General features: G+C 36.5%; 2 protein-coding genes and 1 long non-coding RNA gene across 4 annotated transcripts; 2 read left to right on the top strand and 1 right to left on the bottom strand.

Moving 5' to 3' along the window:
* Window positions 1-28390: 28390 nt before the first annotated feature.
* LOC145685830 (uncharacterized) lies at window positions 28391-113647 on the bottom strand. Its single transcript, XM_081758420.1, has 6 exons — window positions 113511-113647; window positions 82736-82860; window positions 80277-80410; window positions 69490-69629; window positions 57333-57441; window positions 28391-28791 (listed from the first exon to the last, which is right to left on the bottom strand). Exons 1-6 carry the CDS (start codon window positions 113566-113568, stop codon window positions 28578-28580), a joined length of 780 nt encoding a protein of 259 aa, XP_081614546.1. The 5' UTR covers window positions 113569-113647; the 3' UTR covers window positions 28391-28577.
* LOC145685832 (uncharacterized) lies at window positions 113520-154846 on the top strand. Its single transcript, XR_014131491.1, has 5 exons — window positions 113520-113657; window positions 116303-116437; window positions 140231-141361; window positions 145084-145178; window positions 154160-154846. It is a non-coding gene; the product is annotated as an uncharacterized LOC145685832 (long non-coding RNA).
* A 20433-nt stretch (window positions 154847-175279) lies between these two features.
* PGRP-LB (Peptidoglycan recognition protein LB) lies at window positions 175280-237953 on the top strand. Of its 2 annotated transcripts, none has more exons than XM_081758422.1 (4): window positions 175280-175399; window positions 218604-218811; window positions 221459-221577; window positions 237695-237953. In XM_081758422.1, the coding sequence occupies exons 1-4, from the start codon at window positions 175393-175395 to the stop codon at window positions 237877-237879; spliced, it is 519 nt and encodes a 172-aa protein (XP_081614548.1). In that variant the 5' UTR covers window positions 175280-175392; the 3' UTR covers window positions 237880-237953. The 2 variants fall into 2 exon arrangements, with proteins under 2 accessions (XP_081614548.1, XP_081614547.1); XM_081758421.1 differs by lacking the exon at window positions 175280-175399 and adding an exon at window positions 212485-212693.
* The last annotated feature ends 26423 nt before the right edge of the window (window positions 237954-264376 follow it).

Here is a 264376-nt window from a genome sequence, read left to right as displayed (position 1 = left end):
CATTTGCAATTAGTAAAGAATAAAAATCGAACGTTTCGACGTAGCTGCAAAAAGTAAAAAGAAAAACATGCAAGTGGAGGAATTCGAATCCATACTCTTGGTTATTAAAATACAATTTCTACATGTCTTACACTTCTCGACCCCGTTTCTACGTTAGCAAGTAAGAGGCTTGTGTTTAGGTTAGGCTCGTCAATACATTTTGCAAAGAGGCCCGGCTTAGTTCTCACGCAGCACAGGTGCGAGAAGGGAGAAGGAAGCAAAACATTTTTTCTCTCTCCCTCTGTGTGTCTATTTATCTATCTATCTGTATATATACTTGTGAATGCCATAACCACCCTAATTTTCAGCGGATTGAAACGAAACTTGGCACAAACATTAATTGTTGAAATATCTTGATGAGTTCGTTAAACAGAATAATCAGATGAAAATGTTCAAAATGGCGGCTCTTTAAACTCTTAAAAAGTTCCAAGGGAACCAAATTTCGCCCATAAATAGGTGTTCAGAAAGTTTGAGTAACTTTTCCTCTTTGACTGAAATATTTGTATGCAGGGACTTATCCTCTCTTATTGAAATATTAAACCCGATTAATCGCCTAAAGAAGGTTCACGCCCTTCCCCTACGGTCAGTTTTTTTTTTTTTTTTTTTTTTTTGCAGGAGGAGGGTTATTTTCGTATCGGAACAAGGTGATTGTTAGTGATCATATGAAATTACACATTGGAACTCGCATGGACGGCGCGAAAAGCCAGTCACCATAGGATACCATACACCATAGGCTCATGTGCTAGCCACTAGACCAGCGAGGAGGACACCGCTCACCCCCTGTGTTGTTAGGGATTACCACAACTGTATTGCCAGCTATCACTTCTGTGGGTTGTATACTATGATCACATGTTCCTTCTTTGCTGGAAGAGTTAAACCTACATTCTATGTAGTACATGAGGTATTTAAGACCTACATGCTCTTCATATAATGTAATAAAAGGGCCATGCTGGGAATAAGAATAAGAACATTCCTTGGACAAAACGGAAACTATTGGCATCAGAAATATTTATCTACGAGGCATGCGCAGTAGTATATTTCAGAATATTTACTGTTTAGTTCAGTAAACGAAGAAATGGGTATAAAAAAGCAAATATGTTGTGTCAACAAGATCGACCAGAATTGACAGAGGCGGAATCAGATGTGTAGTAAAGTAATACAACAACTTGGTTAAATTGATAATTGGTTCTGTATCCTGTAGAATATCGTATCACAACTTTACGGGAGAGCAGAGAAAGATTTACTAACGCTATCATTTAGTAAGCTTTAGTAACACGATCATATAGACACAAATGGATGTAACTGTGAGTACTACAACTTGGATTTAACGAAAGCCGTTTAGATATTCAGTGGTTTGCAGGGTCGTATAAGACACAAACAGATAAGACACAATATAATTCTACATACCTTAGCTTCCAGTAGCTAGATACATGCAATTTCTGGTTAGATACTGAAACTCCTGTCGGATTTTAATACATGACGTATTGCAGGATACAAAATGCTTTGCATTACTTGTTTCTTTGTAGACAGCTACTAGCTTAGTTCTGAAAGGTTGTGTATAAGCTAGGGATAGCCAATTCCGGAATTATTACTTTCCGTACTCCCGAAAGTAAAACCAGACAAATTCCGGAATTCTGAAAATTCCAATTTTGGAATAATTCCGGAATTCGGAATTAGAAATTTCTGATTTCGTTAACATTCCGGAATTTGGAGAAAAATCGACACCGGTAGAGAAATCCAGAAACAGCAGGTAAAGGGAGAAAAAAGAGTAGAAATTTGTAAGTGGAAACATAAAATTCAAATACGAATTCGACACGACTCGAGTTCAATTCGAGTCGAGTTAGAGGTAATTTTCTTGAGTTGAGTTCCGAGCCAAGTCGCTGTTTTCGAGGTCGAGTTTCGAGTTGAGTCTTGTTTGATAATGGCTCGCTCACTCGTTCAGCTCGTTTTAACTCGTTTTGAAATAATGGCCTGATTAGACTGGAATGTAAAAGCCATGAGAAATGTAACCAGTAACGTGGAATACTTTTAGTGTTGCGCATGACAGGGGTGAATCTCGTCTCGTAATTTTAGTGCATCTCGTGAAGCAATTTTAGTGTATCTCGTCTTGTCTAGATAACGAGAAGGCAAGAGGTTTTATTTTATTATTATTACGAGACAGCCTCAAATTTCGTAATCACCAATATAAGTATATATTGTAGTTCTTACAATCAAGGCTGAGACCTGCACGGTCTTATTCTTGAGCCCGAGCAGAAGACTAACCCGGGTAGCGATATCAACCAGCTTGAGCCGATGACCTGAGCCGGCCCAGTTGGAACGAGCCATCGGCTCAGCTTAACTGAGTCGACGGCTAGAGCTTTCTCGGTTGGGATTGGTCACCTACTCGGCTCATGTGAACCGGTTCGAGCCAGCTAAGTTGAAACTAGTCCATTGGCATGGTTCGACTCAGCTCAACTAAGCCGATGGCTCAAATTGGCTCGGTTGGGTGAGCTGTTGGGTCGGCTCACTTTTCGGTTCGCTTCGATAGTGAATGAGCTGTAAGCCGAGCCGTTGAGGAGCCTGAACCCGATCCCAGCTGTTTTGAACATGTTTGGCTGAAGCCTATAACTTTGAACAATTTTTGGCTCGAGCCCGAATACTTGCTCTTTCGGAACTCAAACCCAGAACGTGGCCGATGTTCTTGCCTCCTGAAGACTTCTCGACGACCGAGATCGACAGTCAATTACCTTTTAGAATTTAGATACAAACCGCATATCTTTTAAAGATTATATACAGTGTTGGTATAATAATAATAATAATAATAATAATAATAATAATAATAATAATAATAATAATAATTATTATTATTATTATTATTATTATTATTATAATGGCGTTAAAAGTTTTATACTTGCTCTAAAATTTGGCAAAACTTACTTAAAACTAGAGATTTCGGGGAAAGGGTTCCGTACCTTCAAGACACACCTATGCAATTACCCGAATTTTAAACTCGAGCTTTCCATTGAAGTTTCATGTAGACAGTATTCTACTGTATGTTTTAAGGAAAATAACTGTAATAAATATAACTGAATATCACGCAACAGTAAGGCATATAATAAACTAATTTTTAGGATATGCAGAGGTAAATATAAAAGCTTTGCTACAAAAATACCTACACAGACCATAATTCAATGAGCTCTGAAATACAATGTAACGAAATAGCCTATGAGATTCAGTCTACAGAGCAATTGTTACTTAAAGAATGGACATACACTATTTCGAGAATCGAGACAAAACGGGAAATGTTTACGATACTTTTCGTCTCGTCTCGATTCTCATCTCCTAAGCGAGACGAAAATTTTGAGTTAGCCTCGTCCCGTCTCGAATGTAAAATGTTAATTCTCATGTTATTTTGTTTGTTTTAGAAACAAGATTAGAAATTCCTCTTCTCGTGAACAACACTAAACCAAACCGAAATATTCTTTCCAAATGTCACGTTTCTGCTTGTAATGGTATGACCTGAGCGATAATTGGCTCCTAGCTTTTAATCTTCTAAGATATTTTTAGAGATAATAATAATTATTATTAGTTTATTATTATTACTATTATTATTCCTGAAGATTTGATAGTTCAAGTATTGAAACATCCGAGTATTCAAATATCTGAATATAATAAAACGTATGTCGTCGCCGATCAATCCCCATCAAAAATCCTAAATAAAAAAAATTGCGACGTGCATTCGCACAAGCACCTTGACAACTAAACCGCGATCGCTACGCGGCAAACGATTCGTCTTTAGTCTGGTTACGTTAGGTTTTTTTGTCTCCGCTTGCAAACTTGTATGTTATATTTCTTCGATTCAAAATGTCTTTCGTATTTCTTTTTATGATGTCGGCAAAGTTCTTAAACCGTTGTTGTTCTTAAACCGTAGGTTCACAAGTTTGATTTTTCTCCACACGAAACTACAAATATGACAGATTGAATTCTCATACTCTCCATTTCTTTCAAAGCAGTCGCCATTACCTGGTCAAAAACTTATTTCCGCCACGAAATTAAGTTAAACTCCGGAATTCAGAAGAATTTCGGAAGACGGAAACAATCCGGAATGTAGAAAATACCGGAATTGAGAAAAACTATGGATTTCGAAAAATCCAAATTTTTCCGAATTTCGGAATTATTCCAAAATCGGAATTTTCAGAATTGCGAAATTTGTCCGGTTTTACTTTCGGGAGTACGGAAAATAAAAATTCCGGGATTGGCTATCCCTAGTTTATACACAACCTTTCAAAACACTAAGGTAGTAGCTGTCTACAAAGAAACAGGTAATGCAAAGCATTTTGTACCCTGCAATACGTCATGTATTAAAATCCGACAGGCGTTTCAGTATCTAACCAGAAACTGCATATATCTAGCTACTGGAAGCTAAGGTATAAAGAATTATATTGTGTCTTATCTGTTTGTGTCTTATACAACCCTGCAAAACCACTGAATATCTAAACGGCTTTCGTTAAATCCAAGTTGTAGTACTCACAGTTACATCCATTTGTGTCTATATGATCGTGTTACTAAAGCTTACTAAATGATAGCGTTAGTAAATCTTTCTCTGCTCTCCCGTAAAGTTGTGATACGATCTTCTACAGGATACAGAACCAATTATCAATTTAACCAAGTTGTTGTATTACTACACATCTGATTCCGCCTCTGTCAATTCTGGTTGATCTCGTTGACACAACATATTTGCTTTTTTATACCCATTTCTTCGTTTACTGAACTAAACAGTAAATATTCTGAAATATACTACTGCGCATGCCTCGTAGATAAATATTTCTGATGCCAATAGTTTCCGTTTTGTCCAAGGAATGTTCTTTTTCTTATTCCCAGCATGGCCCTTTTATTACATTATATGAAGAGCATGTAGGTCTTAAATACCTCATGTACTACATAGAATGTAGGTTTAACTCTTCCAGCAAAGAAGGAACATGTGATCATAGTATACAACCCACAGAAGTGATAGCTGGCAATACAGTTGTGGTAATCCCTAACAACACAGGGGATGAGCGGTGTCCTCCCCGCTGGTCTAGTGGCTAGCACGTGAGCCTATGGTGTATGGTATCCCGGGTTCCATTCCCAGCGGGAGAGTATTTATTATTTTAACTGTCCTTGATGTTTCTGTGTTTGTGTTCCTGTCGTTATAAGTTATTAGAAAAAGCAAGTTAAACGGTGAAGCAAGTAAAATTAGCAAAAAGTAAGTTACTGAAACACGTTCAGTGAGTCAGTTAAAAAAAAAGTGGACCAAGCTCTGGCATTTCGCGCCGTGCATGCGAGTTCGAATCTATCTCGGCTTGATTTTTTTATCCATTTTTGAGAAAGTATTGTTTCTTTTTGCTACAGGTATTCACTGTTTTCGTATTTTTTGCCGCCCTTCACAGTTAAAGTAGATCCAGGACCAACGTCTGGGGAGGGGGGCGGTGGGTTGTCATACTGCTACTTTTAAGGGCTCCAAACTTTTGGATGGGTTTTGTTTGTATATATAAAAAAGAAAGGTTTCTCTTTGGGGGGCGATCGCCACGATCGTCCCCCTTGTATACGCTCCTGCGTAATGAAAAGACGCTGTTGATAATAATAATAATAATAATAATAATAATAATAATAATAATAATAATAATAATAATAATAATAATAATAATATGAAATATTACTAGCTAACTCGTGTCTGTATTTCGACAATATAATTTTATATTATTATGTAAAAATAAGTAGGGCTGGCTGCCCCCCCCCTAATTTTTCGATGCGCCTTATGGGTCCACGGTGTCCAACGTTGGTTTCATCCCATTACCACCTCCTGTTCTCTCGATATAAGTTATCGACCTTTTGCCTAAAGAAAGCTCTGACGTGGCCCCATGACTCCCCATGACAATGACTCTTCGTTCATTTTGTATTGAAATCGCTTATTTTTGTGAGTACTATGAGTGCATATTGTCCAACGTTACTCCCATCACTCTATAATTTCCCGTTCTCTCGATATAAATTGCTAATATTTTGTTTGTAAGGGAGATATGGCGTTACAATCATTACGTTTGAAGAAGAATTGAGTAAAATATTGCCTTGCCACAAACAACACCTATTATTATTATTATTATTATTATTATTATTATTATTATTATTATTAACAATAATAATAATAATAATAATATTAATTTTATTATTATTGTTTTACTTACCACTAATGTTGCCTACCTTTATTTGCAATGCAATGTGTTACTAAAAACCAAATCAAATAATACTCCTCGCCATTCACGCTCCCGAACTCCAAATACATGATTTACAGATCTCTGTGTTAGGGGAAAGCACATTTATTATATTATTCTTTCAAATAACACGTTTCACTAGTTACTTCACTTTCAATATGTAATTTTATATCATCACTAACAATCATCTTGTTCCGATACGAAAATAACCCTCCTCCTGCAAAAAAATTTTTAGTTAGACCGTAGTTGAAGAGCGTGAACCTTCTTTAGGCGATTAATCGGGTCCAATATTTCAATAAAAGAGAATAAGTCATGCATACAAATATTTCAGTCAAAGAGGAAAAGTTACTCAAACTTTCTGAATACCTATTTATGGGCGAAATTTGGTTCCTTTGGAACTTTTTAAGAGTTTGAAGGGCCGCCATTTTGAACATTTTCATCTGATTATTCTGGTTAACGAACTCATCAAGATATTTCAACAATTAATGTTTGTGCCAAGTTTCGTCTCAATCCGCTGAAAATTAGGGTGGTTATGGCATTCACAAGTATATATACAGATAGATAGATAAATGCACACATAGAGGGAGAGAGAAAAAATGTTTTTGCTCCCTTCTCCCTTCTCGCACCTCTGCTGCGTGAGAACTAAACCGGGCCTCTTTGCAAAATGTATTGACCAGCCTAACCTAAACACAAGCCTCTTACTTGCTAACGTAGAAACGGGGTCGAGAAGTGTAAGACATGTAGAAATTATATTTTAATAACCAAGAGTATGGATTCGAATCCTCCATTTGTATGTTTTTCTTTTTACTTTTTGCAGCTACGTCGAAACGTTCGATTTTTATTCTTTACTAATTGCAAATGGCGTTTACATTCAAAATAAGAGGAATTTTGGTGGCATTTGTTGGAATATTCTTTTCTTTCGAAATGAAGAAAAGAATAAAAGCAATACGCAAAGACAAGAAGTATTATCAGTACTAAACATTACCAATAATAATTGCTACGAATTGCTCTTTTACCATCTCTCATGAGCTGTGTGTATTATTAACAAAAATTTTTAAAAACGTCCTTGACGGCGACTCGAACTAGCATCCTTTGCATTTGTAAGCCAGCATCTTAACCACTACACCAAGATCAGTGCGTGTTGAATGTTTTGTTGTCGGCGTATTTGTTGTATTTGTGTTTTATGTTCCCACTTCGATAATTCTTTCTCTTTTTTTTCCGTTTAACAGCTGTTTCTGATTTTCTCTTTCTGTGTCGTACTTTATTTACGTTATGCACTATTTGTATTTTCAGGTTGTGTCCCTCTGCAATGCCTTATTCAGATTAAACTTTTCTTTTTGCCCCTCAGTAAACATTTGATTGATTTAATTCTCATACTCTCCATGGATGGAGCGCAGGAATGCCAGACTCGAAAAATAGGTGTACATTTACTTTTCTCACAGATAATACATAATACGTGTGCAAAATTCCAATCTTGTATCTTAAAAACAAAGGGCAGAAAAATGTTGAATTTAGGATCTCTCTTTATACACATACATACGTATATACTTATTATAAAAATTTACTGCGTCATTACTATTTAGGCTAGAGTCATTGCTTAGACGTTATTTTCTTTAGTATAACAAGCCCTTTCCAACGGCGCCACACACATGTACGTATCGTATTCCTGAACAGAAAAATCGGGAAAACTATTTTTTTTTCTAAGAAATCAGCCCCTCGGAACATTTGCGGCCCTCGTGCCCGGACTCGGCTTCTCGTAGTAAAGTTCCACTTGTAAACATAAAATACAGTTTGTGCACACTGTGGAGAAATACATTGCCAGATTGGCTACCTAGCAGTTTAGGTTGGCTAGGTTTCACGCTCGTTAATATTTAATAATTCTATAAATCTCAAAAAGATGTGTCATAACCTTGATAAATACGCGTCATTTCCACACTACCCCTACCACTACTAAATCATAACAAGTGTACTCTCCACCAAATAGTACCTTCCGCCGATACATCCAGTGCCGTTTACATCAGAAACATCCTACAAACAACAACCCCCTTCTTAACTTCAACTATTCCCATTCACAAATTAAACTAAACTCTCCAATTCACCCGGTAAATTTCCTAAATTGCACTCACTAATGCAACCTATCTTTAGTTAAATATACTAAGGAAAGATTTAATGAAAAAGTCAGTAAAAATGCAATGAATTTAGAATGAAACCTATTGTAAATCTCTGTTATTATTTTTAAGAATTACAGTTAGGAATGCGCACGAGTCGAGACACGCTTTGTAAAATTCAAGACGAGTCGAGACAAACGTATTACTCGACTCGAATTTTCGAGTGAAGACACGAGTCGAGTTGAGACAGCTCGTAAAATTCTCAACTCGACTCGAATGTCTCGAAAATCTTTCGATAATTTTTACTATTATTTTGAAGAAAGTACTCGCTCAGAAACACTCGGCACAAGAATTTCGGAAACTGCAGCACTTGTCAAGTGTTCGAGGAGTGCTGTGGTGAGTGACTTCAACAAGTGGCGAAACCAAGGGGAAACGACGTCCAAAGGTTAAGGGGTTGGACGCCCCCCGCATCATTACATATGTCGGACGCGTCGTGGGTTGGGCAAACTGGTAAAACATGACAGGCAGCGAACTGCGTCGAAACTAACATCGGAGTTTAATGCTGGGCAAAATACAAGTGTGTCTGAACTAGCGTTGTAAAATTTCCGGAAATTTCGAAACTGTTGGTAAAAGAACAGTTTTTTCGATTTCTTTCCGGAAAAATCGGAAACATAGGAAAAAAATTTAAAATGTTTAGGTTAATTGTGCTAGTAATGTTATCCTTTTTTTAAACACGTGAAAAATGTAAGTTCAAAAATTTCAATATTGTGAATATTAAAAAATAGCACTATAAAATAAAACTATTCCAATTATTATGTGTATTAAAATACTAGATTTACTGATATATATATATCAGGTGTTTGTTTCATGGCCAAATGATAAGAAAACGAAGGATAATTATTTCTCCAGTCTAAGATGGATCTTCATTGTTTGAGAGTTTTTTTCCCAATGAACTCCGTATATCACTGACATAATTAATTGCGTTTTTGTAATTTAATTACTTATTACATAATGCATGCAAAAAGAAAGAAAACACTGGTCAAATATGATTTAGAAATTCCAACCACAAGTGGGCTCAAATCTTGCAAATTGTGCGAGATATTGAAAAAAAATAATCCAAAACATTTTCCCTTTTTGATACCCCTTGCCGATTTTTATGAAGGCGTCCTTCACTTCTATCTGTAAAAGAACATGTATAGATATGAGGAATGACAAGGAGATTCATGCTCATATGTGAATGATGCGCTGTGTAGAGACCACAGTTTCAGCTTGTTGAAAATTAATAGTCTACACTTATATCTGTTATGTCGTTTATTCGTGGATGAGCATTAATTACAGAACTTACAGTTACATACATTAATTACAGTTACATATAAGCCTACCAACATAAAGTGTTCTTTTGCAAGAAATAGGTCTCTTGAATGAAACTGAGTTCTCAATATCCTCTTTGGTCTGGTGAAGTTTTGTTAATTTTAACTAAATTACTTCTTAAGAGAAAGAGCAGTAGGCAAATTTCACTAATACTCATGCAATAAAACATATAAATACTAATATTTAATATTTTAATATAGAAACTTATATAAACTTTATGTACAAAATCCAGTTTGTAAACAAATACATGTTTTCTAGTGCGACAGATTATCTATTACAATTAAAATGATATTGACTATGTTTCAAACTTAATAACTCTTGAATCATCAGACCGACCTCGATAAAATTTTCAACATAGATGAGGTTCGAGATGGTTTTTATCGTTTCACTTTGAATGTGGAACTTGAGGGAAGGGGAGAGGGGAAAATGGCAGATATTAGTGTCGAATCGATAGTTTTCGGGGTCGCTGAGATGAACAGTGACACTTCCGGCCGTTAAAATCAAAATTCAGTCCCATTAATACTCTAAGGGGGGATGTTGACATGTAAAGTTAATTGAAATTTACCGATATTGATGTCGAATTCATAGTTTTGGTGCTCCTAAAGTTCATTGGTGACACTTTTGGTGTCCTTTGTGTCCAAAATGAAACGTATTCTCCCCATGCGAAGAACAGGTATTCTGCTAGTCTGTAATAATAACGAATGAAGCTTCACATACTCAACCCTTTAATATATTTCTCGCTGCTCAAATTTACTCACTTGTGCAATATATGTGTATATGTAAATAAGATCATCTCTCTTTTTGTTATTCGAAAAATATACAAAGAATAAAGAGTGATTTTACCAGAAATTAGAAAAAAAGTATAATTAAAACCTGTTGCTTTAAGTATTTTTCCGTCAGCGAAATACATTGTTTACACAGTAGGACGTCGATAATCCGAACGTCAAAAATCCGAACACGGTCCCTAGAAGCCTTTTATATTTTGTCTTAATAGAACGCTAACGATAAACAAAGAAACAGTATATATATTGTTTTCTCTTAGGTCTATGTTTTAAGTGTGACTTAAAAGAACAGTGTAATTTAGTGTACCAGCAGGTTCCTCAGAAACATTAAATGTATGTAGCCTTACCTACGGTATTGTAATTACTGTATGTACTGAATAACCACTGTGTCGATAGAAGAACATACCGTACAGTATATGTAAGCCTGTAAGCCTAAATGGCATTTTCTTGGTCATTTTCGAAAATCCGAATAATTTGATAATCCGAACTACCTGTGGTCCCAATTAGTTCGGATTTTCTACTTTCTACTGTATATGCTGGACATGTTAAAGCAAGTAAAATGACTAGCATCAGGCCAAGAAATAGTTTTTAAACTATATTTTCTTGTTTTTGCCAATATTTACGAACAAATGATTTTTTTTCTAATGGATTCAAAATTTCCCAAAATTTTACATAGAACAAGGAATAGATCTCTATAAAATATATGTTTGATTTAACATATTATCTAAAATGATTCTGTCCCCGTTATTTTAACACTTCCCTGCCATCAAGGAGGAACTTCATAAGATTCCTCAAGGTATTTTTAATGCGTCTATACTAATTAAGCTAACTAGGATTATATTTTAGTTTCTTTTGTAGCTATAACTCCATTCTATCACGGTGCTAACTTTGAAGCGTTTGGATGAGTTGTGCACAAAATTTCCCTATTCTATAATACAAAAACATAAGTGCTCAATTATCTTAACTCCAAATAGCAAATATAAAATAATTTTAATTTTGAGAGCATAATATAGCCTAATAAAGTATCCGAAAATTTCAATTCTACCCAAATTTTCCGTATTTTTCCAAGTTCGGTGAAACCGTAAAAAACTGTTTTTTTTAAACCCAAAATTTCTGTTTTTTTCATAGACCTTTATAACACTAGTCTGAACACACTGTGCACCGAACACTCCTAACAATAGGCCTCCGTAGCCGACGACCCATTCATGTGCGAATCTTAACACCACGATATCGGCAACTACGACTGAAATGAGCACGTGACCATGGTCACTGGACCTTGGCATAGTGACAGAGCATTACATTGTCTGACGAATTCCGATAGCTTCTTCATCACGACGGTGGCAGGGTGCTAATCCGTCGTATTCCAAGGGAACAGCTGCTTGACACCTGTACTGCGGGACGGAGACAAGCTGGCTGCGGCTTAATTATTATCTAGGGAACATTCACGTGAGCGCCTATGTGTCTAGTGGAGCTCGAGCAAGGCACCATGACAGCCGAGGCTTATCGCACACTTCTTGCAGACTACGCACACCCCTTCATGACGACCATGTTTCCCAATGATTGTGGCATTTTTCGACAAGATAATGCACTATATCAGAAAATAAGAAGTGTGATGGAGTGCTTCGAGAAACGCAGGAGCGAGTTCCAAGTGATGTGTTGGCCCCCAACTCGCCGGATCTGAACCCAATCAAATATATCTGGGATGAGATTGAACATGACGTCAGGGCGCATTGCCCCCCTCCCCGGAATTTATGGGAATTAGATGACCTGTGTGTGCATATGTGGTGTCAACTCTCTCCAGTGACCTACAAAGGATCATTGCATGCATGCCAAGACGTGTCGCCGTAGTTGTCCGTGCCAAAGTTCGACATACGGACAATTAGGTGGGTAGTCATAAGGTCTGGCTAATATGTGCGTATATTTTAACTCGTATATTTTGTCTCGATTCGAATTCGAGTCGAGACTGAGACTGTCGGGTGAAGACAGAAAAATATTTTCGAGTCGAGACAACATTTTCTCGAAACTAGTCGAGACAGGCTTAAATCTCGACTCTACTTGACTCGTGCGCCTCCCTAAATACAGTTTGTTAATTTAATGTATGAAATAGTATTACAGAACACTGAACGGATCTGAACCTCATTTTGAACATCTGACAAGTTTGCATAACATATGCAAAATTTTAAACAGGGGACAAACTAACATTTTTTCATTCAAAAGTATCCTATATTTGAAGGACTACAAACTTTATTTTACAGAAATATGAACATGTCAACTATCTTGATTAAAATCAATAGTTTTCAAGTTCATCTCTTGCTGTAGATGGATTCATGTCATGAGATTTGAAAATACATACAAACTTTTCTGTGTGTAAATGTACTGATGCAACAGAGGAATGGTAAACATTTCTTTTATATTTTTTACTAGCAGCGTTCACCCCGCTTCGCTGCGGTCACCCCGGAACGCAATAAACTTTGTTACTTAGATAATTTTTACTTTTTCGCTTTCAAGTGATATGATAAAAACCATAGAAGATTGCAGTAAATCTTAACATTATATCGCCTGTCATTTATGTTAACCCGCCCCGCTTCGCTGCGGTCATCCCGGTGCTGGCATATTGTAAAAGTGTCTGTAAAAATAAGCAAATCAATTAAAAAATTTTAAACAGAAGATTCAAGCTATTTTCCGCTGTATATCGCCTGTCATTTATGTTAACCCGCCGAGTGACACGGTCATGCGGGTTGCATATAAATACGTTTATTTTTACCTATGATGAACTAATAACAAAGGATTTGTACGTTATGGACACTTGAATGGTCAATTATCTCAAGACACTGGTAATTAAAAATTAAAGTGTTATGATAAAAACCATCTAGGGTCCAAATCCTAATAACCCCCCAAAAATGAAAGAAATTGGTTCAGCCGTATTAGCGTGATGAGCGGACAAAGGATTTTGTACGTTCTCTTTTATATATATAGATTTCATTGTAAATGAAAGTTCATAAAACCATTTTTACATATTGTAATCGCTGATAGCTTGTACGTCGACATATTCAATACTTCGTATCATTGTGTATGTGTACAAAGTAATTTCGAAGAAGGCCCGTAGTCAACCAAAAAATGTAGGGGGGGAGATCCAAGCATATGATAGTTCATCATCATATTATAGTTCATTTGCAAGCCCACCGTGAAAATTTTAGGGGGGCAGCAAAAATTTCAAGGGGCCGGCTCCCCCTAGACACTCCTGGATAGGGGCCTGTTTCGAAGGAAAACAATGGATTGTGTTTCTCCATCTTCTCCGATTTGTTAGGTATTTTGTTTACATATTTTAGAATTTACTACAGTGGGAATATGTTTCAGATGCACTGATTGGTAGAAAGGTTGTTTCAGGCTTTTTTATTTTTTAATTTTATTTTCCGTAAGAAAGAGTGAAGTGACATTACTCATGTATCATGTCTATGTACTCTGAAACTGTGGAGACTGTGACGACGACGCTCAAGGAAGTTGGGCACAATGAACCATAGAGTAAAATTGTATAGGAGGTTTAAGCTCCTCTTATCGCTGAAACTGAATGACGTAATAGGAGACGTGGCACCGCCACCCAATTCAGTTAGGAAGCACAAACTACTAAAAACAAGAGAACCGAATCAGCGTTGCCAATGTGTGTGTAGTTACACAAAATATGTGCATTTTTTTCATGTGTGTACATTTTATGTATAATGCCAATCTGTATGCATTTTGTCTGTAGTTTGGCACAATTCAAAATTTTGATCACTAATGATTTTTGTAAAGTTCCTCTCATTCGAATATTCATCATTTCCATTTTTTTCTGAAAATTTCCTTCTAAAATCTACGAGTGTCAACGCCTGACTCAGTGCGGCGCAATAAAATGTGTTACGATTGTGGATGGTGTTCGCGAATTTTGCAGAAGTTTCTGAATCTGTATGCAACAATTAATGCAGTGAACGCTCGAGGACTCCAACGGATGAGGAAACAGCAATGGCAATTACTGTAGCATCCTTGGGGGAAAGCCGAAATGCAGTACCAGTTATTTAGCTGCAGTTTCAGGTGTAAGTCAAAGATCGATACTCAGTGTGTTGCAAACAAACAAGTGGCATCCATACAACTCCAACTGCAGTAATACCTAATGGAAGATAACCTAAATAGAATGCAATTTGCAGAATGGAATGTAACGAAATATAACGAGGATTTCACGTTTGAGGTTCTGTTCTATGTGAATGGTGTGGTTAATAAACAGTCTATAATAAATCCAGTATAGACTGATGCCTCAAGGGTAATAGGTGCGGAAAGGGTGTTCGTATGATGAAGGATATATACCACTCGTATTATCGGGCTGTTCTTCATCCATGAGAACCTCAATGTGAACAGATATGTTGACATGCTGCAGAAACATGTTCCTATCACTGCTGAACACAGGAGGTGACTTCCCCACGTGTTTTAAACAAAATGATGTGTCTCCTTACTATGCATTAAGTGTCAGGGAGTGGTTAAATGCACAGTTCACGGACCACTGGATTGGTCGTCGAGTGACAATTGAGTGCCTACCCTGTTCGCCTGACCTTAGCCTTAACTTTATCTGTGGGCACATCTCAAAGTATTTGTTTATCAAGAAAAAATCACAGATCCCCGACACCTCGAATAAGAAATGAAGCACGCTTGTTACTCTGTGACGCAGGAAATGTTATTACGTGTACATCAGAGATAGAAAAAATATTTCATTATGTGTAGCAGAAAACGGGGAACACATAGAGGATATCTCGGAGGATCGCACATGCAATTTTTTTTTTCAAAATTTTGATACTGATTTGAAGTTAGGTGGAAAACAACTTCAGATTTGTATTTCTAGTAAAATTATATACTAAAATAATTTGTCGCATGTTCTATTTCCCATTTGGAATATTGGACCTAAATCCAAAGTGGCGGATCTCAAGATAGCCGGCATGATGTCAATGACACCATTTAATGTACTTTATCTTAATTATTAACATCCAAAGTTTCGTCCTCTTTTCTCAAGAAATTTGAAAAATCAAAGCTTCTTGCTGGGCTTTGGCTTACCCTATATTTCAAAGAAGAATTTTTCTGTTCTTTAACTTTACCTGCCACAAATACGATATCGCCACCCGCTGTAGAACACACCAAAAGAAGAGTGTACAATACATAATAATACTGCCTCTACGAACAAATGAGAGTTCACTATTTTCTGTATTCTTAATCCGTACATACGAACAGTGGTGGATTCTTTTAAAGTTTAGCGTCCCGAGCAAACGTGACGTAGACCGAAATATTCCCTTTCGAGATTCTTGGATATTGGCTGCATAAATGTTGCATATACAATGTTGATATTTGGTTTGATAGTTGTTGAAATTTTAGCAATCTTAAATAACTGGTGGGCCAACGTTCGAAAATCATTGGGCGACAAACCGCACATCATCAACATTGATTTAATAGTTCTAAAATCGTCGTCGAGAAATGAACATCTGGAGATAACTTCTGTGCTACTTCGGATGTGTCCATAAAAATTATAGGTCGTACTAGATTACAGGACCACAAAAATGACCATGTTCGATAACTTTACTGGATTCATTCCATGTTCCCATCTCTCACCAATTAAATTTCACCCCATGCACAGGGAGAAATTTCAGCAATCTAGGTGGAAAAATCAAAATATCTATTTAACGAAAATTTTGTTGAGCGCTACATTTTGTTTTTAGGAAGTCTAGTGTTCAAGAAAACGATGTTAGTTCTGCTAATCCCCACTAGACGGCAGTGGCGGCTAATGTTAATGTTGCACAGTTGCGCAACGACCAAAATATTTCAAGAAAAAAATATTATAGTAGTAAAGAACAGAAAAAAATATTTTCTAATACTCCCATATATACTTTAAATAACATATTTCTTTTACTTCCGTAACTGTCCGTTTCGTTAATCCGTTTTAAAAAGCGAAAAATAATCCATCACAGAATCTCTACTTTATATTGTGTTACAGCGAGCATACAACGACCAGATTCCTTCAGCACGGGAATTGGAGCAAATGTTAAGTCTCCTTTCCCCTATCTCAGAAGTTAAAGGGTCTGGCCGTTTCCAGTGAATGAGAAGGATTTTCGCGCTAAATAACCTTTCTGAATTTTATTTCACTAGCAATTAACAAATGGAATTTGTTTTTATGCATTCATATTTTGAAATTACGGTACTTATACTGAAGCAAATCAATATAATGACAATTAAAAAAGGTGATAGCAGAATTACAAAATAAGAAAGAAAATATGTGGTAGAGCAGAAATCAAATGAAAGTGGATCCGCATTTACAAGTTAATTCTTAGCTTATATTGATAATGAAGGCTTCTTCTACAGTAATTTGTGAACCAAATATTAATAAGTCAATATGCAGAATCACCCCTCTCTGTGGATAGTATTTTAGTGTATACATATTTCTTTTATAAAATAAGTATATTTTATACTCTTGATAAAACTGTATGGTGGGGAACGCCACATTGAATTTGGGACTAGTTATCAATGCTCAGAAACGTAGTAACGAGGGGGATCCACCGGGCCTGAACTCCCCAAAATTTCGAAACTCAACTAGCATTTGTAGCCTTTCTTAACGAACTATATTTGTTTAACAGAGAAATGATTGATGTAAGCTAAATATTTTATTTTACGCCTCATCATGTACTCTTTCCTTTCTTATAGAATATCGTTTTTTCTAAAAAAAAATATAGGTGACAGTAATTAAGAATTATTTATCTTTTCGGGTACAGTATAAGACAGGTTCGTTATTACGTAGACGTATTGGACCTTCCTCAAATACTTTGGACGCCTCCAAGCTAACATGTTGTTCCTATATCTGGCGGGCTTCAAGGTTGCTTTCCAGAACGTATGACATTGATAAACATTGTTTCCCCTCATGTGGAAATATATTATGTTCATCGTGCATTGCGTAACAACCAAGACGGATGATTTGGAATGTAGTTTTTTTTCTTTTACGCACATGTGTGTGTGTGTGTGTGTGTGTGTGTGTGTGTGTCTGTGTTGATGTATGAATAAGGTTGCAGACTCTGTAAAATAAAAAAAACGGCACTTCCTCAAAATTCTCTATGATATAGGTCTCAGCGTAAAGTACATCTGTTCGGAGCTATCCATGGAAAGGAAATGTACTATCGTGAACAAAATTGCATTAACACATATATTCTGTATGTCCTTAGAACATTCACTAATAAACTTAATAGATACATTGTGCAATAAATGAGAAACTGAAATTGATCAATCGGCATTGATCAATTTATTGTATTTACCAGTAACTACCATTTATTTAAAATTATCGAAACAGATGAACAAAAGTATACTAATCTTTACGTGACAATTTTGGATTTGGAAAATGAAATTCACTCTTTAAACATATAGGCCCTTATGCAGAGTCGTTCTGACGCGTGATTAGTACAATACTAAAGAGATCTACTAACGTTTGTTTCCTGCAGTAGTCAGGTTTGTAGTATGACGCTAATCATACGTCAAAACGACTCTGCATAGGGCGGATAGTCTCTACTTCAACTATAGGAAATTGCTTTAAGAAGTCCTTTTCCACTCTTAATAAATGTATAAAATTCCTTGAAAGTAAATTTCAAATTTTTCCTTCGAACTAGAAACAAATTTGAAAAAAAATGGTTATAAAGTGGCTGGTGAGAAGTTTGTACCCGCCACCGGCTTTAATCAAAATAATAGCAATTTTTCCGGCCAGGCCAATGAAAAGCCGGCCAGTTGACAGCCCTATGTATGAATATGTAACATTCGCAATTCATGTAATAGTGTTTGTTTTGTATCAGCTGTTTGGTTGTTAGTTATTAGATTTAATTTTATTGTGTACACTTCAATTCTGTACATAATAAGGGCGCCCATCAATGGGGCACGGTGGGGCTCTTGCCCAGTCTTGGGAAGTAACGTAACGCAAGTAACGCGTTACTTTTTAAGTAACGTTTTCTAGTAACGCGTTACATTTTTTCAAAAGTAACTGTAACGGTAACGCGTTACAAATTTTTAAGTAACGTACCTAGTATGCGTTACTTTTTTCGCGTTACATTTCGGATGAGTAACTACAATATATGTATATTTTTTCGGAAACAAAATGTTTCTTTCCTGTAAGTGAATTTCTCAGAATGAAACAATCGAGCATGAACTACGTATGTCAGTGACCAACAATCACAGACACACAGAGAAACAGGTAAGTTTGTACTGTCATTTGCTGTTCAAGATGAGGACAGCCTTAGGGAAATCACTTGTACTGATTGCAAGCACCTGGATAATTTTGTCGTAGATTTTGACAGCTGCAAATCAATACATTCAGTGAGTGAACTAGGAGTGCAATGATACCAGTAGTCTATCATTACTTTGATTGGTGTTTTTTTATAAAGATGGAGAACGAAAATATTTTACCGTTCGAACATTTAAAAAAAATACTTTTTTCTTAAGAGCTGAGGATGATGGTGGACAGAATTTAAAAGTAAAGTGTCTGAAGCGCCCCGGCGGAAAATATTTATCAACAACTAGGGTGCCATAATTAACGATTTACAGTAAGGGGTTAATATGAATAAACTGTGTTCTGATGAGCAGGCCTATTTTATTACTAGAAAATAGTTTGCCGATAGTATCTAATATTGGAGTTCCTTCAGATCAGTTTGCTTATCCTAGAGTCCCTTTGATTATAGAGTTTGAAACCAGCTTTAAAAAGCATGTATCGATTTTAGAGTTACTGGCAAGTTTTGATTCACTCCCAGTTCATGTGTTCTCATTTTATTAGTTGTAGTGTAATGTTTCTCTATATTCTGTATTTTTAATTTTACATAACAACTTTATTATTATATAATTAGTTTAGCAGAATAATAATAAGCAACCATTTTTTCTAACGCATAGGGATGAGCACGAGTCAAGCTAAAACTCGACTCGACTCGAATTCAAGTCGAGTTTCGAGTCAAGTCAAAGGTAATATCCTCGAGTCAAGTTCCGAGTCGATTCAGATTTTCGTGTCGAGTTTCGAGTCCAGTCGAGTTTGATAAATGGCTCGTTCGTTTTAAGTCGTCTTAAAATCATGGCCTGATTACACTGGGAAACGAAAGCCATGAGAAATGTAACCTAAACAGTAATATGGAATAATTTTAGTGTTGCTCACGAGAGGGGACACTGCTCGCATCTCGTCTCGTCTTGATAGCGAGACCACAAGAGAAGATGGCTCGAGCCGGCTCACTTGGGGTGAACCATCGGCTCGAACTGGCTTAGTAGGGATGATCCATCTGCTCGGTTCGGCTCAACTGAGCCGAGGGCTCTAGCCGAGTCAGTTGGGTAAGCTCTTGGCTCGGCTCACTTCTCGGTTCGGGTCGATAGTAAATGAGCTGTGAGCGGAGCTGCTCGAGTCGTTAACAATTCTAAACCCGGGCCGAGCAGTTTTGAAGATATTTGGCCAGTGCCCTATAACTTTTAACAGTGTTTGGCTCGAGCCCGAATACTCAACCTAGACTCTCAACCCTCATTCAAAAGCTTGTGAACAATGTCCTTGACTCCTAAACTACACGACTACCGAGATTGGCAATCAACTAGTTTTTTAGTATTCAAATACAAACCGCCTATCTTTCATTTTTATATACAGTATTGTTATAATAAATAAAAATAATAATAATAATAAAAGTTGTAGTAGTGTCATTGATAATAATTATACTGTCTATGTAATATACTTGAAGAATGTACTCGAAACTACACACCGGATTTGGCTCGACTCGACTCGAAACTCGACCCCAATTCGAGTCGAGTTGGAGGAAATTTTTCCAGTCGAGTTCTCGGGTCCAGCTCAAAGATGTCTGTTTCTAGTCGAATCGAGTTTCTAAGAGAACTCGCTCGAACTCGCTCGTCTCCATCTCTACGAGTAACGCAGTCTGGCATTTTATCAATGTTACATTATAAGAAAATGTTCATGTATCAAGTAAAAATTTTTCCTTGTATTTGCATAAAGCGATTCAGAACGTGCAATAATAATAATAATAATAATAATAATAATAATAATAATAATAATAATAATAATAATAATAATAGCGGTAGTAATAGTAGTACGAAAAATTGAAGTCATAATTTTTTCACATTTTTAAAGTTTCGGACCTAAAAGTAACGCGTTAGTAACGCGTTACTTTCGAAGTAAAGTAACAGTTACTTTTTTGGGGTAAGTAACGCGTTACTAACGCGTTACATTTTAAGAGAAAGTAAAGTAACTTGTAACGCGTTACATTTTTACAAGTAACTTACCCAACACTGCTCTTGCCCCCCTAGAGGAAATTGTGCTTCGGAAAATCGAAAACCCAATAGATAATTTAGAATAGTTACCGCAAAATTTGAGACTACATTTGAAATGTTTCCTATACTTGCCCCACTTGGGAACCACAACATGTACGCCCTTGGTACATAACCTACAAATTCTGAATGAATTGCATACCATGACTTCTGTAAATAACTTACAAAAAATGCCCAGCTTTCAACTGAGAAAAAACTTACAATTAAGGCTTAAACAAAACAAGTAAAGTGCAATTCAGGAGAGTGTTCGAAAAAAAACAGTTTAAATTTACAGGACATCTTATGGCAGTAATGTTGTATGCACTAGATACATTTCCACAATTTATTTTCAATTTTCCTAGATAAATTGTGTAAAAAGCGTGTTCAATGTACATTTTTTATAAGATTAATCTCTGCTACGAACTCTCTTCAGTCTACACTGTCAGGGACTGAGTTTGCTAGAATGAATTGTTCACAATAATCTAGAAAAAATATTTAGTGAATCTACAAAACTTCTGAAATTAATAGTAACTGTACCTATGGCGTCAGTAAAAGAAGAAAAGTTTTTTTCACATCAAAAAGAATTGACACTTTTAAGAAATTGAATATCTCAAGAAAGGTTATCACCATTGGTTATGCTTTCCATCGAAAAAGACCTGACAATAAGAATACTAGAGTTCAACCAGCATGTATTAGGCAAATTTGTTCCAATCAAAGAGAGAAGAATGAACTTACTAATTAAATAAGGTAATTAATCGGAAAATTAAAAAATGAGAATTTTTTATTTTCTTAAAAACATAATTTTATTCAATTTAACATGTCACATAGCATTTGCATCTAAAGTTAAGCTGATTAGTCAATGAGTCCACTTTATATCTTCTGTCTCTGATCGTTCGTACTGCAACACCCGAAACCAGAATCCACCGCCGACACTGCTAGACGGAGTACTAGGAGCAAACCAATCACACAGTAATATGTTCGCACTTCAGGCAGTTGCAACCGCGTCTAATTAAAACAACGAGTTTGCTTCACCTGTGCCCTACCTGAGATACTGAAACATCTGAACCTGTTCACTGTTCAGGAGATGTTACTTTTCAGCGTTTCGAATAACTCAATGTACCAGTGGCGTATTTAGTATTTTGTTTCGGGGAGGGCTATGCACAATACGGGGAAGAAGGGGCAATTACCCACCTGAGTTTGAGAATTAATATTTTAATCAATTGCCTACTAATTCTGTACTAGGAAGAACTGTGAAACTCGTATGTCGGTGGAGGATCTTACCCCCTGCAAATCCGAAATGACGCTTCTACAAATACACGCTGAGTATTTGTAATCTCATTTCAACTTAACTGATTTCAATTTAGGAAAAAATGGAAATATTCAGTTTTATGTGTAAGATTTTACCTGAAAGAAAATGTTGAGACAAGTTGAAGCTGAAATATACTGATTGCAGTTTTACTCAGAAGAATTGTAGACTGGTGAATCTTATGTGATATAATACATACAAAAGTTTAACAGTGAATCTAACCTTTTATTCTATTCATCGAAGAAAAAGGAAGCATCTTCTAGACGTATCTAATTTCCCGGGCTTCTTATTTCCACTCTCGATTTTCTTTAATTCAAACATTTACCTTTCTTTATAACTAAACGATGTAAATATTCCTTTGCTATAATAACTGAAGTCCCGTTATGTTGATATCCGTGGAAGTTGGTGTGTAACATTAGTTTCGCTTATCAGCTTCTCTTAGTTTTGGTGTTACTGACGACGGCCGACTCAAATCACAACTACAACGGTCGAAACTATGATAGGAGAAACGAAAGAAACAATCAAGAAAAAGAAAAGTAGAGTGGACGGAAGATAGAAAAAAGAACATGGTTCTTACATGGAATGAAATTTGACAAATACAGTATCATTTGTGGACATAGAGCATAAGAAAATGGAAAGTCAATGAAATTCCTAGAAATTATGAGAAAGATTATTGTTGTAGCTCTACGTGGAATACGAAAAACCATCAAATTTATTTCGGGAGAACCTTCAGCCCGATAGCCCTCACCCTAAATACGCCACTGCACTGTACTAAAACTTCTCGGAGTAGATTCTACAGTATTTCGACACACATTCCTTATTAGTAAGTTGAAAAACTTACGATTTGTATTTGTATATACATTTACTTTTTGTAATTACACATGAACGTTAGGGTTATTACCAAGTTCCCCCCCTAGAAAGCACAAAGGGAACCAGGTTCTGGGGAAGTGTTCAGAGGTGCCTGGGAATTTCCCCCCTTCAATTACCACACTGAACCTTAGTCTGTTGAGTATTAAAGCCTGAAGCAGTTGTGTGAATTTGTAACTCTTACCTAGCTGGTGGTGTGTTTCGATGAACAGAAGTTGAAGTTGTCGTCCCGTTAAAGTCCGTCGAAAAGGTGCATTTTGTATGCAACGTAATAAGTCATAAGAGATATTTTGCGAAGATATTAGTTTTTAATTTTTCCGAATTCAGCGGTATTTTTGTGGTAATATTATGACTAGGACATTTGTGATTCTATATATCGAAAGAGATCTTGCGAATATTTGCGAACGTTTTTGTTTTCGTTTATTTCTTCCTTAATGACACTTCAGATTTCCCGAGGGAAACTTTGAAATATACACTGTGAGAAAAATTGTAGGTGGCTTACTTAAAAAGGTAGGTTACATGCGTAATTCCTGTAGTTTTTAGACAACGTACAGCAGACGTATAACTGAAAAAGCATGTTTTATAATACTTTCTGTATAAGTGTTCGATCTATACGTACTTGTCGTATGAAACAATGAAGGCGGTCAGGATCTCACATACAAATGGACGTATATAACATATAGCTGACGAAGGTAACATAAGTATATGCATGTGATATACGGAAAACTGTTAGATGTCAGACATCCTGCAACGGCATGATGTAACATCTAAGGGCAATGCCTATGTAGCATACGGATAACGTATGCTCCGTACTGATTTCTATATTAAGCAAGAGGATGCCATATATTTGTACAATATACTGCTGTCTGGAGAACGGATTTTTCTCTGTATGGGTTCAAAGTCCAAAGAAGGCAAAGTTTGACAATTTGATTGCTCATGTCTTGGAAGAAATATATAATAGAGTGGATATTGAACGTAATAATATTTTTTCTTATCACTACAATAAGAAATTTTTGTCAGCAAATTAAAAGCGAATGGGAGAAAGTCGGAAGACATAGACAATGTTTTTTTTTCATTGTCATTCCCAGTGCCTTGATGGGTACGCCACTATTCCCAATTCGTCAATGATGTTCCTAGCACATCACGAACGTCCACGGTAGGACCTGGTCGGGCAAGGAAATCTTTTCCTGTATGTCGTTCTAAGGCTAAAACCATGAAAGTAAAACATCTTCTACAGTCATACACTGAAGAACTTAGTACCACTATTACAGTACAATTAAGAAAAGAAGGCAAGCGGGATTCTGCGGCTGTTGTCAGAGAACTCTCCACTGAATCTCCGAATAGAGGAACGACAATTAAGAAAGCTCGAATATCCTTGCTTCAAATGCCAGCGTCATTAACACCAGAACAAGCACTTGCCTTAGTGATAGACACTAATTTATCTACTCGTCAATATCGATGAATTCGCGAGCAAGCCGAAAAGAAGGGTTCCAAATGATATACTCCCTATCATAAAGTTAAGGAGTCGAACCAGTTGTTCTATCCAGAAGGCAGTATTACTACGGAAAGTTCTTTACTGGTGGAAGTATCTCTGCAGTCGCTCATCGATCGCATAGTTTCTCGCTTGTGTAGAACTGAAGAGGTGAGAAATTACATCTATCTTCAATTGCTGCTTTTCACATGATCATCAAGTGATGATGTGACGGATCGGGCCAGAGTCGGTACAAACAGAAGTTCTCTAAATAACATTTCAGTGATGCAAACCTTTTTAGCATTTCTATGGTTCCCTTGCACATTTGTGGTGCAAACGACTCTGACACGATCATCTGGCAAAATCTTGCCGCGTCTTCTACTAAGTACTGCCGCCCTATTGAATTTATTCTTGCACACGAATCGGCTAACTTAGTTATCACAGAAGATGATAAGATCTAACAGCAAACAGATACACTGATCGACACTAAAATCACTCTTAATTGTTCGGAAGTGACCGTAACCCCCCCCCCTTTTTTTGCATGTGCATCGAAAAGTGTGTAATGCTATGCTCGCATGCTCTTCTACTCAAACGTGTTACCTATGCGGGGCAAAACCCAGTGAATGAATGAGTTAGATGTGACAACAAGAAGATAAGTATGAACCGAATTCCTTTCGTTCAGTATATCGCCTCTTCATGCTTAGATTAGTTTTCGAATGCATTTTCCATATATATATATATATATATATATATATATATATATATATATATATATATATATATATTACCGGCCAGACATTAAAACGTGGCAAGCAAGGGGTTCTGAAAATAAGAATAAAATTGCCATGAAGAAGAAAAAAGTTCAGGAAAAGCTAAGAAAGGAACTAGGCATTTTAGATGATATGCCTAACCATCAAAGTGACAACACAAACGATAGCAACACTGCTAAAGCATTTTTCAGTAATCCCCAACAGGCTGGAAAAATCACTGGAGTGAATCTTGAGTTAATTACGCGTGTAGGCGCTATCCTGGAGTGCATAAATTGTAATAATAGGAAAATTAATTTAGACAAATTTCAATGATTCACTAAAGACACCAAGGACCTATACCTCCAAAACTACAGCTGGTATCCAATCCCTGTGAGCCTGCGTAAAATTTTATTACACGGAAGAGAAATACTTCCGACATGTATATTGCCGAAAGAGCAATTTTCAGATGATGCTCAACTAGCAAGAAATAAAGATAGTAGACGGTTTCGAGAAAGGTTTACACGAAAAACTTCCATAGTGGACACAAATACAGACTCAATCAATCGACTCCTTATCACCTCAGATCCATATATAGCAAGTCTACGAAGTTCTCCACATGCAAATCACAGAAAGATGAATCAAGATATACAAGAGTTGTTAGAAATATATGATACACTTTAGAAGAAGACAATTCCGTCAACTAGAATTCCGGAGACAAATCAGATGACTTCAGTGATTCTGAATAATGTAAGTATCTGCTTTTGTCAGTTAGGCATTTTTTGTTGCTTTTTAATGTTTTACTTGTTTTTGTTTTCAATAGTCTTTTATAATCGAGTTACTTTAGGGTCTCACAAATGTGTAATTCATCACCATTTTCAATATACATATGTAATTAGCATATTACATTCTTCATTTTGTATTAACTTAAAATCTATTATCAATGCTTATTTTAGTGTCACAACTACCATATTTAACCTTGGAAAGTCGAACAGGCTGTTCTTTACTAAAATTGAATTTTTTCCACCTAAATTTCTGAAATTTAACACTGTGCCACGTCCGGAATCACTACTCAAGATAAATCTGCTATCTATATGAGAAGACAACGAAGCTGTACTTTCATTCAGTTATGCCCTGATGATATTGGTACTAGATCTAACGGTGCCACTTGTGTCCAGGAGTCAATGGAGCACAACATAATGGCCGTCGGGCAAAGACACCACTCATATTGGTCGACGTGCGCTGTGGATCGTGAGAATGGAAGACTTGAAAAACCTCTTAGAGGTGTTTCTACTGCACCTGCTGTTTGATGCCGATTCTTTCATACCTGTATCACAATATAGGCTTAATCTTCTGCTGTAGTTGACCGTGTTCGACTAATATTTCTCCCTCTCAGAACATTACTTGTCTTCCAGAATGCTCCTAATACACATAGACCTATACAGTATGCAATACCAAACTCCTAGGCCACAATCGTCACACTTCATCGTTCTTTCAGTTTCCTGGCGACTCTTCCCCGCATGGAGTCACCTTAATACCAGGTGTGATCAAAAAGAAACAGTACTTTTGAAATAGCACGCCAACCGGCAGTGGGAAAGCGCTACGCCTACTGAGCGCACCTAGTGGCGAGTTTAGATAAAACAACTTCCATTTGCCTTCTTTCGCAGTGACTGTTAGTCGCCGCACTACATCCGCTGAAGCGAGCACGTGCACAAGCTGTTCGTTACATTAATGATACAGTGACAGTGAAAGAGCTTGAGGAACAACATGTGTGTGCGGAACTTTGTTACAAACCTGGCAAAACATTTATAGAAAGATTTCAGTTGCTTTTCAATTCATTCGGCCCTCCTGCTCCAAGAAAGCACGCATGAATATGGAAAACATCAAGGTGATGTTGGTTGTGTTTTTTGATTGAAAAAGCATTATCCATTATGAATTTGTATCAGGAGGTCAGATGGTAAACAAATAGTTGTACCAGAATATTTTTGCGCGTTTGAGGGATGTTGTGCGCAGGGGTAAGGTTGAGTTATGGGAAAACCGGACTTGGATGGTGCACCGTGCCAATGCGCCTACTTAAACTTGGTTCCTCATTCGCAGTTATCTGGCAAAATATCAAACTTTTCTGTGCTCATCAATCCTGTTCTCTGGACCTAGTACCAGCGGACTTTACCAGTTTTCAAACCTAAAATCACTTTGAAAGGACGTCGTTTCCAGACCGTACAGGATTTCCATGGTCCACAGTATAACAAGAGATTTGTGCAACATTCGAGAAAATACGTTCCTGGAGACTCTCCAAAATGGAAGAAACTTTTGGAACGGCGTGTTGCTCTCTTGACGGTCTTGAGAAAGACAGTGCTTAAAATGTGAACTCAGCAACACATATTTTATAGCTAAAGTTCGATCTTTTTCTGAACATTTCTCGTATTCTCTCAGGCGAAGTCGTAGTGACTAACATCTTAACAACTCTTTCAGAGACATCGTATGTCTCGTCTCTCCCTTTCAATTGCTTTGTGTTTAGGAAGCATATTCATTCGGCACTACAGTCACACTCATATCACGCTATGCAATATCTTGCTTCATGTATACATGTGTTAGACCTCTGAGAACAGGAGTCTAGATTTTAGTTCATTTCCATCGACAACACAGTATCTTATGTTATTTTATCTATTTTATCCTTAAGTTTTCAAATCAGTGTATATTGAAAGAACTCCATGGTACTGTTTCTATTTCATTCAATGCCATCATTTAATCAGCTAGTTCTTTAACATGACCACAGTCAAGCCGATAACACCAGATCCTTGATGTTGAAGTAACACACTAGAGTAGTAATCATATTGGAACCATTGGCAAGTGTAAAAATCGAGTTCTATCAAGACCAAGGGCGCCGACTTCTCTGTAATTTTTTTTTGGGGGGGGGGGGACATTCAGATGCAGAAGGCATATATGAAGATTTTAAGACAAATTGTTTTCAAATTATGCCAAATATTGTATATTCTTAAATACAATAAGGGGGCCCCCTCAGCTCTCCAGGATCGGCGTCCTTGATCAAGACCATTGCTTTCGTTGTTATGGTTTCCTTATCTATCAGCCATGCTTTGTGGAGCTTCCTAACGTTTGCACTCTCTTTCTCAATGCAAATAAATAAGTTAGTCGACTCATCAACTACTTCCGTATATTCCCAGAAATAACGTTAGTGTGAGAACTAAAATTACAAGCTGTTCCCACTGTCGTTATTAAACTCTATTTACATTTCACAATGTTGGAATAACTTTATTTACACTCTTTTCTTCTTGTGGATACGAAGACATAATTTTACCAAAGAAGATACCATACAATATTAAAACGAACATAGTATCACATAAAATGCATGAAATATCGTAAGAAATAGGACTGACAATGCTAATTTGACACCACTTTGAGAACCCTTTTCCTCCTCCTGACACTGAAGGCTATCGAACATGTGTTTGGAATAGTTGTCGAAAAAGCTCTTATGTTCGGTGCAAGCGGCTTTCATAGAGTCTGCAGCGCAGTTACCATTTCTTTGTAAGAATCTGAAAATAGAACAAGTAGAATATATTAATCATGGAACGCAATTACGCAAATGGTTGGTTCATAGGGAGGAACTGTGCATTTTCTTTATTAGTAAAGAAATACGATTCTTGTACGGTAAATTTGAAGTTTTTGCTTTTCAGTTTTAGACCTACAAATTAGACTACTGTCTTTCTCTCTTGGCAGTTATCAAAAGAGAAACAATCAAGAATAGCGAATAGTTGTTAGATAGATAGATAGATAGATAGATAGATAGATAGATAGATAGATAGATAGATAGATAGATAGATAGATAGATAGATAGATAGATAGATAGATAGATAGATAGATAGATAGATATGGATAGATTTCGTATATAGATATTGATTCAGCATACGAAGAATATATTCCATCTTATCTCTACTAAAACCGAAAACGGTAAAAATCTACGAACTCCAGTTTCAATATTAATTTGCACTTCACAAAAACAGGAAATAATTTTCTGGAATTTAAGCGCTCCATATATCTATTACTGTAATTAACAGAATCTAATACGTAAATGTAAACTTGTTTCAGACTTGTAAACGGTGCTTTTTTTCAGAGTCGGAGAACTTTAAACTGCAACATTGTTTCTTGTAACAACTGATGTTACAGTTCTCCGTTGTTTTGAGGTTAGTTTGGTATGGCAATTCATCATGAATAGATTCACGCCGGAGTAGTGTTGTAAGATTTCCGGATTTTTTGAACCTGCTGGTAAACAACCGTTTTTTTTCTTTCTTTCCGGAAAAATTGGGAAAATAACAAAAATCTTTGTATTAGGTTAGTTTTACACGATCCGCTCGGGAGAGTAATGCTCCCGGAAGTACGTTTTTTTCAAGCGCTACTCTAGCCAGCTGTTTTACGCCCTATCCTAGCCAGTTGTTTTAAGTTGGTCACAAAATTTATATCATGGAGTACAATGGGAACAAAACGAGCTCTGCGGGGCTTCTAACCCGTTCCTACTACTATTACTACTTATCCGCATGAAAGTAAGTAAATCACTTTTTGAGTATTATTTTTATATTATTTTAATTTAAAAAGTGTTATAAAAATGTAAAAAAACTTCCCTCGGGCCGGGTTTGAACTCACGCCAAAAGAGAATGTCGTTTATGGCATACTGCGCTAGGCCACTCGGCCACGAAGACCTACAACAATATGTGTTTGATTTCCGCTATTTGAATGCAACGTGACAAGAAATGGATAACGCCAACCAATCAGAACTGTTTCTCGTTCCTACTTCCGGGAGCATTACTCTCCTGAGCTACTCCTAGTTTTACTAGTATGAAACTTTTTTTTTCGAACGTGTGAAATTTCAATATTGTGTTTATTTTTTAAAAAAAAAAAGAAGCATTCGAAAATAAAACTATTGTATTTATTCATGAAAATTAATAGTCTGCACTCATTTCCTTTATGTGCGTTTTAGTCGTTTACTCCTGGTTGTGCATTAATTACCAAACTTTTACAATTGCATACACATATACCATCATGAAGCATTTCTGTTTCAATAAAGAGGGCTCATGAATGAAACTGAGTTCTTAATATGCTCTTTGATCTGGTGAAATTTGGTTAATTTTAACCAAATTACTTCTTAAAAGAAAGAGCAGTAGGCAAATTTCACTATGCAGTAAGACATATAATTACTATTATTAAATATTCAAATACAGCTATTAACATAAACTTTATTTACAAAATTTGATATGTAAACAAATACCTATTTTCTAGTTCGACATATATATATATATATATATATATATATATATATATATATATATATATATATATATATATATATATATATACATATATATATATAAAAGGAAAGAGACTATCTTTGTAACTTAACAACTCTTCAACTACCAGACTGATCTCGATAAAAAATTTTCAACATAGAGAGGTTCGGACCTGGGATGGATTTTGTCATTTCACTTTTAAGTTGTAATTTGGAGGAAGGAAATACGGATATATATTGAAAATTACCCATCTTAGTTTCGAACCCACAGTTTCTGGTGTTGCTGAGATGAACAGTGACATTTTCAATGAAGCTTAAATTCAAATTCAGCACTGCAACTTAGAGGAAGAGGAGGTGAGATATATAAAATGATGGAAAATGACCGATATTAGTGTCAAATCGATATGTTTTCGGCGTTGCTCAGGTGAGATGAACAGTGACATTTTCGATGCAGTATAAATCCAAATTCAACGACGACTTTATGGAGGGGGAAGGGGATATATATATATATATATATATATATATATATATATATATATATATATATATATATATATATATATATATATATATAAATGATCGAAAAGAATGTTATTGTCGAATCCATACTTTTCGGGTCACTGAAATGAGCAGTGGCACTTCTAATGCCGTTTAAATTCAAATTCAGGGCCGTGACCTGGGGTGGGGAGAGGATATACAGGGTGTTTCAAAAAGACACGGCAAAAATTCAGGGGCAGATTCCTGATGGGTAGACAAGTAAAAAAGTTCGTATGAACATATGTCCGGAAATGCATCGTTACAGAGCTATAGCCACTGACACCACCCGACGGTGTGAAATAGTCACCTTCTGTCCAGAACTGTTTCCCGACGTATTACCAGAGTGTCGTGTGTGAAAGAATATGGAACACAGGTTCGAACGAAATTAATTATGCCGATTGCGCGTTGAATGGTACAAGAATCAGAAAAAAAGCACTCGCAAATAATGCATAATAATTGGTATTTTTAATGTCCGTATTGGAAAGTGCAACACTAATACAAATGGCAGTGAGAAAAGCAAAACGACACAGGGATAATCATAAAGTCCAAAGAACCAGCATCAAACAAGAGTTACAACCACAAACAGTAAATTGTGTGCATCACCAGCGCTACAAAATCGATACTGTAGTACCTTACAGTAAGTGCTGAAAATGTCTTTCTTCTGCCCGAATGCAAGCTGCAGCCCGTCGCCGCATGAATGAACGAACGCGTGCCCAAGTACAAGGGGTGTTCCGTAGTCGCTGGCAAGCTGCTTCGATACGAATACGAAGCGTCTCCTCAGTATCCACAGCAGATGCGTAGACCAACGGCTTTAAATGTCTCCACAGATCCCCTTTTTCCTGATTCTTGCACCATTCAACGCGCAATCGGCATAATTATTTTCGTTCGAACCTGTGTTGCATATTCTTTCACACACGACACTCTGGTAATACGTCGGGAAACAGTTCCGGACAGAAGGTGACTATTTCACACCGTCAGGTGGTGTCAGTGGCCATAGCTCTGTAACGATGCATTTCCGGACATATGTTCATATGAACTTTTTTACTTGTCTACCCATCAGGAATCTGCCCCTGAATTTTTGCCGTGTCTTTTTGAAACACCCTGTATATATATATATATATATATATATATATATATATATATATATATATATATATATATATATATATATATATATATATATATATATATATATATATATATACCAATAATCGACAATTACCCATATTAGTGTCGAATCCATAGTTTTTGGAGTTACTGTGATGAACGGTAACACTTTCGATTTCGTTTAAGTCAAACTTCAGGCCCGCGACATGGGTAGGAAGAGATATACTAAAATTCCTGAAAATGGCCGATATTAGTATCAAATCCATAGTTTTCGGGATCGCTGAGATGAGCAGTGACATTTCCGATGGCATTTAAATCCAAATACATTCCTACAGCTTGGGGGTGGGGGATATATATATATGTATATATATAATGATCGAAAATGACCGATATTCGCATTGAATCCATGGTTTTGGGGTCCTGAGATGAACATTAACATTTCCGTTGCTGTTTAAATCCAAATTCCGTGCCACAACTTGGGAGAGGGAGAAAGGCAGAGTATATAAAAAAATGATCAAAAATGACTGATATTAGTGTCGAATTCATAGTTTTTGGAATCCCTAAGTTCACCGGTGGTTTTGGTGCCCTTTATACCCAAAATGAAACGTATTCTCCTCATGCTAAATTTTAATATATTTGTCGCTGCTCAAATTTACGCACTTGTACGGTGTATGTGTGTATATGTAAGTAAGATCGTCTCTCTTTTTAAGTTGTTCGAAAAATATACAAATAATAAACAGAGATTTTTATCAGATATCAGAAAACTAAAAAGTAAAATTAAAAACTGTTGCTTTAAGTATTTTTTCTGTTAGCGAAATACGTTGTATCTGCAGACACGTTACAGAAAATAAGGTTAGCATCAGGCGAGGAAATAATTTTTAAATTGTATGTAAGTATTTTCCGGGTTTTGCCAATATTTCCGAACAAAAGATGTTTTTAATGTGTTCAACATTTCCGGAAATTTTACACAGCTCAAGGTATATACGTATCTCCATAAAATATGTATTTGATTTTAACATACTGGTATTAACTAAAATTATTCTGGCCTTGTTTTTTTAACACTTCCCTGCCATAAAACGGTAAATTTGTAAGATTACTTAAGACAATTTAAATGCGTCTATGTTAATTAATCTAACTAGTATTATATTTTAGTATCTTTTCTAGCCGTAAATCCATTCTATCACGGTGCTAACTTTAAAGGAGTGGTGCAAATATATTTGTTGCCACAAAATTTCACTAGTCTGGTACAAGAAACGTAACTACTCAATGATCTTAACTATAAACTATTAACTATAAAAAAGTTTTCATTTTAAAAGCATAATGTAGTAAACTATTCGAAAATTTCAATTTTTCCCAATTTTTTCGTTTTTTCCAAGCTCGGGAAAAAACTGTTTTTTTTTTTTTTCAAAATTTCAGTTTTTTTCCGTATTTTACAACACTACACCGGAGCAACGTTTACAAATTGTGGAAATTTATTTTAAAAACCATGGTTCAATTCGACAAACTCATCGTGCATTACGTGCATTTTACGATTCTTATAATCGTCCATCAGAGCGATTAATTCGAGAAACTATGGATCGTTTACGCAATACGTTTACTCTAAACGATCATACTCATCCCATAAGAGGTCGTACAGTACCGACATAGGCTACAATAGCGTACGCAGGAATTTGCTTGTGGAGAGGTCCAAACTCAATTTGAGGGTATTTTACTTTGAAATTCCTAAAATTGTCCCTAAAATTAGACTACATTTACACAAAAGTCGAAATTTCGGAGGGGCTGAACCCCCAGGACCCCCTGCGTACGTTCCTGCCGACATAACAAGCGATTGAGGGTGTTATCATTGGTCCATATGTCTTCAAAAATGATGCTGGTCAGATCATTACAGTCAATGGTGAGCGGTACAGAGACATGATTACCACCCGTCGCACGAGAACGTGAGTTCGTTTTCTAAAGATATGCCACATTGACTTGATCCCTAGTCTCCCGTTGCAAGCGCTGCTATCGGCTGAAGGAATTCCACTCGCTTTCTCTCGCTAGCAACAGCTGAACCCTTATTGGCTCAACGCGTGGGTGTGTGAGGGTGTGAGCTTTAGTTCGCATTTTTGCCACGGCTCAAGTCATTTTGGCAGCACAATAGTGGCGCTGCTGTTGTGTTTATGTTTTGACAATTGGTGAAGGGGGTGCTGGGAGGGAAGGCAAGAATGGTTTTCTGTATTCCTTTACAGGGTTGCCAGGACGTCTTCAGGTCAGGCAGCCATCTAGATATTTTAATGTTTGATTTCATATCAAATAGTTTTACATATTTCTCGCAAAACGACTTAAAATATGTACACACTACTCTCACGCAAATTTGGTTCTGTTCACATCTTTTGATTTGCTCCAAAAGCCTGAACAAAAAAAATCTCAAAAAACTATTACCTCTGTCGACCCTGCCATGTTGCTCCTACCAATTGTAAACAAGGAAGTTAGTTCCCAACTTTGCCGCATGCAGAGAAAAATCAGACGAGTAATACTAACGTTTTCGTGCCTCAATTGAAAGACATTAATATTGCAAACATGTGCTTTCAGCAGTACGGCGCCACATGCGTCACAGCGCGCCCCACAATTAATTTACTGAAAGAAACATTTGTCCAACGATTAATTTCACGAATTGGGCTTGGTAACTGGCCATCTTGTTCGTGCGATTCGACGCGATTACATTATTTTCCCTGGTGATATGTAAAGTCGCATATTATCGTCAAAAAACCAGAACCACTTGGAAGCCTACATTCGACACACTATTGCCAAGATACAGCCTGATTTACTGTTATGAGTGTGTGAACATTGGACCTTGCCATGTAGTGTTTCTTTCAGACGCGTTTTTTGGGGGGACTGCCCCCCCGGAGCTCTGAGTTTCTCCCCGGAGGAGATCGAAATAATATGTTTATAATATAATAAAAATAGAATAGTGCCAGCAGTGCTTCCCCCGGATCATTGTTTCTGAAAGAAACACTGACGTCATGTACGCGCCAGCCGCGGTCGCCACATCCCCGAAATCATATTCAAACATTAATGACATAATAATGATTGTCAAATAAAGCCAATTTCATGGATTTTAAAAACATTTCTCTGTGTTTTATTTGAACATAAAGTTCTCCGCCTGTAAAAATAACATCCATTACAAACATTGAATATTTGTGTTCGTATGAAGAGCTCGTAACCTTCGTCTTAACCTTGTTCTTTGTTCATATTTTATCTTACTTTGCAAACCCGTTAAAGTTCAATTATTTAATTATAACAAAACCTTTACACATCAATACTATGACTCTCCACCTTTTCTTTCAAGTTATATTATACGATTATTAATATTGTGAAAATCTTGACTTAGCGTAAAATTTTGTACTACAGAGTTTTCAATTTTTGAAAACAGACATCTATAATCCGGTCTTGAATATTATTGAGGGTTTTACTATTGGTAGAGATAACCTTCAAAGACTAGATAATAGCCTGTCTATTGGCCCGGTATCAATAGAGTCGCCATCCCCCTAGTAGTGAGGGATCATCACATTACCAAATTAACGTTTTATATTTAAAAAGAAAGACCTATAAGGAAGCTGTACTTCATGACATAAGATGATGCATATATACAGAGAATGATCTTATATTTTAGTACAAGATTTATAGCCTATAGTATTTTAATTCCAAGAAAAAAGTAATAAAATAAATAAAACAGGAAATTTGGGTGAAACTTTTATCATCAATTGTAGAAACATATCCTAGATGAAAACGACCCGCTCGGGAGAGTAATACTCCCGAAAGTACGTTTTTCCGCGCGCTACTCTAGCCAGCTGTTTTACACCCTATCCTAGCCAGTTGTTTTAAGTTGGTCACAAAATTTATATCATGGAGTACAAAGGGAACAAAACGAGCCCTATATCATGAAGTACAAGGGGCTTGAGGGGTTTCTAACCCGTCCCTACTACTATTACTACTTATCTGCACAAAAGTAAATAAATCACTTTTTTCAGTATTATTTTATTTTAATAAGTGTTATAAAAATGTAAAAACAGTAAAAAAAAAACTTTCCTCGGGCCGGGTTTGAACTCACGCCAAAAGAGACTTTTGTTACTAGCCACGAAGACCGACAGCAGTAAGCGTTTGATTTCTGCTATTTTAAGGCAACGTGGCAAGAAGTGGATAACGCCAACCAATCAGAACTGTGTTTCTCGTTTCTACTTCCGGAAGCATTACTCTCCTCAGATAGTCCTAGATGAAAACAGTTATGATACAATATCAGCTAGAACATTTCATAAGTTAGGTTGTATTTTCCGTGGATTTTTCGAATCAGCGTTTTGGATGATTAACGTAACTGAATACTTCATACCTTGGTTTACCCAAATCATTACACTTTTATCTTACTGAGAATAGCCATATAATAGGTGCTGGTTTACTTTTGGCGAACTACATTTTGAAGATTTACAGATTAAATTCAATATTTTACATGAAAACAGATATTTATAAAGAACAAGTTTCTGCAAGCACTAGAATAAAATGCAAGGTAATAATCCTGTATTTTATGTTTACAAGTGTAGGGTTACTAGTGTAAAATCCTTACAAGTAATTTACTACGGGTAAAATAAGTGAGTGCATATGAAAGATGACTGTATTAGAGACTATTCTCTACTGGTGGTGTATTTTTGCACAGTGTACAGAAGTTGTATTTTATATTTACAAGTGGAACGTTACTAGAATGAAACCATTACTAGTGCTATTGAAATTCGTATCATTGCCAAAACCCACTCGTTTCGACTATCCACGCTTATGCGTATACCCACCTTCGCTGACGTGTCTGCTCCATTCGGACGTAACCCCTTGCTAACGTTCAGGCCTCCACCTTTGCCCTGCTTCATTTGGTTAGATAGCATTCGTGCTTTTTACTAGCCACCTAGCACAGCTTGTTTTATGTTTTTTGCACTACACTTTTTATGCATACATCCGTACTTATACGTAAATCGTAAAAGAATTGTATTTTTCAACAATTGCTTATGATGGGCCCCTTGAATTTTAACTATGCCATGTGAGATATTTTCATGTTGTCCAGTGCAAAGGAAACAATAAGAAGGAAATTAGGGAAAAATTCTAATTTTTAAACAATTACTTCGAATGGTGCGCCCGAATTAAACGTGCACGATATAATCTAATGTTTCCTAAACGCCCTTCAATTTTATTACTAATACACACGTATTCCATATTTCGGTAATATTATCTATCTCTGTCTGCACAATAAATAATACTTTATTCCTTTTCCTTGTAAATACCCGTCGTATTATTTATACTTCTACCACGTGCTGTTTGCTGGGGATTTTATCATTACGCCTGATATCATATTTATCTATTTATTTATTAATTAATTAATTTATTGAACAAATTCTCAGATACAGCATAACCTTGCCATTTGAGACAGGGAAATGTTAACAAACAGGAAAAACATCAACAACCACAACAAAAACAGTGTCAACAAATAGTGCAAAAGTAATGTTATTTCGCCAAAACTCGTTTAATTGCTCTTTCAAACACCGGGTAGTTCGAAAAAATGTCCACGTCAGTTGTTAAAAGATTATAACAGTTCGGTATTCTGTAAAAAAAAAAAAAAAAAAGAGAGAGAGAGAGAGAGAGAGAGATACCTCTGTATAATAGCCAAACTAGGGCGTCAAGATGGATTAGGTGGGTGTTCCGGGTTATGCGGGGAGAGACACGTAAGGAAAATTCCTGGAGTAATGGAGTAATGTTTCTGATCTTAAGATTCCATTATCTATTACATGAAGAAGTTTCAGGTCAGAGTTATTTCTGCGTACTCCCGGAGTCTGGATATTAAGATATCGCAAGAGTTCCTCCTTAGGTAGTATCCGAAATGAGAAAATACGAAAGCATACTATTGCAATAAAGAAATTAAGAACAGAATCAATTCTAGAGAGATGTGTAATTGCGGCCATGGCCCATATCGGAGAGCAGTATTCGATCTTGGGCGCTATTAGAGTTTTATAAAAAGTTGCTAAAGATGAAACAGTGCGTAGCTCAGTAAATCGATAAAGAAGCCCCAAAATACGCATACAATTCTTAAGTACTGAGGAGATGTGGTCAGAGAATGTGAGTTTCGAATCAAAGATGACACCAAGATCATTATGACTAGCAGAATGTGTAATGCGGAAATCCTTGATGTGGTATGTCGAGGTAGCATTAGACTTTTTCAGTATAGTGGTAATACTGTCACATTTCTTGCTGTTAAGTTTCAAGTGCCATATTTTACACCAGCCTATAAGATAATTTATGTCTTCCTATAGGGCAATCGTGTCTTGGAGGCACGCTATTTCTCTGTATAACTTACAGTCGTCTGCAAATAGTAGAAGGCTACTAGGATGAGCTGATGGTATCTATAGGACGATGATGAGTTAAGTAACTCAATGTTAGTTTTAACAAAAAGCATCATGCGAAATATGTATAGTGAGGTTAAAGGCAAGATGTTGAGTTCCTTAAATATTGGCCTACACGTTCATTTTGGCCCCTCATATAGTTCTTATAACCTTTTTTGAATCATTAACAATATATTACCTTTTTGGGAACTTCTCCAGATAATTATGCCATATGTAAAGACTGAAAGAGTCCAAAATATAAGTTACGAAGCGTGTCTAGATTGGAAACATGTTTGATAGATTTTATAGCATAGAGCATTTTATTCATCTTTTGGATCAATGAAAATATAGGTGTTGCCCAAGAAAGATTGTGATTTAGCCAAAGTCCCAGAAATTTAGTTGAGTTTGAATACATTATTATTTATTAACATTATATCAATATCTACGCAATGCTTATTATGAATGTGATGGAAATTTAGAGCTGTAGATTTGTCTGTGTTTAATTTTAGCTTGTTTTGGGCAAACCCGTTTTCCAAACTGCTGATTGTCTCAATTTTATCGCGGATAAAATTATAACTTGTGTATGTTAGACTTGTATCATCAGGATACATAATTGTGTTTGCTAATGTTACGTCATTTGACAAATCATTTACATATATAACGCAAATGATATGGGTCCTAATATTTATCCTTGAGGAACACCAGTAGAAAGACTTTTAAATTTTGATTTAAGAGATGCATCAGCTGAGTCTAACACAAATGATATTTTAACAGCATGGGCGAGATTTAAATACGGATTTAATCCATGAGTTGACAACTTCTATAAAACCGTAACCGTTAAGTTTATGGATAAGAATGTTATGAGGGACACCGTTGGAAGCTTTGGATAAATCCAAAAACATTCCCACGCATTTTTCGCCTTTGTCCAGGGCCTTCCTTGACATCATTGACATATTTATAGTTAGCAATTTCAGTTCCTTTGTATTTTGAAAACCAACCTCTGTGAGTGAAATTACATTATGTTTGCATAAAAATGGTATCATTTGGTTGAGAATAGGTTTATCAATGATTTTTGAAAAAGAAGACAACAAGGAAATTGGTCTGTAATCTTCTATAATTGTTTTCGCTCGCTTCTCGAATAATGCTTTCACCTTGGCGTATTTTAACTTCTCTGGAAATATACCTGTCTGAAAGGACATATTAATGAAGTAGGACAACAGTTCCGAGATGTGAAAATGTATTTTTTTGATAATAGCTATTGGTATTTCATCCAGACCAGAAGACCATTTTGATTTTAATGCCATTATTATATTATATACTTTTCTTGCTGAGGTGGGGCGTAAAAACATGATACTGATACTTGTATTTATCTTGCAAATGTTTGGGAGCGGTTTATCATTAGGAATGTGCTTGTTATGAATACCTGTGTAATAATCATTGAAGGTGTTTACAATATGGGCTGGATTTGTAACTTTGTTCCCATTAACCTCTAATTTAGTCGAGAAGATAGTAATGGTAAAATTCGCTATACCGTACCACATGATATAAAGTTTTTTCTTTGCTTTTTATTATAAATTGGAATGTTCTCTTTCAAACTCCGACCCGATTGATGCCACCTTGGCATCCTCGGGCAATTTTCAATAGTACGTCATAAATGACGTCACTATTTCACGCCTTTAATTTACGTAGTAAACGCTAATGGATGAGTTAAAATCTCAGTAACACAGCAAGCGTACACATTAAAATACAATTTTTGGAAGGATACATGTAGTCAAAACTTTCTACAATTTGGAACATTTTGGTGACCATTCCTGGCATGGGAACAATATACTGATGTCACAATTTTGGTAAAATATTCATTCACTTTGATAATTTGCTATGAACAAGGTATTTAAACAAATTGGACCAAACTAAAGGAAATGGCAAAGACAAATATAAAATAAATATTTCTTATACATGAAAGCACTTAAGTAAAACTTGTAAAAAGATAAAAAGTGAGATAAGGGTGTTTATGCTACGCTAATATGTACAATGTACAGGAATCATATAAACCTCATGACACGAGACGATGATATGGATTAACAATAACACTTCTCAAAGGTTCATCTTTGCATAATCTCTTACTCAGTGACACGCTACAGTAACGCCTATGTATTACCGCGTTCCAAAGGAACCGTGCGCACCCTTTGTGGCTATCACGGAAGGTCATACTCTCAATAATATAATCAAAATTTCAGAGAATATTTCTCAAGCTTTAGAAATGGACATGCAGTGGTTGCAAAATATTAAGACTGGTGACGATATACAATGGTCGGGGTACATGAACAAAATTGCCAGACAGACAAACTATACTTCAACTCCAGCACGCTATATGTTTGGATCACTTATTGATTCTCCACTTTCCTATCCAGATACTGTTCTTAAAACGTGTTATGTGGAAGAAGTTGTCAGAGAAAAATATATCCATATACATATCACAGTAGACAATACACAGTAGACATACATGCAAATACACGAAGTTATAACGAAAATCAAGTGCTCTGATATTGAGCGCTGGCATCACTTTGTTGCTAGAACAGGTATGATGCACATACTAATGTCATTCATTGGATCCATTGAATATCTTATGAGAGTCAGCAGTTTAGAGGAATTGCTACAATCAGCATTTAGAGGTGTGAACAACATGTTTTCCGTAAACGTATGGGTGAGAGCAGCGCGAGGATTGTGTATGGTGGCATGAGTTCTTTTTGAGAACTTTATTCACAATGGCACTTACACAGAAGAAGAGTTACAGTGTAGACTTGACAAAGCAAGGCAAAACGCAACTAGTCGTTTGTGGTATAACATGTTAATCATCCCTTTTGTCATTATTCAGTTGCTTATTAGATCACAAAGAGAAGGTGACTGGTTAATTGAGCTGTACTGTCTAAAGCGTAGGGTTCCATATTTTTTTACAGCTGCACATTTCAACTATGCTAGATACATAACATGGCATATTATTGAGATGGAAAATGCTCTCCCTTCCGAGATTAAAGGCACTCTCTTAAAAGGAAAAGAGAGTTTGCCACCATAGAGCTGGATTTGTTTAATGGTGTTCAGTATGATTAGTTTGGAGAACAAACTTATATTAGAAACGTTAAGGCAAAAGGAGGTCTTATTTGGATGACTATTTCTTCAGATCAAGTGTTCAGATGGATTCTTTCTTATCATATCTGCAATACTGTATCCATATCAATGGACCGGAAGGAAGAGGATTCGAAAGAGAATACTCATAAATTGGAGGGAACCAGCCTTATAGTTCTTGATCAAAATGACCGAGAGAAGATAAGAAAAGCTTTCTAACCAAGCATTCATCCAGTAAAGATTGAAATTAATGATATTGTTAACCTCAGTACTGGACAGACAGGCGACGTTAATGTAAATGTACAAGATGTTCTGGAGATTGGTGATAAAATTATTTCAGATTTCGAAAATAATTTGCCGCATGGATTCCACCACAGCCTAAGAAAAAAGTTTACTACCATTTCGTCACTGGAAAAGAAAGTCAAACTTGAAAAGAAGGAATGTTATGATGTTGAAAAAGTATACAGCTGCTTATAAGTTATATCGCAGAAGAGTCAAATGGATCTCTCATATACTATTCTTAATTTTGAAACATCTCCTTTACCATTTAGTATTTTTGATGAGCATGGGAACATGAGGAAAGCCGATAAAAGTAATAATGTTATACCGTCGTGATGTCATTGTTGTGTTTGATAAATACATTGATCAGCTAAAACATTATGACCACTTACGTCATAGTCGGCATGTCCACTTTTGGCAAGGATAACAGCGGCGACACGTCTTGGCATGGAAGCAATGAGTTCTTGGTAGGTCGCTGAAGCGAGTTGGTACTACATCTGCACAAACAGATCACCTAATTTCCGTACATTCCGAGGAGGGGGACGATGTGCTCTGACGGCACGTTCAATAACATCCCAGAGGTGTTCGATTGGGTTCAGATCCGGAGAGTTGGGGGCAGCACATCAATTTGAACTCGTCACTGTGTTTCTCTAACCACTTCATCATACTCCTGACTTTGTGGCATGGCGCATTATCTTGAAATATGCCACTATTGTTGGGAAACATGGCCATCATGAAGAGATGTACGTGGTATACGCCTCGGCCGTCATGGTACTGTGCACAAGCTCCACTGGACCCATGTATGCCCATGTGAATGTTCTCCAGAGCATAATTGAGCCGCCACAGTCTTGTCTCCGTCAATTAGCTGTTCCTCTGAAAGGCGACGAATTTGCACTCTCCCATCGACATGAGGAAGAAAGTATCACAATTAATCAGACCATGCAATCCTTGCCATTGCGCCAAGGCTCAGTGCCGATTGTCACGTGCCCATTTCAGTCGTAGTTGCCGATGTCGTCGTGTTAACTTTCACATGGATGGGTCGTCGGGTGCGGAGGTCCATCATTAGGAGTGTTCGGTGTACTGTGTGTTCAGATACACTTGTACTCTGCCCAGCGTTAAATGTGATAATAGTTTCGCCACAGTTCGCCGCCTGTCCTGTTTTACCAGTCTGCCAGCCTACGACGTCCGACATCTGTAATGAGGGGACCGCCAAGCCCCTCGATGTTTGGACGTCATTTCACCTTGCTTTCGCCACTTCTTGAAGACACTCACCACAGCACTCCTCGAACACAGGATAAGTCGTGCAGTTTCCGAAATGCTCGTGCCGAGCCTCCGGATCATTACAATCTGCCCTCGGTCAATCTCAGATGGATCGCGCGCCTTGCTCATTCTACACACGGCCAGCACGTTCACTGGTACTACATGCGCCGTACTGTGTCTGACTAGCAGGCATTCCTCGTTAGGTGACGCTGCTTCGCCTGGACGGGTTTATGTCGATAGTAAGCAGATGGTCATAATGTTCTGGCTGATCAGTGTATATGTCACAGTCTATTAAGATTCATGAATGCAAAGGACATATACATTTCTCCTTGCTATCTCCTTTAGTTTGGTTCAATTTATTTAAATGTTTTGTTCATAGCGAATTATTAAAGTGCATTTTCAAATGAATACTTTTCCAAAATTGTGGCGTTACTATATTGTTACCATAGCAGGAGTAGCCACCAAAATGTTCCAAATTGTGGAAAGGTCTGACTACATGTACCCTGCCAAAAACTGTGTGGTTGCTGTAGTACAGAGATTTTTAACTCATCCATTAGTTTTTACTATGTAAATTAGAGGTGTGAAACAGTGACGTCATATCTTAAATAATATTGAAAATTGCCCAAGGAAGCCAAGGTGGCATCAATCGGAATCTAAAAAAGAACATTCTATTTTATAATAAAAAGCAAACAAGAAAACTTTATACAGTATGGTACGGTTCCCCCACAAATCTGCCCGACTAATTCAGTAATTTCATTTTTCGTCTTGGTGCTATGTTTTAACTCTGTGTTTACTACCTTTCACATAGCTGCGGGTTTGTTTTCACTATTGTCTACATAATTCGAGTAATGGGATTTCCTCCTGGCAAATTTAAGTAGCTTGCTATAAATGCTTTTGTAGCATTGATAATATCCTTGCATTTCTCGAGATAGAATCCCTTTAGAGACCTTAGTGCCTTATTTGATGTTTTAATCCTTTAACTGCCACAATGTATTAGCAGAAACTATATCCCTGGGCCCAAAACGTAATTTTGATTTTCTCGCTTTATTTGTTCCGATTCTGCGTACTGCATGTATACAATCTTCGAAAACCAGAAAAAGGTGTGAGGCATAACGTTGATGGATCATCTCGGTTAAAGGGTTAATACCGGTTGTTGCCATGTATTTTTTTATTATATGTAGAAGTAGAAAGGGTATGCTTTTTTTTAAACACTTCATTGAAATAAGTTACGAAGATATTGTGAAAGCCATCAAATGCATTATTCATGTTAATAGAAGTGTATACAAGTTCCCAAGTTTCGTTACGTAAACGAGAAATATTATCTACATTTTCTTCTATTCCCTTGCACTTTTCATTATATCATTTCAAACAGTATTCTTAACTCGCGGCAGATTGATTAGTTGCATCAAAGTCAATAATAATGGGTCTAGGAAAATTCGGTGCACAGAAAACTCGGTGTGGGGAAAGTTAGGTGTAGGGTGGATTCGGTGTAATACGTATTGATAATATTATCTCTTACGATAATTTATAAAACTTCATATTGTGGAAACGAAAACACCATAAAATTCACCGAATGAAATGTTATTACGTATTACAATCAATCTGACACGTTTTGTCAGAAATAAAGCAGTCAGAACTAGAAGTTGAGAGAATAAGAAAATAAGAATAAGAAAAAGAATTCAGAGAATAAGATGAATAAAGAGTAAAAATAACAACTTCTGTAAAGTCCTGAAAATACCTTCCATATAGTACACCATAGAACATGTGTACATATGTAAGATGTACAAATATATTAATCAAAAAGTCTTAGTGGGATGGTCAACATAAAGTTGGATGGTTTTTATCAGATAATAGTTGTAGAAAAGTATTGAGGTTGGGAACAAAGACTAAACTAATAAATAAAAGTAACAAGTTCAGTAGAATATTTACTACATCCTGAAAACACCTACACTATACGTTATGCATAATATATACATAATAAAAGTGAAGTTGAGAACTATTTCTCAAAATGGCAAATTATAGGCCACTCCTCTCAAATATTGAACAATGTTATATTCAAAAGTGGTTGCAAGCGATTCCGATCTGGAAGTGGTACATTTGTATTTCTTATTATTATTAAGGGAGTGACCTGCACGTAACCATTCACTTTGAAATGTCACTATCGCCTACGAACTTTGCACGACATCCAGCAATTTCCGTATTGATGGATGGCTGCTACCAATTTGTGTCGAAACCCCGATGCCAAGATTCAACAGCATTGTTTCTTTTTGGAAGACCTCTGGTAGCAGAAGAAAGTATGAACTTAAAACTAATACCTCCTTTATCCTGAAATTTAAGTTTGTAGAAGATGCTACGGTCTACTACAACAAATCTTTCTTTACACTTACCATTCCCGACAATGAGTTTTCTGTACACCAAATTTTCAATGCACCGAATTTTCTTACACGAAGTTTTCCTACACCAAATTTTCCTGCTCCCAATAATAATAACTTATGATTAAACAACGTATACTACCAAAATATTATCTTCAGTTCTAAAATCATGCTTTCATATATCTAAAATATCAACATCGTTAACTCAATATCGATATTTGGTCTAAAATTGGAGTTAATAGCAAGTTAATTCTAATTGACTTGGCAATACAAACCATGAAGGTAAATACATGTCCACAATCGAGTACCTCGTTTTTGTCTAAATTGTGATAAAAGTATAAAAAGAAGCCCTGTAGGTCTTCTAACCTCCTTCGCTCGCTGCCGGTCACTCAGCTATATTTTATGAAGTAATTCTGCCCTTCCGCGCCCTCGTAATTAGAATTTATTCTTAAAAAATCTTGCGAAGAGCATGAATATTAATCAACCTTGAAAATCAAAATTTTCGTAATATGTATATGTGGGCCTAATATGATTCCAACGAGGTTCTATCTAAACATAGGATTTTAAGAAGCATTCAACTTTAAATTTTATGTTTTAAATAAAATCATTTTATATCAGTGGCAGGACATTATAGGGGGAGAGAGAAATAAAAGTCTCTCCCAACCAAAACTAGAAATCAGTGTTGTCCTTCTTCACAAATAAGCTTTTCCTATCTCTATTGTACCTGGTAAATAAATTTTCTTTTAAAGTGCTTCTCCAATAAATTATTCGATTAATGTACTTCTAACAACTTTTCAAATCTATTATTCTTGGATCAGTTAAACGTTTATATTAATATATCTTGCTTTTTGTATTTCGATTCGAAAACATTTTGCACTTTGTCTGAAAATTATATCTTTCGATACAGACTAATGTCCACATCGCCATTTACTAAAATTTGTATATTGTAATGCGGTGCTGCTGCACAATAGCGGGCAATTACATAATGGTAATAGCATTATTCGAATTCAATTATCAAGTGTCTAAAAGTGTAAGGGACTTTGATGCCTCCGGCAAGAGCGCTGATTCTGGGGCCTGCGACCTCCAATGCACATGTGGGGCACCGCATTGTAATTACGAATATACAATATTTGGCATAATTTATTTTAATTGTCTTAAAATCCTCGTATATGCATTCTGCAACCAAACACACATCTGAATTGGTCCCCCAAAGCTACAGAGAAATCGACGCCCTTGGCCTCCGGGTCCATAGCATTCCATGAGACTATAAATCAAATTTATGTAGTGGAAGATTACAAGTTGTATGAATTTAACATTCAGATTCGGTTTCGTTTCATATTTCGTTGCTATGTAGTGTCAAAATTAAGATGGCGCTTACTAGAGCTGAGAAGTTTTTGTGTGCTATAATTTGACAACACGCGGAAAGCAACAGATGTCAAACGAAAATTTAGAATGAAGTATAGGAAAACAGTGTCATCCTGCAATTTACAATAATGTAAAATTTATTGCAACTGGATGTTTGTTTGTGGAGAGCCAAGCGTGTGTGCAAGGAACATTTGACGAATGAGAGAAATATTGTCAAGGAATCGGAACAAATCTGTACGCACAGCTGCACGTGAGCTGCAAATGACATCACTAACTGTGTGGTGTTCTCCGTAAAACATTAAAACATCAGATCCCGTACAAACTGTAGTTAGTTCAAAAGCTATACCTTCAAGACAAAGAAAATAGATTCCACTTTTTCTGTGCATTGCAGCTGAAAGAAGATAATTTTAAGAATTCGATATTCTTTCTGATGAAAATAAATCATATATATGGAACTTACAGAACTATAAATGCATCATACCAAATCTGAAATATTTACTTGATTCAAATGGCGCGTTAATATGTATAAATTTCCTTTTGTCACTGATGCGCAGCATTTGCAACTCGAGAAAACGAACGAAAACAAAAACGAGTCAATTGAGACATATAAGTACATTGTGGTTTAAGATTACTCGATTGATGCAGATTCCTGCATCTTTCTTCTTATGCATTTCTTCTTGATGAGGGCGTCACCTATGGTGTTTTATTTGAAGCTAGTCTCCAGAAGTCTGTTACCACGGCATGGCGCGTCCTCAGGTTGCGGATCGAGGAGAAGGCCTCTATATAGAGAGATTAGCTGCGAATATACTGAAAAACCAGTCGCGGACAGCCGGCAAGGAATGATCCTAAAGCTTGGGGGTTTGGGTAAAGCTAACAACCTCATCCTGTAAAAAAAGGTACTTGTTCAGAATCATTCACAAAAGCCTCGGACAACGACTGATAACTTGGCACGACCTCAGTAAAAGAAACTGGATATGAGATTTGGAACATGGAATATTAGAAGTCTTTATAGGACAAGCGCGTTAAAATCCGTAACGAGTGACTTAGAGAAATACAGGATGAACCTAGTAGGAGTTCAGGAAGTTAGGCGGGAAGGAAATGGAATTGTGAATTCCGGAAATTTTACGTTCTTTTACGGGGAAGGAAAAATCACCAATTAGGACCAGGGAATCACAAACCAATATTACCAGCAATTAAGCGGATTGAATTTGTTGCTGACAGATTTTCTTTCATTGCTCTTAAGGGTCGGTCGTGTGATATTATTGTTTTAAATGAACCAACAGAAGATAAGGATGGTGATATAAAAGACAGTTTTTACGAAGAATTGGAACATATTTGAACAACTCCCGCGATACCATATGAAAATTTTGTTATGGCATTTGAATGCAACCGTAGGACAAGATGATATTTTCAAGTCGATTAAATTGAACGAAAGTCTGCATAAGGAAAGTAATGACAATGGTGTTAGACTCGTAAACTTTGGAATAAACACGTAAACCTAATCGTGAAGAGAACAAAATTCCCACATTACGACGTTCAAAAATACACTTGGACCTCACAAGACGGAAAAACACAAACTGATCATGTTTTAGTATATAGAAGAAGGCAATCTAGCATAATTGATGTCCGTTCGTTTAGAGGGGCTGATTGTGACCTTGATCACTCCTGGTAGCAGCATCAACTATTTATTGATTTTAGAAAGGTCTATGACTCGGTTAGGAGACAAACATTATACAACGTTCTTACAGAACTTGGAATACCGAGAAAGCTAATTAGATTAATTAAGGTATGTTTAAATGAATCCCAAAGTAAAGTATGGATAGGAAAATTTTGGGCCACGAGTTTTCACGTGGAAAATGGCCTGAAACAAGGAGATTATTATTTAACTTTGTTCTGGAATACGCTATAAGGAAAATCAAAGATAGCAACCAGGGCCTAGAGTCGAACGATGTTCACCAGGTTATGGCATATGCTGATGATGTAAATTTAATAGGGGATGATAGGGAAACAATTGAAATAAATGCAGAGATATTATTAAACGCTTGCTGGGACATGGGTTTAGAAGTAAATGCAGAGGAAACTAAATACATGGAAGTGCGTCGGGACCGTATTACAGCAAATTATGGATGCGTTAAAATATTAAATAATGCTTTTGATAAAGTGGGTACTTTCACATATCTAAAATCAATATTAACAGACGAAAACAACAATGATGAAGAAATTAAATGTCGACTAAAAGCAGGAAATTCGTGTTATTATTCAGTCAAAATCTCTTGTCGTGGCGAATTCTGTCGAAGAATTTGAAGCTTAAAATATATAAAACGATAATCATGCCTGTTGTTCTGAATGGTTGCAAAACATTTTCGCTTACTCTGAGGGAACAACATAGACTGAAAGTATTTGAGAACAAGATTCTGAGAAGAATATTCGGACCCAAGAGAAACGGGAGTGGGGAATGGCAGAAATTCATACCGAGGAATTACACAAATTATACGGTTTACCAAACATTGTTAGGGTCATCAAGTCCAGGAAGCTTACTAGGCAGGTCATGTACTTAGGATGGAAGAAAAAAACGCTTTGAAAGTCTTGACTGGAAGACCAATCGGAAAACGACCATTAGGAAGACCAGGGCGCAGATGGGAGGACAATATTAAGATGGATCTCGGAGAGATAATACAAAGTAAAAACTGGATCCAGTTAGCTAAGGATGGAGAGCTTTTGTGAATGTGGCATTGAACCTCCAGGTTCCATAGGACATAGAGTTAGTCTCCAGCAATTTCTGCGCATGTTCAACTGGTTTTCGTGTTGTTATGAAGTGAACCATAATTCTAAGGGTGGGGCGTTTTGCACTTTTGTTGGAAATTCGATTACGGTTAGTGCGGAAAAGTGTCATTAGTGGCTCCGACCTTAGTGATTTTTTAAATTTTTTTTGGACAACCCTTTACCTTGCCACAACGGTCTTGAAGTTTTTAAGTCTGTAGTTAGGCAACACGCACAACACCAATGACAGAAAACTACTTGTAGTAGTTTTTAGAATCACCTGATGGCTCTAATACAATTATTTCATTAAAAGAAACTTGTATCAATGCCAGTAAATACTTTTAAAATGTTTATGGGTCAAAGTACAGTCATATTAGCTCAGTTGTTGGAATTAATGTAATGGAATTAGTGCACTTGATATAACACGATTTATTTTTGACAACTTTTCGCTTGTTAGGTATACCGACAGCAAATGCCATCTAATGGCAGGCTACACAACTTCGTGGTTGCTTACTTTGGCCACGCTGTTCGAGCGTCATCGCAGCATCCGGCTCCGTCCAGAAGATTCACGCACCTCCCGCTCGCCTCATTGGCTCCAGAACCCACACCGACGTTTCTAGAATATTCTCGCTCGAAGTTCGGCGGTGGTATAAATATTGCGTACTTCGGCCAACCAATCCAACAGGCCAGTTTATTGCAGCTTAAGCTTTAACGGTTTTAGTTCGCTACTGTTTCTGTTAAGACAGAGACTTTGTAAAGTTACATTCTTACCAACGCGGGAAGTGTGAAACGAGGTTTATTTGGCACTCCAAGTGAAATGAGTGAAGTGCAGTTACCCACGTACGCTGACGTTATTTTCAAGAATTTTTCAGATCTCTTGTTAACACAGGAGGAGGGGGTCCAGAGGGTAATATGTAAAAAAAAAAAAAAAAGGATATTTATAACAAATCCCTTTTTCACGATTTTCAGGTCTCAGATACACGATGGAGACATGAAAATGGTACCGATTGAAGGGCTGTTCTAATCTAAAGAGAATAAGGTACAAACCATTACCCTAGGATATATAGGGATGTATCAGGAAATTTTTCCCTGAGATCCAGTTTTACACAGAAATTTATGGTATTGTGGGCATATTATTTTTTGATGCGTTTGGTTTTGCAGCTAGAAGACTGAAATTTTACACATACATTTCGTGCACGCCTTAGTATTTTTCGGATTTGTTTCAAAATTCTGGGTTAACACAGGGGGTCAAGAGGGGCAAAAAAGTAAATATTAAGGATATTTTTAACAATACTTTTTTCGCTATTTTCCTGCCTCAGATACTCGTACACGATGTAGGCATGCAAATGACGCCGTTTGAAAGGCTATTCTATTCTGAAGAGAATGAGGTACGAACCATTACTCTAGGATAAATAGGGGTGTCTCAGGAAATGTTTACCTGAGATACTGTTTTATAAAACCAGGGTCGTCATTTGGGAGGGAAGGGGCAAAGGCCCCCCAAGAGTTTGAGAAAGGCATGTACTTTAATCAATTGAGTACTTATATACTAATACAAAACGTGGAAGTCTTATATCGTGGTGCTCTTGCCCCCCTCAAGCGAAGTCTCAAATGACGCCCCTGTTTTCTACGGGAATTTATGGTATTGTGGGCATATTATTTTTTGGCGGGCTTACTGTTGCACCTAGAAAACTGAAATTTTGCACACATTCACTGCAAGCGTTAATATTTTTCAGATTTGTTTCAGATCTCCAAGTTAATACTATGGTGGGCACAAAAACCAGTTTTTTGGTTTTCTCCAAAACCGGTTCGGTTTTTCACTGGATCCGGTTTCGGTTTTATTCAAAACCGGTTCCGGTTTTTTTTTCAAATTTCTTCTATTTCTGACAAGAATAGTGTTTCGTTGTTGTCCGGAATCCGAATCCGTTTCCACAGAAATAGTTTTATGTTTTCCAAAACTTTTCACCAAAACCAGTTTTGGTGAGAACCAAACCGGTTTCGAAAAAAACGAACCGATTTTGGAGGAAACCGAAATGTCGGTTTTCTGGTTTCGGTTTTTCTAGAAACCGGTTTTCGGTTTTATAAAAGCCAGTTTCGCCCATCCCTAGTTAATACAAGGAGTCCAGAAGAGCAAAAGGTTTTTTAAAAAAAGGTATTTGTAACACATCCCTTTTTCGCGATTTTCCCGCCTGAGATACATAATGGAGACATGTGAATGGTGCCGTTTAAAAGGCTGTTCTATTCTCAAGAGAATGAAGTACGAACCATGATCCTAGGGTGAATAGGGATGTCCCAGAAAATTTTCCGTTTTATACGGGAATCTGGGGTATTGTGGGAATATTCTTAGCATATTGGTTAATATTTTCTACCTTAGTTTTCTGGATAAAAGCCTAACATTTTGGAGACATATTCAGTATACTATTAGTACTTTTCAGATGGTTTTAAAATCTGTGCGTTAACACAGGAGGTCCAGATGGGCCAAAACATAGAAAAAAGGAATATTTTTTTAACAAAAACTTCCTTTTTTGCGATTTTTCCCTCCCCAGATTCATGATAGAGACATGTAAATTAAACCGTTTGAAAGACTGTTTTATTCTGATAAAAGTGAGGTACGAACCATGATATTAGGATAAACAGGGATGATGCTGTAGCTGCCTGACTTAAAGTCTATAATATTATTATTATTATATATTGAGAATTAAAATATCTACAAAGTGTACATATAATAAAATACAGAATTGTGTTATTTTTTTGCAAGAAGTCACGAAAATATAAAAGCACCTAGAACAGTCTGATTTTGAAAATATGTATTTTAGGACATGAAATGCACCTCGAACTTTTAGTAACCCTTGGGAATTACCATTTCGAAAGGAGAATCTTCGTCTTTCCCGTAAAAAAATATATTTAATTTTTTCGAATCCAAAATGTAGAAAACTGTTATTTTCTTTCTTTCTTTCTTTCTTTTTTTTAAGTCATTACTTTAAAAATTAATATAGCTCTCTCATACTCTGGTGTTTTTTGCGCTTCTTTTGTGAGAAAGCAAATATAGTATATTTATATGAAAATATATTTATATGGAAATTAACTACGAAAGGTCCAAATAACAAGGCTTAAAGGGTGCTGAAGGCAAAGGTGCCCACTTTGGACCAACCTCACTCAAACTCACGGCCACGACATCAATCCGACATCACACTCACTAGACCTCACGTTCGCATTACCAATCTGACCTCACGCTCACTCCATCACTCAATCTGAGCTGTATCTGTTGATTGTTAAATAAATAAATAATAAATAAATAAATCTAAACTCACAGCATTACCTCGACTTAACGCTCAATTCGTGAGGTTGAGGTGGAGTGAGCGTGAAGTTTGAACTCATGAGCGCCGACCCCATGAGTTCGGGCATCTATGGTTGGAGAAGGCTATTTTTAGTCTTGTTCAGTTTAGTAAAGGGAGTTGAGATGTGTAATTTTCTTTAGATTATCGCTTTGTTTTTCTCTTTTCAAATGATTGTACAGGGTTCGGCAGCGTTCATAGTAGGATATTAAAAAATCCTACCATCAGGAAGTACCATTACACCATCCTACCATTACACCATCAGGAAGTAATTTATTTCTTACCTCTTATCTCAATTAATAGCTAAAAATATGCCATTTACTAATGTCTAAGTCATTGTCTATTCCGTGGATTACTTTTTGAATATGACTCCTGTCAAATCATGTCACCTCTGCACAACACATTCATCTAGGCGGCATTCGAAGCTTTCCATAATTTGGCGTAACGTATTCCCTGGATCATTGCCGACGGCAGTTCTGACCCGATCATTTAACTCAGGAATGGTGGCACAACGTGTTCGGAACACTTCTTGCTTCAGGTAGACCCAAAGGAAAAAGTCTACACATGAAAGATCAGGTGATCAAGGCGGCCAGGAAATGTCACCAAAACGGGAAATTACTCTACCTGGAAATGTCTGTCGCAAGAAATCCATGCAAGCTCTGGCTGTATGCGAGGTCGCTCCGTCTTGTTGAAACCATAATTGTTCCACATCCACATCGACCATACCTAATTGGGGAAGAACGAAGTCTTGCAGCAGTCTTTCATGCAGTACGGCATTGTACTACGCAAGTCAAATTACGCTATGAACGCTATCGCACCCTGTATAACCTTTTTTTTCTTGCGCAAGGGAGCATCAAATCTTCCTCACCAGCCCGGCGTGTCAAAATATATATTGCCACCACTGGTCGACACAAGCACTGACACACCCTTTGTATCAACTTCAAAATTCCCAACAAGATTGTAAATATCCTTACAATTACCGTTCTATTGCCTTCTAAACATTCGAATTTGCAATTCAGTCTGTAATTGAAATTGCATAATTTCTTTTAGTTATTTTGAGATATTAGCTACGAAATCTCTTTCGATATCTGTTATAAATAGAAATAAATAACAAAGCATCAAATGATATATAACTATATTTTGTAAGCTAATAAAGTAGAGATTGGATTTTTGGTGGACAAAGTACTGTCATTGGTGGGTGGAAAGGTGAGAAAAGGATCGTTTTGGGTAGAAATTTGATGGACTGAAAACTATCTTAAATAATAACATTGTTTCACAAGGACCATATTTCTAAGATGACAATCTGTAATTCTGTAATAATTTAACACGCTGAATTCAATTCTGAAATTAGAATTTCGTTATCGGGTATAGTTTTTCAATAGTACAGGGTGTCCCATAAGTACATGCCACATGTCAAATATTAGAAGTATGGACGGCATGTACGATATGTACACATATATGCAGAACACGGCGTATAGTGAGAAAAGGAAATTTCAAATTTTATTTCTGGCAACACTATCAGGTTAACTTTTCAAAAGTTAACAAGATTTTCCACTAGTGTTTTGCTCTTCCAATGAGTTCAATTTGATATTGGCTTTGATTCTTGTGAGATTTAAGTTGATTTTTACTTCTATTTAATTAAAATTCCGAGCTTCCTGAAAGAGTAATCAAAGAAACATGACCCAGCATGTCGGAAGACTACTGCTGATGTATCAGTAGAGACAAGAGAAACACCCACTACAAAACAATATAAACCAGTAACGTTTTAGTTACTGTTTCATTTTCAGAGAACTATTTTCTCTGATTTCAGATTTGAATTTAACATGGTGAATAACTATTGAACTACAGACTTTTATCCCGGAAATATAACTTGGTATGTGTTTTTTTCTCGCTTTCTCAGAACATTGTAATTATACCACATCACAAAAGCATAATTTTCATATTTTTGTACATAATTCTAAACGTTCACATTTTTGCCCGTTTGCAAAATACGTCTTTAGTAATTAAACACCGAAAAATGTAAGTGATGAATTCTTTTAGATGATTTTAAAATGAAACTTTTACAAAGCGTGTTTTTAAGTAAGGTCCGTTTGAACATAAGTACTCAACGAAAGGTTATTTCAAAAAAGTAAATGTTATTTCAGAAAGTACATACTTTACTCTATTTTTCGACATAGTTGCCAAGTTTATTCAAACACTTATCACACCTCTCAACCAATTTCAAAATATCCTCTTCATAAAAACTTGCAGCCTGCTCCGATAACCAAGAGTTCACTGCCGTTTTCACATCGTTTCGGGACTTAACGGGAAAGGTCAGGAAATTTGTTTGAGAGACCTGTTATTGTGAAGCGCCTGTTCTCAGAAACCCTCGCTTCAACTGAAGCCACCAAATCGTCTGTAATCGAAGAAGGGTGACCGGAGCGGTCCTCATCATGGACGTTGTCACGGCCATTTTTGAATTCTCGTACCCACTTACACACTTTGCTTGCACTCATAACAGTATCATCGTACACTTCGCAAATCTGTCGATGAATTTTTGCAGCAGACAGGTTTCTTGCTGACAAAAACCGTATCACTGAGCGAACCTCACACGCGGCGTGCGACTTGATTGTCTTAAACATTGTGAAACCACAGAACACAACCGTACAGGTCAGCTACAGAGCTCAAACTGAGCACAGTTGTTTCCGAGGCATCCGCTACACGTCGCACACGCTCGTTGCGGTATGCGCGCGAACTACTAGTGTCTACAACAAAACGAACCTTACTTAAAAACACGCCTCGTATATGTTCTCTGAATCTTTCGTATCGCTTTCTATATGAATGTATTTTAGTATACTAGATCTAGAATTGGAAATGAAAAATAAATTAAACTGTATATGAGTTGATAACTAACAGATGTTTAAAAATGAGTTGGTAGCTTCCACTATTTTGTCTTAACACTATATAGTTTTCTGTTTCTCATCGCTACATTTGCTATCGGTAAGGTTTTTCGAACATTGACCCAAGCTCTTTTATTTTACCAAAGGTAATTTAGGGTTTTAAGTTTTAGTGAAAATACCAAAACTGCTCTTGTAGAGCAATCTGTAAAACAAAAAGTTATGATTAATAAATTGACTTCCTTTCCTTTTTTGACTTGTAAGATATATTACTTGAAAGCCTTATGTTTGTAACTATTTTCTCATAATTGTTGGGACGTAGTTAAGATGGGTCTCACAAATTGAGTGGCCTAAATTGTGTATTGCACATCTGACATTCAGGGTTGTCAAGGGTGTGAAAACGATGGAATAAATTTAGAACACTATTAAAACTATGAAATCGAGGTTTGTTGGTGTGATGCATGATAGAATGAAAGTATTTTACATTACATGATAGCTTCCGGTCATTTTGGAAGGTGTCATACTAGATTTGAATTAATTCAGTGAAATGGAAATTTTACGATGCGATATATTTTTGAAATACGGTGTGATTTCATAATGTCTATGTTATGGTAGTTTTCTTCCTGCTTGTTTGCATCCTGAACGAAATTATGATCATAAATTTACTTACAATGATAAATTTTTGTATATGTTCTAGATCTACGTGATCAAAATTTCTTTAACAAAGAATATAGAAAACAATCATATTGACTTCTTTAGGAAATCACACTTTATTTTGAAAATAGTAGCATACCGTAAAGTTCATATTTCACTGAATTAATTCAAGTCCAGTATGGCACCTTCCAAAATGACCGCAGAGGCTCTCAAATAATACAGAATATTTTCACTGTGTCCTGCATCACACTGAAAAGCTTCGATCACATATTTTTAGTAGTGTTCAAAATTTATTTCATACTTTCCACACCTTTGGAAATCCTGTATGTCTTAACGGATACGCAACCAGCGATACAAACCATTGTTTAAATTAATGCATCCATATGCTTCAGTAGGAGACAAAAAATGCATAACATCTTATGATTTCAGCAAAATGTTTACGTGCATAGTGATTTTTATGCACACAAGTGCATTAAGGAATACAGTTTTTTATTATGCATTTAGCTACGTCCTTAAAAATTATGAATCTAAACGTTTTGCTGCAATCATAGAAATTATGCATTTTTTGTATCAACTAACGCATCTATTATTCTCTGTGAAGAGTGAACAGGCATTGGCGTCAAGTAGATGGGCTGCACGAACGGTTTTGAACAATTATTAGCCTGAATGTCAAAAATTAGGAATTACTATACCGCATTGACTTGTTCGTGTTTAATAATAATAATAATAATCAACACACCTGCATAAAGCGTCTTCAGAATCTTTCTTCTCTTTTTTCACTTTGGCATAACAAGAAGTAGCAGCTGACGTCCAGTGCTCTTTCATACAGGGGAAAGCTTTTGCAGCCGCTGAAATGTATATTAAAAGAATTATATTATATCAGTATATACAAAGAAGGACAAAACAGAATATCAACACCAAACATACAAAAGCATATAAATTATCCGCAAATAGTGCAAAATTTAGAACGGAATCTTGAATTGTTTTTTATAAAAAGTACCAGGATTTGTTATGGACCGTTGTTACATTTTTATTTATTACGCGAGAAGGAAATAATATTAAAGAAAACTCTCGTTTCCAAGCCATAGATACCAGCACACAAAATCACCATCATAATATCTAAACAGAACTGCAGGATTGGCATCTACCTTTTACCAGTCTTAAACTAGATAAACAAACGAAAGCGCACTGGATAAAGATAATATATTTTTAAAAAATAATCATACTTTCTACGACGGTACTTTTTCCTTCCTCTCTTAAGTCTCCAAGGGAAAACTCCATGGGATGGCGAAACGCTGATAAGCCAAATCTGTTATGACAGGTCTGAAATTCCCCCCATACCAAAAGACAAAATCTGGTGTTCAATTATTGTCAAATAACGAGTGTGAAAATACAGAGTGTCCACATGAAACCTCCCTGATTGCAAATATTAACTGCATGAAAACTATTAGCGCAGAAGAATAACGATTTGCCTCATCTTGAAGAGCAACTCAAACATTTTTTGTTGTTGATTGTTAATTGTTGTTATTTGTTGCAGGTGTTCAATAAGAAAATTTATGTGAGTGTTTTTAGGAAAGTCCAAGGTTGTCAGTCAGAAAATAAGGATTAGTGGTTCTTTCACCTTCTACTCCACAAAGATGACCAAACTAGGGTCACGTTTGCGTGAAATACCTTTCCTTTTGTCCCGCTATTGTGATGGCAACATTGGTGATGTTGGTTTCTTACTTTTTTGTATGTTCCCCAATATTATTATGTGTACTGTGACAGTTTCATGTTTCTCACATTCACCAAACTGTAACTACAAATATTTTAATACATGCATGTTTGAAGCATTTTTTACGTGTTCACTGCCCTCTATCATGGAAACAGTGAACCTTCATCACCTGCCACTTTGCATTTCAACATTTGTCTTGGTACCCCATAACATACCAAAACACGACCAAAATCGTAGACGGTGAAACTACATTTTTCAAAATTGACTGATTTCGCTTGGAATACATCCTAAATATAAACGTGGATCATACGGTGAATATTGGTTGCAAAATTATCAACCATAAATTATAGTTAAAAGTGAAAATTCGTTGTTTAATATCAACAATTTTAACTATCTGGAAATGCTTGTGTCTCATGTGATCCTATATGCAGGATTATAATTTCAAATCTAGATTGGTATGTTTTACATTTGAGAAAATATAGTTATAGTTTCTTGCTTTCGCTTCGGGGGAAGGGGTCACGTTGGGGCAGTTTGGGATCTAATCCCCAATTGAGCAAGATATTATGGAAAAATAAGCATTCACTATATTAAGATGCATATATCAAAATCACTTTTGTTCTGAAAGAATATGACAGGGTGTCTATCGGTCACGAATGTCACGAAAAAGTCACGAAATCTTAAAACGGTCATGAAAGTCACGAAAAAGTCACGAAATGTAGCTTTTGGGTCACGATTTTTTTTAACTCTGCAAATGTAAGTACAGATTGGAAAATTTTGTTCTGTAAAACGCCAAAATTCACCACCAAAATCTTTATGGTCGGCTTTACACGCTACCAAATGGCAAACAAAGTACGTTTCTATCGCATGGATGAAAATTCGGCGTAATTCGCACCCAAATTTGCTCTTGAAAATGTTAGGAAATTTTATGATTGCGCAAAGCAAAGGTCACGAAAAAGTCACGAAATTTCATTTTGGAATCTTTGTAGACACCCTGTATGAGATTGAGTCCTGGAACCTCATTCTCTTGATCCATTTCTGCGTACACCCCTAGTTACAGTTAATACGGAATAAAACAGGGGAAAACTTACTAGCTTTAAATAACGTGTCAGATACTCGTCCAGTCATGCCCCAAACATGTAGTCTGTAAGAATGTAATTTATACAGAAATTTTCTTTGATTCTTCTACTTGTCGCTGGGGACAGTACGCAGTTGGTCTATAGGTTTCTTACTCTGCCACATCGACTCATGTACGTAGCAGTTGTAATTTGTCTGTTCCATGAGGACGAGTGTTTACTTTATCTAACCGAATTTAATATTAAATATCTTTTATTAAACTACTTCTAAGTTTATTATTACTATCTGGCCTAGTTGTTTATTGGTTAGCTGTATTAAACATTATGATGCGTTCAGCAGAAGACAAAGTGGAATAGTTTCTCTCTATGGGGAATGCGAGCGCAACTTCATTGCAATAGTTAGAAGTTTGAGTGAGTCATTCCGTGATCGACCGATCCATCACAAGTGCATGTCTGATTTGGCAAAAAGAAACATTTCGAGATACGTAAAGTGTAGAAGATGGCCGATGTAAGGTGCATGAGGACACAGAAGTGGAAGTTATCATGAATACTAGTAGCCCCTATAACACCGCACAATTCCCAATGTCAACATTCTGAAATCTACAATCGGTGACGTTTTTTTAAATACAATCATGATTTCTGTATAAGCTCTACATTATACAACAGGTTTGAGCTGGTAGCTGTGCTTGTCACCTTCAGATTTGTGAAGTAGTGACCACACAAATCGCTAAAAACTATCGGTTTGTACACAACAACTGTTTCAGCGTTGGTAGCGATAATAATAAGTACAGAATATAAACTTGGGCATTAATACAAAATATAAAAATTGATAGTACTCATATTGTAAGTTACTTCATCATATATATTCATACTCATTTAATTATACATTTCCATAAGCATTTCTGCAGACTCTCTAACGTAGCACAATTCATTACTTCTAATTAATTGAGTAAATATACTTTTTTCAGTACTATATTCAACTAATATCTTTCTTGTAGACAATACCTATCCATACTTTCAGCAGGCATCACAAAATTTACCAAAAGCATTGTATGTAACATTAGGTGTAATGATGATCGTGAAATAGACGCATGCTTTGTACTTTGAAATGAGGATTTACTAAAAGAATCTATTAAAGCTCTGGAATATATTATTAAATAACCTCAAATTTCCAAACAAAACGTTATACGGAAAGGCAGGAAGGTCCATTGGGACGCTCGTTTAAAAATATATTTTGTTCCCTTTATATACGGTATCATTCCGTGATGGTAGGGAGCCATCAACCCAATTGAAATTGTTGGATTGACCCCTGCACTCTAGACAACGAGGATCACACACTTATGTATGACTAATATTTCAAACAGTAGACTCTCGCAATACATGTTCTACATGTTAGTAGTAATGTTCAGCTCTAAACCGCTTCTGAGAGATAGGCCCGGGATCAGACTTTACATCGACGCAACGACACAGATTAAATTTATAGTTTGACCTGTCACCATTCGTGACTTCTTTGGTGTATCGATATGAGATTCTTGTTAATAACGTTCTAATTGCATTCAGTTTAAGGTATCTTTCAATTTGAAATTTGTTCCAGGTGCTCCAGGTGTTCCAGGCTTGCATATCACGACCATTTCCAATAGTGACCTTCTACAGCAAATACACTAACGAGGAAACTTTTTCTGGTGTCACACGAAATGTGGAACGAGACTATGGTCAATCGTTTTGTGTTAGTGAACACGAAAATCCATAGGCTGGAAAAACCCTCGATCGCAACCGTTCCGTACTTTTGGGGGGAAGAGTAGGGATGCAGAAAACACAACACGTTGTGGATAGTGAGACTAAATATGGCGCGAGTTCGATGAAAATATGCATAGTTAAATATATACTACAATGTGACATTACATTCGACAATACTCTAACAAGTGACGGCAGAGGCGTAGCACATAACGATAGAAGAGGGGGCGGATAAGTACAAGTAAAAATGATCATTTAATTGAGGAAAACGAAAAAGCAAGACGTCAGGGGAATGGCACAGCAACAATACGTAGTCAAGTAATCAATCACAAACTATAGACAGCCTGTAGGCGTCAACATAAAGCAGAAACGGAAGAAAGAGAGCTATGAAGGGGATTGACTGTAGAGTCCGGACTCCCTCTCCTCGTAACGTCCGATGTGTATACTGTTGTGTATATATATAGGCATTCATTTTCATACGATGACGATGATGACATAAAAGTAAGGCAACAATATATGCCCCTGTGCATACACCGCAAAGTTCAATATACAGTTTACCAACATATACACCACTATACATTGAAAGATCAGTTCAGGAAGGTGAGGGCTGTTGCCCCCTTGCCTTTCTACTCTCCAGCCATGTACTTGACCATGTCCATGATATTACTATGCTATTCCCCTAAGACCGGCTCGTATGTGTTCATACCTTCTATGGAACTTTTCTCCTAAGCTATACTCCACGCTACCCGTCCTCTTCCTCTGTCGTTACGTGTTACGTCTCTGCCCCCAGTTGTCAAAGTATTGTCGAAGGTAATGTCACATTGTAGTATATGTTTAACTGCGTTTCTATGCATATTTTCATCGAACTCACGCCATATTTCGTCTCATTATCCACAACGTGTTGTGTTGGCAGTGACCCTAGTCTTCCCCCCAATGAATACGGAACGGTTGCGATCGAGGGTTTTTCCCGCCTATGGATTTTCTGTTCACTAACACAAATCGATTGACCATAGTTTAGTTCCACATTTCGTGTGACACCAGAAAAAGCTTCCTCGTAAGTATCAGCAGAAATCTCCAACTTCGAACCATTTTTAAAAAAGTGGTCTCGGAATGAAACTTTATTAACACAGACTCTCACTCTTATCTATCTATCTATCTATCTATCTATCTATCTATATATCTATCTATCTATCTATATATATATATATATATATATATATATATATATATATATATATATATATATATATATATATATATCATGTCCCAAGAGTCCGTTAACACTTTTCTTAACTTATTACACAAAACTGCAAGTGATATTGTGACCCTAAGTTGTGTACTCTTTACCTTGTTTTACTCTTTAACTTATTTTTCCACTTGTTTTCAATGAGGATTCATTTTCAAATGAGATTTTTGGCTGAAGTGTGGCATAATAGCTCTGGATTGCAGAGTTGCCCTGATATATCCATCTCTTGACTGAGCACCACATACTTTGCCAGCTGCTTCTGTTACCAGTTTTACATGTCTCTCGACAGTTTGTGTGTGGCAAAGGAATCCTCTTACAACTTCCCAATCGGGTACCATGCCACTCTGTATAAGGAGTCTGATTTCATCATCATTCATTCGACGCAACGATGGAGGAGAAGATACTTTGCAGGTCGACTAGTCAATTATTTCAGTATAATCTTTAGCACCAAAATTGAGTTTGGGTGGTATGAAGTTCCTGATTGCCTTTCCTTTAGTTTTTCCATGTCTTGCCTTTATTATTCGTCAAAGAACAAGTTCTCTAATATATTTCCTTTCGTCCGTTATCATAGCCAAGAGCAAGTTTTCTGTATGGGCAAAAAATGCGTTTCTCTCAATTACAGGCTCTACCACTTGCTGAAGAGTTTCGGGGAGCTATATTCTTGTAGCAATTGCTTCAAAAAGATGTTTCGAGCCATCTGAAAAAGAATGGCTTGTTTTGATTTTAAACCACAAAGGCACGTACGAACGCAATACAAAAAGTAAAAATTCTTTGAGACCTTCTTCTGAGGGATTTTCAGTACTGATGTACAACCTAAGAATTCTGTTTGCGGTTGTCAGCCATCTTGAGTGCGACATAGGGCCAGGGTCTCGATAGGACAAATCTTTTGGACATTCCCCTGCATTTACTGATCTTGAAATATCCAAAAGTACTGCTGGTCTTTGCTGAGAATTTGACGGTCTACTTCAGGGATTATGCAGTCAACTCTTTCAAATTCAACTGCAGGTAATATTTCTCAGCCATTAAGCAGTTGACCGATCGGCCCACTAAAGGTTTTAGGACCCGTTGTTTCCCCATCAACGTGTTGAAATAAGTGGCGGAGAGGCAACTCATTAAAATGGAGAAGACATACAGCCCACTGCAAATGTCTACCTATATGAAGTTCAATTTGCCAAATTACACCATTCCTTCATCCTGTATTGGTAATAGTACCATCACAGCCAACAACATCTAATTCGTCCAAAGAAATGTCAACTTCCGTCAAGTAGGAAATTATGCTGAAAGCGATATCAGTAGAATATCCCGATAATGGAGAAACGTGGCCAATATATGTCAACCCAGGTTCTTGAATAATAGAGTAGTGCTCCTCTTTTTGAAGTCTACGAAATAACTTAGAATCACGTTCTTCAACTACCAAGGTATCATCTTTGTGCGCATCAAAGTATAGACCACGAAACAAAGTATCAGATTTACACTGCAAAGATCTCCTAATATGACGTTTCTCTCTCCGTATTTTATTTTTATTGACCACGTGAGAATAACCATTTCTCCAGGCTAAGATAAATCTTTATTGTTTGGAGTGTTTTGCCCAGTGAACACTATATATCACTGACATTATAATTAATTGTGTATGTAATGTATTTACTTATTACATACTGCATGCAAGAAGAACGAAAACACTGATCATACATTAATTAGAAACTCCAATCGGAAGTAGGCTGAATGTTGAAAAATGGTGCGAGATGTTGAAAAAACAATCGAAAAAATATCTCCTTCACCGTACCCCTTGCCGATTTATATCAAGGCGCTTTCCCTTGTGTCTGTAAAGGGATATCATGTACAGATGTTGTGAGGAATCACAAGGAGATTCATGTTCATATGTAAATGATGATGATGTAGAGAGCCCAGGTTCAGCTAGTATATATTAAAATGAAAGTGACTAGGTTCGTGGCTTAATAACCCTTTAACCACCCGACCAATCTCGATCAAGTTCGGGCTTTTGCTGGTTTTCGTCATTTCAGTTTGAGGGGATAGGAGGCGGGATATATATATATATATATATATATATATATATATATATATATATATATATATATATATATATATATATATACAATGGTGGATCCAGGATTTCATCGAGGGAGGGGTTAGACCATAGTTTGCAGCTTTATCCAGTGTAAAACATAATTGAAGCCCATTTTATCCAGTGTATACCTCAGCGTTAAGAGAGGGCTATAGCCCCTATAACCCCCTTGGATCCACGCCTGTACATATATACATATATAGGGTAAGTGTGGGTCAATCCAGAGAGCTCTGATGTTTCTTTCTTTTACTACTTCCCGAGTGCAAGGGATTCCCCAAAGGGTGCGAAGCGTGCCGCGGACGTTATGAGGACAACGTGAGGTGAGAGGATGTATGTCCCTTGCGCTCGCCTTGGACACATCTAATCTTAGTATCTTTGGATAGTTCATGTTGAGAGTCTGTGTGGGCCGCCTAACACCACCCTTCTATCTCTTATCGTTTTGCCAGAATTAGCCTTCAAAGTTCATTTTCCCACCCTTTTGGACGTCCGTAACTCGGTTAGGAGGCCGAGATGGACATTGTGTTACATAGACATTTTTACTTGTTTTAATCTGAAGAATCACCTCCCAAGCGTTGTAAAGTACCATTCTTTACACCCTGTATGAATGATAGGTGTATTTTAGCTTACTATCTTGTTACACTAACATTCTAACATAAGGACAGAATATAAATACAAATACACGATAAATACATACAAATTACTAACATGACAATTTCTATACTAATTACTGTAAAACTGTAAGCTAAGTGCACAGTAGTGTAACTATCACTATAGTGTTTAATCATTAAACATAGCAATCACATTTGTTTCCATTAGAACTATATTATACTACTATTCTTTGCTAGTAAAAACTAGATTATTAGTAAAATGTATAATATGTATGCACTGATACTAGCATTTATTTATTTATTTTTGCGTTAATGACGTCTGTCAGTTTCGTGAAGCACTAGTCATAATTCAGACAATAGTCCGCAGATAAAATACAGTTTCTTATCACTCCCCTCGCATCTTTCATGAAACCATGTCTTACACACAGCACAGGACACCCAGGAACTGTATTTGCTTGATGATGGTGCATAATAATTCTTCCCACAAAATCCACAGTTGTTTTCATTAATACCTTCGATTGTATTTGAGGAGACAGTATGAAACGAACTGCAATTGGTGACATTTAATCTCTTAGCAACACCTGACTTTTGGGATGCTGGTTTGGAAGAAGAAACAGTAAGAAAAGATATGAACTGTTTAACTGAGGACTCTGAAGGCGATTGAGACGTGTTTGAGAATGAGTCTGATAACAGAGAAGATGAATTGTTACCAGCTACTGGCGGATCATGTTCATTCGACAAAAGAAATTCATGTTCCCGAACATGTTGCGGATGAAATGTTAATATACCAGATGATGTAGCCATTCAGCAGTGTAGAAATTTTTAGCACCTTATGATTAGCATTTTGTAATTTAGTTGTGTTTGTAGATCTTAAGATAATTTTATAGCTTTTCTGGTGATTCCTTGGAGTACATGTATGGCAAAAATGAATAGACGCTAGATATAAGCAATAGACCTCACGTAGTATTTCACACTCATAAACCTGAAAAGCGAGAAAGGTGAGGGTGTTCTCAATCCTCTTAGTTCATTAACCACATTTTCCGGATTAAGCTTAACGTAATAAACGTGTAGGAAGGAAGGAATTCACCCTTCCGTAAACGTCCGGATTCGCCCGTCTTGAGCACTGTAAACTTGTGCACGCCCGTCTTGAGAAACCACTCGCAAAGTAATAGAATTCTTCAAATATGGAACGAGTAAAGTAGAGTCTTCGCTTTGGTATATGTCTTACTTAACCATTTACTGATAACCACTTCTGTGTTAAACCGTAACATATTCCACAAAAAGTTACATCAGATCCAAAAACGTGCATTCACTTTCCTGACTCTTCTTCTTTCCCCCCATCGTCCAAACTACGTATAACACTCTTTGCACTTAACACTCTGCACTGAACTGTAGGAAGGTATGGTGCTTGAAATAGGCATCACAACAAGTCTCCACATTACACATGCGAAGAACAGTATTATCGTAAGCTTAGGAAGTCCGGATTCAGCGACTTTCCGGAATCACCCAAACTTACTATATATATATATATATATATATATATATATATATATATATATATATATAGAGAGAGAGAGAGAGAGAGAGAGAGAGAGAGAGAAGAGAGAGAGAGAGAGAGAGAGAGAGAGAAAGAAAGTTCCGGTCTGAAGTGGTTTCCCATATTAGTGCCGAATCCATTGTTTTCGGAGTCGCTGAGATGAACAGTAACAATTATTATGTTAGTTAAATTGAAATTCAACCCCGCAACTTAGCGAAGGAGAAGACAAAGGTATAGAAATGATCGATATTAGTGTAGAATTCATAGTTTTCGGGGTAGATGAGACAAACAGTGACTCTTCCGAACCAGTTTAAATCCAAATTCAGCCATTTATGTTCCAAGATGAAACGTATTTTTCCCGCGAGAAGAACGAGTATTCTGCTTGCAATAGAATAAAGTACGAGGGCAAATCAAAAATTATCTACAATTTTCATTCTACAGTTTATTTACATGAAGCTAGGGTTATATTATGCACATAATTTTTCTACGTAATCTCTCTCCTTATTAATGCACTTGGCCCAACGGTCAACGAGCTTACGTATTCCTTCCAAATAAAAGGTTCTCTGTTAGTCGTGAAGCCATTTTTGCACCGTACACAGACTTTATGAAAACCGAGCTCGTCGTGGATGACTTGATGGGCAGAGCCATGACTGATGTTCAAAGCAGCTGCTACCTCATCGATAGTATTTCGCCTATTCGCCAGAACCATCTCTCGACCTTGCTGATTGTTGTCATGTGTAGTGGAGGTTGATGGCCGTCCTGCTCCCTCTTAATGCGTTACACTTGGTCGACCACTTTTAAACTTCTCGAGCCACAAAAACACAGTTTTACGTGATAGTGCGCTTCTCTCATATTACGATGATAGTCTGCGATGAATGTCTGACCCTTTGACACCCTCCGACCAGAGGAATCGGATCACTGCTCGTTGTTCCTCTTTGGTGCAAACTTCTAATGGAGCAGTCATGATATATCACCAACAAAAGGCAGACTTTCAAAGCATTACCACAAAAGTATAACAATAGAATATGCGAGGACAGAAGACAATGTAAGTAAAGTTGTGACAAAAGTGTAGATAATTTTTGACTCGCCCTCGTAGAAGATGGAACCCATTCTTATGGTACAAATTCCATACCAGAGAACTTGCATTGTTGTGTTCTGCATTAAACCTGGAATTCGTAGATATCCACTGCTTTTGCTTGACATACAGGGATAAAGGTACAATGTAAGTATTTCTTGGGACGCTAAATTAATTCCGAAAGAACCCTTCTCCATAGATGTTACCGTTTTCGCTCTATGGAAATCAAAAAGTAAACTGGAAATAGTAGTAAATTTCTATGACTTCCAGTCATAATAGAGAAAAACAGAAGAAGATGGATTATGTTCTTAAGACACTGAATCAACTGGAAAAAAATTTCTTTCGCTTTATTTTGCCCTTTTCGTTCTATTGCGATAAATGTTGAAGTCGGAAATGGATTATATTTTTCACTAACAATTTAAATAGATAGTTAACAGTGAAAATAGAATCTATCCATTGGACTCTTCATCTACCGTTTTTTCTTTATGCAGATGAGTATTGAAACTGAAGGTACAGTATTAGTATCATAATTTTTTTATCATTTTTGTTTATTGCAGACTAATACTGGAGAGAATTGTAGGTTTTCAAGAGACGCAGAATCGATTACAGAAAACCGCTTTTGTTCTATTGGCAATCGACATGAGCGCCCGAAGAAAAATTTCTAGGTGGGGGGCTCAAATCCCTGGTTGCTATATTATGTTTGGTATTTTTTATTTGCATTAAGAAAATCTTAAGAAATTTACTACATTTTCACGAGCCCTCCCCTTCAGGCTCCCATGGCGGTCGACGTTGAAACCGTAAATACCACTAAACCTTACCACTTCTGATTTTAGCACAGTAACACGGGCTAAGATGGTATCTTTTCTTGGGACACTGAATCGATATCAATGAAAACTTTTTAATCGCTATGTTTTGTCGTTTTTCTTCCTTGGCATTTATGGTGTAAAACAAGTAACGGTTGATTTCTATCCCTGCCGTTTCGACTTGAGGGTTAACGGAGGAGAAGGGACACACTGTTTGGACTCTGAAGCGATTGCACAAGAATCGACTGCTCCTCGATATATCTCTTATCGTTTTTGCTCAGATATCTCAACTGACGGACGGCCATAACCTTTCTATACAATGTTTTCATAAAGTCTGGACGGATTTAATTAGCTTATAATTTACATAAAAATGCTCATATTGAAATCAAATAAAGTGCAAACGGTAGCGGAAGGATTAAATTTTTACCTGTAATCTGCACCAGCTCAATTCATTCACCGCCACACCTCCAACTGGGCCCCATTTACGTCCACGCATTCGCGTAGGCGGCGCTGGAATCCACTCACAGCGTTCCGCCGTGTTTAATCCGAAATGCCAGCCACAGACGCCCTGATTTTGTCCATTAAGTTCTCCAAACCACTTGGCTTCTTTGCATAAACTTCCGTTTTCACATGACCCCAAAGCCAGAAGTCGCAGGGGGTAAGGTAGGGTGATCTTGGCGGAATGGATGGAATTTGGCAAGAAACTGACCCTTGCCCTCCCTCTCCCTCTTTCAACGTGTTCAGAGTTGCCGCTTATCTAACAGTGTTGCCAAGTAAAAATTTAATCCTTCCGCTACCGTTTGCACTTTATTTGATTTCATTATGAGCATTTTTTATGAAAATTATAAGCAAATTAAATCCGTCCATACTTTATGAAAACCCTGTATATAAGAATTATGACGCTTACACAAAGCATACTTTGGATGTCTAATAATAATAATAAGAAACTAAGATGAAGCTTCAGCTCCTAGCCTTTTCCTAAATGAGCTGCCTACATACACTCTAACTTATTAATCAACTAACCGTCTTGATTGGAGCAAATGAAATCCACAGTCGCCGATGAAGAAGTGTCGAGTATTCCTGAATCTTCGCGACCAGGGTAGGTGCACATGACTATTGCTTGGCTTGGTATCTTCAAACACTTTGCAACTGTAGCTTTACTCCTGGAATACGTAAATCAGAAATATAATTACATTTTGATAACAACTGTAATGTAATTTTCAAAAACACATCAATGTATATTAAAAACGTTTTTGTAATTAAAAATAAAAGAAAGACGCTGAGTTCCATAAATAAGTAAGTTTATTTTCAAGGAAGTTAAATCAGAAAGATGAAAGTGACAATGTCAAAAAATATAAACATAAACAAGTAACTCATACAAGTGAAAAGCCAAGACAAAAGGTTATAAACCAGTGGCGGTTTCTCTTAATGTTTACATGTTTATACAAACTTCCTTCCAATACTTTTAATTTTCATTTGTCCTAAATCACTTTACGTTTTATTATCAACATTATCTTTTCTTAAACAATTTCGTTTGAAACGGGGCTGGCTAATTGCTTTTTGTTTGGGAGTTTGATAAACTCCCCAGCTGAGCCACTGCTGGGATTGCGAGGTGCGGCGATGCGAGGATCTTTATAGTGCCTCACAAGGATTTATATGTTTGCAGATGTTTTGCAAGCAAGTCTACTAACGTAAACAACTTTTCCAAAACAAAATGCTTTGAAACTGGAAATTCTCCATCATCTTTCACCCTGCAATATTGGTTGACCCGGTTCTTGCCTAAAGGGGAATGGTACACTCCTCCAAGTTGTACACAGAGTGGAAAAACAAACCTTGCACCTTGCCTAAATGCGAGATTGCCAAGTGGTCATAACTATTGGTTCTGTCAACCAAGTAGGGTCAAGGCAACTATGGAGACAGTAAAGGCGAACCAGAGAAGAGTGAAGACAAATTGAGGGTGTCAATATTTAATACACTCGTGTTTGAATGAGTAGAAATTTGGCAAGATAGAGAGAATGTTTCCCTTTTCATATGTGTAAGGGTGAATGAGAGACTTGAAGAGTAGCTTTTAGAAAAAAAGCATTAATGGGGAAAGGGTGAGATTTTGAGGAGACTACAAGCCCTGTCCTCAACTCGACTGACCAATATCTTCGCAAAGGGAATATAGGAGAACATACAGGACGAAATCCTTGTCTTTCTTCACTTTCCTCTTCCGCCTACTATCACCCACGCCTTTGGCTGCTTAAATAAGAGCTAGCATCCCTCTTACTAAAAGGTATTTCAGTTAGACTATTTCGATTTTTTTTTTTAATTTTTTTTTAGCATTAGAGTCTAACGGGAGTATGTTCACGATCAAATTGTCGAATCTGTTCGTACTTTGTAGTGTTGTGTGCTGGTGTGCGTATTGATGGGCAGTGGGAATATTCCCGGTGAGAAGGGAAAAAATGTTAATATTCCCGGTTTTCTCCCCTGTCATATTAATTCCCGGGAAGGAATTTATTTCCATTACTTTATCTTTCAAATTATAAGAATCATATGACTAATTACTTTATTTTCATTTATTATGATTTACTTCCAGGTTTTAAATAATTTTTAAGGTTAAAAAATAATAATTCGTTGACTGTACTTTATATAACTAATAACATGATTTTTTAAGTTCCATTTGCATTAAAAAGTAGCAAGTTACCAATTTACAAATGATGATAAGGAACCAGTTTCTAAAGTACAGTAGAGCGTCGATTATCCGAAGTAATTGGGGGACATGGGTGTTCGGAAAACTGGTTTGTTCGGATAATCGAACTGTACATGTTTATTTGCCATGCGCGGAGCGGCACGCCTCAACTCTAAGCTGGCGCAGCTGTTGCTGTGAACAGTTTTGATACTGCCGCTACTTCTACAGCCAGTGCCAAACCGACAGAAGTGTGCTGTTTGTGGAAACACAGCGACTGGCGGCTTGGCCGGTCAGTAGCGCCTTATGAAGGCCCCATTAGAAGCAATGTTCCGCCAGCGGTGGCTCAGTGCGGCGACTACTGTGGGAAAATTGGTTTGGGAGCGAGGGGGATGATGGACGGTAGGGTGGGAGAGTAACAGGTGCGAACGAGTACACAGTTCGGTTAAGCGGTCGTTCGGTTGACCGACGTTCGGATAATCGACGCTCTACTGTAATGTAAAAATTATATAGAAATAGAGGCGAAGTATCATTAACACGTTCATTGCGTTACTCGTTCAATGCGAGTGGCTCGTGCGATATTTTATTTCTTTGCCATGCCATTCTATGCATTGCATTACCTCTGTGCGTTTGTGGTATGTTCGTTTGTACAGATTTTTAACATTACTAGCATCTACGCGCTAACCTTTAACGAGACACACGGTGACTCGTATAGCACTGAGATCCAAACTCAGTTTTACACTGCCGCAGCGAACGTGTTAATACACCCCGAACCACCGTTAGTAAGAGATGTCGGTCTATCTGCTGCCTCTGACTCAAATTTCTGAAGAGGTACTCAGACTTCTCTTACATGTGAATTAATGCATAAAATTTCGAGAAATAGGTAGAAAGAAAGGTCGGCTGGCGATGTTACGTGCAAAATTATAAATATAAGTCAGTATCTTGCACATATTGTGAACATAAATATGTACGCAGAAGTGTTGATAAAATGGTGAGACATGTGTCTTCTCGCAGTTACCCAATCTAATTTGCTTATAACATTTAAAAATTTATTATGTTTATAATATCAGTAGTGGAGTCAAAGTTTTTAGAAACTCCATTTACCTATAAATTTACACTGTTTAGCGGTGTAAAAGTATGTGGGCTTATTATACCACCTTTTCCACATATTTACTTGCATAGAACATATTGTAAGAAAATGCGTGATTCAAAATGATGGGAACGATTACATCTCCTTATAACTTTTCTATTAATCATCCAAATAGCTTCAAATCTTACAGTTAAATGCAAAATCTCTTCAAGTTTTTGTGATAAAAAAATGAAGATAGTACATCACAAATGTTCTATGTGGGCCCCCTTTGTTACCCTGCATACATCTATTCGCTATTCCAATTCCACTCAGACCCGTTTCAACATGTTCGCATCAAGAGTTTACACTGCAGTAGTGATGCGCTATTTCAGTTCATTCACATCTTGGGGTAGAGAGAGTATGTAGACAATGTCTTTTAGATGTCCCCACAGAAAAAATCGCAGGGGGTTAAGTCCGGTGATCTTGGTGGCCAACGTAGAAGCTGATGATCATTTTTACTTGACCGCCCAATCCAGCGGTGTGGCAGTCAGTTGAAGAGGAAATTTTTGACATTGTGATGAAAGTGACATGGAGCACCATCCAATTGATAGATAAAGTTTGCACTGTTATGTTGAATAAGCCACTTAGTAAGCATTTGTAGAAATGTTTGTCCAGTCACAGTTCCTTCGTCAAAGAACTACGGACCATAAACTTTTGAAGATGAAATTGCTCTAAACACATTCGTCTTCGGTGAATCACGCACAATTTCACAGATTTGATGAGGCTTCTCAGTTCAGAAAACGCAAACATTTTGTTTATTCACTCCTCCTGCCACATGGAACGTAGCCTCATCACTGAAACTAAGTTTGCCCAAAAAATCATCAACACGGCACAACTCTTAAAATCACTCACGAAAAGTCTTGCTACACGTGTGATCATTAGATGTTAAGTGTTGTAACAACTGCACTCGATACGGATACATCTTTAAATGTATATGCACTACACGCCAAACAGTTGTTTGAGGCATTTGAAGCTCTTTGCTAACTCTCCTTGTTGATTTTTGTGGGCTGCGTTGAAAACTGGTTCGAACCCTTTCGACATCTGCCTCAGAAGTTGACGGCCTACCGGGCGATTTTTCTTTACAAATGCATCCCGTTCTGTTGAATTTGTCATACCACTTACGTATGGAGTTCTTTGATGGTGGATCTTTAAGAAATTTTGTGCGGAACTCGCGTTAAACACTAACAACAGACCGACAAATGTGAAACTGTAAAACAAAAAAATGCTCTCTCTGCACAACAGGCAGCCATCTTGGAACTAATCACTCTGCCACCTAGCGGATAAATTTTAAACTACTACGCTCATTCCAAAGAGAACTTGAGGATAATATTGAAAGTATTTCCTTAGAGATGTCATTGTTGATAGAGTATTATCACTTATAGAACGTTTCCATATCGTTCATATCACTTTGAATCACGCTGTATACATTTATGCGTACTCTCTAATAAAATATTAATAAAATAGCATAATACCCTTGAGAATATACATTTTAAAGAATCTTTTGGAGACAACAGTAATAATATACTGTGATAAAAAAAAAATTAACTTTGAAACCATAATATAGTAATAGAATGCAATTTTCTTTGTGACCATTTGGGAATTTCCCGGGAATATTCCCGAAAAATATCTTCCCGGGAATTTGCCCATCACTAGGTGTGCGTGCGTTTCGTCTTTGTTGTGCATTGGAATATGGTTGCTGTAACTGCAAAATTACGTTTGTATCCTTGATATACGTGAAGTGACAATGAATTCTGTAAGTTCTCTGTTGAAAGAACCGTTTTCAAAATGAACTTTAGAAGCAAAGCTACTTGTGGAAAACATCGGAGGGCCGATTCCGACTCTCAATATAACGCAAGTAATTAGAAGTTAGAAACAAATATTTACAAGGAAGCTTAATCTCAACTTGTACGAACAGCATAAGTGGTTATGTGAATGTGAAATTAAAAGTGCTTTGTTTTGTTTTCAGTGTTTGTTGTTTGGGGCAGGGGAAGATACATGGAGTAAAAAATGGAGTTGTGGATATTCAGCATCTGCACGACCAAATCAAAAAACATGAAAATTTGTCAGCTCATATAAAATATGTTATTAATCTCACTGTGTTGGGAAATGTGAATATTACTGCTCAACTAGATGTTGGTTATAGGAGATCCATTGAGAATAACAATCAAAATGTGACGCAAAATAGGTACGTGCTCAATATAATCATCAATTGCATTCGGTTTTGAAGCGCCTTCGAACTGGTTTCAAGAGGACATGATCAAAATAGACTCTTCTTCAAATCTAGGCGTATTATGTGGGTTAATTAATTTCACTGCTGAACTTGACAGTGCTCTCAAGAGTCGTTTAGAAAGCACAACAATTTTTAACGGTACGTCAAAAATCATACAAAATGAGTTTCTCCATTGCATGATAGAAGTATGTCATGAAGAAATAGATATTATTGTTTATACTATTATTATTATTTATATTATTAATAGTGTTTAGTATTATTTATAATAATATTAATAATAATGAAAAACGAGCTCATATATTGTGCACCACCTGAAATTCAAAGCACAAGCCACCAGTGATATTAACTAAACAATAAATAAGCAAATGGTCAGAACGGGCAAAATTGTCAATAGCGTCGTTAAAGTCAATTCTCTCTGCATTGTAAAGTTAGTCGACCATGAGATTGTAATCTTGTTAGAATGGGCTTCAGCTAGTTTAAACCATCTATCCTGTAAGTAACCTTTGAATTAATTATGCTAAGAGGCAACATACAAGAAGTTCAGTGCATGGAGATCTTCCTCCCATACAGGCTTGAATTTGTTTAAATTCATAATTACTGTACTTTACTAAATTTATAACTTCCTTTTCAATTCAAAGTAACCTGTATTAATAATAATTAAGATGCATTTAAATTAGTTTCTTTCTACCGAGGATACTTAACCCATTTCAATTGCTCAGTTATTCTGATGAACTACGCATATTATTGAGAATTGTCTCACTCAAGAATAACGATATTCACATCTGAATATAAACAATATCCTTCATTCATTTATTCATATTAGTAAATAAAGCTCTTTATTTAAAGTTACGAAACATGGTTCCTTAATATTAGGCAAATTGCACAAAAAAATGAACTTGAGTTTTGTTCTCTTTGCGTAACTTATAGCTACATTTGGTTAATAATATTAGCACTCTGTAGATATTTAGTTATTTATTTCCTATCATAACAGAGTGTATAGTGTTCTCTCAAGTATTTGTCTTGTTTGTATAATCCCACGGACTAGAAACACCGCAATGGCCAATCAACCTATAACTGTTTCTCCTGGCATTAGAAATTTTCTCAGGCCTTCCAGGAGAATCTGCTGAAAAAATCTTACAGTCATCTGAATGTTTGGGTGACTTGTCCAATTGGTCAGATCAAAAGAAGGTGCAGATTTTCCCCTTTGTTTGTCAAACGCGGCGCTATACTGGTTTAATTTTAAAGATTCTCATTACACCTTAAATTGGATAGCTCTCAAGAGAGCCTTTTTAGAGCAGTTTTCGAGTACAGATCCTCAGCTCACAGTGACAGATAAATATAGGTCAAGGGTTCAATTACCGGACGCGTCTCTCTTGTCCTACATATATGCAAAGCAATATTTATTGCAACTTTAACTGAAAATTTCATCTTGATTCATTGAGTATCTGTAGAGAAAAATGTATTTTAAAATTTTCATAATCATCAATTTTCATGGAAGTACAAGTATGGCTTTGTATCAATGCTCCGTTTTATTTTTCTACTGAAAAGAAGTTATATAAATTATTCTAGTTGCTTTTCTCATTCGTTATATTATGACAAATTCCCAGTACCGAGAAATCCTTCAGGAAGGTTTTATGGTTCGTTGGTCCATAGTATAATAGAAAATATTTCAAAGCAATAATTTTACTGTTGTGCGGTTACATTATGTTCCTTTGAAAATACTTGATGTTCTGGTATTTTACACTGAATACATCTTCCAAACATGTCTCTGTATTTTGAAGTTATCAAAACTCTCGAAGTTATGCATAGTAAACATATTCTTATTGGATATCCACACAGATAATCGTAATACTAAACAATCTGTCATATTCTTTGTGTTCTTGTCTGTAAGTTCATATTAGTAGCACGTTCCCCTTGAAATCCAAGACATCTCAATTATTCTGAAGAAGAATGCCAAACAAAAAGAAGTCAGTCAGAGAGACGATAGTTGCAACAAAAAGATTTCTTACGAATCTCATTATCAGGAAGTTCTTGACTATACATTACCTTACTTTGAAACATTAATCATGCAAATACATCTATGTTTAAAAAATGTCTTAATTTCTATATAAGGAAAACTTTCGTACAGGTTCAGATATGTGAAATACATTATAAACTTCTTTTCATATGACATTTCTAGCTTTAAAATATCTATACCGTAATGTATTTTGGAATGGAATTTCCTTGTCTTATGTGAAATAATTGTATACAGATTGATTATATGCTTGCAAATTGATTTGCATTAACTGAATTGTTCATCTGAAAAGCATGCATAAACCCGTGCTAGGTGACCACTACAAGCATGAGTTGTATTTATTCCCTTTTTGGTCAGGCTAACTGTGGTGATTTCGCGCAATATTGCGTATGCATCCATAGGAAGAAGTGCGTTAGCGATGGTATCTTCGTAAACTAAAATTTTCTAACAAATTACAGGCATTTCTGTTATTTGAACGTAAAGCATGTGTTTCCTTGGGGGATAACGTGTTGCTGATGTTGGTTGAAATAACACTTGGGAGACAGTAAGGTAACGTAAGTATTAAACAAAAGAGGATAATAGCCCGCCCATTATCCAAGCAGAGCAGGCAGAGGTAGCGACAAATGATGTAGCTGAAAGTAGACTGCGCAAGACATAATATCTGGGCAATGTCACGTCTGGGTGGGTTCTCCTGGTCTAAAAATGAACGAAGTCCACGGAAAAGATAATATCTCCCCTGATAATCTCGACTGGAACACTCTTGTTGTCCAGTTTTAGTTTATAGTATCCATTTTATATTTCTTGTCCATGTATCTTGCTCCATCAGCTATAGCCACCTGATAATGAACTATTTTCCTGACACTGTTTGAGCATTCAGTTGAAGGGAAATTGTGCACGGAAAAGACCCATTATGTAGCGGTTCACTACGACGGCATTTCACTAGCACCGACTTGACACTCCTATACTTTCAAGCTTAGACACCATAATGATAACGACGCCAGTTTGTGTTTTTAGTACTACCACACAAGAGGTAATAGTACCGTCAAGTCTCTCGGATATAAACTTATCAACCTTCTTTATTTCAAAATATGGCTATCCAGAATCCATACAGAAGCCATATAAGATATAAAATAGCTAGTATTATAATTGTTATATATTACTAATGATATCATTTAGTAACTACTTATTTTTTCCATAACGATCCTCCTTCTAGGGATGCACATGAGGCGACTCGAGTCGAGATTTAAGATTGTCTTAATTAGTCTCGAGAAAATGATGTCTGGACTCGTGTCTCGACTCTAAAATATATTCCTGCCTCGAATTTCGAGACGAGACAAAATGTACGAGGTAAAATATGTATAATAAAAAATAAAGTGTAAGAAATTTGCAACATACTGATTAACTTGGAATAAATCTTACAAATTATAACAAGAAGCTAGTGATATTTAGACAACAGACAATTGATTAGGAAATATTTTTGTGGCTTTAGAGTTGTCTGACTTTGAGGTCAACAAATATTTTATGTTTTGTGAAATTATCATCACTTACCTCAATATCGAAACACATTTTACCGGATACGAATGAGACTGTTGCAATACAGAAAGTGAAGACTTCAAAAGCAACTTCAATGGACTTTTGTGGATTTGGGCTAATTAAAAGAGCTTTAGACAAGAGAATTGTGACAACTGTGAGTGAATTCTGGAAAGTTGTGAGAAAGCAAGGGGACGAGATATTTCTTGTATTTCTCCGACACAGTTTTCTTCGATGATAACTATGCGTCGAGGCTATCGTTCGAAACTTGGAGAGACACATCGAGTACTGCCGGACCATGGATTTTCGTAATTATTGGGTAAGTACAATTTAGGCACATATACACGGAATTGGCTATGTAAATTAAGAAATACTCTGGTCTGAAACAAGCACATCTTTCGCTAAAACCGCTTGACATCAGTATAACTTTCAATAGAATAAGAGCTGTAGCGAGGAGTGTGGTCATCCCGGGCGCTGATAGCAAGGGGACGCCGAATGAACGAAGAGAAAGAAAAGTGTTGGAAATGAGTAAACTAGGCCTCGCCCCTAAAAGATATTGGCATCCTGTTACATCAACATTTTTGTCAGTTTGTAAAGAAATAGATTTATTAAAAAATTTCTTGAACGCTCCGCTCGCAATCTAAACGTTTCAATAAGTCACAGCAAGGTTTTACTTATTACTTAAAGAATACTATATGATTTATTAATGACAAAGTGCCGAGCGATGACTTATAGTGTATGCATGAGCGTTTTTTAAATCAGAAACAGTCGAAGTCTGAAATAAATGTTCGGCTTTTGGTGGTGTTGAGTTTGCATAATCACGCTTTTCTACCTCTTCGGATTAACGCGACGCGACGGTGAGAATGAAGGTATGAAAATGATAGGAGTGTAGAGACATGCAAGCACACGCAAGCTGCTGTTTGCGCGGGAATATTGAAAATGATTGTAAGAAAAGGGGCATAACATCATTTTCGAACTTGAAGCAGTTGCAGGATAGGGGCTTAAAAGGTAAGAAATTAACCCAATAAATTTCGTTTTCTCAAAGACTGATCACTACTAGTGATTTTTTTTTATTCCATTGACATATGAAATACTTCCAAATTGAAGGAATTTATTGGGATGATTTCTGCATCAACTACTTTTACTGCCAGGATATTTTTTATACATACGTGTCTAGTTTTATGATGTACATTATATATACAGTATATGTGTGTTATGAATTTTAATATGTTAATTAATAATAAGTAACCTTAAATTCCGAACTTTCATTCATTAAGAAATTAAGTAATTACTGTAATTTCAATCATATCATATGTTGTAGAAAAAACATATCTTGTATTTTAAATACAAACATTAAATATGTTCTTCATCTCCATCGCTGAATATTGAGAAATTCCCAAAAAAGAAGGCTCCTTCCTGAATTTGCGTTATATTTCACAAAATATTTTTCCCGTGAAAAAATTGAAATTAAAATGTTATTTATATGGTTACATATAGAATAAAATTACAAAAGTTTACAATTATTGTGTTATTGGAAACATTTTAAAAGCGCATACCTTCTAATGTATTGGAATTACATTTCTTATTAATAGTACAAATAGCTGTAAATTTCCATAACTCTTCTCCAAGTTTATTTGTATACAACCAAAGATACTTTAGTTAAATTTAACAAAAAAGTCCAAATTAAGCCTCTTGAAAGCAGCTCTTATTTGTAGAAGAATACATAATGATGGCTTTTGACTGTTGAAATGGTCTGTCCAAACAGCTTGATAAAAATTCACCTTCGCATAACAACAAAAGCTGCTTGTCTTATATGTTTAAAAAAAAAAAGGGAAACGCTTGGTAAGGTGAGTGTAGGGGGCGCTGAATTCTACTTCGGCCAAGGCGCCGAAATCACTAGCTACGGCTCTGAATAGAATTAACCGGGCCAATCGCACTTTTACCCAGCTATTAACTTAAGTAAAAGTCAAATAACAGTTCAATATTTAAATGTTATTTCAGAAATGTGTATATCACGTTCTTCAATTTGTGAAATTCAAAGACTGAATTGTCTTATCTACATAGTATTTCTATTTGAGTTACTGTCAACTTATGATAAAAGGAAAAGACGTGAAAAGTTTTCTTTCTTAAAATACAATATATCGATGAAAAAGTATTGGATCACAGGTGAGTACCAAATAAATGTTATAAATAATGATCTTGTTGTACCCAATAGGATGTTCTACATAAAGTAACTTACATGCACATAACCGGTAATAGAAAATCCATATTTTTATATGCAGGTGTAATACTTGAATTGTTACTTTTCACATTGCCCTTCCTGTTTGCACGCGTAAAAGACATTCCACACTTCTGAACCTCATAGAACTTCTTCTGTAAGTGAAAATAAAAACAGATTATTTATAATCATCCCTATTGTCACTTTTTTAAAATCCTTTCTAAACTAAGGCGTGCTTTTTTTTTAAGTAAATGCCGTTTTAAAATCCGGCCGCTGCATTACTGTGGTCAGCATCCACGCAGGTGCCCTCTGTATCTACATGTGTTGGCAAGCCACAGACCAGTATTGCCAACAAGTTGATACAAAAAGTCGCCAAATAGAAGATGAAATGACTCCAATTTTGGGTGAAAAGTCGCTAAAATTTTCGTGAAGTTTTGCCTCTTTTATATGTAACTTTATGATCAATTTTGCTTCAACGAAATCGAAAATAAGTTTAGAAAAAAAAACAAAATTCAAGGTCTAGGAAAAATCTTACTTCACTTCTACTCATGCTTCTACAGATAATCTGTTTGCTATCGTTAATGAAATATTTGTGCTTCTAAACGGAAGCTTTGTAAACTAAAGGACATTGAAAGCTGGAGTTGGTCCCCGTTAGAAGGTAAGAGATAACAGCAATCAAAGACGGAATATAGAGATAAATGTTATGTACTTTCCCAGCTCGTCAACATCTGCACTGATTCAAATAAGCAAAAGGAAATAAACATATATCTGAACTGATTCGAGCTAATAGTACTTATTTTATGATGAGTTATCCGCAGTACAAAAGTCACTAGATTTGTAAATAAGTCGCCAAATCGTCATTCCAAAATCACCAAAAAAAGTCGCTAATCGGAAAAATTATTTTTTGTCGCTATCCTGGAATGCGAATTCCCTAGATTTAGCGACTTTTCTCCCAAATTGGCAACACTGCCACAGACGCCATTACAGAAATATTCTACCCAGTGTGGCCATATCTAGCACGTTTAATAATGTTTTAGTGCTCTAGTTCGGTCAGCAACAATTCTAGCACTTTCCTCCTCCTCTTCTTTCCTCATAAATATATTTGGGAGAGAAAAAGCACTCTCATGAAAATTTGACAATGTACGAAAAATTCACTGTTAAGGGTGTCGGGAGGAAACAGACCCACTTCTATCGATTTTGTGCTGTAACTTATGGTTCATTCTATCGGGAAAAATAGGGAGTACCAAAGTATCGAAGAATGAAGTGTTAAAAGTAATAAATGACCACAGTAAACAATATTACATATTTGGCGGTCCTTTATGCTGTTAAGGAATTAAAACTCAATTTTCTTAATAAGTTAATTTTATGATTTTTTTTTTTTTTTGTTTGTTTTCTCCCGATATCCTCTATATTTGTCATACTTGTGTTTCTCTAGTGTTTTTTACAGTGAGAAGAAAAGTCTGTTTTGTGGCACCTTGAGTAGAAAGTTGAGAAAAAGGGCTCATAAAATTCTTTGTGTGGAGTGTTGTATTGTATGGAGCAGAAACGTGGACCAGGGGCGTCATTTAGGGGGGCAGGAGGGGGCAATTGCCCCCCCCCCCAAGAGTTTGAGGAACACATATACTTTAATCAATTGTATACTAATATACTAGTACAAAACATGAAAGTCTTATGTCGGTGGTGCTCTTGCCCCCCCCCCCCTCAGGCAAAGTCTGAAATGACGCCACTGACGAGGACATTACGTAAAAGTGATGAAAAACGACTGCTAACCTTAGAAATGTGAATGTGAAGAAGAATGGAAAGAGTTAGTTGGGTCGAACAGAAAACGAATGAGTGGGTGTTAGAAATGGTGGGGGGAGAAAAGAACACTTTTAGATATTATTAGGAAGAGGAAGAGAAACTGGTTGGGGCATTACCTAAGAAGAGATTGTATCATGAGGGACGTCCTAGAGAGTATATTGGCGGGAAAGAGAGGAAGGAGGCGAAGGAGACAATTAATGGATGATATAAAAACAAAGATCATACGTGAAGACAAAGAGGTTAGCGGAGAACCGTGGAGCATGGAAGCTTCTCAGCTGCTGCAAATGACCTGTCAGTAAGGGCAGAATACCTATGATGATGAATACAAGGAACATAAGTATTTAATTATCTAAACTCTAAACTAGTAAATATAAAATAGTTTTCATTTTAAAAGCATAATGTAGTAAAATACTCGAAAATTTCAATTTTTCCAAGTTTTCCGTCATCTTCCAAGCTCGGGAGAAAACGGTAAAAAAAAATGTTTTTTACCCAAAATTCCCGGCTTTTTTTCAGCCCTTCACAACATTAGACAAACCTCATATTGTAAATTCTGGTATTTTGACACAAAAATCTTCCATGTTTCTTGACTAGGCATATCAGTAAAATATGAACATGGTGAAATCCAACTTCCGAACATTAAGTTTAGATATGTCAAATTTAGATAGATGGGTTTCACTTACCCTTGCCTTGTTCGCTTGTTCTTCGCCATGGTCTTTTTTACACTTATCAATTAACTTGTTTATGTCCTCAGTCTTAATGTTAAATATATCAAAAGGTATAGATCGTCTTCTACTTTCGCACTTTCCTGCAAAGTAAGCAGCAAAATGAAATTAAGATATACTCCATAATAACTTAAAAACTAAAAAAATTTAATGCAAAGGAAGAGGTCGGCTATATACGTCTGTCAGGGGAAATAAATAAAATTTCAATTTCAATTTAGACAAGGAAGAAGTTATGGTTGTCCCCATCATTGTTAAACACCTAAAGCTTTCTGTAAACAAAAAGCTACTCGCCATAAATGCTAAATGTTAATCCGTAAGATTTTAATGAATGGTGTAGCAAGTCTGACTCTGAAAGGATCAATTCCGGTATGTACACATTTGCGCCAGAACAAGTAAAAATTCAGTCATACTAGTATTCGGTCATATTCGGTATATATATGGGGTTGTTTGTACTGGCGCAAATCCTGGGGGGATGAGGGGGACATGTATCCTCCAATCTTGAAACTGGGGGGACTGTTCCCACAATAATATGATTTGAAATGTGTTTCTTTGGAGGAAGAGAAATGTGATGATTTGTGTCCGATTATCACAAAGGAAATGAGATGAAATTTTTGTCCCGCCAGAATCTGCCCACCTTCAAACGCTGAAGATAACTCTGCTCTCCTGATCCTCCACAGCATTGTTTTTCAACTTCATAAATATTTTGAACATCGCTAGAAAAAAAAAATGAGAACGATCTTATCCGTCTCTCCGAATGATGAAGACAGATTTGCGCCGCTGGGTGTTTGTGTGGGAGTGTAAGCAAAGAACCAAAATGAAGATCGATTGAAAACATCCTAGTAATCAATCTTTGAAGGGATTTTTCTGGTAGCAGAAAACTTTAGAAACGAAACTGAAAATTTCCAGGAAAGAAGCTAATGTTATTATATTTTTATAAGTATAGTTGTATATATCTACATATTTAAGATAGTCTAATAGTCGTGTCGAAATTACGGGTTAATTCTAATTGCGGAGACCAAAAGTACGTAAAAAAAAAAGAGTTCGCAGGGCTCTTGGTACTCAAGTGTAGTTAATGTGTTAGTAGTATGTGAAGTAAATGGAACGGAAATATAGTGTGTGTAATGGAGAAAAACAGTGAAACAAAAAAAAAGATAGTGCACGCCTATCTGAATGCCAATACCGATCTATACAAACCATGAAGGTAAATAGAACGTAATATAACCTACCTAATAAAATTAGGCTATAGTTGCAAAAAGATGTGAATTTCAGGGAAAAAATCTGCCCCCTTCCCTGCAGGCACGTAGCCAAGGGGGGTTCCGAACCCCGTTCGAAATGAGAAATGAAAACATTAAGGAAGAATGAAACAAAAAGAAACGAGAAAAAGAAGAATCAGCGTTAAAAATTAAAAAGCTACAGCAATAACTTGGTTACTGTTTGCTATGAGGAGCTATGTGTGGAGGAAACTACCCCTGACTTTCACACCTCACAAGGTTAAATGGCTGGTTCCAGTGAATAACCGGCCAAGTCGGGAAAAGTAAATTATTACAGGCAAATTTTACAGCAGTTACCTGGCTAATTTTGACTAGAGATGGCCAGAACCGGTTCCTGGTGGAACCGGTTTTCGGGTCTGAATGGATCCGGTTCTTGAAGATCCGGTTCCGGAACCGGTTTTTCGGATCCAGGTCTGGAACCGGTTTTTCGGATCCAGGTCTAGAACCGGTTCTTCGGATCCAGGTCTAGAACCGGTTCTTCGGATCCAGGTCTGGAACCGGTTCTTCGGATCCAGGTCTGGAACCGGTTCTTCGGATCCAGGTCTGGAACCGGTTCTGAAAACAGAACCGGTTCCTCGCGGAACCGGTTTCGCTGGAACCGAAACTTTGTTACCATCCCTACGCTAAACGCGCGCTGCTGGCAAGCTGTGAACAGTGTGCTAGATGAAATGGTGGAAGCGACAGGCAAACTCATTGGCTAAACAGGCAAACTGGCCAACTCATTTGGCTAAACACCCACTGGTGGACCAAAATTTTTTTGGGGGGCACAAGCGGGTCTGGGCGGGGAAGGCACAAGTGCATGGTCCTCTTTGCATTATTTTTGAAGGTGAACTTTGTGCTTCCTTTACGGGTGTTTGGGGGCTTTCAGATCAAGGTCTGGAACCGGTTCCTAAGATCCGGTTCTGGAACCGGGTTTTCAGATCCAGATCTGGAACCGGTTCCTAAGATCCGGTTCTGGAACCGGGTTTTCAGATCCAGATCTGGAACCGGTTCTTAAGATCCGGTTCTGGAACCGGGTTTTCGGATCCAGGTCTGGAACCGGTTCCTAAGATCCGGTTCTGGAACCGGGTTTTCGGATCCAGGTCCGGAACCGGTTCTAGAACCGGTTCTGAAAACCGGATCTCCGAGAACCGGTTCCTCGCGGAAGCGGTTCCGCCGGAACCGGAACTTCGTGGCCATCCCTAATTTTGACATAACAAAATGCTCTAACTTCCTCAATTTTATGAATTCGACTTAGCCGCTTCTACACAATGTAGAACTCACCAAAAGAAGTTTATACCTGTAAAATCTCCATTTTGAAAAAAAAAGTCGACTTAGCCGAACCAGCCAAATGTAATGGCACGAAGAGAGAAAAGAAGATTGCTTTTGTAAATATTTGTTAGACAAAATGAGAAAGTTATTGACGTGCATTTTACTGTTTGCTCCAAATGACAAATTAAATAAGCAGTAGCCAATGATACTAAACTTGAGCACAGCGTTGTCGGCATCTGTTTTCCTCATTCTTTCCTCTGAACTCCCCCTTAAGAGGAACGCATTAGTCGAATTACTTGCAATACATTGTGGCAAATGAGCGGGATTTCCTGGAAAAGTCAGGGAATTTGAAATTACTGAAGTTACGGAATTCTCAGAATTTTTGCTACTAGGCAGGAAAATTTCAAGCTTTCGAAAACATAATGTCGTACTGTAATAGTGAAAACATTTTTTTATCATATATTTTTTTCGTCGTCGCTTTTCTGCAATATCAAACATGTTATTTCAGAAAGTTTTCTACTGCTCCTTTAACTTGTTATCTGGGACAGACAGCAATTGACGGAATAATAAAAAGATATGTGGAAAGAAAGTTACGTTAACATTTGATTCAACAGAAAAAGGAACGCAGATATTGTAAAATATTTTGCAAGACATTATTGGATATGTACTTTTTATAATAGTGGATATACTTTATATAATAGTTGAGGTCATAATTAAAGGTTAACTGTTATATTTGAATGAACAGAGGAAAGAATATGGATATTGTAAAAATAATTTTCAATACTTTTTTTACTCCAGATTTCTTCATAGTTTCTTATTACAATTCTTACTAATATATCCTCATTTTATTGTCCTAACAAACCAATATAGGTTGACAACAAAATAATTTAGAATTTACAATGTGATAACACAGTATGTCATGTCACAGACCCCCCTCCCCCATTACGAAATCCTGGCTACGTGTCTGCCTCCGTAACTAGAACTTATCCGAGAGTACCAACACATTAACTGCTATGATGTCTTTATTATTCATCTTCCTTGCGAAGATACACTTCTTAAATATAATATCCACAACTATTTTATAGCGAACTATTTCATCAATGGTTTACCTTATTCTGTTAATCTTATTGCGTAGACTCTATCATGTAATATTTCTTCTAACTTGGTATCGTATTTCTCAAACCTAGTGAAATCTTCTTGTATTATTTACACAAGTTATTTTTCTGTTTCTGTTTCCTCCCTTACAGGGGATTTATAAAGGAAGTCCTGGCCTTTCTGTGTATATGCACTTCTAAGGCACACACAAGCGATAAAAAAAACTGACTCGAGTAAAGCATATCTCCTTATAGTGCATTAAGTAGAAAGTTCATTAAATATGAAAGAAACTGGTTGCATAAAATATTAATAAATAGATCAAGACATTTAGAATATTTCATATATAGTAAATATTATACATTATACACGATTAATGTAAAACAATGATTGAAGTTAACAATAAAGCATAATAAAGCATAATTTGGAAAAAATAACGCATAATTAAACAAAAAATAAAGCATAATGTGCGTTGCTCTAGCTTTCTATTCTCTTCATATCATACTCTATCAGATTTATATCAACAGCATACGCCACATCCTGGTGAATATCATTCAGCTCTAGGACCTAGTTACTGTCTTTGATTTTCCTTACAGCGTACTCCAGAACAAAGTTGATTAATAGTGTTGACAACGCATCTCCCTTTTTCAGGTCATTCTCCACGTTAAAGCTCATGAACGAGAATTCCTACTCGGACTTTACTTTCGAATTCATATAAACATATCTTAATTAATCTAACTAACTTTTCCGATATTCCAAATTCTGTAAGAATGTTGTAAAATATTTCCCTCTTAATCAAGTCGTAGACCTTTCTAGAAATCAATAAATAATTGAAGTACGAGGGTATTGAATTCCCATTTCTTTTCTAGTACTTGTAAAATGGTAAATATCTTGTCGATAGTTGTTCGATTTCGTCTAAATCCGATCTGATAATCTCTAGTAATTTCATCTGCGTATGAGGTCAATCTTGCTAATAGAATATTTGAAAAGATTTTATAGGATATTGACAGAAGAAAAATGCCTCGATAGGTATTAGAATAACTTTTATCGCATTTCTTGAGAAATGGAACAATGATTGATTCTTTCCACTCTTCTGGCAATTCCTTCTTGTAGCAGGTGAAGAGAATAAGTTTGCATATCTTGTTCCACAATTTCTCCCCATTAGCTAAAATTAAGTCAGCCGGAATTTCGTCTACACCTGGAGATTTGTATTTCTTTAGTTTCTTTGTAGCGGTTTCTTCTTGTGTTCAGTTAGGCTCTGGAATATATGGTTGTGCTTTGTGTATTTGCCGTTCTCCAGTAGCATTTAGTTCTTGGCTGCGTGTTAAGCAAATCCCAATGCTATCTATAACTGTGACAATTGTTTCGTCGGCTTTCTTGAATATATAAGCGCAAGGTTGATAGCCTTTCTTACATTCGTTGATGTCCTTATACATGTCCAAATGCTTTTAGTTTCACTATTCTCTTCAAGTTCATTAATTTTAGCTTTCGAAAAATCGCGTTTCTTTGTTCTAAAATCTATGAAAGTTTCGCCCCTGATCTCAACGAAATTTTATGCAGTTATTTGATTCGGATTTTGTATCAAAGCAGTTTCGCCTGTTTTTTCTTCTCTGCTAGTTTAGTGGATTATTGGTCAAACGATGGTTTGTTGCTATGTATTTCCGCGTGCCCCAATTTTTGTGTTGCTGCAATTTTAATGTTATCGCTAATTTCAGCCTAAATATCTTCAACACTAGTGAACTCTGAATGTTCTAAAACCGAGAATCTATTCGACATTTCAATATGGTATTTCCCTTTCGCTTGGTTCTCTAATTCCTTTAAATTAAATTTCTCCGTTTTCAGATGTTGGATATTTCCTTCATTTAACGATAATCTCTCTTATTATCGCTGCTACCAGATAGTGATCAGCGTCACACTCTAGTCCTCTGAACGACTAAAGATCATATGCTCGACTGCCTTCTTCTGTTTACTAAAACGTGATCAATTTGATTATGTGTTTTTGCATCTAGAAGGACAAAGTATATTTATGAACGTCGCGATGTGAGAATTTTGTACTCCTTACGGTTAGGTTTTTGGATGTTACAAAGTTCACGAGTCTAACACCGTTGTCATTACTTTCCTTATGCAGACTTTTCTTCTCTATAATAGGTTTGAAAATATCCTCTCGTCCTATCTTCGCATTGACATCTCCTAATAGAACTTCCATATGGTATCTTGGAGTTGGTCAAATACCCGTTCTACTTCTTCATAACAACTGTCTTTTTTATCTCGTCACCTTTGTCTTCTGCTGGGGCATGTGCATTTAAAACAATAATATCACACTATCGGCCCTTAAGAGTAATAACAGACAGTCTACCATTAACAAATTCAATCCATTTAATTTATGATAATATTGATAATTTCTGAACGAAAAACCCTGTTCCTAGTTATTGATTTTTATTTCCTTCCCCATAAAAGAACGTAAAATTTCCAGAATTCGCAGTTCCATATCCTTCCCATCTAACTTCCTGAACTCCTACTAGGTCCATCCTGCATTTTTCTAACTCACTCGTTACGGATTTTAGTGTGCCTGCCCTATATTCTTATATTCCATGTTCCAAATCTCATGTCCATTTTGATTTGCTGAGGTCATGCCAAGTTATCAGTCCTGGTCCGAGCCTTCTGTGAATGTTTCTGAACAAGTTTTTGTTTGTTTGTTTGTTTTTGTTTTTTACAGGATGAAATTGTTAGCCTCACGCCGAACCCCCAAGCAAGAGGAGCACTCCCTGTCGTCTATCCATATTCTCCTCGATCCGCAACCTGAGGACGCGCCCTGACGTGGTGACAGGTACCCTCACTACACGGATGATTGCATAATAAATAGCTCCAGGATGATTGTATAATAAATCAATGTAACGAAAATTTATTTCTGCTAGGTGGAATGAACATTTCCATTCATTTACCTGTTGATCACCACTTAATGAAAGAATGTGAACGCATTGGAAAATTAAAATTGGGCTTGTGTATTATTACGTAAGGATTAAATCTTCTATCTAAACATGTTATTTATACCTTTGGCCCAAGGGAAGAAATTAGCAAAGCATTACAGACTTATTATGAAACAAATATTGTTGAGCGCTCTAAATAACTATTTTCGTACAACTGCTTTTCTCACATTTTTTTTTTAAATCCCAAGGAATCAGAATATATTGTCCTAAGAAGTATAAGAAATTTCTTAGAAGAGAATCTCGACACCATAGACAAATTGACTTTTGTGTATATGATGTGGGAAATACACGAATTTATGAGTAACTGATGGATGAATATTTTCCTGTTGAGTAAAAAAGAGTGAGCAAAGAGGGTATGTTGCAGAAGGATACTTTTATTGAATGATATCTGTTCTCTTGAGTATTTTGTCTACTGTTAAAGTTATGCTAATAATGACTAAGAAGAAGCGTAAATAAAAGGTAAGGGCCACCGCACTAAACTTTCTCGCTATAAGTTCTTAAACTAAATCACGTTACGCTGCACTTATAACATTTATTTAGCAAAGTACGAACAAAATTATAAGGCGTTTTCGAAGGAAACTTCGATCAAAGAAAACGTATCTCAAAAAGCAAACTAACCGTTGTGAATACTTTCATAAAAAATAATTTACACAACATAGTGGATTAATAATGAAATATTTATTCATGTAATATAAACAAAATTGCATGGGTCGTTTTGGAGAAAATCGTAAAAAAAAAAAAAACTCTCAATTGTAAATTTCCTCTTATGTAGTTTTCCAGGACAAATTAAGTTATACCACGTTATGAAGTTATTAATGATATAGTTATTTACAAAATATGATCAAAATCGTCTAAGTTAACCCTTTAATTCGCAAGCATTGATAGCATTAACATTAAAATATCTAGTTTCATTTTATGGTTGAACCATGTCTTCCTGATCATAATTTCGTAATTTTTAAAGTATTTTTGTACTTTGGTTATAAAATACAGGGTGTTTATTTTAAAGCAACATTGCCATAAAATACGTCTTATGTGTAGCTATTGTCCGTTCACTCTAGGATGGAAAATTGTTTACAAACAACGATTGTAGTGTGAGCGTCACAACCTTGCTTCTCACCCCTAAATGGTTAATTCATGATTGCCAGGCACATGAATCGCCAAACCGAATGTACCTACTTCTGCACAGTCATGGCCCAATTACTATTACTACATAAATTGCTGCTATTGAGATGACTGAGATATTAACGTTATGACAAATCGAGTTAGTTATTATGTAATACAATCTTACATATAATGCACACTCAATTTTGTACAAATGTTCTTGTTCGAAAGTGTGCGAAAACCTTGTACACCTAGCAATATTGGGAAGTTGCAGTTTGTGTTGTAAACAATAAACAGAGAGAGCGAAGACCGTTAGGTTCGCTGGACAGTGTTGTTTTCATGATAAGGCGACAAAAACATATTGTACTGATTGTAAACAGGCTGGGAATTTCGATGCGAGAATAGGTGGAAATATTCTCGCCACATATTGCCTATTGGTGAAGGTTTGCAATGTTGCAAACTGCCAAGTCTAGAATTTCATACTAATTGAACGAGCTTTAAAGGATTAGTGTGATGCAATAATTATAAATACTAACAACCATAGACTTAATGTATTAGGACATAAAGCATGCTGCTGTAAGAAGAATATAATACACATTGAATTACGTGTTCAAAGTACAGTATAAATTGAATTTCACACGTAAACTTTTAAAGCTGTACACATTTGCCCTGTTTGGGTGCTCTTACCAGACTCTGTCCAACACACACAAAAAAAGGCATTAAAATAGGTAGATCGAGCGTGGGCATGAATCCGGCTTTGGCCGGTATTCCTTATTAAGGTTTTCTTCAGTCCCACGAGATGAATGCCTAGATGGTAGTTTCTGTAAGGCAGGGGCGGATCCAGGACGGACTTCTGGGGTGCGGTGGGTTTTAATACTGCTACTTAGAGTTACTTTTAAGAGTTCCAAAGTCTGGGATGGGTTTTATTTAAATATGTAAAATGAGAAAGTTTCCTTTCCCGGAGGGAGCAATCGCCCCGATCGCCCCCCTGGATCCGTCACTGCTGTAAGGCCAGAATTGGGCCAAACACTGAGGCCCCAGAATTGGCGGGAAATATATTATTTCATAATATTATTGTGTACCACAATGTAAAAAAACATAATATTTAATTAAATTTTAAAATTTGTATAAAACAGGCAATGTATGAAATAAAGGCAGTTTAAATATTCTTTAAAATTCATAATCCAATAAAAAATTTAAAGTGCCTTAACTTCTACAATGCAAATGACCGGCGATAACTTCTAAAACTAAAAAAACTCAAAAAGAATGTGCAAAAATGTTAACATAACAAAAAAATCATATAAATACTACCAAATTCTCTTCCGGGTAGGAAAAATTCTATTTTAACATCAAAACTCTGCAAGTCAAATTATTCATAATTAATTTCTATCACTCCATCATTTTATCCATCAAAAATTCTGCTCGTCATCATTATCAAAAATAAATAATTATGCATTATCTTCTCTAATCTTTAAATCATACCAATCCACATCATACTCTGTAATTTTTCAATCATTCAAAATCAATTCATTAAATTCTTATTCTAAATTATTTCTATATTATCAAATTTTATCTTTAAAATTCTACTCCCATATTTCTAATTCTAAGCTACGCTATCTACACCCCCAAAACTTACATTAATTTAAATTACTTCTTAAAAAAACTAAATAAATGTTAAAACCATTCAATAATTTTCATATATAAAAATTGTTTGGGGTTTGCGGCCCAAACAAAAAATCTCCATTCAACATGCCTCCAAAAATTTCTAACTACCTTTTACATCACAAAACCGGTCACATTTAAAATAAATTGCAAACCTATTTTTTAAAGTTTTAGCATGGTGGAGTGCGCGGTCTTTTGGATAGTGTTACAAACTATTTTGTATGTTAAAATTCACTGTTCAAATTAACTTCAGTATCATAATGTTTCACCAAAAACGGAAGTGTGCAATCATATTTCAAAATGTATTTAAACATTTTAAAATTTAAGTACTAAGGTTGTATTTAAAGTGGTTTAAAAATTTAAAGTTATATTACATAAAGTACAATATTATATTAATTATTTAAGTTAAAAAAATTATTTTTCTTGCTTTATTTTGCTCATACCCATTGATGAATTAACAAAATTGTTAAATAACATACATTTACATGTAGTAAAATTTAAAAAAAAGTCAGCGCAAACGCAAACAAAATTTCCACATAAATATAATACTAAACTAAACAGCAAAATAAATCAAAAAACAAATACAAAAACTCCAACAAACAATTCGGTTAAGGTTAAAATTGCTCAAAATTTGTTACCTATTCCAAGGTTCAATATCAAAAGTGGTAATAATATACGTTTATTTATAAAAAAAATATAATAACATATATAAAATCAATGGTTGGGACGAAACTAAAAAAAATGTTACCATTAGCATTTACAGGGCAATTTAAAAAAAGGTTACGGGTATTTTTACAGAGACAAAGTGAAAAGCCACAATCTTATAACAATTTAAAAACACTTATTTTTAAAAAATTTAGTAAATCTACACTGTTTAAACATAAAAAATCAATTGCAAAAAAAATACAAAAACCTAATAAACCAATTACAAACTTTATATATAACATGCTTTTGCTAATTCAAAAATTTAATAACAAGTTGTCAAAAAAAAGGGTGATTGCTCTTATAGCCTCTGCATTACAACCTTATTATTTAAAACACATTAAAATATATAAATTTACAACTATAAAAAAAATATTAGGTGTTTTAGTTAAGCTTAAAAAAAATAAAGCTCGTATACAAAAAAAAACGCAAACGTAATACTTCCGTTACAAAACAATCTTAAAAGTCCATACTTCCAAAGTTAAAAACTTCATTAACAGCAAATTCTTCCAAGGTCAAGTCAAATAGTAAAATAAAAGTAAAACCGCTAAACAATCAAAAAAAAAGTTAGTTAAGCAGGAGGCTAATAATCCAAAAGTGCAAAGTCAATCAAGTAATCAGGCACAAAGTCCAATTAGCTCCAATCAATTGCAGTCGTTAAAAAAAAAGTTAAAAAAATTAACTTTACAAATTAATCAGCAACAATCTAATCAAAATAACAGTAATAGTAATAATAAAAACAATGGTAATAAAAACAAACAAAATTTTCAAAAAAAAATAACTTTTTCAAACAAAATAAAAAAAATCAAAATCATAACTCTAATCAAAAAAAAAATTTTAAAGGTCAATTCCGTGGTAACTATAAAAATTTTAAAGGCCAATCAAAAAATCAATTTTATCCTAAAGGTAATTTTCATAATTACCAGTTCCAAACACCTATGTATGGTAGTAATTATTAACATTATCCAACTCAAACACAAACACATCCCATTTATTCTGTTTGTGATCATGGTTTTCACACAAAAAATACATTTTTATTACAAAAGCAGTCTTTAAACGCATAATGTCTGTAAATGTGGGAGGTACATTTACAAATAACGCAATATTCAAAAAAAATCATGTTATAAAAGCCTCCATTACCACTCAAAACAATATAATTTTAATGCCAATACTAATAAAAAATAAAAATGCTCATACTGTGTTAAATTCTACTTCACAAATATCAATAATTAAAAAAAAATTAGTTTCACCAAAAGCTAAAATTTTAAATATTAATACACGCATAAAAAAATTACTCAAAATTCTCTTTTAATAAATAAAATAGCAATTGTTAAAATTTAATTAAATATTATGTTTTTCTACATTGTGGTACACAATAATATTTTCCATATTACGAAGGTAAAACACTGTATCTGTGCAATTCAAGGTACAAACTGGATTTCTTACATTGCTTAACCTTTTAATTACGGAGCCTTTTTAAAAAATAAAGCCTGGGATACGGCGCCAATTTCTGCAGTTGCCTAGTATGTCTCCAGAATAAAACACATGCAAGTGCATATATGTGATACCCAGAAAGTTAAAAAACAATTAGGTTTAGTGGGCAAACTGCAAGGTATTTATAAATAGTTACTTCGTATCCCAAGCCTTATTTTTAGGTAACTTAATATAGTTACTTCGTGTCCTAAAGGTTAAAAGACTTATGAAAAAAAGAGAATAATTAATTACAGACAATATTTATTTAAAATAAACTGTCCTTTTACACCGTATGTACGAATTCTTCAATAAATCACACTAATTTCGTAGGTTATGTCAGTACAATTAAAATTAGCTGTATTGAAGGAAATTATATTAAATTTTCCATTGTTTGAAACAAAATGTTTTATGCGTAGAGTATAACAAAGATTAAGAATAGTGTTAGACAAGAGACGAGATTTAAGACTGTTTCATCTTTAAAAGGATGCGTGAAAGTGTTGTCTTTAAAAACGTTTTTATTGGAAGAGTTTGGTGTCATCTTGAAAATTCTCCGTCGACATTATGTTGGGTAACACTAATACCATATCTATATAAATGAGTGGAAGTGATTTGCTCATCATCGCCTAGATCAGCGTTTCCCAACCTTTTTCAACTTGCGGCACACTATAGGTGTAACTTGAATTCTCGCGGCACACCCATTTTATATATATACCGTGGTATTTTTATGTGACTACTGATCTCCTTACATTGAAGAAAGCCGGATCACTGATTTTTCCCCGTCGTAAATTATTATGCTTATTTTTCATTCTAATTTTAAAATGGAAAACAATTACAATAAAATATAGGACTCCGGTTTTTAAAAATCCACTTTCTCTTTCGAAAACTGTACCTAACTTTTAACTAAAAGGGAAGATCACTAAATAACGAATAAATAAACAAATCTCCTATACTTTTAAAACACAAATGTATGCATATTTGCTTTGTTGAATTTATTGAATGATATGTTAAAATTTCAAGTTACGAAATAGTCTGCAGCAATAAAGAAGTAATAATGGTCATGACAATGATAAATACGTTTTCCATCATTAAAAATGTACAGAAAAGTAACACAGTATGAAACTTAAAATTGTAGATTTATAGTAGAGGTTCATAGTAATGTGAAATACAAATGTACATTTTCCCCTATGTCTTGCAATTTGATTCCTATAGAATTTATAATTAGTTTCGATTTCCTCGCGGCACACCAGCGGCCCATTCGCGGCACACCAGTGTGCCGCGGCACACCGGTTGGGAAACGCTGGCTTAGATCATACTTCTTTAGCTAAAAACAAACGTGAAATTTGGACAGAATATTCCTGGGTGTACTCCACTAGCTTACAAAGAAACGAAAGAAAGTGCTTATGGTATCCGGAGCACATAATATTTGATGTTGCGTTGTCATGTTTGGATTTGTTTTACAAATTATATAAGAGATTGTTTCTGTTACATAAAGAGACAAATGTCAAGAAATATAATAGACGTGTATTATAACATGATTAATTTCCACATTTTGATTTTTGAAAAATACGGGAAGATGTTTTTGTATGAAAGGGTAAATAGCAAGAAGTATAACATATGCGTACGTGATATTATTATATAGTAAATTCTATATCCATGATATGCCTTTAATTGACATTTACCAATTTTTAGTTCGCACCTATAAAAAAGAAAAAACAGTAAGCACCACGGGCTACCACCACAGTATAAGTGTCGCTAAATGTGTAACTTTCATCAAGGGGAAGATTTAACCCTTTCCCCTCGAATGCTGCGAGAGCCCCGACATTTGAAATTTTCCTTTCCGCTCGTGTGTCGGGGCTACCCCGCACTAATTTTTGACGCTTTAATTACTCGCATGTCGACAGAGCCCCGCTTGTATGATTTAGTCGACAACTTCTGCCATCTTTTGGCCGTCTATTCAACTCCTTACTCGGCCGTTCCTTAGTCGACAACTGCTGCCAGTTTTATGCGTAAATCGGTGAAATGGTGGAGAAAGTTATTTTTCTGGCTATTAGAGGTAGCAATTGTGAATAGTTTCTTATTATTCAACACTCAGAGAAAAATGAATCAAAATCCAAGAGTTGCCCATATTGACTACAGAAAATAAGTTGATCACTCAGCTGATAGGCAATGTCCGAAATACACAACGCAAGAGAGGGAGGCCGTCGTCTACAGATACGGAAGAAAGACTGAATGATGCACCACATTTTATATATTCCAATCCAAAGAGCAATTCCAAAGGCTGTGCAGTGTGCAGTGATAGAAAAGTAAAAGGTGGGAGGAGAGAGACTGTGTATCTTTGTAATACGTGCTCCAGAAAACCTGGATTGCATCCAGGTGAATGTTTCGAAAAATATCACACACAGCGCAAATATAGGTAACAGATATGTAAAAGGGCAGTTTATAATTAATTTCTTATGTATTTTTAAATAAAACAAAGGTATTGTCTGTAATGTGTTTGTTTATTTGTATTGAAATGGTAGTAAGCAGAAATCACTGAAATTATCTCAAAATAAATCCGAGCAGTACTGCTTGCTGTGTCAAAACAAATTCGAGGGGAAAGGGTTAAGTTTGTTTGTGTACCAGTTTTAGAAAATTTAAAATAGGATTCTTGAATTTCATTTATGTACAATTATCCTTGCTGTTTACTTTGAAACCGATTACCTTATGTTAATAGAGAATAGCATTTTACTCTTTTTAAGTATATGCTGACAATATGAAAGTATAAAGTTATGACACGCAATATGTTGACCTAATTATCTCCAAATTCTGTTTTCTTCTCCAGCACTAAATAAATTAACTAATCATGTGCCTAGTTATAATGCAATGTTTGATTCGAGAGTAGAGGATGGTGATTTTGAAAAAAAAATCACTATTGCCAAAAACTGTTTGACACAATGGAGTATCATCGCATCATATTTTGTGCACACGAGGTTTGTTATTTATGTCATGATCGCACATAGGCTCTTGTTTGTGCGCTCCCGGCGTAGGCCTATTCCTTTTATCACGAAGGCAAGAAATAAGAAAGGATTTTTGGAGAGTGTATTCCAATATTCCAAGGGAAATAGAGAGATTTTTAAGTGTTTTTTTTCTTTTTTTTACGAATTTAATATCTCACACATTCATGAAATTAGAGAGATGAAACTCAGCATATAAACTCTTCTTTAAAATAAGGGAATACGTATTTCAGCGCTTTCTAACGGAGACATGTCTATAATATTCAAACTTCTCTTCCTTTCTTCAGAGACAGTTAAGATTCGCTTAAGTTGGAGGTGTGGAATTCGGTACACACATTCTTAATTAGAATAAGATGGAACACGCGTTTCAAGAGCAGATAGAAGGATCTTGCATCGTTTGGCCTAATCCTAGTTTCGCCTAACCAATTATCCAACAATTTTATGACAGATAAAGGATAAGTTAAGAATACTCGTTTGGCCTAATCCTCGTTTTGCCTAAAATGGCGGATTATAACAAAAATCGTGGAAATAAAACTGCAGGGAAATTTTTCGGAAAAATATATTCACTACTATGTGAAGAACTGAGAAACACTAATTAGTTTTCCCATAACTAATTTGTAATACGAGTATTTGGTTTCGGAAAAATGTTTCGACAAATGTGTTACGGTTATCTATTTTGAGAATATTAATTCCCTCACAGTGTGTACAGTGGTTATAGTATTTGAGATGAGAGAAAAAGAACAAGTTACACCCTGTTATTAATTTAAAGATGAGTGCTGTTCACGAGTAACTTTTAGTTTGCAGTTTGTTTCCAAATATTTTATAGTGTCAAATGATTCTGCTAATCGATATGTTAAAGGGAATATAGTTTGTGTCAGTATAAAAGGAAACAACACTTGGATTTTATATTTCTGTTTGTTTCGTTCTTATGTAAACGCAAATATTATTTTATTGTAGGTTTTGCTCATCTTGCAGAGGATTTCGTTCAGTTTTAATGCTTTTTTGAAACTGTTAATGAATTATAAGGGATCCTATTGTGATTCTATTGTAATTTTAATTCATATGAAATTTGTAAATATTTCGAGCTATTTCTGACAAAAGAATTTTGCTCATAACTTAACAATGGACAACTGTGATCGAAATGAGTGATTTGTGACAAATCACTCCGCTGGCAAATTGCTCTTTGGATTATTCCACAATCCAAACATCTCAATGTGTTACTAACAAAGAAGGAAGAAATATATATTTCAATTCTTATTATTACTTTTTAAATTACAACTTTTGAGTTGAATTTTAACTCGTTTCACATACTACCGGGAACGTCCATGGCATAGGTCTCTGATCAAATCATCCCATTGAGAATTGAGATGATTGAAATTCGGGATTCTGGGTGGTTATTTCAACAGGAAGAAGTGGAATGCTCCTAGCTAAGTGGGATCTGTTACGAGTGTGGTTGCCCTGCTGGTACACTCCATTTTTACTCGTATGATAAATAAATAAAGATATAATTGACTCTGGAGATCTTCATACTTCGATACAATAGGGGTGCATAGTACATGTCCCAAATATCCAAAACATTGCTTACAGAAAAGCACTCCAAATCAACATGGAGTCGCCATTATCTTGTACAGTTCTAACCTGACATGCTGGATCCATAATTTCGTGGGACTGGAGCCAAACTGTAGATCGCTATCACTGTGACCAGGTTGAAATCGAAGGTGCATTTCGCTGGCCCCCCCACCTTGGAGTTTCGAAACAAAACCTATGCCAATCGTTTGTGCTACGTTTGTGCCGGAATGTACCGCAAAAATTTTCCTTTGCACCATTTCCGGTACGAAGTTATAATAGTTTTAAAGTGGGGGGCTGGGGAAACGGCAGCCCCCCCACCTTGGAATTTCGAAACGAAACCTATGGCAATCGTTTGTGCTACGTTTGTGCCGGAATGTACCACAAAAATTTTCGTTTGTACCACTTCCGGTACGAAGTTATAAGGGTTTTAAAGTGGGGGGGCTGGGGAAACGGCAGCCCCCCCCACCTAGGAATTTCAAAACAAAACCTATGCCAATCGTTTGTGCTACGTTTGTGCCGGAATGTACCGCAAAAATTTTCGTTTGTACCACTTCCGGTACGAAGTTATAAGGGTTTTAAAGTCGGGGTGCTGGAGAAACGGCAGCCTCCAAACTTGGAATTTCGAAACAAAAACTAGGGCAATCGTTTGTGCTACGTTTGTGCCGGAATGTACCGTAAATATTTTCGTTTGTACCACTTCCGGTACGAAGTTATAAGGGTACGGCGGCCTCAAAACTTGGAATTTCGAAACAAAAACTATGGCATTCGTTTGTGCTACGTTTGTGCCGGAACGTACCGCAAAAATTTTCGTTTTTACCACTTCCGGTACGAAGTTATAAGGGTTTTAAAGTGGGGGGGGGCTGGAGAAACGGCAGCCTCCAAACTTGGAATTTCGAAACAAAACCTATGGCAATCGTTTGTGCTACGTTTGTGCCGGAATGTATAGCAAAAATTTTTGTTTGTACCACTTCCGGTACGAAGTTATAAGGGTTTTGAAGTGGGGGCTGGGGAAACGGCAGCCTCCAACCTAGGAATTTCGAAACAAAAACTATCCTAATCGTTTGTGCTACGTTTGTGCCGGAATGTACCGCAAAAATTTTCGTTTGTACCACTTCCGGTACGAAGTTACAAGGGTTTTAAAGTGGGGGGGGCTGGAGAAACGGCAGCCTCCAAACTTGGAATTTCGAAACAAAAACTAGGGCAATCGTTTGTGCTACGTTTGTGCCGGAATGTACCGTAAATATTTTCGTTTGTACCACTTCCGGTACGAAGTTATAAGGGTACGGCGGCCTCAAAACTTGGAATTTCGAAACAAAAACTATGGCATTCGTTTGTGCTACGTTTGTGCCGGAATGTACCGCAAAAATTTTCGTTTTTACCACTTCCGGTACGAAGTTATAAGGGTTTTAAAGTGGGGGGGGCTGGAGAAACGGCAGCCTCCAAACTTGGAATTTCGAAACAAAACCTATGGCAATCGTTTGTGCTACGTTTGTGCCGGAATGTATCGCAAAAATTTTTGTTTGTACCACTTCCGGTACGAAGTTATAAGGGTTTTGAAGTGGGGGCTGGGGAAACGGCAGCCTCCAACCTAGGAATTTCGAAACAAAAACTATCCTAATCGTTTGTGCTATGTTTGTGCCGGAATGTACCGCAAAAATTTTCGTTTGTACCACTTCCGGTACGAAGTTATAAGGGTTTTAAAGTGGGGGGGCTGGAGAAACGGCAGCCTCAAAACTTGGAATTTCGAAACAAAACCTATTCCAATCGTTTGTGCCGGAATGTACCGTAAACATTTTCGTTTGTACCACTTCCGGTACGAAGTTATAAGGGTTTTAAAGTGGGGGGGCTGGAGAAACGGCAGCCTCCAAACTTGGAATTTCGAAACAAAACCTATGGCAATCGTTTGTGCTACGTTTGTGCCGAAATGTACCGCAAAAATTTTCGTTTGTACCACTTCCGGTACAAAGTTATAAGGGTTTCAAAGTGGGGGGGCTGGAGAAACGGAAGCCTCCAACCTTGGAATTTCGAAACAAAAGGTATGCCAATCGTTTGTGCCGGAATGTACCGCAAAAATTTTCGTTTGTACCACTTCCGGTTCGAAGTTATAAGTCATTTAAAGTGGGGGGGGGCTGGAGAGACGGCAGCCTAAAACCTTGGAATTTCGAAACAAAACCTATGCCAATCGTTTGTGCTAAGTTTGTGCCGGAATGTACCGCAAAAATTTTCGTTTGTACCACTTCCGGTACGAAGTTATAAGGGTTTTAAAGTGGGGGGGCTGGAGAAGCGGCAGCCTCCAAACTTGGAATTTCGAAACAAAACCTATGGCAATCGTTTGTGCTACGTTTGTGCCGGAATGTACCGCAAAAATTTTCGTTTGTACCACTTCCGGTACGAAGTTATAAGTCATTTAAAGTGGGGGGGGGCTGGAGAGACGGCAGCCTAAAACCTTGGAATTTCGAAACAAAACCTATGCCAATCGTTTGTGCTACGTTTGTGCCGGAATGTACCGCAAAAATTTTCGTTTGTACCACTTCCGGTACGAAGTTACAATAGTTTTAAAGTGTGGGGCAAACTTCAGAATCATCAAATTCAATACAAATAGAGATAGAAACATTGAGTTAACGTGAATCGTTAGTGCACTTATAAGCACTAAGCACTAACGTTAGTGCTATCATATTTTGGGATTTATTCAAGATTTTTGGTGGGGGGGCCAACTTCAGAAATATCAAATTGTATACAAATAAAGGTAGAAACATAGTGTTAACAGCAATCATTAGTGCATCATTAGTGCACTTAAACGCACTAAGCACTAACGTTAGCGCTACTATATTTTGAGATTTATTCAAAAAATTTGGTGGGGTGGTCAACTTCAGAAATATCAAATTCTATACAAATAGGGATAGAAACATGGGGTTAATGGCAAACGTTAGTGCATCGTTAGTGCACTTAAACGTACTAAGCACTATCGTTGGTGCTACCATATTTTGGAATTCATTCAAGATTTTCGGTGGGATGGGCAACTTCAGTAATTTCAAATTCTATACAAATAGAGATAGGAACATAGAGTTAACGGCAATCGTTAGTGCATTTAAAATACTAAACACTGACGTTAGTGCTACAATATTTTGGGATTTATTCAAGATTTTAGATGGGGGCCAACTTCAGAAATATCAAATTCTATACAAATAGAGGTAGAAACATGCAGTTAAAGACAATCGTTATGGCATCGTTAGTGCACTTAAATGCACTAAGCATTAAGGTTAGCATTACCATATTTTGGGATTTATTCAAGATTTCTGGTGGGACCAACTTAAGAAATATCAAATTTCATACAAACATTTAGTGCTTTCTAGAAGCACTAACGATACACTAATGAATGGCATTAATTTTTTGTTAGTGCTTGAAGTTGACGCAAGTTCACCGTGCCCTCCAAAGATATTGTACCTGTAGCACCTACACTAATGAAGTACTAACGTTAGGAGTTGGTGCACTAAGAACCACTAACAATTGCACTAGAAGATATCATTAGTGCTTTTGAATATGGTGGAAATTTGATGCAATTAAAAATTCCCAATAAATGTCTTATAGGAGTTTAGTGACATGTAATTGTCCATAACTACACTAATATTGAAGGACAAACGAAACTGTTAGTGTTTTCTAGAAGCACTAACGATGCACTAACGATTGCACTAGAATAGATCATTAGTACTCTTGAATTTGACGGAAATTTGACGCAATGAAAAATTTCCCATAAATTTATTATGTGTCTCGTTACATGTAATTGGCCATAAGTAAACTAATATTGAAGTTCTAACGAAATTATTAGTGTTTTCCAGAAGCACTACCAATGCACTAACGAATACCACTAAGTTTTAGTTAGTGCTTGAAGGGGGGGCGCTAAGTTCACTCTGGCCTCAAAAGGTATTTTAATTGTAGCACATTTACTAATGAAGCACTAACCTTAGGTGTAGATGCGCTAAGAAGCACTAACAATGCACTAACGATCGCTCTAGAAGAGATCATTAGTGATTTTGAATTTGGCGGAAATTTGATTCAATGAAAAATTTGCCTAAATTTCTTGTGAGTCTCGTGATATGTAATTGGCCATAACTACACTAATAGTGAAGCACTAACGAAATTGTTAGTGCTTTATAGAAGCACTAACGAATTGGACTATTTTTTCCGTTAGTGCTTAAAGTGTCGGTGCGAAATTCACGCTGACTTCTCCATAGTTTTTTTTTTTACTTGTAACACCTACACTAATGAAGCACTAACGTTAGGTGTTTGTGCTCTAAGAAGCAATTACGATGCACTAACAATTGCACTAACAGAGGTAATTAGTGCTTTTGAATGAGATGGGAATTTGATACAATGAATAATTCCCCATGTGTTTCTTATGGGAGTTTTGAGACTTATAATTGGCCATTTCTACACTAATGGTGAAACACTAACGAAACTACTTGTATCTTCTAGAAGTACTAACAATGCACTAACGTATAAAACTAATTTTTTCGTTAGTGCTTGTAGTGGGGGCTAACTTCACGATAAATTCGAAAGTTTTCTTTCCTTGTAATATTAGTGCTTCCTAGTGCACCAACACCTAAGTTTCGTGCTTCATTAGTGTAGATGCTACAAGTAAGAAACCTTTGCGGGCCAGCGTGAACTTGGTTCCCACTTCAAGTAGTAACGAAAAATAAGGCAATTCGTTAATGTATCGTTAGCGCTTCTGCAAAACACTCATAGTTCCGTTAATGCTTAACTATTGATGTAGATATGGCCAATTATATGCCACAAAAATCCCATAAGAGATTCATGTGGAATTTTTCATTGCGTCAAATTTCCGCCAAAATCAAAAGCACTAATGACCTCTTCTACTGAAATCGTTAGTGTTTCTTAGTGCATTAACACCTAACGTTAGTTCTTCATTAATGTAGGTCCTACAAGTAAAAAAACCTTTGGAAGCTTTCATGAACTTGGCACCCACTTCAACCAATAACGAAAAAATTAGAGCTGTTTTCGTTAGTGCTTCACTATTAGTGTAGTTATGGCCAGTTACATCTCAGGAAACTCACATAAGAAATTTAAGGGGAGTTTTTCACTGTGTCAAATTTCTGCCAAATTAAAAAGCACTAATGATCATTTCCAGTACAATCCTTAGTGCATCGTTAGTGCTTCTTCGTGCACCAACCCCTAACGTTAGTGCTTAATTAGTGTAGGTGCTACAAGTAAAATATCTTTGGTGGTCAGCGTGAATTTGCGCGCTCTTCAAGCACTAACAAAGTAATTAGTGCATTCGTTACTGATTCCTGAAAATACTGACACTTTGTATGGAATTTGATATTTCTGAAGTTGCCCCCCACCAAAAATTTTGAATAAATTTCAAAATGTGGTAACACTAACGTTAGTGCTTAGTGCATTTAAGTGCACTAATCACGCTCTAACGATTGCCGTTAACTCCATGTTTCTACCTCTATTTGTATAAAATTTGATATTTTTGAAGTTGGCCCCCCACCAAAGATCTTGAATAAATCCCAAAATATGGTAGCACTAATGTTAGTGCTTATTGCGTTTAAGTGCACTAACAATGCACTAACGATTACCGTCAACCCCATGTTTCTACCTCTATTTGTATAGAATTTGATATTTCTGAAGTTGGCCCCCCCCACCGAAATTCTTGAATAATCTCAAAATATGGTAGCACTTACGGTAGTGCTTAGTGTGTTTAAGTGCACTAACGACGCACTAACGATGCGCTAAGTTTAGTGAAAATCTGTCTGCATAAAGATGGGTGGGGGGCTAACTTCATATGAAGTAGGTCCCAAACCAAAATCTTCAATATCTCGTAAACGCTGATAGCACTAACGTTAGTTCTAAATGCACTAACGTGCACTAACGATGAATTAACGATGTGCAACGTTTGATGTGATTTGGGAGAGGTGGGGGGCCAACTTCAGGCACGTAATTTTTTTTGCGGTGCATTCCGGTAAAAACGTACCACAAACGATTGACATAGTCTTATCTCGAAATTCCAAGATGGGGGGTTCTGGAAACGGCAGCCCCCTAGTTAAAACTGTCATACTTTTGTACTGGAAGTGATACATACAAAAATGTTTGCGATACATTCCGACACAAATGTTGTTAAACGATTTGCATAGGTCTCGTTTCGAAATTCCGAGGGGGCATCAAAACGGCAGCCCCGTAGCTTGAAACTCTCGTATCTTTGTACCGGAAGTGGTACAGAAAAGAGTTTAGCGAAACGTTTCTGTTCAAAAGTAGTGCAAAGAGTGGGCATAGGTTTCATTTCGAAATTACTGGGTGCGAGGCTGCCGTTACCACAGCCCCTCTTGAAAACTCATATAACTTCGTACCGGAAGTGGAACAAACGAAAATTTTTGCGGTACATTCCGGCACAAACGTAGCACACACGATTGGCATAGGTTTTGTTTCGAAATTCCAAGGTTGGAGGCTGCCGTTTCTCCAGCACCCCCAATTTAAAACCCTACTAACTTCGTACCGGAAGTGGTACAAACGAAAATTTTTGCGGTACATTCCGGCACAAACGATTGTCATAGTTTTTGTTTCGAAATTCCAAGGTTAGAGGCTTCCGTTTCTCCAGCCCACCAACTTTGAAACCCTTATAACTTCGTACCGGAAGTGGTACAAACGAAAATTTTTGTGGCACATTCCGGCACAAACGTAGCACAAACGATTTCCATAGGTTTTGTTTCGAAATTCCAAGTTTGGAGGCTGCCGTTTCTCCAGCCCCCCTACTTTAAAATCCTTATAACTTCGTACCGGAAGTGGTACAAACGAAAATTTTTGCGGTACATTCCGGCACAAACGTAGCACGAACGATTAGCATAGTTTTTGTTTCGAAATTCCAAGGTTGCAGGCTTCCGTTTCTGCAGCCCCTCCACTTCAAAACCCTTATAACTTCGTACCGGAAGTGGTACAAACGAAAATGTTTACGGTACATACCGGCACAAACGTAGCACAAACGATTGCCATAGTTTTTGTTTCGAAATTCCAAGTTTTGAGGCTGCCGTTTCTCCAGCCCCCCACTTTAAAACCCTTTTAACTTCGTACCGGAAGTGGTACAAACGAAAATTTTTGCGGTACATTCCGGCACAAACGTAGCACAAACGATTGGCATACCTTTTGTTTCGAAATTCCAAGGTTGGAGGCTTCCGTTTCTCCAGCCCCCCCACTTTGAAACCCTTATAACTTTGTACCGGAAGTGGTACAAACGAAAATTTTTGCGGTACATTTCGGCACAAACGATTGCCATAGGTTTTGTTTCGAAATTCCAAGTTTGGAGGCTGCCGTTTCTCCAGCCCCCCACTTTAAAACCTTTATAACTTCGTACCGGAAGTGGTACAAACGAAAATTTTTGCGGTACATTCCGGCACAAACGTAGCACAAACGATTGGCATAGGTTTTGTTTTGCAATTCCTAGGTGGGGGGGCTGCCGTTTCCCCAGCCCCCCCACTTTAAAACCCTTATAACTTCGTACCGGAAGTGGTACAAACGAAAATTTTTGCGGTACATTCCGGCACAAACGTAGCACAAACGATTGCCATAGGTTTCGTTTCGAAATTCCAAGGTGGGGGGGCTGCCGTTTCCCCAGCCCCCCCACTTTAAAACTATTATAACTTCGTACCGGAAGTGGTACAAACGAAAATTTTTGCGGTACATTCCGGCACAAAGGTAGCACAAACGATTGGCATAGGTTTTTTTTCGAAACTCCAAGGTGGGGGGGCTGGCGAAATGCACCTTGAAATCGAGACTCATCACACCATGCTACTCGTTTTTACCGTCCTGTCATGGCATTCTGTTTCCAATGTAAAACATTAACTGCAGTGACGTGTAATGGCAAGTGATAACTTCGTCGGTTATCGGCTTCTGAAGTCCATAAGGTGAAGCAAACATTGTCTACTAACAAGTAAACCTTACGTTTGGGTGAATCGAGTTGCTGACTGAGACACATATGAGAAAGTAGTACTAAATGTGGTCAGTATTTCAGTGAAGTTTTAGGTGCGAAGCTCCAGGGGTTTAGGAGATACAGCTACCAGAACATCACATGGAAGTACAGAATAGTCTTCAAACAGTTGGAGGTAAAAGCTCTGTAAGACCTCTTGTAACGACAAAAGGTGAATAACAAATATATGGTTACATATTAGGACTAGGGGAAAGTCATATAGTAAGGGTATACCTAACGGCGGCCATCTTGAAATCCGCCATTTTGAATTAAGGTTAAGTTTTTAAAATAGGAATAGGGTCATGTGCTACATGATTTAAGGCGCAAATTTAATCAGAAGAACAATGGTGACGTTAATTTTGATTCACGCGCAATTGGTAAACAGTTACAGGGAAATTAAATATTATTGGAGTATATGTATTAGTCCTTTACCAAAGCTTGTAACTTTTGTGTTAATGATAATAATTAAATAAAAAACAGGTGGATAAATATTAGGTCTATGGTTAGAGTTGCCTTGATGGCGGCCATGTTCAAATCCGCCATTTTGAATCAGACAAAAGTTTTAAACAAAACGCATAACAGTGACACCTTATTAATAGAAAATTTTACCATAACTCCAACGGTATAACCATTTTTGCTTTATCATTAACCAGCATTTGTTATCGCATAAACAAGTTGCTAATTTAAGGAAAAATGACCAAAGTGGAATTGAGTCATAATTGAACTTGGGTCTTTCTTCCAGAAAAGTCCTCAATTAGTACAAACAGTATGTAGTTCAGAAAAGAGTGCATGACTTGCACAAATGCTCTGCTCACAGTGAGCACACCTGACAAAGGCAATCGAGTTACACTTGACACATTTGTCGTTAACAATTCCGTCAAAGCAGTAATCGTAAGGAGCGATCCATTTAATTTTATGCTGGTTAATGATAAAGCAAAAATGGTTATACCGTTGGAGTTATGGTAAAATTTGCTATTAATAAGGTGTCACTGTTATGCGTTTTGTTTAAAACTTTTGTCTGATTCAAAATGGCGGATTTGAACATGGACGCCATCAAGACAACTCTTACCATAGACCTAATATTTATCCATCTGCTTTTTATTTAATTATTATCATTAACACCAAATTTACAAGGTGGGGTAAAGGACTAATACATATACTGCAATAATATTTAATTTCCCTGTAACTGTTTACCAATTGCGCGTGAATCAAAATTAACGTCACCATTGTTCTTCTGGTTAAATTCGCGCCTTAAATCATGTATCACATGACCCTATTCCTATTTTAAAAACTTAACCTTAATTCAAAATGGCGGATTTCAAGATGGCCGCCGTCAGGTATACCCTTACTATATGACTTCCCCCTAGTCCTAATATGTACCCATATATTTGTTATTCACCTTTTGTCGTTACAAGAGGTCTTACAGAGCTTTTACCTCCAACTGTATGAAGACTATTCTGTACTTCAATGTGATGTTCTGGTAGCTGTATCTCCTAAACCCCTGGAGCTTCGCACCTAAAACTTCACTGAAATACTGACCACATTTAGTACTACTTTCTCATATGTGTCTCAGTCAGCAACTCGATTCACCCAAACGTAAGGTTTACTTGTAAGTATCCGACTGAACCCCTTATTCGGTTTGGTGGCTATCTAGGCTAAGATTTGCTGGTGTTCGGTGTAGTAAGCAAAGTTATGAAAATATTTATATCTTGTTCTCTTATTGTAGTTGGCACCCGAAATTCCCTCTAAACATCACTTTTCGTTTATAGTGTCATACATATATGAAATTAAATAAATAAAATACAATATTTTATTTCCAACATTAAAATAGACCAAACTTGGAATATTGTTTTCTAAGAATTGTCGTTTCCTTAGCCACGCGTTGTATCAGTTATTCAGTTACACACTGTATAAAATGTTAATGCAAACTCCTTATTTATACTATTACTTAATTTTATATTCAAAGTATGTGTTTCTCTTCACATTGTTAAACTCCTGTAGATTTTCAAATTATGCACATTCAATATTGAAACTTGAAATATGTCTATAACTTCCGGCAACAATAGAGTGATAATTTGAGACATGCAACATGTTTATCGGAAGCTGAATTCTCATCAAAAACTATTTTTCGCTATCTCTTACGGTTTTTAATATTTAGGAATCAATATTGAAACCGGAAGTTGTACTACTTCTGGCTTCAATAGAAGAGTGAAGGGATCCATAAATCGTTTGGATCGATAGAGAACGTATCGATATATAAAATAGTTAATATAATATTAATATCAATAATATATATATTTTGCATTTTGCATTTTGAATTTCCACAACATTTTTTCTTATTTCCCGCCATTTTAGGCGTAACGAAGATTAGGCCAAACGAGGATCTGTTTTTCACATAACATGACGGACACAAATCTTATCATTTATCTGTCATAAAAGTGTGAGATAATTAATTAGGCGAAACGAGGCGACACGGAAGGAAGGTCATATTTATTATATTGAAATTTCCTTTCATTTATACATAAAGTGCCGAGTGTGACAATTTAAATTTCAGGTTTTATATTTATTACACCTTATCTTCCTGTGAGGAGAACGGAAACTACTGCTACTGTATGTATAATCAGAATATGATAAAAATATGTATTTAATAACTAGCCTTCGGTTATCTGGGGACTTCGCCCAGAAATCGCCGGGTTTTCTCGGCCTACGGTCTCACATCTCATACACCTGCAAGCATACCGAATTTCAGTTCAAACATCAAGATTCATGTTTCTAACTTTCGGGATCCCCAGATATGAATATATTATTATAATAAACTCAAAGACCGTAAAGAGGATTATGTAATATTTTATCATTTAATATGGAATATGGAAGTTGTATGGTTCTTTCAATTCTGGTTTGAGTAGAAAGATTAGTGTTGAGATGGGACACTTATATTCTTGGGACACTTAAATGATTAAAGAAAATCGCTTCTCGCTATCTATTACCGTTTTTAATTTATAGTGATCAACATTATAACCGAAAGTGAGTAATTTCTACTTTCGGTTATACTAGAGTGTTAAGGATGAAGAGGAAAGTTTTTCTTGAAACGTGTAATCGATTTCCGAAAACCGTTTATCTCTGTCTATTACTGGTTTTCCTCTACAGTGATAAATATGTTAACTGAAAATGGCTCATTTCTACTACTTCCGATCGGCGAATCACCTCCATCAACGAACTCCCTCGAGATAATCACTCTATCTATCTATGGCAAAAAACAGAATTTAAAAATTCGCATCCGTTCAAAAGTTATCGTGCGGAGTAACGGATGTACTAACATTATAATCTTATAGGTACCACTACGTGATCCTAATAATTGTAATACTTCGACTAGCTGGGTGGTTCGCCCTCAGACTCTTGCATTTGTTCAGCTACTGCCTAGCACCTTATAAGCCTACAGCTCACAGATGACGAGAAGAACCCTAAAACAGGGTTAGCGGGGAAAGGTCAACGACACGGTCAAGTCCATTTTCGGTTTTTGAGGTGTGGTCTATTCTTAGATGTCGTCTGCTACTCCGGGTAAAGTTATATGTGTGCTATTCCGTGGTTTCATTTGAAACCCCCGTGCGAAAAGTGGGCGAGCCCATATCTACGTCACACTACTTCTGCTAGGGTTCTTCTCGTCATCTGTGAGCTGTACATGCATACCGAATTTCAGTTCAAATACTAACCGTCCTGAATGCCGAGATACACTGAACATTTCAAGTACCAGGGGACTTCGCCCCCAAACCCGCGTTCTATCGGCCTACGGATTCACATCCCATGAACCTATAGAGTACCGAATTTCAGTTCAAATACGAAGTTTTATGCCTCTAATCTTCAGAGATCCGGAAATATGAACATATTTTAATTGTGATCCTCACCTTTTTTCTTTTCTTCTAAGCCAGATATATAAAATACGAATAGGGTGACATTATAATAATTGCAATCCCTACCTTATTGATCACTACTTTTCTTTCTCTTTTTACTAAAATATTAGAAAACGCTTAAATACATTTCAAATTAGTTTAAATGAGAAAGACAAACACCAAATTTCAAGTGTCTAACCTGAAGTTGAGAAGAGGAAGAGAAAATATGACAAATCAGATGAGAATATTAGAAAGAGGTGCGCAGAATATGAAGTTGACAGAGATATTAGGTAGTTTCTCAAAAAGATGGCTTACATTCAAAAACTAGAGTAAAACCAGAGAAATTTCTTGGGGAGTGCTTCACATATGTATAATTTATCAGAAACTACAGTAAAATAGTGAAAATTTTTGAGAACTGCTTCATGTGTACACAATTTATCAGAAACTAGAGTAAACCAGTGAAATTTTTAAGAACTGCTTCAGATGTACATAATTTATTTGACAAAGGAAATAGCTTGCAAATCTTGTAATTGTAGTTTTTGACCAAAGCAATTTCCTGCAACTTTTAAGCGGCCTATTTTCTGTATGTTTAAATCTTTTTTATAACAATTTAAATTAACAATTTATCTGCCACTCGACAATCGACTGTGAACAAGGTGATAGAACTCTTTAAATTTCGCAATGAAATACAGTTCTGATGAGAGTTCTTAGTATTATTCTTCAAGTTCTATAAAGTTCTGTTCGCAGAATGGTTAAATATTTATTTATAACAATTTTAGTCAACAATTTATGGGCTATTCGCGAACCGTCTGTGAACAAGATGATAGAACTCTTTCATTTCGTAATGAAATAGAGTTCTGATGAGAGTTTTGAGTAGCACTTGTCGATTTCTATAATATTTTGTGTAATATTGGTTGATTTTTATTAGGTACGTGTTATATATTTGTGAATGATTTGCACCGCTTGCCTCTGTGGTCAGTAGATTATGAGGAAACATTTATTTCCCGTTTTCTCCCTTATTTTGCGAGAACTCTTCTGAATTTTCATGAGGAACTTTAGAACTCTTCGAGTGCTACTCAAAACTCGAAAAAATATAGACATTTTAAGATTTTTGGTTTTGCGTGAAGTTAGCACCAACGCTTTAAAATCACTATAAAATCTTTATTTACCCAGAACTATTGGTCTAACCTAGCAGGAACTCTAGAACTCTTTGAGTGCTACTCAGAACTCTAAAAATATATCGATTTTTTAATCTTTTGGTCGCTAACTTCACGGGGTGATATGCTGCGTGGTTTAATACTGCATTGTAGAATTGAATCAGTCACTGTTAAAAGGGATTATGTGTCATTTTGGGCCAAATTGAATTATGAATAGATACGTAATGCACTATATATTAGTAAACCTGAATGTCAGTGGGAAAATTATGTTGTTATTTCACTCAAACCCCGTTTTTAAGCACTGAAACAACTATGCTAAGTTTACCATATTTAAAAAAAAAAAAAAAAAAAAAAAACCCTCTCACACATACAATTTTATCTGACACTGCAACCCTGTCTATCAGAGATATTTCATAATAGCCTGCAGAGGAATATCTTCCTTTCCCTTTCTGATATTTGCTAAGAATGCGGCAGGTGTCCCTTCTGTTTCGGTTGATGATCATCAGATTAAGAAAAAAGATAACCACTGTAGGAAATGACTCTAGTTTAGACACTTGAGGAAATAGACACTTGGGCAAATGACCCTATTTCTCCCGATACACAGGCTAGTAGGTCAAAATGCAGGATGGAAAATTGCAAGGGGTTAACATTTGCACGATGCTCATCTTGTCATATACACCTCTGTTTTGCCACTGGAAGAAATTGCTTTGCTGTATTTCAGAAAATGTAAAACATACGAAGACAACTTGAAATTATAACTAAGACAATAGTTAATAATATTTAGTGTATCGTTTTAGAAACAAGAAAACTGCTTAATTTTCTGGATTTATTTAAATATTATTGGAATACTATTACAATAAATGCATATTGTAATATTTAACTTGTTTATTTTATTTATTTAGAATGTAATCGAAATTCAAAAATTGTATAGACGTGTAACCGTAACATTGTTTCTTACTATTTTCACTATTTACATGCACAACTGCCCATCTAACTTGCAGGCAAGGAATTCATGTATTTGCTTGGTTAAGACCTAAGGTATCAAATATGATACCTTACTGTGTGATGCACCCACAGTGTTGATACACCAAATGACCACATTTTCTTACTTTTTGATCATGAATGAACAATTTAATTACAGTCGTGTAAATTTTTACCTGTTATCACAGCCTCAGGTCTAAGGAGGATAACTGAGTCAGGTCAGGAGCGAAGCAGTTGGCCACACACCAGGCCCGCAACCAGAGGGGGCTAGGGGGCCTGCCACCTGACATATTCATAGCCCCCTCAAAACTCTGTGGCTGGTTTCGGGCCTGCCACACACACTTTTATAAGTTAAAGCACTGTCATCGTTTGACAACTGTAACCATACATTGTAAATATTACATACTGATTCCTATATTATGCAGAAATGTTCCACCAATGGAAATTAATATCTTATACAGTCCTCTTTCAAATGCACTCATTAACTTTAATAGTAACAGTGGAATTTTCATTTTTGTTACGGTCTATTCTCAACTTACACCTGATATTTTCCTTTGACTTCAAAGAAATATGTGGCAACACTGTAATTGTAAAAACAAAAAGTTGCTTATTCTTATCTAATCACTTACCTGAAGGTAGTAAAAGAAAAAGAAGAAACAAATAACTTATAATCTTCATTGTAATCATGTTTGCTACACGGAAATTAATAATTTTGTCAAAATACAACTAGTTCGTTTGTTTGTTCAGTTTTCGATTTAGCTATTGCACTCTCACAGGTAAAAGTATTGATATTCGTTTCTTAAGATAAATGTGCATTTTTAATGTTTTCTTCAGTCTTATTCACTAGGACACAACAACAATGGTAAAAATTATATAGGCTACGTCCTCATTAAGAACGAATTATAATTACTACTACTAAACAGAGGCTTAAAAGAATGATTGCCTAGAGGCATGTATGGACGGTAAACAACAAATTGAACATTACTGGTTCTCAAACTTGTTTCTTGAATTCTCAAATAGGTGCAGATTAGGAATAAACTTACCACAGTTCAACTTTTATGGGTAAAATTCAAAAGGAAGAGCAATATACCTGCTTCTTCTGATATAGGCCTACAGGATGAGACAAAATGATCTTACTCATTTCAACGTTCTTTTTTTTTTTAATAACACGAATGTAAACAGAGATTACACACAGATAAATGAATGAAACAACTCAATAAGTTTGTTTCAACATATGGGTTCACTCGAGCAGATGATTCTATCAAATAGAAAATTTACAGGTAAAACACGATGTGAAACATTGTTTGTGAAGAAAAAGAGTTTGAATATAACTAATTATTGTCAGTGCATAGCATATTGAAATGAATTTTGAGTGATAGTGAAAGCATTGTACAGGGTGGACCAGAAGTGGGCGTACGCTCTTTAGTTTCGACAGTATAGTGTGAAAGGGGTAGGCCTACTTCGTTACCTTGTTTGATTATGCATATTTTAGTATTTAGTATTATATATATATATATATATATATATATATATATATATATATATATATATATATATATATATATATATATATAATTAAGATGTGTATCTAATTAGTAAGTCAGGCCTAACGCATTTATCTGACACTATTTAATTAATATAAGTATAGCGTAATATATATAATTTTACTATGTTTATAATATGTAAATGTATGTAAATATTAATTAAAGAATTATCCCAATCATTTATATATATACCTACACTATTTTTTTTTTTAAAAATTAAAATTCACTTAGATCGAATATTACTCTCGCGCCAACTTAATTATAAACCTGGTAGAGAAGCTACTTTGAAGATTTCACTTTGTTGCTTGCTTTTCCAGTTTTTTTTCCATTGCTGTACAAGTTTCCAGAACCATTGCTAAGTTAAATTTTTTCTTCATTTTTTCTATCCCCAGTAAAACATAAAAAGGCGGATTTTTTAATGGCTTTCGCTGTTTCAGCTAGGGAGGCCTGTAAAGTAGAGGGCTATACTGGTGGCTGTTCAGTCCAAAGGAAATTAGCAAGTAAGCTTTTTTTTTTCGGGAGTTGCCCTTTAGTTTTGTTACTGAATGTCCAGTGGATATGTGAGTCCTTGGCTTCCAGTCCCGCTAGAGAAAGTGGTCTCTGGCCATAACTTAGGTGAATTCCCGAGATAGAAGTAGGAATTAAAGACTTAAGTAGGACTTTTGAGCTCTACGTCAGAATAATGGCTTAAATGAGCTCTAGTTTAATGGTTAGAACGAGTGAAAAGTAATTTGCTCTTAGGATGATCCTAGGAAGAGAGTGAACCCAGGACACTTAGGGTTTTGAAATCTCCAAGTGCTGAAGGATTTTCCCATGAAATTTTGAATCCAGGTTGCGATTTGGGTTCGATCCCCATACAGTCAGGCGGTAGTGAAGCCTGACTAGTGTTTCTATTTTCACACTGCGACTTACGTGTACGAAAGTATTAAGAGTGTGCGTTTTATCTTTCTAACCTATAGTCTTAAATGATAGACGTAATATAATAGCTAGGCCATGAGTAACTGCTGCTACTCCTAATTCCCTAAGTTTTCCTATCCTTGAAGATTTTAGTTAGTTTCCTATCAGGATTTCTCTGCGTGTTGAGAGTCCAAACCAGGTGTAGGCCAAACTGTTACTGTAATGAAGTTTAACAGTCTTTGAAAGCAAAGAATATGGACCTAGAGTAGAGAGAGTACTAGTTTCCATATTACCGCAGAGCCCAAAGAAATCTTAGAGAAGTTTTATTGTTTAAGTTTAGAGATATTGAAATTAGAGTCTGTGCTCCTTGAACTCTGTTGTTGAGTTCTTTGGGAAGCCGAGCAAGATATTAAAGTTCTTTTACAAGGGCGAAGTAACGTCCTTTGAATCTAAAAATTACTAGTCACTCACCATATCTAAATTAGAGGAATTTTAGTTATAATAAACTATTTATCCACCATAAATTCCTTGAATTTTCATTTTAACTCAATCGTATTTAGAACCTGTTACCTAGACTACAGCGAGCGGACGATTTATTTTCTTGAGGAGTCTATTTAGAACTGTTGTAAGGTAAAAATGGCAGACTCATTTGTTTGAGTGATGATAAAGAATCTCGATTAGATTTATAATTTCATATAGATATAAAGAGATTCCAAACGGAGAGAAATAAAAACCAAAGTATTTTATTTTATTTAATTTTTACCTAACAAGTGTTAGTTATATGGTAGAATGTCTGTACACAGTTACCTTGAAGTGTTAAGAGTCATAAACATCGTTATGATCAATATCCATGTCGCAACACAGCTGAATTTTGGGCCAAGTTCTCGCAGATGTTTTGCTGAGATACTCCGGAGTCACGAGGGTGAAGGCATGTTCCACAGCTGCTCGTAATTCCTATATCGAGTGTTTCTTATTTATAGCTTTTTGAAACCCCAGAGAGCATTGTCTGCTGTCATCAGATCGGGACTTCTTGGAGGCCAGGCAAAGGGAGCTGGTGAAGATGCACAACCTCTTCCAATTCAGCGGCCAGGAAACCACTCATTAAGCATCTCCAGGTAAGGATATTCATTAATATTGCCTTCAAAGAAGTAAGATCCAAAAATGTGTGTTGCTCTCATTCCAGCCCACACCATCACTTGTGGTGGATTTCTCTCCATCTTTTTGCAAACCCGGGGTTTTCCTTACACCACATTACAACGTTCCAAGAATGCATACTCCGATAGATAGCACACTCGTCTGTGAAGATGACTGCACCACGGGATCCTTTGCAAGGGAATGCCTTAAGGAGAGTTGTGCATGCCTCTTTCTGCGCATCCTGTATATGTAAGTGAGCTCTTCCTCTATCCTCGTTTATGTGTATAGCCCCCGTCGCTGACGCGCCTTTCCTACGGACGCACCCCCTCGCTAGCGCTCAGGCTCCTCTGCTGCGCTCCTGCTCTGATTTGGTTAGATAGTACTTGCGCTTTTTAGTAGCCACCTAGCACAAGTTGATTCGTGTTTTATGCGCTGTAGTTTTTATACCATACGGCCATACTGTATTTATACTGAGCCCTCCTAAAGTCAATCGGCAAGTAGTAATGGAACTCTTTATTTAGTGGATGCTCTGTTAAAAGAAAAATGAAATGAAATCTTTGAATTTTACGTCCCACGATTATGCCGGTTAGGCTAAAGGAGACGGTGATGATGAGTAATGAATAAAATGGTGGAATGAAGAAAGTGGGAGGAAACGGGAGAACTCCGAGAAAACCCACGCACACGGTGTTTGTCCACCACAAAGTTCACTTGGCGGGGACTGGGATCAAACCCGGGACCCCAAGCACCATCTGTTAAAAGAAATACAAAGAACTAACATAACCTGTAAATGTAAAAAATGTGCCAAAATTTGGTTGAACCGTCTGCTCAAGTAATGCGTAACATATTATAAATGTTCAATAGGCGATCCACGAGTTATACAATACACATCTAGCCTATAATCAAGTTTCTGCCAAACTCTTACTAGCATGTCAGGGTTTTCGATACTTCCAATACAGAAAACAGTATTGAAATCGGAAGTAATATTAAATATGAACCATTTCCGATTTCGGTGGAGTGTTGTGGATGATGTGATGTGTTGAGATGCTGAATCGTTTACAGAAAATCTCGCTATCCATTGCTGTCTTCGTTCTATGACAATAATCGTTGAAACCGATAATGGATAATTGAACCACTTCCGGTTTAAATAGATCTTCAGTACGGGATATGAAACCAATTTTTGGAACGCTGGATAGATTGGAAGAATCTGCATCTTGATAGCAGTTCTTTTTTTGCTGTATGGCAATCAATATTGAAAGCGAAAATAATTGTAAATTTGAACCACTTTCGATTTCGGTCAACTGTAGTCAATAACCATGATATATTGACGCAGAATCGTTTACAGAAAAATGTTTCTTATTATTGCCTTGTTTATTATGTGGCGATAAGCCTTGAAATTGGAAATGGCTAATTTTAATAACTTCCGGTTTGACTGGAGCTACAATGGAAGAGATGAAAACTATTCTTGGGACGCTGAATCAATTGAAAAAAAATCTTGATAGCATTTACCGAAATCAGTAAAGAAACGGGAAGTAAAAGTAAATTTAAACCACTATCGATTTTGGTAGAGTGCTGTGGATAGTCTTCAGACGCTGAATCGTTTGGAAAAAAAAAATCTTCTTGCCGTTCTTGCTTCTGTTACCGTTTTCGTTCTATGGCAATAAAAGTTTAAACCGGAAATGGATAATTTAATTACTTCCGGTTTGAATAGAGGGCTGACAGAGCAGATATATCCTGTTCTTGGGATGCTGAACCTATAGCAAGAAAAACACATCGTGATAGTATGCACCACTTTTCGAAATAACGAAATAAGTATTGAAATAAGTATAAACTGGAAATAATAGTAAATTTGTACCACTTCTGCTTTTCGTAGAACGTTGTGTAGTCATGATATATGCTTGCGACATTGAATCGTTTGCAAGAAGACGCTTCTCGCTAGGTGTTACCGTTTTTGTTCTTTGTGGTAAACGTTAAAAGCGAAAATTGAAGGGTTTGGTGCAAGAAAGAGGCAGATTCACTTTTTCCAGTATGTACACCTTGTCTCAAAAAGGTTGAGCGCATTCTTTATTGGTGTTTTGAGGCAAAAATTTTCTAAGTCCAGCTTCGGGTATCTTCGGGAAAAAGTAAGCCAGGTTCGAACCTCCAAGCCAGCCTTTGCAATCGGGAAAAAGTTTGCAGATGTGTTTTTCTTCTTTTAAATATAATAAGACTTGTTACCAAGTGTTTAAAAAAGCAACATTGATTGAAATACTTAATGATACAATATTTCGAAACCTTGCACATGCTTGTTTGTCATTTAGCTCTCTATACGTAATGGAGCATTTAAATACGTTAAAGAATCTTTCCATATGTAAAAGAATGCTCAAAGTTAAGAAATAGAACATAATTATCGCCTGAGTACTAAAATAAAAGTCAAAGTAGAACAGAAACAGCGTTTGTCATGGATATGAATGTCATAATTATCTTGAGATCCGTTATACATCGCTAGAAGATTAGCTCTGGAAGTCCTTGTGTTAGCTCATTGGTAAGCTATCGGATTTCAAATCATAAGGTTGTGAGTTCGAATCCCATCTGGGTCAATACTTTTTTTAAAATTATATTTTCCGCAATGCATGAAAAATTATATAAAATAATTATATTAACATACATAAGTTGTTTATATATAACATAACAATTGCAGAACATACTAATTATTATGTTTAAAATATAACATCTGAGATAATTTTCACAGTAGGTCGGTATTATATATGAGGATGTAAATACAAGTTAAGAAACTCGTTCAATAGCAATAAATAAATCATGTAGTGTATTTATTTGCAGCTATTTGTCATATAGAGAGTAATTCTCAACATTCATAATATAGAATGTCATTTATGTTCTTGAAAAGTTATTCGATGCATAAACAGAGGGTATAAACAGAGAATCCAAAGTCGGAACGCTCGCAAAAAAATTCATGAACCCCAAAGGTCACATGAGCAGACTGGAATTGTCCTTATGAAGCATGCCACAGCAGAAAGTCTTTACATAGATTTTCAATTCAATTCCTGATATATGCTTTTGCAATGTGGAATTGGTGATGCCTTGAGACGCCCTCTCTCGCTCGCTCGCTCGCTCACTCTCTCTCTATTTATACAGAATATAAAAGTGGATTTATGTGTGTGTTTCAACATAATTCTGATATATCTAGAGCAATTTTAACTATATTTCTTACAGTCTGGAAAAAGAGTACTGTCGGGATACATATCAAAAATGCTAGAAACGGGTCGATATTATTAATGAATCCATAGTTTCGTGGTCGCTTAGGTGAATAGCTCTACTTTCAATTCAAGTCCAATTAAGCTCCCATTAGCACCCAGGGTGGTTACGTAGCGACATAAAGATATCGAAATCAACCGATACTATAATCGAATCGTAAGTTTTCAGCGCCGCTAACAGTGCAGCATTTCCGATTAGTCCACATTCGTCCCATTGCCTAGAGGGCAACATATTTGCAGAGTGCAAATTTTAAAACTTGAATAATATTTTAATTTTTTCCGTATGAAAAAGTTAAAAATCATGAGCAAATATACTACCGGTATTTCACGAACAATCCTCTTTTACTATTCTAATATGTTTAATAATAGCGTAAGAAATGTAATAGTAATTCAGAACATGTTTCACAGTTGTTATTTTTTCTTATATAGTTGTAGCTGTAGCATGTAGTGAGTGGAATTTAACGTAATAAATTCACTAATTAACCATATTCGAATTAAGTTTTATTTTTAAGTTCGGAATGAAGGGGCGGAGAAATATGGAGTTATTGGGGGCACCGAGCTTTTCTACATTTTACTTTCAAGATCTTCATTTTTCTTTTGTCATTTGTTCCTAATAAAAAAAGTTCAGTCACTTTTGGATTGTCATAGGATAGTAGGAGTTGGATTTTGGGATGCAGCCTGTGAGATTCTAGAGGAGCTAACTGTTTGAAAAAATATTTTTGAATCATCTGTAACATATGAAATAAGGATATGTATCATAAAAAATTGAAAGTAACTATGTCTGCGTAATCATCACGGTCAAATTGCAAAGTCAAATGAATTGACGTTTGGTATATAATCAGGCTCCAATCCCAACTCGGAAGTTATCATACGCGGGACACTTTCATTATAATACATATCCTTAGGGGGAGTAGAAGTCCGAATTTTTGCGAAAAATTTAGTGTCTCACAAGCCGTTCAACTGAGAGCTGAAATTCAGCATATAACTCTTTATTAAAAATAAAGAGAATATGCCCTGGCATTTTTTAAAATTGTCTTTTATGAGCGGGGGGACGGGGGTGCATTTTCTATATATTGAAAATTGGTAGTGGGTTGATTTGTAAAAATAATCGAAAACGATTGATATTAGTTGAGAAAAAAATTGAGTAATGCAAACTAAAGTTCTTTTTGAATTTTATACCCACTGCTTTCTATTTATAATTGCTGAAGCTGGTGTTTAATATATGGAGCGTTCCGAGCATAAGGCAATCAAGCCATAAAGTTAGAGAAAAATGGCCATAAAATTTGTATTCTAAACTTAATTACATGGGCATTTCCAATTAGTACGGCATGCTTAATTATATAGAAAATTAGTTTCTCTCTCTCTCTCTTTTTTTTTTTTTTTTTTTTTTTACGTTGGTCTACTTTTCCTTGATTCGAAACTTTTAAATTTCACCCTATTTTCTACTGAAATGTGTCTGTAAGGCAACAAAGAAATAATTACATATGGTAAATTTAAATTCATTTTAATTCGGAAGATGAGAAACATTGCCATTATATATCGTAAAGGTCAGACCCACCAGTATTGTAACAAAGAGGTGCTTGAGCCAATGACGGTAGAAATTCAAACTCCGATAAGTGATAATTTCACAGTCTTGTTTTATTACAAGTGTAATCTCTTTAGTCAATGGAGAGGAGGACGTGGGTCATCGGTCAGAGTTGATGTCGATGGGTTTTGGTGGGTCGGAGTTGGTCGCAATGGTTCAGAGTGGTTCATAGTTGGTGGTGGGTCAGAGTGGATCACGATGGTTGATGGGTCAGAGTGGGCCAATGGGTCATTTGGGTGGTGGGTCATAGTGAGTCATGGTGGGTCGTGAATCAAATTTTCATTGACCCACACCATCTCTGGTTAAAATTATACTAAAGATAAGAGGCACCGAAGATGCATGTCGGCTATTATGCTCAAATTTTGCGCATGGATAGTACTCCACCAGAAAGCAATAAATCTGAAACGGTTCACGGTATGACCTCCTAGAACTCGAGATGTAGGGGTTTGTCTGATTGGCTAAATTAAGACGTCAATGATTTATCCTTCAACAACCAAGCTTTTTATGATCGTTTCCGTGGGGAAGTCAGAAGAACACGTGCCTAGTAATCGTAATATTGATAGTTCGCGTCCATCCCGGGGTATTTGTTTTGTGTTTTTTTGTTTCACCTAAATATAAACAAATCACACATATAGGCATTTTAACATATTTTGGGAGAGTAATTTTGTGGTTCGTTGGCGTTTCATCGCGTCTCTGCCGCTGGTAGTAAAGTTTTCAAAATGGAACTTGGGCCATCACGGATCGTCGCTGCGGGGTCACCAATTTCTGGCGAGAGGTTAATAGTTGACCATCTGTAGTCCACCGACGCTTACAGCTTAGGGTAATGAACGATGTCCTTGCCTTGTAGACTTCATGACTACCGACGTCGGCAGTCAACTAGCTTTTAGTATTCCTTTACTAACCATCTATCGTTCATGTTTGTACACGGTGTTGTCATAATAATAATAATAATAATAATAATAATAATAATAATAATAATTATTATTATTATTATTATTATTATTATTATTATTATTATTATTATTATTATTATTATTATTATTATTATTATTTGTAGTAACAGTAGTATAATTGATGATAGAATAATTATTGTCTATGTATTGTCTAGGTAGGACTACACACAGGATTTGGCTCGTTTTGGTTCGACTTGACTCTAATCCGAGTCGAGTTGGAAGATATTTTTCGCGCCGAGTCCAAGAGTAGACCTCAAAGATGTCTGTTTCGAGTCGAGTCGAGTTTCAAAGAAAAGTCGTTCGTGCCCATCCCTACTAATGAGAGCTTAATCGGAGTTAAGCGAAATTGAAAGTCTCACTATTTATCTAAGCGACCCCGAAAACTATGAATCTAATATCGATCATTTTCTAGCAATCTTTTATATGTATCCCCCTCCCATTCACCATAGGTAACCCGACAGCACTCTTTTTGAAACTATAAGAAATGTGGTTAAAATTACTCTAGGCCAGTGGTTCTCAATCTAATTCCTATCACGATCCCCTTTTATCACACGCTCTTGCCAGCGACCCTTTTATAATTTGTTTTATAATAAGCTTGTGTGGGATTTTTAACATACCTATTTCTACAATAGTAGAATCCATTTTTTTGTTTATAGTGAACAGTGCCATGGAAAATCATTGCCCGAGGCGAGAGTATAGTACGATGTCACCGTATATATGAGTGACGTCGACAGACTAGCTACGAAGCGCCACCATGGTTGGCACGAAGCTCAATAACATTTTCAAAATAAACCCTACCTTTCCTTAATTTTGAGTACATTTTATTACGTTTTTCCTTCTATTTTACACATGTGCACATGCACTTTCCTAACTTGAGTAACACACTTCCTCCGAAATGTGTGGCCCCTCTTTTCGGCGCCCGGCACTGACAGTGGATACAGTAACTGTAATATCTATATTCCCAACGACGAAGGTGCTGGTTCAAGATGGATGTTAAACTCCTTCATTGAAGAGGCCATTAACGTATCCGATCTAAGCCCACAACTTCTTGACCAAATAATAGAATGATCATGCGACAAGTCTTTGCAACTGGTTTTCTGTAACGAAGACTTGGACAAGTTCTGCCTGATGAGGAGAGAAGAATATCCTGGTCTGGTGATTGCTGCTTTAAAAGTAATAATTCCATTTGCTATATCGTACTTGTGCGAAAGTGTTTTTTTTTTTTTATGGTAAACATTAAAACAAAGATAAGAAATCGCTTATCAGTTGATAATATTCGTCATGAAGATTGAACCGAGCATTGCTGCACTAGTGAAATTACACCATGCTTAGGTATCTCATTAGGTTTTAATTTTAATTGTATTTCAATGTGCAGGATTTGTTTCATGTGTATTTTTCTAGTATTTCTATATACAGTTCTCATTAGTTTTATATCATACCTCTTTGATTTAAATTCATTTTTAAACAACTCTACTAACTAACTAACTCTATGGCCTATGGAACCCGGAGGTTCAATGCCGCGTTCACAAAAGCTCTACATTGACTTCTATCCTTAGCCAATTGGATCCAGTTTCTACTTTGTATTCTTATCTCAGCGAGATCCATCTTAATATTGTCCTTCCATCTGCCCCTAGGTCTTCCTAATGGTCGTTTTCCGTTTGGTCTTCCAGTCAAGACTTTCAAAGCGTTTCTACTTTCTTCCATTCTAGCTACCTGACCTGCCCACCTAAGCCTCCTAGACTTGACGACCCTAACAATGTTGGGTAACCGTATAAATTATGTAGTTCCTCGTTATGAAGTTTCCGCCATTCCCCATTCCCGTTCCTCTTGGGTCCGAATATTCGTCTAAGGATCTTGTTCTCAAATACTTTCAGTCTATGTTCTTCCCTCAGAGTAAGCGATCATGTTTCGCAACCATACAGAACAACAGGCATGATTATCGTTTTGTATATTTTAAGCTTCAAATTTCTCGACAGAATTCGCGACGACAAGAGACTTTGAACCGAATAGTAACACGAATTCTACACCCTTTGAAAATGTTCAGTAGACTTATTTTTTATTGTTCTTTACAGTGTGTATAAAAAATAAAAGTATGCCTATCAGAACAAAATTAAAAATAATATTTAAAAATAATTTCTGGTATTAGATTCTAACTATATTTATCTCTTCCGCCTATCTTCGCGATCCCCTAGGGGCCGCGACTCCCAAGTTGAGAAACCCTGCTCTAGGCATACATGAGTTATGATGGAACATACATACATACACTTTTATATGTATAAATGCAGATAAGAGAGAGTTGAGAGAGAGCGATTAAGGAATTACCGCTCTCAATCTCTTCACTTTACTTTTGCGATTCGTGAATTTCTTACGTGACAGTTTGGGGCTAGCTAGTTTTTTGTCTTGAACCACGATCCGATTTTCGATATGCTCTACCTAAATGCTGTAATGCGAATATTGAGAAGTTATCTGCGATGAAAGTAGCTGCAAATAAATATATTACATAACTTATTTATTGCTATTACACGATTTTTTAAATTTGTATTCAATATTCACACATAACACACCGACGTTCTGTGAATACCTCAGATGTTATATTTTAAAGATAAGAATTACTTATGTCGTGAAATGATATGAACATATATATTCAACTGATATATACAACTGATGATATGAATATATATATATTCAACTCATATATACAACTGATGATATGAAAATATATATACAACTGATGAATTGTAATGTAACTATTTTACATAATTTTCATGCATTGAGGAAAGTAGAATATCATAAAGGAATCTCACCTGAACGGGTATCGAACTCACGATTTAAACGCTCGGTGGTGTACCACTGAGCTAACATGACCGCTTTTCGGAAGCTGCTTCTGAAATATAACTGAGCTCATACGTAAATGCTCTTTTCCGTATGGAAATCACAATGACGAAACGAGAGTGTGAATACATAGTCTCGAAATATTGTATCATTAAGTATTTCAATCAACGTTACTTTTTTCTACACTTAATACCATTTCAACATGTCTTATATTTAACAGAAGGAAAAACATATCTGTACATTTTTTCCCGATTACTAAGGTTGGCTTTGAAGGTTCGAACCAGCAGCTTTAGTTTACTGTTTTCTGAAGATACCCGAAGTTGGACTTCGAAAGTGCTCGTCTCAAAACAGCTATAATCATATCGCTCAATCTGTTTGGTATATGGTATATGTTTTTATACGTGTAAAGTCAGTATAACAATTCATTCTTTAAACAGCTTTTCGTATGTATTAATATTAATTTATAAAAACTGTTTTTATTATTATTATTACGGCGCACCATTTTCAGATTTCTTTCGCGAGTCGTTGACCAAGTCGTTCGCCACCAGCGTTGCCAGACTCACAGCTCGGAATTATTCCAAAACCTGATCGAACTTATGCTAGATTCGGTCAAATTATGCTAGATCATCATCATTACTAATTCAGGAGTTTAAAAAAAACAAAGTTGAGATACGATAACGTAACTTAAAATACACAGAGAGCAAGAATGCATGGATAGAACTCAATACTTCACGCACCAAAATTTTAACTCAACTAAATTACTGCAGTCGTTGCCAAACTCAATGGCGTATATATCGTATAAATGAATGCAAAGTTTTTGTTTACATATTTTGAAAGAAAATTACTTCGCAGCATAAGCGGAGTTGGGAATCGTCTGCTGGGGGAGGGGGCAGATTTTTGGTCGGTCTCGGAGCTGTCATTTCAGGAATAAATATGATCATGGAGTCAGAAGTAAAGATGGTGAAGTTGTCAAAAAGTTGGGGGGAGAATGGCCCCCATAGCTCCGCCCATGCCTCGGAGTTAAAGGATTAGAAAACCCTGGGTGGAGCCACAAAAAAAAAAAAAAAGCCCAAAGCCGTTCCGAACTTACTTAGGAAAATAAGACTGCCTGTATGGTTTACCGAGTGTATGAATCAATGGAAGAGGATACATTTCTGCCGTTCTTTTTCTTCCCACGACCAACTTCTCCAGGTTTTACGGCTTTTTGATAACTTGCTGAAATTGTGCTAGATTTGGACAGGATGCTAAAAGCAAGATGCTAGGTGCTAGAGACATGCAAATTATGCTAGATCTAGCATCATTATGCTAGATCTGGCAACGCTGTTCCCCACAATAGGCGTGTCGTGCAAGTAACCAATCACACGTCAGGTACTAGCTTTTACCTATTGCTTTCTTCTCACAGCTCAGAACATTGGTAACTATGGATAGACGTACAGCAGTAATTACTTTATGGGAGTTGGAAGGTTATTCTGCAACTGCAGCTAGCAGGCGAGTAGATGTCCCGGCCTCTACAGGAAGGCAATGGATTCGGAAATATGGTGCTACAGGTCAGACTGGTAATTTACGATCTCCTGGTCGTCCGCATGTGTCAACCGAAGCCCAAGATGCGAGATTAGTAAACGAAGCCCGGTTAGACCCACTAAGGACGTCTAGACAGATAAGGGAAGCTTCTCTCTTTCCTGGTAGTAAGCATACAGCTTTGCGAAGGCTTCGTCATGCTGGGTTACGTGGCCGTGTTGCTGCCGTGAAGGAAAAACTCTCAGACGACCACAAAATTTACCGTCTCGCGTTTGCACAGGCGAATGTGGGTCTCAATTGGGAAAACGTAGTTTTCTCAGATGAATCCATATTCACAACATCAAAGGAGGGACGCCGTTTTGTGTATCGTCCGAGAGGCACCCGATATGACCATGGATATGTGGCTGCTTGCAATCGCAGTGGCCATGTATCTATTTTATGTTGGGGTTGGATTTCCAGTCGCGGAGCAGGACAGCTTCATAGAATTGAAGGACATCTGGACAATGCTCAGTACTTAGACATTATCAGTAATATCATGGTGCCATCTGTTTCAGCCTGATGGTGTAATTCAGTTCCAGCAATACCAGTCGCCAATACATAATTCCCGTGTGGTTCAGGAATGGTTCGCAGGGCACCCTGAGATTGATTTAATCGACTGGCCGCCTCGTGGAGCAGACCTCAATCTCATGGAAAATATGTGAGCAGAAGTGAAGCGTACTCTAAGGGAAAGTTGGCCTGAGGCAGATCCACCAAGAACTCAGGATGACCTGTGGCATCTTGTTTCCGAAGCATGGCTGGAGGTAGGGGAAGGAGATAGATTTGTCACCCATGTAATAGATTCCATGCCCAGAAGAATGGAGCGTGTAATAAATTCAGAAGGGTCTTGGACACAATATTAATATCCTGTGAGAGAGAGTGATTAAGTGTGGAAGTGTGATTCTCGCTGCTCCACAAAGGAGCAACAAAAAGTGGGAAAAAGTCTAAGTAGTGCGAAGTGCTTTATATCAGTGAATGCGTAAACTTTTGGTGAACACTATAGTGTAAAGCATATAGAATTTAGAACAGTGGCTCCAAGATATAAGCCCAAAACTACACGAAAATTTTCCTATTTAAATACATTGTAATAAATATACAGCGTACATGTGGCAATAAGTTTCTAAAAAGTAAAAACAAACAGCTCAGCAGTTTGTGTCAGTGATCGAAGATCAACCAGTGAATGAACTTCCAAGTGCGGCTCGTTATCTAGAGCACATAGGAACATCACTCCGGTGAGTAACTTGGAAATTTTTCACTTTTCTGGACTTAGAACTATTTCAAGCATGGAGAGGTACACCATGGGCTTTTAATCTAACTTTGGGACACTATGGCACATGGACCGAAAGGGCCAGGGACCTGAAACATTGGAGGTGGGTCCTCAACCCCCCTCACTCCCTCTATCCCCCATCTCCTACCCTTCCCGAATTATAGTCGACCAAAATTATTTGTCTTGACCTTTGACCCTTTTTTTTTGGAGAAATATCGGTATCCCCTCCCCCGACTTTTCTCTTTTTTTTCTTTTTTTCTTTTTTTCGTTTTCCGAAAAAAAAAGCAGCTTCGCGTAACCCCCCAGACCAACCTACCCTTCTCAGGTCTCCCCTTTCGGAAAGTGTGTCCAAAGTGTCCCTATCAAGTCTCGAGTTAATCGGTACACACACACACAAAAAAAAAAAAACTTTTGTTCATTATAATTATTTAAGTGTACTACGAATATTGACATTATACTACATAGTGATTTAAAAAACTTGTACACAGACATCTATAATAGGCTATCCGAAAATGGCGATGTATCGTTCTCCCCCGGGGACACCATCCAGAGACCAGTCTCCAATCAACCCTGCAATACGACTTACAAGAGCAGAAGAAAATGAACAAAGAAAAAGAGCACGAGAGGAGTCTACAGCACTAGAAGAGCCAACTAAGGGAAAGACAACCGAGGATTTGGAATTCGACACAATGGGACAGCTAGACCAAGAAATGAATTACATAGAAAACTTATTGGACTGGAAAAAGATAGGGAAGTCCCACCTCGAAAAATTAAAAAAGAGAGCGGTAGTCTGGGTCAAGGATAGGGCCCAGTTACTTGGAAGGCTAGACCAAATGGAGAAAATAAATGTCAAGCTTCAAGAAAAATACGACAACCTTCAAAAAGAAAAATTAATAACAGAAATGGAAATGATGTCGGGACAAAAAGGTGGTCGCATCGAAGACAAAAAGCAAATGGAAGAATTAAGGCAAAAGAATACAAAACTAGAGAAAGAAATAGAGGAATTAAAGGATGAGAAGGCAGAAATTAAAAACGACAGAGACAGACAATATAAACGGCTTGAAACAGAAATCCAAGAAATAACGGAAAGTAGAAACGAGCTAAAGAAACAATTACAAGAAAAAACGAAACAAGTACACAAACTGCAGGATGAATACAAATATCTGGAGAAAAAATACGAGCAAGTAAAGGAGGAGTTAATACAGACACAACAATCTTTTGGCAGAGAGGAGATAGCATGGGAAAAACAGAAAAATATCTACAGGGACAAGATTGAAGAATTAAGAAACAAACAGGGAACCGACACAGACGCAGTAATACACGAAATACAGGCACTAACAAAAAAGATTGAAGAAAAGCAGGAAAAGATGGAAACAGATGAGGGACAAACGTGGTCGGAAGTAGTGAGAGGGAGAAAAGTAACAGAGAAAGAAAAGAAAATCCTAGAAGTAACAGCTAAAACCAAACCTACCTTAATATTTAGACCCAACGAAGGGGAGACAGTTAAACAAACTGTTCAAAGACTAACAGAAACAATAGATCCAAGGAAGGAAAAGTTAAAAATAACTGGCATGCGTACGACAAAGGATATTGTGGTATTGGAAACCGCAACAAAAGAAGATCTAAACAGGATAAAGGATAAAGAACAAATAAAAAGAGATTTCAAGTTTGAGGAAAGTAGGAAACGAAACCCATTGATGATAGTGTATGGCGTACCGGCTGAAATAAAAGACAACGACCTCATAGAAGCTATCATCCAACAGAACTTTGAGGAGGAAGAATTAGCGGAAGCCCAGAACATAAAGGCAAGATTTAGAGCTGGTAAGAGAGGGCAAAAGAAATGCCACCTGGTTATAGAGGTCACACCAAACATAAGGAAAATGTTGATTAATAAAGATCGCATATATATCGATTATGAATCACATAAAGTTAAAGATTTCATTGTGGTACCACAATGTTACACGTGCCAAGAATTTGGCCACATCACGAAATATTGCGAAAGCAAGGACAAAGTACGATGCAGATATTGCGGATCCCTTCGCCACAAAAGTGAAGACTGTGAAGATAAAGGCAAAAAGGTATGCATTCCATGTAAACTCAGACACAAAATATGCCAAACTCCAAATACGGAAGAATGTGTTTCATATCGGGTAGCGCGTGAAAGGATAATCAGTAAAATAAATTATGGATAAAGGACACAAAGAAGTATGCAAGAAAAAGAAAAACAAATCACCAAGCAAGGCCAAAAGGGACAAAAAACGTTTGGAGGAATTTTTGGATAGAAAAAGAAGAGCTATGGTATCTACAAAGGATAAATGTATACAAACTGAAATAGAAAAAGATAATAATACTATTAAGAAACCACCTGACATATATTGGAAGAAAAAAGACAAAGGAACTATTCCAGATCCAGCAGCAGAAGAAAAAACAACACTTAAGATAAATTTTGTGAATGGCGAGCAGAAATATTTATTTCCAATCAAAGAAGAACCAATTCAAGATAACAAAATTACATCAACTCAATCTCCGAAAGAAGCAGAAAATACGAAACCAATTTTGATGGAACCAAGACAATTATATGATAATATGAGCCATCAATATAGATTAGCCAAATTGGAGGACAAGAACATTCTTAGTGTGGCATTTCGACAAGTAATTAGAGATCTACATGACAAGGGACGGACGATAACATACCCTACGCTAGAAGAAATCGATAGAATAGAACTGAGAACATACGATCTTCCCGCTAATGGATGGGAGTTAGTAGATTTAATAAATGAAGTATATGAGAGAAGAGGTATACACTGGGAATTAGAGAACGTATACAAACAGATGGTGAACGCCCACGGCAGAATTTGTTTCGACTACAGCAAAACTGGTATGGACGCCTTTGTATATACCAAACATGCTTAACAGCTTACTAACATTAAAAATTGCACAAAACAACTCGCATAGGTCGAAACTCGCGACAATGGAAGCAAGAAGATTTGTGGAAACAACAAATATCGATTTAATCGCTCTACAAGAACCATATACTTATAATAACAGATTAGTAGCTTTCCCAGCATCAGCGAGAATAATTTATGGTGGTGAGGCCTCCCTAGCAGTGATTGTGATCATGAACAAAAGTCTAGAAGTATTAAAAATCTCACAATACTGTGATAATTGGACTGTATGTGTTGAAATTACACAAGGAACTGATTCAATCTGGCTAATCAATTCTTATTTTCAATATAGTAAGGAAATTAAACCATTTCTAAATAAACTACAGCAAATAATCAGACAAAACCCTGGGAAAAAGATCATAATAATGTTAGATTCAAACGCCAAGAACATAGCCTGGGGTTCACCATATACCGATCAAAGAGGAGAGGAATTGGGAGATTTTATCATGCAAAACGATCTTGCAATTATAAATACTGGAAACAAGCCAACCTTCGTAGGATCAAGAGGTGAATCATTTATAGACATAACAATCAGCACAATAAACATTATGGACAAAATAGAAAATTGGATGGTTCACGATAAACAAACTACCAGTGACCACGAAGTCATAACCTTCGACGTAAAAATGGATAAAGGAAGGAATAAAGAAAGATTAAATATAAAGAAAATAGATTGGGAAGTTTTTAAAGACAAGCTAGACCTCCCCCAATTAGAACAAACAGAAGATGCTAACAATATGGTAATAAAGGTAGAAGAAGCCACAATAACCGCGATAAGAGAATCCACTCTGAAATTAGGGCAAAATGTAGGATACGGTGGCTTTTGGAAACCAAAATTGGAAAGATTAAAAAAATTGGTAAAAGCAAGAAGAAAAAGTTATCAGGCAACCCTAGAACCGAGGCTCAAAAATATTAGGCTCCAAAATTATAGAAAGGTAAAGGATGAATATGAACAGGCGGTATTACTGGAGAAAAAACGAAGTTGGGAATTGTTTCTGGCGAAAAACATAGAAATGGATCCTTGGGGTTTTCCATATAAATTAATTATGCAAAAGATTAATCCTACAACATTATGCACAATTAAAAATGCAGATGAAACGTATACAAAAACAAGAGAAGAAACACTAGACAAATTAATGCAGAATTTTTTTCCTAAGGATACGGTGGAAGATGATACAATGGGACAGATGCAGCTAAGAAGAAATCATGCAAGAGAAGCAACAGTAGTAGATGTGGACGACTCCGAATTGGTATCAAATGATGAAGTAGAAAAAATTATAAAGAAACTAAAAGCAGGTAAGGCCCCAGGCCTCGATGAAATAACAAATGAAATATATAAAAGGAATAAAGATATATGGGTCCCTTACTTAACAAGACTTTACAACATATTGTTAAAGAAACAAACATTCCCAAATGAATGGAAAATTTCGAAGTTAATTATACTACTTAAGAGCCTGGACAGAGACCCCTTAGAAATTGGTGCCTACAGACCAATATGTTTACTAAAGAACATAAGCAAAATTTATGAGAGAGTTATAGCTAATAGGATAAACAAGTATAGAAATACACAGAATGACACCCTACAATATGGTTTTAGACCGGGAAGATCGACTGAGGATGCACTGAATGTTTTTAAAGAACAAATACAAAATAGTAGCTACCAAAAGAAATATGCTCTAGCGTTGTTTGTTGACATTGAGGGAGCATTCGATAATCTATGGATACCAGCGTTATTAGAGAATTTGAAGAAATTAAGGCTTCCACAATATCTGCAAAACGTAATAAAAGATTATTTCCAACACAGAAAAATAGTTATACAAACAGAAATGGGAGATAAAGAAATACAAAATGAAAAGGGCTGTCCACAAGGTTCAATCTTGGGACCCCTGATGTGGGATATACAACTACAGCCTTGCCTGGAGAAAATGGCAAAGAATGAGTCAATAGATAGAATCATAGCCTTTGCTGATGATATTGTAATAATAACCTCGGCAAATTCCAGAAGAGAAATAGAAACAAAAACTAACCAAGTAGTGGAAAGTCTATATAACTGGTGCTCTGAAAATAAATTAAAGCTATCAGCGAAAAAAACTAAGTTTATGCTTTTTGGAACCAAATTAACTAGGGAACCACAAATAAAAATATTAAATCAAAAAATAAAAAGAGTAACAGAATTTAAATACTTAGGCGTAACAATAGATGAAAATTTAAACTTTGAGAAACATGTACAATATATAGTTGAAAAAAGTAATAAAATTGCCAACAAACTAATGACAACTGGCAAAAATACATACAAGTTACCAAATAAAATATTAAAGCTATACCATGATACAATACTATGTGCGACTATGGCATACGCTTCAAGTCTATGGGTACATCGAATTTTCGAGAACAAAAAAATTAGAGATTCCATAAACAGACCTCAAAGAAATTTACTTATAAGACTAAGTGGAGCCTTTAACACAGTGCCAAATGAAGCATTATGTATACTACTACATATAAAACCACTACATCTGGTAATACTACAAAGAGCAGCATTCTACTGGCTAAAAAAGAAAGAAAACGAAAAGCTAATAGATCTTCTTGGCAAGGCAGTAACAACAAAGAAGGAGATCGAAGAAACTATAGAAGAAATATGGAACTTAGAATGGACAAACTCAAACAAATCAAGAAGATTATGGGATATTATTCCAACAATTAATAAAAGGAAAAAGTTAAAACATCTAGATCCAAGTCCAGGTGTCATTCACTTTCTAAGTGGGCACGGCCCCTATGAAACTTACCTGTATAGAATAAAGGCCAAAGAAAATACAATTTGTGAATGCGGCGAAATTGGAACACCAGAGCACCACATCTTTTGGTGCCCTCTGACAGAAGATGTAATACCAGAGAGGGAAAATATCAGACGTAAAAATCTAATACAAATAATCGAAAACGAAAATGATTTTAACATCTTAAAGCGAATAGCAAACAGCTATTCTGAAATAAGAAGAAGAACTTATTACAATGAAAACGAATAAGCATTGCATAAATGTAAATAGAATTAGAGTGGATGTGTCTTTGAGTGTTTTGAATGAATGAAATCTTCCGGACCGAAGAAAATCTTCAGGATGGCACTGGTATTCCGTGCCCCCCGGGGGAGAGGAGCGAGTGGATCATCGCATCCCCGGTTTACACCGGATGGAACTCCGGACGCGTATGGTCTTGTGTGTGTGCGTCGCATGTGTGCTTTTGTGTTCGTGGTCTCCGGGTTTTCGGTTTTCGGGTTTTTGGGTGTACCTCATTGCGTCATGGACGATAAGTGAAGAGGAGTGTCTCAGAGATAGTGAACTTAGTGACCGCTTCAGTCGATCTCGGCCGAAATGACGGTCCCAGCCTGGGTGTGCGGGCGGAAGGACACAACGGACCAGGATCCACACTAAGTGCTCTGAGTGGGTCCTGGACCTCAAGTCAGCACATACAGGACTGTGATATGGCATGGACACGAAACTGAGAACACTCACAGAACACTACATGAATAACTATTAAATTTATGTCATATAAGAGTGGAAGTTATTAGTGAAGTGAAATGTTAGTGTAAATGTGTTCCGTGACCACAGGAGAGAACCAATCATACAGTGGAAAACCATAGTGATCTGTTTTGCTGTGAAAAGTGAAGAGAAGTGCAGTTTGATAAATAATCATACAGCATACGGGAGAGGAACCATTGTCATACGGTGAAAACCGAAGAAAGAAGATGAAGCAACATATTATTAAATAAAACTTAACTAAATAATAAAAAAATAAAAAAATTAAATAATTAATAAAGTAAATATAAAATTAATTAAACAACATCATTAAACACTCATGTGGAATAACAAGAGGGAAAAAGGATAAATAGTAGCCTAATTAATAAATGTATTAATACATGATAATAAATAATATAATAAACCATTAAACAAGAATAGGAAACCATAATTACATTTAAAAAAAAATAAAAATAAAAATTAGAAACTAGGTAACTAAAAAACATAATAAGACTATAATCTTTAAAAAAAATCTTAATAATTAAGAAAAGAAATCAATCAGTAGGAATTAAATGGTTAAGAACTATAGGGAAATAATATATAAAAATAAACAAATAACAGCAAAATAGAAGAGTAGATTAGTTAGATAATATAGATAGATAAGTAGATAAGAATTAATAACAATAGAATATATTATTTAAGTATTTTATATCGTATTCCATACTATTACAGTTGTTGGATCAGGAATTGAAATACTAAGTAGTATAGTTCAGGATAGGTGCAGATAGATTTAAGCTGAGTAGCACTTTGCAAGAAAATTGTTGTTATTTTTTTTCTCATAGTTTATTCTTGTTGTTCTTTGTTTTTTTGTTTGTTTTGTTCTTGTGCTGTGTTTTTTTTTGTTCTTTCCTTTTTCCCTTTTCCTTTTCACCTTTTTTCTTTCAAACATGGATACCCAATAAAGATAAGAAAATAAATAAATGGCAATGATGATAACCCGTTCCGGTCAAAAGTTTCAGATGCCGGATCTGAAAGACGGGCCTGAGCCAAAAAAAAAAAAAAAAATATTAATATCCCCGCCTTAACTCCCGAAAACAGCCCTTTTCAGGGCTACCTAAACGCTTCTGAAAATATTTCTAGAAGTAAACCACTTCTTGTATCCGATTTCTGTGCAATCCTACTAACAAAAGAATGATAATTAGCTGTAGGCTTTGAACTCAAGACCTCTTCAGTGGCAAGTCCGTACTCTACCAGTGAGCTAACATGACCACGCAAACCTAACCTGAAGAAACACGACTTTCAATTTCTGGTATTCGATGACAATGATGCTCATATACTTTGCAAATGTTGTATTCAACTTGGGATATTCCGCAACACACACACACACATAAACAAAGCGAAAGAGAGAGAGAGAGAGAGATGAATACACAAAAGCATATTCAACGTATTTGAATGAGACTCTAAGTAACGACATTCCGTTCTAAAGAGAATTTGTGTTTCTTCCCGTGACGTTAAGGGGATCGGGAAAAGCTATGTGTCTTGAAGCAGGATAGGACTTTGGATACTCTGTTTATACACTTTCTATATCCGTAGGATTATACTGTATTTCACGAATATAAATAACATACTGTAATGAGAATATTGAGAAGTTAAATCTGTATGACAAATAGCTGCAAATAAATACACTACATGATTTATTTATTGCTATTGAACGAGTTTCTTAACTTGTATTTACATCCTCATATATAATACCGACCTACTGTGAAAATTATCTCAGATGTTATATTTTAAACATAATAATTAGTATGTTCTGCAATTGTTATGTTATATATAAACAACTTATGTATTTTAATATAATTATTTTATATAATTTTTCATGCATTGCGGAAAATATAATTTTAAAAAAAGTATTGAGCCAGATGGGATTCGAACTCACAACCTTATGATTTGAAATCCGATAGCTTACCAATGAGCTAACACAAGGACTTCCAGAGCTAACCTTCTAGCGATGTATAACGGATCTCAAGATAATTATGACATTCATATCCATGACAAACGCTGTTTCTGTTCTACTTTGACTTTTATTTTAGTACTCAGGCGATAATTATGTTCTATTTCTTAACTTTGAGCATTCTTTTACATATGGAAAGATTCTTTAACGTATTTAAATGCTCCATTACGTATAGAGAGCTAAATGACAAACAAGCATGTGCAAGGTTTCGAAATATTGTATCATTAAGTATTTCAATCAATGTTGCTTTTTTAAACACTTGGTAACAAGTCTTATTATATTTAAAAGAAGAAAAACACATCTGCAAACTTTTTCCCGATTGCAAAGGCTGGCTTGGAGGTTCGAACCTGGCTTACTTTTTCCCGAAGATACCCGAAGCTGGACTTAGAAAATTTTTGCCTCAAAACACCAATAAAGAATGCGCTCAACCTTTTTGAGACAAGGTGTACCAAGGTGTACAGGCAGCTCCATCTGCCGCATTTCTTTAGAACTAGCAGGTGGAGCTGCCTCATTCTTGTACCAAACGAAGCGCCTTTTTCTTTTGTATGTGATAGGGTGTGCAACTCAATATCAGCACAAAGTGGAGCTGCCTCGCTGCCTCCTTCTTGATCCAAACCCTTCAATTACAGGGACGTCATTTAGAGGAGACAGGGAGGGGCAATTGGTCCCTGAGTTTGAGATTTATCTATATTTGATTTTATCAATAAAATAGTAGTAAATCAGTGAAAAACGCAAAATTTTACCTCTATCAAGAAATGTTGCCTCTCCCCCCCCCCCCCTAAGCAAAATCTGAAATGACGCTCCAGGAAGATTACTAGTTGAACCATTTCCATTTGAAGTACACTGTAAGACGGGATTACTTTGCACCAATTTATGGAATTTCAAAGAAAATCGCATGTACCTTACAAACGTAATGATTTAGAAACCGGTATTTGAAAGATATAATAGCTAGATATATATGGAAAAGCATTCGTGCAAGTGTATTAGTAAACATTCAGTATGACCATAGTTATTGAAATATTAACTTTGGTCCAAAGTTACCCCATAGGTGGGGATACTTTGCACAACATACAAAAAAAGTTTGTTAAACATACGAACATAATGTTTCTGTGTAATGTTTTCATTTCAGTATTTATACATTTCACTTCCTACACAAAACTGCATGCAGTCTATAAATATTAATATTAGAATGATGATACTGATACCAGTACTTAGTATGAATTATCGACATTTGTAAAGAAAATTATGTATTTTCTGGTACCGGCACAGGAACCACATTCTGATAATTTAACATATGTCTCACAAAAATGCCAACTCAGGAACAAAAAAAAAAAATCCTCGTGAACTGCTTTGCATTGATTTCTCTTTACATACAAGAATATCAGTGGAACCAAATGTAATCAGTGGAATATTTGCAGGGTTTGGGGCTTTCAGGCTGAAGCCCACCCAAATTGCATATTTTCTATTTAAAAAAAAAAAAAACTCTAATGTTAGTCATTTTTATGCGTATAAGCTTCAATCCCCCACACGCAAACACACACAAAAAAAATCTAGTGATTTCTTAAAAAAAAAAAAAAAAAACTAAGCTTTTCTGAGTGTAACCCCTCTCCAACTAATTTTCTGAATCCACCACTGTTGGTAATTTACTTTCCAACAAGGAATCCATTCCGGCACCTACCTAAATAGGAAATTTATCTAAAATTAGAAGGCAGGGGTACCAGCAGTATAATTTCCTATCTAAGAGGTTACTTTGGACTGGTGCAAAATAACCCCGATTAGAGGTTGAAACCGCCTTCTCCCAGTTTTATTTATTTTATTTTATTTTATTTTTTATGACTTTAAAACGTTCCACACTTCAATTTCAACTATTGCTTCGAAGTCCCATTATACATAGTAGTATTCTACGAAACTGTCTTTTAACTTTGACGGAAATTCTTGTACGTGATATATTTCAAATTTTCGGCCTTTACAGTGACTGCTTTTCATACTTCTACAACAACGAACTCTCCTGATAATTAGAACTAATGTTAACCGCCAACATTATAGCTAAATAGAGTTAGATGTTCTATGTTACGAAAATGAAATCTTTAGTTTTACGTCCCACGGTTATGCCGGTTAGGCTAAAGGAGACGGTGATGATTAGAAATGAATAAAATGGTAGAATGAAGAAAGTGTGAGGAAACGGGAGAACCCTGAGAAAATCCACGAGCAGTCAAGCACGGTGTTTGTCCACCACAAAATAAACACGTCGCGAGGTGGGATCGAACCAGGGACCCCAAGCACCGGAGGTGACGCTCTACCACTTCTTTTCACTCTTTTATTGAGTCAGAAGTATATTGCACATAGGGATGAGCTCGAGTCGAGTCGAGACAGAATTTTCCTGACAAAATTCGAGTCGATACTAGGGATGGCCAGAACTGGTTCCTAGTGGAACCGGTTTTCGGGTCTGAACGGATCCGGTTCTAGAAGATGCGGTTACGGAACCGGTTTTTCGTATCCAGGTCTGGAACTAGTTCCCAAGATCCAGGTCTGGAACCGGTTCCCAAGATCCAGTTCTGGAACCGGTTTTGAATACCGGATCCCCAAGAACCGGTTCCGCGAGGAACCGGTTCCACTGGAACCGAAACTTTGTGACTATCCCTACGCTAAACCCGAGCTGCTGGCAGACTGTGAACAGTGTGCTAGATGAAATGGTGGAAGCGACAGGCAGGCGCCCAAGCGGCGGCCGCTTGTCTCAGTTGGCTAAATAAACTGGGTAACTGGCAAACTAATTGCCTAAACAGGCAAACTGGCCAAATCATTTGGCTAATCACCCAGTGGTGGACCAATTTTTTTCTGAAGGCACAAGCGGGTCTGGGCGGGTAGGGCACAAGCGCATGGTCCTCTTTGCAGTGTTTTGAAGATGAACTTTGTGCCTCCTTTACGGGTCTTTGGGGGCTTTCGGATCCAGGTGAGGAACCGGTTCCTAAGATCCGGTTCTGGAACCGAGTTTTCAGATCCAGATCTGGAACCGGTTCCTAAGATCCTGTTCTGGAACCAGGTTTTCGGATCCAGGTCTGAAACCGTAAGATCCGGTTCTGGAAAAGGGTTTTCGGATCCGGGTATGGAACCGGTTCCTAAAATCGGGTCTCCGAGAACCGGTTCCTCGCGGAACCGGATCTTTGTGGCCATACCTAGTCGATACACAGCTCTCCCAATAGAAAAATATATATTTTTCGAGTCGAGACATCACTTTTACAGCACATTCTCAAGACGAGACAGTCTCAAATCTTGTCTCGTGTGCATCCCTAATTGCATAATTGAACTAACACAAGAAGGAATTACATTGTACAAGTAACAGTAAATTATACATTTCAAAAGAGGTCTCATAGATTAAGATTGAAAAAGAAAAGACTATGGACCAGTACATCGTAGTGTTAATTGTTCATTTGAAACAACAAGAAAATTGCTACCACTGAGTCACCGCGCCCCTTGTTCTATGTTACTTTCTCTTTACACTTCATGGTTTTACCGACAGAGGACTGTGAAACTCTTTTCATAGCTATTTCGTGCAAAGTAACCCCGTGTTGTGATAACGGAAGAGACGGAACCTATCCTGGGGGCACTGAATGGATTGCAAGAAACCATATCTCGACATTTTTTTAGTTTTTACTCTGATTCCTGTCGACAGACGAACGGCCAGACAGAGCCGTTAGTTCAAAAAATAAACTCTTACTCATTACTACATTTATTCATCCTTTATGCTAGCTCTTATAAATCAGTACTAATTTTTATATTTGTTTATTATTGTTTTTATTTTTATTTATTTATTTATTTTTTATTTATTTATTTATTTATTTATTTATTTTTTATTGCATGCATCCTCTGAAGAGAAAAATTGATGACTTGAGTCAGCCGCATAACATTTATCTTTGCTGCACTCCACAGCGTATTTCAGCAGTCGTCACCAGATGGCAGTAGCTTACAGCTCTTCACTGCAGCAAGCTGTTCCAACCTGCCACCTTTAGGAAACAGAAAAATCAGCAGATCATTTCTCCAATGTTTTTAATCCTCGATTAAGCACTTGAAAAAAAAAAATCGAATTTTTAGTGTAAGATGCAGTCTTCATTTATTGAATTATTATTCTGTATTTGTAAGTAAAATAATAACACAAGAGACTCCTTTGTCAAACTGTTGAGTTATGATTCTTTTCTTCCTAGTTTCTGTCTGCATTTGTGAAAACTCTCTCGGCCATGACTAATGTTTCATCCAGGCATGTTTTTGTGGGAGCACTGCCTCCCTGGAACTCTGAGAGTGGCCCCCGGAGTAGACCAAGATAATACGTCTATAATATAATAAGTAATAACAAATAGCATAATACGACGTGAAAATAATGTGCCCCTCGGTATACTACGTGTGTCTCCAGGACTCTTTTTTTTTTTCTGAAAGAACCACTGGCCGTGACTATCTCAGGATCCCCGATAGCACAGAAGTTTTCCGTAAACTTGCCTATTGTTCGTCATACCAAATAATGTGAAAGTTTTCATTTTGTATATGCGGAAAATGCAATGCAAACTTGGAATGTTTGTGGCAAATTAAATATCATTTGCAATTTTTATGAAAGAGTAAATTTAATGCAACAAATTTCATACAAATGTAGTTTCAAAACTTGGCAAAAGCAAACATTTGGCATTTTTCTGCAAATTTGCTTCCACCTATCTAGTCCGCTTGACAGTTTCAATTCAAACTTTGAATGTCTTAGCAAATTAAATATTATTTTCAAGTTTTATGTTATAGCAAATTTCATTCAGCAAATTATATACAGATGTAGTTTCAACAATTTGCGACTACAAACTTTTGGCAAGTTGTCTTCAAGCTACCTACCCACAATTCACTGCGCTTGGACGTTTCACGAAAGAGACGTCATATGTTTGTTTTCTTTATGTGTTGCGGCGTGTGAGTGCTGTTGGACGAGTTCCTGGACATCAAAACATTGAGAGAGAGAGAGTGCTGTACAAATTGGTAAGTGCACAGTAATAGTTAAATATTCTTTTATTTTGTATAAAATAAAAATGTTACAGGAGTAAATGTGAATTATACGATGTTCGTGTAGCGCTTGCTAGTGAATCGAGTCGGACCTTTCAATCTGATAGCGCGAAAGGTTTATTGGATGCAAATATTTTACTCTTTGTTTTACTTACCTTTAGAAGATTTACAAGTAGAACTGATTGATTTCTGTGTGAAGAACTTAACATGATGTGAAAACAATGATTTAATGCACAAAGTGACGTGCAGGTTTACTTTTGGCGCACCACACGAAATAATTGTTAAAAAATTGATACTTTCATTGGTTTCTTTTATATTGTCTCCTAAAAGATTTCGCTAGGTTATATTTGAAAATATCTCACTATAAATAGATAAAATTCAAGGAGGCCACCAGAAGTAATTGTTGAAAAGTTACGATTCTTTTTCGATTTCCATATAAACACGCCTTCGTGGTGTATGACATAAGAACTACAGTCCAAAAACACAACCAGCCTGTCCTAAATGACCACAAAAAGCACGAGTGCGATCTAACCGAGCCAGGGCGGTGCAATGCTGGTGTGCCTGCGCGGGGTACGTCCGTAGGAAGTGGGCGCGTCAATGATCATGGGTATACGCGTAAGCGAGGGTAGTAAACCTAAATGGGTTTTGGCAAAGATACGAATTTGAATAGAACTTGTCATGGTGTCATACTAGTAACGCTCCACATATAAACATAATACACAGCTTCTGTACACTGTGCAGAAGAACACCGCTGCGCCTGTGGAAAATAACATGTAATAGAGTCATCTTTCATATGCACTCAGTTATTTTATCGAGTGACGCGGTGGCTCAGTGGTAGAGTGTTCACATCCGGTGCTTGGGGTCCCTTGTTCGATCCAGCTCGCGCCGTGTGGACTGTGGTGCTGGTGGGTTTTCTCGGGGTTCTCCCGTTTCCTCTCACATTCTTCGTTCCACCATTTCACTCATCTCTCATCACCCTCTCCTTTAGCCTAACCGACATAAACGTTGGACGTAAAACTTAAAGATTTCATTTCTGTTTTTTCAGTTATTTTGGCACAGAATTGTGCTTTGGTCCAGGTCTTAGAAAAATGTAAATCTGGTCCTGACAATTACACACGACACAGGGAGAAATATCAGATTAAACTGACGAACGTAATTTTGGCAAATACAACCATGTTAATAAATATTGCTAAACGCGCGAAGCATTTTGAAGGTAGATTGTACCACTGATTTAAATAATTTGCATATTGTTTTCCTGTAAAGCATTTTTACAGCGCATCTTAAGTTTTTTAGGCATCTTTAGTCTATACAATTAATTGCAGGGTACGAAGAGAGCAAAGCAGCTGCTGGATAGTGAACTTTCGCCAATTATATTCTTGAAAAAAAAAATTAAATTAAATGAAATCTTTTGCTTTTAGTCTCACGGTTATGCCAGCTATGCTCAAGGTGACGGTGATGATGAGAAATGAATAAAATGACGGAATGAAGAAAGTGGGAGGAAACGTGAGAATCCCGAGAAAACTCTCACACAAGGTTTTTGTCCACCATAAAGCTCACTTGGCGCTAGCTGGGATCGAACTAGGGACCCCATGCACCAGAGTGAATGCTCTACCACTTAGCTACCGCGGCCTATTACACTTTTGTTCATAAGCAGACTATTCAATTCATTGTGTTGGAAAGTTGAAGGGGGGGATCTGAGATGTCCCGTATTCTCATGGAGAAAATATGACAGGTTTATTTACGCTGTAAGATGTTAATTTCATGTAAGAAATTTTAAAACATTTATTTATTTCATACAACACGAATTGTATCTTTGTTTTAAATTAATAGACCCCTTTTGGTATTCATATTTGGCGAACGTCAGTCAGGCTTCTGGATGACTTGATCTACATTTGTTCATTTCTCTGCCGAGGTCCTTCATGGCTAAGCCGTTAGTGTACGCATCTTCGGCGTGGGTGATCTGGGTTTGCTTCCCGGAGGGAGCTCATGTGGTTCGGATTCCACTTTAATCAGTAGGTCCCGTCTCACATAGCCTCGCTGCTGAAAGGGACGTTAAACACAAAATCAACTCAATTCCTTTGTCTGCCTCTACCATACAAACTACAGGGTACAATTTTCGGACTTTTAAGTTAAAATTTTCAGAGTACACGTACGCGGCACTCTAAATTTCCCGTATAGATTCTGGCGGCATACCAACGTAAAATGTCAAAATGGCGGCCATTTTTTCAAAACAGCGAGTATCTACGCTACGAAGCGCAATTTTCAGTCTTTTACGTTGAAATTTTGACGGTGGAAGCACAAGATATGCTAAATTTGCTGCATAGATTTTCTCGGCGATTGAATGTAAAATTTCAAAAAGGCAGTGAGTAGAAAATTGCTGCAAGTTGTGACAATGACAATCTTGAAATATAAATAACATTTTAACACTTTTATCCCAAAGACATTGAAATATTTCGAAAAAAACGATTAAACCCGAAAAAACCCATATGGGCCCAGGTGTGTTGGGCTTTTTCAAAAAAAGCCCGGGTTTTTTCAAACCCTGGTTTAAAAACACTGAATTATACAAAATAATCCACGGTTAGTACTAGTTACATATATTTTAATATAAGGTGTATGAAAATGCGGTATCCATAAAAGTGCTAGTAGTTTGAATTAAATTTATAGTGTGGAAACTTGTTTCAATACTTGAAATACATAGTCGTTATAAATATTAAGTATTGGAAATTTAAAATGCGCGGATTTGTGTCGTGTCACATAGACTTTTACTTTTTTTTAAAAAAAAGAAAAAGAAAAGGTAATATAGAATTAGTCTTTAGTTAAGTAAATAATGATAATTTTTTACGACTTCGCACAATAAACCTTAAACGTCATTTGTGTTTATATTGTAAAAATAAATTGCGGAATTCTCATAAAGGAAACGGACCAGAATATATTAAATTGCACCATACGTTCCAAATGTTTAGAATTTTCTTTGAGAACTTGAATTTGGAGGTTTTCGTAATGCACACCATGGGCCATAATATAAACATTTTCTTCAGTGTTTAATGGTAAATGTAATGTTTTTAGGTTTGATACCCTGAGAGAATCCTACCACACAATCAGAAAAGGGGGATAAAAGGAGCTTATAATATTAAATGCTTTTCGTTTCAGATTAAATACTTTTAGTTTCTGCCCATTCAAGTGTAATGAAGGAAACTGCTCAATCGAGGTCTTTTAAAACTGAAAATAGGTCTATTTCTCGTGGTTTGTTTCTAGTGTTTTGTTTTAATGAATGCATTTTATAACATTTAACCTATTGCACTTTGTTGTACGTTTACTTTGGAACGCAAGATATTTTATAGAGGATAGATACTGTTGTTGAAATGTTGCAGTGTGCGAAGCACTACAAGTGACGAGTCTAGGAGGAAAAAAAAAAAAAAAACTTTTTTTTTTCAATTTTTTTACAATTCGAAATCTGAAAGTGACCGAAGTTGAGTCATCTTTTCATATGAAGGTTTTTTGGTGTTGAATATCAAAGCAATCCTAGTAACGCTCACTTTGGTCTTCTTATCCGGCTAGACTCTTTGCATTTGACGACTACTGTGGTATTTGAAAAGTGTCGGACAAGGCAACCACTATGTTCAAATAATGTGTGTAAAAATTAGAATAAACCATTTGATGTTTAACATTTTGATCAAAAATATTCTTTTTCAATGCAGATGCTGTTATGAAATCACATCCCAACACAACCCAAGATTCAATAAAGAAATATACAAGGATTTGTGAATCAAGCCAAAACGAGGTTAACTCGAAGGTAAGTAAGCAATTTTACGTTCAAATATCACTCGGTTATTTCATTACAGGTATAATTTATTAGTTCATTGTTTGATGTTGTATTCACTCGAGATGCACACAATCTCGAAAGTCGAAAACCCCGGCACGCCGTATGCTTTCTTCATTTGTCACTTTGTTAAACGAAGGTTAGAGACAAAAGACGACAACCAATCAGAGTCGATTTTACAAATTGACCGAAGTTTACTTAAACGAGGTTTACTGAACTTCGATTTTCAATGGTGCAACAAAAGTCCGGGAACCACGTTTAAACTTGAAAGTTTAATTTTGAACGCGTTTAAGTGAACGCTCGTTTAAACTTCGTTGGTGCACACGGCTGCGAGACTTAACCATGAACGTTGTTGGAGCAACATACATTTACACCGAGCTTGGTTATGACCCTCGTTCAACAGTTGAACTTCGTTGGTGCACACGGCCGTTTAAACGAGCGTTCACTTAAACGCGTTCAACATTAACCCCTTCAGTGCGTAATTTTCAGACGCGAACCGCTGTAAAAAGTGTAGTTTTTTTTCGAGAACTTTGGATGTTGATTCTAAATCTGTTTCAAAATCACTTACATCAGAATCACTAATTAATAACTCTTCCTCGATGTCAGCATGGTTGAAATATCGTTTTGAAGCCGTTACTGTGCTGTCTGCTCTCAAACAAAACAAAGAATGAAAATTGTATTTGACGAAGCACAAACTCTATTTTAATTTCTTTCTTCCTCTTCTTCTTTTCATTAAGCAGCAATTGAAACCAGCTGAGCGCAAACTCGCTAAATATTGTCGGGATAACATTACTCATACTATGGGCAAGTATATTCGCCATACGCAATACAAAGTAGCCAAAGCAAAATGAAAGCATAAATATACGCCATCCGCACAGCAGGTGTGTTTTGAAGACACGAGTTAACTCGCCACCCACACTGAAGGAGTTGAACTTTCAAGTTTAAACGTGGTTCTCGGATCTTCGTTGCACCATTGGAAATCAAAGTTTAGTAAACCTCGTTTAAGTAAACTTCGGTCAATTTGTAAAATCGACTCTGATTGGTTGTCATCTTTTGTCTCTAACCTTCGTTTAACAAAGTAACAAATAAAGAAAGCATACCGCGTGCCGGAGTTCTCGACTCTCTAGATCGTGTGCATCTCGACTGAACATAATCAAAGAATGGACTAATAAATTATACCTTTAATAAAATAAGCGAGTAATACTTGGTGTTGCAATATTGGTAGAAGATTTTAGATTAGATTGTAGCGTGTAGTTTTATACGAATCCATAGTATAAGTAGTAGTAGGAAAGGGTTAGAGGTCTGCAGGGGTTTGTTGGGTTCTGTTCTCCGTGCAGTTTTACTATACGTTTACACGTCCATTTTATGTCGAGAACTGAACCCAACTAACCCCTGCGGGGCTTCTGACTTTTTCCTACTACTACTTATACTATGGATGCGTATATTAAAACTGCATGTTGTTCTCGACATAAAACGGGACAAATTAAAGACGTCTGCAATTTTTTCCATATATTTTACAATCTGTGGATCCGTAGCCCCAATAGTAACACTGCACTATAAAGATTACACTAAACTTATAACAAAGAAAAAATATAATGTGAATCTATTGACCGGGGGGAACTTCTCCGCGAGAACCATGAAATTCCCTCATGACCATATCCTATAGGTCAATGTTCCGTTAAGGGGGTCCAGTGTCTTTGACACCACTTGTTTCTATTGATTTTCGTTTGATTACATAATATAACGTTATATTAGGTTTGGTTAGATTAGCTTAGGTCTGGTTAGCTTAAGGGGGTCCAGTGTAGTTTTGGACCCGCTTAACGGAACATTGACCATCCTATCATCCTCAATGTGGATTCCTAGTACATTTCATCCCCAGTATAAGTTACTAAAATTCGCCACCACTAGAAAATAAAAAATGGAAAAAAAAAAGAAAAAACTTCTGGAATCCACTGTTGGGGAAAATTGATTCAACAGTTATTCATATTTCATCGTGAAAATGTTATTCTAATGCCTTTAACATTCTTTTCCCTGTTGGTGTTTGCCTACAATTCCTAGTTAGCGTAGGTAAAGTTGAGGAGCTCTACCATTTATTCTTTCCATTTATGAGCTAACGACTTCTGCATTTTTAGTTTCTCACCTGTCCACCAGCTACGCACACATTTATAATATGTTTGCAAACTTATATATTATAAATACAACAAGTGCAAAAACCACGCACGAATCTGTGCTAAATGGCCAAAACAACCGAAGTTTGTATCTATTCCGATTCGAAGCAGGGCACAATTTGAGGGATCGCTCGTGATTTTCTCCGCGAAAGCAGGCACATTAGCGATGGTGGTCTGTGCATAAGAAAATACCACTGTTTAAAATATCACCCTCATGTTTTGCGGTGCAATTTCTCAAAAAACATTTGTTACACATGTAAGTAATCTGTGATTATAGAAACAGCGTTAAAATGTATTGTTCATAATTATGCAATTATAATGCAAAACTAGTTTGTAGTGATCACCTACTACAAATTGGTAGGTATTTTTTGTACTAATTTGCTCATCACTCCAGCATATGGTTCTACCGAATTTCAACGGTTTTTTTTTTTTTACATTTCCAGGTTAGATTAGAGCTTTCTTTTACCAGAGCATGCACTAAATGAAGAGCGCCATTACTTTAGGATGGCTCAGTAACGAATAAATAAAGTGTGGACGTATAGCATAAAAACTACTGTGTATAAAACACAAACCAAGTTATGCTAGGTGGCCACTAAAAAGCACGAATGCTATCTAACCTAGTTACAGTAGGAGCGCAGTAGGGAGCCCCAAGTGTTTGCGTCCATAGGGAGCAGGCGCGTAAGCACGGGGTATGTACATAAACGAAGACAGTGGAAGAGCACACTTACATATACTATAATTTCTTTATCACTAATAATTAACTTCAATATGCTGTGATAAATGGTAATTACTTATATTCACATTTTCATTCCTTCATGAAAGATATTTCACGTCGTTTTTTACCTATAAATTTTCTATTTGGTAGAACTGCCTGCTGAAATGAACCATTAATTTGCTTACACCATGGCAAATTTGCCTGTTCACTACGGACGCACCTCGAATATAGCCGAGCAGCTTCACCTTGGCGTAAACCGTAATAGGTTCAAATATAGCTTGTAATGAGTAGCTTGCGAAGTTTGGTACGTGGTTTTGAGACGTGTGGCTTTCACTAAGTTTCTATGTGTCTTATACAATTGTACGCAGTATATGTGGTTTATTTCTCATCCAGTTATTCCTCGTAAAACTCATTACCCAGTTATTCCTAGAGTGTTATCAACCAATTGTGCGCAATTGGTTGATAACACTCTAGGAATAACTGGGTAATGAGTTTTACGAGGAATAACTGGATGAGAAATAAACCACATATATTTTTTTTTTAATCAGCTCATAGAATTTTCGACAATGAATTTTCTAAACAATTTTCCAGTAAAGGTTAACCTTAGGAGGGCATAAAAGTTATGTCTATAAATACAGTATTTTTTTCTTTTTTGGTCAAAACTCCATGCAAATAGCATAAAAATCCTTATCCAATTATTTATCGTAAAACTTATTATCTAGTTATTCCTCAAGTGGTATTAACTTGTGCGTACAATTGTATAAGACACATACAAACTTAGCTTCATATAATGAAAGCCACACGTCTCAAAATTACGCACCAAACTTTGGAAGCTGCTCGTAACAAGCTATTTTTTAACCTATTACGGTTCGAAGGTGAAGCTGGAGGGCTATAGTCGAGGTGCATATACCTGTAAGCAAATTAAGGGTGAACTCGAGCAGACGGTTCTACCAAATAGAAATTTCATAGGTAAAATACGACGTGAAATATTTTTCATGAAGGAATGAGTGTGAATATAAGTAATTACCATCTATCACAGCATATTGAAATGAATTATTAGTAATAAAGAAATTATTGTATGTGTAAGTGTGCTCTTTCACTGTCCTCGTTTATACGTATACCCGGTTGTTGACGCGCCTGCTCCCTATGTATGCAACCGATCGCTATCGTTCGGGCCTCCCTACTGCACTGCTACTCTAACTCTGTTAGATAGCATTCGTGCTTTTTGGTGGCCACGTAGCACAAGTTGGTTCGTGTTTTATACACAGTAGTTTTTATGCTGTACGTCCACACTTGATTTATATGATACTGAGCCATCCTGAAATCAATCCGCAAGCAGTAATGGAGCTCTTCATTTAGTGCATGCTCTGCTAAACGAAAGCTCTAACCTAACCTGAAAATGTAAGAACGTGTCAAAATTTGGTAGAACCGTCTGCTCGAGTAATGAGCAAATCAGAACCAAAAATACGTACCAATCTGTAGTAGGTGATAACTACAATCTAGTTATGCAGTATAATTGTATAATTATGAACCATACATTTTAATGCTGTTTCTATAATTACATGTTACTTACACGTGTAACGAATGTATTTTGAGAAATTGCGCCGAAAAACAGGAGGCTGACATTTTCCACACTTTTCTTTTCCTTATTCACACACCACCATCGCTAATGTGCCTGCTTTCTCGGACAAAATCACGAGCGATCCCTCAAATTGTGCCCTGCTTGGAATCGGAATAAATACAAACTCCGTGGTTTTTGCACTTATTGTATCTATAACATATAAGTTTGCAAGCATATTATAAATGTGTATGCAGCTGGTGGACAGGTGAGAAACTAAGAATGCAGAAGACGTTAGATCATAAGTGGAAAGAATAAATGGTAGTGCTCCTCAACTTTACCTATGCTAACTGGGAATTGTAGGCAAATGCCAACAAGGAAAAGGATGTAAAAGACATTAGAATAACATTTTGATGATGAAATATGTTGTTGAATCAATTTTCTCCATCAGTGGATTCCACAAGCTTTTTTTTTTTTCTTTCTTAATATTTTCTACTGGTGGCGAATTTTAGTATACTGGGGGATGAAATGTGTTAGTAATAAAAATATTGGGATTCCGCATTGAGCATAGGTCCCGATGGAATTTCATGGTTCTCGGGGAGAAATTGGCCTGGCCAATTCCTGAAATCATCACTGGTTCACATAGATCCACATTAAATTTGTTCTTTCTTATAAGTTTAGTGTAATCTTAATAGTGCAATTTTACTATACGCAACCACATATTGTGAAATATATGGAAAAAATGCAGAAGTCTTTAATTCGCCCATTTTACGTCGAGAACAGCGTGCAGTTTTACTCTACGTATCCATAGTATCAGTAGTAGTAGTTGTAGTTGTAGGAACGGGTTAGAATCCCCGCAGGGGTTAAGTTGGGTTCTGTTCTGGACATAAAATGTTCAAACTAAAGACTTGCCCATATTTTTTTTTTTTTTTTTTTTTTAATATATTTTACAATCTGTGTATCCGTACAGTAAAAGTGCACCGAGAACAAAACCCAACAAACCCCTGCGGGACTTCTAACCCTTTCCTACTACTACTTAACTATGGATGAGTATAGTAAAACTACACGCTACAATCTAATCTAAAATCTACTACTACTAATATTGCAACACCAGGTATCACTCATTTATTTTATTACAGGTAGAATTTATTAGTCTATTCTTTGATGTTATATTCAGTCGAGATGCACGCAATCTCGAAAGTCGAAAACCCCGGCACGCGGTATGATTTCTTCATTTGTTACTTCGTTAAAAGAAGGTTAGAGACGAAAGACGACAAGCAATCTGAGTCAATTTTACAAATTGACCGAAGTTTACTTAAACGAGGTTTACTGAACTTCCATTTTCAACGGTGCAACGAAAGTCTGGCAGCCACGTTTAAAGTTGAGAGTTTAATGTTGAATGCGTTTAAGTGAACGCTCGTTTACACTGCGTTGGTGCACACGGGTGTAAAGGGCACTTTTGATGGTAATAAATAACTTTTCTTCCATGATTACTCATCAGTTGAAGCATGTGCTTCGGTTATTCAGCGATTTTTTTTTTCTTAAAGTAGCACTAAGAAACAGTTAAAAATTCAGTAGTCATTATGAAATGAAAGTAGTTGTCACTTCAAAAGCAGTGCAATCTTCATATCGTCCCTAGTATTCTTTTCAAATAATGAAAAAATAAAAATACTCGTGCAAGTTTGAACCAATGCAAGAAAATCCATATTTTCAGGGAAAGCACTTTATAACCACATGGAGGGTGTAATGGCGGTGATTTTTATATGTTTGTAGTGTGTTTGCTTACGAGGAAAGTACACGAATCATGAGAGTTGGATTTTTATGAAATTTTGTGTTAAAATTAAGTTCTAGTTGCTAAGCAGGTCAGTAGTGGTCATTCGTTTCACAAATATTCCATTGAGCTGCTACATGCATACTATTTTGAAATCAGGTAGGCAATAAAATGTGAAGAATACCTGTTTGGATCCGTCAAGAAGGAAATATGGGCAGATCCAACACAACTATTGGAAATCGGGGTAGACAACTTATGTTTGAGGGCACTTCCAGTGCAATGTCACGATCTTAAACGCCGCTATATTGAATTGCAAACATAGTATAAATGAGAATGGGGTCACGTGGGGTATCAAAGACCACTGGAATTGTAAGCAAAGTCTACATATCTGCTGCCACTTGTGAGTTAATAGCTGTCTCACACAGGAATGTATGGAAGCCATTCAACCCTCGAAAACATCTTTTGGTGTGTTGTAATTAATGAAAGATAAGTTGCTTATTAAAATATCCCCGTGAGGAATCTTTGATGGATGGCCACATGTGATGGAATACTGAGCTAGGTTCGTTCTTTGTAGCCTGCCTGAATTCAAAATGAAGGATGTTTCTATTTATAGATAAAAATGTTTCATTATAGTAACATTTTTTTCGAACCTGTTACTTTGACATGTTGAACATTTTGTTGATGTTTATTCTAAACAAAATCCAAGTGATATAAAACAGGTTATTGTAATAGGCTCAGGGAAAACAATAAACAACTTAATAACTTTTATTCATGATCACAAACCATCCTTAAATCTGGATTCAGGCAAATGCTACTACGTACATTAAGTCTAGTCAATGCTGCAAGAATGACATTACATAGACACCACGCCGCCATATGCACTCTGTTCTTTGTTTCCTGTTCCCTGCTAGTTGCTTTAGTTCTTTATTCGTGAGTTTTATTCGATTTTGTTTCTTAGTGGTATGAATTCGTTTTTGTTTTAATATTATTTTGCCTTGTATCTTTGCTAGCTCGCTACAATAGAAGGAATTTGCTTATTTTTCCATATCATGTGGTAGCTATTTTCTCATGAGAGGATATATGAGTGGGTTACCAATCTGTTATTGATTTGAATCATTTTCTCATGCGCCTTTGCATCTAACGACCGTGTATTCTGTTAAACCATGTGTGGAAATAAAATTATGCTAAAACAATTATGTTTACAAAGAATATTCAGTTTGCGTGGCGTACATTTTCTATAACGGAAGAGGACGTCGGGTGCATATAGGGCCAAGCCACATTTTCCAACTTTCCAGATAATACGTTTTAAAAATTTAGAGCAGTTATGACCAACGTCTTGGGATTACGGAGTCGAAGATTACAAATTCCGAAACGTCGAAGGTCACAGGAGCCATTCAATTTTCAGGAACTTCTTTATATATTTCATCATTTTTCAAGACCGCTTTGGTATTTGTGGTAATAAAACAAAGTGTCTGCAACCATCAACTTTGTCAACCATTTTAGGAGATTCGGGGATTTATACATTATCCCAAAACACCCTAAAAACATAGGTGCTATAGTTGAAAAAAAGAGAAATAAAGTAATGCTCTCCAAGACTATACAACAAATGAAAAATGTTTAAAGCGAATAGTGTCCCTCACGAAACGTTAAGAAAAATTGTTGTTTTCGAAAATGTTCAAAAAACAAAAGCATGATGTTTTTAAAAACTGAAAGCTATGTTGTTCCTTATGAAAAGCTAAGAAAATTGCTTGGTCGATTATTCACCAAATCAGGAATCACTTTTAAAAATCGGGTACCGAAGTTCATAGTCCTCCTTACAATTAGTCTTGTGAGGCAGCAATTCAACTCTTTGCTTGTGTTTGTTCTAAAATTCCTGCAATAATTAGCATTAAAGTAAATGATTTTAATGTACAACATACATGTCATCATGAACCAAAAGTACAAGGGAAGTCTTATTATCTTTCGAAAATTTGACATACAACGTTTGTATATTTAAAATCACAAATTGGGGTAACAAAGAATCTCGAGGGTCCCATGTGCTACCTTCAGTTGTATGAGGATTCCAAAGTCTTATGGCCATTGAATCACAATTCAGTGATATAAAATCGCAGCCCGAACTGTTGGACTTAAACTAAATTTGGTGCGAAGGTATGTCTTGAAGAGCAAGTTATGTCTTGGAGAAAAAGAGAATTTTGGCCAGGTCGCCATCTTGAATGAAATAGGGCCGCCAGTCAATATACGATTAGAAAGTGCCTAGCGCGAACAACTAAGGCTAGAGAAGCGGAATTCGCTATCATGGTATATCATGAACAGTAGTTTGCGGAAAATTATAAAGTATTAAACAATTCGCAATCTTGAGTTTATGACCACCGAAAGTGGATCATTAGGTATAGGTTACATTAAAAACACGATCCAAAATAGCGGGAAAACGTATATGAAAAAGCTGCACAGGCTGAAGCGCTGGAGCTAGAGAAACGAAATTTGTTCTGATGATTGTATCATGAAGAGTAGTTTATGAAACAATTGCGAAATTTTCAAAACGATACCGTTTTTAATGGAAAATGAGCACCAAGTATCGGAAGCAATACAACGTACGTGATTTATTCTGTAGACATAAAACTGCCATCCGTGGTCCTCAGATATTTCCTTGTCAATACGTGAGAAATTGACTCTCGTCTTAATATCTTGTTGATAATCGAATGTTATAGCGCAAATGCATAATTCTTTGAATTTTCATTTCAGAGAAGGCAGAAGCAGAAGTACTCCAGTTTCCTTGGATGAGAGCAGAAACACCACTCGAGTTTCAATGGATGAGAGTGGAAGTGCTACTCGAGTTTCATTTGAGGAAAGCGGAAGCACTATTCGAGTTACTCTGGATGAGAGAGCATCCTCATCTGGAGGTGGCACTCACAGTAGCACAGTCTCAGTTTCCAACGGAAGAACAGTGATGGCGAAAAGTGGTGATAGGTCTGTTTTGAGTTTGTAGTTTTTGTTGGGTGCTATGTTGAAGGAAAGTTGCACATAATGAAGTGAGAGTTGTTTAGCTTCCATGCGTATGAAACGAGACCTATAACTAAACTTAAGACTTTGTTCATATATGGTTGAAACCGCATGGTGATGTCTGTTTTGTGCATTTAGTTTTTCTTTTTTTTTTTTTTTTTTGTGCTAATTTTGAAGGAGAGTTACACAAAGTGAGAGTCGTTTAGCTTGTATGCGTAACGGAAGAACAGTGATTACGAAATATTTGTAACTATTTGTAAGAAGTAATCCGAACAACTTAAGACTTGTTTATATATGGTTGAAACCGCACACGGTTGATAGATCTGCTTTGTACATTTAGTTTTTGTTAGGTGATAATCAAGGAAAGTTGCTCATAATGAAAAGAGAGTCGTTTAGCTTGTATGCATATGAAACAAGAGTTAATGTTTACCATCGGGGTAGTTATCAACAAAGATGCATTGTACATAGTTTCCAGTAATATAACTGTTTTGTTCATCCACGAGATAATTTGCAGCATCTGTGCTGTAGGTAGTGTGCTATATTATGAACTGAAAGATCAACATCATTCAAATACCACATTCACTATGCTTTATATACAAACTCGTATTACTTCCGTGAAATTCATATAATTATATTAAATTTTGACAAAATGGTCGTATGGTATTTTGTGAGCTGGTCAATGATATCGGCAGAGAACTGGGTTTATAAATCTATCAGTTGGTATGACTCAAGCGGCTTGTAACTGCTAAGAAAAGTTACCCCCAAAAATATTCACCTGTTTTTCGAAATAAAGTAATTAGCATGAAAAGGGTGAAAGTGTGAAGTATTTTTATAATTGAGTATGTAGGGAAACTGCATGGTACGAATGGATTTTTAGGTATATTGTACTCACCTCACGGACCTCGTTTTTGACAGCATCGACCAAAGCATGAAGACCGGCAAATAATAGTTAAAAACCACAATGGAGTGTTTTATAGTTTGTGACCTCAGTTCCAGATAAAAAACTGAGAAATGGAGAATTTTAACATGTAGCAAAATATTCCTCACCAGAAAACTCCTACTTCCTACCTCAAATCGCCTCCGAATTTGCACCAAGTATGGCGAGCATATATAAAACACAACCGGATGTTTTTGTTTCTCAATATAAGATAGTATTTAGCTGAAGTAACTGATTGCAAATAAGAATTTTGAAAATGAATCCTGTATCGTGCAGATGCTATGCAACCAGTTTCTGAGAGTGATGACTAGGTCGCTTCTCGATCAAGTGTGTGTCTATACGCCAGATATTGGCACACGTTTGTTTCTGGATGCATGTTCCGATAGTTCGGGGGAAAAGCTTCCGGGTGTGTTCTATCTCTGCTTGATGCGAAATCAGGTTGATTTGAGATATGAAGAAGGCAGAGTTCAAAATTTTGATATTTTCTTCCATTTTCGCACGATTTTCAAACTTAAAAAAAAAAAAATGGTGGGAAGCGTTGTGAATAGGCTTCAGATACTGGCATCTGGTACTAAGTATTTTTATATATACACAACAACTTACTTTTCTCAACTTTTTTTTTTCTATAAAACAGTTTTTGTTAATCTCCTTATGAATTCTGTAATATGATCACTGAGTATTGTTATAGTTTGTAGTACATTGTCATTCTAAAGTCAAAATCAAGCAATAAATATATAATGCCCTTTATTTACCGTATAGTATTTTTTTAATGTTTCATCCTAATCTTCTTAGTTATTTTTAACTGCTTGTTCTCACACATTCTAATGCGGTTGTGCCATTACCATGATTTTTACTGGTTTTTTTCGACATGATAATTTAGAAAAGGCTTAATCCTTTGTTCTTGGAGCCATCTGGATGCCGCCATGTTTGTTTATGCATTTGGAAGTGTCTGTTTTCCCTTGTGCATTATCTTCGAGTATAATGTGTTGTTATTGGATAATTTGTCGTCAATTGCTACTTTGCTGAGTGATTGTGCAGCCGACTTTGTAAAATTTTGGATTAAAATGTACAGGCCAAATTCGTTAAAAGGTAAAATTTATTAGATTTGTTTCAATGACTCGCTTTTAAGTCGAAATCTCCCTACGAGGAACCAGAGAAACTTTCCGTGTCCATTACAAGAGTAAGTTAAGTGATGGAATAAACGTTGATGTAACCTTCAGAAATATTCAGGTTTAGGCGTTTTCTATTTCTTTTTAAGTATTTATGTATACACATATATAAATTAAATGACGTTAAAATAGTCGTTAATAAGTTACTTCTTATTTTATGAACAAGAAAAGTGCAGCTGGAAGGTAGCAAACTATCTTCTATATTTGCTCTCTTCAAAAGGATGTGGGCTGATAAGGGTCATTTTTCGCCCATCGAACACCGGAAAAATGTAAAGTGTCTATAGAGGCTAGATACATTCTGTTCTCTCATAAGTCGAAAGACACACTACCAAAATAAATTGATCCTCATATCAAAACTTACACAGCGTCATATTATTATGAGTTTGGTTTATTTAGGTTCATCGAATCCTTCTTACCACAAGCCTATGTCAACGACAGCAAACATTGTCAAAATGACGCAAAACTACTTCTTTTTGGGCACTAATTTCTATGACTTATTTTCTTTCTCACATATCTATTATATTCACATACAAAACATATCTTCCAATATACAGACATTACAAACTTGTCTGAATCGGACTCTTCATTTTTCCGGTATTCGATGGGCGAAAAATTACCCTTATCAGCCCATGTCGTTTGATATTTTTATATAGTTGTAAAAGTTTCAAGACAATTGCTGCAAATTTTGATTAAGATATGTAGAAAAATTCTGAAACTAGTGAGGTACAAGTCAGAATATAAACTGCTTGGAATCTAAAAACTATTAACGCATACGAAACACAATGTCTCATGCCGATTACATTTAGACAGAACCTGGAAATAATGAAAAATATCTTCTAAACGTCACAGGTGATTACTCCATGTATGCAACCGGAATGGTAGATTGTGTTTTCTGTTTTAATAATATTAAATCGGAAGCAGTTATTATTTTGACTTAAACCTCGATCACTAGTTTCAGAATTTTGATACATATTTTAGCCTTATACCAAATTTGCAACAAACAATACCTTCTAAATTTGCTACAAACAATACCTTATAAATTTGCTACAAACATTACCTTCTAAATTTGCTACAAACATTACCTTCTAAATTTGCTACAAATATTACCTTATAAATTTGCTACAAACAATACCATATAAATTTGCTACAAACATTACCTTCTAAATTTGCTACAAACATTACCTTCTAAATTTGCTACAAATATTACCTTATAAATTTGCACCAAATATTACTTTATAAATTTGCAGCAAACATTACCTGATACATTTGCAGCAAACATGATCTTGCGATCGTAAAAACACTTTCTGCAATGTTGCTGCAAACCTTTTAATATTTTTACCAAATTTATCAGCTCATTTTCGGAAATTTTGTCAAAGAAAATTTGCACAAAATATTTGCAGCAAAGTCCTGGCAAACTTTCTTGCTGTGCAGTCGCAAACATTTCGTTTGTATTGGCAGATGTTTTCGTTTTCTGAGGCAACTTTGCTGCAAACTCAGCCAGCGTCAACTTCGTTATTTGCATTGAACTTTCGGCAAATTTTCTCATTTGAAAAGGCAAGTTTTTTGCAAACTTTTTAGTTTGCCTCTGCAAATTTTTAAACATTTTTAAAAACTTTTCTGTGCTATCTGGGATAACACTTAACTTCCTATTTTTGATTTTTTTTTTTTTTTTTTTTTTTTTTTTTGTTAAGGTGGACAGAAACAGAACAAACACTAAAGGAGTATAAGAACAAAACTACTGAACAGGGACTATGAGAGACACTTTTCACGTTGAGAATCAAATAGGCAACAGGATGTTAATTCCAAAGGAAGCACCTTTATCAAAGACGTAAGGCCAACCATTGCCTCGCACCACTTATGTGACAAAGTTGTCATACTGACAAAGAACCATCACGATTGTTGAAGAGCATAGCTCTTTTGTGATGCTGTGAAGGAGGTAGAAATTCAAGTCCATACTAGAAGTCTGCATTCAAGTACGTGCCGGTCAAATAGTGATGAGCAAATGCAAGACCAAGACCGGGATGGTCTTGGTTTTGGTCTTGCACTGGAACCCTTGGTCTTGGTCTTGGTCTTGCATGCAAGAGTCTTGCAAGCTTTGCATTTATGAAATCTCAAGCTTTTCATAGATAAATTTTACTATGGATATAACAAATAATAAACTCTACAATGCGCCAATAGTAACGGAAATACAATGTATGTTTCTAAATGTAATATAGTTTAACTTCGTGTAAGTATGATGATAGCGTACAACATAGGTGACGACATTTATTTATTTTTAATAGGTGCCCACGCTTCCCTAGTTATGCCTAAATCACAACGTTTCGTAATCTGTTTATTATTTATAACAGATCCAACACACCACTGTTTTCCAAACTGGTGAGGCTACCCCTGAAACGCATGAAAGAAATTAAGACGACACAGATTATTGAAATACCATGGATTTCAAAATATTTTTTACACTCTAAAGGCGTCAGATTTTTCTTTTCAACCACGATTAGCTAATCCTTGTCTTAAAAAAAACTTCCAATTAAATATTGATATTTTGTTTTACTGATTCCAATATGTACTCTGTGGGGCAGAAACATTGACAGTACGCAAAAGCGACGAAAAAATTACAGGCTTTCGAAACATGGACATGGAGAAAAAAGGAGAGAATTAGCTGTGTTCAACGGAAAACGAATGAGAAGATGTTAAAAATATTAGCAGTAGGGGAAAATATAAGAACTTTAGATATTTTTAAGAGTAAGAAGAGGAACGTTAGGATTCGACACTAATATTCGTCATTTTCGATCATTTTTATATTTCTTCCCTTCCCTCCGCCAAGCTACGGAGCTGAATTTGGATTTAAACAGCATCGGAGGTGTCACTGTTTATCTCAGCGACCCCCAAAACTATAGATTACATTTTAATATCGGTCATTTTCGATCATTTTTAAATATCTTTCCACTCTTCCTCCCCTAAACTGCACCGTCAAAGTAAAATGGTAAAAATTGCTCCAGGCCTGAACTTCATCTATGTTGAAAATTTGATCGAGATCGGTCGGCTGGTTCAAGAAATTAGGAGTCACAAAAATAGTCACTTTCAATTTTCAAAAATAGTCACATGTACTACGTTTTTCCAATGTCATGAAAATGTTATTTCGATATTAATTTTATGAGCACACATTAAAAATTTCCAACGGATGCTTGAGTCTCGGAGCCAAGATCATACCCATGTAGTTGGCACCTATAGTGTACGGAATTACCGATGTTGAATACTACGTTTCTCTTTAGTTTTGGAAGAAGAACACCATTAATATGCGGTGCTTTAAAATAAAATGAAGCATCTAGTTTAACGTCCGTTTATGAACCAAGGCTAACGGAGGCGGTAATGATGAGAAATGACTGAAATGGTGAAATGAAGAAAGTAGGAGGAAACGGAAAACGCTGAGAGAATTCACACACACAGTGTTTGTCCACGAAGAAATCTCACATGACGCAAGATGACACCTGTGTGGTTTGAAAATGAGCAATATCCACCGAAAACCCGAACAACCAATTCAGAAAACGACATACTGTAGCTATATGCTACAGGGGCAGATCGACTCACACGGATTGCATTAACTACTGGGAACACATTCACTCCAGCAGCATTTTTACTGAACCCAAGAAATCCATTTCCTTCCTTTTTACATTCTATAAAAAGAAATCAAGTAGTGCCACTGCTTGTACAAGACTCGTGCGCAAGAGTCTTGGTCTTGGTCTTGCAGGTATGGACTTGGTCTCGGTCTTGGTCTTAGTCTTGGTCTTTCATCAGGTTCCTGGTCTTGGTCTTGCATACAAGAATCGTGCAAAAACTACAAGACCAAGACTCTTGCGCTCATCACTACTGTCAACTGGAAACACGTGAAACTAAATAGGCATTGTTGCAGGATGGTATTTCAAGCCTTACCAGCTTACCTAAGGATTTTATAACTGCATAATGGCTGAAGTACGGTAAATCATTTCATTTATCTTATTTGTGTCTCTTGCATCTTTCTCATTAACTAATTAGCGTATCTCATTTATTGTGATTCCCAACTTCATTTATCTAATTGCAGCACTAATTCGATTCCAAATTAAATTCTCTTGCAATGCTGAGCACCATCCCTACATTCCATTAGGGATATTTTTCCCCTGAGTTCAGTGCTGCAAGAGAACTTCAATGTTGACCGGGCGGTACAACGTGTGCATAATGACTTCCTCGGCTGCAGCTCTAGATTTCTTTCGTCAAGAAACCTAATACGTAGTTGTTTGAGCGATGGCAAAACTGTGTAACTTTAACCCCTGACTACCGACTAACCTGGAATATATATATATATATATATATATATATATATATATACGAGGGTCACTACGAAAGTTTTGAGATACGCATTGTTGTGGCACAGTATTTGAATTCCAACAATTGCGTTCGGTAGAGGTAACCAGAGCGAAGAAGCGAAGTAAGTTTCAACTCGCCTCGCTTATCGGCGTGACCGAATTGCCTTCACTTGTGTGTTGATGTGAGCAGTATTCGGCTGTCTAGAATGGAGCTCGAAAGGGAACATTTTCGGGAAATGATCCTTTACGATTTCAAAAGTGGTTTGAACCAGACACAAAGCCTTGACCATTTGCAGGGGGCATTTGGGGACCTTAGGAACCCATTTAGCCTAAAGGGCAAATTCGTGGGACGTTAAACTAAAAGAATTCATTTTAAAGATCACGTATCCCGAGAAAACTCAGGGACACGTTGTTTGTTCACCACAAAGAGATGGGAAGAGGGTACGTGCTAAAATAATCGAAAACGACCAATATTAATGTCGAATCCACGGTTGTCGGAGTCACTAATATGATTGGTGACACTCACGATGGCATATAATAAGTACAAGTTTAGTCAAGAGGGTGTACATGACCTTGTGAGGTGGCTCGGCAATTGATAGGGGCAACGCGGAAGGTGTTGCTCATGCAAGTTCATTTCACTAATTTCTTTAGTTTCAACAGAAACAGCAATGCCGAAGGACGAGTGTTCCATGAATTAACATAATTCATTCTTGGCGTTCCTCTTCCTTATTTATTTCACTGTTATCTTTAATTTGAAGGAGTAACACCCAAACATTACCCTAAATTATAGGGTAGCCAGATTTAGTAAATGAAAAACCGTGACACCAATCTCGGGCTATATAACTGTGGCTTGGGTCTAAAAGGGCCAATGTCAGTTTTTGGCAAAAATGAGATACTCTTCAATTTTAACGTCTTACAAATGGATCTTTTCTTGTGCAAGAACAGCAAATGTCAACATGAATAAGTTTGGAATATATACCATTCATATTAACATTTTTTTTACAAGAAAATATCCATTCATAGGCGTTAAAATTTGACGAACATCTCATTTTTACCAAAAAGTGACATCGGACCTTTTAGACCCACGCTACAGACAGAAGGGCAGGGTTCCTATTCATTTGGTCAGAATCAATTACTTACCTGTCTTTCCCAGGTCACTAGGACACTCTTAACACAAAAAATGAAGCCCCACAACGGATGCATAAAGAATGTGTAAAGGTAACATAAGAACTGTCCTGCGCCCTCATTCTAAATTCCGATTTCTTTTGTTTAACTAACAGGTACTAAATATTGCGCGAACTAGGACATACTCTCCCATTTATGATTGAAGAGAGACTTTTTTCTTTGTTGCGCCATCACCTGAGTCAGAAACACTATCATAAAAGAAATACAAATTTAGCAAGAAAAAAAGTACAGGGTGTCCGAGAAGTCCTTCCCTGATTACAGAAATTGATAACTAAGGCTAGAAATAAGATAGAAATATGAAACTGGTGTTGAATTGTTTACAAACTATAAAAGTTTTTGTCTGCATTAGGTTTGTTCTGTTTTACCAAGTCTCAATTTTTTTTTTTTTTTGTTTTAGGTTTGTAGTACGTAAGTAAGAAGCCCAAGAAGCCATGCCAACCAACCAGGAGAAGGCACAGTGTGTCCTGTGGTACCATGAGACACGATCACCAACCACGGTGCAGAGACAGTTCCAGACAACATTTGGGAGGACTCCACTTGACGTCAAGAGCATTAAAGCCTGGTATGAGAAGTTCAAGAACACAGGGTTGGTTGCTGACCTTTCGTTGCATCGATCCCTCCAGTGATGTTGGCTAATGTGTGGATGGAAATTGAATATCGCCTAGATGTGCTACGTGCTACCAAGGGTGCTCATGTGGAAGTGTACTGATGTGACCAAAACTTTTATAGTTTGTAAACAATTCAACACCAGTTTCATATTTCTATCTTATTTCTAGCCTGAGTTATCAATTTCTGTAATCAGGGAAGGACTTCTCGGACACCCTGTACATTTACGGTAAATTCAGAACGATAAACAAGAAGCAAATATGTGTAAAGACTTACGCAGGTTCTCCAAAAGTTCGGCAGAAGAAAAATTCGGTATCAAAATTAAACAAGAGTCATATCTTTATGTGTTTAACTGCCATTTCTTGTGCTAGACTAAGTTGTTACGGAATTTTAACCTGAAAATTACTGAAAATTTGACTTCATTCTACACCCACTGGATTGGATAAAACGCTTGATTGTAAAATTGTTCATCAGAAGACGGCAGACAGGACGAAATAGTTTGTATGCGGTCAACATGCAGCGAGTAGCAGCACCATTGTTGATTAAAATTTGAACAATGAAACAGTTCTGCGCTGCCGATTGAAGTATAAAATAAGTAGTAGTTAAAGCCTGTCATCGAAAAATAAGTTGGGGGGTCGTGGTGGCTCAGTGGTAGAGCGTTCATCTGTGGTGAATGTGGTCCCGGGTTTAAACCCTCTCTCACCATGTGAACCTTGTGGTGGACAAACACCGTGTACGTGGGTTTCCTCGGGGTTATCCCGTTCCCTCCCACTTTCTTCATTCCACCATTTTCATTCATTTCTCATAATCATGGGCGGCGATTAGGGGGGCAAAGGGGGGCAGTTGCCCCCCCACTTTTTTAAATGACCCATGACTATATAATTTCATTTGGAAATATAAAGTTTTTGTATGTATTAATGGTTCATAGAATAAAAATGGTGCCATAAAATATTTGCCGTTCCGAGAGTACGTATTGGTTGTCTTCCCGTACAATGAAGAAAGCTACATGAATTGCGTTTTAATTGCCACGAAAAATGGTCCAAAAATTAACCTATTGGAGTGCCACATTTTGAGTGTACTTTCATTTCTTTTTACAAGGGCTCGATATGTTAGTTTCTTTCAGACTTAGTATTCCGGGGGGAGCACTGCAGGTACTATTCTATTTATTATTATATTATAGACGTTTATTTTGGCCTCCTTCGGGGGGTGGGAAACTCTCAGTGCTTTGGGCGGGGCAGTGCCTCCCAAAAGCATGTCTGGAAGAAACACTGTTCACAAACTATTCTTTAATTGCACAAAAATCGACAGTTCCTAAAATATCTTTTCTTCTTCCTAATGGTAAGGAATATTTTGATTTGATTTTTTTAAGTTTAACATCCCGTTCAGCAGTGAGGCTATATGAGACGTGGACCTACTGATTAACGTGGAATACAAACCACATGAGCTCCCGCCAGGAATCGAACCCGGGTCTCCCACGTCAAAGGCGCGGCATTGTTTTGCAGTGTAATATATGAATGTAGGGGTATACATACTATATACAATTTTGTATATACAATTAAATTTAGTGAATTCAACATAATTCTAGGTTTTAGAATTATTTTGCATAACTGGAGTGTGGAGTGATTCTAAGTATTGTTGAGTTTTGATGTATTCCAAGAAGGTGAAAACTGTACGTAATGGTAATGGACAATTTTCGGGAAGCTGCAAAAGTATTTCTTTAAATGTCGCAGCATATGCTTGTAGTATTTACTGTTTTTCTAAGAGTAATAACATGTAATAACATGCATGGAATTAAAAATATAAGTTGTTCATTAATTCCCAGTTTCAATATAACTTTTGCGAAACAAGCCTCATTTTTCATTACTATTCTATTAATATTATCCTTTCTGTTCGTTTTGCGAATTCGTTATCAAATAAGCCCCTAATCTGACCACACAATTTTCCAGACAGAATTTTAAGATGTTCATGAGCAAGGAATCAAATCTCTTCTCACACCTTGGTTGTTTAAGAGTACAAAGGGCTAGTATCTACTTGCGTTGTTCTTGTCAATTTACTTAGTAAAATATGAAACACGATATACGGTATTTTAACTGGGAAATACAGTATCCTAATAGTTATACAACCTTTAGTCAAACAAAATGTTAGAAGCAACCAAAAAACTAACATTGATATACGAATATTGAGATCATGTCTTGCCCCCCCACTTTTGACGTCCAACCGCCGTCACTGCTCATAATCACAGCTTTCTTTAGCCTAACCGGCATAACCATGGGACGTAAAACTCAAAGATTTCATTTCATTTTTCTCGAAAAAAAAAAAAAGTCTTTCCCATTGAAAGTAATATTCAAGAAATTATTGTCATAACATATGTTCCCTCTTGAATATCTTTTGAATCATTTTCTTTTTTTTAAATTCCTCTGAAGGTTAAACAACCCATAGGACGAAAGAATGAATGTGATTTTCAAACTCCTTGTTTGTGTACTAAAATTAATTAGCAATACAAATCTTCCGGCAAGGTTCCGTTTTTAGGTGAGACATAGTAGTTCTTTCACGTTGATTCTTTTTCGATCTGAAGAACAAAAACCGAGACGAGAGAGAGAGAGAGATGTTTCAAAATAACACCGACAACGTTTGGGAGGTGATTCCTGACACCAAGATAAGACGAAAGTATAGACCAACGTTGGTGCACAAATGCTTCCTCTCGGAGTTATAGGCTGCCGAAAACATGAAAAACATTAACTTTAAAACGTCCATAATTTCAATACTATAGGACCTATCGTAGTCGGGTCAAGACTTTATTTAGCACAAATAAACTATTTGCTGAGCAAAATAATACATTCACGTAAAAAAAAAAAAACCTACAATCTACACGTGGGATAGTTTCGCCAACTAACACTTTGGCTTCATCAGACGCTATGACACTTCATCAGACACCACCAGACACTTGTTTAGGAACTAGTATGTGCCCTATACAAATATCATGTTTCAAAATTCTGCCGTATTTCCGTAACAATTTTTATAGAGGTAGTTGGTGAGTACTTCAAGTTATATGCCCGTAGCCAAATTCCCAATATAGATATTGTTGAATGAGTATGTTAGGATTCTGAAAGATAGCTATTTGGATAGGACACATACTAAGTCCTAAATAAAGTTTTGATCCATAGTATGGTAGGTCCCATAGTATTGGAGTTATGGGCCTTTAAAATTCATTTCTTTCATGTTTTCGGCAGTCTATAACTCCGAGAGGAAGCATTTGTTTACGCAGGTTGGTCTATACTCTTCGTCTTATCTTGGTTGTTGTGCTTACCACACCAAATTGTGAATGTCTCGTGACGTAGAAGGATTTTGATAGTTGTTAGATGAAGTTAAGACAAAATCAGGACATAAATTTACAAAATGAAGCACAAAAATAAACATTGTTTCTCGTTTAGTCTTGTCTCTTGGGCAATATTGATCAATTGACAATATTGATTGAACAATATTGATCAATAAAAGATCATGTGGTAGCCCAGTGGTTCTCAATCGATGTGTCGCGATATCACGCAGTCCCCTAAAGTGTGTCGCGAAATTTTAGAATTTAAAAATCATGAAGAATTGAATAATAATTAGTTAAAATCGAGATAGACACCACCAGTCAACACCTCCAGCGTTACTAATAAAGCTCAGTGCTATATATAGAGACATTATAAAAACTAATTGGTTTCATTATTATAATAGATATTATTATTATTATTATAAAAATATCAAATAATTGTGTCGCGATGTCTGAAGTTCAGCAAAGTGTGTCGTCACTCAAAAAAGGTTGAGAACCATTGTGCTATCCGAAGCCTTTTATACCTTGTAAATCAAGGGTAGCTTATTATTATTATTATTGTTATTATTATTAGTAGTAGTAATAGTAGTAGTAGTAGTATTAAGTGGTTAATTATGGGTGAGTTGCTAACAAAACTATAATTTTAAAAAAAAGAACATGAAGAAACGTAACACAAATATTGCTATGATAATTATTTTTATGTAATGTTAGATGAGAAGTTTCGATGAAAATTGTGATCGATTCGAACCTGTGATTGGCCAGCGAAACTTTAATAGTTTTACTTTTGAATGTCCTAATTTCTGATTTTGACAAGTTGCTGTATTTGTCTAATCACTTTATCAACACCATAAATATATGCTATAACTAAGATCATGATTATAAAATATTTCAAAACAGGTGAAAATGTATCGCATATACATAATATATAAAATACTGTAGATTAAGAATTGCTATTTTATCAGAGTGAAGTTATCATAACTTTGACAGGAAGGCGCGCTTTCTATTGATTCAGTCTGCATTCAACAACTGCAGGTGGAGTTATTCATTGATCGTCAGAACTATGATAATAACACGCGATGTTTTCCCTCTTTGTCCCTAATGCGTGAGAAGACATATATAACTTGAAATATATATATATATATGTATCTATTGCACAGTCAGTGTTGAATGTGAATGTGTCTGACTCAGTTCTGTCCTGTATCACAGTTGTTTCGTAGTTGCGAGAATTAATTTTGCATTAGAAGATAAATTTACAGGCTTTTTCACGTCTTGACGTTATGCAATAGCAATCTGTTACGTGATTTCTTTAAGTTTTAGTATCTGTTTTAAGTGTTTGAAAAAAAAAAAAATATGCCAACTTCATTATTTAAATTATGTAAGTTCTGTGGCACGCAAATTAAAGAACATTTAGAAGACCATGAAATGAAGTGCAAAGACGAAGAAATTTTGTGTCCGAAACAGTGTGGACAAACAATGCGGCGTCACCAGGTCAAAACCCACATCAAATTCGAATGTACTGAAAATCTTAAGTGCAAGGATGAATCAGAATCTACTGATACTACTAGTGCTACCGATAACGAAACTGAATGTTGCACATTAAAAGATCAAGGTGAAAATTCCGGTGCAGTGTTACAACAGGAATCTAAATCTAAAACTTTCGCAATCTGTTTTTACTGTGGTGATCGTGTGGAAGAAAATGAGTTACAATTGCACATGCAGATGTGTGATCTTGCTTTGGATACTTGCGAACAGTGTGGACTAAGAGTCCAAAAACTTTACCTCCCATTTCACGTTGCGGAAAACTGCAAGAAAAGAATTATTCAGTGTGGATATTGTAATTGTGATTTAGTAGCCGATACACTCCAACAACACTTGCTAGTTTGTGATCTGGTAACAGTGTATTGTAATAATCAGTGTGGAAAGGAGATGTTAAGAAAAGTACTTAATGAACATCTGCAGCACGAGTGTCCCAAAAGAACTATCAAATGTGAATACTGTTTACTGGAAATTGAGGCACACGATTTCAACCAGCATTGTGTTAGTTGCCTCAAATTTCCTGTTGATTGTCCTGAACAATGTGGCACTACTATTATAAGAGAAATTATTGATAAACATTTAGACGAAAACTGTTCCAAACGTTATCAGTCTTGTCCTTACAGAAGTATCAACTGCACTTTTGAAGGATTTCCTGTAGATTTGCGTAGCCACACGTCCGAGCAGAGTAGTCACCATATGCAACTCGTAAAAGAAGTTGTTGATAACTTGTGTGTGGTTACTGAAAATCAAGAGAAACGAGTCATTGAACTACAAGACAAAGTTCATGGTGAAACCCAGACGATACAAAACCTTTCTTGTATTATTGGCAGCCAAAACGACACAATAATGGAACATCAGAGGAAGCTGCGAGAAATGCAAGTAAAATTAGATGAATTGGAATGCCACAAGGCGGAAAGTAGCCATAATATACGTGTGATGGAAAATATGCTTCTAACTCTGCGCACTAAAGTAGCAAAACTTGAACATCAGTGTGAAGAGCAAGCCATGAAGTTGCATCGCTTGGAAAATCAAGTTGATTCACTGGAAAACTGGGCATAGAATTAAAAGCTTTTGATAATTTGTCATACGAAATAAGGTCCATCCAAAAATTCCAGAAACTTGTGTTCCTATATTCGCGTAATTTTAGTTCTCTCGAAATATGTACTAACCCCCCCCCCCCCCCCCCCGAAAAAGTTAAAATTTATAGCATCTACTTAAAGTTAGGAAGTAGTAAGATTTTGTTTTAAGAGTGTATTCGTAACTGAGATACGCCTCATGTAATGAAGTCGATCATCTAATATTACTATAAGTAATGTATCCAAAATTTGTATCATTTCGTTTCATGTTGATTCCTATGTTCAATGTAAAGCAGGGTTGCAAATAACCACTCGCCCAGTCGTCCGGGGTGAGTGGTTCTTCGGTGCGGGCGAGTTTTCAATATCATTATTATTTATTTGAAAGGTAAGAAAATGATTTCTATTGTGGGCTAGTAGCTTGTTTTCTGGGCTAGTAAAATTTTGTTGCTTACTTGCATTCCTGACGTAAAACTAATCTAGTGAAGTGTTGATTTAGCAATCGATTGTAATTTAACTATTAACACCCTTTTCAGCAACATAACTGTATAAGATGAAACTATAACTTAAAGTAGTGTCCGAATTACCACTTTATTTTTTATCCGAGCGAGCATGGAACCACCCCCACAGAAAGTAACTGCGTTATCAACTTGAAAACGAAGCAGTATCTCTTTGATTTGTGCAAACGTTTATTTTCTAATCTTTTCAATAAGTTGTGTGTGTCACTATGCACTCCAACTTTAATTTAGCTTAACTCTTTAAAAACTCTTTAGGTCACGACCTCAGAAACCAAAAAAAAAAAAAAAAAAAAAATTAAAGGTTGAGATATTTTCTGTGTCCAGCCATTTTATCAGGGTTGTTGGTATCAGCCAGGGCTGGATTAACCCGTCTGAATGCCCGAGGCTAGAAATAATATGTGGCCCCTGCTGACCACCTATTTCATTTCTGTGGAAGTCCAGTAAGAAAGTTAAGGGAATATGTTTCATATTTTTGGTCATACTTTATGATAATGAGTGTGTCTTCATGATTATTTCTAGATAGCCAGCTGAGATTTTGATAAGAGTGGAGGCTCGGGCCTATAGCCTTCTAAGCTCCCCCTTAATCCTGCCCTGGTATCAGTCTAGCAAAAAAAAATGTTTAATACTCTTTCCCCCCCCTTTCCCGGATCTTTCAAAGTCCTCTTTCTGTAAACGAGAGCTCTGCTCCCATGTACTTCCTGTATAAACGATTTTTTTTAGCCCACTTAGGAAAACGTACGACCTAGACGTGTCTTTGTGATATATATTTTTTAAATGTATTATTAAGTTCCGAAGATGAAAATTTCACTGACCATTAATTTGAAAAGAAAACAAAGGAAGATCAAGGGCGCGAATTTTACTTGGTACCTTGGTTGATTTTAAAAAAAGTGATTTTTTCTTAAAAGAATTAGTTTTTTTTTTTTTTTTTTTATTTAAGTCACTCGTACTTGATTTTTTTTAACGGACTAAAAATTAAATGTTACTTTTCTTAATTGATAAACTACAAGGATTCAAGTTTCTTTATTGAGTGACGATTAAAGTGAATTCAGGAATTTCCTTATGTTTATGTTTTGTGTAAGGTGTTTATCACAAATGATAGTTATCAGTAGCAATACAATATTGCTATTCACTCAACTTCCAAGAAGGATCGCGATCACCGTGGTCTTGCGAATTCCATTCACAAAGATTGGACGACAGAAAGTCGATATATGTTAATCTTAATTTTTCTTTTTAAAATCAGTGAACAAACAATCAAACTAAAATATGCTGTGTAGATTGTTACCGTTTTACAAACTCCAATAAATTTGTTTTGCGCTATACAGTGAGTATATAGCCTTTAAAACGGTTTTTTTTTAATAAATCGAATAATTTTTTTAAGGTTCTGCCATTATAATTTTCTAATCACGAATACAAGTATATTTTGCTTTAAAAATGTAAAGTTATTCAAGATAAACTTCTACAGGGTGGTCCGGAAGTGGGTATACCCCTAATTGGTATTTTCTGACGGTTTTGGGTTTTACCCACATTTGTTTGGTAACATTGCTTGGCATTGTCTGACAACATTGCTATCCATGTTCATTTGTTTTCTGCTGTTTTCTGCTTGGTAACACTTATTTGTAGTGAAGTTGGAGTAATCAACAATGTGTGATCGAAGTCCATATAGCATTGAACAAATATTAGTTGTTACGGTTTGGTTTCTCGAAAGGCGTTACACAGGTGACACCATGGAAATTTACAGACCGCTTTGGTATTAATTCACAAAAAAAAAAAAAAAAAAAGCAACAATGTTGGGGTGGAAGAAATCGGACTCCGAACTATCTCCGCAAAATATCTGCAAGAACTTGGCGCAGAATTCAGCTGTGTTACGACATGGATAGTGATCATACCGATATTTATACTCTTACGACTCTTAAGACTTCAAGGTAACTGTGTACAGACATTCTACCATAACTAACACTATACTGTTGAAGCTAAAGAGCGGTACGCCCACTTCCAGACCACTGTATATCAGCATGAAATATATATATATATATATATATATATATATATATATATATATATATATATATATATATATATATATATATATATATATATATTTGATTTCAGGTTATCTGCACTTAGTATGAAAAAGAGAATATCACAGTATGTTAGATATTTTAGTAGTTAGATGTTGCTAATTAAGAGTGGCTTCTTCTTCTTCTTTTTTTTTTAAATCAGTTTTCTATTTATTAACAGGTAGCTGAAATGCCTAACTAGTTCATATTAGCTTTCCTATCTTAAGTAACAAACTAAAAAATACAAATCGCTGAGTAAAGCAACGTTTATTTAAAAATAATGAATGTGTAACAGTTTCGCCGACTAACTGACCTGGCGAAACTGTTATACATGTACTATTTTTAAATAAATGTTGTTTTGCTCAGCATTTTGTGTTACTGATATCCTTGTTCTTAGCACGGGAAGGATATGTTTATAGCAAATATTTGCAACGTATATTTCAATGGCTTTTATCACCTCTTTTTGGTGCATTTTTGAATAGAAATGAAATAATGTAAACCGATTTTTTTTAACTTTTCCGTTCCACGATTATGCCGGCTAGGCTAAAGGAGACAGTGATTATGAGAAATGAATGAAATGGTGCAATTAAGAAAGTGGTAGGAAACGGAAGAACCTCGAGAAAAACCACGCACACGGTGTTTATCCACCACAAAGATCACTTGACGCGAGCTGTGATCGAACCAAGGACCCCATGCACCAGAGGTGAACGCTCTACCTTTGAACCACCACGAAATATAAACCGATCTTCACCCAAGTGTTAATTATCCTGAAAAATTCATTTCAAATGGTTCAACTGTTATTCTTTGCAAAATAATTTGACGCACTTCTTCTATCCTTAAAAAACGTATCTCAATCAAACTGTATAATTAATGATTTAACACCCAGGTCAACTGAACAACTATTTTTAAAAATTCGTTTTAAACGATTGAACTGTTTTTTAGTGCGCCTGTCAACTTATTTTCAATAAGGAGTACCGAGTTTAATCTCGCTGACATGAAAGGATCGTGAGATACTCAATTATCGGTGTGCCTGCTTAACTCCTCTTTTTCCCTTAGAATATGAGGGACGTAAATGAAATCGACGTAATACGTAATGAAAACGACGTAATAAAAAAACGGCTAGAGTCAGATGCTGCGTTCGAAAATTCATTTCAAACAATTCAGCTGTTTTCCCGTGATGATGAAAGAAAATGACGTGTTATTTTAATACAGCTATAAAGAAAAACATTTTATGTATTGCCTTCCCCTCTCATCTAAGGGAAGTGGAGTTTAATGAAACGCTGGAGCACTTGTTTACTTGTTTCTCATTAAGAGTTTCTATACAAAATGTCATTGTCGGAACGTGAGAAACTCGTAAAATACTCTACTTTTGGCAAAGACTACATTTAAAACACGCTTTCCCCTTATGATCTATATATTAAAATGCTAGGTTTATATGTTGTCTCCAAAAAAGAAAAAAAAAGTTTATATGGTTCTCTCCAATCGTCCCGACAATGACATCTCGAAAACCACATGTGCTAGAAACGTGCCGTTTTCACTGGTCGATTCCAAATTTTGTGTAAATTGTCCAGTTCTAATTAAATATTTTTAAAAAAATATATGGCCGTTATTTCTTTATTACATTTTTAAGGGGGCACTGGAAGTGTTGAAATTTTTAAAAACGGTAAAGCACTATATACTACGAGTTATACATTACAACACCACATATTTGTATATAGTGGTTGCATATCCCTCAGGCGTTTGTTTCATAGCCAAATGATAACGAACTACGAAGGATAACTATTTCTCCACCCTAAGATGAATCTTTGTTTGAAGTGTTTTGCCCAATAAACGCCATATATCATTGACATTATAATTTATTATGTGTGTAATGTATTTGCTTATTAATACTGCATGCAAGAAGAAAGAATACACTGATCATACAGGAATTAGAAACTCCAACCGGAAGTAATCTCAAATCTTGCAAACGGTGCGACATATTAAAAAAGACTAATCCAGAAAAATCTTCTCTTTATGATACATTTTACCGATTTGTATCAAGACATCTTTCACTTGTGTCTGTAAAGGGACATATACAGATGTGGGGATTTTCAAAAAGATTCATGCTCAATGTGAATGATGCCTTGTGTAGACAGCGTACACAGCAAAGAATGAGGTGTTGAAACAACACAAAATGACTACCCCTTCAGCGTGTTACCTATGTGTCAATTCAACACCAAGCACATCGCCTTCAGAGCATATCAAAAATAACTCGTTACTGGCTGAGAGTATTTGCATTGTTTTTTATTGTTTGGTATGAGCAAAGCTTTGCGAAATATATTTCGTATTCATGGCAAGTAACTAATAACATTCTAGGTCTTCTGTAATCGGTCACAATAATATTGTTGTAAACCTGTGAATCATCTGACAACAGTTACACAGATAGCAGTGCTTCCATCTGTTTTCTTTATCTTTTATTTTTGTGTCTTAGCACATATGAACAGAAGATGGCAGAACTGTTGCCTATGTAACTGTTGTCTGATGATTCACAGGTTACCGATTACAGAAAACATAGAACATTATTCGTTACTTGACATAAGTGCCAAATATATTTCGCAAAGCTTTGCTCATATTAAACGATAAATACCAATGCAAATTCTCTCAGGTAGTAAGGAGTTATTTCTGATATGGTCGGAAAGCGATGTGCTTGGTGCTGAATTAACACACAAGTACACGCTAAAGTGGTAGTCATTTTGTGTTATTTCAACACCTCACTTTCTGCAATGCAGCTTCACCTAGTACGTACTTAAAGAAAGTGAAATAACAAAATCGCAGCTCAAGCCAAGTTCTATGTTCAAAGATTTGTTTCAATCAATTTAGTCGTTTTCTCGTAATGACGAGAGTGACAGTGATATGAATATAGAAGGAAAAATATAAAGAAATTTCCCCTTTCATTCCTTAGAACTGGAATTTTCGAAAGAGTTCCATATGTCAAATTATTTTTAATGTTAACGTTATATACCGAATACCATCTTCCCAAATTAAGAGGTTCTTGAGACCGTCTTTCCTTTCCGCATAAATATTAAATCCCCTTCTCCCTTAGGATATATTCTTGCTGTACTGTACTGTGGGGTTACAACCACAGTTATTTGCTCTATTATCAGTTCTTTACTGAAAGAATGTGGGGATAGCACTTCGCATGGCAAGAGAGAAAGTACGTGGGGATCTGAGCAGTACAGCGCTGAAGTAATTAATTGGGGATGAGCGAAATGAAATGCATGTTTTCTAATAGAAGAAATCACAGAGACGCAAAGGTTAGGAAAGGAAAGGGTTTTACTGTACCTCAGCCATTTCGATGTGATGAGCCTCTTCAAATATTGGGTGAAGCCTTATCCTCCAATCCGTTGAGTGGTTCCGTCTGGTATCGATCTTGGACCTCACGTTCGAGAGTGAAGAACCTCTCGATCTCAGGGCAACAGCTCCCAGATGTCCTGGCCTCTTCGGAATGACACCTCTGTCATGCAGTGGATGGTGAGGGCCCAGGCGTGCCGACCGTCTCTCAATTGCTGCTACGACGACTCTTCTGAATAGGGTCCAAAGTGTGTTTCTGGCGGCTCCTGTCACACTTCTCACCCGGAGGGTTCCGTGTCCCCTGGTTTTGTTCTACTTCCTAGCTTTCGCTTCTTCCTGGTGCTCCGCACGTGGATGACTAGCTCATCACAATTATGTTGGTTAATAGGGAAGTTTAATTGCTGAAACGGCGTGGCTGAGTTTGTTTTGGTGAAGTTACGGAAACTAGGAAGAGAATGGTAAGCATGAATTTGTATTGGGATGAGGTGACAACATAGGGAAGTCTCTTCTTTATTATTTAATAATTACAATTTCTTGTTTGAAGAACAATAACAACATACAGGGAGAATTCAAAATAGGCGCTAAGCCTGATATCCTCTACACTCCCTGCTCTATTTCTCCACGACGATTTTGAAAAAAATTCGGAGTGTTCTCCTGGAGAAGAGTGTTGATGACCCAAAGATGCTGTAGTAATTCTCCAATGTCCTTAAGATGGCGGTCAGGTATGAATTAATTATAATATGTTGTCGAAGGTTGCCCTCTGGCGGACGCTCCCATTACTACGTAGAAACTGAAGATGTGGAAGGATAGAATTCAAGGTTGCGCTGATTCAGATTTTTTTTTTTACATGAAAGAAAAATAAAACGAATTAGTTTATAGTACATTAGGAAGTGTGGTGTTATGCAATCTTGATGGGAGGTAAGTATAATAATTTTAATATGGATTATTAATATAGATTATGGCTGAGATACAAGTAAGGGGTTAAGTGGGAAGGAAAAAAATGACATTTGAAAGAAAAATTAATTGTAACTTGTTTATATACAATAATTATATGATTCCTTAACCAAATTGTGATATATAAAATAGATATATGAATATATGTAATATAATAAGATAAATTATAAATAATAAATAAGATAAATAATATATATTTTATACATATGCAAAGTAAAATCTCTCTAAGTTTAGGTATTCGTAAAAGTTTGTGTTAGTTAAAATTGATATTCGTGGGAGTGTTAGAATATGGGAGGATACAATTAGATTAACTAATTTGGTTAGTAGCATTTCCTCTACTAAGTGCCTGAAAAGTCCGATATACCGCGGACTACTCGGTAACGGTATATGAAGAGTAGCACTATTCCAGATTAGTTAAATGACTGGGATACCACGAGCTAAAATACGTTACACATAAGGGATATAATTGTTTAAATACGATGCTGAGATATTTCTCGGAGTCAGTTCCAGCGTGGAGTGATGCAAGTCCTCGCGTGTTTCTATCGAGGCGTTGTTTCTAGTAGTAGCAGGCAAAAATCTTGGAAAAGTACGATGAAGAGATGATGGTTTCTTTTGTAATAATCGGAAGATTTTTATTAACACAAATAACATGAGAACTAGGGTTATAAAGATGAGCAGGTCAGTAATTCCTAAAAAGCTTTGAAACGCCGAAGATAATTCCATTGCTCTCACAGGCTTGGAGCAAAATGGCAGAATTAACATTTTGTTTTGTTTGAGAACGTAAATCACGTAAATGGTAAGTATTAATTGCCAAAGAAAAATGATTCCGGGAACAAACCATTCATGTTCAAAGATAGGACGTTCAAATGATGTTTCAACCAATGAAAAAGGTGTTACATTCATGTGGCTAACAGATGAAATCCATAAATCATTCACTAATGTATTGACATTAAAGAAAACATTGGGTTTGAATTTTTGTCCAACGAGAAATAAATCATTGTTTACAATCATTGCCGGAAATAAATGTAGAAGTTTAGGTTTTGATAAATCATTATCGAAGCAGGGAAAATTTGTTTTTACGAAGAGATGCTGAGTGACTTCCAATTTGATGTTACACGGTAGAGTTATCTGTACAGCACCAAAATTCAAGTGATCAGGTAATGAGAGGTTGGTTGGGATACTATTATTCCATAGGGTAACAAATTTTGGAGGGTGCGTTAATAAATATTGGTGGTCATCTAATTCCATTATTTGAACTGTTGTGACTGATTCACATCGAAAATCGCAAGTAGAAGTAATATCCTTTACAGTTTGTCCTCTATATCCGTGCGTAATACATTCTGTTTGGCGAGAATTTGTAATAACGTGGTTGGGAATTTTACATAAGCGAGTAGTTCGAAACTGGCAACCAAGTATATCAGATCCTATTATGGGAATTATAGTCTTTTTGTTTTGAACGGCTACAATGACAGGTTCCAAATTGACGACACATGTTTGGTTTCTAATTGCGAACGGTATACTTCTTACAGAAAAAATTTCAAAGCTAGAATCTTTTTCCAGGATAGGAATTTTCAGTTGCAAAAATATGTAATTTTCTGTTATAGAGCATGACAGCGTTGAAATAGTATAATAAATTTCTAATAGGTTTCTATCAATGGCTAAAACGAACCCAGATTTAATAAGAGTAGATTCTAAAGCTAATAGTTGTGCATCAAGAACATCATATGGTATAGTATTGGCATTGAGTTTGCCATCTCTACAGCTTTCTACTAATAAATCATATTTATAAATTTCCAAAAATTTCAAAAATTGTGCCGTGATTTCATAAAATTCGGAGATAAAAGCATACGATTCAGCCGTCACTTTAGAATCTAGCGTGTTAAGAGATTTGCCTAATCTTTTTTCTTGTTCTACAATGTGTTGGGAAAAATTTCTAATTCTCTGGAAGTTGTTTTGAATTTGAGCCTGAAAATTTGAAAGTTCTTGAGATGAGTTCTGTAAAAATATGTTATTTTTCATTAATTGTTTTTGAACTTGCAATACAGTTTCTTCTAACTTTTCTTCCTTTTGATGCAAAGCATCTACAGTTGATGATTCAGCTACATCACAACAATATCCTAGAAGATTGCCAATAAAACCCAATAACGCTCTCTTAGATTTCTTAGGTGCCGGCTTATGAAACATAGGTTTCGGTATATGCAAAAAGTTTTTCAAAATGTGATCGTGTAATTGCTTAAGCGTATCTGCGGCTTTGCACACATCAATGTGATAATACTGTTGTGTATTGCAATGTAAAAATTTATACAGCGTAGAAGAGTTTAATTTTTCCGGGAACACAAAACTGATATTGAAAGTTAATGGTACTGAGTGTTGATAGGTGACCATATTACTTAACTTTTTAAAATAAAATCCAGACGAAATACTGAATTCTAAAGTTGCTACTGTAGTGATAGCAGTTATCGTCACAAAAAGCAGAATGAGATATTTTGCCTGCAACAAAGTGAGAAAAGTGGCACATTAGAATAGAAATCATGCCTAGTTCTACAATTAAATATAGATTTGAAGCAGTATTCCTGTGTTTACTTCTTAACTTCATGGTGAAGAGCTATGAGCAATAATAAAACAATATTAAAATTATCTACTATATACAGCACTAGAAACATTTGAGTGCTTCTTTCCCTTATTTTTCATCTAATATGTACATATATATTTTTATTTATTTCCATGTTACCTTGAAGGCTCACTGACAGTGAAAAAAAACGACCAACAAAAAGGTCAGGAAAGAATATGAAACATATTCAAAGAACACTTGCCATGCAACCCACTACTCATACACAATAAATAATACTCAAAATAAAAGGATTATAAAAATATCCCACAGAAACTAAAAAGTAGTTTCAAAATTGTCAAAAATAGAGTATCAATACTTCACTATACATTACTAATGTATCGTAATAATAAGATTAGCTTATTCACTCATATGCTCAAGCTTACTTTTTTTTTTTTTTTTTACACCACAGGAAAATATTCATGCATCAAATGTTCGTAGATTCGTTTATTCTGTACATCGTAAACACAAAAAATAATTTTATCTATGGAATCCAAATTTTCCTCCAAGAAATTTCTCACAGTTCTTAAGGCTATGTGACATGCTGGTGTTTTAGGATATAAAAATGCACCTGTTGAAATGGTGGGCAATGCAACTGTACGAAAATCATTGTTTAAAACACTAAATAAGATTTTCTCGTAACAAGACTGTAATGATTTGCTATTTTCACCTTTAGGTCCACAAGTGTGTATTACGTGTTTAGCTGGAAGATTGAAGCCTTCTGTAATTATGCACGAACCTTCTTTTAATTTCCCAATGCGTGCACATTCTTGAGTTAATTGTGGCCCTGCTGCTAAGTGTATTGCCCTGTCTGTGCCCCCTATGGGTAGTAAATCCGTGTTGCTTGGGTTTACAATGGCATCACCCTGGAGTTCTACAATGCTTCCATGGTACAAAGCTACCTTAGAATTGATCTCAGTATTCACACCAAATTTTGAAGGAACTTTAGGTGCATTATGTAGCGTACGTCTGGCTGTGACATCCCACGCTGGTAAATGGAGCATAGAAATGGCCTTAACAATATTTAGGCACGTGTAATTGTCAGTTTGATCATCTTTTTCTTCCTTTCCCTCTTTCCTTCCAATGAATTCAATAATAAAGCTAGATGTTGGTAAGCCTGTTTCGTCTTCATCATTCTGTGGAGACAGCTGATTCCGGTCCTCCTCATCTTCTGTACAGTTCTCTTCAGGGGGTACGTTCTCTCCTTGAATGGCTGAGTCTCTGGCTTCAATATCGTCACTGGTGGGAGGCTTCTTGCGTTGATGGTCGTGATCTCCTAACTCGTCCAGAGGCGACGGAGGGTAATATTTCTTAAGACGGTCAACCGTAATGGAGTCTATCTTCTGTCTTCCTGTGCCAGTAGTGAATTTAACGAAGTAACTATTTTCGTTATTTTTGCCCTGTATCTCACCTGGTCCAATGTATTTCCCAGTGAAAGCACGTGTCTGGCCCCGTTTCATATTATCTACATATATCCAAACAAGATCTCCCTTCTGAAATTGCACTTGTTTATGACGCTTGTCATATGATTTTGCAGAAGTTTGGAACCTTTTGAATAATTTTTCAGCAGCCTGCTCTCGAATATCGTTAAGATGAGATAGCCTGACTGCGTTGTCTTGAAATTGACACTGTGTGTCAAACATAGCTTGATGTATTAACCTTGGTTTGAAACCATGAAGTAATTCAAAACTGGAGTGTCCCATACTTGTGTTAATAGAAATATTGTGGCTAAATGTAACCTTGGGAAGTAACTCCACCCAGTTTCCTGAATTATCTGGGTCAATGTTGAGCTTCAATTTTTGTTCCAAATTACGTATTGTTACCTCAGCAAGCCCAATAGAGAAATGTGCTTTCACGTCTGCAAATTTCAACGTAACACCACAAATATTGCACAATTCCTTAAATATGGCGCTTGTAAAAGCAGCTGCCCTGTCTAGGCAGAGTTCATAAAATAACCCATATTTTAAAATGACGTCATTAAAAAGGAATGATGCCAAAGTATTGGCAGTGGTGTCTGGAATACTAGCTGTTATACAAAATCTTGTGGCTTCATCCACACAGACTACAAAATATTTGTGTTTCAAAATATTGTTAGTGCAATAAGGCCCAGCTACGTCCAAATAAAGCCGGTAAAAGGGCATAACACTAGGGTGAGTTTGCAGTTTACCATAACTCAAACCAACTCTTTTCTTTAACATTTGGCAGTGAAGGCATTCTCTACAGCGTCTATATACAAAACGTTTCATGTCAGGAAAATATACACTGTTAACTAATAATTTATATGTTTTACTAAATGCAGAGTGATTGGCTCCCAAAATCTCCTCATGACACTTCTTAAAAACTGTTTCCCGCAATGACAAAGGAATGGCAAGCAAGTAGTTCATACCCATAGGTGTTTTGCTTTTTCTGTAAAGAATGTTATTGCGCAATTCATAACAGGAAGCTTGTCTTTCATACTGATTGTTTTTAGATTTGCCCTCAAGCCAGTCAATAATGTGCTTAAGAACATTATCTTTTCTCTGAGCGTCGCTAATATTAATATCGGTGTTATCTTCTAGAAAAAAAACACAGGGGTCCTTTGAACTTAACTTTTCATCTTCGAGATCTCTTTTATTGGAAGCAAAACGACTGATATTATCGGCTTCTATATTGGCGGTTCCTGAGACATGGGATATTGTAAAGTCAAATTGTTCTAGTTGAGAAAGCCACCGAGCTAGCTTGCCACTAACATTTTTAGATTGTTTCAGAAATGTGATCGCTCTACAGTCTGTTTTTAGAAAAAAATGTCTTCCGATGAGCCAGTAACGAAAAGAACGTAGTGCATATAGCACCCCAAGAAGCTCAATCTCATATATTGAGTATTTTTTTTCTGTGGCGTTTAGAGACCGGGAACAATACCCAATAGGAACTAATTCACTGTTAGGGTTATCATCAATTGGTTGCTTAGCAACCGCCCCCACCCCAGATTTACATCCATCCGTGTACAGAAATAATGGTCTGTTGGGGTGACAGTTCATTAAAGTTGGTGAATTTATGATTGCTTCTTTGAGTTTTTCAAAAGCATCCTGTTGTGGCTTTTTCCAGCTATATTTAGCATCACGCTTAAGTAATTGTAAGAGAGGAGCTGAAATTTCACTGAAATTCTTTACAAAGCGTCTCACGAAACTACAAGTGCCGAAAAATGACTTTAGTTGTTTCTTAGTTTTAGGACGTTTGTAACATTTTATAGTGTCAATTACTTTGTCAGACACAGAAATACCATATTTATTCACTTTATGTCCAAGAACAACTACAGAAGTCTGTGCAAACTTGGTTTTCTTTGGAGACAATTTTAAACCTCGCTTGCGAAAAGCATCAAAAAGTAATGTGCATAATTCTAACATTTCCGGTATGGTGTCAGATACTATAAAATAGTCATCTAGGTAATTCAATATGTGGGGCGATGGAATATCGGCTAATGTCAGTTTTATGAGCCGGTTCAACGCCGCAGAAGAACAAAGTAATCCTTGAGGAACCACATTATAATGAAAGGATCCCTCCCCCGGAACAGAGAATGCTGTGATTGGTTTGCTATCTTCTGTAATGCGGATTTGGAAGAAGGCATCTTTTTGGTCACACATTGTAATGTATTTCTTTCCAGAAACACGATTTAACACGTCCTCCATGCTAGGAATCGGAAAGGAATCCACCCTACAGTTTACATTTACAGCCCGAAAATCAGAAACAAAACGATAATCACCTGTTCGTTTTTTAACTAAAAGAATAGGTGAGTTCCATGGGGATACAGTTCTCGAAATGATCCCTCTTTGTAATAAATTATCCAGCTGTTTTTTAACTACAGCGCGCAAATGGTACGGTATAGGTAGGGCTGGTTTACAAATGGGCGTGTTGTCTTTGAGCTGGATTTGATATTCATAATCCTTAGCAAAAGAAAAATCTTGGTCGCGCCACATGAAAATATCACTATAACGATAAGCGAGATCATAAAATTTCTCTTTATCACTTTCAGAAAGTTCGGGGTTAACCTGAATTTGTGACCTGTCAAACAGTTTTCTTTTTTCTAAAATTTCCGGTGACAATTCCTCCTGAATTTGACCTACTAGATAAGCAGAGTCTTCCTCTGATATTTCTTCAAATACTTCGGCTAACCCTATTTCTTGACCCTCGTTTAACGTTATGTCATTAATAGTAGGATTCGTAATCCATACACAAGGCTGAGATGGTGACAACACACAAAAAGGAATAAAAATTTCTAATTTATTCTGCAAAGAAATATTTGGCACTAAAAGATTCTTATTTCCTCCTATATCGTAACGTTTAGTGAGAAAAACTCGAGTATGTGTTTTCGCTGGAAGCACTATTCGTTCAGAAAGTGTGTAAACAGCTTTAGAAAGAGACGCTAATTTCTCTTTTAAAGTTTCAGAAATTACACCCTCATTGTTATTACGTGGAAGCTGGTTTACAGGTGGTTTCCCAAATCTATTAACTGAAAAAATATTGTTTTGAAAATCCAGGAAAACATTATGGGATGTTAAGAAATCCTGACCAAGCAAAGGCTTAAATGGAAACCGAGGAATTATTCTGAACGGATGCGTAAAGCTCTTTTTTCCTATGAAGAAACGCAAAAAGACAATATGAGATACTTCAATTGTGTTGCCCGTCACTCCCTTTAATTTTGTAGTAATTGCTATTTTCTTTGCTCCTTTAGGAACTAAATTTTCAGGGAGACAAGAAACTTGTGATCCTGAGTCGATTAACAATGGAGTGTACACGCTCCCTGCTCTAATATTAATGTATGGGAGTTCTGATTCCTTGAATATAGGGACTTGTAACACAGAATGACGAATAGTTGTGTCCCAACCAACTATTCCGTTTCTTCGTTTAAAAATGCGCGACAATCTCGGGCTATATGATTTAATCCTTGGCAGCGCCAACAGACAATAGGAGAACGTGGTGGTTTAGAAGTTCCCACAGCGGGGCTTGAACCCTGGTCACTCGAGTTATTGTCAATCGCGTTACCCCTGTCACTATTACTCCCTTGATTTTGAGCATAATTGTTGTAGTAGCGAACTTGGTTTCCCCCTCTACCTCGGCCTCTTCTTCCTTTGTTATTACCACGAAAAGATGAACTTGCATTTCCTGTGTTTGTCGATTGACCTTGATTTGCAGTGAGAGACGTAATATTTAAAGAAAGTTTCTCTAACTGTTGCTGTATTTGCTGCAGTGCATTGGAGTCAGGGACCTGAGAGTTTACATGCGCGTCAGCATTTTTCTGAGCAGAAATTTTCTCAACTGCTCTGGACTGTGGGGTAGGCTGAGAGCAAGAATGCGTATTCATCGGGTCAACATTCGTATTACTAGAAACTAATGAAGACTGCAATATTGACGAATTACGCTTAATGTATTTCTCGATGGTTTTCCGTTCTAATAAGATCTTTGTTTTTTCCTCAGTTATTAAGTCTGATATCAGTTTTTCAACTGAATCATATTCCTTACGAATTACGGCTCTAAAATACTCTGGTTGCAAACCTTCTATGATTAATTGTGTTTGTTTCGCTGGGGGGGCTTGAGGGTCTACCCTCAAAATGAGGTTAAGTTTAGAGTAAACATAATCAGATATGCTCTCAGTTTCTCCTTGTTCGCGAGCACGCATTTCACTTTCTGTCAACTGAGGCATGGTGTTGCTCCCAAAAGCTTCTATTAATTTCGCTTTGAACTCATCGTAAGTCCAATTAGCAAATTCGGGTTTTTTGGAAGTATTGTCCATCCAAAATTCAGCCGGACCCTTCATCAATGTACATAGTATTAGCTTTTTTCTTATGCCTGTCCAATTATTGATGGAGGCAATAGCCTCGTATTTCTGCAAATATCGCCTGATGTCTTCTCCTAATTTAGCATAAAATGGTTCGGGCCTAACTATCGTATGAATCGAGGTCAATGAACCTTCTACATTCTCACTATTATTCTGGGCCATGTTTAAACTGTCCGGTGTGAAAGAATAAGAAATACTTGAAACTGGGGTAGATAAATGCAAATTGTCTTTAAGATTGGTATAAAAATTTCTAGTAACCGGAATGGCAATCGGTGATGAACAAATTATAGGTTCAAAGTACTGCGTAGTGGAAATATCGTTTAGATCATCAAAAGGCTGTAGATACTGTTCAGCTAATAATCGAAACATGCAGAAAATGCTAAGTAAACATGCACATAAAATCAGTGTCAACACAACATACTTAAAGTTAAAATAAACCCAATCTTTGCGTCACTTCAAAAAATAAATAATAAGAAAGACATGGTTTGATGTAACAGAATTGTAACAAAAAAATGATACGATAAAAATCGATGGATTGACGTTAATTTAAATGTCTTACGGTTCGGAATTTATAATAACAATGTCTCACAGAAGCTGCATTTCTATATTAGGAGAAAAAAATTCCTAAATGCTAGGCAAAGGCCTGAAAAATCTTCACAAAGTGAAGGTCCACATCTCCACCATCTTGCTGTACTGTACTGTGGGGTTACAACCACAGTTATTTGCTCTATTATCAGTTCTTTACTGAAAGAATGTGGGGATAGCACTTCGCATGGCAAGAGAGAAAGTACGTGGGGATCTGAGCAGTACAGCGCTGAAGTAATTAATTGGGGATGAGCGAAATGAAATGCATGTTTTCTAATAGAAGAAATCACAGAGACGCAAAGGTTAGGAAAGGAAAGGGTTTTACTGTACCTCAGCCATTTCGATGTGATGAGCCTCTTCAAATATTGGGTGAAGCCTTATCCTCCAATCCGTTGAGTGGTTCCGTCTGGTATCGATCTTGGACCTCACGTTCGAGAGTGAAGAACCTCTCGATCTCAGGGCAACAGCTCCCAGATGTCCTGGCCTCTTCGGAATGACACCTCTGTCATGCAGTGGATGGTGAGGGCCCAGGCGTGCCGACCGTCTCTCAATTGCTGCTACGACGACTCTTCTGAATAGGGTCCAAAGTGTGTTTCTGGCGGCTCCTGTCACACTTCTCACCCGGAGGGTTCCGTGTCCCCTGGTTTTGTTCTACTTCCTAGCTTTCGCTTCTTCCTGGTGCTCCGCACGTGGATGACTAGCTCATCACAATTATGTTGGTTAATAGGGAAGTTTAATTGCTGAAACGGCGTGGCTGAGTTTGTTTTGGTGAAGTTACGGAAACTAGGAAGAGAATGGTAAGCATGAATTTGTATTGGGATGAGGTGACAACATAGGGAAGTCTCTTCTTTATTATTTAATAATTACAATTTCTTGTTTGAAGAACAATAACAACATACAGGGAGAATTCAAAATAGGCGCTAAGCCTGATATCCTCTACAATATATATATATATATCTTGAGCAAAGATATGATAAAAATCTAGGAAATGAAAGAAATGCTGGAATGAAAAAAGTGCATAAAACCCACCCACATGGTGTTTGTCTACTACAAAGTTCACTTTGCGCGAGCTGGGATCGAACCAAGGACTCTGCCCTGTCGCGACAAAACGCTGTAACTTTGGCGGAGCAGTTTTGAGAAAAAGAGCAGTAAAGTCGCTATAGACCGGCTAATTTCCTACTTACATCAAAATTCTCTTTGGTATATTTTCAAAAGTATTTGACTCAGCTCAATGCTGGGCCTGGTGAACATAAATATCGGTGGCGGGAAATTCAAAAATGCTTATAGCGACAAAACAATGTAACTCAAGTTACAGCGTTTTGTCGCGACACGGCAGCGCTTGCACCAGAGGTGAATGCTCTGCTACTGAGCCACCGCTACCGTTCCAGGAAATAGAAAATTCATTCAAGTGGTGGTCCAGGAGATGGAAGTACAAAGGTACATTTGCTTCATCCCGCATTAACTGCCTTCTGCTGGTTGTACGCTATAAGTTAAAATCTATTTAATTAAAAGTTATAAGGTAATAGTATACATGAGAACCCCCTGATTTGCGTTTCTTCTGTGTTCTATTACCACTTCTACATGAAATACCATAAATTTTCTACGTAGTGCAATGGTAAGAAGTATCCATGTGCACAAGACATGCGATATGCATTAAATTCCCCGCCCTCCCACACACATAGTCATAGATAAAGTACAAGGGCACTACACATGCAGATATAAAGTACAGGTACGTTCTTTTTTATTTTCGTATCAGTCGATAAGTAAATAAAAGTCGCTTTGTTACCCCTTTTGTAGGTTCGTACATACTCAATGAATAATCCCTAAAAGTATGAGCGTCCTGCTCCTTCGGGAACAGATGCAGCTTCATGTATACCATATCCAGTTATAATTGTTTATATTAGGTTTCCTTTCTAATTTGTCCACTATCTACCGTGCGATTATAAAACAATCAATCCTTAAATCCAAATATGGTTACAGCCCTTATCTTAATAATAAGCAGCAAGGCATATTCATGTTCATTATCTATTTTCAAATATGAACAATTAAATTTAAACAATACAGTTAGAGTTGTAATTAAATTCTTACAATATCTTACTGTAGAAATACACAAATATTAATCTCCAAATCTGAATATTGCAAGGATCCCCACATCACAACAGACGCACGTATCAAGTCAACACGTGCTATTATTTACAAACAACATAGCAGACAGCAAGCCAACGCGAAAGGAACACCGAAAGCAGACGGACCTCACGGAAGAACCCGAGGAGGACAAATAAAAGGAGGATCACCGAGGGACCCAGCATCACTCACAGAGAAGAATTTCACGCTGAAGATGCTGTTTGCTGTATTAGAAGACGCCGTGACACACCGGGAGACCTTGCGGTGTTAACGAAGGTGTGGTCAGAAGCAAGACACCAAAGTACCAGAATAGTCTTTTGAGATAATTCTGTGGTTAAAGAGAAGAGTTCGTGAATAATAAAATTGATCTCACAACACTTAACACTCACCGCTTCCTGAGGAAATAGGCATTGTTTTCCGTCGGCTTGACCCCCTATTGTGGACCAAGATTCGCACTGGCCATATAGGTTGTACAGCCCTTGGCGACAGTCGGCTGACGGGAACGCAATACTATCTCTTTGGGATAGCATTAGCGAAGCATACACACGCAGTTAAAGTTACCTATCCTTTGTACATCTGGCCCTTGTCAGGACCATTCCCAGCTACCACATTTGCAAGCTCAATTTCCGGCCCTGTTTAGAGCCATGCCACGAGCACAGAAGACGCCTGCCAGGAAGGTTGCAGATGAGGTGGGAGCAGCTAACAAACACAACCAGAGAAAGCAACACGAAACAAGAAGGCAAACCTATGCCGAAGAAGAGGACAACAGAGGTGAAGCGAAGGAGTTGCAGGAGCAGAACTTGAGCACAATGCTAGACGCCGATGCACTGCTGGCGCTGTCAGTGCCACCGGTGTTCATCCAAAATGTTAACAGCAGATTTTCCGAACAAGACGTGAGAGCCATTATAGAAGAGAGGATGGATCCCAGGGAATTCAGTGCAGTTGACGAGAAGGACTACTTTGGAGTATACTTCAAGTCAGCAGCAGCGAGAGAAATCTTTCTCAAGATCTTCTGGGCAGCTGAATTTGGTTCCCGTGCAATTTTCTACGAGAGAGGAAAAAGATGCCAAGATGACGGGGTGTCGCTGACGCCTATCACACCAAACCAGAAACACAGCAAACAGGGTTCCGGGCCTTATGAGGACCACCATCCCACAGCTCCAGAGCTATCCCAAGACGGACTGAACGTTGACAACCAAGCAGCTTTCCAACCAGAAATCTCATGTGAGAAAGCCGATAAAGAAGATCACCACTTCCAGGTAGTTCAACGCAGAGGAAGAAAGAAGAAAAATCCAGAAGAGAAGACAACAGAAGCAGTGTCAAAAAATCTCACACAGGAAGGAACCAAACTCTTAGAAGAAAAACCAAACACACACAGGTGGAAACCAGTCACACACAGGTGAAAACCAAACCAGCTAAAGTGGGAAACGAGCCACAGGCACAAACCATAAACTCAGCCCCTTCTCAGGACCAAAGCAAAACTTTAACTACCAATCAGCAGCCCCCAACTAGCAGCCTACCAGAAGCCAGTCAAGATGGAGGGAAGAACCAAACACCAAAACCTAACCAGAGGAAGAAGAAGATACACATGTTCACGTGTGTAATTAAAGGCTTTCCCATAACCAAGGATCTAAAAAGCCTACAAGAAGAACTACAGAAGCAAAACATACAGTTTACCAGCCTGAACAGAATCCAATCAAACGATGGCCCAACTCCACTAGTGAGAATGTTTACAACACACCCAGAAGACGTCAACAAGCTCATTACACAAGGCCTACAGACAGAATCTAAGACTTACAGAGTAGAACAATCAAGAAGCCAACCTCGACCATCACCCTGTTGGAATTGTTACGCATATGGGCACCGGAAGTTTCAATGTACCAGCGAGAGAGTGTGCCACAGGTGTGGCCAAACGCACAAAGACCCATGTAATATGGCAACAAACAGGAACTTCTGTGCCACATGCAAAACAACTGGCCACAGAACAGGAAGTAGCGACTGTCCCATGAGACCGAAGGCCTCAACTCAAATCACGAAGCCAAAACTTATCACGGAAGAAAACTTTACAAAAACAGGCCCTTATCAGGGACAGACGAAAACAAAAAATCATCAAGCAGAGAAAGATGTCCTACAAAAACAAGACGAACCCCACAACTACATCACATCTGAAGCAATAGACGAAGTTATTAATAGAGCAACGCAACAAATAGTAACGTGGGTTACATCAATATTAACGATGACGACGCCACCAGCGAACAGACCTAGACTCACCGATGCAATAGCTACAGCAACAAAACAGATCTTCCACTTGACAATAAACACCATATCAACAACAACCGGCGAACTGTATGTCAGCAAACCTCAGATAGCCACTAGAAGCAGACAGAACGGGGGAAGCAGCGCCAAATCCAAACCGACAGAGGGAAGAGAGGGACATGGATAAGGTGCGACCACCGAAAACCGATGACGACCAGGCGAGGCCAAGGACCAAGTTGCATGCTTAAAAATAACACAAAGACCCACTAACCAAACTTGCCCACCAAACTACAGACAACTAACAAATTAGATTAAATCACACCCAGCTTTTAAGTTAGATTAAATACAGACAGTAAAATAATAATTTTACATGGGTTTTTCCACCCCTTCTCAGTGTGGTTTACCATGTAAATAACTTGAGCATGTGCATGACCGATAAAGGGGGTTTTCCTGGACTCCATGTGTTTCCCAGGTTTTTCCCTCCTACTACCCAAGCCAATGGTGAGGTGAAAAATCTTCACGCGCTTTCCTATCTTCTATTTTACTCTTCTTTCTTTCTCTAACACACACTGTCCGGTAAATGTCTTAGGATAAAAACCGCGGCGCGACACCACAGACGACATGCTGCTTTAGATCTCTAACTGCATGTAGGAGGTGCACGTAGATATAGGTTGGTGCATCACTCAAGGGGGCGAGCTTTCTTGCTAAGGGGCCCTCTTTATTCTCTAATTTATTTCCGTATTTCCGTATTTCCGACCCAGCATCAGTCGACCAACTGATCGCCTAACCTTTACCTTCCTATGTCGCTGTAGACTAGGAGCACCTCTTCCTTACCCTATGTCGCACTGGGCTAGGGATCCGTCTTAAACTTATAATCCAAGTCTAACCTACAACCTGCCAAAGTGTTCTGGAAACTGCCATGAGTGGAAGGGGCACCCGGCAAAACATTTAGTATTCCTTCACTTGGTCATTGAGGAAGAGACATTGAATTAGAGACACTTGTATTCATTGTATTATATTTTGTAATAAAACTTGGTGAAGGGGAAAAGACACCCGGTCTATCATTTGACTATACCAAACACTACAATATAGTTACAGCACTTTTCCTAGTTTGAAATAAAGAAGCTGCAATTCAGAGTTGCCAAGCTCAGAAGAAAATTATCGATTTTCGCAGTCAACATTATCATACATTACAAAAAAAAAAAAAAAAAAAATCGTATATTCGTTATGTACATGATAATTAGAGAAAAGTAAAAATACTACTACTAATATCAATTATATATAATAAAGTTGTCTCGAAATCTTCAGTTTCGAAATCGAAATCGACGACACTTTCCTACCAATTTTTAATCCTTATTAACACTATTCTGAACACCAACATTTCCACTATTTTGTAAACGTAATTGGATTTAGGAAATGGACACTTTTTCTTACTACGTTACAGTTAAAATATTGCTCCAACTGATTTGTAGATATACAATACGTGAAACGAACTTTTTTTCTTGTTATAGAATAGTTCATTTTTATCGAAACGTGGAACCATTATATAGACATGGGGTGCAAATATTATAATTTAGAACTTGTTAGCAGGGACGCAAGCACGATTTTTTCGTTATGACATTAGCAAGATGACAGTATACGGACACTATTAATAAGATACAGCTTGAAATTATAATTAACTCTTAAATATATAGGGGTCGGGGTGGCTCAGTGGTAAAGCGTTCACTTCTGGTGCTTGAGGTCCCGGGTTCGATCCCAGCCCCCACCAAGTGAACTTTGTAGTGGACAAACACCGTGTGTGTGGGTTTCTTCGGGGTTCTCCCGTTTCCTTCCACTTTCTTTATTCTACCATTTCATTCATTACTCATCATCACCGTCTCCTTTCGCCTAACCGGCATAATCGTGGGACGTAAAACTCAAAGATTTCATTTCTTAAATTTATATATGTTTAGGAACAGGGCCGAGTCAGTGCAATCGATCATTTGCCTCCTCCCCTTTCTCCAGAAAGAGTAAATCTTAAAAGCAACGATTGTAAATATGGTACCCGATCATGAACAACGTAGGAGAGGAGAAAAGCACTCGCACTCAGGAAGGCCTAAACAGCACAAATACAATCTCGTTGTATCTGTTTTTTTTTTAAATAATAATCTATTACGTTAGTGAAAGATAAAGCAAACAAACCCGCAGGAAAAAGATGGTAGATAATCATTTTTATAGAATTCAATATCCACCTTCAATATATCAGTTTGCAATTTCAGTGCAAGTAGCTCTTTTGTCTTTATTTTTTTATTTTTCTTCTACATTTCTCTCTTTTTTTTTTTTTATTGTTTCCACCTTCAATGATAAGGAACTCGTTTGTGACAAAGAGAAAACTAGTTTTCATATCAAAACTATAATAATTAACTAAATGGAACAGGTGTTCGCTACTGTTCGAGAATTGAGTTCTTGTATTTGACAATAATCAATCAATTCATGCAGTGATTTGTTTGACCATTTGCTTTAGCACTGTCCATGTAACCTTAAACTGATGCGACCTAAATATGATTTATGAATGTATTATTTAAATAGAAGATCAGCTTAGTATCATCATCATTAACTACCATCATCATGAAGTCTTTCCAATAAGAAATATTTATTTTAAATAATATAGTTATGACAGATTTTGCATCACTAGGGACAATGCATCTCCTGCTATTTGATAAGGAATTCAGATTTATGTCTCGAAAGCACAAATGAAATGAATTCATTTTAGTTGAACATCACCAGCATTGCCTTTAGGGTATACGAAACGAATCGTTGATAGAACTTCTAAAATATTTTTTGTTATGTTTCACTGGGAATCGAATTAGGGACCACGTATACTAAAGGGACGCTATTTGTTTAAACCAGCACAAAGGGCATGCCTCCTAAGTTCCGATTCCTATTGATTGAAAGGGAGGACATCATAGACTGAGCAAGCAGAAGTATATGAAGAATATTAAGCAGCTCAGGGAAACAGTTAGGTGTAGACCCTATTGTTTACACTGACCAAATATCGGCTAACCCTAATAAATTGTAAAGACATGGCATGATTCTAGCATTAAAGCAGCTGACCAAGCATGGAAGATAGGGTTTGTCCTGAGGCATCAAGGCACCTTCTAGAAAGGGACAGAGGAGGTAAATTACTTGTAGTAAGTATATTACATTTACTATATTATTATTGAGTCACCGCTGTTTGGTTTATTTGTTTCTCTCTTTTTGATTTCATATAAATAACCTGTACTATCTACCTATCTATATAAATAAAAATGTAAGTGACTATGTTTGTGACTTAAAAACTACCAATCTTAATCAAATTTTCGACATAGATGAGGTTCGGGCCTGGGTGGTTTTTATCATATCACTTTGACGATGTAACTTAGGGGAGGGAAAGTGATGTGTATATATATACACTAGGAAGTCGAAAATCGGAACTAAGTGGGACCCCAGGTAACTCAAATTTTCAAATTATTCGGATTTTCGAAAATGACCAAGAAAATGGCATTTAGCCTTAAATATACTGCACGGTATGCACTTCTATCGATACAGTGATTATACAGTGCATCAGGGATTTATTTGTAGCCAGGGAAGCCTGGGAATTTCTTCCCTTCTAAGTTTTGGGTTCCCTGTCTCTAAGTTTAATTTAATGTTCCCAGCCTGGAAAGATATTTTCCACCTTTCTTAGGCTATACAATCTGTTTTAAAGTACTGTACAATGATTCAACTTCATGTTTTAGTAACTTTTTTTTTATTCTTTTTTTAATTTTATTTTATTTATTTATTTTTTATTTTTATTTATTTTTTTTTTTTACTTTTTTAGTATGTTTATTGTCGCGAACTATGCTGGTCTTGTTTATAGAATTGTTTCTAGAAGGAAAATCTTGCAGCTGATACCACTGCTTATTCTTCATCTGAGTAGCACAGTAATAAATAATAATAATAAACATTTTCAGCTATCAGTGAGCAGTCACTGCAGTTGTGAATTGGTAGCTTCTTCGTTGACAAATACGTTATAAGGAAATAAATATTAGGCTATATTTTAATAAAAGAAAACTCCTGAGGATGAAAAGGCAAGTAATTCCGGTACACAAAGTAACAGGCTTTCGTCTGAAGGTAGTGCAACGTCGGAAACCGCATTAAAAAAGTGGGAAAAAATGATGAACTTGGGGGTCGCCTATCAAATTAGTACCATAATTTCAAAGTAGGTAGGTTTAAAAATAACCTTGTCCCAACCCCACTTTAAAGTTGTTCTGCTATACGGAACACAATCTTACATAAATATTCCCCCCTTCTACAAAGTCCACAAATAAATCGCTGCAGTACATACAATAATTGTAATACCGTACGTAAAGCTATTTACATTTAATGTTTCTGAAGACCCTGCTCGTACACTAAATTACACTGTTCTTGTAACTCGCACTTAAAACTTAACTTGTATAGGCCTAAGGAAAAATAAATATACAAATATGTATGACAAACAATTACATATGAATGAGCTTTTGTAAAAACACTGACTTCACACAACGTGGACGGACAACCCTATTGTTTGTTTATAAGTAGCGTTAAGACAAAATGTAAAAAGCTTCTACGGACAGCGTTCGGATTTTTGACGTTCGGATTATCGACGTCCTACTGTATACATAAAATTACCGATATTAATCTCGAATCCGTAGTTTTCTGGATCGCTGGGAAAAACAGTGACACTTCCGATGCCGTTTAAATCCAAATTCAGCCCAACAATTTGGGAAGAGGGATGGAGATATATATGTAAAAATGATCGAAAACGACTTATATTAGTGTTGAATCCATAGTTTACGGGGTCACTGAGATGAACAGTGACACTTCAGGTGCCTTTTACATCCAAATGTAGCCCACAATAATAATATTAAGTTTTATTTATATAGATTACTTATTATTTTCTGATTTCTTATTATATTTTCTTTGTTTATGTTGATTTGAAAGCACTTCAGTAATAGTAAAAAATGACTAACAGAACATATTACTATTTTTTGACGTTAGTTTCTAATAGTGATAACTATTAGTGGCAACGTCGCATTGTACGACGTCACTGTAACGTAATTTCCCTTTAATATTTTCATAGCCTGAAACAGAGAATAGGAACGCTGTTTCCTCCTCTCTTTACTGAAAAAAAAATATACACGTGTACACTGCACTTGCAATTTCCTCTTGTCAAACACGCAAATATACGAAAACATATTTCCTGCAGCCCATTATGTTAGTCGCTAAACACCATAATGTCACGCAAGTTTTAGCCAAAATAAAATGTACGTAATAAATGTAGAATTAGCTTAGTACTAAATTCAAAGATTTGAGTTATAAATACAAGCAGTCTCAAAATGAATAATCGGATTTCAAATGTGTAAGTTTGTACAGATGATGCATATCTTTCAGTTTAATCTCCCACGCTTATGCTCTTTAGGCTAAGGAAGACAGATAATTAAGGATGAGTGAATTATGGTGGAAGAATTGGTGGAATGAGAATGTGGAAGGAAACGGGAGTACCTCAAGAAACCTACGGACACGATATTATCCACCACAAATTTACTTGGCAGGAATCAAAACAAGGACTCTATGAACCAGAGGTAAGCGCTCTACACTGAACCACCGTGCCCACTGTACAGACAATGAATATTGCTTTATTATTCATTACTTCAACTTGTTTTACATGTTGAGGTTAAGACTATAAGAGACCGTATCTACCACCTAAACCTGATTTTAAAAAATTAAGACAATATTTTACAGTAAGAAAAATAAGAAAGTAAAAAATACAAAATTATTACATATGATTTAAAGAAACAGACTCTCACTTACACACACACACACACACACAGAAACATATAGATAGATAGATAGATAGATAGATAGATAGATAGATAGATAGATAGATAGATAGATAGATAGATAGATAGATAGATATAAAATGAAATGAAATATTTGAGTTTTACTTACACTCATGTCCAAAATTATTGTCGCATATCTATAAATATGATGTTGTAAGAATATAATTTGTTAAGGAATTCGCCTAGTATTTCTTATAATATTAGTATGTGTATAATCGCCAAAGACATGTGTGTGGCAAATTTCATGTCAAAAGAGGAGCAAATGAGAACTATAGAACGAAAATGAAACTTTCTTGTCCATTTAGCAACATTTTGTTTTACTCATTCTAATTTTTGTATTTATAATTCTTTTGCTATGAAATTTAACACAAATATGCATTTCCCCATTATACACATAGTATCAGTATTAAAAGTACCCTGCAAAATAATTTACATATTATATTGTTACAAGAAGACAGTTATAGATATGTGACAATCATTTTGGACATGAGTGTACCAGTACCATGCGTATGCCGGTTAGGCTAAAGGAGACGGTAATGATGAGAAATGAATAAAATGGTAGAATAAGAACGTGGGAGGAAACGGGAGAACTCCGAGGAAACTCTTGCACACTGTGTTTCTCCACCACAACACATACACAAGTATTATAATGCTAAACTATGGTATATATCTTGCTTCGATAACAATAAATTGTAAACTTCTCTTTAGAAATACGCTACAGAGTTTGACTCACGTATCACGGTTGCCACGGTACTCCAGATATTGTATCACCTGAGTTTAGATAAGAGTTTTTTTTTAAACTATATTGGTAAAAAGATTTTAATTTGCTGAAGGAATGGATAACTCCAAAAGTCTTTTAACACGATGTGATAATTTGATCAAATCAAGTTAAATATTTGTTAAATATGACACCAAGATTTTTCATAGATTAATAAAAAGGAATATCTACATCGTCTAAAGTTACATTGGGAACAAGTGGAACATTTAATAACATAGACGTACGTTTGAAAGCAGTTAAAATTGACTATGATTTGACTAAATTTACATTTAAACAATCATGTGCTACCATTTAACAAAATCATTCAAATTTTCGTTCATCTTTGTTATACATGTATCTGTTTGCTTTGGTAACAAAAATACATACAATTGAACATCGTCCGTATACATGTAATATTTACAGTGTTTAGAGAGTGTGGTAAGTCATTAACATAAAGACAGAAAAGAAGAGGTCCTAAAACATTACCTTGAGGAACCCCAGAAGGGACGTTTCACTGACCAGAAACTAAGTTTTCAACTACCACATATTGTTTTTGGTCATATGAATAATTTTGAATCCACTTACCAGCTGAAGGAGAAAAGCTAAATTTTTGTGCAAGTTTCTGGAGCAAAATGTCGTGGTTTTCTGGCTGGAATCCTTTGCCATAACCTGTAAGGTAAGTCTTCCTTTTGTCCAAAGCAGAGTGTATATCATCGATAACACTGGTAAGAGCTGCAGAAGTGCTTTGAAGTTTACGAAACTCAGATTGAAAAGTGTTTAAAATGTTATAACTTCGGTTATATTACACTGTAAAGTTATATCAATATTAATTTAGAGTAAGGCTATAGACAATGCACAGGCCCAATACATATTTAGACATTGATGCATAAGCTTCAAGTGTTCACCATTTTTTTTTTTTTTTTTTTTTTTAAGTTTGATGTTCTATGATTATGCTCCGAGAGTAAGAGAGACGGTGATGATTATGCTGAAAAAAATGGTGGAATTAAGAAAGTTGTAGGAAATGGAAGAACTCTGATAAGAAAACCCATCCATTCGATCTTTGTCCACTGCAAAACTTAGTTGACGAGAGCTGGGATCGAATTAGGAACTTCACTCAACAGAGGTGAGCGATCTGCCACTGAGCTACCGTGACCCATTGTTTGACAAAGTTGTCTCCGAGACAGAACTACAACAAAGTGTTTCAGTGAAATCCTCACTTTTTCAATATGTACATTGAGTGTTTACTGAATTGCATTCACCTACCTAATACTTTTTTGGTCCATCTTTTGCTTAGACGACAGGCTGGACAGAGCGTGGCATGGATTCTTGTAGTTGTTGATGTATTTCCACGGGGATCTGAAACGAAATATTCTCATGTCATACCACAATGAACCCACAGATGTCGGTGCAGGAGTCATGGTGCGAAGAGCTCGCTCCACAACTTCTCATAAATGTCCTTTAGGATTAAGATCCGGTGAGTTGGGGGACCAATTTACATGCTGCAGGTCTGTTCCTTAAGCCAAGCAAGCACCGTTCTGGCTTGGAGGCACCGTGCATTGTCGTCCTGGAAAATGCCACCTTCGTGTGGTAGAAGTTTTGTATTGTAAAGTGTACGTGATCTTTTAACACGTGCAAGTACACAACGGATGTCACATTGTTGTCCATGCACATCAACGGTCCCAGTCCATGAAAACAGAAGCATCCCCAAATCATACAGCCACCCTAACCTGCCTGTACAGTACGCACCATGCACGAGGAATCCATAGCTGTTAGCGTTACACATGTACACGCCCGTCCGAGAGCAGTAGCACAAATCGTGATTTATCGGACCAAATCATTCACGGTCCAACTAGGTTGTTCCTATGCGCAAGCGTAATGAATTCAGCGGTGACGAGTCGTAAGTGGGTGACGAGTGGGTCGTTTGCTGTGGAACTTCATACATGACTGTGTACGCCCTGTAGCTGCATGGGATACGTGTAATGCATCCACCATTGTATTGATCACGTAATTCCCGGACACTGGTGGTTCGTTTGGCTTTCACGAGTTGTTTGACGCAACGCTCGTCCCGCGTTTAGAACTTCCGTACTCCCCTGCAGTTTGGTCTCTTGGAGACCCTATCCCATTTCCTTTCCACTCCTTGTACACCTTCACTGACCAGGAACGGGCGCATCCGACAAGTTTGGGTTATTGCTCGGGTACCCACAATCATGCTCTTTTGGAATGCTAATAAATCCTATCCACCTCCGATCAAAACAGTATGCGCTCTGCCAACATGTAGCCTCGAGTGTGTTTTTCTCTGCTATACTAAAACAGAGCTCGTGTAATGAGCTCGGCTGCTGGCCACATTTTCTTTTGTGGAGGGGTGGTCGCAATTCAGTGAGCACTCAATGCATCTTGTTGGAATTAATGTATGAACATAACCAAGTGCCAGAGTATTAACGGTGATGAGTATCTCCTTTGCTTAATGTTGCGAAAATGAAACGAGAAATACCTTTATAAATTCGAGACGAGACAATTTTCGACTCGTTTTGGAGACAAGACGAGATTTTTCATGAGATTTGTGGCCAATACTACTTCACCCAAACCTTAGATCTCAAACACTGTTTCAATGTTATCTAATTAATAATTTTTATAGAATTAGAATGTCTAATTCTATAAAAACTACAAATTTGACAGAAATGATTGTTCAAACACAATAATGACCATTTATCAACGTTTAAAGATACACAACTCATTTCACAATATACTCCAATAATAAATAGGCTATACCTTACGTTTATACGAGTAACGATCGAAAAATGGTTACAAAGCCTATTGTGTGTGAGACATAACTGGAAGATAACACATCTGTTGACAGAGGACACTCAACAATAGTCCTCGATCTAATCGGAGTTTTTGTTCAACTGTTGATCACAACCAGGGTTGCCACACTCGAGACTCGCGATGATGCCAAACACGGGTCTGAATTATGCTAGATTTTTGTAAATTATGCCAGATTTTCAAATTATCTTTCCTAACTAATTTTAAAGACACGCCCCTACTTATCTTCATTATTTTAATGAAGTATATTAACTGTATTCGTGTACAAATTTCATATGACGCTGTTAGGAATGATGATAAATGGCACGTTATAGGGGAGGATGGTCGAATTTATATTTTATGAATGGATAACATTTTAAGAAATATATATACAACATGCCGCTTCCGACACAGCCCTGAAGCATTTCTTTTAGGGTATTACTAGTTGTCCCCTGACGCTCAAATCCCTCCCCTCTCAAGTTGTAAATTGAAAGGAACAGAAACATCCCAGATAATCACACATTCAGGTGTCAGTTGGCAGTAATAAAACTATGGGTAAGTAAATATGTTTTGCAGTCACGTTTGCTATTTTTGAACATTTGCGTTTGCTCTGAATTCAACAAAAAATTACAACCGCAGAAATACTTACTGGTTTCATTGCTCCAACTATCGCTTCAACTAAAAAGAATAATTCCCGACGGTCTTTAAACCATCTAAATTTTCGTTCTTTTTCTTTTTAACAAAGGTTAAAATGAAATTATGCTAGATTTGGCCAGGATGCTAAAGTCAAGATGCTAGATGCTAAATGCTTGTGGATTATGCTAGATCTAGCACCAAGATGCTAGATTTGGCTTCACTGATCACAACGGTAGATAAAGTTTTCTTTACCATTTGCATAAGTATCCACGTCAAGTTCTCGTACCCACCATGAGACAGCGGTTATGACAATCACATGCCAGATAATGGTGACCAGCCATTTTTTGGTTTTAAAAGAAGGAAAAGGTTAAAGTCACTGGGACTAGATCATGGTTGTAGAAAGTGGTGCAAGTCGTTCCTAGCGTAACATCAGTGGTTAGTGGGTCTACCGCTGTGTCCAGCGTTATCATTAACAATATTGGTTTTTGAAGGCACGACCCACTTCCCTAAATGTTACTTTGAAATTTAGCCTTCCCGTACACCTCTACAGTTTGCCTATGAATGCCAGAAGGTGTGGTGTTTTTGGTCCACAGGAACCGCACCACTTACCTAACTTCTACTCTTAGCCAATCTTCCAGACGAGTTATCATTTTTAAAGCCCGATTCTCGAGTATGCATAATCAGAATCCGAACTCTTCAAACCTACACCAAGGTAGACATGTTATTAATCTACAAATAAATTTTCGTTACGTTGTAGCAAATAACATAAAAATTTTCTGCTTTCTAACTTTTTTTCGATCATCCCTCGTAATAATGTTGTTATATCACACCTTTCGTGGATCCCACGTGGCGTGATAAGGTTCTAATAATTTCTAGATGAAATTTAGAAGATAGGGCATGATTTATTTTACATATATTTACAAAGCAAGACGAGAAAATTTTCGAGGTGCGATGAACAATTTTTTCTCGAGAATCGAGACGAGACGAGAATTGTACAAATTTACGAATCGAGACGAGAAAATCTTATTTCTCGTTTCGTGGATAACACTATACCTGCATCATCATCGTATTTTTTTTTTTAACCCATTGATCTATGTGAGTTTTCTATTTCCTTCGAAACGGAAAGGAATTTTAATTCTATAATATTTTTGCTCGTTTCTTCTTCAGATCAATTTCAATGCCTCTTACGTCATGAAACATAAGCTTTGTTGTATATAATATAATAGAAATGGACCTCCATAACACGAATTCTTCATAACTCAGACCTTTTTTCGCATTCCCTTGTGGGCCGCAGTGGTTCAGCGGTAGAGCGTTCACCTCTGCTGTATGAGGTCCTTGGTTCGATTCCAGCCAAATAAACTTTGTGGTGGACAAACACTGTGTGCGTGGTTTTCTCGGGGTTCTCTCGTTTCCTCCCACTGTCTTCATTCCACCATTTCAGTCATTTCTAATCATCACCATCTTTAGCCTAACCGGCATAACCGTGGAATGTAAAACTCAAAGATTTCACTTTTTAGTCAATGTTAAAATAACCTCTGTATTCGAATGTTTAAAAATTACAACCTCGATAATTCGAACTTTCGTATCTGTTAACCTCTACGAGTCGAAGTTTAGCTCAATAAGTCGAATTTTTCTTCATGTTAACACGATAACTCGAAGCTATAGCTCTATGCTTTTATGTAGTCGTCATTGTTGTTAATGTGTACGGTAATTGTGTTTTACTCATTTCTAGTTTTTTTTTTTTAATTTTACTGTCTTCTTATTTAATTGAAGGAACTTTGACAACTTCGACTTACCGAAGTTGAATGAATAAAACTTCTAGTTATAGAGATTATCCTATATAGTCAGTTTTCATGAGGAACGCTCAACTTCGGTATCTCGAATTTTTGTTGTGGCCACCTTGATTACTCGAAAAGCTCGATAACTCGAATTTTTATCTATTCACTTCAGCTTCGAGTTATCGATGTCCCACTGTATTTAATTTTGAGTAATATTAAATTTAGAAACATTCATTCCTCGTTGTAATGGACAGCAAGGGAGTGGTGACGGTCTGATGTTTCTGATTGTCCGTAATTTCCGGCGCTAACGTAAGTAGTTAAGCCCCGAACAGACAACTGGTGTTATTCTGCACCCAAACAGACGATAAATAATTGTTAGGTCCTGCTACGTATATTTTGAGATTTAAAATATATAGAACTAGATTGTTTCGGTAAGGAAAAAAAGACCACAGATGATATGTGAGACCAAATCGTTAGATTATTTCAATTATTTCTCTGTACTGAACAAGGATGGTCTTATTAAGAGAGTGTACAAATGTACATCGAGTTAACAAATATTTTTTGAAGAAGTTCGGACCCGGTAGCTAGAACGCTTAACTTTGATGTGAGAGGTCCTTGGTTCGACCACCGGCCAAGTGAACTTTCTGGTGGACAACATTGTGACCGTGGATTTTCTCGGGAAACTACAGTTTCCTACCACACTTTCATTCCACCAATTCTTCCATCATCATTCACTTGCCTCGATCATTCATCTTCTTTAACCTCACAAACAGACTAATTGTGGGACGTTAAACTGTGGGACGTTTATTTTATTTCATTTTATTTTAGACTCGGTAGACCAGCACGTGTTTACCTCCTGGTACTCTTTTAGCATTATGTTCGTAATGCAATGCAGAGAACCTGCTAACACAGATAAGAAAAAAAAGTTTTATGCCTACTTGTCCAGCCAGTATGGATGATCGTCACCTGCAGTAGTAACGTACTTAAGGTTGCAAGTACTGAAGAAACGCAGGAAAAGTAGACAGGATTGGGTATGGAAACTATAATGATAAAAACAAATAAAATAGTCTCTTTTAGAAATAAATTTTGAAATCCTTTATTGCCTTAGGGTACGTTCTTTAATTGAAAAAAAATGAAATGAAATTTTTGAGTTTTACGTCCCATGATTACGCCGGTTAGGCTAAAGGAGACGGTGATGATGAGAAATGAATGAAATGGTGAAATGAAGAAAGTGCGAGGAAACGGGAAAACTCCGAGAAAACCCACACACACGGTGTATATCCACCAGAAAGTTCACTTGGCGGGAGCAGGCTTTGAGCCCGGAACCCCATGCACCAGAGGTGAACGCTCTACCACTGAGCCACCGTGGCCCCGTTCCTTAATTGAGTTGTCATGAGAAAGAAAACAGCTAAAGGCAGGTCCTACTATGTTCCAAAAATTCATTTCAAACTGTTCAACCGTTTTCCCGTAAGGTAATCACAAACAGGCTATTGATATGCCACATTGACTTGATCCCTAGTCTTCCGTTGCAAGCGCTGCTATCGGCTGAAGGAAATCCACTCGCTTTCTCTCGCTTAGCAACAACTGAACCCTTATTGGTTCAACGTGTGGGTGTGTGAGGGTGTGAGCGTTAGTTCGCATTTTTGCCACGGCTCAAGTCATTTTGGCAGCACAATAGCTCCCTCACTGTATGGTTAGCGTACTCGCCTTCGGCGTAGGAGAGATCAGGTAGCTCCATCCCACGTTAAGTTGTAGGTCCATATGTCATATAGTCTCAGTGCTGAAAGAAACGCTAAACAACAATCCAACTAAGGAACAACAGGCAATGTTGCTTCCAATGTGAACAAAGAAATTATCAAAAAAAAAAAACCTCCCTTCCCCCTTAAAACGAGAATTTTCAAGAAAAAATAAGCTGGGACACGGGTCCGCTTAGAAGTCACGTTATAAAAACCAGTTCGAAATAAGTGACAACTACTTTCAAACATTCATTTCAGATAGTTCAGAAGTTTTCTTATGTTCCGATTACAAGTTTTATTCTTATACTTAATATATTATACAGTAAAACATATCTTCAACGGACCGTTTATTAAGTAGGAGCTTGTGTTAAATGGAAATATTTCACGGTCTCATGAATTTACTGGCAAAAATCATTTTAAATTCTGTTCATTAAAGGAAAACTGTATTACACGAACAACGGAAATCAAAATAAGCCTTTTTACTAAAAATTTCAAGTTTCGAAATATAACATTTAGAAAGTTTCTAGACATTCTATGAGAGGTTAGATATATATTTTTAGCAAAATAAACAGTGATGTGCACACTGAAACAGATACGACTCATATATACATGTTTTAATTGTGAGAATTATATGGAAAGTCTGAAAGAAGAGGAGGTGGAGAAAGAAGAGAAATAAGCATTGAGTTGGAGAGAGAGTATAAGCTAATGACTTATCAAGACTCTGCCAAAAGTTTAAAGAAACAGTAACATTTGCTCTACTCCGAAATGACACTGATATGCTTAGTGTGGTTTCTCAGGCTAAAATCTCCGCAGAAAATCGAGCAGACAAGCAGCAGCGTGTACAAAAAACCCTCCTTAATTATTGGAAAAATTAAATTAATGTGTGTATAGTATTTTTTCTGTTCATTGTCAGTTTTGTGTGTAAAGCTATTAATTCGTAGACCCTAGTAGAAATAAAGACTGTCAATCGACTAAGGTACGTACAGCATTGTATTTTAATTATGTATGTTCATTACATACATGCTTTTTTTTTTCTTCATAGATCTACCTTCGTTAACGGAAATTTTTGCGAGTCCAGTTCGATTCTGCTGAACACTGGTGTTACTATATTTGTGATCTTCACGAAAAAAAAAAGAAAGAAAAAAGAAAGAAAAGAAAAAAGAGTATGCAACTTTTATCTAAGTATAGTGACACGAATTACATTCTGGTGAGAAAAGTTAACAATAATGTTTGAAAAATGATATTTTCACAAAAATTTTACAAGTTGAGCCCACGCCGATTTCTGTACAACTTTTCTCATTTAACAAGACATCAATGAGACTTTAAATACAAATGCGTAGGCCCAAGCGATCTGCAGAGGCGGCCCGAGCTCCCTAGAATCGGTGCCCAATGTCGAGGCCCTTTTCTTTAGGCAGATGCGGATGGCCTTTAATGTCGGTGTATTTTCAGATATTTGCTAGTAGCTTTTTATTTTTTATTGACTCGCCTGGTATATAATACGTTTGAATGGTGTATGTTATTAGTTATAAACAGTTATTAATCAACTTGATGCCACAGGTTTCATTTTTTGCGGAGAGGCAAATATATATACTTTTCAGACGAAGCAATTTTTCGATCAAAAGGTCCAATATATTTCAGGCAAAAAATTTCGTGTAGTCCTTATATCTGTAAAACTACATATAGTGTAGCCAAACCCAAAGTATCACTTAACTCAGTATGATGTTTATTCCGTAAAAAATACGAGAACTCCATTTATGGGCCATTTAAAAATGTTGTGGCTCCTGATCAAAAACTCCAATATGTTTCAATCAAAAATTTCCTTGTAGGCCTTATACCTGGAGAAATATACATGTATATAGTGTATCAAAACCCAAACTATTACTTAACTCAATATGATGTGCTTATTCTGCAAAAAGTACGAAAACTTGATTTAGGGACAGTTTAAAAATTTTGTGGCCCTGATCCAAAAACTAATTATTGGCCACGATTGCAATCTTTTCATGCATTTTTCGGGTCATTACTAAAATTCTTGACCAAGACCGAAATCTTTTGATCTGTTTTTTAGATCATTCCTAAAATTCTTGTTTGTATAATGTAACTAACAGCTTTATACGTATTACTAATATTACTTGACCTGCATTACAATACTTGGCTGGGAACATATATATATATATATATATATATATATATATATATACCTCCCAGCTAATATCTCATTTCTTTTCCACTTTCATAATGCATAGTTCCGTGCAATGACGTATACATGGGAGGTTTCGGGATTTAAAGACCCATCCCCTTTAGGAAAACAATATATAAAAATATATACGCGTATTTACCACACAGTAGACTGCTGAGTATCTGGCCTAATGTGGCTGAAGGGGAGGCCGAATAACAAAAAAGTCAGATAGGCCGAAGTTCTATGAAAGTCTCCTCCATAGGCACTACAACTTTTTTTTTTTCGTTTATCACCCATTTTCAAGTCTTCACTCTAGTACACTTAAAAAACATTAAGCATATCCTAAGAACAATTTACGTATACAGTACTGTACGTACTGTATTTTCTACAGTTACAATCAGGAACAGCGTCAAGCGTACTGTATTGAGATCCGTTCCACACCGACGAGACGAAACAATGAATAAAATGCAGAACGCTGCTCTTTTCCTGTCACAACTTGTATTTTGCACACGACACGTAGGAGGATCGTACCAGACGCCCGCTTCCAATCGCCTTGACAATGTTGCCAATGCAATGCCTTGCCTTTCTCATTTAATTACGATAAAAGAAAACTAGGCCGAATAGTAAGGAGCACGAGGCTGTATATTTGCGAGCTATTGTCTGTCTGATTGGCTACTTTCGTTTCCGCCATGATTGTTGGCTCAAAACATTGCCATCTTATTGGGCGGAGTGAGCAGTGTAGGGGTGGCGAAACTGTAGCGTAGGGCTTCAAGATTTTGTTGTAAGGGCAGATCCTCCATTTTATAACATCCTTGTGTTTTATATGAAGCGAAACACTACTTTAGAACTTGGAACCACGAGATGTGAAAGAAGCGCATTACGTGATTACTCAGTTCAGCACAGATATTGAATGAAATGAAATCTTTGAGTTTTACGTCCTACAGTTATGCCGGTTAGGCTAAAGGAGACGCAGCACAGATATGTCACTCGTGAGGACGATAGCAAATGTTGCAATAGTAATAGCAGCCAGCTCATCTATCGTTAAGAACTTACACTGAGAAAAAATGTAGGTGGCGTACTTAAAGAGATAGGTTACATGAGTAATTCCTGTAGTTTTTGGACAACGTACAGCAGACGTATAACTGAAAACGCATGTTTTATAATACTTTCTGTATAAGTGTTCCATCTGTACGTACTTTCCGTATGAAAGAATATAGGCGATCAGGATCTCACATACAAATGGACGTATATAACATACAGCTGAGGAATGTAACATAAGTATATGCATGTGATATACGGAAAACTGTTAGATGTCAGACATCCTGCAACGGCATGATGTAACATCTAAGGGCAGTGCCTATTTAGCATACGGATAATATGCTCCGTACTGATTTCTGTAGTGAGCAAGAGGATAACATATATTTGTGCAATATACCGCTGTCCGGAGAACGGATTTTTCTCAGTGCAGTCCGCTATGGGCGATTCTTACGGAGTGCTTAACGTTCACCACCAAGTAGAATAGTGAGTCCGTGCAGGCCGGTAGCCAGCCCAAAAATGTAGGGGGGGCGGCTGAAGTTAGGGGGATCGATCCAACCATACTATAGTTTATCATCGTATTATAGTTCATTTGCAAGCCTACCGTGAAAATTTTAGGGCGGGCAGCGAAAATTTAGGGGGGCCCGGCCCCCTAGACCCCCTGGATACGGGCCTGAGTCCGTGTAGGAGATTTCATAACAAATAATACTGAAACGTTTAAATCTTGAAGCACTCTGACAGTCCGTGTGAATCGGGGATAATATCCACAATTACAATAAAAAAAGGAAAAGGAAACAAGAATTTTAGAAATGATCCAAAAAATGAATTAAAAGATTGCGATCTTGGCCAATAAGAATTAGTTTTTTGATTAGGGGCTACAAAATTTTTGAAGGACCTCTAAAACGAGTTTTCTTTTCTTTTTCTTTCTTTTTTTTTTTTTTTTTTTTTTCTAAGAAGCACATCATACTGAGTTAAATGATAGTCTGGGTTTGGCTACAATATATACTTGTATAGTTCTGGATCAGGGGTCACAAAATTTTTAAACGGCCCCTAAGTCGAGTTTTCATATTTTTTTATGGAATAAGAACATTATACTGAGTTAGGCAATAGTTTGAGTTTGGCTCTATATGTAGTTCTCCAGATATAAGGCTTACAAGATTTTTTTAAATTGAAATATATTGGATCCTTTGATCCAAAAATGAAATAAAGTGAAATCTTCCTTTAACGTCCCAGGAATATGCCATTTAGGTTAAGGAGGACGGATGATTAAGACAAGTGGATGATGCAAGAATTAGTAGAATGAGCAGAGAAAACCCATCAACATGATGTTGTCCTCCACAAACTTATTTGGCCGATAATCGTACCAGGGACCCTACGTACCAGACGTAGATAAATCTCTACCAGTGAGCCAACGTATTCCCCAAAAGAAAAGGGAATAATGCAGGTCTATAAATTCAATCAAGCACAGTATGCAATCTGACTGTGAGAGAATAAAAAACCTGATATGCAGTAAATATAGTAAATTCAACCGTTTTAGTTTAAATGAAATAATTTTTTTTCAGTTTAACGTCTCACGTATTATGCATGATTAAGGCAAGTGAATGATGATAGAAGCATTGGTGGAATGATAATGTGAGAGGAAACAGGAGTAACCCGAGAAAATCCGCATACACGATGTTGTCTACCAGAAATCTACTTGGCCGGGATCGATCCAGGGACTTCACGCACCAGAAGTAATAGCTCTACCACTGAGCCACCATCCTTCCTCCCACCACATTCTTAGTTTAAAATAAGGACTTTCAAACTGAAGCCAGATTTTGTCCGCTACTTCCGATATTTATAAAAGGAAGCTCCGTAAAAGCAAGGAAGCATTTATAGTGCAAATTCACTTTGACAAAGCCATTAAGTTTAGACGTCACTGAACTAGCAGTCATGCAACACCTTCGGGACCCCCCGCTTCTTTTCCGTTCTCCCAGCAACAAGAGCTCCACGTGCAGTAAATGGTGTTCCCAGTTAATAATTTAGTGGGCGTCGACTAATTATACATGAGTAGATACCTGCTAATTTAATGCTGCTTTAATCTTGGAAAACGTGTTGTTACCAGATGGTGTTTGACCCGCAGAAGGGTAGAGGAAAAATAGATAATAACAGATCTACATAGCGCTGGATCTTAATAACAATTTTTATTTTTCTTTCATACATATTGAACAACTTCGAAAAAATATTGCAGAACTCAAAGACGTTTCCATAAAAGTTATTTTCTAAATATATAAAAAACAAACAGATAAAAAGTTGTTCGGAAAAGCTCTACTTTCACTAATGTTAAAATGTTTTTATTTTCATGTTTTTTTAAAGCATAAAATGCTTTTATAGTAAATCCTACAGTAAGCAGAAGCAGGCCGTATCCACGGGAGGGCTAGGGGGCCGGACCCTCCCTAAATTTTTATTGGCCCCCGATTTTTTTTTACGGTAGGCTTGCAAATGAACTATAATATGATTGGATCGAGCTCCCCCTAACCTCTACCGGCTAAAAACCTACAATTTTGGACTGACTACGGGGCTGAGCAGAAGTGCTTGCAAATGGAGGGTCTGTAAATGAAGATCCCAGATGTCCTGCACTTGCATCATCTGCCTCTCCGAAAATAGCTCAAAACTCCATTATGTCATGGTTTTTCTCCAGAACATAAATTAAAGTCATTCGTGATATATTTGAGAAGCAACATCGCTTTTTTTTTTTTTTTTTTGTCCTCGATATTTAACTAAAAGGTATAATGCTTTCTCTGTCACTTACTTTTGAAGAATATTCATCTATTATTACGTATATAGCCTAATTATTTGCAGCAAAACACCAGTGCGCAGTGGCGTATTTTCGATTTTGTTTCGGGGCAGGGGGGGCTTGCTAACCTTCGGGGAGGCTTTCCCTGAAAATGTGAAATTTCTGCAAGATATTTCATATAGTTTACTATAGTAAGATTTCAGAGGTGGCTTAAGCCCGGAACCCCCCCTTCCTAAATACGCCACTGCCAGTGCGCAACTATGACTATAGGTCTACTGTAAAGTGTCATAGGATATGTCGGCTTTTTAGTTTGAAAATCTGGGAGCTCAAGTCTTGTGACAAACAACGTAATAGAAATTTTAGAAGGCGAAAAACTAGTTCTAAGAGGCCCCATCACGGCTAAATTAAAATACCGCTAATTTTACAGTAATTATGTGATATCTTCAAATAAATAAAATATAATCGAAAAGTGGAACAAGAACTCACTAGACAATATTATTTTTACATGAAATACCATTATCACGACTCACTTATCTGCTTTCGATTTTCAGCCATTTAAAAAATCGGCATTTAGTTTCGCGTTTCTAAATGGTTGCAAATGGAAAGGTACTAGGTGACTCGTGGTGACGGTATCTCATGCAAAATAATATTGTCTAGGGCGCTCTTGTTCCGCATTTCGATTATCTGAAGATATCACATAGTTACTGTAAAATTAACAGCATCGCAGTGATTAGGCCTCATAGACTAAAGAAGTTAGAAATTATTATAAGCTTCTATTTTTTTCTTTTCCTTTTTTTATTAAGTGTATAATTTGCGCAAGAACGAAACTTTCAGTTAATGCCGATAGACAAATGAGTGTGGTTGGAATTCTTGTGGTTGACAACCATTGAGAGTAATAATGATGATTTCAGACTATTCCTTCCGGGGGGGTAGGGAATTTCAATACTCAGGGGGGTTAGAAGTAGGACTGCGAAAATTACGGTAACAATTATTGAGTACGATGTGAGATTTGATTCCAGGGAGTATTCATAGCTCCAGGAAGGAAATTTCTCTCCCAACTCACCTCATGAAATAATCACTGATTGGGAGGATTGAAAAGTAGATTTTGTTTTGTGGAAACATGCGGAGGATTTAGGGAGTATTGTGTCATAGAACTTGGAATTGAAATAGGCAAAGTGATTGGGCATCCTTATGTACAGTAAATTGTTTGTCGATGATCGTGCCTAGGTGCTTTATTGCACTGATAAAAATCCACAGGCCTATACATCAATTCTGAATGTGGTATTTGTTAAAACCAGCTTTTGACACCGTTAATACCAGGTCGGAAGCAACACGTTCTCTATAAATGAATGATCAGAAATTATTATTATTATTATTATTATTATTATTATTATTATTATTATTATTATTATTATTATTATTATTATTATTATTATTATTATTATTATTACAATGTTGAAGAAAATTTGGATTTATTATTTGCTATTCCTTTATTAAATCTTTCAGTTGTAATATGAATAGAACAGTATAATCTTATCACCCATTTTAAACCATTAGATTGGTGATTACAAGTCCCAGGGCCGTGCCGTGCAAAATCAGCGCCCGGGGCGAGAGTAGACCTATACGACGGCGCCCCCATACATATATTCCAAGCAATTTTTCCTTTTTTCTCCCGAATTTTTCGTCCCCTTACTTCGGCGCCCGTTCGCCCCCTCCCCTTGCAACACTGCCCTGACAAGTCATGTTTGTAGTGATTTCGAGTTCCACTCAAGACATTAAACTTATGTGTTTTTATTATTATTATTATTATTATTATTATTTATTTCATCGTCATTATTCATTTCTCATAATCTATTTTAGCTTAAAGGACACAACCATTAAACGTAAAATCCAAATAATAATAATAATAAAAAGAGCTCCATCTTCGCAAAATAAAAGTGATAATTAAATATTATCATTACTGCTTGAAATCGTTGGTAAGAAAATAACTACGGTGAAAACTAAGTAGGGATGCATCCGAGATAAGATTTGAGGCTGTCTCGTCTCGTCTAGAGAAGGGTCGTGTAACTGATGTCTGGTCTCGAAATAGAGAAGGTGTCGTAAAACTGATGTCTCATCTCAGAAAGTGTAACTGTTTCTATTGAAAAAAGCTCTGTCTCCACTCATGTGTACTAGGATTACCTACAAGAAAAGAATTAAGGCTATCTTGTCTAGAGAAGATGTCTAAAACTGATGTCTCGTCTCGAAAAGTGTATCTGTTCCTATTATTTGAAAAAGCTTTATCTCGACTCATGTACTAGGGTGACTTATAAGAAAAGAGTTAAGGCTGTCTCGTCTACAGAAAGTGTTCTCTAAAAACTGATGTCTCGTCTCGGAATAGAGGAGGTGTCGTGAAACTGATGTCTCGTCTCGGAAAGTGTATATGTTTCTATTATTGAAAGAGCTCTATCTCCACCCATGTATTAGAGTTACTTACAAGAAAAGAGTTAAGGCTGTCTCGTTTAGAGAATGTGTCTAAAACAGATGTCTCGTCTTGGAATAGAGAAAATGTCGTGAAACTGATGTCTCGTCTCGGAAAGTATGTCTGCTTGGGTTGTCTATGAGACTTGATGCTGTCTCGTCTCGAAAACATATCGTGAAAGTGATGTCTCGTCTCGGAAAGTGTATTTAGTTGCGTTTGGAAGAGCTCTGTTTCTTCTTGAACCATGATATTTATTTTATTTATTTGTCTTATTATTAATTTTTGTTAACAGTCTACATTATTGATTATTAGAGCAACCAAAATTATGCTTTATTTTTTGTTTAATTATGGTTTATTTTTTTCAAACTATGCTTTGTTGTTAATTTCAATCATTGTTTTACATTAATCGTGTAATATTTACTATACATTAAATATTCTAAATATCTTGATCTATTTATTAATATTTTATGCAACCAGTTTCTTTCATATTTAATGAACTTTCTACTTAATGCATTGCAAAGATATATGCTTTACCGAGCCAGTTTTTTGTGTCACTTGTGTGCGCCTTAGAGGTGCATATATACAGAAAGGGGAAGTAAAAGATGCCACCAAAAAGTACAGAAAGTGTTCAACTTCAAGAAGTACACATAACAACATAGTGTGGAGTTCTTGTGTGCTACTCATCGTTGGCGGAAGGTTTTTTTTTTCTTTTTCTCTTCTCTACATCAAAGGATTACACCGAAAAGTTTACAGAAATAAAAATAAGCTTTTCATTGTTGCATTATTATGTTCTCAATGATTTTGGTAAATCTTGGTTTTAAAAAATATTAATACAGCATGTTAAACTTGCAGTTAAACATAATTTTCCAAGAATTATGCTATATATTTCAAATTATGCTTTATGCTTTATTTTCTAAAATTATACTTTTAAAATTAGTTTCTTCTGAACCCTTAAATAATCACAACCATGTTCAAGGCACCAACCATATGTGTAAATTGCTGTTATGCTCTTTATGCTTTTGGGTTGTTATGATATTAATTTATTGTTCCGTTTACAGCTGTTTCACTGTTTATGATAAATATAAAAGGGCGGGAAACATAGTTTTACTGCTTTTAACAAGCAACTGAAACAACCTTTAAAAATCTACTATTTTGCTGAGTCAGCAGTGAAAACAATATGTTGTCAAAACTGTCACTTTTGTAAACACATTAGCTTTTATTGAGAGCGTTTAACAGCAACAACTATAATATAAAGTTGCTGTGCTTCAAGAGACGTATTAGAAGTAAAATAGCCACTAAACATTCACTGACCTTGATTATGACCAGTGCATATTTTCAGAAACTCTCATCTTCGGCTTTTTTCTTTTTTCTTTTCTTTTTTTTTCTTTTTTTCGTGTTTGACGTTACATCAAATTATCACTTATTCAGTGTTGATTTGCCGTTGGCCAAGTAATAACTTACATCCTTTTTGCGTCTTGCATTTTCGTAGCAGATTTTCTTTTTCTTTTTTAATTGTTAGTGACGTCCTTGGCAGAGAATTGCTGTAACTATTACGTCACAAGTGTAATTCCCCTTTCCGCCTTCCAGTCATTTGTGCTCCAGATTTTTTTCTCTCGCTTTATTTGTTTCTGAGATTTTTGATGTTATTGCGTACATCTATTTGGTACGCGTCTATTCAGTGTAAATAAGCGAGGGGATTTACCCCGATGACCGTTATTTTATAACGCGTGTTTACTTCAGCTAAACACGCGCTATCTGATACCTCATTCTTTCAACTGAATTTAGTGGAGTATGATGTTGGAGGTGCTTCTAAATCTACTGAATGCAGTTCTCATTCTAGGTGAGTACGGATTATGTTATTATCATAATGTGTTAATTTTATACATTTTATACTAATGTTATTAAAGTTATTTTTCTGCTCGTGTTCAAATATTCGAATATTTGTTTTCAATATTCGAATAATAGTTCGAATTATCCGAATAATGGGTCGTCTCTGGGGTCCTTGGTTCGATCCCAGCTCGCGTCAAGTGAGCTTTGTGGTGGAGGCTAAACAGCAGACCAAACATTAACAAGAAACACGATAATAGGTATTCTGTATTAATCAGAGGCGAACCCACAGGTGAGCCTCCGGATCTTGACTCATCAAACTTCATAATTTGATAAACATTTGTCCACTTTCTTAATAAACAGGGTGTTAATGAACTATACCGACAAACTGTAAGAGGTCATTCCTCTCATAAATATAAAAGAAAAAGTTCATATGGACCTGTGGGGAAAAGTGCATAGTTTCAGAGCTAGGGCTGTCCAAAATTGCGCGAAAAAGCCAAATTTCAAGAGAGACTATTTTGAATTCTAGAAACTGTGGAATGTGGTCCTTATCAGCAAAAAGGAAGGTCACGCATACGCAATCCAAAAATGCATATCTCATGAATACTCAATGGGTATACAGAGTATTCCTTGCAGGGTGAAATTCCCTGACATGCCATCAACCGAATTTTGAGATAAGCTCTGACTTTATGATTGGTCCAAAGTAGGCAAACGATAACAGTGTTAACAGTGTATAGCTTTGATAACAGTGAACGCGGAATCCTTTCTCGGGATATCGAAAGTGTTAAGGATCGTCAGCAGCACGATGTCTCGAGCTCGGGAAAACGCATGCTGCAATGTTATCTTTCAAGCTTATAAGTGAAGAACACTTTAGATATACCGTGACGAAATACATCGTGGCACACGTTATTCCGAACACAAGGTTTCTAACACTTCCAACTTCCCTCCGAAGCATTGGGTATCCATTGTTGTCAAGACTTACCTCCTACCTACTTTAGACCCTCCTTGACATTAGGGTATATTTGAAAACTCTATTTAGAGCATATCTGAGAATTAGATCCTGCAGGGAATACCCTGTACACCTATTGAAAATTGATGAAATATGCAGTTTTGGATTGTGTATGCGTGACTTTCTTTACGCTGATAAGGACTACCATCCATCATTTCTGGAATTCGTATAGGACCTGTTGAAATTTATTTTTTTCGCGATTTTGGGCAGCCCTAGTTCAGAAACTATGCACTTTTCCCTACAAGTTCATATTAACTCTTTCTCTTATTTTGATGTGAGGAATCACCTCTTACAGTTTGTCGGTATAGTTTATTAACACCCTGAATATACTTGCTTTAGCAGAGAAATGGTCGATGTAGCCTAAAGATTTTATTTTACACTTTATTTGTACTCTTTTAGTTTCTTATAAAGACAATTTAGTTGCATCATTTATTCTAAGAATATAGGTGACAATAGTTAAAAATACTGATCTTTTTTTATGGTGTAGAATAACAACAGTTTAATATTACATAGATGTAGGTCTGTAGTTTTGGATCGTCGTTCCCTAACCCCCTCCCCCGCGAACATCGGATCCCTAACAGAATTATTTAGTTGCGCCTTTTATAAGTAAATTTACGTACTGTTACGATAATTCTTGACAACGAAAGTAGTAACAAACTTAACAATGTCCCTAGAGTATATTTAGTTCGGAATATCATTAGAAGGGTTAAATTCCAAAGTTGGGCGTCCGTTTCCAGCAAAATTTTTAAAATTTACAGAAAAGATATGGATACTTTGATCATTTGTGTGCTTGATAATATATAAAAGTCTCGAAAAATCTGTTTATTTCTTATATATAAGCGGTTATAAACATGGGACTATACGGTGAGCGGAGGGAACTACTTGGCGCAAGGTAACCGAACAGTTGCATTGTGGGAAAGAAACGAGCATTTATGTTATCAACATGGCGAATGTACAAGGGGAATTAACTAACAGTTTTAATATTTGTGAAGCAATACGTTGATAACGAGCAAAATCTTTTAAAAGTTTGTGAAGAGCACGGATTAATGAACCTAATAACAAATTGCAGAAAGTGTGGAAAGGAGATAACAGCGAAAAAACGTGGCGAAAGCGGACGCCCAACTTCGGAATATATGCCCATTAGAAACATTCTATGCTTCAATCTTCTCTAATTTTCTTCGAGAAAAATTAATCTCCAAAGATAAAGGAAAAATAATTAAAATATTTATTTAAGATAGGACTTACAAACAAAAAATTAAGAACAGAGAAAACACATAGGCGTATTTCTTTTGTACAGTAGTACGTTTAAGTTTCTGAACTTCTTTCTTGTAAGCACATTTATTATTGTCTTACAATCAAACCATTTCACCTCAGAATGTAAGCAATAACCTGCATTAATTGTCATAGTAAAACGAATGACTTTTGAATTCTCTGAAAGGCAAAGTATAATAGGTGACTTGGTACACCTACCTTTTAACAGTTAGACCAATCATGGTATTATTTGTCTTATCAATGATTTGTAAACTTGGTGCCGTGAAGAGAACATTACAATATCTGTGCGTTCTTCCTTTTTAGTTTTTAATGTAGTATGTGATAACGATTGACACCTATAGCCTCATTCCATGGCGATTCACGTCAATGCTTCGCAAAATTTAGATCTTAGTTTACGGTAATCATCATAGCGCTATAATTGCAATTGCGTTGCGTTACTTGTGATCCATATAAAGTATGTACCCTGTTATTCCATAGTTCTGATCTATAATCCTTCTAAGCCACCCCCAAACAGAAATTATAGGTAACTACGCCACTGAAGAGAAGTGTGAAGTTAGTCTACTTTGAGTCTCTACTGTGGGATTTCACGTTTGAACCACTCATTGATCGAGTTTCGTGCTAAAGAGTAAATTTGTATTAGTATTTATACATGAACGAGAGGACACGATTGATAACCTTTTGAATCTGTGTGTTTAGAATAAGATAACTAACATTACTATTTCTCTGTATGTGTATTTACACAGATTCAATCAGATTCCATCAAATTGTGAAATACGAATTTCTGATAAGATGTTATACATTTTAACATATTAAGATTAAATAGAAATAACCCAACAAATATTATCAGTACTTTAGAGGGGATATTTAGTTTCTTGTCGTTTGAAATTGATATTGTGTCTGTCGTTTTAGAGATAGTTAAATATAATATATCTATTTTGCGTGTTTATTTGGTTTGTGCCAATTTTTCATTATTTATTTGTTTAATATTCCATGATTATTCATTTTAGCCTTAAAGAAACGGGTGATTAATGGATGAATCTTTATGAAATAATTAACAGAACAAAAATGTGAAAATAAACGGGACAACTGCGGGAAAACCCATATTGTTCATCGTAATCTCACATACCCTGTGATGGAGCCAGAGACCCCTCCCACCAGAGGTGAGCGCTTAACCACTGGGCCACCATGCTATATAATCCTTTTTTATATATAGGCCTATGTATTTGTTGAATATTATCAAAACCCAACTAGTAAAGGATTATGCTCTTTGATAGAAATGCGGTAAAATTATTCGAACAAACAGCCGGGGTTCGCTTCCGGATTAACGAATTATGACATTTCATGTAGCCTCTGTGTTGAAAAAGGGAGCTAAACTTTTTAATATATATATATATATATATATATATATATATATATATATATATATATATATATATATATATATATATATATATATATATATATATATACAGACATGATTGTAAGCATAATAATAATCCTCTTTTAAGGGAGTGCGTCTTTAGACGCAATAGAAAACAATGCCAAACTGGTTAAAGAGTCTTCAGTCGCGCTTAATGAAGAGATTTTTCTTATCCACGGAAGGATATGATTAGAACAGTGGTTTCTAACCTTGTTTACTTGGCACCCCTTCCTAAACTCAGCATACTTCACGTCTCTTTTCGGGAACCCTGCATACTTTACGCCCCTGGTCAGACTCCTCTTTTTCTCTTATTTTATATGCAACATTGAATTCTTAAATTTTGATCAATAATTCAATAATAATTATTATCTACAATTTACATTTTATTCAAGAAAACCACTAATCTAGAAATATAATCTCTAGGATCTATGTTCAATGTTGTTCTTTTAATTGTCACAACCAACTGTGGCCTTCTCTATTACAATTATTTTAGGGGTGGAAGTAAAGAGAGAAATTTCTCATCTCTCTCGCAAAATTTTCCAGAAGTCTCCTCTCGTCTCGATTTTTATCCGTGAATCTTTTATTAGAAAATATACTTTTACGATACTAAATTTATACTTCCAATCTATGCCATACATAGTTAAGTCTTACAATTACCTATGTGCGTCCCTCTGTAGAAAATGGTTAGAGATGTCAAGGAGTTTCTTTCTTTCTTTCTTTTTCAAACCATTCAGCGTCCCAAAATTACGTTTCATTTCCGCCGTCAAGTTTCTATTCAAACCAGAAGTGCTTGAAATTACCCATTTCCGGTTTCAAGGTTTTTCCCTGTAGAACCAAAAACGTAATAAATAGCGACAAGTTATTTTTTCAATCGATTAGTGCCCCAAGGGTGCATATCGTCACCTAGAGACCTGCACGGGCCGAATTTTTCGGCCCGAGTCCAATCCGGCTTGAATGTACCTAAAAGTTTCATTTTGTAACATTTTTCACGGGCACACTTCTTCAAATTTTGCCTTTATTCTAATTATAGTTTAACGAAAGTCAGTAATAATAAAAGAATTGCAATTAATCGGCCCCAGCCCGGCCCGACCAGAAGAGAAATCAGTGTCGGCCCGCCCAAGCACAGCCCGGCCGAAAGAAATAACTGAGTCGGCCCGTGCAGGTCTCTATCGTCACCACCTGTAACTCTCTACTAAAATCCGAGGTGGTTGAAATTTATAAATACTTCCAGTTTCAATCCATATTTCCATGGAGCAACAAGTGAGTTTTGTTTCAATGGGAAAGTACGGTAGATTTCCAAATTAGGTGAATTCAACACTCAAACTTGAAGTAATACATCTATAAATCAGGGGCGTCATTTCAGACTTCGCTTGAGGGGGGCAAGAGCACCACCAACATAAGACTTTCACGTTTTATACTAGTATATTAGTAGACAATCGATTAAAGTATATGTATTCCTCAAACTCTTGGGGGGGGGGCAATTGCCCCCTCCTGCCCTCCCCAAATGACGCCCCTGCTATAAATATTATAACACTTAATAATAATACTTGGGATTTTCTAAGTGAATAAAACTTGCTCTTGATAACATATAGGTATAAGAGTCTAAACTGTGCAATTAGGGAAAGAACCTGTCCAAAATTGGGATGCGTTACTGACAGTTCCTTTAGGCATCATTAACGTCGAATATTACAAAATTGCGAATCAAGGAAAGATATCCCACGTGTTCTCTCTGATTGGAGGTGCCCGAATTCTTTGTGTGGATACAATACAGTAGACCTTTTGTACCCGGTTTTCAAAGGTCGCACCACATGAGAGCAGGTGATAAAGATCATTCACATGTACCGTACATCTGTGCTAAGGGAAAGAATCCAAAGACCTCATTCTATTTCGTTTTCGCAAATTTTGCGATTTCTATGCAACGGACAAATCCAATTATAACTGCTATAACAATCATCGCAAACTATAATGCAAATTTTGCGTAAAACGATATGGAATGAGGCCTCCAGGTCATGAGAGAAGTTTCGTTTGATATGGTAGCAATTCGATTATCGTGTACAATTTATGACCAAAGATCTACAGGTAACTCTTTCCAAACTTGGATAGCTGCTCTATCTAAAACGCACCTGAGTAAAATGATAAATAGCTGTATTTTTATTTACTTAAGAAATCATATCAACTTTTATAAATACTATTACATGTTCAACTGTTACGTTTCCTCACAGGGTCCTGTCCTGATATAGTAAGCCGAAAAGAATGGGGTGGCCTCCCGCCGAAAGCAGTGGAGAAAATAATATCACCTGTTCCTTACGTAGTTATTCATCATACGTATATTCCACCTGTATGCAACACAACTTCTGAATGCTCGGGTGCCATGCGGAGTATGCAACGCTACCATCAAATCACAAGAGGCTGGAATGATATAGGATACAGGTGGGTTAATACAATACTACTTATCACACTGTAAAATATATATATCCGAACCGGATATCTGATATGTTTCCACCTCTAGGTGTTTCGATTATATTAATAAGTATCTGTCTGTATATATATATACAGGGTGTATCAAAAGTCTGGGGCCACTAGCCAACTCTGTTATGAATACAGATAGGAGAAACTGGACAAAGAAGAACGTTGTTTTGTGAACGTTAATCTAAACTTGTGGCAATCTTTCAATCTCATCATCCGCTTAGACTTCACATTGGTGTGTTAAATGAGAAAGCAGTGTTGTCATTTAAATAGTCTGTTCCGCTGGGCCCTCACTATATCAACAATACTACATTGCTGGAAAATTTATTCGAAGTGTTCTAGGTTACCTCACACAAGAACGTGTTCATTTGATTCGTATTTATTTATTTCTTCATAGGAGTTGTTTGACAAAGGGATTTAATACATTAATCTATTGTTAAGAAATGTGTTACACACATCATGATTAACTTTGGAGTACTAAATGAAACAGTTATTGTGTTTGGCGGCTAACCTGAGAATATTGCGATCTGGGCTTTAAATGTGCTGGGCGATTTAAAACAACATGCAAGAATTATTCATCTGACTCTGTCTAATGAACGATGGTTACAATTGTATCTGAAGCAAAGTTTTTGGCCAAACCCGTAAAACAAAAATTGCCTCAACCTTTTGCTGATGACCGGGTTGAGAGCAGAAAATGTTAAATACAAACAAGCCAAGGAACATGCGGACACTGTAATAAATAGCAACTGCTCTTCAAGCAGCTACAATGTCCGAGAGTATTGTTGTGGTTTAGCAGAATATTGATCTTTTGGTGATCTTGGTTGGTCTCAGTTGTTCAGCTAATAACATCTATATGATACTTCTAAAAGCCCAAGTATCTGAGAAGTGAAAGTACCTTTCAAAAGATCTTGTTATACAGGGTTTTGTCAAAAGTCCTCTGACATAGGGTAAGTCTGTTATTATCAGAGTTACGACTAAACGTAAGAGGGGAAACCGTCTCCAAATATGATGTTTTTCAATCCAAAGTAAAATAATTTTTTAAATCGGACCAGTCGTTTGTACTGTACACTCTTTATTCGCCTAATGTTAAAAATGAAAATGCAACGTTGCCATTTACCTACACTTACAACATAAATGCACGAAGTTACTGTCTTTTACGCTAACATGTCGATAGCCAGCCCACATTTCAAACAACTTCGTTCACTTATGTTGTGGGTGCAGATAAATGACAACTTTGCATTTTCATTTAACATTGGATACATAAAGTGTGTACAGCCCAAACGGATCGTCTGATTTAAAACATTCCTTCACTTTAGATTGAAAACATCATATTTGGAGACGCTTTCCCCTTTTACGCATCGTCGAAATCTGATAATAACAGAGTTACCCTATGTCAGGGGACTTTTGAGACACCCTGTAATAATGTTTAATCTCGTTTTTATAAACATTCTGAATACAATTGACATCGAGATTGTCCGACTTCCTCATTTCGAAAAATGTAACTATTGAAAGTATGTCTTGTCTCCTGTCCTGTCACAAAGAGACTGTCTCATCTCCAGGGCCGTGTCGTGGGGGGGCGAGCGGGGCTACGGCCCCGGGCGCCGAAGTAAGAGGGGCGAAAAATTCCGGAGAAAAAAGGAAAAAAGATACGAAAAATTGTTTGGAATATATGTATTGGGGCGCCGTCGTATACTCTCGCCTCGGGCGCTGAATTTCCACGGCACGGCCCTGCTCATCTCATATCGTGGGCAACATTAATTCTGATTACACCTGGTCCATTACCCTTGCAATATGTTTGGTATCTTAAATATCAGTCGCTTCTTTGACTACTTTAAGTTTCATCTCTGGATTTCAAAGATGAAACTTGAGAGCCCACATCCATTATGACAGTGTAACAGCCATTATATGACATCTAGGTTTAATAGTAGTATCCATGAAACAAACAAACAAACAAAAAGACAGAGAAAGAGGGGGTATGAATTGAAACGTAACACAAAATCGCTTTAGGTGAACTTCGATAAACTTTCGGAGTGGCCAAAATTCTTGAGGGAGGACTGTCCCCGCATCTAGTTGCGTCTATGACCAACACAATGTGGTTCGGTAAAACTAATCTATGACTACAAGTAGTGCTTTCAAACGGGTCGGGTCAGCTCGAGTCGGGTTACGGGTCGGGTCAACTCGGGTCGGGTAAGTCGGGTCAGCTCAGGTCGGGTTGTCGGGTCAGTCGGGTTAGCTCGGCTCGGGTTGTCGGATCGGGTTATTCGGGTCGGGTCAATCGGGTCAGCTCGGGTCGGGTCAATCGGGTCAGGTCAGTCAATTCGGGTTGAAGACCGATCCGACCCGACCCGACCCGTTGAGAGCACTAATTACAAGATACTAGGTATAATAAATTATATAAGATATTCATTATAGATTTGCGAAGGTTTCTTTCGTGTCTAGGGTCACCACCCATCCCGATTTTGTAAAGACGGTCCCGATATCAGAGAAAATGTCCCGTGTTCCGATATGGCCCTGTTGGGACTTTAAAATGTCACAACTTTCATATGTGTTAATGGTGTTGGTAGCTATTATTATTAGTACTAATGAAATGTTGGTTTTTATTTTATCGTAGTTTTGCTATTGGAGGAGACGGAAGAATTTACGCTGGGCGAGGATGGTCTGTAATGGGAGCACACGCACCAAAATACAACGGGCGAAGTGTAGGCATTGTCTTCATTGGGGACTATAGAGGTAAGCTTATATTTTGAACACCTTGATCCTAATTCAAATATTACCGTACTTTGTAAATCTTTACACTTTTATTGTCTGATACAAAAGAAGTCACGCAAGACTTTTGACTTTAAAAATAAACATAAATTTAACGAAAATAACTGACATTATGACTACAAATTTGACATTCATTTTCATATAAGGTACTTCTTAAATGTTATTAGAACTAGAAAAAAATTATTTTCTATTTCTAATTACATTAAAATTACATTACGTGAAGCGCTACCATTTGTTGACTTTGGAGAGATAATGGGGACGTTAGCTTCGAATCTATTTGTTTCTTTCGCTATAAAGATCAGTGGCTTAACTTGTCTTGATTGATCGGGGAGAAGATAAGTATGTGAAAAATAAACTAAGATAAAATATTTTAAAAATAATTTAATGGAACAAGTACATGCTTCAAAAACAAAGCTCTAACAAGGGAGGAGACACAGTTGTCCCAGGCCTGTTACTACCAAACTCGGTGAGTACTTAGACTTTGACCCCAAACACTATATTCCGTTGAACTTTTTGCAGCTCTGACCTGGGGATAGAGTTATAGGTTTTTTAAATTTTTTTTCGTATTTTGGTTTTGGTACCCTTATGGCAGGGAGGCAAATAATCACTCGCCCGGGGCGAGTGGTTCATCGGCGCGGGCGAGTATTTAATATCATATTGAAGGTAAGTAGATTATTTTTATTGTGGGATGTAGGCTAGTAGATTTTTTCTTGGGTTAGTAAAATTTTGTTGCTCATTTGCATCCCTGTATTAGCTACTCAAGCGAGGCCAACCAAGGTCACCAAAAGATCATTATCTTCCTAAACTACCACAATACTCTCGGACATTCTAGCTGCTTGGACAGTAGTTGCTATTATTACAGTGTCCGCATATTCCTTGGCTTGTTTGCATTCAATATTTGCTGGTCTCAAGCTGGTCATCTGCATAAGGATGAGGCCATTTTTGTTTGACGGATTTGGCCAAAAACTTTTCTTCAGATATACAGGAATTACAAATGTAACCCACGATTTTAAGTACGCCACATACATTTTTTTCTCAGTGTATAATGCCCCATTATTCTCAAACGCACCGTATTTTGTGTAGGCTGTATGAATTATAATTACGGCATGTTGACATATTTTCTTTAATATTTTTACTTGTATAAATATTATTGCATGAAAACACAGAAATCAGAAAAATACGCTTGAAAGAAACAGAAGTACAAGACAGTGGGGCAAGATGACGAAGAAAATATTTATTAATTTATTATTCATGTGTTTACAAGCGGAAAAGTACAAAACTTAGAAGTATGATTCACTAAAGTGTCTACATTAATTCCTTGAAATACTAACATTCTCAAAGAAAAGGGAGGTCAGATACATCACATTATTTAATAAAGTACCCAAATCGTCAACGTGTCCCTCAGGTGGAACAAGATGACTAACACAATGGGGAAAGTTGATGTAACAGTAATATCACGATACAAACCTGAGAAAGCAACACAATCAGTTTAAGAAATGTTACCTAAGAGTGAAAATTAACATGCCTCGCACACAAACTTGCCTCCCTCATAATCACTGCACAATTTGTGCCACCAGCCTTTAAATCTGGAACACTGTATCCAGTCTTCATGAGGTGATGAAACATAAAAAACTTTACAGTCAACACATTCCCAATTTTCTGTGTTCAAATTGTATTCTATTCCAGTGTTCGTTCTAGAAGGTGAAGATTGCGGATCATCAACACTAATGCTCTTAGTTGCTTCCTTTTGCCGTTCCACCTTCAACTGCTTAAATGGTGGTGACGCGATAATTGCTGAAGTTTTGATTTTCCTTTTGCCAGTCTGTTTCATGTCAGATCTCTTTCCAAGCTTAGGATCTGGCTTTGTGGTTTCTGGAGTAACACAAATTATGTTTGAGTTTGAGTTACGTTCACTATGCTGATCCTTTGGTTGTGTTAGTGGTTTCTGAATTATGTTTACTCTATTGTAATTGTGTTCATTTTCTTTTGAAGTGATGATTACTAAAGTTATGATTTTTCTTTTGCCAGTACAATCGCTGTTTAAATTTTGTTCAATACGCGGATCCTCTTCTTGTGTCACTGATTCCGTCATCTCTATTGTCATTGTGTTCATTTTCTTCTGCAACTAAAATTTGGTATGCTGTTGTTGCCAAAGGTAATAAGTCGACATCAGAAAATAAATTTGAATTAAGATGAAAAAATGCAGTAGTTTCAAATGCTTTTACTGCTATGCCGACAGAAGTTACTTTCAAATAAGGCTTTGCAAAAAGAGGAGCAAAGTGACAATCTCTTATTTTTCTTCCTGGATGACTTATTAGCCACTCTTCGACGAACTGAGAGAAGTGTGCTTTAAGGAAACTGTAGAAACAAACGTCAAAGGGTTGGAATTTGTGTCATGTGTAGAGGGAGGCTTAACATTGCGACATGATGTTGACACAAATCAATAACTGCAAAGGACAAATGTGGCTCATAGTTATCTATGATCAGAAGGACAGGGTTCTCTTCAGTTGCAGACGAATAATGAATAAAGTGTTCTAACAATTTCACAAATAACTGATCATTTATCCAACCTAATTCAGAAAATAAACATAAGTACCAGGAGCTCCATCAGCTAGTTCTTGTTTAAAAAAGTTTTCGTTAAAATCGAGGTTGGAGGAATGAAAGAACCTCTTGCACTTATACAACACATAGCTGTAGCAGATTGACCTCACTCACAACCTTGCGACTGCTTTGCAGCCTTTTGGAGCTAAAACTTCAGGCATTTTGATCGAAACAGTAGTAAGGAATAATTCATTGGCGTTGTAAATGCATTCAGATGTGAACTTCTCTTCAGTTAACTTCTTTAGATTCTTACAAAAATGTTCACTTTCTCCCTATTAAGCCAAACATTCTCCCAATACCTATCGCATTCGAATTTTGAAGTCTCAGGTTAGGACTCTTACGCATGAAATTACTCAGCCAGTCCTTATCTTCCATTTTAGTATTATTGTCAATTGGATGAGGTATCCTATTCCTCACTGCAAATTGATACGCAAGTTTCCGTATAGTGAACTTTGCCAGCTCGCAACTTGTGCATTTCGATTGCATAACTCACAAGTAGCCATTCTTGGTCAGGAGTAAAAACAACTCAATATCTTCCAATATGGACTGGAAAAGCCTACAAAGACAAACATAATACCTCAGTTTTTTAGTTTAAATCTAAGTAATCTGAAAAGTGAATGAATTAAAATCCAGCAATTAAGATGTCCGTTGAACCATTCTAATCTCGCTCCACTCATTAAATTGATTCAATGTGTAGGAGATGTACAGAGCATAGAAACATTATATTTTCATAAGCTAGAACTAACAAAATAAAGGTAACTGTTACTCTACACTAAAGATTTATATTTCTTTCTCTTTTCTTCCCTCGGCAGACACCGAAGGATTATTGAATTGGAATATTTGTCCCATTAAGACCCGTTTTATAAAATTAAATCATATGTCATTGAACTCAGTTGAAAGAGTTATGCAAGCAAATTCAAAATTATTATGATCTTGTTGGCCGGAAATAGACTGAAGTCACTAGTATTTGTCTCATATTTGCTACTCACTCATTTAAAACAGGGGGGGCGCGGTGGCTCAGTGGTAGAGCGTTCACCTCCGGTGCTTGGGGTCCCTGGTTCGATCCCAGCTCGCGCCGTGTGGACTTTGTGGTGGACAAACACCGTGCTCGTGGGTTTTCTCGGGGTTCTCCCGTTTCCTCCCACTTTCTTCATTCCACCATTTCACTCATCTCTCATTATCACCGTCTCCTTTAGCCTAACCGGCATAACCGTGGGACGTAAAACTTAAAGATTTCATTTTCATTTTTTCATTTAAAACAGGGTTGCAGGGCACAGTCACTGCCACCGCAAACGTTAAAATGTGCTGATTCTACCTGAGTCGCAGAGCACTCTTTGAAAGCTTTTGCTCCAAACTCTTATTCTTTTTTCTAAATCAGGAAAATGGATTGCTAACTCGTCATAAAAACGCTGTTATATGAAGGATGGTGGTGGATTCGAGAGATGAAAATGGAAAAGGTGAGCTCGGCATAACTATACCCTAAGGTGCTAAACTCAACAGAAAATATTTGGCAACGCTACTGTTTACTATTTTATTATTATTATTATTATTATTATTATTATTATTATTATTATTATTATTATTATTATTATTATATGCCTATAACCCATATGATTTCATTCTGGTTATGGGTTAGAGTACCAGTTTTTCTACTGACAAGGAAGTAGCTAACTTTTTTCTTTCTTTTTTATTATACCTTATGAAACATTGCACGTATTGAAAAGTTACCTGATTTTCCTTCTTATAATATCTTCGCATCGTGCTTCAGTCATGTCATATTGTTCTGCGGCTGCATTGATCGAGAAACCACTGTTAACAGCATTCAAAGTATTTTTAATGTTTCATGGTCCCTTGAACCATGCATTCCTCTTTCGGCTTTCCGTTTCTAATTTCTTACAATTTCCTTTAAGAACGTAAACTGGAACGGAGATATGAAAATAATTTATAACTAAAGCCCACATAAATAAATACATAAATAAAAATCCTACAGATGAGAACAGAACAACAGCTTACATAATATAACTGGAATTTGAACTAAATTTGCTATATTGTACAAACAACATGAAAAAAAATACCCAATTACTTTGTTTCGTACACATCAATAGTGGGATAAATTCATTTCTTCTAAGCAAAGGTTTAGTTAAATAGATTGAGACAAGTTGACCAATCGCTAACTTCCTCAGCTCAGGCTTCAGTCAACTTGTCCCGCAACGCCATTTTTTGAAACGTAGTCACATGCTCTCAAACAAAGAGTTGTTCTGTTGTGAAACTGTCAGTAATTGCTACGATAAACAGTGAATTCATGCACTATTCCAAGTAATGAATTCTACAAGTATCTAAATATGTAAAAACATTTCTACTTCTCTGAAAAATAAACTGCAAAATAGTTAAAAATATATTTTCTTACCTGCTGTACAATACTCAATCTCCGTATTTCTAAAACTACCATCTCAAAGTGAAGCCTCAATGTTATCAACTGCTGAATAAGTTTCCAGTCTGAAATCATACACATGCTGGCAGATATGATTGATTAGTTAATTTGCCCCGTTCGCCATCTTGCCTCACTGTCCTGTACAAGATTAAGCGGTACAAGCCCATTTTACCATTTGTAACTTTATATCTACCTGACCTACAGAGATGAATTTTATATCAAACAAAAGAAATTTTACTTACAAAGTATTTTGTTGTAAGTTCCAAGACCATAGGATTGAACTAACAAGGTACATCACCCAGTTGTCCGGCTCCGATTTCAATGAAACTTTTATTGCTGATAGAGGACATGTATTCATTATTTGTGATGACAGAAATTTTTGCCATCGTGCATGTTTTCTATTTTTTAATAATTTTTAAAGGTTGTGATCTGGTTAATAGAGATTACTGCAGAAGTCCCTTACTACCCTTTGTAAACGGAGTGTTAATGAAAGAACAACCATGTAGATACGTATAGGGCCTAGAGGGAAATCGTATGGTACGTATGACCTTGACGGCAGCCATCTTGAAATCCGCCATTTTGAATTAAGGTCAAGTTTTATAAATGGGAATAGGGTAATATGATACATAATTTCGGGCTAAAATTTAATCAGGAAAACAGTGGTGAAGTTAGTTTTAAGATGCGCTCATTTGGTGAAAAGTTACAGGCATATTAATTGTTTATACTTACTATGTGCCTAAGTCCCTTATCTCCGCTTCTAACCCGCGTATTAATGATTATAAGTGGATAAAGGTTTCGGTAATACATATTATGCCTAGAGGGAAGTGATACGATAAGGGTATCATTGACTTCAGCCATCTTGAAATCCGCCATTTTGAATTAAAATGAAGTTTTGAAAACTGAAAACCATAGCATGTGGCACCAAATTTTAATAGTAAATTTTCCCCAAAAGCCAATGGTATGCTTAGTTTTGTTCTATAGTTAACTAGTATGAATTTATGACTCTTCTAATGCGCACGAAACGTCCATTATTCGATCTTTCAAATTGGCAACACTCCTAATTTTCATCGCATGTTTTAAGATTCCAACTGGCACTTTGCAATTGTTTCCATGGCTCATGTTTTCTAAATTTATTACATTTTTAAGAGCTGCGATTTGTCAGTTCATGAATAGTGTTGGGATAAGCATCCAGCAATCTTTCTGAATTTTGAAGACTTGCCATGTTATTATTAATTTCCTAGGCAGTGTAATTATTTATTTCCTATACCTGCAATTCAAAAACTCGTTTACTGACATGAATCATCGCAGAACGAAAGAACTCCAACTTTGCCTTCAGATAATACCGGAGACGTAGCTTGTAATGGATAGTAGATGAGACGAGATATAAGTTGAAAATTCACTTCAAAACAGGAAACGAAATATGACTGTTGTGTAAATCAATGGTCTTTTGTTTTGTTTTATACTTATTTGTTTATTGTTTATTTATTTATTTATTTATTTATTTATTTATTTTCTATGGCAATATTTTAGCTATTCAGACAAAAAAGTCATTCGTTTTCTAGTTATTGTTGTCGATGGTTCATGTTTGTATGATTTATAATCAGTATTGATCGGGAACTCGATTAAGTTACACCTTCTTATAAAAAAGTTACCTGTTTTCGTATTTTGTTCATGGTACAAACTGTGTTGGGAAGAGTCATATTACGTCTCTTTGATATTTTCTATCACTGCTGGTGTTCCTTTAAAGTTGTAAAGTTGTATTTATTAAAAAAAAAAAATACTGTTTGTCGTTTCCGCAACATGTAGGCTACATTTCATGATAATTGTGAGTTCGTGTTCCACCAATTTCTTATAATTTCATTTGTATTTCTTTACATCACATAGGTCCATAGGTTCCTCATGTACTTTGGGTTAAAATAAATAATTACACTGCCTAGGAAATTAATAATAACATGGCAAATCTTCAAAATTCAGAAAGATTGCTGGATGCTTATCCCAACACTATCCATGAACTGACAAATCACAACTCTTAAAAAAATGTAATAAATTTAGAAAACATGAGCCTTGGAAACAATTGCAAAGTGCCAGTTGGAATCTTAAAACATGCGATGAAAATTAGGAGTGTTGCCAATTTGAAAGATCGAATAATGGACGTTTCGTGCATATTAGAAGAGCCATAAATTCATACTAGTTAACTATAGAACAAAACTAAGCATACCATTGGCTTTTGGGGAAAATTTACTATTAAAATTTGGTGCCACATGCTATGGTTTTCAGTTTTCAAAACTTCATTTTAATTCAAAATGGCGGATTTCAAGATGGCTGAAGTCAATGATACCCTTATCGTATCACTTCCCTCTAGGCATAATATATTACCGAAACCTTTATCCACTTATAATCATTAATACGCGGGTTAGAAGCGGAGATAAGGGACTTAGGCACATAGTAAATGCAAACAATTAATATGCCTGTAACTTTTCACCAAATGAGCGCATCTTAAAACTAACTTCACCATTGTTTTCCTGATGAAATTCTAGCCCGAAATTATGTATCATATTACCCTATTCCTATTTATAAAACTTGACCTTAATTCAAAATGGCGGATTTCAAGATGGCTGCCGTCAAGGTCATACGTACCATACGACTTCCCTCTAGGCTCTATACGTATCTACATGGTTGTTCTTTCATTAACACTCCGTTTACAAAGGGTAATAAGGGACTTCTGCAGTAATCTCTATTAACCAGATCACAACCTTTAAAAATTATTAAAAAATAGAAAACATGCACGATGGCAAAAATTTCTGTCATCACAAATAATGAATACATGTCCTCTATCAGCAATAAAAATTTCATTGAAATCGGAGCCGGACAACTGGGTGATGTTCCTTGTAAGGTAAAATGTCACGGAAAACATTATTGTTCTATAGATGGTGGCGAGCAAATCGAATATCGCAGTCATATTGGATGAAGCTCAAAAGGAATGTTCAGGGATTTTGACATATTATTATTATACATGATGAAACTGTGCTGCAAGTTCCATCAAGCTACTAATTTTTCCTGACAAGTAACACTTCACATCGTTGCTGCCGGTCTGACGCTAAACTATACATTTTCGGAAAGCACTAGTCCTAAATAGGATAACTACACAGTGCGACGGTCAGACGTTGCCGCGTTCAGGACTTATGGAGCGTCAAACATTAACATGGGGTTTATGAGAGTTACAGGAAACGAAGAAGAACACAAGGTTTGTGACGTTTGAATCGACGTTGTCTGATTGAGCACTTGTTTGCGTAAGTTAAAGGGTACAATCAATGTGCAAATCGTCGAACAGAGCATGAGAGATGCAAAGAGTGCGCTCACAGTGTGCACACTTGACGAACGGTAGTTCGCCGCACGTGAAGCACACGTCACCTTCGTCGAGGGAGTCAAAGCAGTACTCGTGCGGAGAGATCCACATTCCCGGCTCCTCGTCCAGATAGCCAGCCTTGTGGAAAGCGTACCGGATCAGGTTCTTGAATCGGGGTGCGCTGAACTGGTAGAGTGAAAACGACTGTAGTGCCAGGAATCGATCGCGATGCCAGATATCCATGACACTGTCCATGGCCAGTGTGTCGGTCACAAAGCGTACAAAGGACTTGTACTGACGGAAGAAATGCACATCTAAAGGCTGAATCTTTCCAGTGCAACCACCAGGAATCAGTCTCTTGTGCAACGCAACGTCGGCAGGCTTCAGTGCGTTCGATAGATTGTCGTCCTTGTTCAGAGTCCACGAGTCCAATAGCAAAACGATCTTCTTCCGATCATCAGGCATGCTTGGCCAGAACACTTGCTCGTAGAAGTCCTTAAGGTCGTCCCTGTTCATGTTGGACGTTTTGCCAGCAAATGATTTGATGTTCGGTGGATCTGCAGGCTTGTTTCCCGGAAACTTTCCACTTGGTTCCGACACCAGTACATACATCGGCCGCAGAATCTCTCCGGCCATGGTGATCACGGGCATGATCATGTAGCTGTGGGTTGTTGCGCTCATGGATCCCACAACCGCTCGCACGACTGTTGTTCCTTTGGTACGGAGAGTGCGAGTACTCTGCAACAACTTCTTGAAGCTACTCTGATCTGCATTGGCAACCTGCGTTGGTGGGATGCTTTCGCTTGCAATGAGCTCGCGAGTCGCTAATACGAAAGCATCAGCCTGCTGCTGCAAGTCCAACTCTTTCAGTTGCCAGGTCCTGCCGACCCTGTGGGTGATTGCACGGTCCACGATGTTGTTGCGCTTCTTGAATCTGTACACCCACGACGGTGATGCCTTGAACTTGAGACTCTTGTTAGGGTCCAGTTCATTAGCTGTTTGCCTAGCCCAAATTCGCAACGTTCGATCGTGAATGATAGCAGTGTGCTGTTTCTCCGCGAACATGCCCCGAACTGCCTCATTGATCTCTGCCATCAGCGTCTTCTTGTCATCTTTGCCTTGTGTTGCCCCAAAGTGACGTAGCACGCCAATGTTCCGAATATACCTGAACTGATTCTGCAGAGTCGAGTGGGTAGCACGACCGGTCTTTGTGTTCCAAGGCCTACCTGTTTTTGGATTTACCGTCCAGTAGGCATAGGCTTTTGCCTTGTACTCGCGCCACTGCTCTGGTGTCATTTTGGAGTCTTCTGGAGGCTGATCCTGGAACTTCGGCTTCTTCACAGGAGAGGGCAGGTATTCTGACGCTGATGAGCCAGATGCGGAAGACGTATGAGACTGCTGCGATGACGAAGGCATCTCTGCATCCTCCTGCTCTTGGTCTTCCTCGTCTCCAAAATCCATGTCTCCGTCCCCCTGGTCACCATCACTGTCACCGAAGCCGAGCGTACGAATCTCTTCAACGACTTCCATCCCGCTGGTCAAAAGAGACTTGATGTGTGCCACCATCCTTTGCTCTTCCAAATTTGGATTGCGCTCATTTGTCCCGATCTCGGCCACCAGAGCCCAAACGACCACTTTCGGATCCATCTTACAACGCATACCTAAAAAACACAAAAACAACACAAATGTTAGCACAGAGTACAAATGCAAGACGAATTAGCATGAAATAATACGACTGCTACAACACAAATGTTAGCACAGAGTTCAAATGCAAGACGAATTAGCATGAAATAATACGACTGCTATGGTTACTCTCATAAACCCCATGTTAATGTTTGACGCTCCATAAGTCCTGAACGCGGCAACGTCTGACCGTCGCACTGTGTAGTTATCCTATTTAGGACTAGTGCTTTCCGAAAATGTATAGTTTAGCGTCAGACCGGCAGCAACGATGTGAAGTGTTACTTGTGAGTTTTTCAGATTTTTCCCCTACATACTGGATTATTAAATAAGAGCGTGAAAATAATTTTAAGAGAAAATATTAACTATTAATGAGGTGGAGGAGTACCAACATATGCGAGATAAACCAAGTTTTGAAAAAAATCAACTTTCGCCTAATAAGAAAATTAACTCTGTGTCATCGCTTTGATTGACGTTTGCATAGCTAGGAGATATAAGGCGAATCTTGAATAGGCGAAACTTGAAGCCGCGGTTCGTATAGACTCACATTTCGCAAAGTGTAGAACGCAAAATGATTTATGTTGTGCATCTTGACAAACACATAAATGACCAGCAAAACAAAATGCGTGCTGCTGTGATCTACCGGCAACCACGTCAGACTTTAGAATTTCTTCTTTCCGACGGTTCATTGTTCACTCAAAATGTTGCATTTGCTTCAAATCGATTTTTTAACACACTGTATATTAAAAAAAGAGTTAGCAATAAATTGGTTTGGTGGTGTTTTGCAACGAATCTCGTCTATCTGTGTTGATAGTCTGGACTCACCCGCTCTCGCCAGTTGTGAGTATAGGGTCGTTGATTGAACACGTGCAAACGCGTTCTATGGAAAATGTTGAGTATGAAAATTGAACAAAGAATCATCAAATTCTTTGTGGAACTCAACAAATTGGCTACAGAAAAAAATCCAAATTTTAATTAAGACTCATAGGGTTGATATTCCTCTAGGACACGTGTGTTTGAATGGTATAAATGGTTTTCGGAAGGAAGGAATAGTATGGAGGGCAATGAAAGTACAGGCCACCCAGGAACTGAGATTACTGACCAAAAGCATTTATTATGTGATATGAGGTGACCGAAGATCGCGTTTTCGTGAAGTGTCTGTTAGTTAACTAGCATGAGATTGTAGCAATAAGAAAAACATGCAAATAAAATAATAGATGCTTAGATGTGAGCAGCGATCGAACCCAAGTCCTCTCCATTGACAGCTCTCCACTCTACCCACTGAACTTTTCATTGTTATTGCTATATGCTATCAAGTCAATGGTTTTCAACCTAATTGGTATGACGACTCCTATTTTATCATATCTTCTTGCCAGCAATCCCCTTATAATTTCGGTTTTGTAATAAGCTTGTGTGAAATTTTTAATATAACTATTGCAGAGATTTCACGATATCTATCTGTTTGTACCTTCTTGTATATAGTGGATACAGTAACTTCTCTAAAAGCGAATGGATTAAGACCAAATTTAGACAGTTCATTCATATTACAAATATCGAATCCGGTCCGTCATATTGTTTCAAAATGGAGGCCGTTTAAAATTTTTAAAACTTCATAAAATAAAAATTCAAAATACCATTTAAATATAGATACTTCCAATATTAGATTCTAATTTTATTTCTGTCTTTCACATATCTTCGCGAATCCCGTAGGCGTCGAAACACTAGTAAGTAAAAGGAGAAAAATCATATACAAATACACGTGTAGGTAAAGCTGTACAAGGCTACATTGTTAGAAAGGTTTTCTTAATACATTTTTCTCTGCAAAGGATTCTTTATGTCATTAGACGACATTGAAATGACACAAAATATTTCAAAGGAATTGTCGCCACAAGCTAATAATCTGGTTTGTAATAGAGGCCCAAAATAGCTCACTCCCTCACAAAATAAGTATCGCGAAGACGCTGGTGGAAGAAGACTTAACTCTAGTGATACCGCGAGCGTAGTGAGCGGGAAAAAATTAGCATAGGTCGGAAACATCTATATTTTACTATTAAGGAAAGGGATTTTTGGAGGCTCCCTGAGGATGGGGCCCGGAACCTGGGCTCCATTGGCTCCGCCCTTAATCCGCTCCTGGCTATAACTGAAATCCATCATGTCTTAACTATTTCAGCAATATATTCGAAATATGGAAAAATCTTAGTGAACGACGCTTTTATAACAAATATCCTAAAACTTTGTTCAAATAGAATTAGTTCAAATAAAAGCTCTAAATGGCCAATGGCATGTCTGAAAGAAAAACAAAACTGACAAGGGATGTATGCGAATCGTGACAGCTAGATATTTATGTAAATTGGTACTTTGACTAATTGTTGATCGCTAATCATCGTGGTGATAGTCACTCGATGCGGAAATGCCTTGTTTACTCGCTGGGTATAACACATATATCATATACTGACAGGGTTAGACTGTGCCGAGTTATATCCTAAAACTGCCGGGAAAAAGGCAGAAAATGAAAAATGTGTGCAGGCAACTTGATGCCTATGGAGGGACACGTGACCTGGAAGACGGCAAGAGTGTCGCATAAGCAGTGTTGCCACCGCAACACAAATTTATAGTTTTCAAATAGAACGTATACCAGTTTATGGCATTAAAACAGTTAGCATAAAACGTAAAAGGAAATAAGCAAAAGACGGATTAAGTGTTATCAAATACGGGAGATACGAGGCTCTAAAGTTGAGAAATTATGAGGTCTGTACAATGAAATGAACAAATGTATAACAACAAGACTGCAGAAGGAACAAATGCATAATAGGGAGTAAACCACAGCATCCAGTGACTAATGGGCTTGATACAGTCAAACTTCCCTTAACGGACACCTCTATAATACGGACATATTTTTGTCCGGGCAAAAAAATATGTTCCCTTATGGAACAAAACCCTCTCTTTTACGGACGCGGACAGCCTCTTTTCCCCCCAGACGTTTCAATAACCTCTTCATAACGGACATAAATTATTCTCGGTTCTGCGATATATTATTCCTCACAAGCGTATCTATCATAAGGATAGACCTGGTGAACCATCAAACAGAACAGCTTCAAGCTGAACTTGAAATTCTTCTTTTTTTCTGTCCCCTATAAATTGCTTTCTGGTGGAAATCCTAGAAAATCTTCAATACCTTCATGCTGGGTCAGTCATATGGCCAAGAATTCTATGCGAACCATCTTCCCTTCCCTAACAAATTTATTCCTTTTGCCTCTGGGCCTTACACCTTTCCCGACAATTTCATAGATAACAAAACCAGCATTGTTCGTTTTACAATAACATTTTCAACGAGCAATGTTTCCTCTCTTACATTTTTGGAAAAGCAACATTTTTCTTTTACTTATGCTGGAACAAGTCTGGATTGGAGTTTTCCCGGTTTCCTTTTCAACTTTCTCTAAGAGGATATTCTTTGTGAGTGGGGCTGGGTCAAGAAACATATTCACTCCCATATGCTTTTTCATCCACTCCGCCAACGAAAATACCGCGCCAGTACATAAATGCACACGAAAACACACACACATTTGTTTCTTCCGCAACCTTACTGATTATTCTCATAGGACACTTGCTAATGAGTTTTATTACTCTTGTAGAGGAAACAAGTATGCCTTTTTCGCTAAACAAAAGACCTTAGCGTATTAGTTGGTTCCTAATGCATCTTTTGAGAAGGTTCTGAGAATTTAAAGTAAATTAGGAACGCTTACAGGGTGAGGACATGTACTTAAGAAAATTAACATACACACATGATCTTTTTCCACTTCGGTATAAGAATATACTAACACATCCCCCAGCAATAATATTATTTAACAGAAATGAATTTCTCCTTCATCCCTCCCAGTAATTCAAATACGTACTAAAAGAGTATTTCCATATTGAATTTTACTTACGTTCACACTCACTGTATTTACTGTATATTACAGCACACAATTACCGTTGTGAGAAATTAAATTTCTGTAACCTCTCTGTAACGGACACCTGTCAATAACTCAAAACTTCATGTCTCATTGGTGTCCGTTATTCAGAGATTTCACTGTACTTCATATCGAGTGTGGGGCTAGGGCGAAAAATGTACTTATTTGGCCATACTATCTACGTTTTTTCTGTTGTGTGTACTGGTGTATTATGTTAAAATATTTTGGGCCTGTATATTACTGTTAACCTGAATTCAGTGTAGTTTGATCTCATTGCTGTCTTACATGTTAACGTTTCCTATACTCTTGACTGACCCAATCAGAGGTCGTTAATCTTTGCGAATCAATTCTGGCGTACTTTCTTGTCACAGCTTTTGTTACCTTTCGCGCCACAACTTTTCTTTAATCTTTTCAGGTGCTGCACCGTCGTTTCTGTGGTTTAGAAGGCATGCAGGATTTTATGCAGTGTTGCGACCCCAAGACTGTTCGTTTTATAGCTCTTGGGAACGGCTCGAGATATCGATTCCTCACAAACGCCATTAAAATTGCTGCGCCAAAGGAAGACTTCCTGTTCACTTTTCCGCACTATGTCACATGGGACTTCTTTCTACGGCTAGTCTAACATGTGCCATTTTTAAAGTGAATCCTGTATCAGGCCTTTTAGACACTGGATGCTGTCATGCTATGGTTTACTCCCTACTGTACATTTGTTTCTTCTGCAGTCTTGTTGTACATTTGTTCGTTTCTCTGTATGGACCCCATAATTTCTCAACTTTTAGAGCCTCATATTTCCCGTGCTTGGCAACACTGATAATCCACATTTTGCTTATTTTCTTTGCTTTAATGCCATAGAATGGTTTACGTTCTATTTGAAAAACTATAAATTTGTGTTGGGGTGACCACACTGCTTGTGTGACACTATTATCATGTTCTTGGTCACGTGTCCCCTCCTGTAGGTATCAGGTTACCTGCACACATTTTTCATTTTCTTCCTTTTTCCGTCGTTTTTAGGGTATAACTCGGCACACCTCATCCGATAACTGCTTGGTATAGGTATTATACGTAGCGGGTAAACAAGGCATTTCTGCACCGAGTCACTATAACCACAATGATTAGCGATCCACAATTAGCCAGGGTACCAATTTTCATAAATATCTAGCTGTCACGATTTGCATACGTCCCTTGTGAGGTATAGACGTCTTGGTGAACTTCAACACTCCTATTTTATCCCTTTCCAAATAAGATTTCGCAAAATCCTTTCTTAATGATCACCTACTACCCAAGAAGTAATGTCTGCCAACTTAGACCACATTGTGTGGAAGACCTTGGAGTGAGTGAATGAGCGAGACAGTGATATTTCGCTGTATATTTAAAAGATCAGACGAAATGCTGGAAGTGTTTTGAATATTGCACCTGGGATTCTAATCGAATAGTATATGTTGTTTAAAATATTTATCCCAATAGCCCAGTTCACTATCCAAGTAGGCCCCATAAATATATTCTTTTCAGAGGATAAATTAAATAGTAACAGGATAAAATAAACAATTTTCAACCTTGTACAACTATCTAGTAAAGAAAGGAAGAATATACCAATAGCTTTAATATTGTATATTTAAACGGAAAATACTATCCATATCTTTTCAAAAACGTTTCATTATATTTAAAACTATTTCGTGCTTTAATTGCTTTAACGTATTCACGTGGTTTAATTTTTTTAAAAATAGTTTTCTTTCACATTTTCTTCTAAACATTCTTCATATGCTATAAGGATTAAATAATTTTAATAAACACACAACAAACTCATTTAGATCGTCAGGATATCGTTTGGGGACCGGGAACCCCATTCTCCTGTGGTTATAGGCCCCTCATCTTGGAGCTTTTATATCCTTCTAGTACGCAGTTGTAAGTTCCTTTTTTACATTATAGTCATAGAAGGTTTAGTGTACTTAGCCTTGCACAACTTATTAAACATACTATACCTGTTGGCTTTACATAATTTTAGGAACAAACTAAGATAAATTAGGTAATTATAATTATATATATTATATCTTGTTTTTTGCTTTCTCTAATTAGAAACCATACCATCTGAGGAAATGTTGGAAGCTGGTAGGAAGTTAATCAAGTGTGGAGTGTCGTTGGGGAATATAGAATCTAATTTCACATTGGTAGGACACAGGCAAGCCACGAAGACAGAATGTCCTGGTGACGCACTTTACAACGAGATTCAAACATGGCCGCACTGGGCACCTGATCCATAAGAAAAATAAATATTTTTAGGTTCCTCATAATTTGTGTTTTGTGAATTTTATAATAAACATTAATACTTCTTGAATGTCTTTGTTCACTTCCTTAACTCTTTTTTTTTTCATCAAAAGGAATTTAAGTAATACGTAGTATTTATTTTTCTTAACACGTTGCACAGCTGTTTGAAAAGAAAGCGGATGAAATAGTTTGGACTGATTGTACTGGACCTAGTAATATTTTCGTGTTTAGTGTTACACTTCATGAGTATGCTCACCCTTATCCGAAGTCTAGTGGCGAGTGAGACAAAGTACAAGTAAAGTAAAGAAGAAACATTTTATTGTTGATTCTATACAAGTATTAACTATGGTTATTTTTCTACATAGTCACCATTAACCTTCAAGTATTTTTTGATAGAGTGGCACAAGCTTTCGTAGATACTCTGTGTAAAAATCTGCCGGCTGACACTTCGGCCAGTAAAGAATAGATGTCTTGAGAACTTTACTGCCATTAGAATGTTGAGAAGAAAGCCACCTTTTGAGATGAAGGAACAAAGTAAATAAATGACTAGGGACAAATTCAGGAATGTATGCTGATAGTCAAAAAGGTTTCTGTCGGAATTCTTAATTATCTCAACACCACGAAGACTGTAACATCCCTCTTTGCCAGATTTGCATGACGTGTCTCAGACTAGAGGCTGTTTCGCACCAAACATCTGTTGTGATGTCAGCTGCACCTCTGTCCTCGTTTATTTTATTGTTATGCTGTTCTGGTCATGCTATGAAGGTTTAATCCTAATTCCCCCATTTTGTCTTCCTTTTGGTGCAGATAGATCATGGCCGCTCCATTAGAAGTTCGTACCAAAGAGAAACAACGAACAGCGATCCGGTTTTTGTGGTCGGAAGGTGTATCAGGAACCATGACTAACTTCCAGACGATGTGCCACTTTACCAATAGTCACTCGTCTGTCTAACACAAGCATGTCACGTGCACACTCAATATTGTCATCATTTGTGGCCCTAGATAGTCATCCGGCTTCTTCCTCGTGTGTAAAACTTGTGCGACCATTTTTGAATTTTTCAATCCATTTGTAGACACCCTGTTGCAGCAAGACACTGTTCACGTATTGTGCCAAAAGGTCTTTGATGTATTGCGGTCCCTGATACACCTTCCGACCACAGAAACTGCGGATCACTGCTCGTTGTTCCTCTTTGGCGCAAACTTCTAATGGAGCGGCCATGATCTATCTGCAACAAAAGAAAGATAAATGGAGGAATTATAATCAAACTTTCAGACCATGACTACAACAGCATATCAATAAAATAAACGAGGACACAGGTCAGTATGAACAATGTAAAAAAAAAAGTTTTGTCGAAATTGAGGATAGTTTTTGACTTACTCTCGGATATATCAATTGAATCTGGAAGTGGTGAAAATCTAAGATTTTTCGGTTAGAACACTGATTCGCATGGAAACGGATAGTGAGAAGCAGTTTCTGGATATGAATTCAGTACCACAAGAATATGTTTCACCTCCGATTTTATTCCTTTATTGCAAAAGGAAGTGACAGACATCAATTAGCACTTCCGATTTCAATATTAAGCTCTATATAACCATAACAGTAAGAGTAGCGAGTACTGGATTTTTTTTAACAGAGAAGTCCAGTTAGATTTTTCGCTCTGACTAGCAAGAAATTTTAACTTCTAATAACATTAAACATCAGTTTCTCTTTATACCGTGCTTCTTCTTCGCCTTCTCGTTTTAAAAAAATAGAATTAAAATAAGTTTGCACATCAGTCTATATAAAAATTTATGTTAGTACCCCACGATTTTCTGAACATCTCTCTCTTCCCGCAGGATTTTAGAAACTCCCTTTAGGATAAAAGAAGTTTGAATTCAACATCGGCCTCGGCCTCATGTTTGAATCAAACATGTAAAGCACCGAAAGGTATAACTGCACTTGACATTTCCTTTATACTTTCCTTTTAAAAACGAAAAACGCTTTCAGATCCACAATCCCCTAGTTCGCGCTTTAAGTGTAACGTAACAGCAATTTTCCTCGATACCTCGCCCAACTCAACGATCACGCACACCGGGGTTTCCGTACTTTCACAATCGATCGCTTTGTTGGGGCAGGTGACGTTACAAACAAGAGGAAATGTCATTTTCCACGCAATATGGCAATATACAATGTGTATATTCAGTGGTTTCTTCCTTCAGTTGTTGTATCACTATTAAAACAAAACAAACAAACAAAAAAGCATCTCCGGGTTATGAAACTTAAATAACGAGCCCTGGGTTAGAGGCTTTGTACTATGATTCAGTACAAACCGTTTATATGTATTTATCCATTTTGTGAAGTGAGTGACCTCCTAGATAACTGTATCATTATCGTAACGAACAACAATAAAACAAGTTTTTAAGTTGTGAATATATATTCTCGATTAGTGTTATCGGTTGTACCAGTGAAACAAGTTGATGATTATGTGTTATACAATAGTGACAGTGCAAAAATATGCAAACTTTTCGGAGTTCAATTTATAATTTATTAATGAAAACAGTTGTTTTTGTTTACTTATCCTATCTTCGCAATATGTGCTACATATAAGAAAGTAATTTTTTTTTTAAAGAATGTCGACGAAAAACTCATTTTCCCCTTTGAATCCTAAAACTGATAACATTATACTTACCGTTATATTGTATGATGCGTTTATAAATGAAACCAGCTCATGTGCGAGACATAGATATTGTAACTGCGTAACATGTAAAAATTTTGTCAGTAAAAAATATCATTCCAATTCAAAAGGATCTGACGACACTGCTACTAATATAAATGTTGACAATGAGTGTATTGTGATATGTGAATTTTGTAAACATGAAGTAAGATCTGCAGTCATAGACCGACATTATGCCGTATGTTTATGTGTTCCTGTACCATGTCCCAAAACTTGTGGTTTGAGAATTGCCAGAAGAAATTTGAGAACACATTTGGATATAGAATGCCGGAAACGCATTACAAAGAGATCCCTAGAAATGGTCGAAGATCATTCTACAAGCAAAGAAGAACAGGATAAAGATGTAAATCGTCTGACGTGTAAAATGAACGAATTTCAAGCGAAATACTTCGAATTTATCAGAAGCAAAATTGACTTTGATAACAAATATAAGCTACTAAATATTCGGATGTGCAAACAAGATTCCAAAATCAACCAGATGTGGTATTATACAAAGTGGGGGTTTCTTGCTACCTTCCTAATTTGTATTATATTGTTTTACCGCTGATTTAAACCAAACCTACTAGGCCAGTCAAATTAGTTTATTTAAAAAATCCCATAAAACTGAATTTTTGTGTGGGTCTCTATTTTGACGTTCTAAACACCATTTCAAAAGGTCACATCTATTTGACCCAGTGTTCGTAGTTTGAGGAAAATTTTCCTAATCTAGGGAAATTTCGTAGGTAAATTTAGCAAAAAGGGAAAAAGGGATTTTTTCGATGAAATGTAAAAATCCAGGGAAATTCTCATGCAGACTTTGTGTGTGTTCAAAGTAGCATAATAGTTTGTACCTAATCTTGGATGGGTGTATTTGTGTGTGTGTGTGTGTTTTTGAACCGTTAAACTACGGGGGGTAATGTTTTAACCTTTAAACTGCGGAGGTATTTTTTTAACCTTTAAACTACATTTAAAGCGTTTTCGTAAGGGTTTACAAAGAAGTCCATATTTTTACTTATATTTATTGAAGACACATGCAATAAAAGTGTTACAAAAGTTATTGTAATACCATTTCGTAATCGAAATATCCTTAGTTAAGACATAGAACAGCGTATTTCGAAAACGAAATATCCCGTAGTTTAAAGGAAACAGAAAAAGAAATAGAGGCAAGAAACAAATAAACAAAACAAATGTGATTGGCACTTCCTTTATTATAACTAAATTAATCTTATCACACAACTTCTGTCATAGGAATTAAACATCAAGCTCCTTCCTAGTTAAGCGGTTAGCGTACGCCTTTGACATGGGAGACCCGGGTTCGATTCACGGTGGGATCTCATGTGGTTCGGATCCCACGTTAAACTGAAGATCAGCGTCTCATATAGCCTCAGTGTTGAAAAGGATGCTAAAGTCAAATCAATCATAGAAATTGGACATCAAAAAACGGGAAAATTTGATAGGAAAATAGAAAATTTTTTGTCAGTCGAGGGAAATTTTCTTAAGGAAACCTATGAACATCGATTTAACCTCTGCTAAAAGTTTTATAGCAGGTCAAAAGTAAAGATTTTTTTTTTCTTTTTGTGAAAATCTCGTGTAAGTCCTATTACAAAAGTAGTTACTATTTTTTTTTAAAAAAATGTAACTCTGAAAATTTACTACAGGGATGGTTCCGTTAGAGTACTTATTTTTGTAAAAGTAAGCGTTACGGGGATATTTCGTTGTGAATCATAAATAAAAGTACATTGTAGTATATACGTAGCTATATGATAATTTAGTACAAATCAAAATATGTACGTTCTGAAGTAAATCCACAGTGTGTTGGATATTTCTTTGTTAAGTTTACATGCTACATTTATGTGCTGTATATTAAATGAGATGGACGATTGATGAAAACGAATGAATATAAAAGAATTTGTGGAATGGTAAATGGAAGGAAAACTCTGAGAAAACTTACCAACACAATGTTATTCACCACAAACTCATGAGAAGCGAACTAAGCACAGGGGAATGCTCCACCACTGAGATCCCCAGTTGGTTATGTCCACAAGTGCTAAAAGACATTCGATACATACCTAATAACGTACACTCATGTTCAAAATTATTGTCGCATGTCTATAAATATATTCTTGTAGGAATATAATTTGATAACGAATTCGCCCGGTATTTCTTATAACGTTAGTATGTGTATAATCGGCAAAGACATGCATTTGGCAAATTTCATGTCAAAAGAGCAGTAAATAAGAACAATAAAACGAAAATAAAACTTTCTTGTCTATTTAGCAACATTTTGTTTTACTCAATCTAATTTTCGTATTTATAGTTCTTTTCCTATGAAATTTACCACAAATATACATTTCTCGATTATACACATAGTATCAGTATTAAAAGTATCCTGCAAAATCATTATCAAATTATGTTCTTACAAGAAGACAGTTATAGATATGCGACAATCATTTTGGACATGAGTGTACATACCTAATACATATTTAGTAACCTTACTAACTGGAGCATGAAAAAATGCAGCAACTTGACTTGGCAAGAACGCGATAATCCTCTTGTAATCTGCTGGAGGAATGTCCAGCAATGCAACCTCGATTCTGTCCATACTTCGGTGATTTTTGCAGATAGAGGATCCTTGGCACGAGCACAATTGGCCAGTTCGATGATATCCCACATGTGTTCGATTAGGTTCATGGCCTGAGATCTAAGGGGAAATCATATGTTGGAGATAGCCAGACTGTCCCTCAAAAGAGTCGCGCATCTTTGTAGCCCCATGGCATGGTACATTGTCATCCTGAAAAGTACCAGTGTTGGCAGAGAGCAACAAGCCAATAATGGGCTTTAGATGGCTACCAAGAAGCTGAACATAGCAATGACCGTTCAATATCTAGTTCAAGAGGAGCAGAGGACACAAACCATGCCATGTAAACACACCCCAAACTATTACAAACCGGCAGTTTGGAGATGTATTGTTGTCAGCTGCTATTATTGACCTCATCCAGGCCTTATTATCTGGACGTATCAACTGGAAGCGTAACACATTGCCAGTCATCTAAGGTCCAATCCACGAGTTCGCGAGCCCATGTAAGTCGCTGCTGCCGATAGTCAGTGTTTAGTAGCGGCACTAGTGTCGGTCTGTGGCTGCCATGGAAATCAAGTTGCACTGCACTGATCACTGAGACGTGTTTCTGGGACGTTCTGTATTGATCCATACTGTCAGTTCACGGATTATTACTTTTCCGTTTGCTCGAGTGGGTCTGCACGGGCTCGAGCTGAGCCCGTGGGCCGGTTCGGACTCGGGCCTACAAAGCATATGTCGCTTCGGGCCCGGGCCGTAAATTTTTAAATATACAACCATATTTCTTGGTCCTTTTCGGGCTTAACTTTGTAAATATACTGTACAACAATATGTATTGAACCGTTCTTTCTGGAGAACTTTAAAGCAGAACTTCATGATTAAAACTCTAATTCCTACGAATAAAAATAGAATTTTGCGTTAATTATTAAGTTTTTTTAATTCGGGCTTATTTCGGGCTCATTTGATTATCACGCGAGCTCGGGCCGGGCTTGTGCCTAAATACTAAAGCATATTTTGGACTCGGGTCGGGTCTCACATTATAAATTCACGGACCGGGCCGAGGCTAAAAATTTCGGCCCGTGGAGACCTCTAACAAACGCCGGTCGCGATTATTGAACACACGTGGACGGCCACTGCATTGTTGCTCCACCCTCCCAATAAGCAGGTAATGCCTCCAATCGTTTACTCAGCTGCAGCTCCATCCTTGACGTCACAGTGCAAGATAAATGTAACGTTCGGACGACTTCCGAACATCACATTCCTCGTTTCTCTATCACCAATTACTATTCTCCACTCAAACTCAGATAATTACCGTCGCTTTAGCATTGCTACAGTACACGACATTTCAGTGCACTCACAAGAGTTCTACTAACAGCACTGACACTCGTTCTCGCCGTTCCACTGGATTTCCGGAATGTTCCTGTGCCGTCAACAAGCCCTCTAAAGCTATCTCATAAATTGTATGTATTCAGTGCACATATGTAATTTACATCACTAAGATTGTAATGAAGGTTAAAATGCTAAAATATATATATATTCTTATACGTAATGGGGTGCCGCTGAGATAGGCGACAAGAGTGCGACCTACTCTAATTTTCACGCTGAATTCTAAGTTATATTGCTGAATTCTTTGACTTAAATGAGGGTTCAAAGTAATCAGAAGGGAAATCCTGACAGTGAATACGGAATGTGTTATAGAAATCTTACGGAAAGCCAGCTTCACGGTTCCTCGTGTTCAAAATAATGTAAGGTACAATGTATTATTTTACGCTTATACGTGTAAAAAGGCGTGAAATATAGCTTTCTAAAAAAAATATTTCCAACTTCCCAATGACACATTCCATATTAACTGTTACCAAAGGTTCCCTTTTGCCTACTTTGGTCCTACTTTTAAGTCAGAGTATGTCTCAAAATTCCGTTACGAGCTTATCTCGGAATCATGCTCTGTAGGCAAGAGCACCTTTGTTGTGGTTTCCAAGGGGGGGGGGGGGCAAGTATAAGCGACATTTCAAATATAGTTGCAAATTTTGCTGTAACTATTCTAAAATTTCAATTGAGTTTTCGATATTCCGAAGTACAATTTCTTCAAGGGGGCAAGCGCCCCATCTTGCCCCCCCTAATGGGCGCCCTTATCTGTAGGGATTACGTTGCGCACACATTGCACGTTACTGAGATACGCATTTTTGGTTGGAATATGTGTGTGACTCCCTTTACGATGATATTTACCACACTTCATGGCTTCTTGTGTTAGAAATAACACGTTTTGTAATGTAGTTTTTTCCACGCTTTTAGGTAGCATTAGCTTTCCCCATAGATTCATATGAACATTTTACATTATTTTGGTGCTAAGAGTCATCTTCCATACGTTGTTGGCGTTGTTTCTAAACACTCTCTATGTAGTTTATTTCCTGTTAATTGAATTGTATGGCGTAGTTACCTGTTTTGTTCATCGTTTTGAAAACTGAAGATTCTTCTAAAGTAACTTTTAATTTGCTATTTATTTCTAACTATGTGATACTACAGGAAATGTTGGCTTGTTAAAGGAAATATAATTTGTGTGAAGCGTAAATTGAAATATCATTTGGTTTTTACCTTTCTGTTCGTGTTTTGTCCATCCACAGACCCAGTCATTTTTATTTTGTCTTTTTCAATCATTCAGAGAGTTTCATTCTAGTTTCAATGTTTTTGTTGTACTGTTGTTTATGCAGATAGCGCTTCTATTGTCACTCTATATAATTTTAATTCATGTGAAACTTTTGCACATTTCAAACCAGATCTGACTCAAATATTTCCTAAAATTGCTCACAACAATATACGTAACACAAGTGTGACCAAAATGAGTGATATTGTGTCAAATTCCGAAGCTGGCAAGTTGCTCGAGGGATAATTCCATAATTTTTAATTACAAGTATATTTCATGATAGAAAGAAGGAGAAAATATTATGGTCAAGGGGTGAAAGTGAAAGGGAACGCGGGGAACGCCGTTCCCCACTTTCAAAAATATATGTGGCGTCCCCCAACTTTCTAAAAAAAAATTTCAACAGGGAAAGATGTCCCCTACCTTTTTCAGATCCACTTTTACCCCTGATTATAGTTCAACTTTGAGTTACTATTAACAATTAGTTATTCGAAAATTGAGAAGAGAAGCATATTTAAAAAGTTTAAATATCGTGGGCAGTTTTTAGACCAATCAGAGAAAGTGTAGGTTCATATTTTCCAATTCTCACCAATCACAACCAAGTACTTGTTTACATCTTTCAAGTGTGTCCTTTACTACGTATCCTACTAATTGTCCTCACACTTTTCTATAAATTATTCCAATATTTGCATATCCATCATAGTTAACTATAGTCTATGGAACCCAGAGATTCAATGCCGCGTTCACAAAAGCAGCACTGACTTCTGTGCTTAGCCAACGGGAAACAGTTTATACTTTGTATTACTCTTTCTGCAAGATCCATCTTAATATTGTTCTCCATCTGCGCCTAGGTTCTCCTAAATGCACGTTTTCAAATTGGATTTCCAGTCAAAACTTCCAAAACCTTCCTACTTTCTTCTATTCTGGTTACTATACATAACCTGCTCACCTGAGCCTTCTAGATTTGATGACCCTTACAATGTTTGGTAAACGTATAAATTATGTAGTTCCTCGTTATGAAGTTTCCGCCATTCCCCATTCCCATTCCTCTTGGCTCCGAATATTCGTCTTATTATTTTATTTTCAAATACTTTCAGTCTGCGTTCTTCCCTCAGTGACCATGTTTCGGAACCATACAGAACAACAGGCACTATTATCGTCTTATATATTTTAAGCTTCAAATTCCTCGACAGAGTTCGCGACGACAAAAGATTCTGAACTGAATAATAATATGAATTCCCTGTTCTCAGTCGAAATTTAATTTTTTCTAGGATATGAATTTTGTTAATATTGCTACTAGATATTTGAAAATATTCACTTTATCAATTGGTACTTTAACGCATTCATAATTTGCAGAATTATATTCCCTGCGAACTTCCATGTATTTAGTGTTTTCTGGATTTACTTCCAAACCCATGTCCTTGCAAGTGTTCATTTCGGACGTAATCAGGGCAGCCAGTGATGAGCAAATGCAAGACCAAGACCAAGACCTGGGTGGTCTTGGTCTTGGTCTTGATTGCAAGAGTCTTGCAACTTGCTTTTGAAAAATCTTATGCTTTTCATAGGTAAATTTTACTCTGGATATATGGATAATAAATTCTACTATGCGCCAATAACGGAAATACAATGTATGTTTCTAAATGCAATGTAGTTTACCTTCGTGTAAGTATGATGATAGTATACAACATAGACAATGACCTTCATTTCTTTTTTCAATGGATGCCCACGCTTCACTATTTATAAGATAAATCACAACGTTTCGTTATCTTTTTATAGTTTGTAAATCCAATACTCGACTGGTTTCCAAACTGGGGAGGCTACCCCTGAGACGCATGAAAGAAATCAAGACGACACAGATTACTGAAATACAATCAATTGCAAAATTATTTTTATATTCTAAAGGCGTCAGATTTTTTTCTTTTCAACCACGATTAGCTAATCTTGGTATTGAACAAACTTCCAATTAAATATTGAGATTTTGTTTTACTGATTCCTATATGTACTCCATGGGGTAGGAACATGGACATTACACAAAAACGATTAAAAAAATTGGAGGCTTTCGAAACTGGGCATGGAGAAAAAAGGAAAGAATTAGCTGGGTTGAACGAAAAAAAGAAAGAGGTTTTCGGAATTGTAGCAGTAGAGGACAAAAGAAAATTTTTAGATATAATTAAGAGAAAGAAGGGGAACTGTTTGAAACATTGGCTAAGGAGAAACTGTGTTATATGAGGGAAGTGCTAGAGGGTATGGTGAAAGGAAAGAGAGGGAGGAGAAGAAGGAAACTAGTTGAAAGAAGGTATTAAAACAGAAAACTGCTGGCTCAAGACGAGGAGAATACCTGAAGACCATCGTAAATCGAAGCTTCTCAGTTGCAGCAACTGAGCTGGCATTAATGGCAGAATATGATGATATGTTTAGCAATATTGGCCAAAAAAGAGAGAAAAAATAAAATAATAATGATTGTAATCAAACCTCTTAATAATTTAGATAATTTGAGTGAAAACTGAAAACGACTCAACTCTATATGTCTTTTGTGTAAACTCAATTTATATAAATACTTTTGACCTATATTAAAAATACAATATAAGTATACATTCACAACTGAGAGTGAATATGGATTATTTATTGTTGTATAATGTTATATCGCTCAATCCTCGGTCTATCGTATAGATACCTAAGGACGCTAAAAGTTATATTGATAAACTAAGTTTTTGTAAATGTCATGAAAATGTTATTTCGATATTAATTTTATAGGCATACATTAAAAATTTCCAATGGATGCTTGAGCCTCGGAGCCAAGGCCATACCCGTGCAGTCGGCACCTATGGTGTACGGAATCACCGATGTTCAATACTACATTTCTCTTTAATTTTGGAAAAAGGACATGACTAATATGTTTTGAAATGAAACGAAATATCCAATTTAACGTTCCACAATTATGCATCGAGGCTAAAGGAGACGGTGACGATTAGAAATGAATGAAATGATGAAATGACAAAGGTACGAGAAAACAGGAAATTCCCTATAAAGCCCACGAATACGGTGTTTGCCCACCCAAAAAGCTCACATCGCGCAAGCTGGGATCGAACCAGGGACCCCATGAACCACAGGTGAACGCTCTACCAGTCAGCCGGTACTTCTGCAAAACTCTTGCGCAAGAGTCTTAGTCTTGGTCTTGGTTGTGCAGGTATGGTCTTGGTCTTGGCTGTTCAGGTATGGTCTTCGTCTTAGTCTTGGTCTTGCACCCCTTGGTCTTGGTCTTGCATGTAAGACTCTTGCAAAAACTGCAAGACCAAGATTCTTGGGCTCATCACTAAGTGCAGCAGTACTCCGGCATTTTTGTAGAAGGAGAAATAATGTAAGCAAAATCTGTCGATTGATCTAAACGTATTTTTGTTTGTACGTTGCTAAGTGATGTAAACGGTTTTCAAGGAGATGTTATATTATAATAGTTGAGATAAGTGCCATGATAGTAAATGTATAATTTTGATCTGTGATGCAAAATAAAATAAGTAATTTCCCAACAAATATAGTGATTTAGAGTTTGGAATTGGTGTGTGTTTTAGAGTAATTATTTGCTAGTATTCGTAGTAATTAAAATACTATATATATATATATATGTGTGTGTGTGTGTGTCTGTGTGTGTGTGTGTGTGTTTTATCATCCCCTAACAGATTTACATCATCAGCATATGCTATAACCTGGTGAATACCATTCAACTCCAATGCCTGGTTGCTATCTTTGATTTTCCTTATAGTGCACTCCAGAACAAAGTTGCATAATAATGGAGACCCCATGTATCTCTTTATTTTAACCATTCTCGACTTGGAACCTAGTGGACGTGAATTTTCTACTCGGACTTTATTTTGGGATTCATTCAAACACATCTTAATCAATCTAACTAGCTTGTTCACTCTCCACTGTAGTTAATGCTCTTAAGTGCAGTGGGAAAGAAATTTTAGTGCACAATTTTGCTATTTTCAAAGCTCCAGTGTATAACAAATTGTTCCACTGAAGTACTTTAACTTTGAGCCGCACCTTTGAGTCCTTCTTGATAGTGCAAGATTTAGATGCACTAAACATTAATATTATGTACAAGAAAGTGAAACAGATCATTCTCTTGTGGTTGATTTGAGTTGAATTGGGTTGATTTTATATTAGCGTTCCTTTCAGCAGCGAGGCTGTATGAAACGTGGACCTACAAATTAACGTGGGGTTCGAACACATAAGCTCTCGCCGGAAATCGAACCCGGGTGTCCCACGTTAAAAGCTCGTATGTTAACCGCTTAGCCATGAACTAGCTTATATGATTGATTTTGTGCACTAGATCAAGACTAGTTCTTTTAAGGCAAAACGCCTCGACAACGTTCTTATTTCGGGAGAAAGCCATGAAATTCATGAAGGGACAAAAATTACGGAGTTTAAGGTTTAAAAATCATCTCGTTTTAATTGCTGTTCTCGTAAACTACACGTGAGGTTTTACGCTCACCATATTTTATTTAGCTCAATCAGCTACGTATGTTGATGGGTATATCTCCGTTTTGGAAATTTTTAAAATATATTAAATGCTAAGAATAATGTAAAATTATAGTTTTCATTCCGTATTGGAACGCTACTCAAATGACATTTGCACCGACAACTTTCGCAATTCATAAAAAGGAAGTAAACTATCCTTTATGCTTTTGTTATTGATCCGGGTCGTGCTGTACAAAGAAAACAAAATGTGGATTTCAATGACGCAGGAAATGAGAAAAGTGTTGCCAAGCGTTAAAAAATTATATTCAAGGTAGAGAGTATCCTTAAGTCAAGGAGGGAAATTTCAGTAAAAACTAAATATTACATAATTCACTGTCTAATTTTGTTATATCGAATGCCTTTAATAAGCCCTGCATAACCTTGAGGTTATGAATTAGCTTAGTCTTAAGAACTATCCCTCATTTTTCTGGTGACTCATAGGGTCTAGTTAATCATTTTTTTAAAGCCTTCATTTCTCTTACAGACTTTGAGGAAATTAAGAAGTTTAGAGATTATTACCTAAGGGGAAACTTCGTTTTTGGGTTAGCATCACTAAGTAAGAAAATAAAAACGGGAATTTCTCGTTTGTTCCTATGTCTTTTAGAATCATCCAGTTTTTATTGTAAGTAGGTCATTTCTAATCAATAACGATGCCAGAGAGAGCAAGAGGACGAGCGCATTTCGGTTGCTAAGCTTCCCTCCACCTCTCCCGCAAAACATGTTATATATTAATGTATGCATGATAAAATAACTTAGAACTATATTCTTTTCGGTATAAAAATGTTCCCGATAAATTTCTATGCCCCTGCAGTTTCCTCTTCCTTCCCAAGAACTAAAAGTTGCATCGTCACTGTTTTCATTATACACTTATATAATAATCTTAGCAAAATTTCAAGATCTATGTATTTATATTGACAGATGAACAAACTGAAAGATACAACTAATGTTTTTCTCTCTATGATTTGTTTATTTAAATTGTTATTGAAAGAAGCGGAGTAACTTCACCAGGGACGTACGCAGGGGGTGGGACCTAGGGATCCGGACCCCTCCCGCGAAATGTCGACCTTTGTGTAAATTTAGCCTAATTTTAGGGGCAATTTAGGAATTTTAATATAAAATACCTTCATATTTAGTTTGGACCCCCCAAAATAAATTCCTGGGTACGCTACTGAACTTCACGTCACCTCTCGTATCTTAGCCACTAACACTCTTGTCTTTGGTGCGAGAGGTCCCGGGTTTCATTCCCGGTGGGGACACTCGGTCGAAAAAAGTGTACAAGCTTTTTTCAGACCAACCATCGTAAGTGAGGTTTCCCTTATTCACACTAGGCAAATGCCGGAATGGTATCTAACATATAGATCCAACCAAGGCCGCTTCCTTCCTTCCCCAATCCTTTCTTCTTTCTCTTTTTTCGGAAAATCTGATCGACGAGGGATGTCATCCCTCATACGTAACAGGCTAACATGGCCATAGTTGCCGAAAGAACACAAATCTAATTTGTAATTTTAATCCTTGTAAATTCGTGACATCCGAAACCATTTACTCAGTTTTGAATACGAAGCGAGTTCCCTCGCTGAATATTGAACCCAGGACTAGTGTTGTAAAATTTCCGGAAATTTTGAACCTGTTGGTAAAAAAAAAAAAATCGTTCTTTTTCTGGTTTCTTTCCGGAAAAATTGGGAAAATAACAAAAATCTTTGTATTAGGTTAATTTTATTAGTAATGGAACTTTTTTTTTTTTTTTTTGAACGCGTGAAAAATGTAAGTTAAGAAATTTCAATATTGCGAATATTTAAAAGAGAAGCATTCGAAAATAAAACTGTTGTAATTATTCTTGAAAATTAATAGTTTGCACTCATTTCCTTTATGTGAATTTTAAGTCGTTTATTCGTGGTTGTGCACTAATTACAGAACTTTTACAGTTTCATACACATCTACCATCATGAAGCGTTTCAGTTGCAACAAATAGAGTTCTTAAATGAAACTGAGTTCTTGATATGCTCTTTGATCTGGTGATTAAAAAGAAAATTAACCAAATTACTTCTTACATTAAAATACAAATGCTGAGCAAAGCAACGTTTCATTATAAAATAATAAAATAATAAATGTGGCATTGCTTTTATATTACAGTGGTGCAATCTTTTACAAAATATATATGAAAGTTAAATTTTTAAATTAAAACATCATAGGTAATAATATGTAGGCCTACTTTTAAATGTAATTTCCAATGGTTGTAGCATAAACTTTTAAATATATTAATAAATGTGACAGTTTTGGATATCTAACATATCCTTCTTCAAACATTATCGAAAATAAATGAAATTGCATTGTTACGACAATTTTAAAATTCTTTAACATTTATTCACTGTTTAGAAAAAATTTTAATTTCTTTTAACGTGTATATATATATAGGCCTATATATATATATATATATATATATATATATATATATATATATATATATATATATATATATATATATATATATATATATATATAGTCATTGTTAATAATTTTTAAATTCTTTTAACAGACATATATAAGAGAAAGACGGAAAATTCTGAACGCTGATTGGCTAATCAATAAAGAATTATCCAATCATAATAGAAGTTATCAAATTGAAACTAAATACCAAGATCCTCTCTGGTCCATTGCAAAATAAGCTACAAAATAAGCTGCTCGTCGATGTTAAGTCCTGTATTCATTCCAATTCATAATACAGCTTTCCTCTTTTTGAATGAACCTGGCCTCCTTCCACTTTCTTATTAACATCCTTTGTTCCCTTGCTAACACTTGACTCTAACATAATTTAATATTGTGTCCCGTGTCCCTTTACATGTTTAAAAATGGCATTCCTTTCTCTATCCAATCTAGCATCATCTTGATGTTGCTTTAATCGTTCTTTTAGTTTTTTCCCCGTTTCACCTATATAACAGCTAGCACAATCACCACACTTTATATTATAAACCACTCCTCTTCTTTCCATCATTTCACCTCGGCTTTCTTCTTTCTTCCTTTTCTTCATTCTTAACACATCCAATAGTCTTCTACTCTCTTTCCTGTATGTCGAAACCGCTAGAGGAGAAGGTCAAAGGAAGAGCTGAAGTTTTAAGGAGAGTAGGTGTTAAAAATTCTAGGAAACTGAAGGACAAATTGGAAAATATGGGACCTATTGAAGAACACTGTTGTTTAGTGTTGATGTGAAAGGAATGTTTCCGAGCTTGAAAAGGGAGTATATATTGAAAGCATTGACAGAGGAAATGGGACGAAAGAAAATACATGGGTGGAGTGCAGAAAAGCTCGAAGAAGCATTGAACACAATATGGAGGAACAGTTTCTGCGTTATAGGAGAGAAGTTAAGAAGGATTACGGAGGGCCTGAGCATAGGATCGAGAATGAGTCTGGTATGGGCGGAAATAGTGATGAACAGGTGGGAAAAGGAAGTCAAAAGAAAAGGAGAGGACAGGCTTATGTTCTTCAGTAGGTATGTTGATGATTGCTTTGAAATATGAAAGGTACTCAGAGACAATTTACTAGTGAAGGAAATAGAAGATCAAGAGAAGGGCATAGAACTGGAATTGGAAATAGAAGAAGATAAAGCCATTGCATTTCTAGATATGAAAATAAGCAGGCAGAATGACAAGTTGGTCACAGAATGGTTCCAGAATAAGTGTGCATCAGGGGGGACTTCTGTCATGAAAGGAGTGATGTTGATAGATCTACGAAGGAAAATTTCATAGGAAATATGGAAGAGAGGATCATATGGATAAGTAGTGACAAAAGGAAAGCAGAGGAAGACATAGAGAAATCTCACAGAGAAAGGAATGCCATTTTTAAACATGTAAGGGACACGGGACACAATATTAATTTGTGTGAGAGTCAAGTGTTAGCAAGGGAACAAAGGACGTTAATATATATATATATATATATATATATATATATATATATATATATATATATATATATATATATATATATATATATAAATGAAAGTGACTATATGGGGGGAACAAGATGGCGACGGACATCTTTACATCTGGAGTATCATGCTCCTTCAATTGTGCAATTGTGAACTCGTACATAATTTTAAATTTTGACAAAATTTAGTTTCTTTACAATTTTTATATATTATTACATCTTTTTAACATCTCTTTATCCTGAGCCTCTAACCCCCAAGTAATTTTACAAATTGTGTGAAAACAAATCTACTTAGAACAGACGAATTCGTCCATGTTGGAACGCGCCATTTTATTCAATTCTACGGTTGCAAAAGTAATTAAAACAAATTTAGTGAAGCAGTCCACTGGGCTATAAAGCCGGGACTTTCTTTATAAATCTCCCAAAACGGAGATAACTAGAACTAGAAGTGACTATATTTATAACTTAACTCTTGAATCCCCAGACCGACCTTGGTAACATTTTCAACATATATAAGATTCGGGCCTGCGATGTTTTTTATCATTTCGCTTTAAAGGTGCAATTTGGAGGAAGGTAAGGGGAGATGTATGGAAAATCACCGATATTAGTGTCGAATCCAATGTTTTCGGGGTTTCTGAGATGAACAGTGACACCTCCGATGCCTTTGAAATCCAATCAAAAATGACCGATATTAGTGTCAAATTCATAGTTTTTAGGGTCGCTGAGATGAATAGTGACACTTCCAATGCTGTTTAAATCCAAATTCAGCGCTGTAATTTGGGGGCGGAGAAGATATATAAAATGATCAAAAATTACCAATATTAGTGTCGAATCCATAGTTTTCGGGGTTGGTGAAAAGAACAGTGCCACTTCCGATGCTGCTTAAGTCCAAATTCAGCCCCCATTAGTATTCCTAAGGGGGTGAATGGTGACATGTAAAAGTGATTGAAAATGACTGATACTAGTGTCGAATTCATAGTTTTTTGAGTCCCTAAGTTCGTTGGTAACAGTTTTAGTGCCCTTTATATCCAAAATGGAACGTATTCTCCCCGTGCGTGCTAATAACGAACGGAAGCTTCACATGTTATATTCTTTAAAATATTTCTCGCTGCTCAAATTTACATCTGTACGGTGTATATGTATGTGTGAATAAGAGTATATCTCTTTTTAAGTTGTTCCAAAAATATACAAATAACAAAGAGGGATTTTTAGCAAAAATCAGAAAACTAAAAAGCAAAATTAAAACCTGTTGCTTTACGTACTTTTCCTGTTAGCGAAATAAATTGTATATATGCTGTATTTTCCGGTTTTTGCCAATATTTCCGAACAAAAGATTATTTTCTAATGGATTCAAAATTTCCGCAAATTTTATACAGCACAAGGAAGATACGTATCTCCATAAAATATATATTTGATTTAACATATTAACTAAAATGATTCTGGGCCTGTTATTTTAACACTTCCCTGCCGTAAAGTGGGAAGATCATAAGATTGCTTAAGATAATGTAAATGCGTCTATATTAATTAATCTAACTACGATTATATTTTAGTATCTTTTGTAGCCATAACTCCATTCTTTCACGATAGTAACTTTAAGGGAGTGTTGTACATATATATCTTGCCACATATTTTCCCTACTCTAATACAAGAACCGCTTTAGGAACCAAACCAAAATATTTGCTTGCAATGCAAAGGGCATCTCCGAAAAGAAAGATAAGATGGAAAGCTACATAAATGAAAACAGAATTTCTGTAGCTTTTCTGTCAGAAACACTGCTTTCAACGGACCACAAATTGTATATCTAAGCATACAGTATTCTCAGACATGATCAAGAAAATACAAATGCAGGAAGAGGAATCTTGGTAGTGGTAAAGTCCGACTATAATCACGAATACGTATCCATTCCACAACTAAAAACGATGGAAGCCATCGCAATTAAGATATTCGTTAAAAGTACTCCGATTGTATTAGTTGGCATATATCAATCACCCAATACAATTATAGGCACAATATGTCTCGCTTCTCTCCCGCCTGGGGAACAGAGTTTTATTAATTGGAAACTGGAACAGCAAGCATTTTGTTTTCAAATCAAAGAAAGCTAATGTGAACGGCAAAAAGTTGCAAAATTATCTTGAAACATCAAGCATTGAAATACGCAAAATGAACCAACTTATTATCCTCATAATTGCAACAGTAATCCAGATATTCTGGACTACGTATTATATAGGAATATTCAATTACCACTCTTAATAATTACTAATGATGATCTACTTTTAGATCATACAGCAATTGCTGCTACAGTAAACTCAGAACAAGACAAAGAAGTACCACTGAAGAGATTAAATTACAAGAATACTGACTGGACCAAATTCTAGCAATTAATACTTGACGGCTTAAATAAAAAGATCGAAATACAAACAAAAGAAGATGCGGATACTGTTGTCAATTTCCTAACCGCACTTTTTAAAACTGCTTAAGAAAAATCTATACTCGTTGCAACTATTAAGGCGGATTTAAAAATACTATCCCCGAAAATATTAAATATGATAAAAACGCGGAACCGACTGCACAAAATATATAAAACTTGAGACCCACTATATAAAGCGATCGTAAACCAATATATAGAGTATGTATAAAAGAAAAAATATCCGCGTATAAAAGCCGTATCTTTGATAATAAAATCTCAAAATGTCACTAAAAGGCGGAAACGTTTGGAAATATAGTTCAACTACAAGAAATATTAACACCCCATGTATACACGGAAGAAACGGTTTGGTCTACTCCTCAGAAGAGAAATCCAAGGTTCTAGCTGACTTCCTGGAGGGATCATTCCAACCGAATTATGAACTGGAAGATCGGAGGCATGATGTACTAGTGGACCGAACAGTAAGAGAATTCCTAAATACACCTCTATTGGACAACATTAAGAAAATTAACACTGCAGAATTAAATGGTATCATAAAACGACTTCGGCCACTAAAAGCCCCGGGTCCTGATCAAATACGGGATATAATTTTAAAAACATCTCCCTAACGCATATATAATACTTAGGTTATATCATTAATAATACAATGAAATTTTGCTATTTTCCAAAGACATGGGAAATAGCCAGTGTGATAAGCATTCCAAAACCCAACAAGGATGCTAAATTTCCTTAAAACCGTAAACCTATCAGTCTTCTGAATACTATGACCAAAGTAGCCGAAAGTATAGTATTCAGAAGACTCAGAAGCTTTCTCTTAACACATAATATAATCACACTTGAACAATTCGGATTTAGAGCACATCATTCTACGACACACCAACTAGTGTGTGCTATAGAATTTATCACAAACAAATATACTAAGGGATAATTAACAGGCGTGTCCCTGTTAGATGTGGAGAAAGCATTCAATAGGTGAGTTTCCGGGAATCCTATATAAAATGATACAATATAAGATGTCCGAATATCTAACTAAATTAGTACATTCATATCCTAAAAAGAGAAAATTCTTCGTTGAGCACGAAAGAAAAGCTACTAACGAAAATAACATTAAAGCAGGAGTCTTTCAGAGATCCATGTTAGGGGCACTCCTTTTTCTAATATTTAAGTTAACGATATGCCAAAAACAACCAAAACACAAATAGCAATGTATGCTGATGACACAATTATGTATGCATCATCATTCTTGCCGGATCAGGTCACGAAGTACATACAGCAACACCTAAATGAACTCAAATCCTGGTTTAAGCGCTGGAAAATAAGAGCCAATGCTGAAATATATGAAGCTATACAGTTTATTAGGAAATACAAACGACCAACTAACTTTATTTAACACACCAATAGAATGGAAAGATAAAGTTAAATATTTGGGAATAATACTACATAAACGACTTACCCTTAAATATCACATGAACTCCCAAAGAAATAAAGCTAGAGCTAGACTACGAACCTTAGCCGGACTTTCCGCTCACCTGCCCTCAAATACGCAGAGCAAAGTTACATTGTAAGAAATGCTTGTTAGATCAATAGTCACATATGCAGCACCAGTATGGGCTCTTTCAGCACCTTGGTATTCGCGGGCTTTGCAGAGACTTCAGAACAACGCTGTACGCATAATAACAAATTCTCCCTGGTATTTGCCTGTTCTTTACCTACAACAGCGTCTAGGGTTGACTCTGATGAAGAAACGCATACAAAATCTATTAAGGAACTTCTACCAGTCCGTGAAAGCAATAGACAACGACCTTGTAAACTCTCTGGGTAGCTATGTAATTCCAGAAGGCTACTACAAATACAAACGCCCGCTTCATTTGCTAAAATAGAAATACATTCAAAAATACTTCTGACAATAATTAGAAAAAAAAAACATGTAAATATGTAAATAAAAAAGGTATGACGAGGTCTGTTAGGTTATTAAAATATCACTCACATTAACAAAATTTACAAGTTCAATAGGACGCTAATATCAAACATATCACAAATAGTATAATATATCTGATACCTAAGTACCACTTAATCGTATGTATATATTTGAGTCTCATTTTAGACTGACGCAGTCCGAGAATGAAGAAGACTACCTATTTCCATGAAAAAATAACAAAAATTCCACTAACTTAACTTGTGCACCAAACTACAGACAATTTAACAAAATAGTTTAAACTCACATTCAACTTTTAGGTTAGGGAATCAATACAGACAGTAAAGATGCTTTTACATGGATTTTACTACTCCTTCTTAGTGTGGTTTAGCTATGTAAATACTTGAGCATGTGCATGAGCGATAAAGGTTTTTTCCCTAGACTCCATGTGTTTTCCAGGTTTTTCCTCCTACTACCCAAGTCAATGGTGGGGCAAAAAATCTTCACGCACTGTCCTATCTTCCTTCTTGCTCTACTTTATTTCACTAATACACACTGTGCGTTAAATGTCTTCGGATAAAAACATTGACGCGACACAACATTCAACATGCTGCTTAGATCTCTAACTGCAAGTAGGAGGTGCACGTAGATATAGGTTGGTGCACCACTCACGGGATGAGCTTTCTTGCTAAGGCAGGGGTGCCCACAAAGGGGGGCTATGACGCAAACTGCGTCATTGAAATATTTGGGGGGGTAAAAATGTATATAAATATGTTTGATGTGGGGTAAAATTAATCGAAAAGAAGATTTTTTTCATGGAAGAACACCTACGGATAGACAATTGGGGGGGTGCGTCATGAACGTAAGGGGGGGTGGGCACCACTGGCTAAGGGGCCCTCTTATCTCTAGTTTATTTTCCTATTTATGTTCTACGGTGTCAGATGAATGATATGGTAGATATCCAAAACTGTAACACATTATAGTTTAAAATATAGTGCGAATACTGCCATATTTTATATTGAGGTGCAATACATCCATATAGAATCCAAAAATTAAATTACCGCTTTGTTTCATCGATTTCATTTGTGTGTGTGTGTGTTATTTGTTTGGTTATTTTCTTTATTATATTCATCTGGTGTGTTAACCAAACTAAGCTTTGATAAATATTACAATAACCAGTTTTACCTAGGTAATTTGGAATCACTTGTTGAAAATGCAAGAAAGCGGTAGAAAAAACTAGACTTAGTTCAGTGAGTGTCGTCAGTCCAGGTCACATTGCACTTTTTTGTAGCTTCGTTGAGTGCAATTTGATACGTCTTAACTCAGCTAGTATTCTGCGAAAAACATATGGACCAATAAGAGAGAATAACGCGTGGCGCATAAGAACAAATGTAGAATTACAAGATCTATACGTCGAGCCAAATATAATTGTAAGAATCAAACAAGGAAACTTAAGATGGACAGGACATGTACAGCATGCGCATGAAAGTAGGACGGCATGAAAGTAGGGAGTCCAGACGGTCGAAAGGGAAGGAGAAGGCTCAGAAGATAGGTAGATGACATAGAAGAGGATGTAGAGAAGGGGTCAGGAGTCAGAGGCTGGATAAGAAAAGCAGAGAATCGAGAAGAATGGAGGAGAGTGGTTAGAGAGGCCATAGCTCTTCAAAGGATGTAGCGCCGACCAGTATGTAAGTAAATAACTCGGCTTGTTTACTAACTTCCTTACGAAGCTCAGTTGGCGTCAAAAGTGGTTCTCTTCAACCAGGGTGCACCCACGGGGGTACACCGAGTCCGGACTCCCCAAAACTTTCTAAGTCAAAATACATTTATACATTTTCTTAACAAAACTGCTTGTTTAGCACAGAAATGATTCATGTAGCGTCAAGATTTGATCTTACACTACATCTGTCTATTTCTCTTCTTATAGAAACAATCTAGTTTTGTAATTTTTCTGAAAATATAGGTAGAAATACTTTATAATCACTTATAGCATTTTCGGGTGACAATAATATAAGTTCAATATTACACACAATAGTGGCTTGTAGTATTGGTCCTCCAAAACTTTGGACCCCTCCCAACAAAAAATTCTGGGTGCGCGCCTCCCTTGAACGTATATAAAACCCAAACGTGGGAATAGAATACGTTAACTGAAATTTGCTTGTTGGTTTAAGTTAGCATTTCTTTTCACCATTGTGGCTATGTGAGACGTGGATCTACGATTTAAAGTGGAATCTAAGCCACTGCTAATGTGTTTAAGTTTTTAAAATTCTTTCTCAACGGTAATAGAACCTAGGATCACGTGTACCAAAGGCAAATGCACTAACCGTTAGATCATCGGGAAGGACGTTAACTAAAGAAATTAAAGTTGTGTTTAATATTATATTAACGGAGTGTCCGGACAGTAAATTCCGCATTGAAAAAAAAATACTAAAATAGGTTTGTTCAAGCCACATTTATTTTTATATGAAAGAGCACACCTTAAACTACTTTTCGAGATAGTTTCCATTAATGTTCAAACACTTGTCAGAGCGAATCACCAACTTGTCCAAATCTTCCTCAACGAAACATCCCGCCAGTGTCCGGCAAGTACGCACCGTAGCGCTAGTATCATTGCTCTGCGCATGCGCACTAGTTTCAGTGGTTTATTGTCTCTCCACTGAAGCTAGTAAGTTGTCGCCAGGGGACTCTCGGGATAGCTTTTCTGCTCTCATTTTTCCCAGGATACTTTGCGGTCGGTGACGTCAGTTGGAGGTATCGCGGTATTTTTCAAAATAAGTGAAATTCTGCATAAACAATAACACTACTGTTTCAAGATGGGGAAAAGTTATCTTACTTGTGCAGTAGCTCATTCTAATAACATAGGAAGCAATGCAAATGAAATGATGTTCCATCGATTCCCTAAAAATGATGAACTTCGAAGAAGATTGATTTCCCGCCGTAAGCGAAAGAACACTTAATGTGGATAACGCAGGAATATGTTCTGCTCGCTTTTCACCAGAGGATTATCAAAGAGTTTGAAAAAACGAGCTTCTAAGTTTCCTGCAAAAGTAGTGTTTAAGATCTGACGCTGTTCTTTCATTATTGATACCAAACTGGCATGGGGTAAAATAAACTAGACACTAGTCAAGTTGAAAAACAGGTGTGTAACAACAATAATTAATTTTACTTTTATGACATTTGTTTCTGAGGGCCTGAAGCTTAAGGAGTTTATGTACGTAAAACGAAGTGGAAGGGGATACCAACGAGAATATAAATGTATACTCTCATATATTCTTTAGTTTAAATGATATTCGTAAGTTTTGTTAAGTATCTGAAACATTATTCTAGCAAAGTGCACGTTGAGCGGAATATTCATAGGAACCTATTACGAACCGAACCCAACCTAACTTTACCTAATCTAACCTAATCTAATCTTATTTAACCGAAGCGTACCTGTTACGTCCAAATCACATTGATTTTATTCCTTCTCGAATGCTACATCGTGTGACAAAATCATTTGTTCTGATCAAAGTGCACTCTTGCCATATTCTTATAATTGAAGGGCTGGCCGAGGGAGGGGGCTAAGCCACAAAAACTAAATTCCGATAAATCGAAGGGCAAAGTGTAGGACAAATAACTGCAAATTTTCCCCTGTGAAGGTCGTTCTTTTATGTATGTATACCACTCTATAGATATCTGTGCAACTTATAACCTGTAATACATAATGTAAAATATGTTACATTGAGTAATAAACAAATATTAGTAAAATAAATATTTTGCAGTCACGATTTCTGACAATTTGGTTAATACACACTAAATACAACGGGCTAGGATAGATTTCTAACCTGACCTAACTTAACCTAACCTAATCAAATTAGGTTAGGTTAGATTCGATTATATTAGGTTAGGGTAGATTAGATGTCTAACATAACCTAACCTATCCTAACACAACCTAACCTAATTTGTTATTACATACCCGAAATCTCTGAAATTTTAAATTATGTTTGCTTTATGTATTTTACTACCTGAAATGTTCTTATTGAGAGTACCTATTGTTTTATGGAAAGTATTTGAACTCCTTCCACCCTTAGAATTCACTTTCAATGAAAGTGCAACGACAAAAATCCATAATGCCACCCCTTCCCTACGCCCAAAGAGGATGAATTCGGTTTTAAACGGTATCGGAATGGTCACTATTCATTTCAGTGCCCCTGAATATTATGGACTGGACACCAATTTCGGCTGTTTTTGATTACTTGTCACATCCTTCCTATCTCCTCTCATCCCGAGCGAAAAAATGATAAGATCCTAAGTTAGGCCTGCCTGCATTAAAGTACCAAAAATCGTTAAAGTTGGTCGAGGAGAAGTTAGCAATCAAACATTGTTACAATAAATAGAAAATGCCCCCTCTTCCCCTTAAAACGGAAATTTTCAAAAACAATGGGACATGTTTTTCTTTAAGCTTAATGAGGAGTTTATATACCGGGTTTCATCTTTCTAACTTGATAGGTTCGTGAGATACTGTATTTTAGGTAGAAATTTTGAACCCCATTTCCCATTTAGGATTCGCCCTTTAATCAACGTAATAAGGGCCAGGTCAACTCATGTACGGTAATAAAAATTATAAAAGATCGATCCAAAGCTCTAGAATGAATTAGCGAGTAAACATTATATTCATTTTTATTTGTATAGATAATTAATTATTATTGATGGTAATTATATATTTATTACATTATATTGTCTCATCTGTGAGTAGAAATAACTCGTTATTTGTATTTGGAAAGACAAGGAATATCATAATTATGTTTTGTATCCAGTTTTACGAATAAAGCGCGAAGTGTAACAAGCAGGCAAGCGAAAAAAATCTTCACCGATACCTCCATATGACGTCAATGACAGGGAGCCAATCAGAACGCTAATTGCGAACTGGGGCTACCTGTTATTTTATATACCTTGAGTTGTCGCGGTCGCCACTGACGAGTTGTCGCGAGTATGCTGTGTCCTTGATGGTGTACAGCCAGCGACAGTAGAAAATGGAGGTTGGATACATAAGAAATGATAGCTTTTTCCAGTATCAGAATAGTTTCACTCGATGTCTGATAGTTGGACAACCAACATGACAGCAAATACGTGCCCGAAAACATAACATGCCAGGATATTCCTCCACTCGGAGGAAAAAGTATTACTATCTGAGAGCATCATTTAGAGAAACAACCACGAGATAAATCTGAAGAAATTCCATTCACATTAAGTTCAAAGAGATAGGAATTAATGCAAAGAAAACGAAAAGAATAAAACGCTTCATGCAGAAACCGAAAAAGTACGGATAGCTAAACAAAATGAGAAAAGAAGGAAAGAGCAAAAGATATGGGAATAAATTAAATTTTAACACTTAAGGATAAACAGTTTCCGTCTTTCCCGCTGCCCCCATCTTGGGTTTTCTTCCTTCATAGGATAAATCTCTTTCAGTATCAAACGCGAACATCATTTAGTGTTGAATTCCTTGAAAAAAAAATAACTCAGTTTAGGCCAGACTCGAACCCCACACCCTTAGAATGACAGTCTCACGCGGTACCCATTTACTTACACAGGCTCTATCTACTACGTTTATAAATCTGCTATTACCCGCGCTGTTATCAAGCGTGTTAAATGAGCCATTGTCGGTGAGCCACCCAAGTTCCATTTGAAGTTTAAATTTTATTCACCTCACTTAGCCATCTATGTGTAGCAGTCCCCTTGCTTTCATAAAAATCATTTCTTCTGTAGATTAAAATCAAGAATGAATTAATCTGTACTCTTGTGAGCTTACTGGTGCACCAAGATATCTATATCTAT

This window comes from Thermobia domestica, chromosome 5, assembly GCF_964235325.1.
Source record: "Thermobia domestica chromosome 5, izTheDome1.hap1.1, whole genome shotgun sequence".
Taxonomy (NCBI): Eukaryota; Metazoa; Arthropoda; class Insecta; order Zygentoma; family Lepismatidae; genus Thermobia; species Thermobia domestica.
The sequence above is the reverse complement of the archived record's forward strand: the minus strand, read 5'-3'. Positions and strand labels throughout refer to the sequence as shown.

Coding starts and splice junctions, on each gene's coding strand:
- PGRP-LB (XM_081758421.1), top strand. CDS start 212,645: ATGATGTTGGAGGTGCTTCTAAATCTACTGAATGCAGTTCTCATTCTA. Junction 212,694..218,603: donor GAATGCAGTTCTCATTCTAG/GTGAGTACGGAT, acceptor GTTTCCTCACAG/GGTCCTGTCCTGATATAGTA. Junction 221,578..237,694: donor CTTCATTGGGGACTATAGAG/GTAAGCTTATAT, acceptor TTCTCTAATTAG/AAACCATACCATCTGAGGAA.
- LOC145685830 (XM_081758420.1), bottom strand. CDS start 113,568: ATGATTACAATGAAGATTATAAGTTATTTGTTTCTTCTTTTTCTTTTA. Junction 82,861..113,510: donor TTTTCTTTTACTACCTTCAG/GTAAGTGATTAG, acceptor CTTACTTTGCAG/GAAAGTGCGAAAGTAGAAGA. Junction 80,411..82,735: donor AACAAGCGAACAAGGCAAGG/GTAAGTGAAACC, acceptor TTTCACTTACAG/AAGAAGTTCTATGAGGTTCA.